This window comes from Strix uralensis, chromosome 5, assembly GCF_047716275.1.
Source record: "Strix uralensis isolate ZFMK-TIS-50842 chromosome 5, bStrUra1, whole genome shotgun sequence".
NCBI lineage: Eukaryota > Metazoa > Chordata > Aves > Strigiformes > Strigidae > Strix > Strix uralensis.
Genome location: NC_133976.1, coordinates 78,536,115 through 78,824,472, shown reverse-complemented (window position 1 = coordinate 78,824,472; position 288,358 = coordinate 78,536,115). Strand labels below are relative to the sequence as shown.

The following is a 288,358-nucleotide window of genomic DNA, read 5'->3' as shown; positions in this document are numbered from 1 at the left end:
ACCAGATTACGTCAGTTGTAACAGAAACATATTATTCACCAAATAGCATCCCATGAGCAGTTCACTTCCCTTTATCAAATAAGTTAGGGAACGTCCATTAAATACTTACCACAAGTACTACAGGTCAGTAACCACCACCATGACTAGAAACCTCTCCAGTAGAAATTTCACAGAACAGCCGTACCTTGGCCAGTTGTCTCGGCTCTCATTCCTCATAGTGGCCCCTCAGGTAAAAAGAAGGTACTTTGGCATGAAAGAGTGTGAGAATTTTGTATTGCTGTTCCCTGTCATGAAACTATTTAGGCAGTGAATAGATTCTGTCTGGAATACAAAAGAAAACTGGGAAATATAATTATTTAATTCTGCTCATAAAATATATTTTAAAAACCAACAAAATAAGGTTTCATGTTGACTATATGCATGAAAGAACCAGTGGGAACAGAGTACTGTTCAAAGAGAAAGAGCTTGTTGCAAAGAAAAAGTGCTATTCAGCAGTTAATGAAACGTACAGTTAAATGTACTCTTGAACAGAGATACTATTTAACCATGTACTAATTTTCTCTGCTGAAATGAGTGCTGAATTAATACTGCAAACCCCCCTAAAACTCATATATAAAGAGTAAAGGTAAAACCTCAGTGCCACAGGTATTTCCCTCCTTCATGCATGCATTTTCTACTCATTATCCATTCTTAAATTATAATGAATAATCAGAGATAATTATTACATTTCTGTAATGACAGAGAACCTGCACATGCTAAGATAGTGGCATAATTTGATATTTATGAAATGCTTCTTTATTTATGAAGCATCTGTCTAGAAATTTAATTCCCCCCACTGCAGTGTTTCATTACAATTCTAACACAGATGAATAATGAACAAGATTCCTATCTAGGCTATTAAAATTTGAAAAACGAATACCCTTTGATGAGTCCAAACCACCACCTCACCCAGCTACTGTATGAAGTTCTTAGTACTTTCGTTTATTTTTCTGTTTCCTATTTCAGTCAGAGAGGTTAAAATAGGAAAGCCAAATCTGGAAAAGAAACAAAATGAAAGAGGAACAAGGGAATGGGTGTGTGAAACTTTAGGGAGGTTAAATAGCAAAAGGTTCAGATTACAGTGCATAAAGAGGCCAGAGAAATATTAAAAAAATATGAAGTTTATAATATTGGACAGAGAATTAAAAAAACCAAAAAACTAGAAAAGCAGCATAAAAATAGATAGACAACAGCTGTGGGTGGGTGAAGAGACAGAAAGGACAGGAAAGGCCAGATCTTGTTCCCACAGAAGTCAACGGCAAAACACTTGTTGACTTCAGTGGGAACTGGAGAGGCCCACAGTGAATGAAAATCCATTTCCACAAGGGATGGAAAGGGAGGAGAAGTGGCAGAACAGGGGTAGGGAAAATAAAAATCGAGAGCAGTAATTGAAGCCCAAGGTGACACAGTCAGAAGAGCATCCACAGCCAAGGGTGTTAGGGAGCTGAAGGGAGCTGAAGGCTCTCAGCATATCACAGGTCTGAGGGCCTGGCTGAGACCCAAACTCAAATGCCCTCCCAGCTTTGGCAATCAAAGATCCCAGAACTGTGATCTTTGCATCATTAGTAATTTTGGAAAGATTTTTACTAAATGTTCAGGTCCTGTCACCTTTGCTTCACAGTAATTTAATGTAGAAACCACTGGAACAGTTTGTCAGGTAAGATGTCATTGACTGTCATGAATGAAGTAAGGGTAGCACCAGGAGGCTTTGAGCCATGGTATGTAGCACAGGAACCGATGTCTGTGGTGGAGGCATTTCAGTGCTTTTGAACTGATGACCCTTCTTTCAGTCACCAATATGTTACTATATTTCACCTACTCAGACAGTTTTACTGTGCATTTTGTAATACTTGATGTTCTTAAAGTCCTTCTTTTTCAGTTTTTTTCCCATCTTAGTTGCAGAAAAAAGTTTGACCTGAGCATATCCCAAAGCTCTCAGAAATCCAGAGACAGATAAAAGGAAACTAGGCATCATTCTTGGGGTGTGTTTCTATTTTTTAGACTATGACTTTCCTAATCTTTGCCTTAGGACCAGTTAACCTACTACCCCCAAGCCTTATAATTTCTTCATGAGCTAGCAAAGATTTGTTAAACTCACTAGCAAAGTATGTGTATCCATTCCCCCCTAGTGGAAGATAAAAGCCTTCTGCTACTACAAATTACTTTGTTAGCTCAAGTGTTAAACAGCTGTGTTACACATTTCAAGAACCCAGACCCACTGATGACCCACATGAGGATCCACAATATTTCTCAAGATTGAAAGTTCAGTGGTTTTTTAGTCTAATTTTTGTTCCTGTGTTCTTATTGCAATGTAAATTGCTTTATGAAGTTGTGATGTGCCTCCCTTGTGCATATGTATATGGATACAATCAAAGTCCATGATGATATAGTTCTTCCAAGTGAAGCCAGGACTTATTTAGTGCATGGTGCTCAAGGCTGTCTGGTGAATGAGGAGAGCTATCGGAGTCTTGCCATAAAGCATAAGACTGGAACATGCAGGAGGCAGAGGGATGTCCTCAAGGCTAGAGAAGTTAAAGCTTCCCTGGGTAAACGGGTTCTGTCTCAGCTCCTGTTGCGGCTCTTAGGTGCTGCTGGGAAAGTAAAATAATCTGAAATTTTTTGAAGTGGACAAGGTGGTTGCTTTTTGTTTGTTGCGCAGTGTGAAACCACACAACAAGTGTGCTAAGCTCTTGCTGGCTGTAACTGAGATCAGTGAAAACAAAGAGGTCTCAAGATGAGCTCTACTTTTCACTTAGACTGTTCTTATAATGTCAACTCATCTATGTCAGACTGGTCACCTTATGTTCTTTCACTGTTTTAGCTATAGTCTGTCATAGTTCTGTGATGATAATAGTCTATACTGGATGGGACAGTCACTAAAATAAAATCATTAATATTTTTAAAATGCTATGGACAGATTGAAAGGACTAAAATAGTGACAGTGGGTCTTCATGTAAATTTAAGCCAGAGCCTACTTCTAATTCTGAGGTCCTCTAACACCTGTTTCCATTTCCACCCAATCTTGGAAACAGCTAATAACGATATCAATTACCTCACAGTGTAACAAGTATCTAAAACTCTGTATCAGAGAGGTATGTCACTAAATAGGGCTTATTTCAATATACACGCTTTCCTCAGCCTTATTTGAATCTAGAAAATCCCATCTGTGTCTATTAAAAGACTTACTCCCACTGATTTCTGTCAAAACCTAACTGGCCAAGAAGGTGGTGCCTCGTGTTAGGTAATAGTCTAGTCGGTTTGGCATTTCTCAGGGATGTAGGAGGTACAGACTCAATTTCCCCCTTCTTCTGAGGTGAGTCATACTCAGAGCTTTCACACAATAGACTTTTGGGGAATGTGAGGAAGGGAGGTTAGAAACACTGATTCCTTTTGAAACTGTGCCACCACATGAAAAGACGATGCATATAAACTTTCTGGACAAGTTGTTAGGCTCCAGGCAACAGCAGGGTTGGATTAGAAAGCCCTGCACTCCATTGTAGGTTTTTCATCTTTTTGAAGGATTCCTTATTAGGAAAAAAGCAAAATAGATATTCCCTATCTTAGGCAGCAGTTGCTCACTCATTTCCTCCCTCATTCTCAACTGCATGTTCTAACCACTAAATTAAGGAATTATGGTTCACTTTGTCCTCTTTCTTGTCTGATTAAGTAGAACTTGAATGATCTTTTGCACAGTGGAATAATGGCTGTTGAGTACACATTTGATTCCTCTGTCAGAGAGAGATCAAAATTAACTAAACCTGGATTTCTAACATGTCAAGTGAATGCTTAACTAGTAAACTATCGCATCATCAACAGTACCATGAACTCCTTTGCTGCTTCCTCCTCCAGTCAAATTTGGAAATAATAACGTTCTCTGCTCTTTAACGAAAGCAAAAACTTAGATGCCTCACCAAGGGTGAGGGGTAGCATTTTTGTCCAAAGTGCAAGGATGTGCCTTTCTCTTCCCTTGAGTAAGATTCTTAAGTTTCTATGGTAGAAGGACTGAAACTGCACTTTTTTTTCCAATAATCCTCTATGTGTCATACCTGGACAGCAGTCTACTCAACTTGATAGTCAATCCTCATAGCCCTCTTAAATATCCTTAGTCTCCCTTTACACCATATACAGAGTTTGGTCACATAATTCTAGGGTTCTGGAATCCTGCCTAAGGTCAAATATTCCTTTTGAATCCACTGGCACTAATGCAAGAGCCTAGTAGAATATTTCTGTACACAGTAAAAGTTCTATATTCAGGACAGGGTTTGGATGGCACATGATAAATAATGCATAGGGTTATATATTGAAAAATGAGACTGTGAAGAACTACTGAATAAAGACCAATCTTCAGTGAGCACCATTTGTCATACCCATTAATGAGGTTGGAGTTCTGTAGGAAAAGTGGGATGTGGCTGTCTAATTAAAAATGCTATGCAATTGAAACTGGTAGCATACCACATGTATGTAGCAACTTACTGTTTCCAGTTCCTATTTTCTTAATATCCTTTAGTAAGGATTTTTTTAAGTGAAGAAAGAAAGCAAGCAAGAAAGGAAGCAAGAACACAAGCAAGTAAGCAAGAAAGAAAGGAAAGAAGGAAAGAAAGAAGGAAAGAAAGAAAGAAAGAAGGAAGAAAGGAAGGAAGGAAGGAAGGAAGGAAGGAAGGAAGGAAGGAAGGAAGGAAGGAAGGAAGAAAGAAAGAAAGAAAGAAAGAAAGAAAGAAAGAAAGAAAGAAAGAAAGAAAGAAAGAAAGAAAGAAAGAAAGAAAGAAAGAAAGAAAGAAAGAAAGAAAGAAAGAAAGAAAGAAAGAAAGAAAGAAAGAAAGAAAGAAAGAAAGAAAGAAAGAAAGAAAGAAAGAAAGAAAGAAAGAAAGAAAGAAAGAAAGAAAGAAAGAAAGAAAGAAAGAAAGAAAGAAAGAAAGAAAGAAAGAAAGAAAGAAAATTGTTGAAGGTTGATACAAGGTTAACATGGAGGTATAGAACATCTCTATATGTCTACTGAGTAAGAAACAGACAACATTAGGTACTGCCTGCAGGTCTTTAGATGCTGTCTTGGATCTTTTTTTTTCTTCTAATGATTCAAAAACACATAAGATGACCCATTAATCACAATTAATACACTGTGATAGGGTGTTGTACTACACTGATAATCTCACCCATTTTACAGAGCTTTCATAGGCTTAATGAATTTATTGGCCTAGTCTTGGCTTTCTTTATGCACTTTCAAGACTGGTTTTTACAGAAGTGGAATTTTGGATAGTGCAAGAAACATACACACCTGTCTAACATGTGAAACAAGTTTTGAAATCTTCCCACAAAATTATTTTGAGAAGTAAACTGCAACACTGCATACACTGTGATTTTGGCTTAAACCTCACTAGAATACTCTTATTGCCATTGCTTATGCATTTTACCCTAGACCTGTCACTCTCCAGACTGTCATTTTCAAATCAAGTGTCAATGATTCCCAGTGGTCTTTATTAACTCTTTTTTTTGTAGAAAGACTGAAGATTAAAGCTGAGCCCATGGGGTATTATCAGATGGGAAATATTAATTTACTAAAGCATCTGAACATTTGGAGTAAATTTGAAAACAGAACCATCTGTTATATAAACTAATCCAATAGACTCCACACTTTGTATAGCCAGCCGCTGTCAAGTAACAGATTATGAAACCAAGTAATAAATCTTAATTCAAAAAATGTTTCTCCATTTGAAAGGTTTGAGAATTTATTTTTTCTTTCTTGTTTTAATGTAAACTTGATGCAAGTTGGCAGAACTCTCTGACCTGTAGGGGGTCTAGTATTCACTCAGATCCCGATGGGAGGCTGTGGATGAAGCCTCACAGAGGTCAATTGCAAGGCAAGTCTTGTGATACAGGCCTCTTTTGTACATCAGTCACTCTCATGGACACCATGTGTAAATTGCTGGCTCTGGTTTTGAGATGAGTACCCCGAGGTGCTGAAATTCAAAACAAGGATTGTGCCCACCTTTTCTAAGACTAGTCAAAATAATGAAAAAAAATCTTGCCTGCAGCCAAGATTTAAATTAATATTGCAGGACTCTATTCATCCTGGGTTGCAATCCCTGCTAAAGATAAACAGGCTTTGCAATAATCAGCATTTAAATGGACTCCAAACAGACAAGTTTTCCTCTTTTTGATATGGAGGTTATGGCTCCATGTACCAGCGACCAGCAGGTTTCTTGCAAGATGCCAGAATTCTCTTTGTTCATGGCAGCTGGTTCAACATGTGTAACCTGACAATTCTTGCATCTAGCACATCTAAGTCTGCCTTTTCCTCCACTCAGGGACATGGCAGAGAACCTTTCTCCTTCTAGTTTTTCGGTATGGTTTGTCCTCTTTACCCACATCACATCAAACTAAACGAAGTTGTGTAACCCACCCTCCTTCTTCTTTCTGCACTCATTTATGTGTGTGTGTGTGAGTGTAGCACTTAAAGGGGGAAAGAACTTTATATATATGTTATATATATATTTATATAAAAGTTCTATATATATAAGTTCTCTCTCTCTCTCTCTCTCTTGTTGCTGAACAGAACAGAATGAGACAACATGGCTGGGAAAGGTCCCAAACCCGTTGTGTTTCCTAAGTACAAGAAGGATTTTAATCTTTGGTTCCTAATACCCCTGTCCAAAATAAAACAATTATTGTCACATCATATTAGAAAAAATGTATTTTGGTAGTTGCTCTGAAGATATTTTGCTTTCCTCATTTTTGTCTTCAGAATATATGACGTATAGATCTGCCAACAGGTACAAGCCACATTCTTACATAGTTAGCTAATTATGAAACCTGTGAAAAAAATGTATTAGTAGATGAGATACTGTAGATTCACTGGGGTGTAGGCTGCTTTGGCTTAGCTCAGGCTACAGTATGGTGATGTAAGCCAACAATCAGATTAAACAAGGTAGGAAACTTTTCAAAACACTGTGCTGATACACAGTGAAAAAAGAAAAACAACGAATGAAGTTTTTAAACACATTATTTCCTCCTCATCTTTATAGGAAGAACAGTACATTACTTCCCAAGGCCTTCTGCCACTTTCAGGTATCCCACATGAAGAGTGAAGTACTAATTGTTACAAAGGAAGCAGACTCTTCCTAATGTGATATATCTGATTAAATATGTATAATTGGACAAATTCTACAAAACTTTTTAGCTTTCAGTGGAAGAATTATACTGTTAGTAGAATTCTTTGCTTTTATAACTTCTTTATTTCACTGAACACACCATAATCAAAGACTGATTAATGGATTCCAGTATTTGCTGAATCCATTAATCACTCAGGCTGCTTAATCTGCTGTCCAAGATAGTCTTTGGGAATACAGTGTACAATTGTTTTTCACGTAGGGGAGCACTTTCTGTTGGAGTAACATCACTGACAATCTGACCATGTTAGTGATTAAGTGATTCAGAGTTATATCATCTAGCCATTTATCAGCCCGCTGTATTTCACAATTAGGTATGAATTTCTTTGTTTCTAGCCTGCATGAATTAGGCACATTCTATGTGGACTTTTCCAAAAGTTTGCATACTCTTAAAAATTCTAAATAGCAAGAAAAAACTGTCAATGGAAAACTACTCAGAGACATCTGTTTTCCCATGGATTTATTCAACAATTTCCCATTAGCATGTACACTGAAGGGAGAATAGGCTCTGCAGAATGCAATAAAAATGTGTTTCACTAACTAACTAAATTCCTTTATATATTGTGGCAAGACAAATAAATAAACCCAGAGATTTACAGACAGCCACCTTGGCTGACATTTCAGAGAGTTGGAGCCTTTAACAATTTTTTTTGCTTAACTCCATCCTAGCAAAGCCCTATCTCTTCTCCCAAAATCTCATTTCTCAACTCTCCCCTGCTCTCCTCTTTCAGGCCCACTTCCCAGTTTCTTTCTCTTTTTCCTTCCAAGGTGTGATTGCTCTCTTTGCTCCCCAAAGCCTCCTTCTTTATTGTTTTGCTCTGCTTTAATGAGTCCAAGGCTTCGCTCTACTCCAGAAATTGCGTTTACCCTTTTTGTTCCCAAGCACATCTGTCTCCTCCAAGCTTTCTCTCCTGTTCTGACCTTCCTGCACTTCAAGAATTTTTTTGCCAAGTTTATTTCCCCCTCTGTCTTTCTAGTCCCTTTTTACTTCTCTACTCTTTTTCTACTCTCAGTGCACTAAAACCATGTCACTATTTCTTTTTTTTTTTCTCCCTTTAGCAGTGACAAGCTAAAATTTGAGAATTCAGATTTGTAAGCACAATAAAATAGCACTCATCGCTTTTTTTTTCACCCTAGCATGTACAGGAAAGAGGGAGGCTTTTAAAAACTGACCCAATCTATAAACCACTAAAAACAATAGAAACTTTCAAGCCTCATCTGTTATATCCTATCCATAGTCAGAAATTTGTATGGAAATGTCATTTGATTTTAAACTTACAATTTCTAATTCAGTACTGAAATATTCAATGATGAATGTAATAATATCCATTTAGATAATTCAGATTTGATAATGTGGTATCAGCTGTCTACTAATTCTTACAAGTCTCTTGTCCTATAGATTTACTATTTCTTTCATGTATACTGTGGCATATGATAAAATTCAATTTTATTCTGCCTCTAAAATGAACAACATTCCTGCCTGTCCTTCACTGATGGACATTACTAAAAAAAGTCTGTTAAAGCTTTTACTACTCTGAGCAAAAATAACATGTTATAGGCTCTTTGCAGATTACCTTACATTTTACTTTGATGCTAATGAAGGAATTAATTTGTATCAGAGGAGAAGGGGTTCTTCCCTGTTCCCAGTGATACTAATAAACATTTTGCTGTTTAATTCACTAGAGGCAGGATTAGAATGTAGGCCAACACAACAGATATTTCTTATTTAAATTCATTACTTTCCTAGTGCTCTATGCTACATTCCTTAGCCAAGCAAAACTCCTACTGACTTCCTGTATTAGGTCCATCTTTATTATTTAGCAGATTGACAGAACCAGAGTGGTACCATCTATTACTACTGGCAAATAACATTTGAATTCATCTTCCCCTTATTCACAGGATGAGTCATTCTGTGTCGTACACACTTCATTTTTGATTTATGTAACACGTACATTTTAACATCCTTTCTGAGACTCAATTATTTAATCTATTTTTGTCATTCTATTCATTCGCTTATTCAAGTCATTTTGCATTAATAATCAGTCTCCATTCTTCTTCATTATTTAGTATTATTTGGTATAATGGAGTGTGTGCCAACTACGACTTCTGGATGAAGCTTCTGGATGAGTGACACATTTACTGCTGAAAGTTAAAACATATAAAACTTCAGACAGTGAAAAAAGCAAGATATTTGTAGAAGTACTGTCTAGTTTTGAACATCATAATTGTGACTTGAGCCAAGTTAGTAATAACAGTATGCTTTTCCAAGCTATTTGTATCCATACAAGAAATAAATATGTTCTCCCCAACAAGTAAATTCTGAGAACTAGAAATATAGCTCTTCTCAATTTTTGAAATACCGTGTTAGGTATGTCACAGGGAATAGGAGATGTTATGTTAGCAGAAATCTTATCTGTGAAGAGAGAAATATTAAACAACTTATTAACTAGTCAACATATGTGGTCTGCTTTGCCTGTAGGACTGTGGGCTTATGAAAACTGAAGAATGCTCAAAAGTTTCAGACTTTTGCTTTACAGACCCTTTATATTGTTTCCTATAAAGAACTGAATGCCAAGACAACTGCCAAAAACTTCTCATGGGCTAGAAAAGGAAACAAAATAGGCTTCTTCCAACCAGCTATCCTAACTATACTTCTCTGCTACCTGCATACCCAACCAAATCCTCATAACCCTGGGAAAAAGATCAAGGCTAAATTCTCATGCGCTGTGGTTCACAAAACAACATTTTGCCTTGTCAGGCACATTTTCTGATTGCTTCAGTCATGTAAATCATGACATTTTATGCAGACATACTATTCTACATAGTGTGTGAATACAGTGTGGCAGATGCAGTTCTTGAAAGCCATTTTGCAGAATCACAGACTCATTGGGGTTGGAAGGGACACCTGGACATTATCTATCAATCCTCTAGCAATATCAGCTTCTCTACCCTCATCCACCACCCTTCTGGTCTGAGCAGGGTCAATTAAAGGAGGTTGCTCAGTAATATATGCATCAGGTTTTGAATATCTCCAAGGATGGGGACTCTGCAATCTCTGTGTGCAACCTCTTCCAGCCTTTGAACACTCTCACTATAAAAACTTTTTTTTAATGTTTTAATTAATGTTTCCATTGTCTCTTATCCTTTCACAGGATATCACTGAGAAGAATCTATCTTCTTCTTTACTCCCTCTCTCCTTTACCACTTTGACAAGATTCTCCTAAACCTTCTCTTCTCTAGACTTAACAATCCTAGGTCTCTGTCTCCAATCCGCATGTCAGATGCTCCAGCCCCTAAATCATTTTCATGCCCTTCACTGGACTCATTCCAGTATGTCAGTGTCCTTTTTGTATATGGGGGAGTCCAGGACTGGAATGGAAAAAGAGAAAGGGTCACCTCCCTCCACCTGCTGGCAATGCTTTGCCTAACACAGACCAGGACACCTTAGGCCTTCTTTGCCACAAGGGCACATTCTTAGCTCATGGTCCACTTGTCCACCAGGATCCCCAGGTCACCAGGTCTTTTCTGCAAAGCTGATTTCCAGCTAGTTAGTCTCCAGCTTGTGCTGGTGAATGGGGTTATTCCTTCCCAGGTACAGGACTTTACCTTCATTAGAAATCATGAGATTCCTGCTAACCCATTTCTCCACCCTGTCAAGGTCTCTCTGAAAGGCAGCACAACCATTTAGTGTTTCAACCATTCTAATTTTGCGTCATCCACAAACTTGCTGTGTGCACACTCTGCCCCTTTATCCAGATTATAAGTGAAGTTGTTAAATAACATCAGCTCCACTATCCAGTCCTGGAGCACACAAATAGTGACTACCCTCCCACGGGACTTCATGCTGATACCCTTTGATCACAGCAGTTCAGCCAGTCTTCAATCCACCTCACTGTCTATGTTGACCACTCAATGTCTGTTTATGTTGTCCAAACTTCATCAGCTTGTCTATGCAGATATTATGGAAGACAGTGTTGAAAGCCTTGCTAAAGTCAAATTAAAAAATATCAGCTACTCTCTTTTTGTCCTTCTTGAAATCAGGAGTGTCTTTGCTGTCTGCCAGTCCTTGGGAATCTTGCCCAACTGCCGTGACATTTCAAAGATTGTTTTAGACCAGCCTTGCAATGACATTGGTCAGCTACCTCAGCACTCTTAAATTATCATTTCCTCAGCAGTGTGACAACACATTTATTACTTACATTTATTACTTATATCACTTACTGTGTTACAACACAGTAATTACTTATTCTTCCTATTCTTCCCAAGATGATGAGAGAATCACCTGAGTTCAAATAAATCATGAAAAAAAAAAAGCAGAGAAAGTTCATTTCACTAAATAAGTGTCTTTTTTTTTGAAAAAAGTATCCATGGTAGGAAAGGATTAACTATGGAAATGGTCAATAAGAGGTAAGGCCAACTTGGCTGCTGCAGGTTAAATATTAAGAAGTTAATTGAGTATCATGTTAGCAGACTTCCACTTCTGATCCACAAAGAGTATAGTTGGAAGGAGTAACTACTCAAATCTGTGATCCTCATTATGACAACGCTGGCCATTATTGGAGATTGCCATTTGGCATCAAAAAGATAGTTCTCTCATACATTCTAAATTATCTATAACAAGGTGTCAAATTCCCAAACCAAAAAAATAGTGTTCTTTTTTGACACAAACCTATACAAATTAGCTACCTAGAAGAGGCTTGATAAACGTTTGTCATTAGGCTAATACAGACATATACGCACTGTGAGCAGAGCCAAATCTTTTTCTAAGGTATTAACAGTAGTATCTTCAGCATAACTTTTTCTAGTTCCTGCATATTTATTCCATGTCATTGTTTCCCATACTTCTGTATCTTTCCATTTTCTGGCTGCTTCCATGACTGGAGTTCAAAAACCATTGATCACTCTGATGACAGTGAGGAAACCAACAATGAAACTCACAGTCTTTTAGGGAGATATATATTCTTTTTCCTGTTTAAATTCTGTGATTCTGGTAATTGAATAAAATGGTCCACCATTAAAAACATGGGCCTAGTTTTGTTAATTACTGTATCTGCGCATAAATCAGCTTGCTTTGTAAGTTCTACCAGGCATAAAGTTTTTTAGAATATTTAGGATATCTCTCAATAAAGACTCAGACATACCATAAAGTTGCTTGGCAAATTATCATACAACACATGATTTTCTTTGCCAGTTCATTCTTAGCCAGAAACAAAGGCAAAGTACTGTGACTTAGTTCAGTCCACAAAGAAAATGACTTAAACTGAGACTCATTTTAGCTCGTGCTACAGACTAAGGAGACCCACTTACATTTGCCACAGTTCAGCTAGCTGACAATAACATGTTAACACACCATAATCTGATTTGAAATCAAATGTGATAGAGTAGCACTAACAATATTGGACCTTCACTGCTGTTTGAATGCCCTGCTTATTTTTGTGTCTTCTGGAATATTTTGTAGGGGAGGAGGTGTCACCCAAGATCTTTAATCAGCTGAAAGTTAGTAACTAAACTAGTAGCCTGGATTTTCTTCTGTAGCACAGAAGAGTAAGATTGGGTGCCAATAATCATGCAATATATATATATATGTATATACTCATCTTAGAAATCTACAGTGGTTATTTATTGATTGAAGATAAAATGCAGCTCCTAAAATCATTCACTCTCTTTCTCCCAGTTTCCTTTTCTACAGATATTTAATAGAAGTCTTTATGTTGAGGTATTATTGAACTATAACGTCTCTGTGATCTTTCTGGTTAACACTATGTGTTAAGAGTTCCCCACAATGAAGAATATTCCATACACGATTGAGATGTTACTAGCACAATGTAGGCTAACAAACACATAATAATGAAATGTTTTAAAGTGAGAAATTGTTATATGTTTTGAGATCACTGAAACAGTTCAATTAATTTTGAATATTCCTTTACTAATTTGAGGGGATTCTAAAAGTATTAAAGCTCTTAAGTTCTGTTTGGCTAAAATTTCACACAGTGGTAGGTTAAACCTTTTCAATGATCTCAGGATTAGCCTTAGCTTTCAAAGCTCATACAAAGGAAAGTTCTATAGTCCTTTCATCTGAGATCGTATTTTCTTTAGGATTATGAGATAATGCATCTGGAACAACATTCATTCATGCAGGTTTGTGGTTCAGCTGAAAGTCAGTCCAAATTCCTGTAATCACAAATGACACCTGGCTAAACATACACTTGGGTCAAGTTTAGACCTCAGCCACTATAAAAGGCTGTGGTTAGATAGCATGTTCATTTGACACCTCCCAAACAGAAGAATACATGCTCAGTCCACACCAACAGAACAAGTTAAAGTTACACTTTGTTGTTGTTGTTGTTTGCTGTGACTCAACATTTTCTTTCAAGAGCCTTCAAGTTTTATTGTCAAAAGCTTTTGTGGTGTTTGTATGGTGCTTTCCATAAGAAATTACACTAAAAAATGCTCAAACCTGACACCTCCTACTGTCATTCAAATCAGAAATCAGAATTCTAGAACATTAACCAGTAGTTACAAAGCTAAAAAGCATGTTGCACAAATTGAACAGGCAATCAGTTTATGAAAGGGAAAAAAAATTAACTAGATTGACAGAGAACATGTCCTAGAATTACAGAATCATAGAATCATAAAATGGTTTAGGTTGGAAGGGACCTTAAAGATCATCTAGTTCCAACCCCCCCGTCATGGGCAGGGACACCTTTCACTAGATCAGGTTGCTCAAAGCCTCATCCAATCTGGCCTTGAACACTGCCAGGGAGGGGGCATATCAGCAAGTCTGTAAATTCGGAATCAACTAAAATTCAGCTGTACTTTAGTGAAGCTGTAACAAAACTAGGGAGCTACAGGTCTGCTTGCACCATGTGTTTCAGATGAGACTTCTTAGTGACAGGTCTTAGCCTCTTTCATTCTCATTGACCATTTTCTTGTACAGATGCATATTGACCTTCTCTCATGATTATTTTCTGTGAATCTGAATAAGAGACTGAATTTCATCTCATAGATCCTGCAGGGCCTGGAACTGGTCAGTCTTGCTTACTTTTTTAAGAGTTCTGACAGACAAATTACTCTTTCTGAATCAGCAAAACTGATAAATCTCTTTCTTGCTTCTACTACTTTTTTTTTTTTTTTTTTTTGGCCCTTTATGTTATTATATTTACAGCTCTTTCCTACTCCTTCTCCCTAGAGCATGTTTTAAACTGCCTCCTTTTCCCTTTGGCTCCAAACTGAAAGTTACACCTACACTGTTGATGGCTTGGTCATGGTCTTATAATTACCCCCAGCTGTTTGTCCAGGAGGTTTTCTTTCTAGAACTTTAACTTGTTCATTCATTGGTCAGATGTGGAAAAGTCTGTAATCCCAGATAACTGTACAGTAATTCATTTACTAACCAGATCAACTTCTATTCGCATACAGTTTTCACTTAGCATTCTTACTTTCTTAAAGAGAGTCTTCAAATTCTGCACTTTTTTTTTTCATTAAGCATTTCCTAAAGGTTTTTCTGGGAGTTGGTCCAATACCCATTTATAACAGTTTTCAGTACATTAATATTTGGTAATATTGCAAGTACAGTTTCACATGGAATAAGGACTGCCCAGGCAGTGTCATTGAGAATCAGGACTGGTTTTTTTCCCTAAACTTCTGTTTGAGTTCCTTGTGTTGCTGGATGCAAAACAAACTGATTCCTGAATGAACCATTTCTAGAAATTTATCTGAAAGTCTTTGGAATAAAAAAAAAACAGTCTACCATATGGGGTAAATCTTTAGATGTATAAGGGATAGAATATTTTAAACTGAAATGATTTGGAAGTACATATCCTTAATGAGATAAAACTCTTCCCTGTAAAAATCAGTAGCTTACACAGAGTTAAATACCAGCCATCCAATATTAAGGCTATGAACACATTCTTTAGCTCAAATTCTCTATCTTTTCTTGTCAGTAAGATTAAAGGCTCAGATTCAATGTAACTGATGTCTAAAGAACTTTAATTTTCCTTTGATAAACTGACAAAAAATCGTTTCTTTAATGTTAATCCAAATGGCACAATGTTACAATGGACTCCTTGTGATAACTAAAACATGTGAAAATCTGCTCTTATCTTCAGAGCCCTTTACTAGCAGCCACTACAATACCCTGCCAGATACAAGGGTACATGCAGTGGATTAGTCTGGAGCAATTAGTTATCAATCCTTGGTAGTTGTTGCTATGGTGGGGAGAGAGGCATATATAATTTCCCATAATGATGACTGTAAAATAATAATTGATTCAGAATCAATCCAGGTAGGACAGGGAGCATATGAAAGTAAGCAGAACACAAGACCCTGCACATTAAGGACTTCTTCTCCTAGCTGGTGTTGGGTAAGTGTGAGGGAGTAGAGGTGGTGGTGTTTGATTTCTGGGTTCTACCAAATTCATTGCTTTTGTCTCGCTGTTCTGTCACAATTGTCTGGACAGATGCACATGCAGCCTTAAAACCTTTGTGCAGAGTAGGGCTATACTACTGCAGTCATTGTAAGGGAATTACAGGATATGAGGTCTGTAGCAGAAGCCAGAAATGGAGCATTGTCATCATGATTCTAGGCCAGTGCTATAATGCAGGACCACCTTTCTACTCCCTTTCTGCCTCTTCTCCATAAATACATAAATATTCCAGAAATGTACATACCCACATTTCTTGTGGATATGTATGTGGCAAATGTGACATTTATCTGTATCTTAATTTGTTTCCTCTGATATTTTGTGCCTTGCTTCATTTAAGAAGAAATATAACATGACAGAAGTTGGGCTCAAAGGAATTCATCATGTCTGTATCGTCAGTGGAATGAAATGTCTCTTTCTCCTATCCCTTGTTTCCATTTTCATTCAAATTGGACGGAAGAAACAGCCCTAGCAGATTCAGCTCGTCAGCTATATTACTGGTAAAAATCTGTTTGGAAACCAGATTCCTCCACATGAAAATGTGTGTGTTAATTAGCCCCTTTTGTGTCAGCCTGTTTCTGAGCCAAGTCTGAAGAGTCATTTGAGGGCACCGAATGTCTGTTCTGAAGAGAGGCTTACGTGATTGAGAGTGTCATGACCACTTGAAAAACTTTCTTCAAGGATGAGAACTTTTCTGTTGGCAACATGTTATCAGGAACATCTAGTCCAGCACCATCAAGGATTTTTCTGTTTATTTTAAAAACATGCAGACACTACAACTCCTCTTGGTTGCAGTGATACAGGGAATTGAGGGCAGAAGAAAAAAGTGCTCAGAGGGAGATTGATTTAATGAACTAAATGCATTTTATCATGAATAAATGCCTGAATTTAAGTGCCACAAGTTTACCTATCAACTCCTGCTCCATGTGTAATGCTTTTAAGCACAGACCAAAGACAAGAAATACAGCTATGGCTTATGAGTTTCAGTCCTTATTAAGAAGACTGGCAATGATCAACTGAGGGGTGTTGGTCAACCTATTATCAGTAGAAAGAATAAAGTCCAGGGGTATCTTCATGATATGTGCCCATTTTTATTAAAAGAGTCCCTTTAAATACCTTCCCTTTTTTGCTTTTATGGCCAATAAGGAAAATGCATCCCAAACCATCCTGACTTCATTGGCTCATACAGGGCCCCAATGCTCTGGATTGAACTGGAGTGAGCAAGGAAAAACTAACCAATTTCCTAACAAAACCAGCAAGTTTCTTCATTCCCTTCCCCCACACTAAGTCCATGAACTCACTCTATCTTTCCCACAACTCTTGTCTCAAAGAGGCACAAGGGTTATTTTTTCTCATAACCACCCCAAACTGCATTTCTGAGAGGACACTACTTCCTTCCATTCTCAGCAATTTCAGAGGCTGCCAGAGGCTGCCCCTCTTCCCAGAAGTCACTCACAAAGTCAACAAGCAGTTTACCCTCTAACTGTTTTGATGTTGGCCTGCCTTCCAGCAATTCTCAGTTGGCACATAGTCTCCTGCAGACTATAATCAGCTTGGCACATGTTAAAACAGCCATGCCAGGGCTATGGCCAGAACAAGTCGAGTCAACTGCTGTGTTGCAGTTACAGTTTGTCTTGTTAGTTTCAGCAGCACACTCAAGACCAGATTCTCCGACTGCCCACATTGTCTAGCACTTCAAATCTCCTTTATGTGAAACTGAGAACATTGCAGTTTTAATGTCAAGAAATAAACCTTAAGAGAGCTCTCCTCCAGCATGCTCTGAATTCTTTACACAGCTTAGATGATCTGCACTCCTGCCAGCCCACCCCAGTATTCTAAAACATCATGCCTAACACAGCATAGCCCATCCTGCCCCAATCTCATATCAGACTGCTTAACCCTCGGTACCTCTACACAAGATATGTTCCTTCCAAAACCCTGCTGAACAGACCAAACTCATAAGGCAGGCATTTTTTTAATTGGAGACAAGATGTTCACAACTGGGAGAAGAGTGTGATCATGACTGCAGGGGCAAGCAAGAGGAAGCGGACTACATCATTCCCTGGGAGGGGAAATGTAATGAGGGAGATACCCAGGTTTATAGTCATGAAGATGCAGATAAAGGCAGTGGAACATTTCTCCTATCTATATGGCCCTTCCCTCTAAGGCACAGGGACAGCCTTGGTAGGCAGGATCACCATTCAGCAAAAGTAAACAGTCAGTGCAGACTGAACCGGTCACTCTTAATAGGATTAAACACAGAGCAGCACTAATCCAGTTTAGCTCACCTGTCTGTTTACTGCAGTTCTATACATATACAGCACTGGGGATTCCAGGCAAGTGATTTTACCTATATGACCAAGAAAAGAGCACAGAGGGGGCATCCAGAATGGGCAATAAAGTGACTGCTAGGTACAGGTCTCCCAAAGGATTATTGACAGATATGGAGAAGGGGCTCTTCTTGAGTCTTGATTTTCTTTTATGTAAGGCAGGATGTCCTGTTTGCAGTCATATACAGGAACTGTGATAATAGATATTTTTTAATGAATACTCAGTTGAGAATTCAACAGTATGTGTGACACAGGTGGCTAGTGGCACTCAGTCTTTGCCCATTCTTCTTCCACAAACACATGTTGCAGTAAAGGGATGCTTTTTTCTTAAATACTTTGAAAAAAACTTGTCACTATATGACTTGCATTTAATTTTTCTGTTTTTCCCTGATCAAACTGCAAAAATTCATTAACACTATGAAAGCATCCAAATAAGGTAGCCCATCAAGGGCATGAACATGTCACAGTGCTTCTGTAAAAAGTCAATACTTAATCTAATTGTGATTAATATGAGTAGCCTTTTTATGTTGATTCTGACTGTATTGGCAAAAAACGTTTTCTGCCTTTTGTGGGGGAGTGTTTGTATTTAACAACAGAGAAAAAAAGGTCTATCTTTCAGGTTTCACTAGGTTTTAAGACTCTTTCTCCTATATAAGGCTAAGAAAAATCTATTTAAATTGGAAAACAGAAGTGACTTTTACACTTAACCAAAAAAACTGGTTTTCTGTTTACAAAAAGACTATTATTTTGGCCTAATGCCCAATGTATTTTGATACAGATGGTATATTTCCCTTACCTTGCAAGAGCAGTATGTACCAAGGTCAAGATCTTCACTGCATTGGAATAAACAATGACAGTCTATGCTCTCCCTACAGGCATTTTGAAGAACTCTATAGTCCTGAGTGATCCTTATAGCACTCTCCACACTGCCAGTCCACCTGCTTCTTAGGCAATGCCTTTGTGCTTTGAGTGAATCAGAGGAAAATTCAGCAGATATGTGGCAGCTGTTTCATGTAGCTAAATTCCTTGTACTCTCATCGTATGATAGTACTAAGGATGCTCATGATGCATGCCCAGAACAACCAAGACACAGTTGGCCAGAACTCTTATGTTCTTGGTGCAGCAAAGAGAAACTGGGACTGGACTAGAACAAGCACTGTCCAAAGTACACAATCCTCAAGATACAGTGCTCATATATGTCAAGGGCAGAAGAATGTTGCTTTACTTCTCGGCACTAGGTTTACCTCCTTCCTTGGACCCTCCTGCTTCCATCCTCACTCATCTCCAACTTTGTTAATCACAACTAATCAGAACATGTAGTCACAGAAAGATCAATGGCAATGTTGAAGGGGAACAGTGAGAAGGATCCTTTATGAAAAGCAGCATGATGGGCCACAGAATGTTTGTGGTATAGAGCAAAGAAGAGAGCAAGTATCCTTACAAGAGGTGCTACAAGAGGCTATATCCCAAGGAGATCCTGTGAACATGAATGGTGTGGCTGAAAATCACGGGATATTCCCTGTGGTCTTGTACATGTCCTCTGCCTGAGATATCCTTATTGGGGATATCCTATGGAGCAGTGTAGAGGAGCTACATAACTGTAGGAATCCAGGACCAATAAATAACTTCCTTCCTTTCTTGAACTTGTCCTAGTGCAGGATAGTTTCTGGGCCATCATACCTTTTCCTAATTTATGCAGGGAGGAAAAGTCCCAGAAAAAGGTATTTCTTACAACCTATTGTAATGACTAAAGATATTTTCCGACTATTATTGCAACATAGACACATATCCATAATGTTTCACCACCTCCCAAAATCCTAATTCCTTTCTTTCCTGAAGTTATAACCCTAAAAATCAATGTTTATTTAACATTATGAACAAGCCTGGACATGTCTATCTAACATGAGCCTAGTAAAATGCATCCATGTTGCTGATGAGGCATTGAATGTCAAGTTTCTGTTGAGGAAATCATTGAAATATAAGCAAATAATAAATAAATGATTTTTCTTGTTAATATAGGTCACTTAATCCTACAGTTTATCAAAAGTCAGTCATTTAATGCTTGAATCTGTGTGTGGTTTGCTTTCTTTTTTCTTTTTGATACTTTTGGTATTAGCTCAATTTCAGAGTTCCTACAAATTTACTGTAAAAGATCTGTCTGACAATGAGAGAAGAAGTTGCCAGCCATGCCAATTATAGTGATTTTGTGGTGTGGGACTTTAGGCCACTGGGAACTAAAGGCCCATGCCAGAAAAAGAAAATGCTTTTCTAGGCATCTCTGTTTCTTTCACAATTGTATTCACATATCCAATTCAAGCTATGGCTTGCTAGTATGTTATCTAAGGAAAGAGATAAGGTTTACATTAGGACTTTTCTGAGTAACTGATATTAAACAGGGACATAGAAGCAATTCCTTTTTTTAATAATTTTTTTTTTCCTAGGAAAGTAACATCTGGAACAAATAGAGTCTTTAACTGATTATCATTAACACAATTGTGTTGTGTTCTCAAAAAGCTATTAAAAAGTGTTAACATGGTTACATCATGAACTTCAGCTGGTTCTTATAACACATGAATCAACTCAAACCAGAAGTGTTCACATAATGCATATTTAAAATACTGTATTGTAAAACATGATTTTGAGAACATTTTCATTAATATTAGGATTACTTACAAGCTCCAGCAGTTATTCTGAGGATAAATTTCACTACCCATATCACACTGAACACTATTTAAGCATAATAGTAAACATGTTTACAGTTCTGTGGGTAGTAAGTAAGCCACCAACCAGTTTGGATGGAAGAGACAAAACCATAATTTTTTCTTTTTATCAAACCATTCTGTCTCACCTGTTGTTAAAACACTGCCTTTAAAAAAGAATCACACAGGATCAAAATCAAATACAGGCCTCATTAGTTTTGAAATAAATTAATAAATATTCATAATCAGTATGTGTCTTGAAGGGTCTATAAGAATGTTAAAAATGTCTCCCTGTATAGAGTCCCAGTGGAACATGACAGCTTTTTTTTCACTATGCACAGCATGGTGTACCAGTGCAAGACAGGAAGGAAAGAAACACATAACCATCTGTAATTGCAAGGATAAAATCAGGGACCCAGGACCTATCATTAACATCTGCGGAAACTTTCTCTTTTGACATCAGTGTATGCCTTCACACCTTTATGGAAAATAACAGTATCAGCTAAGACATTTCTTTTAGCAGACAGAACTTCTTGACAGAGCTTCCCAACCAAATCATAAGAACACCTTCTTTAGTTTGTCATATATAGTAGTGTGTTAACCAAAGGCCACATGCCTGCTGAGCTACGAAAGGATTTCATGTGTTTGGAATGAAGATTGTTCTAGACTTCCCAACTGACCTGACAGCCATGAAAGTACAAGCAAGTACAAGTAATTAGTACACAACGCATCTGAATCATGTCAGATTTTTTTACATACTAGTTCATGTAATTGACCTGGTTGCCTCCAGGAAGACTGAGACACATGAAAATTACAAGAGGCCATCTCCTCGGCAATATTTAGCCAATGAAGTTCCTGTGACTACATACGGACAGTGAAACTGAGAAGCACTTCTAAGTTCCCCAGTCAAGGTGCACATCCTGTCCACATTCTGACCCCTGAGTCAAGATCTGAGCACGCACCCTTCTTTGCTGTAATTTCCAAACAAAGGTGATGCCTAGGTTTCCCACCCTGTGAAGTGTGGAGACAGCCTCCAAAACCAACATTGCTGGTGAGTATGGCACTAAACACAACAATACAGGCTGTTTTTCCTGTCTTTGGGCACTACATGTCATGTGCAGCCATGGAGAAGCAATAATAATTTTACTAAATGGTAATGATACCACTTTTGCAGCAGGAGGAGTAAAGTATGAGCAAAAGGAGTGAGTCTCATGCTTGAAGCCCAAGAAATGACATGTTTGGCTATTCAGATGGATGTTTTGCAAGACTGGAAAGTTGTCTTGGACATGCCAAACATGTGGCCACTCATAGTCTTGAGTCCATCCTTTTATTAACCTCTAATTACAAGACCACAGAGTATTTCCCCTAAAGAATTCCATCTTCATTCAGGGAAGAAACTGAACATGCAGTGGGGGCAGATGAAAGGGTTCAGGTGCAACCGTAAATCTTTTTTTTCCATATCATATGCTTGATTTTTCAATCATAAAATCCTCTTTTTTAATTTAGAGGGGAGGGGATGTTATTTTTATATAGTAGCAATGTTATAGATTCTTCTGATGGAAAACATACTGGCAAAACATATTAATGTCGTTCCAGTAAAGAACTGAACAGTAAGTTTGCATGCATTTCAGTGTGACTAGAATCATATGTACCTATCACAACAAAAAGTAGACAGAAAAGCACCTAGCATACTTTTGTTTCCATATAAAAAATATATGATTATAGAATAAGAAGAAAATTATAAAAATTACAAGTAAAGATTAGAATAAAAGAAACAGAAACCTAACAGGCCTATCAGAACACTGCAATCTTCTACACAAAGATTCAAAGGTAATTTTTAAAAATAAAAAAAAAAATTAAACTGATTCTAAGCCAGCATGTTCCAATCTTGCTGGAGTCCATGGTTCAATGATTAGCACACTCAGTTTTAGGGCTTTAATACTATACAAAAATATTCCAAGCATACATGACACAAAGCTTCAAACAAAACTCACTGTGCCTGTTAAAATTTGCTCAAGTTTTGACAGGTTAATTTTGTACCTGCCGTCTTTATGCCAGCTCACATAACAATTGCCTGCACCCCTCTAACATTATGAAGAATAAAATACCATGTCTCCTTCTGCAACCAGCATAAAACCACATCAACGCTGCATTCTGCTCTGCCTTGTTCAGCTGAAATGTGATCTTGTGTTCACAGCTGATCTGGCTCAGACTTGTAGCATATAGATGTGGTATTAGTGATTATAGAAACATAAGAAACCTCTGTTAAAAATCTGAATCACTCACCAAAAGACAGATAAGTATTAAAAAAACCCCACAAACGTTGCAGAGTATAGGTAGATACCGTGCTTGTGTGTATGCTTTCTTTTCTGTCAAAAGACAAAATGAAAATAGAAATTTATAAACAGAAACCTTTTAAATCAAACAATAAGCAAATATTTTTGTTGCACTGATAAAATCTGCTACACAACCTGTTATACTTTTCAAATCTTAAAGGACCAGTGATGTTTGGAAACATCACAAAACTTCACCAAAGTTCAGATCTTTACCATAATGGCGATGCTGTTGCCCATAAAAAGGTTTCAAACAGTAACATTTTTCTAAAGAATCAATAATAATAATATCTGATCTAGAAAATACCCTATGTAACAAAAAAAACGTGCAAGAAAGATAAACATTTAGCAAACTAAAGATGTGATAACTGTAAAAATAGACTCAGAAACAGGAAAGTCCTGTTTAAATAGATAACACAGAATATGAAGAAAATGTGTTCTCCTGCTCTTAATCTTTTGTGAGAAAAGCTAAAATTCTAAACAATTAAATAATTTGGCTTAAGACTGATTTCTCTTCATCTAAATTTCTAATCCATTATACTTCTCACAAAACTTGCCCCTCTCTAACAAAGATGAAGCATGTTTTCTTACTTCTTTGCGTGTTTTTTCCTGTGATAAAACTTTCCATATTCATGATTTTTTAATTTTATTTTTAAAAAAGATGTAATATGCTACATAACATTGAAGGAAAAGGGGTCAAACTATTATGGAAAGGGTAAGTAAGACTCAAATCAATCCTACCAATCTTAAATGGTAACCACTTATTAGCACCAAAAGACGTCAAGTCAGCACTGCAGGTGCTCATTACCACTGAAAAGCAACCCAGACAGTAGCCTCTTTGCCAGCAGGTTTTTTTTTTCTGCACAGGAACACGACTCAACCCATAGGCGGATTCAGAGACTGGAAAAAAGTTTCATACTAACGACTCTGCTTTTAAAATCAGGACCCTATTCTATAAATCAACCAGGTGTACATATTTAGACTAAGGATTATTTATTAAATTGTTCCCCATACATCCCAAGTCATACATAGCTAGCCATTGGTGTATGCCACCTCATGGGATGCAACTCCCCCTCCAGTTATATTTCACTGTTTTCAGATATATTACTCTTCACTTACATAAGTTTAAATAACAGCATTACTTTCTTAAACAACAGAGTAATGAAGCATAAACTTTTATCATACTTTAATATTAGTATCATGTAACAAACAATCATTCCAGAGACAGTTTTGCAAAGACGGTCTTTGATAAGAACACTGTGAATGGTGTAAAAGAAAAATAAGATAAGGAAAAGGCAGTATTTGTTGGTAATACTTCGAGCTATGCTTAACAATTTTGGAAGATGACAGAGACATAACATGCACAGGGCTAACGCAGTAACTTTTCACATCAAATAAATGTAGAGATGTTTTTTGGCCACTTTCTAAAAAATACATAAAGTGGCTTGATCTGCTTTCCCTCTATGAGTCTCAAAGTACGTTACAAAACATTTCAGAACTATTATTCCTGTTTCACAGGCAGGAAAATATGGACCTGATTGGACAAGTGGCTCTAGTGGCTCAAAGTACTAAAGTAATTCAGAGGTATAAATGATAATAAGAGCCAAGTTCAACACAATTGTATTTAAGATCTGTTAGAGATCAAAGATGTGTTTTTGTTTGCTTTAATGCATTCACGTACAAGATGCCCTGAAATCCAAAACCACAGATTTGGCAAAATCAGTCTCAATGGCCTAATCTGCCATTGCCTTTCAGAAAACCTAAAAACATATCCAGTGACAAAATAATATTATCAAAGACAAAGCAGATGAAAATAAAGGCTGAAAAATACATCATGCTTACTAAGCAGATATTGTTCAGAACACAGAATCCATGCCACAGTTAAAATAGATTCACTCCCATTTTGCTAAATGCAGAACCTCATTCTGCTATAGTCCAACATACTTCATATTTTAAGATGAAAAGAGGGAAAGGAAATCTGATTTGGTCATTTGATCAAACATTTAGGATGACAGTTGAAGAGATGGTTGCTATATCCTTGGGCTACAGTATAGATTGAGATCTGGGCTTTAAATGATTCTGGTTAAATCTTTATTACAGAGAAGCACTCATGAATCAGAATCAATATAGCTTTTATTTGGGGCAACTTTGTCATTTTGTGGGTTCTTTTTAGTAGTTCAGTAGTTAAATGAATTATTCAGTAGTTACTTAATGAAATCATAGTTCACCAAAATCTAAAAATTCTTATTAAGTGAGGTTGTTTATGGGTTTGGTTTTTGTTGTTTTTTTTTTTTTTGGTTAGCTTTTAATGTTTTGATCAAAAAACCCCAGAGTATCACTGTAACTAATATGCTAAACTAGAGGTGACCAGTGTATCTGTAACTTCCATTTGAAGAAAATAGAAATGAAAATGTCAGTGAGGGGGCTTAGTCTTTGAAGGTGCAGAACATACTGGCTTCAGTCCACAAAACACCATATAAATTTTATGAGATAAGCCCCTTCTGTATAGTAAACCATTGGAGTGAAGAGAAATGAACCCAGAAGAAAGAGTCCTATGCAATGCAGTAGGAGCCAGATTAATTGTAAATTAAAGAAATTTAAAATGGATTAAGCAGATGTTCTTTTGGTTAGAGACATCTTATTTCATCTCCAGTGTTTATAAGCACAGACTTCAGAGAGTACTCCTTATTGTAACTCACACAAAAACTCTTCAGGTCAAGATAAAATAATTAGGCATTTTTGCCAAGTGCTCACACCGTTTGCTTTGTATGGAAATATGCAACCTGCTTGTTATAAAATTTCAGTATTCAGTTCTCTTTAGTTGTTCTGAGTCAGCATACCAAAAACCAACATAAAAATCACACATAGACATTAACATTCATGTGTCTAACTTATGAAAAAAGCAATTAAATATATCTGCTAGACTGTATTTTATAAAAAGCTACAATCACGGATTAACCCTTGAAATGACTCAGAAAAAAATTACTATGTCTCCACATTTCATCTAAATGGGGAGGTAGAAGTTTTGGAAATGAAAAGAGTATCTAAGGCCATGCATTTTTCTTCCTGTGATACAGACATTTTAGTGACTCGTAGAAATTATTCTTCATCTACCAGGAAGATATACACATATATGTAAACTCCAGGCTATCACAATACCCACTTCTTTTGCCTTCTTTCTGTGTATGCAAGCAAAGAACTTATGCAGTCATATTTCTCAATTTTCTTTCTTTGCTAATTCTGACTTTTTGTTTCTTTTAGGAATAAGAAAGCAAGCAACTTTTTGGAGCAAAAAAGATCTATTCAGTGTTTGACACTGGAAAAGGGAGAGCAAGACTACAGACAGCTGAAACTGGGAATTTCCAGTTTAATGGAAAATTCTGGTATTCTGATTATTCTGAATCAGAACAAATGATTTCAAAATTTCCCACAAAACGAAAATTAAAAAACTAAAAAAATGCTTTCAAAAATGTTGAAACACATTTTGTTTGAACTTTTTAGTTTTGTTTATTTAATATTACTTTTAATATTTTGTATTTTTGTTTTATCAGTAATAACTACACATCATCTCATGCCACTTAGTAATAATTAGTAAGTAATTATATTTTTATATATTTTTTTAAAAAAAGTATTTAAATTGTGAAAACAATATAACCAATATTTGATGTATATTTTGAGTAGGAAAATACAATAAATATTTGGCTTTGTATTATTTTCAGCAACAACTGTTTCTAAAACCTAGGGGAAAAACATACTAATACAAGGATATTCAAAATGGTAGCGACTTTAATTTATACCATAAATTAAAATTATACAGTACTTCATCTTATTCATCACAACATTCTAACTACTTACTTCCTCTGCATCCTAGTTGCAAGTAGTACAGTCCTTGCCTTCTTGTGATCTTAGCAAAGCTATCCTTCTTACTCCACTCAATATGAAGTACTCAGTACGTTCAGTTTACAAATCCATGGATTCTGACCTGTTATTAACATTAATTGTTTCTACCACTACTATCTATAAGCATTAATTCTGGACTGAGGTTCTCATGCATCCATCCTGCTCTTGAAACACTCATGGGTTTTTTGATCAGCAAATATAAAAGGTTTCAATTTACTTGATCCTCATTTAATCATGAAACTTGCTCTTTCCCTGCTTTGCCCAAGTGAGAAACTACCTTTCATGGCATTGCACTCTCCTTGGTGTCTCTACAATATTGCCAATGTAATGACAGCTCAAATTGCATGCCCTCACCCTCTGCATCATATTTATTACTTGTTTTTCATGTAGTGATGATGCTACTTAGGCCATCATGAGAAAAGGTGTTTGGGTTTCTTTTAAACAGCTCATTAGCTCAAATGAATTAGCAAAATGATTCCTTTCCTGATTTCCTAACTTTTAATTTGATGAAAGGAATTTTCTACCATATACTTGACTTATCACTAACTCCAACACAACACTCCATATTAATAAAATACTCCCTTTCACCCTTTTCTCCAAGGTAGTTTTCTAGAAAAGAAAGCCAAACTTTTCCAATAGTAAACACGTAATATTTTACAAATAATTCACTAGAGACTATAAGAGCTAAACAATCATTTGGGTGTTTCAGGAAGTAATATTAACATTGTAAATAATATTTTATCTTATCCAAAAGTAAGCAAGATGATTTATGAAGCAAATAAAAAGAGACAGCTCCACACTAAAAGAGCTTAAGCTGGAGGTTAAGCAAAGGAGAATAAGGAAAATATACACTCAGATCATGCTGAAACTCAATAAAAATTGTTGTGTTCTCCACTTTAAAACCTCTTCACAAATGGATCACAAAAATAGTAAGTGACAGAAGACAGAATATCTCTATGAAGAAGCCAAAGGTAATACTCAGGCCAAAGGCTGCACTTACAAGAATCCCAGATCAGCATGCCAAAGAAGGCCTTATGGTGGAGTTCAGTTACCTGCAGGTGCTGAAGGCCATTTGAGATGCCCTAAAGCATGCAAGAAAGCTATATGAGGTCAGCAGATAGGACACAGAGGCTTATGGTAAATAAGTATCACTCTGTAGTGGAAGATGGGTGCATGAAGGATATCCCACAGCATTAAAAATTACCTTAGATGCCTAGATTTAGGCAAATTAATAGTCTTTAATATATAACATCATGATTGGTACCTCAAAAAAACAAAAGACATAAAAAATACATTTCTTATTGGCCCAGTGAACTAAATTCAGTGACCTGCCAGTAAGCTAAGGGACGACTGATAAGACATCTTTCCTTCAAAGAGCTCTTCTGCTTTTTGTTGGGGGGTGGAGAGGACAGAGGACACATTGCCCACGGCATTCAGTATAGCTCAATCATCTGTTCACACTGCATGAGTCTTACTGCATCTGCATATGTTCTGTGTAGGATGAATGTCCTTAAAACAACATAATAAAAGACAACCTTGTCTCTGCTCTTTTCATATAATGAAGAACAGCTGTTTACCAGCCACCGTGTTTATTGTCTTTCTCCATCCTGTCTTCTACCATGCTCTCAGCCCTATACCCTCTCAGGTGATATCTATTATAGTTGTTCTATCTTGGTTCCAGAAAATTTATAATCCTAATGTAAGAAAAGAAACAACAGTTACAGATAGCAAATAACTGCATATAGATAAGAGTGATCTAACATAGAAGAATGCAAGAAGATGGCATACTGGTTGCCATCTTCTAGTTCAGATTTTTTCAGGGATTGTGGCAACGTTCCTACCTTTTAAGGAAGGATTTAAGGAGGGATAATATATTAATTAGGATAATTGATTATTTGCAGTTTTGCTGTCTTCTATGAAACGGAGTTCTCCATGAGCTCTACAGCATTACAACATGTTAATGATGTCATAGGAGTATTAAAGTGCAAAAGATGAGGATCAGAACACATAAATTCCTAAATATCTGATTATCTATATCACACACTTCATATATCTTTGTGGCTATTATATCACTGCAGGTTATATTTAAAAAGCCAAACAAATATATATATATATATGCTATTGCCTTTTAATGTAGAATAGCTATACACATTCCAGTTACATAATTTTTTCTGACCTTGACATCTTTTGTGAGTATTTTGATGACTACCATACACTCTGTAGTTTACAGGTGCATTTTATTCAAGGGAATGTATGTAACTGCATAAGCACTCAATCATAAAGTAGTAATCATACTGTACTTTATTCTAAATGGTTTATAAAGTAAAAGCTATTATATTTAACAATGGATAAACGAACAAATCTCCATTAGTTAACAGACTTCTATACTAACTAGAACATTATCATCAGATTAGAAGCCATGTTTTAGGAAAGTAGTGATCCCCAGATCAATAGGTCCTGAGGAATATTTAGTTTTCTAGGAAAAAAGTAGTATTACATGATAGTGAGGAAAAGCACTCCACTGACAGTAAGTCTAAAAATTACTACCAAAACCCTCTCTTGAATCTATTCTGTTTTCATGCCTTTTCACAATACCACTTTAAACCAAGAACTAATAAAAGGAAGTGAGGTGCATCAGAAACAGGCTGGTCAGTGGAATGGGGATAGGAGTTCAGAATGACTTCATGGAAAGAAACAGTATTAGCAGTTGTGTAGAGACACTACAATTCTCTAGCTATCTTGAAAGCCAAAAGTTTAATCTTCTACTGCATGCTGTTCTTATGACCAAGAGAGGCCTGGTGAAACCTAAGAGAAAGAAAGCAGTGAGGAGTGAAACAAGGGTTTGAAGCTCGGGCCGTGGGGAAGTGATGAATAAGTGGATTCCTTCTGTTATTTAGGAAGAAAAAAGCAAAAGTATGTGCACCCATCTGTAGTGTTTTAAAAGTAAAAAATAAAGAATATCAGAGTTTTGATAATTTGTGTCCCCACATTCTTCTATTAAACCGGTGAAATAACTGATACATGTGCTATGAGTTGCAGCAAGCTACATCAAGCTGTGTGTAGAATGGTGCCACTGTTCAATGACCTCTGAAATGCAGAGGGAAGAATAAAACAGACCAGAATATTAAAATACTGTACCTGCAGTACAAAAGTATATTAAAAATACTTGAAATATTGGTATTACCTGAACTAAACAAACTCACCTCAAAGCTCCCCGTGATTCTGCCATTATGCTACATTAGAAGAAATCCCTTCCAAAGATTAATCAGCTTAGCTAACCATACACCATTTAAAACTGCACAGAGCAGAGTATTAGACATTTATAGAGGATAGAAATAACTAAATGTGTCCTTTCTGCCTGGCAAGCACCATATAGTTCAAGGTGGATCTGAAAACTGAGAATGGACCTGGGCCAACATGATCTCAATTGTTATTTTCAATCATAAAGTACAGCTAGCACCTCAGCATGCAACTCTCACTTGAGTGGAAGGGGACAGGGACAAAATGCCATGTTCTGAAACAGCTTTTATGTAAATCATGCACTGTTTGTGACATGTATTTGGTCTCTGGGGCTGCAGTCTTGTTGAATCCTCTACTTTTAAATGCCATCTTACAAAACCAAAGGGTAACAAGTACAAATTGTATCTATAAAACAGCATCACAACTTTATTCTCAATAGCTAAGTATTGAAATGCAAGCATACATTATAAATAGAAAAACAGCTGGCTTGGAGCACATTGCAAGCCACTAACACAGTTGAGGGATTTGAATGACATCATAACCCGTGAGAGCATGTTGCTGGCCAGCTGGTGTTATTTATAATATACTCATAATTGAGGAAAAATAAAAAGACAAAAGTTAGGTACTGCAGGACTAACAAAGTTCAATTCTGTCTTCCCAGTGTCATTTAAATTGCTATCAAAAGTAATTATGAAGATTACTAAGAAAAAGGGGGAAAATCACTTTGTAATTACAACAGCACATTTAAGATAAATATCATGGAAGCCCCCCAAACTGGGTTACTTGTGTTACTGTAGTCATAGTACTGTAAAATCTAGGAAATTACTTCTCCAGTGTAGTTGCTAAAAGATCACAAAGCTATTTTGCCCTATTTATAAGTAGAGCTCAACAATTCTGTTATTTTTAGCAAGTTACAAACTGCTATTTTAGGGTTAATAGCACAGAGAGTTGGACCTTTTAATTGTTACTCAGCATATAGGCATGCCAAGTTTAATAACGTAAAGATGTTTTAAGAAAAACGTAGATAACCGACTGCCTGTCTTTCTATACTATATAAATAAAATACCTGTTCCTCTATGCATAAATAAAATGTGTACATATATACAAAGGTATGCATATATACAAACAATGCCCCTATGTATATAAGTTTTTATATATTTGAAAAGCAGACACACACACATGTAAATACAAATGCACACATAGCTATCTGAAAGTTAACCAGAATACGTTTTCTTATTTTTCATGGCAACACAAGCTTTTTGCCTGCTAACCCCTCAGTCACTAATTCACATTCTTTTAAAGGGAAAAAAATATGCTTCTGTGCTCTAGTTTTAAAATGCAAAGGTATGATGTTATTTGTCACCATGCCCAAAAAAGTCCTTACTCGGTAACTTTGCCAGAAGAGGGAGAGAGAGAGAAGGCAAATGCTCCCCCAGCTGTTTCCTGTCTACAGTGTCTGTGTAATGTAGATAAATGTGAGGATTTTCTCTAAATCCCTCTTCTGTTTGCTAAATCTCACTGTCACTGCTAAAATCAGAGCAGATAGAGCCTGCGCAATGGAATAAAGTCCTCAATATTGAAATGTGACATTGCTCTCAACATCTCACATCTCTCTGGATTTCTTTTTTCTCATCATTACTGCTAACAAATTCACTTCCAGACTTTGCACTTTTAAGAAGCAATGGAAAAAATCAACAGTCTTTCAACACAATTAGTTAAGTGCTGCTTTTGTGATTTCTTGAAGGTAAATCTTTATTACTATTTCAAATAATTTTTTAGTTTTATTTTATTGTGTATTGTCTGCTTCTGGTTTGAAGACTATTGTGCACTTTTCAATAACATTATTTTAGAACTGAGAATTATTTATAAATTGCTGAACATGCAATTTTATGTGATCTGGAAAATGGCTGTATGTAATAGTTGCAATTACATAGATAACTGTAAGGGTAAACTATTGCAGATACATGTCTTAAATTTCACTTCTATTCAGAGAACTTTGCAATATTTCAGTTATGTCATTATTAAAGGGTCCAATTACATCATTGTCTATATTGTTAATTAATGCTTCTGAAAACAAGAACTTTCAGCTATTTTCTGCAGGTGCAGGGTTTTATAGGAAAAAGGTATTATTCACATGCTAAGTTTCTGCAGTTTTATTATACACAATTATAGATAAAATGTTCATGCTTTCACAGGGAAACTTTTAAGGGATGTTGTCACTGCAGCAATTTTCTGGCAGCATTGTAGCATTTACATGTTTTTTGCTTTCATAAATTAAAAGTAAATGTGAAGTTCAGTTTGTTTTCTACATTAGAAACCAGCTGCGACTCTTGCTGACCTTGCATATTTGTATAGCTTAAGCAATTGTACATAAAGAAAATAGAAATTCCCCTACATGTTCATCTCCAAGTTTTCCCTTGTAGGGAGAGCTGTTTCAGGAAAGTTTGCATGTGAAGTTTCATGTTATGACCTATAATTTCTACACATTAATATAAACTGTCTTTAAGTAAATTTGGCTTCAGTAGGTGCATTGACCTCTGTTTCTGTCAATTGGCCCTAGTTCAACTTTCCATTATCAGCAAATTTATATCCTTCCAGAACTTTTTTTCTTTAATATTTTTCAAGGACAGTTATGCAGTTGACAGAATTCTCCTGTTTTAATTGTTTAGGGCCTAATTATTTTCTTAGAGTATCTTACACTTAAAACACACTTACCTCATTCCTTAATGTGATTCAAAAGAGCAGGTCTGTAACTGCAATAGATTAAACCATTCTCTTAATATATAAATGGGCATCCCTTCCAATATACTTGAAAGATGAAGATGATTTTTTTTAAAGTATTGAGCAAGGCACTAAGAGACATAAAAGTAATGTGCTAGTTCCTCAGCTGGTGCATCCTGCCAAGCTTCCTTGGAATCAATGGAACATATTGATTTAGGTTAGGATGTAGCTCAGATCCTGTAATCAAAGTTAGCAGTATTTAAACCTTTATCCATTCTAGAGTATATATTCTTTATTTATATAAGAATTACTAGTGAATACTGTTATTACATACTAATTACATACTTATACTATGGTTTGGTCCAACCTCTATGTAACAAAATGTAATTTTGAATATAACTCTTGATTTTCTTTTCTATAGTATATACTATCCATAAAAATGTTGCTCCTTCAAGATATTTATAATTATTGTAGATGTTCTTATCTGTTATTAAAATGACCAAACATGTGAAGAATTCTTATGCACAACTTGTGCCAAGTGATAGTTTGTTAGACGAGGAGGACTTATATAAAAGAATTAAGAAATAAAAGAGAGATAGACTGTTCATATATGACATTCCTCTGTGGTGCCACTCTTCTGGACTATTAAAAGAGGAATGCAGCAAAAGCTGGTTATTTTACTGAAAAAAGAGGAAATTCCAGCTGTGAAAATATGGTCAGTCATTCTATGCAACTAAAAGAAGTGTTTAACCAGGCTCATCCTGAACCTGTATTCAATTTCCAAATGTAATTAGATGCTTCAATAAACCCCACCCTCATGCCAATGAGTTTTCTTTTAAACTCTCAACTTTTTAGTCAAATTGGGGACATTGCAAGCACTCTGCCTGTTTGTAAAGAACCTGAAGTAATATTGGATTACAACTTTGTATTTTTTTAAGAATATTCCCCTCAGACACAAATGGGAACTTTGATTTTATCACAAACATATTGAATCAACTAATGCTATGTTTAATTAAAATGATGAAGTTAAAGTTTTAAACTATGTTTTATGATTAGTTTTGATGAAGCAGCACTTAATTTAACAAATAATTGATTGAGCCCTAGAAACATGTGAGTCTGTTTTCTTTTCCCAAAGGTTTTTAGTTGTTTCAAAGTTCTTGACTGTTTTTAAATTTGGAGATAAAGTTAGAAATTCTCTGTGGTTTATACTGTGCAGCCTTTTTGGCTTCCACTAAAGGAAAAACAGTCGATAATCTGTTTTGTTGTAGTTCAGTGCTGATATTTATCTGAAAATGCAACCCAGCTGAAAAGTCTTGAAAAATACAAAATTGTTAAATGCCTAAGATTTATGTTTATTTCTGGCCCAAATGTTATACAAGAGCAAATTGTTAAATACATAATGTTCTTGTATTTGTAACATCTTTCAGCCTTCTGAGGCGGTGTGCTAAACAGCTTTCTGCTTTACCTCCTCAGAACTGGGAACCATCTTAAACTGCAGGTGCATCACATTTATCTTAGAAATTCAAAAATGTGGCAAGGGAAAAAAGAAATTGATGTTGTTAAGATATGGAATCATTACAGGAAATAATGCCTCATGTTATCATCACTCATTTATAATCTGACCTTCCTCCAACTGCTATTGAAGTCATGTCCATGCATTAAAGCTTGTTGGTTTTTGCATAGCAAAGTTGGCTAAAAACTCTTGTGAATGGGAAAACAATTATTATTTCTTTTTATGATATATCATGAGATATAGATTTGTTCATTATTTTCACAGTGGAAATATCAGGAAAAGGGGAATAAATTCTGACTTATTTATAGATTTGTCTCTTATTCAGCTTTGACTTAAGCTGAAGTAGGGGACTCATCCAGCAAGGTGCTAAGATCCCTTGCCAAGAAAAGAATTCTTAAAAATTATTGACAAGAGAGGGCTCAATACCCAGCTGGATCAGGTCCCATATGAGCAGACAACAGATAATTTTATCATTTTTTCAAAAGTTCAGTGAAAAAATAAGATTAAATGGTCCCTGAAGCCCTGAAAGAAACTTTAGAGAAGATTAATCATTTTACTCAAATTACATTGCACTAGTCTGCTAATACAAAGCAGTTTTAAGCCAAGGTTAACTGTATGTGCAAGAAAGATTCGTAACTTCTTACCTGACTGTAATATTAATGCTAACCTTGAAAGAGAATGAAATTAAATGCAGATATACACCTTTCAAAAGTAGCACTTTTGCCAAGTAATGTCAGTTCAGAATATGCACTAAGCACGTTCTTCATTGTCCTGCTACTAAATATAAATAGCTTTTTCTAGTATTTAAAAAAAATAATGATATCTTCTTTGACATGTTGGGCAAGACCTTTGGTTGATATAAATGGATATAAAGAGAAGTGGATAAATGGAATAGTGCAAATTTACACCCATTGAGGACTGGCCTTTCTTCAATCATACATCCAGGAAAAAGATAGTTTGTAACAAAATGTAAATGAGAAAAGAATTATCACCTCTGTGTATACCTCATAGCCAAACCTGACTAAGAGGATATAATGGAGGTCAGTGAAAGTATAGCTGCTTCCATCAAGTAATAATACAAATCCTTAACACTCCCACTAGTGCTCTTAATTTCTTGAATGCTTCCAAATGTTACCTTGCTAGTAAGAGAGGACTGTAAGAGTAACTGGATGCAGTCCCCTACTATGGAAGGTCCCACAACACCACTTCTGTAACTTTGACAAGTTCTACCTTGAAACTTCTTTTGTTTTGTCCTGGTATTTCACTTTTTAAGGTGGCTGGAGGACCATGGAGTACTAATTATGAACCCTTTTCCTACTGGGCCAAATTTCCTTCTACCCAGTTTACAGCCATTTATTCTTGTTCTTTAGTTTAAATAGCTATTCTCTCTCGTATGCCACCTCCATCTCCCACAGTACATTGGCAGGCAACGGTCCTATTCCCTCTTAGTCTATCTGGTCTCAGACGAAACAATTCCAGGTTGTTTAGTCTTCCTTACTCTTATTATTAGGGGCTTCCCTTTGCCTGTCCATCGCACTCTTCCATATCCTCCTTTTGCAGGAGCAACAATAAATCACATTTACTACAAGGTTCTCTAACTGTGTGTGAATGTGAACCAAGAATATTCACCAGAGGAAGTAATCAGTTTACAAAATACATGGACTAGAATATGTAGACAGTTGCAAAATTATGGTGAGGCATTTCCTGATACCGTGTTTATTGTCTAACATATTACAGTACATATGTGTTCTCAACTCACAAGGGTGCAGGAGTCATTTTCTTTAGGACTCTGTTGGGAAATTCTGACACTGCTTTTGTTTTCTTGGCAGGTGAAGATGCACACTGTGTCCTACATTCATTTCTTCTACCTTGGCCTGTGTTTGCTTACCTTAACCAGTTCTGCTGCTGCTGGCCCAGAAACACTCTGTGGTGCTGAGCTGGTTGATGCTCTTCAGTTTGTGTGTGGAGACAGAGGCTTTTACTTCAGTAAGTGAACCCTTTATTTCATTCAACTGCTAAACTTTTCCATGTAATCCACTAGTTTGCAACTACTCTAAGCAAGCTTAGATGATCAAACCAGGCTGCTGAATATGACTAGTATCCTGTACCCTGGAGATTCCCAAGTCTTCAGTGACCATGAAGTCTCAGTAAAGAGTAACATCATGCCTGTGTTCAGCCTCTCTGAGTTTCTGACAAATTTTCCTTTTCAGACATCTTACTGTTTTTAACTTTCTAGCTGCTGCTGTATTACTGCTTTCTGCTGACCTGCCACTGATATTAAATGAATGAAATCACATACTAGACCCAAGATATTCATAAGGCAGAACTACATGTACCTGTTATGTCAGACTACTCGTAAACAGTTTAAGTACACATTGTATCATATTAAAAACACACTAAGCTTCAACATCTGGTTTGAAAAAAAAGAAAAGCTGGAAGGCAGCAAGCAGAAAGTTACCACATCCAAGTATCCACATGCTTCATCAGTTAAACACAGGTGAAGGAAAATTCATGAATGGTGAGATAATAAAGATTAACACCAGTACAGGCAACAGATAAATTAAGTCTGCAGTAGTGTAGATATATCAGTACTCATATAACTTTTTGAAGCAAGACATAAACTTTGGAACTGAACATCACAATATTTTTCTTTTGCTGTGTTTTAGATTGCGTAAAGCTGGAGTAGTTAAATAAACAACTCTTTTATCTTAGTACCTTCTTACAAGTGCTGTCAAGATCAAGAAATATACAACTTGTAAATATTAGAAACCCATTTCTAATTCGCAGCTATTTGCTACTCAACATAAAGTTAATGAAACTTTTAACTAGGAATAGATCTCTTGTGATTTCATTCATTAATATATTTATTCAAAACATGCAAGAAATTGTGCTTTTAGAGCCTCTGAAGCTAGTGTTTACTTTTAATAATAGTATGTGCTTGTCTGAAGTTACGTCTCTTTCAGGGCCTCTATCTTTCCAAACAAGAATATAGCTAAGAAAAGGAAATATAGGGTGGTTAGGTTATAAAGTCAAGAAATTAACTGAAGGGGTTTTTTTCTATTTATTTTTATATTCTTTGTGAGGTCTAGCTTTTTTTTTTTTTTCTTTTAGAATCCTCATTTTATCCTAATAAGTCTTGCCTTCTAAGGTGTCACTTTCGTTTTTCTGACCTTACCTATCCCTTTCCTGGCGGAACAGTGAAAACAACTGAGTTACTGCTTTCAATATTCTTCTCCTTGCTTGCAATAAAAATAGAATTAGGGAAATCCAGATTCTTGCACCTTTAATTTACAGAAAATCTTGATTTCCCCAACATAACAGCTGCAGATATTTTCACTATCTTCTTGGCACTTTCTATTAAAGTTTACCTTTGAAACTGGGAGCCTTAGTTTCATATATGCAACGTAATTCACTAAAGAACCCTTCTGTATTTAACACTTTAATTATCATTAATGAACATCTACTCTAAGGTGCTGTTTAACTTAGTATTCTGGTGCTAAACACAGTATTAAAAATACTGGAATCTCTCATAAAGGAATTTACATTTTTTTACCAACTCTTTATGTGTTCATTGGAACACCAAAATCTGTTACATTTATCAGCAGCTGAGTTGCACTTAAGGGGCTATGTGTGTCCTACAAATACTTCCTCTTCGTGGCTGGAAGGAATGTAAAGGAAGTCTTTCATTTCACCCTCCTGTTTCTGCACCAGAAAACAATGAGACAATATACTATATCCATAGATCAGCATAGCAATTTTTTTTTTTTTTACTGTGCATGTATCTTAGGCATTTTCCCAGTCCTTCCTCTCCTGGCAAAATGTTTGCTGCTTGTTCAGAGAACTATCACACTTGCTTACCACAAGAGTGGCTGTTACTGCCAAGCAATCAGACTTACTGTTATGTGTAATCTGTGTTCCTCAAGGTAACAAGACATGTGAAGGTCTAATCACCAGCAATAACTCTCTTTGTTTTCAACCTCAGTTATTCTAAGGTTGTACAATATGTTTCAAATCTCTACATTCCCTAAGCTAGATCATCCTTAATTTAAAATACCAGTATGGGTTTCTGAAGTTTTAAAGATCTTTACCCTTGCAATCTTGAGTTTTATCTGCTGTCAGTAAATACTTTCCCTCTAGTTTTCTTTGTTGTTTTCTTACATTCTGAGTTTTCATTTGAAATAACGTAACTGTTGACATCAGAAAAGTCTACCTTGTTTTATATGGAAGACTGTGGAAGGTTTTACTGATGAATGACCACCCTGTTTCAGGAGAGTCTTGCACTGTTGTCATCAATAGACTGCAATTGTAACATTCAGCAGGAATTTTATGAAGTTGATACATGGCCCTTGGATGCTAAGTAATGTGTGTCCTCTACCTGACTACTTCTGATTCATGAGGCAGCTATTTAACCTGTTATACCCTTCTGCCTCTTATTTGTTAGTGTTTAATCTAAAATATAGAACTATAGAAAAGTAAGTCCAGTAACAATGGTGAAACAACTTGAGATCCTCATATCAAATGTACTACAGAATGCAGCATACTATTGGAAGTTAAAAATGTTGCTGTATTTCTTGACACTTTTTAAGAATGCCACATCATTTGCAGAAATAAAAATCCAGTGAACTTTTTTCTTTTACTTTAGAGAGGATGTCAATTTAAATTGTATTTTAGGCCTTCTATTCTCATGCTCTTGTTCCTTTATATAAAGTATAATCAATGGTAAAGTTTCCTTTTAACTTGCACAGGAAATAGCTGTAAGGGAAGGTTTTTCTTCCATCATTCTGTATTTCACTAGAGACTCCAAATATAAAGAATACCTTTTGGCTGAGGTGGAACTCCTGGTTCAGACTCAAGGTCAAAACTTCTGACTATTCCTTGGGAGTTGTGGGTGGAAATGAAGATAGAAATAATTGAGTTACTTTCTGTTGAAACTCTGTACTCCACAACCACAAGGCTATATCTACAGCTAGGACTGGAAGAAAAAAAAAAATGTCTTTATATAGTCTACTCTGCCCAATTTCCTAGCTATAAAAGGAATTTCTTTACAGCTTCTGAAGAGATGCCCCAGCTGCTTACCACACACAAAGAAAAGTATTGACTTCAAGAGGAAGTCAAATGTGGTTTTTACCACTCCCTTTCTTCATGAGGTAGCAAGGAGCATTTCTGTAAGTTTTTTTAGGGGAGAACACTGCACAAATCCTAAAATAGAACATCTGCTTTTTCCCTTGGTCACATTTAACCCCAGACAGCACTGGCTACTTCTTGGACAGCTTTTTCTCTCCCATGATTCACCAGCAAAGAGCAATTTGTTGCCACCTTTTATCTAGCAACACCTCTCTAGCAGAACTTCTGCCACTCAAATTCCTCTGTGTTAGGTTATGTTAGGAGAGGCCAACAGAGAGCCTAAACACAGCTACACAAGTGGCTACTCTTAGACACAGGTCTTCTCAATTAATGTTTCTCTAGCCTCAAAACCTCTGGATTCAACAGTCATGAAGAAAAGTGGGATAGCTGCTATGTTAATTTGAATTTTAATGCTTAGAAAGGTCTACCATGCCACTGCTATTACAAAACAATGCTGAAGGAAGAGAATGTTGGAAGAACTGAAAGGACAAATTACAGGAAACTTACAGAAGCGATAGCCCAGGAGAGGGGAAATTTTACCTGAAATAGTCTAGTCATCACAGGAATTTACTTTGTAGATTAATCAAAAAAAGAGATCTTTTTTTTCTTCATACAAGTTGAATTTGATGGACAATCATTCATTCTTGTTCATACTGTTTACTGAGGACTACTAATGAGAAAGAAAAGCAAATGTAGTTTGCTCTGAAGAGCAAATGTTATATTATTATTTATTTAGTTTCTTTTCCCTTGAAAATAAACCTTTTCCTTTTCCAATAAATGGATACCAGTTTGGCTAACAGTATACATGAGTGCCAATAAAGAAATAGCTTTCTTATTTCCTTGGATGCTTTTGGTAGTTCTAATTTCTAAAGCCCAAGTTAGATGGCAATACTTATTTGAAACCAATGGCAATTAATTTCATGAATTAAAAACCTACTCTTTTTTTTCTGTAAAAAAACTGCTTCGGGCTTATGGTGAATCTTTCTACATCACTTGCATAGAAAAAGGAGCTGAATTTAGATACCTGATACAATGGAGTTCCTCTGATATTCTTCAGAGAATGGAGAATGATCTACCACATATTTCCATATGTAAAAGAGTGAATCCCATAAAAGATGGGCTTTTCTGGTATCCAACTTAATGCTCCCTATGTCAACTGCTTTGTAGAGAATCATTACAGATTTTTGCTACATTTTTTTCCACTAAGACTATGAGAATTGTGTGTTGTCCTTGGGAATATCCCCAGCTGTGCACAACATAAGACTATTGGCTTATAATCATCAGAAAATCAAGATAAGACAGTGAACACAATTTTGGATAATCAGAGTTGTCATCAGATCTCATTGCTTTGCAGAACTAAGGTATATATGGAGGAATTGCTGCCTTACAAAGAAGGACATAAGGTACATAGTAATAGGCAATTCTGTTTTGCTTCTTCCATTTCCCTTTAGTTAACAGCTTCTTGTTTACTTCAGGAAGTCTGCTTTTAAGATGTTATTAAAGTTTCTAGGCCTGTCAAACCTATCAACATAATTACAAGAGATGGCATGGCACTCAGTTCTTTAACTACTCCATACCTGTAGGAGCTATGAGTCATTAGCTCCTCTCAGTGTCCCTGACTGAAAGGAATGTTAATGCTACAAGCCCAGGAGAGGCATGCTGAAAAGCTGCCTGTGGACACACAGCCTGTGATGTCAGTGACTGTCTTGCAAATCTTTGCAAAGAAATGCTGGTCATCTTGGCTATGTTCACACAGCAAGATCTGAGAGCATTTTTAAGTTCCTTGGTCTGGCTACATGCCCCATTCATGTCCAAATTCTGTATCCATAGAAGATTTGAGTGTATTCCACTTTATCCCCAGATTCCTTACTTCTTACAGGAAAGCTAGCCTGAAAAGGAGCTAAGATGTGCTTTAGTCAGGTCTGCAGGGTCAGTACTCAGGGAACCAGGGCTATAGGCACAGTTAATGACATACCTCTGTAAGAAAAAAGACAGCTCTGGCTTCTGGAATGGTATCACTGCACAGTCAAACAACTCATATGTAAGTCTGGTGTAAGCTCTGTTGTCCCTGGTAGTAATCACTGAGAAAGTTCTCTGAAAGTAAGCCAGTCTGAAAAAATTTTGTCCTTTTTTACCACATTAAGAAAGACTACTTGTGTGTTCATAAAGGCTAACCTTAGTTTAGTGAGGTTAATCTTCCTAAGTTACCTCTTTAATAACAGAGAGAGATGTTCTGCCTTCTTTCTCCATGGATCACACAGTGAGTCTAGGAGGATTTAGCTTCTTAAACACACTAAATTTAGACTCTGCAAAAAGGTCTCCTCTACAGCTAGTTCTCAGGTCTCCAAGGATTTCATAATTTTTCAACCTTTTCATTAAGATGGACTGTAGTTGTAATGGTAATTTTAATGAGGTGACTGGAAGCAAACCATTGATCAAAATTTCAGCAAGCAATATCTCTGCTAAAAGTGTCTACTACCAAAACCAAATAAGTATAGTTTCTCCAGAAGTTCAATTTTTATATGTCTTTATTAGATGTTAGAGATGTTAATGTTTTTTCTGATGTTTCCCTTTATCTACGCACTAGACAAAGTTTCAAGTTTGGTTTCAAATACAAGAAAGCTGTTATTTGACATTTGATTCCCTAACTGCTATATGTGTATTTAATACATTGTTTAGTCTCATGTTGGATAAAGTCACTCAGAGAAGCACTTGGCAAGATCAGCATTAATTCTTGGCATAGCTGCCCCTCTTACTTTTCCACAGAATCTTAAATACCAAGAAAAACCCTTCACTGACTTCGACTCTGGCATATGCTTTATGCAATTGGACAAAACCTTTGCATATGGACCTCTTCGTTTGTTCTGGTATTAATAATGCATTTGCAATATTTGATCAACAGCAGCAAGAGTCGCAAAGCAAATTATTCAGTTTAGCAGAACCACACAGTCTCTTAATTAAAACTTTTTGCATTAACTACTTGAGCATCTAGGGCAATCTTTAGAGTGCTCATTCAAAGAAGTTCATACAGCTATTTCTCTAGATCTTATTCAGCACTTTAGCATGTTTCAAACCCTCTCACATCACTGAAAATCAAATAGAGACTTAAAGCCATTTTCATTTCACAGCTTTGTTGAAAAAGAATGGATCTGGATTTGTTTATTAAACCATATACAAATGTCAGTATTTCCCTATGATACAAGTTTAATTGTTCAAAAATATGACAACAAATAAAAGGGCTAACCAAGAGTTAAGTAATTTCTCAGTCTAGAAATCAAGACAAAGGAAATACCACAAATGTATACTTATTGAAGAATTTATGCTAAATTTATCTCTGGTAATAACCACAGGAACTTCCAAGTCAAAAAGAAGAAAAAGCCATTAATTCATACTTTCTTTGTGGCACATTTAATGTAAAATCACTATGCAAGATGCAGCCCAAGTCTAATTGTTCAGTAATGACAGGCGTATTTCATGTTTGCATCAGTGAGTGAGGTTTTGAGAACAAGAATTTTAACACATCCATAGCTGTGGAGGGGCATACCATATACTGACCAGTGGGTCACTCCAATTTATAGACAATTTTGCATTGTCACCGTAAGTAAAAGTTTAAAAAATTGAATCCAGTTAAATACTGAATGCCTATTTGAACCAAAAGGCTGTACCTTAGGCACTGGCTAATACATAACTTTCAGAATAATAGGATGAATTGGTTTTTTTATGATATCAAAGCAAGAAAAGTCAAATGCTGTCTTCTCTTCAGACTTCTTTAAGTATTAGACAAATTACATAGGTGAGCTCATCTTGTCAATTTTATCTGAGCAACTTTTAGGTTAAATTTCTGATTGCCTCTCCAAAGCTAATTCCCAGTAAATTGGTTTGGAATTTCTTAGAAAACTGCTTTGAATTACGTAGCAAATTTAAATTCCTACAAAACCAGACACAAGTCAGATACTTGCTGTATTTTCTGACTGAATCCCATGTACAGTCACATTTAATACATTTTTAATGTTCTTCCTCTTGCAAGACAGAGTGGAATCTGTTTGCTTACCTCATGTTAAATCCTTTGCTAGTGAAAACTGGAATGGCTTCCTTTTATCAAAAAAACAATTTAGGGCTCATCTCTCTCCTTTTTTTTTTTTTTTTTTTTTTTTTTCTCCTGAGTCTGCAGTATATTTATATATTTCCCATCTTACTTTTGAAATTCAGCTGTTATCCCGGTTTTCCCGTCTATGTAATGTAACTGTTCTAGAGTAAGAGAATGCCTCCAGACAGCAGACCCTTCTGCTTCCTTATGTGCCCATAAAAGTGTGGAAGTAGGGAACAAGTGTCTTGTTAAAGCACTTCCATTAGGAAATTATGGCTCACACTGAAACCTGAAATTATATGAATTTTTTTGATACAGAACTATTTGTATATATTGTTTCTGCCCTTGTGTGTTGGGCAGAAAATTACACAAGGCTGCATATGCAGAAAAAAGAAGGAGTTGGCTCAGACCATTCTGACTGAACCCAGCTCAATGAAGAAAACTGTTTTTTTTCTGAAAATATATATTCTAGAAATATTTATTAAGTATTTCTATCTCCAAACAAGTAAGCATTTAAGTAACACCCCCAGCTCCTACAAACAGCAACTTCTAAGGAAAGCAAATACTACTGAAAATTGGTTTTACTTCAAAATAATGTTAATTAACAGCCATATCCTACTAAGGCAATGAATAAAAGCTTAAATTACACACACAGACTCTTTATTTCACAAATCTGTATTCTAAAGAATATTATTAAATATATGGCTTATGCAATGGTAGGAAAAGTGTAAGTGTTGTGGGGAAAATGGTAAAGAAGATGTCATTATGGCTGTGGATCTGAAAAGATGAGTACATTCCTAATTAGCTTTGATGACTGTGTGGTACTATGTATAATAAATCCAATTTATAACAGAGGGATTTTTTTCAGATTTACATTAACTATACTTAAGGTTTCATTTAACTCAGCCCCATCAAAATGGCTAGATAAGAGCTTCTATTATAATGAAATTTTTACAACTTTTTGTAAGGCTTCATTGGTTAGGTCACATGAAAGCTAATAGGACATCTATTTTAGGTTAATATAGCAGGTTTAAATTGAATATGTTTCATACCTTGAAACTTCTGTAGACAAGTGAGATGTAATAATTTGTTTCTACATCCCCTGAATTCCTGAATTACTAGTCAACAGGTCTTCCATGAAAAAACTTAGTTTTTCCTACGTATTTCAAGTTTTATGTTTCTTTCCATTAAAGTTTCCAGCTTTTCACAGACATATTTAGTTTGGCAGGAAGAATCTGGTGACTCATAGACTGAAGAGATTTGAGAGCAAGCTACTGAAAATGTATCTAATTTCTTCTTGTGTAATTTGGGAGCAAGCTACTGATAGTATGTCTAATTTTCCTAGTTTAATCAGATGTATTATTGGCAAATACATGTCCTGAATAAAAGCCATGTTTATTCCTGAAATATATAGCTAGGGTTAAATGCAAAACCACCATATATATATTTTCTTTTAGAACACTTTTTTTTTAATTGTTTCTGGCATTTTATTCTAAATTGGTGGGCATGGAATGAAAACAGAGGTATTAGTGAAATAATTTGTATTATGACCCTGCTTATATTTCAGAGTTCAGTAATATCAAAATATTCCTTACTGATGTTTTTTGGTATTTTTTTTCTTTTTTTCAAGGGAGGATAGAGGTGTAGGAAGAATAGGTGATGTTATTGCACCTCCACGATTCATATAGAGGATAGATGTATTAGGAAAGCTCTCATTTGTATTTTATGTTGTTGACTGTACTGTTCCTTTCACCTCTTTTCAGACAAAAGACTTTTAAATTCTGTTCTTTCTAGCCAGACGATCTGTGACAAACATAATTTTCATTTATCCACATACAGACTGAACTTTCTGAATGATAAAGGCTAAACAGAGCTTGATCCAATATACACAAGGAGATTCTGGTTCAGATTAATTCCATATACTTTTGGGCACTTAAATGAGGTATCTGAGTTAGGAGCCTACTAAAGCTCATTCTACAGTCAGTGAGAGAAGAAACTTCCAGAGCTCTCACTAAATTCTGAATATCCTGTAAGACATACTTTTCCTTCTTCAATAAATTAAGCAAGGGAGCTACAACAATTGTATCCTTAGGTTAGTTAAGTCAGTCGAGTAAGGACCCTCCATTAGGAGCCTACATTTTGGTGGGATGAATCTATTTAAAACCACACAGTGAACTTCAATGTGGAGATAAGGATGCACTCATATGGACCACATTTCAGATCAAAGCAAATCCAAGCTTATTTTAGCCGCCATGGTATAACAAAGTTAAGCAAATACCCAGGATGTGCCTTATGCAGATGACACTGTTTAGAGTTTCTCCTTTGGCCTTTAAGAACTCCCAGACCTTGGTCTGACTAATTGTGAGTCCTGCTGGAGAAACCACTACGCTCTGAGACAGTAAAAGTAGAAGGGAAAAACTTATCTGTCTTTTCTTTCTTGATAGAATAGATAGAATATACTCTTACATGCCATAATAAGTAACACTTCTTCATGCACTTCTTCATGTTTTATTCCTGCATAATGAGACAAGGTGCAGTTATCCATGCATAAATAATGAAGCAATTTTTTACACTGCTGTTCACATGGATTCATTTCTATTCCTATGAATATACATATGTGGCCCAGCAGTTTTTTTAAGAAATTGAGACAATAACAATATTCAAAACCTAGAGTGACATCTAAATATTAGAGGTCATTAAAGAAGCATCTTGTCCATCAGAATGCTGTGCCATAAAGTATCATCATGGAGAAAGAACACAGAATGATGCTCAAGTACAGCTTCGAGATACTCAGGCAATTTGAAGATTTAAAAAATAGCTACTGCTGACCTAATGAGCTCATCTATAAAAGCAATAATATGACTGAAGTAAGACAGAACCCTGCCTGAGGTTGTTAGACATTCAATGAGTTGAACCAACAGCACAAAATCCCTCTACCTTCCTCGCTTCAGTTCCTTCCTTCATCCAAGGCAATATAGAAACAGTACAGAACCACTTCAAAGATAACCACATTCCATGATCCCTGAAGTGATCCCTTTGCAGGGAACAGTAATTGCAGTAGTTAAAATTTCCAAACCAGCTATAGGAGGTAAGAACTGTGCTTTAGGTTGTTTAGATCTTGACAAAACTTTTTCAGTAACTGTATTGTTTCAAAACAGAGTACAACGCTAAAAACCAGGAAGGATTATTTATATTTGCTATGAATGAATATGTATACAGTTTATCTTATTTCAGGCTACTTTTAATAATGTGCATTGAACCATTCCTACTTGGTCTGGCTTGAGGGAAATGGGGTAGAAATGAAGGTAGTTTTTCTACAACATTCTATCACTTCACAGTTATGTATTGACTTCTGCATTTAAAAGTCATGAAGGGTGATCTTTTATGAGATACTCACATGAATGGTTTTCATCGAATTTCAGAGTTCCACCACTATTTCAAGAATTAGATACAGTAGATTTAATATAACTACTCCAAGATACACTATTCCAAGATACAATCATTCCAAAAAGTGGAGTGGTCAAGATAATATGGTCATTCAAAAAATAGTAGGAAGATTTTTTTTGTAGAATTTGAGTCTTGTCTTTCTTTCTGCACACAATGGAATGAAATTCTACAACTGCAACTCTAATGACTTTAAGTCAACTACTATAATTTTTGTTACAGTCATTTTAGTTTTTGAAAGCAGTAGGATTTGATTCAATAAAAGACAACTGTTTCCTGTGATCACTAAGATGAAGGCTAATAAAATGAGCAGAATTCATAAGTGGTGATAGGGTCTGCTGCTCTTTTCAAATAAAAATTTATACTCTGATATGAAAGGGACGAAGCTCAGTTCTGTGACAAAAGAGCAAAATTTTTTTAGAAATGCCCTTGCTGGGGTTTTTTATGATATAACAAAAAGTGCGTATCTACACTTTCATATGGCAGAGAAAAGAGAGACATTGTCAAGGAAAAGCTGATATGTAGTATGATAAAGGGACAAAGATAATACCAAAGAAGGGGAAAATGATGATGTTAATAATCCAGGCTGGCCATATCCAGGAGTTTCTTCATTTTGTAATCCATAGTGAGGAGTCCATGGATACTTACTCAAGGTTATCTGTTAACTTCAATTAGTTTTGGTTTAGTCTACTGAGAATAGCGGGAGTTAATTTGAGGAATTCTCTATGCTCACTAAAGAAAACATTGATCATTGATTTTCCTAGGTCTTTTGGCCATAGGTATCATTGCACCACAAATATTTTCCTTTGACTGGATTCCCACTGGTTTCTAACTAGTCATCTGTTTTTCCTAAGAACTACCAGCCGATCTTCTAATATTTTTCCTTCTGTATTATTAATATAGCAAATAGAGGCACTTTTGAGCAATCGATAGGTACTACTTGTGCCTGATTTGAAATGGATACATGTATGTCAAAAACCCCTCATTTTTAATGTTCATACAAACCAACCTGAACTGTTTGTAGTGTAATTTTAAAGTTCATCTACCATTCATGGTACAAACTATTAAAAATCATCAATTCTTCATACATAAGTGTTTGCTGAAGTGCCTAAATTGATCTTGATTGTGTCACGGGTAGATAGCTACATCTAAAAGAGTGAAGACTATCTTTTTAGAAGTATTAATCTATTTTCAAAAATTAGTATGAGTCTCATGAAAAGTCAGTGAGATCTTGGAGGTTCCCAAAGGCATATGAGGCAGATTTTCAATGTCTTTTGGGCACTGAAGAGGAAGATGGACATTCAAGAGATTTTTCAAAAGCAGTCATATAGCTACTTTCCCCTGAAATCAATGATAGATGGTCCTAGAGAGTTTCTTTAAAAATCTTTAAAAATGGGCATATGCCTGTGCTTTTAGTTGCCTCAGTAGCTTTGGAAATATGAGTCAGGGTCCTTAGCTCCTTGTCTAAATTTTGCTTATGGACTTTACTGACTACTTGTGAAAAAGCTATCACTATTAAAAGCTCCTTATAATAAGAATTGGCATTATGACTTGGCTTCCTCTCTGACGTTAAACATACTAATACGCTTAGTATGAAATCTTCTTATTTCTAGCATAAATATGTGAGGCATCAGATGAAAGCTAATAATTTCCCAAGTGAGCTAAAAATAATGAAGGCTGAATTTGAATAAATATTCTAAGAGCCACTCTGGAACAGACAGTGGTTAATAAGTACTGTAAATGTTACCTTTCTACTAACCTCATTTGCAAGAGGCCAGAGCCTAAACATGGACCACAAACAATACAGGATAAAGATCGAACATGAGAAAAATTATAATCATTGCAGGAAGTTGGAGACAATGCATATTTTATTGCTTTCTTTGTCTTCTGACAAGAAAAATATAATTAAAAATCCCTCAAACCTCTTTAGGATGTCTTAGTTTAGAGTTTCATGTACTTGTGACTTAGACCTAGCCTCCAATGCAATGAGACCATCTGACATCACCTAAATTTTGTACAATAATTCTGAATATATTATAATATAAGGAGTAAGAGAATCTGCAGATTTTATTAAAAAGTATGTTTGTGTAATGACAAATAATGCAGGAATGTACGAATTAAACACATTTTTTAAACATGTACTGCAACTCAAACAGAAAAGTTTAATGAAAGAAGTAATGAGTTAAGCTGTGATTTTAAGAATCCCTTAAAATCAAGGAATATTAGCTTTAATTTTTGTCACAGGCCAATCAATTTTACATTATGATACAGTCCATCAGTAAATGACTATGGTCTTTAACAAAAAATTGTATCTGTAGTTATGCAGGATGCACACTTCTTGGGAGAAGGAAAAAATTATTCAAATATTTATTCTGTCTTCCCTATGTAATGCGTGGTCTCATGCCCTATTGATTTACAAGATCCAAACACTGCAGACAATTAGAATTAATATTTTCCTCATAAATTCGTCTAGAGTGCTCATCATAGAATTTTGATTGCAGCACTCGGACAAATATATAACACCCTATGATTTCCCAGGAAATTATCTGTTTCTTTGAGCATTTGTAAGTTTTTTTGCCCTAGTAATAACATATCCAACTGGGCATGGCAAGGATTTTTTTGAAATTTTAGCATTTCTGCTAGTATGTTCAAAACAGAATACAAATGTTAATGAACTTAACCTAAAGATACAGTGAAGTAGTACCTTCCCTTTATACAGGGCAAACTGAAGCAAAAAGGCAAAAGTGGATTTTAAAACATGCAGCTGCAAGTGTGCCGCTTGCTCAAAAGCAGCTTCAGCATATACCCTGTCCTACCTGAGCTAACAAAGCACTTTTGCTAAGAGAGCTAGAAACAAAAGCAATGTAATCTTCTGTTTTTGTTCAAACCTAAGCACCTTTCTAAAAAACCATTAGCCTCTTTCTGCTTTCATTGGAGCAACAGAAATTACCTCATCCTTGCGAGCTGCAGAAATTCCAGCGCAGCTGCTGTGCAGGGCAGCAGCAAAGGACTGACCAGGAATAGTGCTTGTTGCCAAGTGGCTGGTGATAAATAGAATTCAGTGCAGAATCATTTAAAATTTTAAATGATTGAAATCTCTTGGTGAAGAGATCTGCTTTTATATGAAAAGTCTAAAAACAATTAAGAAAGAACATAAAAACATTTATTTTACTTTTCAGCTAAGGAAGGTCCTCATGAAAGGTGAACAGGAAAGCCCTATATCTGTTCACAAAAAGTTCATGAAGTACTGTGGTTGTGTAAGCACCTCTCAGAGTTGCACGTTAAATCTGCATCTGGAATAAATAATTTCCTATCTTTAGTAAAGACAACATAAATAAGGTTTATCCATGGGTAGTCAATTGAAACTACTAACTGGACAAGAATTCATTCGAGTAATTTTATAGTGTGAGTGTTAGCAGAGACCACCAGTGCATTTCTCAACAGTCACTATAAAAACATAATGCATTATATCCTCATGCCATGTTGAAAACCGAGTCATAATGTTGTTTTAAAGTACTGCTTTGAATTTGTTTTAGACACATATAAACTATAGTACTTTAGCTGGTGGCTGCTTGATTTCAGTGCAGCCAGTGAGAAAGCAAGCAATCCAATGACCCCAAGTTCACTGAGATTGCTGGAAAATAAAAACAAGGGTTTGGAAGGCCAGTGCTTCAACACATAAAGAAATATATTGAATACTTCAAAAGATATAAAATTCTTAGAACTGTTGGACAGGCTTCTGTGTGTGAACTTTCCTGTCCAAGTGGCATTGCTAAATACCATGGCACCAATCAGAGGGCTGACATCATGTTGTTGTGTAACTCATAACCATAGCAATGTCACTTTTTAAAATGCATTATATGTGCATTCAGTGGCTTAAAATCTCAACTGTGTCAGATATTAAATAAAGTATAATTCAGGAGATTTATTTTGAAATTTGAGCTCTTTATATTTTTTATAAGGGGAAAAGAAAATGTAAAGCTTGTTAAGTCACTGTTAACAGTGGAAGCTTGGATTCAGGCAACATACACAGTAAGAACAGGTTTCACCACCATTATAACTCACGGTGGTACAGTCTGGTAAGAGAGGTAATCCTGATCATTTTAATGGACAGCAATATACTTGAGCTCCTACATTATAAATGGGCCATGATGCACCTAAATGTATGCGGTCAATAAAGAGAATAGTACTCCCAAATTTCTGAGTAAATGGTCTATCTATCAGTCCAAGTTAACTTAGTTTAGTTTAGGACCAACAACTGTAAACAATGGAGAACAGCATGTAACAGAAACTGGGAATGTAATCCTCCTTTTCTTCAAACCTAAGCACCTTTCTAAAGAACTATTAGCCTCCTTCTGCTTTTATTGGAGCGACAGAAATTACCTCATCCTTGTGAGCTGCAGAAATTCCAGCACAGCTGCTGTGCAGGGCAGCAGCAAAGCACTGACGAGCAATACTGCTTGTTGCCAAGTGGCTGGTGATAAACAGAATTCAGTATTGCCAGGTACTAGTAAAGGGAATGACACGTACCCCTTGCCTCAAGTGACATGTGGTAGGGAGTATCTGGTGTTATCGGTTACCTGCCCTTTTAGAATATCAGTATATTGGAGATGTAAACCAGAGACACTATGTTGGACTGATTGTCCCTTTATGTGATCACAGTCATCAGCAGTGCTATAATGTAGCCATTGCCCTCTTGATAATCCACCGAGGAGACCACTAACACTGTCTTTATTATGCATAAAAATATGAAATAAAGGCTTACTATACTCCATGGACTGCATATTATTCAATGAGTTTTGAGTCTATGTTTTCACAAAATAAGGGATGATATGCCCCATACAACACCATCATCTAGGGTAGACTGAATTACAGCTTCTTTGGCAAAAATAAAAGGACCTGAATTTCCCTGGTAACAAATAGCAAGACCACCATCTGGTATTTCAACACTTGGCAATTATAACTGCTACTTAAAGTGCACAAGAATTCTGGACACAAGTTACTTCCAGTATCAAACCCACAGTCACTTGTTTTCTTGATATGCTGCATAAGATGATCTTCTTGCTAACCAATTTCTCAGAGCTACAGAAAATTTATTTATAAAATTTACACCCATAAAAAGAAATGGTGAGATGTTGAAACATATGAGTCCAGCAGTACACAATTATGGCTAACACAGTCCCTTTCTGTGCAATCCATGAATAAGACTTCTGAATATGAGAAGCTTAATTGGTATAAACTCTCTCTCAACTTTAATATTTCAGAGGACAGACCAAGTGCTTCTGTAGATTGGCAATGGATAAAGAATAAAGCAGCTGGGAGGGCTATGACTATTTCTAGCTTTGGGACTAACTAGCTTACATAACCTTGAACAAACCGATTTTATCTGTATTTGTCTTACTTTCACCGTGTGTGAAAATGAGGCAATGATATTTATTCACCTTTTAAATGCTTTTGAAATCCCCCAATTCAGGTAACAACTCATATCCATCCAAATACTATTTTTTAGAAGCTCACCCATATATAACTGAATCACTGGAAGGGTTAAAATTTTAAGCAAAATGCCACATTGCAGTGAGGATGATAAATTATAGGTAATAGTCTATCAGACTTAGGAAGACAGTTCAGTAAATACAATAAAAATAGATCTGTTTACATAAGGGATAACAACTGGCTACTACTTTCAAAGTAGAAGTTAATGTATGCCATATTACTGCAGAGAATCCCTCAAAGTTTTTAAATACTGTAACAGTTACATAAAACTTAATGGCAAGTTAAGTAGATCACCCCAGCACGCCCTCTGCTTACTGCAAGTATATGGCACAGAGTTCATAGGTTACTTGAGACTCATTCTCCCCGCCAAACGAGGCAAACAATAACACTTCTAGGCACTGAAACTTTTCCTTGGATTTCAGCAGAAGCAGATGTGGGGCTGCTACACACTGAACAAAAAGAATATTTTGAAAAGAGAACGGCAGCAAAAACATAAGATCAGCTTGCAGTTTATCATCCTTGCCTTTCACCTTGACACTAGCTTTCTAATATTACCCTCTTCATCTGAAGATCAGTGCAAAGCTTCAATAAATTGGAAGCTCATTTCTTCATGTGTGCTTCAGATTCCTCTGCTAAACAAATTGGTGCAGTGTTTCAATCTTCATTTTACTTTGGGGTGTAAGTTCTGAGTCATCATCATTTAATTTTCTCCAAGCCTCCAGCTCGTGTTTTCTGTTTTTCTTCCTGGATGTGTCATAACAACTGAATTGTACCATCCCAGTAAAATGGTGAAGCCTAGCAGACATCTGCCAGCAACAAAATACTGTGCTCTCACTCTAATTCCCCACACATTCCACTTCTCACACCACTTTCCTTGCATCCTCTCAATAAAGTGGTAGAGCCTAGTAAGCAATTTCTTTTCATTCTCCACAACATTCTGCCAACGCTAACACAGAGATGAGGCAATAAATCAAAAGAGTCACCTCAGAGAAGAGCACACTTGCCTTGCATGCTCTTTTCCTAGCCCTGTTTCTATCAATATTCCCATGAGGTTAACTTCTCTGAAGCCAGTGACTTCCCTGTAGGTAGGATATCTGTCAGTTCTGGGTCAGTACTGCATTAGTGAACTGTGAAGGTATTATTTTTTAGAATTGCTAAGTAGTTTTGATTTGGGAAAATCAGTTGAGAATAGTTTTACTCTTTCAAATTTAATAGAAACTCTGTTCGAAAGTTTCCAGTATTCTTAACGCAGTAAAAATAAAAAAATAATCCCTTAGTCCGAGCATTCAGATATTCATCATTAATTTAAAGGAGTCAATACTCTAGTATATTTCTTTTAAAAACAGTCATTATACATCAGAATTGCATGCAGAAGTAAAGAAGGCGAGAATTAGCAGTAAAAGTGTTACAAACAAGGCAGAAAAATTTAATCTGGAAAGAGGTAAAAATGATGAATCAAAAAACCCCATAATTTAAGACTGAGAAGCCTTTAAAAGTTGCCAATAAAGTTCTGTATTTGGCAGCTACCTTACCTGAACTAGGACTTTGATTCCTTTGAGGGTGAATCATGTTTGAACCAGGTTTCAAGGACAGTTCTCTTCTCACAAATGCACAGCACATGCAGTTGTGTCCAATTTTTCTTACCAGATCTGGGTTGGGCAGTGACTGCACTGTGTACTAGCACTTGCATGTTGGTGGATGGCTATATAAGTATCAATCCTGCAGTCCTAGTTAGCGCAGATTGTGAAGCAGACTGTGAAGCATCTCTATAGAAATACCCACACCAGATCAGCTAACCACAAAGAAGTCACATCTCATTTAGTTTCAATCTCAGTAGAGTGCAGGAAAAAATGTTCTGAAGAGAAACCTCACCTCAATGTTCAGATGGGGAAATGTCAATATCATACAGCAGGTTTGGTTATGGTAGCAGTAACAAATGATAGCAGTCATTCTGAAGAGCAGGAGAGTTGCCAGATGACAACTCCTTGAAATAATCATGAGGAGGGTATAAAAACACATGCAGAGGCCAACTCTTCAGAGAAGTGAACCAGTAAATGCTTATACTGGCCTGCTAAATATCTATACATACATTTACTGATAAATACCTCAGAACCTTGGAAATTTGCAATTTTTAGGTGAATTTCCACATGCAGGACACAAGTGCACATATCTGAACCAAAGTAAGTTCCTTTTTGTCTCTTCCCCAAATTCAACCTTCACATCACAGAAACGCAAGGGTTATTCAATAAAACAGCCATACACTTCAGAAAAGAGGAGCTTACCTTTTAATAGGGGCAAAACCATGTGGCTTCTAATCTTATTGTCAGAAATGACTCCATGGTTTTAGCTGCACCTTTCTCTCTCCCGTTCCTTTACAAGAAGAAAACAGAAAAACTGAAAAATTTATCAAAGATGCACAGTGCAAAAAACCTGAAACCCAAACAGTTAAGGTTTGGTTAAATTATAAAAATGTTAAGACAGAGATTAATATTACAAAGTGTCAGGCAATCTGAAGTTTAGATGTTGTTACCTGCTCCAAATATTGGTGTCAATGGTAATATTATGGTGCCAAATAATCATAATTTATATGTATGATTACCAAACTTTGTGTTCTGTTGCTCAGTTGATGATAGTGTTACAGGATATTTACTTTGCTTTTGCAGGAGTATTTAATTTTCTACCACTTATATGTACTTTGTGCAGTAAGACAGAATGAATTGTTCTTTCGGGATTGGGCTGCCCCTCATTGATTCTAACTTGAGCTATACCAGATGCCATATAGCCCATCCAGAAGAGCTAACTCTTAATCTTTCTTCTTCTACATCCACTAAATACAACTTCATATAATTACACTACAGCACTGAGACAATAATGAATGAATGGTCCATGAAGAACTCTGGAGAGGTTTCAGCAATTTCTGTAAGGAAATGAGTCAAAATGAATCTGAGCAAGATACAGGACATAGTGCAATAATGTCTAGTTTTGTCAGAATAAAAAGAAAGAACAAGTGTCCTATCACTGATATTTTGTCTTGAGCCAGTATCGTGTCTAATGTGAAAATTTACAATGTGAAACAATAAATTAAGAACGTCTGTTCCATTAGGAAACAAATATAGTACTCAATAATTATTACCAGCTTCAACCATAAAATGTTAACAGTATGTTTGAATTTTTAAAGACTGTATTTCTTAGCAATTTTACAGCATATCACTTTGAAAGACCTTGTAGATATTTGCCAGATGTGATAAAGTGGTAGAGGAACACTACAGCAGAGAGCTTATTTATCCTTAGATCACCCCACTCTTTTTGTCTCAAACCAGAGAAATGATTTCTGAATTTCCTAATGATCTTGCAAGATAAACACTGAAAATTAGTAGAGCTAGAAATTACTGTATTAAAAGGAGTATTATATTCTTTAATTCTAGTGCTAAGAACATAAACCTTTCCTAAGTCCTACTTATCAGCACAATGACGTCATCCTGGAGTAGGGGAAAGGATAATCTTCCTTGTTGCTGCATTATTGAAGAATGGCAAGGAGTTCTTATAAATATACTGCTCATCATGCATATAAGTTTAATTACAATCAATGCTAAACAGTCTTCTACATAGGACGGAACTTGTGGATTTAAAAGCCATATATTGTTTTCTGTATTTCTAGTATCTTTTCTCCCTACAATACAGCAACATGTTCCAAGCATTTTTCAATGCTTCCTCTCTGCTATTTGCCTTCACTTCCCCAGCTGTCACTCCAGTGACATTTCCCAAGCATGAAGCTGACAAAGAGCCGGGTAGGGCTTAAGTGCTTAAGCTGTGGAGATCAGTAGCAATATTTTAAAATATCAACAAAACTCAGTGTTTTGGGAACAATTTCTGATAACGTTACTTGAATGGACAACACTGTTTACTACACAACCCCTTGCACTGAATACAGTTATTTTAGAAAATTAAAAGTCTACTGAACTACTGAATAGCATACAGCTATTTTATCTGTAAATTTCCTGGTTTTCCACCACAATAATTCATTTAAACTAGAAATTAAGAAAGCCTACCCTGATTAATACTAAGAAATTTCTGTAATAGAGAATTAAGAAAAATATCAATAATGCAGAAAAGAGGTCAAAGGACAGAGTACAGGACAGATATTTCAGAAGTGTTTTACTTCCTGATTTGTATATCTTCTCTACCAATTTATTTTTCAAATTCCAGGACTGTATTTACAGGTCAAAATGATCTCCAATTCTGGTCTAAAAAAGGTCAAGAGGAGTTTTCACACGGGGGTGCCTTCCTCCAACAGTTAAGATTACTTCTCACTTTCTAGTTCTTGTCTGTTTTTTGAGCCACTGTAGTCCAAGATCCAAATACTGACAGGAAAAACTACTGCAACATGCAGCACTAGCATAAGCATTTTCCTCAACCTGTAAAAATACTGGTCGCACTATGGAAATTAAATTAAGTCAGCCACTCCAACAACAGAAAGACAAGTTGGTGTGATTTTCAATAGCCTCCAAAAATCTTAACTAGTGACCGTAATTTTAGGAAACATTCAAGGTAAGATTTCCAGTTGATCAGCTGGCTTGATTACAACATTTACCATTCTCATGTGTATCTATAAATTGAACAGGTTGCAAATCTTAGCTTCTCTTTGTTCAGAAGTAGTTCAGTAGTGTTTCTGTTCTTCCCACGTTATATGATAAGAAAGAAATTTATCACAGGCCTTTCTGCTCGTGAGGTGACACTATTGCAATATGCAGAAGCAATTTTTGTGAACCGAAGACACAGCGAGCCCTGTTATGTCCTGTAGTGCAGGCATAACCTTACACTGCAGCGTGTTTCCACTGCTCTGATTTGTAGGTGCTTCCACGCTGCTAACCAAGTGTGAAGGAGCCCTCTAGTGTAAAAAAGGAACTGAACCTACCGCCCATGTTTTGCACACAAAACAATGTCTACAATGCCCCTGTCAGTCTCCAAGCATTCCAGCAACACACACTGGCCAGAAGATGCAACAATTATAAAAACTCCTGGATCCCAACAACGAAGGACAAAAGGTCTATATACTTACAGCTAGTCTTAATGGGTGTTACAGATACTGTGATTTCAGGGCTAATGTGTGACTGGCCATAAAACTGGTCTTAACTGAAAAAGGAATCCGAAAACTTGAGAATGATACAGGAATAAATTGCAGTCCCTGTCAGATAAACATTTTGTTTAAATTTTTCAGTAGACCTTGACCTTAAGAACAATTGATTAAAAGCATTTAAAGGACAGAAAGTCTGTTTGTAAATCTTATGTACTAGAGTAAATTTTATCTATTATGTGGTGATCACTCAGATCTTCCAGAGGCATAGCCAGTTTGCTCTATAATATAAATAATATCCAGGAAATTCCAGTGCTCGCATCTATTTGTTAGCGAAATGGCTTCATTACAACAGCTCCATCTCTCTATCTTGTAGGATAGAGAAAAAAAATTATATATATATTTCACTACAGCATGTAATTCATGTAATATTGACATAATTTATACAGTTGAAAACACAAGAAGCCATTGGAGAGGCAGCATACACCTCCATGGTACCTGTAGTATTCAACGAAGACACGGCATAGTAGCTGTTTACAACATATCAGAGTTGTGCAAGTAGAGAGAGACACGTAAAGAGAGAAAGATAGAGATTCAGTCCCACACAGGCCCATAATATGCAGCTATTTCCTGCATCAAAACTTTTGGTTTATGCTTTGTATCATTAAGATTAGAAAAAATAGCAAGGAGGATGCTTATGTTTTATTGTCACTAATTCTAAATGAGATATATGTTAAATTTATCTGGTCTAAAAACTATATTGCTCTGAAGTGGTATAGAGAAAACCATATGCAATAGTTTATTTTTGTGTTTTTAATCTTTAGAGTGATCACAGTTGATTGCATAGCAGTTTTATGATGCTGGATGGAAAGTCAAAACAATTATGAAGTTTAAATTGATAACAACATATTTAATGCCCTGCTGTTTAACTGCTAGAGGGATAAACAAAGAATACCTAGAATGCTGGAATGAGTTTAGGAAATTCATTAGAAAAGTTATGAAGTGATATTAGAAGACAAGAAGTAATGCATGACAGGCATAAGCAACTGACAGATGAGAAGAGTTTGCAAATAATTAAGCAAAATCACAAGAGATGCAGTTTAGATAATCATTTAGAAGCAAAGAAGAGAAAACTCAGACCCATTTTAAACAAACAGAATTGTGAAAGTGACTTCATTTTACTTCCATTTAGGATTTTTTCCTGGATGGAGACTTGAAACTTTTCTGAATTTCACAAATGGGGATACTGAGTTCTGCAAAATTAAAGTGTCTTCCTGCTTAAGGCCCTTACACCGAAAATCTTACATGAACAGCCCCTCTCACTAAACTTGCTGAACTCACTTCCGGACAGGCTGCACAGCCTCCTTGGGTTATTTTGGTACCTCCCTTTCTGGCTAGCAAAGAGGAGTTCAGAGGAATGTAAAATGAAAAACAAGGGGAAAAAAATGAATCCAACTTTCCCAAACCACAAAACACTTTCATTTGGTATACATTTTGACCAAAGGTTCAGTAAGAGCAATGGTCATATTTTATCCAGAAATCACTCTTAATGGAAAGAACTCTAGAAAGTTTGGGTACAGAAGGACTAAGAGAAAGAAATATTGTATTGCTGGCCTCTACATCCACACTCAAAGTGTATAAATACTAAAAGTGCAGGAGGTTGCAAATATTATCACAATTATGCAATATCGCTTTTAGGAGGCAGAGTCAGAAGAAATTGTATATATTATTCCACTTTTTAATGACATTTGAGTGGCTAATGACAAAGCTAATTTGAATATGTTATTAAAAAAAACCCCTCTTTTTAACTGCACATCTATAATATCTGAAAATGACTTAACCTTCCCTGGATATTTGCCCATTCCTTTAGTTCTATTGAATTAGATAGAAGAAGCAAAGAACAAAAAACTACAGGATTTTGGTGTTTTGGTGAGGGGTTTTGTGTCGCAGTATTGTTTTCTGTCCTATTTGATTCAGTTTATGTATATCAATATCAGATTTAATTGTAGGATTAACTACAACTAACTACTTAAGGAGAGTTATTTAAAAATATTTATGATCTTATTAGGTCAAATTTTGGGTAGCAATAGAGTATGCCTGAATTTAATTTTCTTTTGTACAGCTTGAATCTTAATGTCATATTTGAATACTGGATTATTAATTTCAAATACAGCTAAGTAACTTGTAATGATGGAACTAAATATCTAAAGTCTCACAACAGAAATATTTGAAAAGGCCTTAATACTGATGCCTATGTCCAAGAAATATCTTCAGACACAACTCAGAATCTATGCCTTCAGATGATCAAAAGCTTTCTTTGAAGTCCTCCAGGCTTTGAGATTTATTAACATTTAAAGGAATAAAAATTGAATGATAGGTGTTGGAAGTTTAAAAATTAAAAATGGCTGTGATTTCTAACAACAAATACAGGAAGAAAAGAGATTCTTTAGAAATGCACTTCATAGGAATTGGTTCTACTTTCTCATTTTCTGTGATACCATGTAAGCCCTCCACTGGCCAAGAATGTTAAGACAAGTATTTTTTTCATTTTTCCACAATACTTTTTCTTTTTTTTTCATAACTATGATAGCTCTTGAGCAGGGATAGGCTCAGCCTGATGAAGTGAATGTCATGATATGCAAAAACACTGGCCCAGTGTTGGGAAAAATAATTTTGTAGACTGAAGCCCATCTAACAGGATTAGCATTTACAGAGTCACCATTAAGTTTACACATTAGTGCACACATAAGATAAATGAAAAAGTCTCACCATTGTAAGCATACTTACTCATCCTACTTCTTTTCTGCTCAGCTGGATTCCCTTGCTTAAATGTTTGTGGATGCACAAAGTTGTGGCTCAAAAGAAGTCAGTGAGCATGTGGAATTTAAAAGCCAGGTCAACATTGCCACAGTCCTTTTAAAGTTTACAGTATTCCTGTATGACCCACAGAACAAACCTAGCAAAATATAAGGACAACAATGTTGCCAAATAAGAGAAACCATTTAAAAAATCTTCAACTGATGCAGAGGTTTCAACTGTTAATCAAGTCAAAACAAGTTAGAAAGGAATTAGTAAAAGAAAGGAATAATTCTGGTTACTTAGAAAAACTTATCTTTAAATGGAAACGAACTTTTAAAACCTTTGAACTTCCCTGAAAAGGACATTAAAACTTAGCAAGTGAGAACCTAAAAAAGTGTACTCAGAAACCACATTACCTTTTAAAAACTGTGACTGGAGCAGGCATTGTCAGCCCTGTAAAAGAAAGATTACTTCCTGTTTGCTTCATAAACCAGCTTCACTGCCTATGAGCACTGCCATTTTCAATGATCCTAAAGAAACTGTAGTTTTGGTATTTAAGGTGTTATACTAGAACTAATTTCTCCCTGCACTATACCAGTGTTCCGTTCTAATCCCGTTGCATGTCTTCAGTAATAACAAGGTGAGCTGGACAGTTAAGGAGAACGAGAGTAGTTTAATTTGTTATTCGGCAGTGACTTCTTTTGTCTTTATGTTCCTGTCACTAGAACTGATTCTCCTAGCTCCTATTGCAGTACTAAATCACTAAAGAATAGAGCTACAACTGGTAGAAAACCAGTGTGAGTGAAAGATGAATAGAGTATAACAGTATATTTTAGCTAGGTTTAGTTCTGGTTTTGTTTCCAGACACAATTCACTGTCCCTTTCTCATCCCAATTACTTCATCCTCATTCCCTAGTGACTTTGTGCTCCACTGGAAAGTTTCACTTTTTCTTTTTTTCTCATTAGACAGGTTTAAGGGGAGCATCATGACCTCAAAGGAATGATTCATTTCAAGATTAGATATTTACATGCCCTACCAACCCAAAAATAAAGTTAAAGGAAGACAGGTATATAGTTAAAGCATTGGTCTGGCACTTATGTTGATGTAGGTTCAGTTCCTGGCACTGTCACAGCCTTCTCCTGTGCAAATAATTGATATGTAGATTCCATAAATATTACTCAAATTAAGTACTATCTTTCTCTGCAAAGAGTTCGCTTAATTTAGGAAAAAGTACTGTTTAACATCAGTGAAGATAAAAGAATCTGTCTCTTAACCTTTCTGACTTAATTCCCTTTCTGAATGTAGTGATTAATTTGTGCTTGCTAATCAGGAATCTCTTCACAAATGAAAGTATCCCAATATGCCAAAAGCGGCAGACAATCAAAAAATCAGTTTTCTGGAAAATAATTCCCGTTTAAAATGTTGGCCATAAGAAAACTACATGCTGGGCTTTTATCAAAAGCATTAAGTCATCTTACCACGCTTAAAGTAATTGTTAAATTAATTAATGTCATTCTGACTTGTACAGAAAGGTTCAATAACTGAAAGTCTAAACACGATTCAGACAATACTGCACAGGTACAAGGCTGAATCATGTTTATTCCTTATGCTCTGTTGCTGCATCATTGTACAAGGTTGGATGCTTCTTGCTGACAAAGCCCTCAGCAATGATATCAGATCTTACTAAACAGAGCTTATAGCTCTAGAGCTTAGAGCACATTAGAATAAATCCACTGAAATTAACTGCATTAGACAAATACAAAACTAGTATGAGAAGTGGGCCAGGTCCTTACTGTTATCTTCTTTCTCCCTCCTGCTTTCTTTTCTGTTATTACACTTGTTTCTAATAAGGAAATGAAAATTGTCTACCTCTGTAGTAGGTAAGATGACAGTGGCCTGTGCTCAACTGCTTACCCACCTGTCAGTGCTAGTGCTGTATAAATATAAATAAAAATTGTAATGTATGTCAATAGGTGCACTCCTGGACAGTGTGAAAGGTATTAGACAGGAGTTACTTAATGCAACAGCTATTCACACCTTCTGCTTCTAACCAGACGATGATTCCAAAATGCAGGAACAAGAGTACCATCTTTGTAATTGATTATTTGCTTTCATTTCTCAGGATACAGCTGAGAAAGAGTACCTATAGAGATAAAAATCCTGATTACACAGTGAAAAGCAATGTACTGCTTGTTATGTGGTCAGCGTCATTAACCACGTAACAGTCGTTCTGCTTCACGTTGTACAGCAGTCTTATCTCCTTCAAGGAATCACATCATATCCATTCCCTGCAAATCTCTCTAGATGCCACTAAGATAGTATTTACTCACTGAACTGTAAAGTTGGATGAAAAAGCAAGGGTTTGTTCTATAGCAGCCTGATGCAAAGCTACTAACAGCAATGGAAGTTTTTAATTGATTTTAATAGACCTTGGATCAGGTTATATATAAGTAGCTTCTGGCACCTGCTTCATCAGGACATAATCCTGACTGCACTAAAAGATTTCCCAGCAACTTCAGTGATGCTAGGACTTCACTCAATTATGGTTCTTGCATTGTTATTCATTTGATAATCCAAACAAAAGTTTTACATTGGCTATGGGATAAGAAAAGTATGAAAGTCCTATCATGACTGATCATCTTTCCACCATGCACAAGGATAATCAGTAATTGTTTACGCCCATACAAGAAGAGGAGGGAATGTGTTCTCATTATGGATGGATGACTGTATTACCATTGTCCTCCTTGATGCACTACAGGGGGCAATATTCAAATGTAACGATGACCTACTGGCTTCTAATTATCTTGTCCTAAACCCTGATAAACCTGACTATTCTTGCAATAGTGAATTTCTTTCCAGCAAAGCATTTCCTTTGCCAAAGTATATATTTTTTGGCAGCATCTGGCACTTTCCAGCCCTGGAATCTGACGTAGGCTTGTAAATTGTGCTAGGTTGGCAAAGCTTTCACCCTCTAGAGCACTGAATTGGTGTAAAATAATACATTATATTGTTTCCCACTCTTTCTGCTATTTTTTTTCCTCAAAAGAATTCTAAACTCTGAAATTTCCTTTTCATATCCCAGTGCAATACTTGCAAAACTACAGGTCTTTCTCTTCACACGTTGCAACTGGCTTAGGAACTACTGTGTGAAGCATAATGGCTCTATCACATGCTCAGTATACTTAATGGCCTCCAAAACAGCCATTCCATGAAAAGGGCAGAGTACAGTACAGCTATATGTGAGAGGAAATTGTTACAAGTGCTGTAGTTTGGAAATAAGTTTAGGGGAAGAGGAGGGTTTTTTTCCAATTAGATACACAATGAAGAAAAAACCATGCTTTTGAAAACATATTTCTAGAGGAAAATATTACCTTCTTCAACTGTGTGGCAGACTAAATAAACAGACATACAAATTAAAAATTAAGACACCTCTTGGAATAAATCTACATTTGTTGGCTAACAGACTTTAAAGAAGTGAAATAGCTATTTTACTCTTCATTTGAAACATCAAAGAATTTTCTTTTTTTTGTATGGTGCAGCTATAAATCTTAATTATTCAGGCAAAACACTCTGTGAAGTCTTGATAGATTTCTCTTATAGATCACTACTAACTGAGCGCCTATGTTTTCCCAGTCTTACTTGCCTAGAATTTCAGAAAAATGAGCAAACATCTTCTTGCCTTAGACTCAGTAATTAATGAAATCCAGTCTTCCACAAAACAGTAGCTCTAGTGCAGTATCTCAATATTAACAAATGCATATGCTTTCATAAAGATTTTACTTGTGCATACTGATAAAGCTTATCCTCTATTCTCATGCATATTAAATTAGACTTCAGAGCTAGAGCATCCATTCATTGAGCATTTATAAATGCTAATATATGCTCATTTTGATGAATACAAACAAAAATCAGTCTAAGCATAATTATTTTTTGGCACTAACAAAACATTGAAGGAAAATGGAAGCTAAACATTAAATATTGTAGCTTCAAAACGCATGCAACTTATTTACATGAAAATCAGATTGCCTACTTTGCAACGTTTAAACCTTGAGGTATTTCTGTTAAGGAACTTTACAACAGTTCACAAGATTTGTTGTTTGCTTGTTTGTTTATTTTAACAGTTCATAGAAGTATCAAAATACAGGCATTTCTTGGTGATTGAACATTGACTCATAATTCTCCAAATACAGATTAGAAATTCTAGAGTACCCTCAAGAAGTATTACCAATATAACATTAAACCATTTGTCTAAGATCACAAGGAGATGAAAAGTGATATCAACAATCTCTGGTTTTGCATATGTATGCATTTATAATTCAAAATAGACAAGAATACTAGCCTGATATACAAGACATAGTCGAAGACGTATGGAAATACATAGCTTAACAGTAGACTGGCTGGTATGCTTTTAGAACAATATGTGTCATTATATTTAATTGTTAAAATGGAAATAAAAGAGAATGGCTTTGTACTCCACCAGTGACATACATTTTGTGATTTAGGAAAATTCACTTTCAATGGAATTCATTTCATTTGAGTTCTGTTACTAGAAGTTATGTGTATAATCTAAGACTAGATCATGTAGCTTTATCTGTAGTCAGTGACAGAACATGGGCTCTTTCAGAGTACAAGAGTTCATTTCATTTTAAGCAAAGCATTCAAAACAAGAGTAAATCACCCTCCAGACACACCTACTTGTTGACTTGAGTATCATAAACTAGATCCCTAATTTTCAGATGGTAAAGCTGAGTAAGATGAATCTCAAACTCAGCATCCCTAGTCTTCTGTACCACCACAAGACAGATAGTATACGTAACTCAAAAATACTCCGATCACCAGCTCCCAGTCCGGATCTAGCGTACAGGACGTGCTTGTTCAGTTACTACCTTGTAATATAGCACCACAGACTCCCAACCTTGTTGTTCAGGCTGCAGAAGAATTCTGTCTCACCAACTACTGCCTCATAGTATGCTTAAATACATCCAGATACTGTAAGCTACAAACTGGACACAGCAGTAAATAAGAAAACATGTTTGTCATCAAACTTCTCTGGAGGATCCCTCACAGAAGTGCCCCAAAATTTCTATCAATGCTTCAAAATTGTACAAATTATACTACCCTGATGTTCTGACGGAAATATTTTTAGTTTCTCCATACAAGATTATAGTACACTAATAGGTCAATATTCTTTCACATTACTTTAAAAGCTGCAGTTATAGCTGAACATTGACTCTAATAGTAGGTTAGGAATAGGTTCACTGTTTTTCAGATTCATAATGTTTTTCTGAACTACAGTCTAAATGACATTCTCAGGTTCTATTGCTGGGCTAAAAAAGACACTATGTACAGCAAATATAAAGAGACACACAAAAGCTCCAGGATATGTTACCCGAGTTCTTCCTAGAGTCCTCTAAAGGGTAGATTAGCTTTGTGTTTATCCTGGGCTACTTCTCGTGTAATTTCTAACACTAATGCTACAACAGAAGATTATAATTCTCCACAGAATGCCTAGATAGTTTGACAACTGAAACTTCTATAGTCCATCTACAGCACTGCTTCTCACATTGAAATCGTCAGTAGAGCAGAACCAATGGCAGCACCGGTGAGATATTTTGGAGGGAAGGAGTGATCAAAGAAATCAAGCGTAAACAAGCCCTGCTGAATTACTCCACTGACGTTGCATTATTTAAAGGGAAGTGCTGTTAGTACAGAAGCCAGCTGTTTAACTATTGGAGTTCTGTACCTTGGCCTGCTTTCAGGGGACTTCAGGACAGTGTGACTAGACTTTGTAACTGCTTGTAGCACATGGAAAGAAACATTCACATGGTACAGTAGATTAAATGAGAGCCAAAAATTCTATGAAGTAAACTTTGACCTACATGATATGAAACCTCTTTTGAGCTAGCAACTGACAAAAAAGGAAAGAAATCTCCAAGGAAATCAGTGTACGTCAGCAAAAAGGAATGCCTAGGAATGCCTGTTATATGTCCACAGGCAGTACTTTGAAGGTTGAGTAAATATAAAGAACTTTTGATAACAGCTGGAAGGCATCACTGAGATTATGTCAGAAAAATGAAGAACTATACCGGTGCCCAGTATACTGACACAGCAGGATCAGTCAATATTTTAAGACAATATCATAAAAAAGGAAGAGAAAACTGGTATTAAATGTGGAGAACCACCAGCCGTTTATTTACTAATATGGGTTTTGGTCTAGAAATTAACTTAAGTGCTTAGTTACGTCAGTCTTTATGTAGGAGAGCACTCAGGCATGTGCTTATTGTTGAATATGTGCTTTAGTCCAACAGACCGTGTAGGAGCTTGAAAATTTGCCTAGATCTAAGTGCATGCTTTGGTAACTTGATGAACTGGGACCATCTGATCCTGGAGTCCTTCCAGAAGAAGATGGGCCAAATACTGATAATATCTGTAGAATTGGTAGTAACTCCTTGTAATTCTTTATCTCATCTTTGTCTTTGATAGCATCTTTGTATACTGCAGCACTTAAGAAGACAGCAGCAATTTAAAATCTATTGGTTTAAAATTAATTTAGACATCACATACTTCTCAAAAGTAGAGTCCAGAATCACGATTACTGAAGAAGAATAATTTTTCCTATTTTTTTCTATTTGCTCTGTTGTACAGCACTTTAGGTAATATCACTTTCTATTTCATATGAATTTTAAGTATACTTGATTGCTTAGGTCTTTCAAAAACCTTAGGAAACCTTTTTTTTTAAGGAAAAAAAATAAAACCATTTGACCTCACAATACCGTTCTCTTTTTATGAAAGATGAGCGTTTAGTATGCCATGTAATACATGAATATTTAAGTCTATAAAGAAATGTTTCATCACTGACCACAGAACTGATGTGTTAGTGATTCCATTCCAAACCTGTTGCATGTACCATACAGGTTTTTTAAAGAGCTGTAAGATATTACATCCTCCTTCATAAAGTTATTATTCTGTCAGAAAGAAAAACAACTCATAGATGTCTTTGGTCTGGTTACAGTAAAAACAATTTTGAAGTATACTGAGATTCTCACCTGGAAAATTCCAGGATTCAGGATTTGTATTAACTATTTATGTATATGATATTGACGGAGAAATATTGCTACTGGTTTCTAAATAAGGCAGGTAATATTTCATGGGTTATTCAAGGTATTTTATCAACTTTACAAATGGTTATATTCAGACATGGAAGGGTAAAATAACTGTCATGTAATCACACAACAAGATAATAGCTAGATGAGAATAAAACTGAGAATTGACAACTTCCAACTGACAACTTGTATAAGTTCCTGCTTGACTTATTGGGAAGACATCATACACAAGTAAATGACTGATGTTATTAAAAGTTAGAGTACATGGCTCTAGTTCCTCTACCTTATGTGCTGTCAAAAAAAAATCAAACATATTCCTGTTGAAATGACTGTATTTACCAGAAAGTCATAAATTTTGTACAAGAAATGATACTGATAAGCTGGTAGAATGCTATATAACCCATTTCATGTCACTGTTTTATCTTATGTCTTGAGTAAAAATAATCACAGAATCACAGAATCATCTAGGTTGGAAAGGACCTTGAAGATCATCTAGTCCAATCAAGGAAAGAATTAAGGAAATAATTAATTAAGGAAAGAAAACATCATTAAAAACAACATAATTAAGGAAAGAAAACATCAGATTATATAATTGAGCTAAATCTAAAATGACAAAATACAAACAATCTGTATAAGTACAGGTTCAACACAGACAAACTGGAAAGAACCTTTGATTGTTAAAGGAGATGAAAGATTTTCCCCAAAAAAATCACTTCTACCAACCAGTTTATCTTTGGCTTTAATCATGACAAAGCTAAATGTCAACCATATTAAACAACAAAATTTTGAGACCTTGCAAACTTTACATTTCGTTTGCCTCTTTCCTTTATAACCTCTTCATATACCAGTGAGTCCCATAAAAAATGTCTCTATCAGTCATTAGACATTTATAGTCTTGTTACTCACATCAGGAAGATTTCTTCTATCAAGTTCTGTTGTTAACTCATGGAAGTTCCTAGCCAACACATTTCATCTTATTGATTCTAAATTTTGTTACCTACAGGTAATATTATCTATCTAGCATGAATATCATGAGGAACTAATATTTATAAGAATATTAGAAGTGCAAAATATTACTAATCCTGAAATCTTCTATTGGATTGATGAAATATTTTTTAATAGGTAACTTCTTTTCTGGGTAGAAAGGTCATGATAAATCAGATGACACTAACCAATGAACTGTCCATCCTTATTTTAACTGTTAGCAATAGCTAGTTAATCAACTAAACTTCTGTGGCTGTTAGCTGTTATGAAATACCATTTAAAGGAAAATTCTTGAACAGAAGGTTTTAGAGTGTGTTTGCTTATAAATAGAGAAAAGAAAGGTAAGCTTAACTAATCAACCATTTGTACCTACTGTTCAGCTGGATCTATTAGGAAGAGTTACACCTGCATATCCAGGAACAGAATGTGCCCTTCTATATTTCAAATGGGAACAAGACAAAATATGGAACAATTCTGAGTATGCTGCACAGTAATGACATTCTGCATTTTGTCATGACTGCTAAATTTTACAAGTATTAGTCTAAGACAACCTGATTAAAAGACTTCAGAAAAAAACTCCATGGAAAAGGTTGTACTTTATATTATAACTCAGTGAGTGAAAACAGTCTGGAAAAAAAAACCCCAAAACTCTGTGTCTTAGTAGTTATAATACTTTTCAATGATACACAGAAAACAAAACACACACACACAGAGAGACGACAAATCAAAATATTACTCTAATTTACTTCTGGCTTGCTGTTCTGTTTAGTCTTATGAAATAAATAATTTAGCAGATGTACAGTATAGAGGCCCTCAGTGGATTGCAATATACTAAGTAAGCATGTATTTCTTTTTGTTTAATTTATAGTCCCTGGAAAAAAAAGACATTTAAAAGCCTATTGTCTGGGTTTACAAAGCTCACAGGGATAGTTAGTTCTTAGCTGACTGTATTGCTGGCTAAAATGTTAGACATACTTTACCACTAGAGGTCTTTTCGTTTATGGATGTACTAAGGCCTCAAGGGTTCTTCACCAGTGGACGTATGTTTTAATCACAGAGAATCGCAAAATGCAGTGTTGTCTTCAAATTGACAACTACGGGAGAAGTAAATGATTATTAACCTAGGATTTGCTGTATAAACATTGAACGCAATAATTTCCCAAAGAGAAACCAAATTTTCATCTTTTTTGGTACCCTTATCCTTTGTCTAGCTTGAGCAGTTTCTTAAAATGTAAACTTCTGCCAAACTCTGTGAATAACAGATTTTTGGTCTCAGTGATAAAACTGAAGGGGGAAAAAAAAAAAAAGCAAGGAAAAAAATTGGTAGAGCTGACTGAATTGAGTTACTTCATTTTTTGGCTCTTGGTGCAATTTCCTTTCCTTTTTTCCATATTTTTGGGTTCTTAACCAATGTGGATGATTCTGTAAATGGAAACATTTAGTGCTGAAAATGTCAAAACGAAACATTTAAACTTTTCAGAATTTTACTGTCTGAAACCAAATTCTACCAGAATTTTAAAAAGATGTAGTAAGTAAGCAACTACTTATTTTTGTGAATTTACTGTTCCTTCATTTCTAGTTAGTCATAACGGGACAACTGTGCATCCAACTGTGTTGCATACAAATAAGCCCAGGAAATAATGGGTCTGTAATCTTTGCATAGTATAGCAGAGAAATCAACAGTTATTAAAGAAATCATAAATCGTTGAAAAAATAAAGAGGTATGTAAGAGTTTTATGAATGCAAATGTCATCCTTTACTGGAGCTGAGTGAAAAATGCAAAACATTTGTCAATCAAGTAGTTTCTACAGATGCAAACACAAAATACAGGAAAGACCATGTTATGTCAGTCCTGTCTCCTATCTTGTGCAAAGCTATAGCATATAAAATCTTCTGCTTTTATCTGTTCCATCAACCATTTTCCTATTTTTGCTGCATTTCATAGGTTACTTTGTTATCTTATTTCCTGCTTCCCAGTAGTTTTTCGGCTTGCAGATCTGACAGCCTGTGCAGTGGTATACAGTATTTATTTCCCCTTTGGAACACACTCTGACTTCACATAGTGGCTCAGTGAAGCCTTTTTCATTAGAAAATACTCGCCTACAACACAGGCATGATCTATGATCTTTAAACACCAGCTACCTCAGTCAGCTCAACAGTCAGTTTTCATCCAAAAGCTAAAGGGCAAATTTCCTTTGCAAGGCTTCTAAATACCAGATTTCAACTTCTTCCCTCTCCATTTTCAATGCCAAGACAGTTCAAGAAAATCTTTTAATAATACTTTCCTAAGAAGATATAATTTTGCTCAAATGCTTAAATAGCAACCACCCATAGACAGAGTTCAAAGCTGGCCATTTCCAGGAATATCTTTCGAAGCTGTATCTGAGAACAGGGTCTTGGAATAGATACACACAGGCAGCCTCTACAACTGTCATTGGTGATTCAGTTAAAATAATGCAAGTTAATATGATTGCTTCTGAGATCTTTGCATTTTCTTTCTAACATAAAAACTTTCCATTTCTGTTTTGAATAGGTAAGCCTACAGGGTATGGATCCAGCAGTAGACGCTTACACCACAAGGGAATAGTGGATGAATGCTGCTTCCAGAGTTGTGACCTGAGGAGGCTGGAGATGTATTGTGCTCCAATAAAGCCACCTAAATCTGCACGTTCTGTACGTGCTCAGCGCCACACTGATATGCCAAAAGCACAAAAGGTAGGCCAGGCTGGAAAAAAACCCCAAATAATACAACAGAGAAAAAAACCCTACCTATTTTAGGGACGGAAAATTCTATCAAGGCTGGTAACATAGCAAACAATTGATGTGTTCTGCCTACTAGGGACACTGAGATTTAGTCGAGTTTCAGAAGATAGTGTCCGTGGCAGGAAGTAAGTAAGAAATGGTGTGTTCTATCTCATTTCTTAGACCACTGAATAAAATATGGAATTGCTAAGCTAGTACTTGTGAGGCTTTATCCTGCTTCTGGGTAGTAAATGACAAGTACTCACATCATCCAATCATAAATAGCACCTAAGACTTCTTTTAAAAGAGAAACCAAACACTGAATATTTAACACTCATCCTTCCTTGTCAGGAAGAGGTAGAGCGAGTGATGAAGAGGAAAAATGCAGCTCAGCTATTCTGCTATTAATTTTACATGTAAATGAACAAATTATTTTTTTCTTTCCTCATTATTTTGGCCTTTTTAATTTATTTATCAGAACTGAATTAACTGGATAGTCACTGCAGTCATTACATACTTCATTTTAACTATTTAATATTTAATATGTGTATTCTCCAAGCACTTCAAATTTTCATTGGTATTATTTGTATAGTTGTGGAGTTCATAGTATCCAGATTTTTGTTCCTGTCATACTAGATATACTGTACATATATGCAGTTAAATCTCATCTCTCTTCAACAGAGCCTCTAGTTCAGAAAATCCATCTTAGTCTAGGCTACCCTTAAGCTCATGTCCAACTATCTCTCCTGTTTGAGTTCTGAACATCTGTTTTACATGTTGTCTGTCATCTGCTGTAAGCCTCTAGTGATATAATTTATGCTGCTGACCCTGTCTGTCCTACACATATGTTGGCCCCAATCCTGCAGTTATCTGAAAATTTTTTCTTATAAGAAATGAAACTGCATGAAATCCTAATGTTTCGCAGGAAGTCAGGAAACCAGCACTATATACTAATTTCCTTAATATCATCTTTATGAAAAGAACAGTTGTAATAATTCCAGCATTGATTTCTTTTGCATAAGCCAATCCATAGAATGGAATCCTTTCACCTCTTCCCCAAGAGTTTTCAACTTTTTTAAGTAGTGGCTGTATGATTCTTCCTGGGAAGTATCACCTTAGCTGTGAACATCTCAAAAGGCACACATGACAACAAGTGAAGTGTTCTTCAGGTAGAGCTCAACTATAGACAAGAAAACCCTGTTGTTTATTCCTATCTGGGCACACATATATTTAAGGCTTGCGGAAAAAGAAGAAAACAGATTTGGCCAGTAATCTGTGTGTTCTTTTCCATACTTGTTGCTAAGGTGATGGGTAAAACATTCTGTAACTTCAAGTAAAAGGAGACAAGATATCTGCCAGCTCTCTGATGGATCTCCACACCGCTTTCCTTGGAGGGCTAAGGAATTATGTCATTCTTTAGGCAGCTGTCCTCTTCCCAGTTCAAAAGACAGGCAGGAAAACACTTTTCTTACAAACAGGAAGGAGCAGAAGAAAGGCCTTGCATCCTTCCGCAGCAGCAGGGGAGGTAGTGTTCGAGAGGGGATACTGGAAGAGGAAGAAAATTAGAGGGAGTATGTAGTAATTGAAGGAACTTAGCTGCAGAAGAAATCATCCAGGAAATTAAAAGGAAAAAATATCAAGAGGTGAAAAGGGCAGTAAAGGGACAATGAGGAGCAGAGGAAAAGAAAACAGGAGGGAATTAGATCAAAGAGGATGAGAAGATGACAAATACCGAAAAACTGCATGAACCATGGTGCATCACACAGAAGAAATAGGATTTTGAGAAATGGGGAGAGAAAATACAATTAGAGAAAAATTAATATTAAAGAAAACAACACCTTTAAAGAAAATGTATGTGAAATGGAGGAGAGAAGTGAACAGAAGCAGAAAAATCATAAATGCTTCTTGATAGGAACTTGATGATAAGATAACAGAAATCTGATGGGAAAAACAAACTGAAATTTTCATTAATATCTGTGGATGGATAAAATTAGATTGAGGAAAAAAAAATACAGAAGAGGTGGGAGAAAATATTCAGATTTATGATCGATAAAGGAAAATACAGGGAAGGGAAGGGAAACAGAATTAATTAAAAATAACTGTGAAAAAAGCTCTCGTAATTATTTTTTCTTTCTTCTTTCTTTTTGAAGTCAGCTGTACATGCCTCCATTAAGAAAGACAATGCTATGTTCATACTTTCTTCTTTTGATAGGCTCTCCCAATATGAATGCATTTAGCTAATTCATAGTTTTGATATGTCACTGATTTTAATTTAAAAATTAATTACAATAAAGTAAAATTATTTCTCAGTTAAGCAATCTTTTTCTGCTTTAGAATATTTTTCTCTCTTAATATTATATGTTATATATGAGATACATATATATATAAAGTGAATATATATAAGATAATACACATGATATAATATTTTCTTATTTACATACAACATTTAAGGCAGGATTAAGTGGATTATATAAGATGTTGTACAGTTACTCTCAGATTTCATACACAATTTCTTATGTCATTCATATTTCTAATATAGTTTTTATTTGGCATCTCCTCATAACCTTTTTAATCGACAAATCCAGGATTTGGGTTTTGGTTTAAGAGTTTTTGTAAGTGGTCTACTTTCCCAGTTCTGAGCAGACCATTCCTCCTATGCACAATTTGGTAGAATAATTTAGTTCAATGGAGCAGGGCTGGTGTTCTGTTTATAGGTTATGTTAATGCTCATCTGTAGTCATTACATTACAGACAAGTGTTGCTACACTACACACACAAATCTGAATGATGAGGGCCAGGAATGATTAGTGTGGGCTGGGAACCCCAGAAATGTCTATTTGCTGCTATAAGGCCAACACCAAGAACTAGTTTTAATCCAGTTACAGAGACTGTATGTGTAGAGTTTTGTTGGTAGCTAACAAACAAAATATTTCTTTCTCTATAAGGCCATTATTTGTCCTGTTCTAAGACCTTTTCTACACAGCATATTTCAGACATTCACAAAAAAAAGCAATGACGAAAGAAATCCAATCAACCTGCAGGATCTGTTGTTAACTCCTTTACTGATCACTCATCAATTATGCTCATCCAAAGCCTGGTTTTTTTACTTGTTTACTATTTGAATACTCTGTTGAAAGCTTTCAGTAGAATTCTTACTGTTAAAAAATATGAGATACTTAGGTATTCATCTTGCTGGAACTGATAAAAAATAGTAATTGATCAACTACATAATACAAATCCATTATAAAATTCTACCTCAGCTGCAGTTAGCTATGTATATGAGCAGAGGTTATTAAAGAGGACACAATTTAATCATATGTCAGCATTTCTAAACTGAAGAAAGATGTCCCTGAATTTTTAACAAAGAGAACAGGTGTGAAACCAAAGCACATTACAGATCAAGATTTTTTTTTTAACCTAAATTAGAATAATTGTTGTGAGAATAACTGTTGACATTGCTTTCAGATTAAAATCTCACTAAATTAACAAATACATCAGCTAGTAAAGTAAGACTAAGAAACATGGAGAAGCTTTCAGTATTTGTGCTGGAAAGCAAAGTAATGGTTTCACTTATTCTTACACTAAGTTTAGGTTTAGATTTTTAAACTTCAAAACAGGAGCAAGAAAAGGAATTAAAGTTCTGTCTTCAGTGTACATGGTTCCATCTAGCTTTTCTTTCATTCATTTCTTTCTCTTCTGAGAAATGATAATAAAAGTTTAATTTGTTTACCCTTAAGTGAATTAAGTTTTATCAGCAATTTGGAAAACTAGTGAATAGAACTTTGAAAAAAAACTGTTTTCTGTTCAAGCAAAGGAAATAATTGAGCTATTTCCACAACAATTGTGTACATGAGGGAAGACTCTGACCTTTTTGAATGAAGCAGTGTCACAGAACCAGTGGTACAAAGTTCTTATCAATTTAAGGCTACAAGGTACCTTGAAAATCATTACATGAATGCAAACACTGGTAAGGCTGATTTTAAAATCCAGTGAATAAAGTATAGGGAAAGCAAAAAAATGTAGTGCCATGCCATCCCCTTGCACCCTGAGCAAAAGGACCGAAGAGGTGTACATCATGATATAATTTTGCTCTTCCTCAGATTTTTAGTCCTTACTCTTCTTTAGGACTCACATATGGAAAATACACATAAATACCAACAAAGTATATAACAAAATACACATAAGTACCAACAAAGTAACAGTAGGAAAAGGATTCTCCTAAAAATACTCTTCAGATTTTATCTAAACTTCAAAATTTAAATAAATACTAAGTGGGACTAAGACAGAGAGGGCAAAGATGCTAATATTTTTAGTTTAAGAAGATGCCAATAAGAAAATAGAAAAAGTATTATCTGATTAACCTTTCTAAGCAGATTCTTTTGTAATTGGCTCAGTATCAACTCACAGATACATTTACAGGCCAAAATATGCACAATGGCACTAATTCTATTTTCTATTACAGCCATGCCACATTACCAAGCCAATGAGGGAACCTTTAGGTGTAACAGAAGAACTTGGCCTCTTCACGTCAGAAAATTATTTTCTCCCATTGCTTACTTTCCAGCTTTGTTATGTTACTGACCACACTGCCCACAGAACTAAAAAGCTTTCAGAGAGACCCCAAAGAGTTCATAGCTAAGATATCACACCTGTTACTACAAACATTAGACTTTCCATTTATTAGCAATAAAGCAAGAGATCTTTTAATGCCAATATGAGGTTTGAATTGTCCATCCTAATTGGCTAAGAATGCTGCTGCATGCTTCCCAATACCCTTGCATCTTAGTTAAATGACCCTTATTATCACTGAGGTAGATGTTATCCATGTGTTAATGCTGCCTTGTCTCCGAAGTTCCGTACTTTAGGTGATAGGTTTAGAAGTCTGCGCTTCTTTGTTCATGGGCTTATGCAAAGTTGACATTTTGCATCTGTCATCTTAAATTGCTTATTGTGTTTGTCTGGGTCTGAATATCAGTTCAGAGGATCTGATAATGAAACAAGCATCACAGATAACACTTTTATTTCTAATTACCTTTTTCCCAAAGACTTGAGAAATAAGGCAAGCTTTTCTATACCAGCGCAAATGCAGGCCTGAGAACCTGATTCAGGCATTCACACCTTTTATTTTTCTTCCCCAATGGTCTCAACATTGCATACTTGAAAAAATGTGTTATGTGGGTCAAAGCATTTTCTGGCATGCATGTTAGTGCTGCCACCACCAGTGCCACTTCTTTGTAGTTACTCAAAATGCTGATTCCAGAGGATCAACTGTTCTAAAAGTAACCTGTCATCTTCCCTCAATTTCAAAGCTAGCCTGTGTATTATGACAGCTCTTTTTCCATCTACATGTCAGTATTAAAACCTATTTACTGAAACCCTGCTGCATCTTAGTATTTGCTTTATTTGGATAATACAGCCATTTTAAACTCATTTAACAGCAGTGGTAAACATATAGTTAATTTTCAATCTAAGTATACTTTGAAAGCCACTACACTGCAAAATAGCTGTTGTTTCATAATAAGGCTCTCACTGTCCATTTTATAGATCATGAGTGTGCAGCCTTTAAGAATATATGACTCTTTGTAAATAAAGTGTAGCATATAACTTTTCCTATATGTTTATAAGCTTTCTTCAAAGAGGAGAACCTAGGGTCAACATTGACAAGGATATTTTACTTTGTTACCCTGAGGAAAAAAACAGGGCAGATAAGTCAAGGAATTCCCGTTTTCTTAGCTCATTGTTACCAATATAAGCATTTCCAGCATAAAGCAGGATCCTTAACAGTGGCAGACTCCTGTGGGGTGCTGCAATGATGATTTTAGTGAGTAAAAACTGAAGGGTTCATCCTGAATGGGTACTTCAGCGTGAAAACTAAGGTATAACTTAGGGAAAACGAAAGACAGAAAAGGTAGTTTTGGAAAAGCTGGAAGAGAAACAGGCAACAAAACAGCAAAAATTATTTTAATTTATGGATAAGCCAAATTCTGTTGACATCTCTGTTTCTGTATTCGATCCATGCTAAGAAAGATATTCTATAACGGTGTTAGCAAAATTTGATGAAGATGAGCCAGTATCCTACTGAAATGATCACCAGAATAGTGACTAGATGATTAATCTTCTTCATTGAGTATTGCATTTCAGACTAAGAACATCTAGAACGGCAGATTCCTAACAAATACATTTCTTCATTATGAATACTTTACTGTTAACAAATTTGGCTTGTCAGGGATGATAAATCTTAGTTTGGCTCAATGTTCTTACTTATTGGTGGTATAATTAATTTAACAATTACTAGCACTGCTTGGGGTTTTTTTAATATTCTGAAAATAATAATTTGACTCATATCCATCAGAACCCAATCTAAAACCAATGAAAATAAGCTCTATGTGATCTCAAGTTTTTTGATCCTCTGCAAGTTTCTGATTTATTTTATGTTTAATAGATACTAGAAGCAAATAGAAAATGTATACACAGAATAGTATTTTATACAGGAAATTGTTAAAAAAACCTCACAAAACTACTGTAATGCACCAAATGATCTTCCGTTTTCTTTCTGTCCATCAGAAAAGCAGGCAAAAAAAGTAATTACTTTTTAAATTTTAGAGATTACATTTCCTTTGTTTTTTTAGGGCTTAAATAGCAAATAATGCAGTGGTAGAGATACATACACATGCCTCAAGTTTCTCAGGGAGATTTTTTTGTTTTGAATTTTCTTAGGACAACAGACATGATTTCAGTTAACTAAGAATTTTACTTCTGATTAGGATTATAAATATGGAGAGTCACAACACTTCTGCCTCTAGTCTGTTACAGAATGTGCAAATATTTGGGCTCAGATAATATTTATGAGCATGGCAAATAAGGAAATCAAACTGAAAGATATATGCCACACTCATCACTGCTGCTGGAAACTGACCTGTGCATAGAATGACAGTGAACTGAGGGCATTATTCATTCCAAAGACCTCTTGATTTGCCTGGCACATCACTCTGTCTCTTTTTGAAAATACAAATCATTTGGCTGCAGCTCCTGCAATGAACCCTCACTTTTTATCGTCCTAAAGGCCTTATCCAACAAAAACCTTACACATCTAATATGCCATTTATGCAAAATGTAGGTGAGAAAGTCCCACTCAGCAATTTTGAAAACCTCTGACCACTGGGTACCAAATCCCAGGAGGCTGCATAAATCCTGCATTTACAGCTCTAAAATTCTCTGGCCCCTATACATCCTGCTTTTGCAAATGTCCTTGTTCTGAAAGAAAGAAAATCTTTGGTACCTACTGTATGTCTAAGCCTATCCAGGTTCCAGTATGCAGATGTTTCCTCTGCCAAGACCAACAATGACAGCAATCAAAGTGTTTATGCCTAGGAGAAGAGGGAATTTAGTGTACAGAAATTTTGTATAGTTATGTTCTCTGTGAATTGGCAGAAGGGCTCTAACAATTCCAGCATTCAGGATAACTGTTTTCCCACTTATATAAGTTTGTGGTCATACAGTGTATTAAAAGCTATCTGGAATAATTTTTTTTTTTTCTACACCTTCAGGAAGTGCATTTGAAGAATACAAGTAGAGGGAACACAGGAAACAGAAACTACAGAATGTAAGAACATGCCATCCACAAGAATGAAGAATGAATGTGCCATCTGCAGGATACTTTGCTGTAAATAAATTATTTGTTAAACATTGGAAGACTTAAAAAACCCTATGGTTTAATAAGCTCGACGCAATCTCAACCAATGGGCATTCTCCCAGTGAACAATGCAACTTAACATTCCAATATTAAGTCTTTAGAGAACAGAATGTTTTAACCAGCCCAGAGCTAAAAAATTCTGTGGTTGATATATTACTGTTTGTTAACCTGTTTTAAATGTCCTGCACAAAATCTTAAAGTCCTGTGCCCCTCAAAAGCCTACAAATTTATGGGCTTTTGATGGATCCAATTGCACTAAATTAACCTACGAACACTGGCTGCTGGAGTCATTCATCAGCCTTGTCTAAGTGGTGGTTTTTTTATTTGCACTTCTTTACAAGCAACAGGCTCTTTGTTTTACAGTGTCTGATAACATTGTTTGTCTACCCCTTCATATTTGCACAGTTTGACATTCCCAGTAACAGCAGCAGTAAGGTAACATATACAGTTTTAAACATCCATTAATTCCATCTGTGGCATTTTGACAGAATATGGGTTATAGATGCATTTGTTTTAAGACAGTTTTATTTTTCCTTCTCTTGCAAAGATGCAGTTTATTGCAATTTGTGAGGCAAAAGATTTTTAAAAGCAGTTAGAGCATACTTAGGCTGTCAAACCATTAATGATTCTTCCAGGTAATTATTTTGCAACAGTATAGGTAACTTCTTTCTTCCTCCATATAATGCAGTATGTAAAATTTAGCATATCAATAATACACATATATCAAACAGTATGTAAAAATCTCTGTTTTATAGTACAACGGTGCTATTTTATAGTTTGTTACATGAAAGGGTCTGGCCAAAACAGTAATAGGTAAAAGCAAATACAGAAAGATCAAGCCAAAGATTAAATAACAAAACAGTTTTAAAAATATTTGGTTTAAATGAACTAAAATGGCTTCAGATTCCAACATGGAAATAATTTTCCCATTTTCAAAAGAAAATTCAGATACTTGTTTCCTTTTAGATGTTTGAATAGCAGTGTTTTCCTTACAGTTATGTGGAACACAAAGTCATAGATGCCTAGGCTTGGAGAAGCCAATTTGAAGAAGAGCCCTCAAATGACTTCAAAAGGTAGCCCATCAGGGCCTAAATCTTTCTGAATTATCAGCATTTTATTCAAACATAACAGAGGGTTACTTAAGTTCCCTGCCATTTTAATTCGTCCCACAATCAGATGTGACTAAACTGACTGTTAATTAGGCTGCTGCATCTCTGTGTAAGTCAGAAAAGCTAATCTAATCACCAAATTACAGTGTAGGAAGAGTCCTCAAGAAGAGAGGAACTGTAATGTCCTTCAGACTGCTACTTACAATAGCCTTTCATGTGCTCTTGTGGGAGACATATTTCCAGATAATCTCTGCCATGTAACCTTGATAGGGTACTGCATTGGTTCTACCTTGAATAACACTGTGTCCAATGCTCCATTTTGCTAAATCAACTCAGTGCTAGATCAGCCATGAAGGGAAGAGAAGGCAGGGGAGAATGCACTATTTAACCCTGTCCAGAACTGCAACGTGGTTCCACTCGACTTCTTCCCCCCATCACCCTGCACGCAGTAAGCTCAGACAAGGGATGAAGTATCCCTTGCTCAGCCCCAAAGAGGGCAGGGAGAATACTGTATGAAGGGAGCAATTAGGGAGATGTTACATTAGATCTGTAAAGGTAGTATCTCTTTTTAAAGGCTCAGATCTGCCTTACTTTCTACTACACCCATGGGAATAGATGACTGAACTATTGATTAAAACACAAGAGAAGAAGATCTGCAAAATGCATATTGTACAGCTCCTCAATGGTTTCTTGTGAAACAAACAGGAAAGGTAGGTCTTAAAAGTCCAACAAATTATTCTAGTTCCTCTTTCATTTCCACAGAAAATTTGAGTTTCGTATTTTTCCAAAGGAAAGTGCAATGTATTCCTAGGCAATTCTTTAAACCCTCCACTGAGATGCATGTTTACATGCACAATAGGTTGCTGTCGCAAAGTAAAAGCAGAACAGTAAATGAATAAAAAGAATATGTCACAGCTGACACTGACTAAGGTAGTGATGTTGAAAAAAGAAGAAAGTACAGAGAAACAGATGGGGAAACTAACCTAAACTATTTACCACCAATTCAATAGAGAGAGGTAGCAATTCTGGTATCTATCACAGCTCTTACAGGCCTTCTTTTTGCAGAGGGGATGAAGAGGGAAGTATTTTTACTTCAATGGCTGTTAAGAAATCTGAAATGCATTCTAAGAATAAGCTATTATTTTGATATCACAGACATAATATGTATTTCCATTTTGTGTCCCATGACTCTTTCTGTCCCCTACCTCCTCTGAAGTTCTAAGGGGAGGAGAAAGGAAAGGTGTGAGCTCAAAAAGCAATTTGCAGATCTCTGTGGTGGCAAGTTTCTTTGTAGATAACATTTTACCGATGCACTGTTAACATAACTGAATAACCATACATCATCATGCAATTTAATTCCTGTAAATTAATTCAAATTTCGGTCTTATCCTGGGATTCATGCACTCACATTCATGCCACCATATTTCTCCTGTTGAGAAATCATAATTAGAAAATGTCACACATAGATGGCAATATCTAACATCAGAACTTGACAACTGTCTAAACAAATTAGAACAATTCTTGAAAGAAAGTACAATAAATAATGAATAGTTACAGGCTTCAAAGGCAACACTGCTTTAATAGAGAATAAATGGTAACACAAAATGGAGAGCAACTCCACCACTGTAGAGGTGAGAAATGCATGGGTTCGAAATGCATACTTGTATAAGAGATCTCCAGTCATATGGCAAGGAGCACATGATATACCAGTCAGTGTGAAAGATAAAGGGCTGCATTATCTTAATAATCTCAATAAATCTGCTACTTAAAGAAGTTGAAGAATGAGCCAAAACATCTTCCTCACAAAGTACAAAGTAGTCTGACTTGAAAAACTTCTAATTAGAGAAGCTGAAGGGTTCAGCTGAATTTTCAAAAGCACTCCAGATATTTAGGGACAGGGCTCCCACTGGATGCCATTGATCTCATAAATCACTTAAGTGGTAAAGAAAATCCCACTCCCCATCCTTCCATATCATGTAAATCACATGACAGAAGTCACAGAATTTTCCATTCTAGAATAGACATAAAACACCAATTATTACACAGAATGTCACTGAAGTGCAGAAGTAAAAAAGTGAATTAAGCCTCATTATGTTCAGTTAGTTCAAAAAGGACTGCAGATCTAGACCCACTGAAGTTAATATATCTCTTTCATCAAGGTAACAAAATTTGAGCCTCATCTCCATAGTAACCATAATTAATCATTAAGAGCTTAAATGAAAAACTAATAAATTCTATATTCTGCTCAAATTGTACTTGCAAACCTACACTTACATTTGTGTGAAAGACTTGTATAAGGCTCATTTGTACCATTCAGTCACGAGAGAAAAGAAAATCAAATAATGCAATATTGCATTCAGTCCCTGTGGATACATTAAAGTAGCCGCATTTTGCCCAAGACAGATTACAGTGTCAACTCCTTTTTTAAGATTAAAAGTTAAATTAGTGGTAGACTTGCTTTACAGAAGTGAATTCCATACACAACTAGTAGCTACATTCCGTTGCCCCATGAGCTGCTTGTTGACTTAGTATGAGTGGTTAAAGTTGATTAATGAAGACTCTGTGCCAAGCACTGTGACTTCTTGGCTCTTCATTTTAACAAGCAAGTGCATGACAAGTTCAGAAAAGTGTGTGTATATTTGCTTTACCTGTTACTGATTTGGCCAACAATGCCAAAGTGGTGCTATTGTTTTGTTTAAGAAAGTACTTGACTAAAATATAAAAGAAAGCATAAATATTTTTTTAATGTATGAAAATGACAATTATATAGGTATGGTTATTAAAATAGAAATACAACTAGCCATAACTTTTCAACTTTTTGTCACTCAGCAATGCCAAATAAATCTTAAATTGATGCAGATGGGGCAGGAATGAGTCAAAATGCCACAAAATTTCATAGACTTGAAATGCAATTCTGAATCTTTACTCCAATTCAGAAATACAGATGAAGAAAAGCATTTAAAGTCAGGGAACAATGGATAGGACTGAAAGCCTGTTCAGATTAATTCAAGTCCTATATCATACCAAAGATTTTTAAGCCACACTCTAGCCTGAAATCAGTGTAGAGTTTGGCTTAAAGTCAGTGGCATGATCTGATTGAGATTTTAATTGAGCACACATTTTTATTTTTATGTGATTACCTTCTCACTCATGGCATGCCCCCCAAAAGTCAATATTCTCAAAAAAAAAAAAGTACAAAGAAATCCATCTGATTTTAACAAGGAATGAAAAATAATATTCCTAACATTAAACTGATGTTGTTTTTAATTCTCACCTGTTTCAAATTGTGAGAAAAAGTTGAAATATATGGCTAAGAGTCTGTGAATTTTTTTTTTTTTAACTTTATCTGGTCACTATGAACATCCTAATGTGCAAAATTTCACATTTCATTGTTTTGTTTTGAAATGATGGTAAATTAAGCCCAAATAGAGATTCTTGGAACCTATAGGCTAGATAGAATACTTATGTTCTGATGAAGTTATAATCAATATATTTAAAATGTTTTATTTTTAGTCTGAAAAGGAATAGTAATAATTTATTTGGGGACTCAACCTGTACTGGTCCCTCTTTTAAGGATACTGTTCAGTGCAAACAAGTCTTCCAAATGCCAAACTTCTATTCAAAACCAACAATCATCCCTCCCCTCCCCTCCCTCCCCCCTCAGCAAGCCTAGTTAAAACACTATTGCAACATAATTTTATTGTTTGTCTGTTTGGAGGGGTGAGGGGGTGTTTTGTTTTGATTCACTTTGTTTTGATTTGGGGGCGCAGGGGTAAGGAGGAGGAGATGAGTCTTTCAAGTGATTAAGATTTTTCTCCTCTTGGGTACAATCCACAAAAAATAAAGAATTTGCCTTGATGAGATTATTAATTATCCAATTCATCTGTGGAAGTAGCATTAAGTAAAGCAACTAGATTAAAGTTGTTTTGAAAGAAGGAAAAACAGTTATTAACACAAAGTTTTTACTCATTCTAATCCTACACTATACATTTTGCTTCTCACAGCATTGGAATATTCTACTGGACTATAAATGTCCGAACACACAGTATCTGATATATATAAATCTTCTTTGATTTTTTACATGAAGATTGTTATGGGAATATCTGAAACTTGATTACATATAGTACAGTATAGAGATACCAGTCTAGCAGAGATCAAAACAAGAAGGACCTCCCTGATGCTTACATTAGGAAATCTTATACTAGTTGCATAAAGGGTGTGTGTATGTATATATAGATATATACATATATATATAGACATATGTATGTATATGTATATATGTAATGTTATAATGTGTGTATGTGTATGTGCATGTGTGTGTGTGCACGTGTATATTATGCTTTTCTTCTTTTCCCTCTCAAGATCTGAACTCCTTGCTTTTTACACATTATTTCTCATGGATTATATTCAATAACCCAATTGGAATCTAATTTTAGAAGAACATTATATAATATGGGTGTCACAAGTTAGATCCTACCTTTGTTTTTCACACATAAAGGAATTACCTGATTTTTAAATCATAAGACACTTTTGCTGTCACCAGGTAAATCTATTTCTCTGTTTATGTACAGATATAAAATACTAACGCTGAGGGCCTTATTATTAAAATATTGATTTAAAAATTTTCAATTATTTCATTCTTCTCCAGATAACTTCTGTTAAGGGAGACTTTTTAAGTGTAAGCATCCTTTCAAAGTAAGAATAATGGGTAATATAAACAGAAGAATGAAAAATTCTGTCATTTAATAATATCACCTCAATTATTCATTTGTCAAATAGATGATTTGGTAAGAATAATTTATGTCTCTCTATAGTACCCTTAACAATTTCAGAAGTGGAAAAGACAGCACTGTAAATTCCTATATCCCAAATTATTTATAATAATTTTTGATTTCTCTGTATTCTTCAGTAACTTTTTATTTTGCCAGCTTGGCTCACAGAAGTCATAAAAAGCTTCAACATGATACTTCTGCTGCTATACATTTTTTTCCACAAATATTTAACATACATACACCCACCTACAATATTTACATATTCACACTTGATTGAAGTTCTTAAGAAACAGCACAAATATAGTTGGGAGATTTTTTTTCACATTTTAAAGGTATGAACCATTTTTTAACTAAATCAAAGATGTTCCATCTTACTGTATTTTACATTCATTAGTATCATCTCATTCCTTTAAAGCAACAAAATACCTGCAGAACAAAAAGGACTCTATCTTGATAAATAGAATCATGCTTCATGAACTCATGTTAAAGAAAAACGTTTAACCAGATAACTATATTTACAACTGATTCAATGAAATTCATATTTTGTAGTGAAATATTTAACTTTGTAAATTTTAAAATCAAATGAATGTTCCTGGCTTACTGGCATTAACCTGGCTTATGGTATGAAAAAGCCCACTTTAACAACGATCAAAGACAAAGGATCCCAAACCAATAAACTAAAGTGCTACCAATGAAAGAGGTACAATATCCTTATTTTGTGCACAGGGACAAATTCCATTGTTTTGGGGCTTTTTAAGATTAGAAATTCAAATCAAATTTATATAAAAACTGCATAAAATTATAATACACTTCATTATTTCCACTTAGAGATAAGATTGAATATAATAAAACACGTGCAAGCTACACTGTATGATACAGTATATAAATTGGACCTTTTCATTTATTACCATTTCTAAGGAATTTGTTCAACTGAATTCTATAGAAATCCTGTGTAAGATGAAAAAAGAATTGTTAGACGTGTATAATGATAATAGTTGCCTGATTAAACTAAGTCTTATCAAACATGAGTCATAAAATACTCCACTGAAATCGTACTGGTACTTCATAATGTTCTGAACAGCTTCACCTGTAGTCTGATACTTTACGTTGCTTTTATCAGAATGTGATGGTTCTGTTCTATAGTTTCTTAATCCTTTGAGTCTTTGGGTTGAATATTAAACATGTTTATCAAGCGTCAGGATTTTAGGAAACAAAGTTAAAGTAGAAGAAGCAGCACCACCTGCTGCTGATGATCAAATCATATATGAGCTTTCTCTCCCCCCAAATTATCTGCAAAGCCACCCAGAAGTGCTAAATTAAGAGATCAATAGCACTTGGTTTTCAAGAGGACAGCCTTTCCAATAGGAATATTAACTGTCCTACCTTTATTCACTGTTGGACTTCAGTTGGTATCCTGGCTAAAACTGGGGTTTCCATGATGCAAGCATGAATGTGGATACATGAGTTTCTGATTTCACTACTGAATAATGCTATTATTAACATTTCAAGTCATTATAACCAAACAGTGACAAGTGTTAAATATTCATTCACTAAGAACCATTTAGACTCTCTATTAAAGTTCTAACTGGATTTATTCTTTCTTTTTTATTTTCTTGTGCTTACTCATAATACAATGTCACTACTTGATGACAAATAATATTTCATACTGTGTATGTAACATCATTGTGTTGCAGAATCCCCCAAATACCTCAACAATGTCTTTGTTGCGCTACTCTCCCCATTTAGCACTTATAAGCTTTTCTAGTAACAACCAATAAATCAAAAAACGGAGCTCTTAATATGTACAAATATTAAAAAAAAAAAAAAAAACAACGAGAATTTTTGCTAGTTTGCATTTCATGTAATGTCATCTTGACCATTCTCTTCCCCTCTCTCTATGAGCTGTCTAGAACAGTAAACTTTGCTCCATAAATAATAGTGTATTCATGCTTTTAAAGGCTTTTATATGCATTTATGGTAGATAAAGGTTGGAAGAGGTAGTTGACTGATTTTCACTTTTATCTACTTTAATTTCAGTAAAGGGCTTTGTCACTCTGTATACATAAAGGCTAATGCACCCTTTGGTTTGTAGAATGTACTGAAATGTTCGCAACCCTCTTGGTATCAGGTCCAAAATGTGAAGCATTACTGTTAAGAGGGTATCTTTCTAATGTATTTGTATGTATAGTTTACACCTCTGTGAGGTCTAATAAAGGATTATGGTTAATAAAAAATGTGTTGAAAGTTCCTCATCCACATAGATTTCACAGTAATTTGCATTCTTCCTTTTTCTACCCTGGCATATACATTTCAATTCTCAGAATACAACAAAATCAGGACATACCTTAACAGGATGAGCAGGCTTCACTCCTAAAATAGGACTGACATGGGAAGTTACCTAGTGGTTCAAGAGCCTTGATAAAATGAAGTGTTGGAATTATGGAACCTATAGATAAAATTAATAGTAATGAATGACCAGAAACAAACTGTATTCACCCACAGATGAAGATATCTGAACTCTGATATACAGCCACTCACTCAAAAGTTCCTTGCTATATGAGAACTAGGCAGTAGCTAATGTATACTGACTCTTCGAAAGATATCCAAAAGACATTTAAGGAACTACAGACTACTATGCTGAATATCTCTATCACTTAAATTGTTCTCAAGAACAGAATCTGTGGGTATGTGAATAAATACTATATGACAAATATAGTATCTTGCAGGAAAAGGAAGATGGTTGTTCTGAAGTTAAGCCTCACATATCTCTTGGGAGTTCTTTGGAAGCAGGACAAGCATGAAATCAAGGAAGATCAGGATGATCTTGTATTTCCAAAATTCTTGTAAATTAGGCCCCTCATCCAAAATTCTTGAAAACACTAAACTGTCATGGAATGAGAGGGAAGTCTTCATATGTGCACACTGCTGATTAAAAAGTAGAAAAGATAAATCAGAAAAAATGGCCAGTTGATAGTGGAGGGCCACCATATGTGAAATCCTGCTGTAATCTGTTCTAGCAACCAAACTTTTCCTAAAGGAGCTGGAGAAGGGGTGAACGGTAAGAACACAAAGTTTATGGGTGATATGAAGGCAATCAGGTCAATCAGGCATGATTATGCCTTGTAAATCTATGCTGACTGTTCCCAGTTGCCATCTTGTCCGTCGTGTGTTTGGAAACAGCATCCAGGAAGATTTTTTTTCTATAACTTTCCAGATATTGAGGCCAACTTGTACCTACACAAATGTTGGCCCTCTCAGATGGGTGCAATATTTGCCTTTTTTCAGCCACTAAACTCCCACAGTTGACATAACCTTTCTTATATGATAGACAGCAGCCTCACAACAACACTGCATAGCTCCCTCATCACCCTCGCATGTATCCCATGTGGTCCCAAGAACTTGCTTGTATTTGGCTTAAATACTCCACAATTCCATCTTCTTTTGTCGTGGACAATACTTCACCCTGCCAGTGAACTCATGGTTCTGGGAGGTCTGAGGACAGTCTTACCATTGCAAATGCAAATAGACACAAAAAAGGCCTCTGGCCCAGGAAGTCACTAAATTGTAAATCAATGAAGGGTAGGAAAGTTTCACTACATGTTGCCTGGTTCTAATGTTTTTCCCTAGATACTGATTTTGGCTACAGTGCAAACCAGTTTCCTGGACTGGTTTCCCCATCTTATCCTTACTCTGACTTCTTGTATTTTTATCCTGCTGGCATAGCAGCCATTCTAGACTCTAAATGCACAATCTCTAAGTGCACAATCCCTAAAGTAATATCCTTCACACAAAATTCTCTATATTTAAATATTCACAGCCAATAATTTTTAAACTCACAGCGTCTTTCCATAACACTTGAGCAATTTATGAAGATTTCAGTTTTAAAATAATCACCCAACAATAATAAATATATTTTCATTCTTAGTTTCTGATGATGAGATGTAGTTAACAGAGACCACAACTTGTGGATTTGGCAACATGGCTAAGGAATATTTTTAAAATGCATTCATTTATAATCTCAATCACAATTTTTAAAGGTTTTAATCATATGTATTGCATACATTACCACAAGTTTTCAATCTTGTGTGAACAACATCTCTTGTTAATAAAAACGACTGTATGGTAAGCTATGCTAACACAATCAAAATAAGAACACTCCACAGGGATTAAGGAAATGTCTAAGAAATTACTAATAGTTCAGAAAAAACAAAAACTTTAGTGGTCAGCTCCTTTCTTTAATTGTGCACTTTCTAAGATGCAGATAATTTAATTTATAGAACCTTTTGATCAAAGAGTTGCTGCAGATTAATCAAGCCTGGATATTTACTTACTGGGAAATTATCATACTTATTGCTCTAACTTGGAACTGGTTTTGGATCACAGCTAAAGAGAAAAATCAATCTAAAGCTTAGTAAAAAATAGGACTATCAACAGCAGCTGTTAAAAATGTCATGGAAGGAAATCTTATTTTATTACATTGTGTATGGAGAACTAAAGTGATTTTTTTACTTGGCCACTTCATTCAGCTAGGTGTGTTTTTGTCCTGTATTTTCATACAGTTTTACACTTGGTTAAAAATATCTTTCTTCACACGTTATTGCCTTAATTTTTGTTTACAACCTTATATTTTTACTCATACCGCCTGTACACACTTTTTAGATAAAGTTGGTTAGTGGTGATTCTAAGACAATCTTTCATCTCTGCGAAACAGAGTTACCCCTTAGAAGTATGTTTTACCAGCTGAGAGGGTGAGAGAGCTATTAACATTCATAACAGTTTGCACATGCTGCTCTATGCATCAGTGGTACACAGATTTTCTGCTGGCTGAAAAGAAGTCATTTGTCATCTCTGTATTTTGACAACCAAAACGTTGAGAAGAAATTGAACAGAACAGGAAGAAAAGTGTTAGTCAAACTGAGATAAAACAAAGATTAAAGCAGGATTTCCAGATTACCACTGGGTTGGTTTTGTTTGTTTGGGGAGTGCTTAGACTTAACCTCTAATACAACCATTTCAATAAAAATGCACTGTCTTTGGACCAGACTCGAAGCCCTCCAGGACTCCTTCTCAGCATGTGTTCTCTACACAGTAATGTTTTCACTCTTTTTGTTTGCTTTTTCCTTCTGTTCCATATATCACCTATTCATGTTACATAGTGACCCAGTACAACAACAACAAAAAAAAAAGCTGGTAAGTCTACTGATTTGGGCACGCTGTCAAGAAGTGAGACATAAAGGTTTAAATGCCATCAGGCTGAAAACAAAATCAAATCAGATCTCCCATTGAATTCTATGCATACTGCAATTAGCTTGCAATCTGGAAAAAAAAAAAAAAAAGCAACGTCAGCATTTTTTGTGTGCTCCATACTACACCATTAAGCACGTCCACAGCCTTCCTATGAGATCAAGACCTTTGAAGATTTAAATGCTATACAGGATGGATTCCATATCCCAGTATGGCTTACAGAAAAAGGAGGTATTTTAATTCTTGAGGTGGAACAGCTCTGGGCACGCAACACACTACACAACTCTAATCACTTTAAGATCTTTTAGGTTTAAAAGCAGATAGAGCATGGAAAATCATTTATTTCCACCATTAGCAGGCCACAGAGAATCTGCTAATTCTTGTTCAGTTTTGGCCTAGGCATTGGTATTTCAGATATAATTTTCTCTAATTCTTCCAAATAGTGTTTCTGTCACTTCCATTGTTTGTATTCTAGTTCATATTACAGAAATACCAGTCTGTTACCTGTGTTTGGATTCATATGGATTTTATTGAAACAGCTTGACTGCAGAATCCCTACCAAAATATGTATTCATACTGTGCAAGGGAGAGAGTTTTCTTCATTCCACATTCTTCAAATCCTTGCTTTTCCAAAAATACTTCATATCATTGCCTTTCCTGCAGATCTTCATCTGTGTATTGTTATCATTGCTGGTACTTCCCAGCTTCAAATATTTTTTCATACACATAGCTCATTCTTAGCTCTTAGAGCCAAATCAGTCAGCAAAATTCTTGGTAATTTAACATGCTGAACACAATCCTGTACTGTTTTAAGCACATCCCATTGTTGTTTTAGTAATCAATAAATACGTGATTGACTTCAGACAAAACACTTGAATTAGCCTTTTCTGCAAATGTAACTTACTATCAAACATATTTCCTGCTGTGCTTGTTCTGTCTAAACAGCATTTAGCTTTTTTGCCCAGCTTTTTAACTTAGTTCAAATACTGTACATTCTCTGCTATGCCAGCCAGAACAATAGCAGCAGTTAATATGAAAGCATTTCCTCCTATCCTTAATTTCACTTTTTGCTCTTTCTATTTCAGTGTCCATACTGTCTGTAATAACAAAATCAAGATAACTTAACTGCTGAACTTGCAGCATGCTAACCCTATAACTACCCAAGGACTCCAGTAAGTCAAGGAATTTCATCAGCATCTCCAAACTTAGATCTCATATTGAAATGGACACATTTCTACTGCCTTTCTGGGTAACTACTGACATCTAGGGTTTTCCTTTATATCAGTTTGAAGCTCGTATTTCTGTATCCTGCAGAATGCCAGTGGCCAGCAAGTCTGGCTCTGAAATACTGCTGAAATCTTGAGGATAATGTCAACCCACTTTCTAACCATTCTATCCTGAGATGGACTGGAACTTTCCTGGGCACTAACTAAAGAAAATCTCTAGTTGGCATGATTTGTCTTTCAGTCTTTTTGCATTTCTATTTCCTTTTAACAAGGCAACAGACTGATTCTTTAAACTTATTTGCTCTAAGTGACAGTGCAGTAACCGAATTACTGGTATAGAAATGCCATCTGAGTCTTTGGCCAAGATTCTGTAAAGTACTTGAATCAGTACGTAAATATGTATCATAAGTAGGCCTATTTTAAATGCTTTTCATTAATAAAAGTGATAGTATTAAAATCATTATAATTCTATGTCCATAAGTGTTTTTCCAAGTAATATAAGTCTATTAATAAAGATGTCTTACTATATTCTTTTTCTTTATTAACTCATAATATGCCTTTTACTACTTCAACAGAAAGCTATGCAATGAGTTTTATTCTTTTTTAATTTCTCTCTCTGGATATTCTTTTTACTTCCTTCACTGACAATTTTTCAACAATATTTAATAAGAGGTATATTTAAACCATATTTTTTTTAAGGATTTTAAATTATTATATGCCTTTCAAATAAATAACAAAGTATAAACTTCAGGCTTCCTATATTTCACATAGCTCTGATTCTTTCCCCTGTCAGAGAACAAATCCCTTGATTTGATTTTGTTCTGCTAGTTACTTTTTTTATATATATGTGGTCTTAATTCTTTTCTCCGCTCCTTTACTTCTTCCTTCTTTCTATTCCCTTGCCCAGTGCAAAAACCACATACATCAAATCCGCATATACTTTCTCTGATTTTTGAAAGAGGATTCTTATAAATCAAGGTTCTTCACTGTCTCCTAACAACAGACAGACTCTTAATTTCCTTACACTCTCTGGTTTTCTTTATGCAGCTGGATTTTTGCTTTTCAGCAAAGTTCAGTTTCAGTTAATTAAGGAGCTGCCACCACCATTTGTTAAAGTTAGCTTCCTAGAAAGTATCCATTTAATAACATTTAGCCAACACAATATATCCAAGATAAGAACACTCTGTAAATGGGTGTTTAAATTTTCATCTGAAAGTATTTTTCCAATGTTTCCAAATTATTACTTCAGAAAATGTCATTTATTACATATTTTGTTCTAAAACTATCCTTTCTGGCATGTCTTGAGCATTCATCAGTACTGTAAGCACCATCTTTCTCTCTTTGTTTCTTTTTTCAACTGTTGCTTTCTGTGTGCACAAGTTTCTTTGTACAAAAAGTATCAGTACTAAACATTCTTTCCCCATCCCTCATGTTCTAGTAATTAAATATCCAGAGAATCTCTCAGGAAACATTTTCAATGCTATCTGGTTTCTGTGTGAGAGTAAGTCTAGACCATGAGGAAGAAACTTTCCCTCCACTTTGCAGTGATCACTATTCCTTCACGCTTCCCAACAGCAGATAAACACAGTAATTTATTCTCTTAAAGCTGAAAATTTCCAAAGAATATTACAAAACCTCCCTCATTATGGCTCTCACATCCTCAAACATGGGAAATGAATGGTAATGTTTTAATTTCATTATGGGTTGGACAGAGCAACTTCCCCAATATCACTCAGCACACTAGCGTCAGATACAGGTAAATTGTCCATGGCACCTTGATTAAAAAAAATAAAGAGTTTAACCAATGACACCACAGTGCTTCTCCAGCATCTTGTGATTTCTTCCTGACCTGTTACATTAGTTTCTTAACCAGAAAGGGTGAGAATCAAGTACATGGACGTATGCAGCACAAGCTTGTAGAGATTAGGGATTTTCCAGCTGCACAAAAAGCCGACTTAATGTGCAATATAAAATATTGACATGTTCATAAATCTATCGAGGCAAACAATAGAATGAACAAAGGAAACTTTTATTTGGAATGTCTCTCTCATTCTAAAAAATTCTGTTCAATAATTGCCTAAATACAATACTCAATAATTTATAATAATACAGTGGATTCTTTCTTATTCAGCTTGCCCCCTTACGCAGATATGTTTATTACTTATCCAATTTCGGAGTGTACATACAATTACAGATACTACTCAGGAAGAGAATAAAGCTGCAAAATTTTAACCTCAAAAGTTTCAGGAAACTGAAAGGTCAAATGCAAAAATGTAAAAGCTGAAACATAGCAGTAATTATATAATACTCTATGATGAAGGCCTCTCTAAAACTCAGTTTAGAAATGTGTCATGTGGTGCCTCAGATTACTGAAGCCTGAACACATTATCAAGTTGGTATGCCATATAATTTGAACATAACATAAAAAATTGACAGTAACTAGTACAGATAATTACGTTATGAGATCATGAATGAATAATTCTTTCTACTTATGGAACATTTCACGGTGTTTTTCAGAAGAAAATGAAGCAGAATTATCTTCATTTTGCATCAGACAAAAGTGAAAGACCAGATTCTAGCTAACTTGTTAAAAAATATACAGCTAGTCCATAACAGAACTAAGAGCAGCACTGGAGAATTCCAACTCTGTTTTTATGTTCATTTTTAAAAACAAATACCTTGCTACAGACATTCTATTATTCTAGATTTGGGAAATAAAGCATTGTGTAGGATAGATCTGATGAGAAAGCTATTGAAATCAACGGGAAGTACTGTAAAGGCCTTTGAAATGTTGATGACATCCTTTTCCAGTTATAAAGAGATTATCTATCTTTATATGTCATGGGACAATGTTACTTCATACATTTAAGTTTGCTACCTGTTTCTTCAAGGTTGCCTTTTAATTGTTCCTAGTCACTGCTTCAAATTCTGTCTTTGCTGATGAAGAATATAACCCGTGTACTAAAATGCGTACATAAGGTCAACCCAGACTTTTCAGAGTAACTTCAAAGAAAAATTAAGCTATTACATTCATTTGAACATAGTGTTAGATAAATTTATCAGGTGTATATATATGGAATACATTTCTCCCACTTTTAACATATCATCCTAACAGTTAAGTATGGATGTCTCTGACATCAGAATTTACCAGACTACAAATTCAGAAGGTGAAAGACAGTGAGCTGGTATCCTGACATCGACCTAGAAGTCTTACTGAAAACACCATATAGTACGGTCCTCAGATATCACAGACTTCTAAAAAGTCCTACAAACAAAAACAGGTATAGGTTTCTACAAACATTGTAAACACCTGTAGCAGTTTTGATTGCAATCTAAACTATTTATGTACTCCTAACAGGTTTAATTTTATTATTCTTCTGCCAAAACGTAGCCTCATTGGTCTCCTCGAAAAACATACACTGAAATTCAGCTACCAAAAGAGATGTTGAAGGGTTTTTGTATCTCTCTCTAATAATCTCTTGGGAAATCAATACCTAGGTGGGCTCGGAACAAGAATTTCCATCATGTAAGCAGCCAAGTGATACTGAATTAGGAGAAATCAGCAGCTGCTACATATTTCTCAATACTTGCTCTGCCAGTAGGGCTGCACAACACACGTTACCCTCTGTCAAAAGAGCAAAAGCTTCAAAACAGACAAAAAAGAAAAACAAGCTAGTTCAAGAAGATAACAAACCAATACTTTTTGAATCACTGCTGAGACCACTCTTCTAACCACCCTGTGGCTGGTAAGATTTAAGAGTTTTGTAATATATTTATGAGGGAAACAAGACCATCAGACAAACTGTAACAAGTACACACTAATTTAGCAGTTGATTAAAGTTTCCAACTTCAATTGAAAAAGGAAATGCTTAAGAAACATCTCACTGTGAAAACAATTCCTTCAGTCTCTGGAGAATAAAACTGTATTCTATATAAGAGGAAAGACTAACATGCAGTTTAACAATGTCTTATCAAAAACAAAAGCAGACAATGAAAAACTGAGAATTCATCAGTACTCCTAATGGCATTCACAGAGGTTTTTTATGCTTAATCAAATGAGATTTGGACAGTTTTTGAATATGGAAAATACACTAAATTCACATGCTAATTATTTGTCATGCACTTTGCTCAGAAGAGGACTAAGATTTTGCTTATTTTGAAGGCTTAATAATGACATCTCTGTTTACAGACTGTGTCAAGAAGAAAGCAGTAAAAGCATGTAAGCATCTCATTATTGATTGAAGAAAACCATTCATCTCACCTTAAATTCAAGACCTGAAGATCAGATTCATAACTAAGAAATTATAGTGGATATTTTCTTGCTTCAGATGACTGCCTCAAATTTATATTTTGAAAATATACTATGAAACATTTCAAGAATTGAAGCTTGTCATTGAAAATACATTTCAATATAGAAGATTATGTGTGTGGTTTATGTATTGACAAAGCAGCATTTTCAGGTGAAAACATTCATTTCAAAATTCTCATTTTGATGTTCTAGGGCATGCAGAGGAGCTAATCCACAATGGAAAATTGAAGAGGAATGCCAGCTGACCCAGGGACACCTCTAAATATCAAGTTATGGGGTTAAAGTACTAATTTTGGTCAGCCATATTAACAAATGCACACCTAGCTCACTGTAGAATTTTAGACATCATGAGACACTGAACAAGTAATTTCTGATTTCTATATTATAATTCATTTCTCTAATTTTAACTTCTAACTTTACCTTAGATTCTTCTTGACTCACTAGAGAGAAAATAGAGGAATTTCCAAGAAGTTTCCATCTTTCACCACTGTGGTTTTGCACTCATTCATCACACCTGCATGTAGCCATTGAAAATTTTAGTTTCCAGGCTTTCCCTTTAAGCAGTGCAGAAAAATGTCCTCTGAAGGTATCATCATTTTGTCCTACCATACAGAGGATGAACTTAGTAGATACTTAATATTTTAAATATTAATGCTTCACCTTTCTGTTAGCACAAAATCTAGGACTGAGAAATTGTGACAAGCTTTCTCATATAGTAATTGAGAATGCCTTATCACTCATGTAACATGATGCTATCAATACAAAATTACAAGTCCTGTACTGAGGAATTTCTCACATCCTAATACAAAAATATATGAAAATATAGCAATTTCAGAATTGTTAAGGCTTCCACTGAAATAGTGTACTCAGTTTTTGCATCAAATTCCATAGATGGTGTTGAATGGAAAGTACCCAAAGGGATGCAAAAACACCAGAGGTCTAGGAAACATGACGCACAAGGAAACATGAAAAGCTTGGGGTTTTTTTAGTCTTGGAAAAAGATGAGAGAGTAAATAAAACACATTAAAAGATTGTTGCATTCCAATAACTGTAGTGTCTGACAGGCAAGTGATATTAATGAATCTATACCATGCAAAACAAATATTAAACATTTAGCAGAATGTTACAGATATGCATAGTTGAGTTCAAAATTTATATTCTTCACATTTCTTTTTTAATTCTGCATAGGAGATGTTGAAATCTGTTTTTACTGTAAATTTTGAAATTCATTATGCACACAGCATTCTGACAAAACTACCTAATTTGCTGAAAATTATAAATAACCTACCTCCAAAACTTTAAAAAATGTTCCTCTAAGGTGGACATACATGTAATATAGTAAGCTTTATTTTACATCTGACAAACAAGAAACTATTTCTTCTGTGCAAAAGCAGTAGCTGAAATTTGAAACAGGCACAGATTTCAGATTCATTCAGTATCCTTTCTATGGCTATATTATTTTAGGTTCTGTTTCTGGTGCAAATTCTCAGCAGACACTCAAGGTTATGCTCGGCATGCAAAATGTTCTGCTCTCTAAAATAAGACTTTTTTTTTAAATGCACAATTTTGATGACTTGCTATCTTTCAATACAGAAATCAAGGCAAACTCTCTACCTTCATAGCAGTGGAAATCCTAAAAGTTTAAAAACACTTAATACAGTGCCAGTGTGAAGATATTCACAGCTAGTAGGGTACTTCACTGTTATAATTGTTGTTGATTACAAATAATAATCTGATTTGTCCCCTTGGAATCCCACAGATGTGAAGCAGCCAAAAGCCAAAATTTTTGCATAATGCAGAATTAAGGACAACCAGACAGGAAAGGAAAGTCAAATATGCCAGTGGAGTGGGAACCTACATACTAGAAAGTATCAGGCTGCTATGAGCAAGGAAGAGGAGCAGTGATATCAAGGAGAAAACAGCCTGAGAAACTGATGCATAGGGAAACTATACCAGGGATCACTGACTAGAGTATCTCAGAGGAAGCTTAAGCAGTGCACATTTGGTTCCTCTCCACACAGATTTTAACAAACCCTTTTTTGCTTGCTTGCTTTCAGCCCTGCCTTCTCATTTTATGCCTTCTCTTCTACCCCAGCCCACCCCCGTTTGCTCTGTAGCTTTACTTCTCTAATTTGTTGCAGCAATTGTAGCCTCAATACATTCAGTTTGGTGAGCATCACTGAAATTGGCACTCACCTGACTGTCTAATATGATAGACACAGAATCTTTAGAGGGTTTTGAGAGAAGCTGCAGCTCCCTGACTTCAGTATAGCTGAATGTATGACAGCTCAAATGTCATGCAAGTCTGACTAACAGAATAATACCACTCATATATGCTATGTGCAGTAAGGTGACAGCAGCTCTGATTATTTCAATTATACATTCCTTATATTAGAAAAGTAAAAATAGTTCAGCTATAAGACTGCATAAGAGCCCTATCCAGAATCTAGTATGATCAATGGAAACCTCTCCTTTCATATTAATGGAACTAAAGAACGATTTTAGGTTGACTGGAGTTTGGCTTTGTTTGTTTTACAAGACATAAAACATGAATATTCTGCAAGGCAAATATTTTTACAGTCCATCAACCTTGTAACAACTAAAAACACAAGTTGAGGAAAAATCATCTACAATCATTCTGAATGTATTTATGTCATTCACTTCAGAGAGGAAATCAAGCCTTTCAGTTTTGGTGTCGTGTTTTGAGATTGGTTACTTGAACAGGTTATTGCTCACTGTACCTTACCAGCTAGAGGCTCAGCTCCTACATATAACTGGTCAAGGTACTGTTAAAAGAAAAATCCTGAGTCTGTGCACAAGAATAAACTGGAAACTCATCCTTCCCAACATTATGAAAAACACACTCATGATATGGCACTGAGATTTAGAGTGCTAACATTCCAAGACTCATGCACCAGGCAACATTCCTGTCAGCCAATTTTACATGCCAGATGTCTTAGAGGAAATGAGAACCTGGAAAGGAAAACCAATAGAAAAGAATACTAGGTTTATTTCATGAAAACATGATCAAGTTCTTTTAGAACAGGAAAAACTACAGGCCAAATGCTGCAGGTCTTAAATTGAGCAAAACTCTCACTACAGTCAAGAACTTTACTGATCAGAAATCACAGATTTTGCCTTAACGTGACTGATGCAAAACAGATCTGAAGTATCATCCAGTTACTGAAAAATGTTATATGGATATTATCATAAAATTCCCCACAATAACAAAGCTTATAAACACATAGGCAAGGGGAAAAGGGAGGCGGGGGATGGTGGGAGGAATTTAACCATTAACTTAAGTGGGTTTCCAAATAAAGCTATATTTGATAAATGAAAATGCCACCTAAAAGTTAATAATAAGAAGAACAACACATGGCAGGAAGTAATAATTTAGAAAAAAAACACTTTATCTCCACAGCTAAATTTGTTTAATTAAAAAACTGTTTATCATTCTTATAAAACTACAAATTAAAAAAGTAAGGACAGGAAACTCCACCGTGGGCATGGAGACACACAATGGACTTAAAAATAGTTTGCAAAAGAATAATTGTTTTGGTGTACTTGAGGCATGTACTTTCAACACTTTAGCAAAAGGAAAAGTGTCATTGCTGGAAAAAAAATAGAGGAAGAAAGAGGATAAATTCTAGTAAGCTGATAAATATTTTACACTTGAATCAAGAATAAGAAAAAGATGTTCCCTGACAACATATGGCAGGGGTATGGTTAACTGACCTCATTTCAGTTACTATCAGAATGTGCAGGAGTATACCAACAGTAAAAGGAGACAGAGTTCATATATCTTCATTTTGAAATCAATGAGGAAAAAAAAGTGAGGATGTGGTATCCCTAATTCTGAGTATTTTCAAAATTCTAATATTTCATAGTCATGTGTTTTATTATTTATTTTTATATCCTGCAATTTGCATAAAAGAATGATGCTTTTAAGGCATACTCCAATATAAAAAAAAAAAAAAGTGTTCTGCTATTGATTTTTTATATTTTCATTTGTGGGTGTAAAGATTTGCAAGAAAGAGACTGAAAATCTCTTAACATTTCTGCAGAATGAGATTCTAAGATGCTTGATCAGAATGAGATATCTCCAAATAAATACCTGAATTAGAGCAAAAATCTTAACATTTAGCAGTTGTTCCTCTATGGAAGCCCCATGAAATGCCTTTTGCGTGGTCTTTTTCATTTGAGGTCACATCTTGTCCCTCACTGACCTTTATCTGCTGAAAGACAGTGCGTAGAGGAGAGTAGATAAGAGTGTAAACTTGCAGCATTTAATATAATTGAATATTTATCCAGAGAAGTTACAAATAATTCAGGGGACAGAAATTTTGAAGAAGGAAAGCTAGTTGGAAATATGATAACATTACTGGAAAAAGAAATTAGGGAAAAACATAGATAGTTTCTGTCAGTGGTTTTGCTGGAATTTTAAAGCACTTAAATAAAACAGCAATTTCATAAATATTAACCAACAGTGACAAATTTAAAAGGCCAAGAACTAGAGGTGGTGTCCTCACAAAGACTTTTAGTAAGAAATGAGAACCTAATTCCCTAAGGCCAATTGAAACTCTTGGCATTTACTGAGCAATTTCAATTCCCTGAATTCAAGTGGCCCTAAAGCATTTGGCTTTAAGGGGATTCAGGGCTACAGCAACCAGGCTGCCAGTTTGGAAAGGCTAGCCTTTTTTTTTTTTTTTAAAGTCAGGCAGAAATGCTGGAAAAGGTAAAGGGAGGAAATGCTTCTAGGCCATTTTGAAGGAGAGAAGAACAGATTATCAACCAAGAGGAAATGATTGTGTGAACAGGGTGACCCACAAACACTAAGGAAGCATTATAAAAGAAAAACCAAACACAATACATTCCTATTCTATTAAAAAAAAAAAAAAAAATGGTGGAAGGATTGAAAAGGCATGGAGCAAGATTTCCTAGTACTGACTCATGAAAGGACCACTTTCACCTCCTAGTGGCAGAAATCAAAAGCAGAGTAGACCTTATAAATAAATGTACTTTAGTATTCCACAATATTAGTTCCGATCACTACATCTTAAGTGTAGTACAACTGCAGACACTTACTGTAATTTTTTAAATTTTTTAAACTGTAATGAGAAATATTTGATGATTAGACACATACTTTCACTTTACAGACCAAAGAGACATGCACAGGACAGAGAAGATATTTTAATAGGTGGGGAGGATGGAAGAATGTGATGTTCTTAGGATCAGTAGTGGCAAAACTATAATTAGTCCTAATTTTGTGATTAGGAATAACAAAAGTACATCAATAAGGGAGTTGGAATAAATTTTAGAATTGTATGACAAAGGTATAAAATATGGGTTCCTCACCTATACAAACTAATTTCCAACTTCTGACATAAGAGGAGAGGGTGAGAGAGCTGGGACTATTTAGCTATGACAAGAAAGGTTCAGGAGAGATCTTATGAATGTGTGTAAATATCAGATGTGAAGCAGTAGAGAAGACAGAGCCAGACTATTTTCAGAGGTAACCAGTGAAAAAAAAAAAAGGGGGGGGCAATGAAATGTAAAATAATCACAATTGCACTCAAACTAACAAAATACTTTTTTGTAAGGGTAGTCAAACAGCAGAGCAGGTTACCCAGAAAGCTTGTGAAGTTTTCACCCTTAGAGTTATTCAAACCCAACTAGACACATCCCTGAACAATGTGCTGTAGTTTACCCTGCTTTGAGCAGGGAGGTTGGTCCCTTCCCACCTCAACAATTCTATGATTTTGTAACAAAAGAATAAAATATATGAGGTTCTCTGGGGGAAATGATAGTAGCTAATTAAAGTGATTCCTTGAATTTATATTTACCAAAGGAAGCGTAATGGAATTACAGATACTTTAACAATATGTTGATAGGTGAAGAAATCTGAACGGCAAAGTTTGCGATGTCTCTTTCCAAACTCACCAGTCGCTCCCATTCTAAAAGAACTTTGAAAGTATTAATTTGCATTTCTAGGTGTAACAAATAGCACACAGATGTCATCTTAAAGTATCATCAAAGCAATATAGCTGTATAATTGGCTGTATCAGACTTTAGCTGTTGTTAACATCTGCAATGGGCTGGCCTTAAGCAAATGAAGAATATGACAGAGCACTGAGATGATCTAATATTCTTATATCCCATACTGCTTCTATCACTGTTTCTTATCTGTTCAAAATACTTAAGTATTGATCATTTTGGATCTTCTCTTTGCCAAGTTTATGTTGAATTATTATTAAAAAGCAGTTGCTGATTAGCTAAACCAGCAACTGCTGCTTCTGATAGATTTCTTGATAGCTTTACAATAAAAATGGAATCCCACATACATGTAGAACAAATAAGCAAAGGACATGCCAATAGCACGATGTCTTCTGAATCAAAATGTTCAAATCTTTGTGCTTTTATTGCCAAACTTCATATAAGTAAAATGTAGGCTGGTAGCTATCAATTAAGTGCAATTTGTAGATGTTTAATGTTGCAGAAGGATTAGAGGTGGCTAGAATGCGGCCAGATTTCTGTCTGAAGAAGATTTATTTGTGTTAGAGCTGTGTAAATCCCAGGTGTGAAGTGTATTAAATGCAGACATTTTATGTCAACATGAAGCTTTAAAGGGACCAATTTTATTTCCGGTATCCCTAGCAAAATAAAATTAAATTATAAAGAAGAAAATTAAAATTATCAAAATAATGGAGAATCATCAAAATTATAAGAAGAAAATTCCATTGCTTCCAAGAACTTTTTTCATATTTGATCAACACACACGTTTCCATGGTGGATGAGCCTTCCCCAATATTTTTTAACATCTTACTTGACCTACATTTGAAACCAACGTTGAAATACTTATATTCCTGTGTTTGCAAATTAATAAAATTCTCCTAGAAGTTTCTAGTCCAATGTCCTTGAAAGCACTTTGATGATGAAGAAAGCAGTAACCAGCTGCTGCTTCACAGATGCTGAAAAAGCATGGAACAAATGATACTGATTGTAATGATATGTTGCAAAAGCAATAGCAGTGGAGCACTTCTGTTGAAGACAGCCTTCCTGTTAAACAGAAGACCAAGCACAGACTCTTCCTCTTGTTCTGTATAATATGACTGCTACAGATTGCAAATCTCTTAAAATGCCAACAGGGTTTCTGACTAAAATTGAAAAGAAATTAGAAGAAATCCAGCTAAGGGCCAAACAATATGAGCTGAGACTCCTGTGTTAGTGGAAATTATGTAAAGCTTTCAGTTAGCTAGTAGGAAATAGGAATTGCAATCAGACAACATCAAAGTACAGATTTTTTAAATTTAAGTTAATTTACTAAAGTTATTTTCTTTTCCTTAACTTCTGCTGCTTGAGACTTACTTCCACTGACAGCTACAGATTTTACTTTTAAATAATGCTAACTTCCTCAGTTCTAAAAGAGCTATCAATTCTTCTTAAAACACATAAGTATATTTGATTGAAAACTGGAGATTTCCTGCTGCACAGAAAATGTGAACACCAAAAAAAAAAAAAAAAAAAGAAAAAAAAAAAAGAAAAAAAACCCAGGTAAAGGCAAAATAAATACCAGTTAAGAATTAATCAAGATTTCATTTTTCCGCTAGAGAAAAAAGTATTCTTGCATAGTGTTTGTTGGCCTAGATTACAAACACAGTTTGACATGTGTAGAATGAACTCATGCTAATCTTGGAGGAAATATAGGAAGTTTAGCCATTTTAGGAGAAATAAGTAATAGAATTCCATTGCCAAATTTTATGCATATGGAAATACTGACATTGATAGTAACACTTAACTTTTTTTAAAGAAAAGATTAGTTATACTGAACTAAACTCCTTTGTGGAGTCTCTCAAAATGTATCACATTTGTACAATGAAGATAAATGTGCAGACAGTTATTACCACTGCTGCTTTATGTGACAGTTCGCTAAAGAAATCTCTAAAGAAATCTATAACTTATAAACTGGGAATGATGAAATGTTTCCATTATATTCTGTACAAAGAAAAACGAAGTTTTGGAAATGAATCACTGGGTAGGTAAATAGTTTTATAGAAAAGAAGTTCACAGTCCTTGGTGAGAGAGCATTATATAGTTTGGATCACCACTACTTGAATAATCAAGGACTATTGGTTAAACTGGAGAGAAACACATTTAATAACAAAAAGAGAGGATAAAAAGTGGGAATAAATGAACACTTATTTAAGACAAACTCAAATCACCAAGAACAAAAGCATGTCACCAAAAGGAATATAAAGAATTAATCTGCCTATCACCTAGATTTTTAGAACTCTGATATAAACTAATATTAGAATTTTCCATTTCTGAACATGAATTTAACCCAGTGGGTACTACTCAAAACTATTGGGATGAGCTGCATGACTGAGCAATATCATAACTAAGTCTAATCTTTTCAAGGAGAATCAAGCAGGTGAAAAGGGAAGATCAAGAATTTCTGTCAAAAAAAGCACTTCTGAGATTACTGACAAACCTGAAAACAGCTAGTCTTTAAAGCTTATTAAAGTCCAAGATGCAGTTCTTGTTAGTAGATGAGTGCCAAATCAAGAAAAGAAACCTTCAACTTTGTTCTCATTGAACTATCTCACTGCTGGGGAAGTTTCAATCCCTTAACACTTAATTCACTGACTCTGACAATAGGTAAAGATGTCAGAGACCTTTTGGGCTGAAATGAGAGGCAACAACTGTACTATCTAACCCTGAGACAAATATCACCTCCCTGTGCTGTCTATGCCTAGTTTTGGATAGGTGTTATTATACGAGCCTCCCAAAATCAGATCAGGTTTTGTGGGTTTGCAGGTATAATTCTACTATCACCAAGGCCAAAGGTGCTGCCAGAATTTATACAAATCTTGACAGATGCAAGCAGAAGCTGAACCTTGCTTCAAGGTCTTACAACTTCCTTCCACCTCTTAGTTGTAAGGACTGTACTTAGCCATCATATTGTACTAGATACTCTTTGATAGGGCTCACATGACCTTATGTTCCTCTTTTCCTGACAATCTTTTTCCATCTGCTGATGGTATGAGGTGCAATAAAACTTCAGTGGCCTTAAGTAATTTTGTGTCACTCGAGAAAAATTCCATCTTGGTACTTACACATACCACCAGCTGAAGGATTTCAAAGCACAAGCTCCATCTTGCTGACGTCCCTCTTCACAGGTAGGCTACTTTCTAAATTCTAAAAGTAAAATAGCTGATAAAAAAAAAATTAACCCTGATTTTTAAACCCTTAACTGCTTTCTGTTATTTAATTTGCTTTTCCATGGGATTCTTTCTCAAATGTAGTATGAGTGCAGAGCCTGCCCTCCACCTGGGGTCCCAAGTCCCCATGCTGCCAGTCAAAACCAGATCATGCAGCAGAAGCTAGGTGACTCTCAGCAGCAATGAGAAAAGTACTACCTAGGATCCCAACAAAGTTCTACACAGTAACTCCAGAAGAAAAACTGTCAAAGATAGCTTTTCCCTTATGATGATCTATTTTAAAATGCTTTAAAATACTCCTTCCAACCACAAGTTGCTTACTACATTTTCATAAAAGTCAAGACTTCAATCAAGCAATGTTTTCTCTTTTCATATACACATATAATTAATTATTACCACGTCTGCAATTGTTTACTGCTTTAGTTGATTCTTACATTTTTAATGATTATGAAAGTTGCTTAGTAAAGTTTATTATGGGCAGACAAAGAGACTGACTTCTAATGTATGTATTCTAAGATTAAAGAAAGAAGGACATAATGAGTCAGAATGATAAAATAATGCAAGAATCTAAATCTAGTAGTTGGATCCACATTCTAAAAAGAGTTATTTTAATTATTTTGGCACAAAATATGACTAAATATATTGTTTATTAATGAATTGTCATAACTATGCATTCATCCAGACAGGAGACAGCAATGTCTCTGGCACAAACCAATTCAAAAATCTACGACAATCCTAGGATTAGTCATTTATTTCATCAAAGCAAAGACAAGAAAAAATAAAAGGCACTGATAGGTATAGCCATGACTGACTTAGAGATTGCTAGTGATGGTGATTCTAGGACCTTCCCCTACAATCTTTTTCAGTGTTTTTGCATCACATGGGAATCCACAATATTTCAAGAAAAGACATGGGTTATTCTACTAATTACAAAATAGCCACATACAGCACAAATGCTCTTCTGACTAGCTCTTTGGTGCTAAATAAAAACAAATTAAGATTTCACAAAAAGCTTGGGGAAAAAAAACTCTCTTACTTTTAATTACCAAATTAAAAAAACACAAAATGTTCAATATTGTTGCTATCAAAATGATATCATCATAAAAAGCAAACTTAAATGCTAAAAAGAAAAAAAAAAATTCCATGAAGAAAATTAGTTTCATCACCTAGATCAAGTAGACTTACAGTCATAAGTCTTACATAGAAATGTAAAGAAAGAGCTTTTCCATTTAGGGGATTTTCCATTTAGGCAGCTGATATTATCCAGAAAAACTCAGCTGTAGTTTAAGTACTCTTTTTTCCTGCTTTGGCTTCTAGTAGCTTTCTAGATTTCTGACAGTCATCCAGATTCACTAGTAAATAGCAGCAAACAGCTACAGAGAAGTTCATATCCTTTCTTGTAAAAGCAATATATTTTAAAATCATAGTAATTTCAGTAGAGTAAGTATTTATGCTTCCAAGTAGTATAAGTTTAAGCAAGTTCCAAAGACGTATTTTTGGACTATAATTAAGCACTTTTAAAAGACATTTGGAGCCCAGTTTAGATCCAGTCTAAATTTATGTTTAAACAGCACTGGCCTACCCAATGCACACTGGTCCAGGCTGATTTAGTAAAGGTTGGATTTTTAGGGGGGTGTTACAGTTTTGTTCAGTTTTGGTGTTTTAACCCATTTAAAAATATTTTTTAAATAAACCAGCACACGAACGTGTTGTAAGAGATGTTAGAATAGTGTAAATTCTTTTAAGTGTTTTAAGTGTTTATGTTAAGATTAGTTTTGCCAGGTGTTAGGACCTTGCACAAATATATCTTCTTGTCTCCTTTACACAGCTAGATCAGCTGGTCCTATGACTTCTCTCTCAGACTGAAGAACCCTGCAAGAAAAACTGTGGAAATACCTATGGTGAGGAGCAAGCTTGTGCCAGACTTTATGCTCTACTACAATTTGCATTAAAAGAAAAAGAAGTTACCTGTGTATAAGAAAAAAATCCCACTTTGCAAAAAGCATCTTAATATCTTGAATTGCATTTAAAAAAATCTTTACTAGAATCTAATTAAGAACTCTAACATTCTTTGGTAGAAGGATACACAAAAGAATCAATAACATGATAAACATGGAATTTAGTTTGTGATAATTTTTGTAAAACACAAAGGAACAAATCCTATAAAAGACTAAGTTTTCCTCATTAAAATATTTTTATACTGGTTTCATAGAGAAATCTTGCACGATCATGATACATGTAGCAGTGCATCTATCTTTTTCTAACAACTTTGAACTGGCTGCATGTTTCAAGAAATTTGGTAGGGTGTAGAGATGTCAAAGACAGTAAGTTTCTATAAATTTTAGGTAATAATAATAGGTAGAAGAATGAGATCCTCATAATTCTTCCACAGAAAGAAGGGCTATAGTCTGAACTATAAACATAAATGGGAAAGTTTTCATAGAGCAATTTGTTGTGGTTTTTTTTCTGTGTAGTCTACATTGATGAGCCATCATGATACTATTGTTAAAATACAAAGTAGGAACCAGTATCTTATTCTGTTCCAACCGCTCAGTTTAGATCTTACAAGTTCTGCCTTTTAAAGGCTACATGCGTTCCCAAAATTGCAGCATTTTCCTTCAAAAGAATTTAAGATGAGGTTTTAAACTGCAGGTACTGCTACTATTCTATACCTGGATGTTAGGAGTTTCTACATGTTCTCCAGTCATGTGCATTTTCTGGCAAAAAATTAAAGAAATAAAGCTATCCTATGAACATTCTCCCTCCATTAAACACTTATGAAAGTGTCTATGCTTATGAAAAATTAATCATGAAACATTAGTCAAGAATTGCTGTTAAATAGGAATTAACATAATTCTAAGCACTATCACCCTATATCATGATTATAGGATACAAAAGCATCAACAAATATGCAGATTCAGTGATAACACCACTGAATCTACAAAGTCAATGCTGGACTTTAACAGAGCTAGTTTTAGGAGATGAGGCCTCCCAGCAGCGGAGGTTTATAACAGTAGCCTTTCCCGTTTCTGTGCAGTCTGGCGAACCTGTGCTAAAAGAGCTGATATTATTCCCTCTTCTTCACACTCCATATGGCTGCAAACACAAGAAGTCTCCAGGAAAAAAGAGCTAACCAGGATAGTGTTGCAAACACTGGGTAGAATAAGAGTTCACACAGTTCAGATTAGAAACAACTGAAAGGTTAAAATTGGTGGGGGGATTTCCTCTCAGTTTTCCACAAGAAGTGAAGAAGAAATATATTCGTATGTAATAGCTATCAGTAAACAAAATTCTAGATGTAATTTTATGTATATTAAAGATCCCAAACTATGTGCTGCTAAAACAGGTTCACATTTATTTATACTCAAAATTCCCTGTCTAGACAAAACTTCTACTGCTTGCTGTTCTGTCAGTTTTAGTGTAGGATAATCAAAGCCTATTACTCTGCCAAAAGAATTTTTTTAATCTGTATTTGGCCAAAATATTGTAATTTAGTCAATTAACAGAAACTATATTTCCATGGGATAGACCCTAAATTAATTATTTGCTCCCCATAAATGAAATCACAGTCTCTTCCACTTGTTAGTGGAATTAGTGCTTACTTTCTTCCTTCCAAGTATTCTTCCATGGAAAACTATATGCCTAATGAATTCTGAAGATCTGTGTATAGCAGAAAGCATTGGAGGTTACACTTATATTCTCAGTTAAGGTTGCCTAAGAAGCAAACAGTAAGTCAGAAATGGAGATAAGTCCAGTCTCTTTAAAGTGTTTTCTTGCTCTTAAAGGAACTAAGGGTTAAATGATGACTAACTTTTTTTGATCACCTGATAATATTGCCATCAGCATCATACCAGTCCATTTCACATAGTTAGTAGCCCATTAGAGCAACAGAAAATGGAAAAGTGAACTCAGGCACAGCAACAGTGAAGGCACCAGTTACCAGTCTTCTGTGTTCTATTGGCAATGGGAACACATGACAATTTTGACATGCAACCCAGAAGCTTGCCATCACTGCTCTGAAGTCATATTCAAGGCACATAGTCGAATTGTATGGGGAAGATCACAATTCTGCTGCCTGTGCTACATCTGTTCACAGACACAAATTGCTGCTGCCTGTGCTGTGTCTGTTCAAGGACACAGAGGAATTATTTCAAAACTCCAAGTCAGTACCTTTTACCAGCACTAAATTCATATTTTGAAAAACAAGATATAAAAAGGCAATTCAAATATCTGATCATAATATACTAAATCAGATGCAGTACTCTGGGCAAACTAAATTTTTTTCCTTCCGGCTGTAATTCTTTATGTCACTAAGCTTTTGGTGACTCACACTACCATATTGTACCAACAATGCTCTCAAAATGCAAATTGCTAATGACTTCTTTTAGCCCAATATAAATCTAGGAAATAAGTGCAATTCGATGCAGTATTTCCAGGAGTACCATAAACATCTTTCCACATAAGTTTAAAATACTGGCAATCAAAGTTTTATTTCATGCCTAAAGCTATTGTCATACTGAATAGATATGATGTAATATTTGGAAAACAGTGGCATTCTTGCATATTGTACACCACTTCACAGAGTTAACATACCTTTTAGGTATTTGAACAGGTATCAACAGAGCACAAAAAATGCTTTCCCTTTTTTAAATACATTTTTCTATTATTTTTATGACTGTACAGTTTTATAATATTTACCTTATTGTGAGCAACAGCAAAAATGATATTTTAATTGTTGGGTTCAAAGTTTCAGGTATATTAACCCATGCATGCTATTAAACCAAAATAAAAGGATAACAAAGAATCATACAATGTGTAAGAATTCTTGAAGTTCATAATCTCAGTGATAATTTTGGTGTAAGGTTCTGATGCTTTAACTTCACTGATTAGAGCAAAGGAAGTTCACTGCTGTTTTGCAGGCTATATTATGACAATAAACTATGTAATTTATGCAGTTAAATCAAGATTTTACATTAGACACTGAACTGTAGAGACCCAACCCATATAGTCTAACAAAGGTTAATAGGTGACTTGTTTTTTTCCAGCACAGGAAGATAAAGGTTTCAATACTAGGTCTTTTTCCTGACTAGGTAGCCAACAAAGAGATTGAAACTAATGATCAGACACTCAATAAATTCATAGGAGAAGTAAGGACGACACTGTCAGAGTGGGGCTTGTCCTCTAATTTAAATCTTCAAACAAGGAGATAGGTGATATTTAAGATACTTACTCAAGGTTATTTACATATGTGTCTGTCATGTAAATCACTAAGTGAAGTTCTATCACCCAGGATATGTATGAACTACCATGGCAAACAATTTAGAAATTGTCACTGAAAGCATAATCATTTTATCTGCTAAACTTTGCTCTCTCAAGTCCTCCAGATATAGACATACGAATTCAATAATATGATTCCAATCAATTAGCAATATATGTGTTTTGTTATCAGTGTAAATCATTAAATGACAAAGTAAAATTAAGATTTTTCTTAAATAAGTGAGCTTATAACTTTCCTTCAGTAAAACTTTCAAAAGCTCCTCAGCAATACAGAAAATGAAGACCCATTTTCAGAAGAGATACAGACTCTTAGATCTTGACAGGGGAGGGAGAGAATTACCTGCAGCCATGTGAGGGACTGATGGAGTCAGTTGATGAACAAGGGCCTGGAGTGGTACGAATGAAAGTGAACACAAAATAGCTTAAGCAGGATCACCTCAAGTATTTGTATGTAAGCAAGTGCCTACAAGGCAACACTACGGAAAAAACCCTTCAAGCCCTTTCTGGGAAACCAGCCTGTACACTAGTGCCTGCTGAATGGGGAGTTAAGAGATCTGTGTGCAGTTGCAGGCCTACAGTCTTGTGATCATGGAGACATGGTATGATGGATCATACATCTGGAGTGTTGTGATGGAGGGAAACAGGCTCTTTAGGAAGGAAAAGCCAGGAAGATGAGGCAGTGGAGTTGCCCTTTATGTGACAGAACAGCTGGAATGCATGGATCCAACTGAGAGTTTATGAATAAGCATTAAAGAGCAGACCAGTATAGGCGACATTATATTGGGTGTCTGCCATAAGATACCTCATGAGGAAGAACAAGTGGACGAGGCCTTCTGCAGACAGGTAGAAGTAGCCTCATGCTCACAGGCCTTGGTTCTTATGGGGGACTTGAACCACCCCAATATCTGCTGGAGAAACAGCACAGTAGGGCATATGTAATCCAGGAATTTCCCGAAGAGTAGATGTTAACCTCCTGACCCAAGCGACAGAGAAGTGAAAGAGGAGAGGTGCTCTCTTGGACCTCATACTCACAAACATGGAAAGGCTTGTCGGGGATGTGAAGCTCAAAGGCAGCCTTGGCTTCAGTGACTGTGAGATGGTGGTGTTCAGGATTCTGTGAGGAGAGCAAAAAGCAAGATCACAACCCTAGACTTCAGGAAAACAGACTCTGGCCTCTTCAGGGATTTGCTTGGAAGAGTTATACGGGATAAGGCCATGGAGAGAAGAGGGGGCCCAAGAGAGCTGGTTAATATTCAAGAATCACCTCCTCCAAGCTCAGGAGCAGTTCATCCCAATGAGCAAGAAGTTAGGCAAAAATGCCAGGATACCTCGCATGGATGAACAAGGAGCTCCTGGCAAAACTCAAACAGAAAAAAGAAATAATACAGAAGGTAGAAGCAGAGACAGGAAATGTGGAAGGAATAGAGACACTGTCTGAGCATGCAGAGATGAATTTAGGAAAGTCAAAGCCCACTTGGAACTGAACTTGGCAAGTGATGCCAAAGGCAACAAATAATGGCTTCTGTAAGTACAGAAGTGGTAAAAGAAAGACTTGAGAAACATGGGCCCACTGCTGAATGGGGCAGTGGCCCTGGTGCCACAGGACATGGAAAAGGCAGAGATGCTGAATGCCTTCTTTCCCCAAATTCTTTACTAGCAAGATTAGCCTTCCAGAATCACAGGCCCTGTAGACCAGGGGCAGAGTTTGAAGCAAGGATAATTTATCCTCTGTGGAAGAGGATTAGGCTAGGGAATACTTACGCAAGTCCATGGGCCCTCATGGGATGTACCCTAGTGCCAAGGAAGCTGGCTGATGACATTGCAAGGCCACTTAATAATTTTTGAACGGTTATGGCAACTGGGAGAAGTGGCTGAGGAAATCAAATGTCATTCCTGTCTTCAAAAAGGGCAGGAAGCTACAGGCTGGTCAACCTTACCTCTATCCCTGAGAAGGTGATGGAACAACTAATCCTGGAAACTATTTCAAGGCACATGAAGGACAAGTAATAAGGAATACTCAGCATGGATTCATGCAAGGGAAGGCATGCTTGACCAACCTGATAATATTCTATGATGAAACAACTGGCTTGGTAGATGAGGGGAGAGCAGTGGATATTGTCTACTATTGTCTATCTAGACTTTAGTAAGGCATTCATCACTGTCTCCCATAAGATCATCATAGAGATGCTGATGAAGTATGAGCTGGATGAGCAGACAGTAAGGTGGATTGAAAACTAGATGAATGGCTGGGCCCACTTAAAGTCTAGTAACTAGCCATACACCCCAGGGTGTAAACCAGATTCAGTACTAGGTAAAATCCTCTTCAACATCTTCATTAATGATCTGGATGATGGGTCAAAGTATATCCTCAGCAAGTTTGCTTGTGATACAAAATTGGGAGGAGTGACTGATACACCAGAGGGTTGTGCTGCCATTCAAAGGGACCTCAATAGGCTGGAGAAATGGGCCAACCAGAACCTAATGGAGTTCAACAAAGTGCAAAGTCCTGCACCTGGAAAGGAATACACCCCATCCTGGGGGTCAACTGCCTGGAGAGCAGCTTGGCAACAAAGGACCTAGGGGTCCTGGTGGACACCAAGTTGAACGTGAGCCAGCAATGTGCCCTTGCTGCAGAAGGCGGCTAACAGTCTCCTGGGCTGCAGGATACCTAATTTAAATGGAAAAAGGGAAAAAAAATAAAAGAAAAAAAAAAAAGAAAAGTAACTGATTAAATTTCCACCTTATGCTCATTTTTCTAAATGTGCTACATCAACTAGTACTCAGTTTCAACCTAAACAAACACTTCCCTGAGTATTGGAACTAATGAAGCTTAGTTTGCTTCAAACTTAAATCATTATTATGAGTTCCAGTTAAAGCTTTTCCTGTAGTTGGAACTCTCATCCACATTCATCCCCTAGAGTTTAAGAAAGCGTGAACTCAGACAGAAGCTGTCTTTCAGTTGGGAAACTTAATGTGTCTCTCTTCTAGCCACATACTGTAATGAAACTGATAGGAAGTTATTTATGTCAAAGATCCCTACTTCTCCACCACCCTCCAAACAAATTTGGTTGAAATTGGCAGAAAGATAGAAGCTGACAACACACTTACAAAACTTACACAGTCAGTGTGACTGCCAAAGTATCACTTCCTTAAGGAGTCAGGCTAAAAATCATCAGGTATGTGTCAGAAATTTTAACATTCCTTTTTGGGTTAGAGAACATTGAATTTCTTGTGGAACTCCCTTTTCGTGCTCAGTCAACCCCGTTTGTTGGAGTTTCTCTGTTCATCTCGCTATTATATACAATGGTCTTAAGAGGAGAATAGGAAAGGATGTTCACAGCAGTGATGACCATCTGTACTATTTTCGCTCAGTGAAAACTAAAAAATGTTCCATCAAAAACAGACAGTATAGAAATTGTCTGACCATTGGGTAGAAGGAAAACAGCATCATGATCACTTTGTGAATTTTGCCCCCTATTTGCAGATCAGGCAAGTTTAGGTAATAAATTCAGCTTCTATTCAGATACAATGTTAAGCCACAAGTACATTTCTCAGTGAATAATCTACAGGTGAATAAATTACCTAAGTCTAGTGAGGCACATGTAAAATATGCAGTGCAAATGCTCTTACTTCCCGTCAGTTTCTGGAGCCAGACAGATATAAAAGAACTGAATGGGATGGCGTATGTCAGACAGAAGTACTTGTTCCCCAGCATTCTGCTAAACAATATTTTCTTTCAAATCAGTGTAGGGTTGTATTACAGTTGAATTACACTATTGTAGTTTTTTCATTTGAGGTTAAAATTAAATGCCAGTGATGAGAACTAATATTCACCACCATCGTACTAAATTTCCCTGATTACATATGAAATCACCAAACTGGAACTGGGAAAGAGCTGTGATAATGTTACTGGCAATCCTACTGTAGTGTACTACTTGCCCCAGTTATACAACAGCAGTTGATGAACAGATATATAATGATGTTAAAAAACATTTTAGAAACTTTGATGGCAATAGAACAGCGTAATCATTGTAACATAGGGCAGTTACCCGGGACCAGTGCTGCAAAATGCAAGAGTTGCCCGAGTTGATCACTGGCTACACTTTTGACATGCATAAGTTAGAAATGGGGTTAAGTGCTCTGTTGATATAAATACACTTTTTATTCTCTAAACAGGATGAAGCAAATGTGATTATTTACCATCTCATTTGCAGCAGTTCTTTGTCACCCCTTCCGTAAATAGCATTCCTGCTACCAGTAGTCTCTCACTTTCAGAAGCACTTAGCACAAATATACTTCCACAGAATAAATTCTTAACGAAAGGTATTTTTATGGCTGTATATATATGTATTTTACATGAAAGGTCACACTCGAACAAGTGTTCTAGTTAAGATGTGATAATTTTATATCTGTGAATGCTTCAGACAGGTCTTATTTTGACTCTTATTAACTGCTTAACTAACACATTTAACTTCTGGAAGTGACAAATGAACCCCATGAATAAATTAAACAAAATCTAGTTATGTTATTTACCTCGCCTAGGTCCCAAATCGCCATACACCTCAGGAAAGTGATGAGTAAAAGGATGAAGTTAGAGGATTTAGTTCAAAGCTTGTCTTACTGGATAACTACAGCTCCAGCTCCTCTTTTAAACTTTTCCATTTATAGCTTAAACTCCTACAGTTGGATTGCTACTCATTGCCTTATTATTTTAGAAGGTCAAATTCTCCATAGTGTTGCAAACTCAGAATATTTTCAAGGACTGAAAACACATTATGTGGTAAACTAATTAATGTTTTTAAGTTATAAGGAACAGAGGTTACAAACAGATACAGGCAACTATTAAAAACCCCTGCATTTCTTCATTAGCCTATAGATAAAACAATCTAACCCATATTTTGAGATTTTTGAAAGTTAATTTGAAATATGCTATCTAAATGGCAAGTTACTAAGGCAGATACAGAAATTACTTAAAGAATTCTACAAGCTTTATTACACACAAAATAACTCTCCAGAAATTACCAGGAAACCTTAAAACCACAATGCTTCTTATGAAAAATGCAAGAATGTTGTATTGGAGAGAGCATCCCAATTCTGGCTATAAATTATACAGAAACAGTAGAGCATGTTACACTAATGTAGGGATGATAATAGATATAAAAAAAGATGAAGCTGTAGAAGTTAATGAATGGTTCATAACATTTGAAAGTATACTTTTGCATGTTGCATGCCAGAAATATATATGCAAAATGAAATATAATACTTCTTGCATATGCACCTATAGCAGATGGACAACATTAAAAGTAGAGTTCTGGTTGTTACTGTCACAATTTAAACATATAGCTTCTATTCTCTTCACTCCAAAGATTTTTGCTGATATAAAAGATCAAATACTGGCCTCCAGTCACACTCTCAGATATGTGTGCATGAACCTAATCACCTTTGCAGGTATTTCTTTTGTTAACGGGATACATTTTTCAACGGCTGAATATATAGTCAGTCATGCTTAAACATGATTATTAGGCAACTACTGTGCAGTTGCAGTTTCTTGCTTTTAGTATAGCATTTTAGATAGTTCACATGGGACTGCAAAGACTGAAGAGGGAATGGTGTCTCATTAGTTTTGTAACTATCAAGAACCATATGAAAAAATGTATATAGCATACTTTATGCTGACCCAAGCTTTACATACCAAAACAGAGAAAAAATATTTTCTGCATGCATTTTTTTTTTTTTATTTCAGGCATTACTGTTAATTCATTATTTACCGATTAAATCTCCTTCCTGATTTGAAAACTTAAAGGGACAGAAAGTGCATAATTTACCACAGGTGTCTATATGAACCTCTGATTAAACTGAAACTTATCTATCAAAGAAAGAACTGATACCTCACCTATTCCCAAAAGCACAGAGCCATATTCCATGAAATTCCAGAGTTATCTTGCATTTTCAATTCAATGTCAAAAAGTGCGCTCCTTTCATAGGTTCTACAAACAGAATACCATTAAACAAGATACAGTTCCATTGATACTGGAGCTAATAAACATGCTTGATTTTAATTTATGGACTAATCATGCATCTTAGGAATGAACACACAATTTTAAACCAAGCTATATTTATAAGAAAAGATTACAGGAAAATGAAGGAGCATGATAATTTTCGTGAAGGCGAAGAAAAGAGGAACCGTGGTCCTTGTTTCAGCTGCAAAAATGTTGTTAGACATGCAGGTAAAAGGTACTACCAATAAGTAGAGAGAGCTTCTGCTTGTTCAGCATGCAGGGGTCACATCAAGAAACAACATAGCCACAAATGAACATAAAAATTCAACAGTATTGGAAAGAACCACTCTTACTCAAACAAGTAAAACATATAAGCACTCTTCTCCACATAGGTCATAGCATATGATCAGCTTGAAAGGAAAAAAGCAACATTTAGTTCACAGCATAGCCCTTCCTCATCAGCAAGACCTACAAACATCTCAATCACAAATCAGTCTTACAGTCCATTGGCTTGATGTTTGCTATCTTCACCAGCTGGCAGTAGTGATCTTCTAGGCTTTACCTTTGGAAGCCTCCAAGGACATGTGTTCCTCTGCCCACAATAGTGAACATATCCCTTTTCTCTTCTGCAAACTAGAGTGCTCACAGTTACAATATTTACATACAGATCTGATCATTTACTCTTCTTTTATAAAAGTAGCCAGCTGTCTCCAAGATCCAGTATTGCTAGACACTTAAAGGTGATGTAATATTACAAAATTTATTACTGACCTTTGACTACATTACTTGCCTTTTGTCACCCTTTGCCTAGCATTTGGGGATTCCAGTAAGCTAATAACTAATACTAGTAGCTGCTGTTATCAGTATTATGAATAAATTGACAGAGAAACATTTACACTTCTCCATGTGAATTTTCCCCTCAGATACTGAATACTCCAACTCTAGGCTGAGTTCTGGTCAGTCATATGCCAACAAAATTGTTTTTTAAAGCTTGTGACATTTTAACATGTAAGATCAGATATTTCATTGTCTGGCTAAACTAGAAAAGTCAAGTCAATGCAAAGATCTCAATGAGATCCATTTTCCAGTCCCAGAATACTCAAAGATAGCAAATTTTACTATGTTTTTGTCTATGTATACATTTAAAAAAACCAGATAGTTTTACTTTAATGAAAAGCTGTTGCTGGTCAATACCAGAAGGGTATTGCATTTATATTCATTCTGCTCTACCTATGAGCTCTTTTGGACCAATAGTAACTAAATGGTAACTGGCTGGTTTTGACCAAGGAATGCAGGAAAGTTGCATTCAGACTTCTTAATTCTTAAAACAATTGTTCTATAGCAGATTATATATATAGAATGTATTCAATGACACTACTTATATATGCCATGGATTTGACATTTGTGAGAGCATAAGACCTCAACCTCCCGCACATGACATTTCGGTGTGACAGAGACCCACTATGTTCTCAAATTATTGTAAATCTAAGCACGTAGCACATACACACAGGTAACAAAACTGCATTTTCATTTGCAGGCTTATATCAACCATATATCACACTTCTAAAAATAAACAATGGAATATATCATCAACATAAATTTCTTCTCTTTATACTTAAAACTATAACTAAAAATGACTTTTGATATAAAAACAACCTGCTTTCTATTTCACCACATTTTCACTATTCTAGTTCATTATCTGATGGCCAAATTCTGCTGTTTCCTGAAACAGGTATATGTCTAAGTCTAATTATAAGTTTAACTTCAGTGATCTCTTTTGGTGGATGAAATGCTTACCGATTTGGCAAGCTTTATCTCTAAATGACTATAGGAAATAACAAGTCAGTGTTTAAAATGGGAAGGAAATGTTATATAAGCTTCTCTTGATAATTAAAACTAATTTTTCACTAAGCACTACAGCTCTGAAAAAAATATGTAAAGTTAATGACAATACCTAGCAAAATGTAGAGCTTGCCTATTTCTAATGAAAAAATATTTAAAGGACTGCAATTAAGTATGTCATCGGAAGCATGATTTTGCACAATTATCATGTGGCAAATACTTATTCAATATAATCAATGTTATATGTAACTGTTTAGCTTTTGTACCTATTTTAGTATGCTGATGATAAACAATTTCCTTACCATTCTAGAAGTGTTTGCTTCTTTATGAAAGAATATTCAACAGGAAAAAATCCAGATGATTGCAATTGATACATTTTTCTAACATCAAAACACTGACAGTTTTTTAGATTTTCTATGACTTCATCTACAAAAATATTCAAAAGATTATGTAATCAGAAATGATGGTGCAAGGAGAGTGCCAAATAAAGACTAATACGTAAGTGCTTTTAAGCACCAGTTTACTATAAAAATATCATAATAATGGTAAGAAATATTTTCTTTTCCTCTTTCAACTTACATATGTGAGGAGGAGGCTAATGAACCAGCTCGGCATCTACCCAGGACATCTTCTTACCTTCATACAGTTGTTCACATATTATTCCATGATTTCAATAACATATATATTCAGTTTAGAGCCAATATTACACATGCATAAATCAAAAATTAAGTCAGATTCAGAAGTCAAGTAGGTCATATTCTTTGTACAAAACTGTCAAGAAGTGTGGAACTATACCACATGAGTTGACTCCACTGTATTTTCTCCAACTTCTGTTCCTGTTCATGCTTAACAACCCTATGGAATGTAATAAATATGCACTTGTTGCCCATTTCTTAAATATAAAGTAAAAAATGGCTCTCAAACACTTTCCACCAATGAATATATGGCTGTTTATATGGCTCTCCATCATTTGCCACCAATAAATATAACATTTCCATATTCAAAAGTCTTATATTACATTTTCTGAAATGTTCTATGGCTTTATTAAACATATTAACATAAAATACGTTAATGTAATGACATTTTAAAATTGAAAGCCATGATCAATGTGTATGAAGTAGAAGTCACAAATACAAATGCTAAGAAAAGTTGTTAATGATTAAAGTCGTTCTTGCAAAAAGCTGTGATACTGCAAGACAGATATTTTTGACTTGCAAGACAGAAAGAACAAGTTCATCACTTCAGGTTAAAAATACTTATGCTAAATGTTAAACTCAGACATTTATTCATTAAGTAAATGAACAAGAATAATTTTCATTACAAAAGATCAGAAAGAAAACCAGTTCACTCTGATCACTTACAGATCATGTTAAACTTGTTTCCACTCAATTTTACATCCCAAAGAAAGCATTTTTGTTGAATATTCCAAATTCTTTGGTAGATGAACTAATAAATCAGGCAGACAATGCAGGTTAAATTTACATCTACTGAAGCAGGAGATATAAATTAAAAGAAAGTTAAGCTAATAGTATACTAATGTTTAGGAAAATATAAATTTAGCAAACACGAGATTTCACTGAGATGTAAAAGTGAATTCAGAATTACAAATCACAGAATGGTTGAGGTTGGAATGGACCTCATGTCGATCTTCTAGTCCTACCTGCTGCTCAAAGCAGGGACACCCCCTTTATGTATAACCAGTTTGTTTAAATCATAGAATGGTTTGGGTTGGAAGGGAACTTAAAAATCATCTAGTTTCAACCCCCTGACATGGGAAGGGACACTTCCACTAGATCAGGTTGCTCAAAGTCCCATCCAACCTGGACTTGAGTGCCCCCTAATTTGACTCTCCTCTACTGAAGGAAAGTCCTCACTATTCCAGATGTTCCCTCTGGACTCAGGGACGTGGGATTCTTGAAGGCAAATCCTATCAGTAAAGACTGAGACAAAACCAGCACTGAGTACCCTAGCTTTTTTATGTTCTTTGGTGCTCAGTCCCTTGCTCCCTTCAGCAGCAGTCTCATATTCTCCAAATTTTTCATTTTTCTGCTGATAAAGCTGTAGAACTCATTTTTGCCCTTTGCACCCTCACCAGATTCAACTCCATCTGATCTTTGATTTTTTTCATGCCAGTCTTCACAGACCCAGGCAGCGTCTATAGTCTGTCAGGTCCCTACTTCCACAACCTTTACGATTATGTTTGAGTTTTGTTAGGATCTTCTTACTGATTAACACAGGCCTCATGCCACCTTCCCTTGATTTTCAGGTGGACAAATCTTGAGTTTAGAGGAGGTGACCCAGCAATCCTGAACCCCTCTTCTCTCCAGGACTTCATCCCATGGGTTCATCCCAAGAAGAACCCTAAAATAAGCAAAGTTTGTTCTTCTGAAATTCAGTTTTGATCCTATTTGCCCTGTTGTCCTCTCTCAGGATTCTGATCTTTTCCATTTAAATGGTCACTGCAGCCATGGCCACACCAGTCTTCACATCCGGTTCCTAATTATTGGTACCAGGTCCATCAGAGTGCTTCCCCTCATCAGCTCTTCAGTCAATCTGTGTCAAGAAGTTATCATCAGCGCACTCCATATGTCTCCTGGACTGCCTGTGACCTGCTGTGTTGCCTTTCCAGCAGGCAGAAATTCATAGATTTTACAATAAAATCTGATCTTAAAACCTGATTGTTCCTTGCCAGGAATTGCCTAGTGTGTTTATTTAAAATTAATTATTATAATTATAGATTGCATCTCTGAATCAATGGGTAGTGGCAACCAATTCTTGATCATGACTGCATATTATTAACATCTTAGAAATTGTAAATGAGTTCAAGTGAATACAATCTTAGCAGTTCAGAAAAATAGCTAATGGTTAAAATTTCATTAAACAGCAATTTTTAAGCATGAAATCTGTGAAAAAATTAGTAGCTCAAGGTTCCAAAAATTTCTAATTAGGCTTTGGTAAGCAATGGGTAAATGCAATCTCTGTCTTCCATTTTGGTCAAGAAAAACATTTGTCAAAAACAGACATCAAGATCATACTATCCCTACAGAACACCAGTTAAGACAGTGCCAGAGATTATTTTTCTTTCAATAGGCCAGTTATTTTGAAGGGCAAGCTGGTTTGAAGTGTGGTACAGTAAACAAGGGTTCACTAGATGGTGAGGAACAAAATCTATCGCTGAGTTCAGAGCTTAAGTAGAACAACAGTGGCAAATCACTATATATCCAAAAAGAATCACTATCGGTGCAAAGTAGCAATGAGTCAGCCACCTAAAGCTGTAATCTGTATTGGTTCTATTGTTTGTGTATATGTACCACTTTCATTTTAAAAAATTAAGATCTGGTATATAAATATCATGTGTACTCAACTGCCTCATACCCACATGTATAGCATAAAGGGCAGGGAACCCTTGCTCACTTAAAGTCACTTACAAGTCAATGTCCATAGTAGGTAGGGCCAGCAAAAATGAAAACAATGTACATTATGGGATGTATGCTGATAACATCTCAGAGAATCAGACATACTGTCAGAAAGTAATTATTCTTTAAATTCATAGTTGTATCCACATTGATTCAGATACAACTATGAATGGCAGACAGCATCCCCCAAAATGGTGAGACAGAGTAATTTCAGCTGCAAACAGTACTTTCATCCAAAACTTGTCATCTAAATGCCTGACCAAGTTGAAGTCATAATATTTGGCAAAAGTCATTGCAGCAGTACATTTCCCAAAGAAGATAGCTGATGTTGCTTGCATTTGGGCAAAATGACCCTTAATATTCAAAATATGAGGTATGCCAAACAAGTGCTAAACACAGGTATATACTAGGCTAACCATTTCAATTTTTTTGCTGGGAAATTAACTGAGTCTTACAAAATATAACTCTGGCTAAGGCAAACCTTTCATGATTCTATATCAATGCAAATAATTACTGATATTTCACTGACAACAATACTATCTTCCATGAAAGACATCCCCGATTAAAACAGCACTAGTTCATAACTAGAATGAGGTAATTTGAAACAGGTAAGTTTTGTTTCTAATTAAAGTTTTGTGTAAATCTTCTGGTATTGATCTTTGTAGACCTTAATGCTCATCTGTCCAGTGGACTGCTGCCACAGTTAACAATCCTGGCTCCAGTGTTTATAGACTTGTTCAAAGCTTGCTAAAAGCACTGGATAACAACAATACACCCATCTGGACTGTCAACACTAAAGAAGCAGACATCTGCCAGAGTAATTTGGCTGACTCCAATAGGCCCTCATTTATGGGAATTACAAGGCATGCTGGCATAGAGGTACATAATATGTCCAGAAACTTATGTGATTTCTCCTGGACAGCTTCCATTGGAATCTCCAGTGTGACTGCCATTCTGGGCAGTAACTCTTGAAAACGTTTATAAGTATCTGGCTGTACTTTTGAGTATCAATGGTAGCACAGTCTCATCTGCAGACAAAGGTAATGCAGTGTAGAAACTGTATGATTAATAGCCTGCAACTCCTGTTCCTCAGTCTGTGAGACAGATGTTTCAACCATGTACAAAGTGCACATGCTTGGGATGAAAAAAACCTGACTGATATAACAGAAGCAGGTACAATTCGGCTAGATTGCTGGCATAGATAATAGTAAAGAAAAGGTGTTGCAAGGATACAACAGTCATTAAATCATAATGTCACTCCTAGATCTTGGATAACGATCACAAGCATTGCAATAATGATCTACTGCTGTAATTAAGAGATCACAAATACAGGTTCTGTACACCACAGTGTTAATACCATATGAGTAGCAGGAGTAAACAGCAGAATAGTCAGTATCAAGGACTGGTATGGCAAACAAAAAAGAGAATACCAGGTGGGTCCTTTGTAGGTTTTAAATTTTGTTTCACAATAACAGAATAAAAAGATACCTGATTCCTTGTGCTAGGACCCAGAAGGAGAAACTCAGATCCATACCTTAGGCATGTGACTCAGTTTACCACATGAAAAATGTACTAGAGCATTTCTGTGTTCTCTTTAGGCATCACAACTTCTTGTAAACAGCTCTGACCTTTGTGTTCAAGAATCACTTACACATAAGAATATCTCAGGAATGTACCTCACACCCAAAGCAGTGTAAAAATACGTCATAGACTCATAACGCAATGTTATTGCTTCACAAGAAACAAGATTCTCAAAACCTGAGGCTTATACTCCATCATAAGAACAAAACATTAGTAGAAACAACTCCGATAAAAATGCAATTATTTTTAAAAGGGAATGAAATGTAAAGAAGAACTAAATAAAAACATTATTGATTAAGAAAATTGGTTAACAAACAACCAATTGTTCAGACTTTTGCAAAGTGCCAATTTACTGTATGCCTGGTCTGTGAAAAAGAATTGTGGTAGAGTTGAATCCATTCATCTCATAGCCACATATGAGTGTATGGGTATATCAACTCTCATCACGTAAACAGACTCAGAAGATTCAGCTCACTAAAAGAATCTGTACTGACATGCATGGAACACAAATACACCTTCAGTAGAATTTATGGATAAGACCTGTGCCAATACTGGTAATAACATTCCTTTACCTTACCCAGAGTTCTTTCATATAAAGTTGCAAATAGAACTGCTGCTCCTCTCAAATGCAGCCATTGTCAGTCTTACCATCATTGTGTATCAGCAATAGTATTTACTGCCCTTTAGAGGGCTCAATCCACTAATGGTTCCAGTCGCATTGGTCCAGCACTTTCAAGAGGCAATACTTCTAAGGAAATTCACCTGCCTCAGTGTTAGCTATGCAAAGCAAATGGCTCACCTCAGCATTATCAAAAATGTATTAACAGTAATGATGAAGAGTAGAAATCACAGGAATTCTAGCAGACTTGCACTGGATAGCCAGGTTCATGGCCCCTCCCAAGTATCACATACTCAAATGAAGTTAAAAATTGCAGCTGCACCTCCTGCTTTTTCCTGCACTTTTTCTTGGCTGAAATCCTCTCATCTTCTTGCAAATAAAAGGGGCCCGGCCTTTCTCACCCTCTTTATTATTCTTATAAGGAAGTTCCTGCTGTTAGCTGCTTTCAGAAAAATTGACTGTGCCTTATCCACCATAATTTTGTGCACAAGGGACTTCTCTCAGAAATGCAGATTCTTACATCAAAACACACCAATTCAAATTCTTTTTACAGAATACGAATGTAAGTGCAAAGGTGGACACATAAAATTGTATTGGGTTTGCATGTCAAGGTTTTGGTAGCGGGGGAGCTACAGGGGTGGCTTCTGTGAGAAGCTGCTAGAAGCTTTCTCTATGTCCAGTATAGCCAGTGCCAGCTGGATCCAAGACAGACCCACCACTGGCCAAGGCCAAGCCCATCAGCAACCATGGTAGCACCTCTGTGATAACATATTTAAGAAGTAGATAAAAAACCTGCTGCACAACGTCAGCTGGAGAAGAGGAGTGAGAAGATGTGAGCAAAACAACTCTGCAGACACCAAGCTCAGTGAAGAAGGAATGGGAGGAGGTGCTTCAGGCACCAGAGCAGAGATTCCCTTGTAGCCCGTGGTGAAGACCATGGTGAGGCAGCTGTGTCCCTGCACCCATGGAGGTTAACGGTGGAGCAAATATCCACCTGCAGCCTGTGGGGTACCCCATACCAGAGCAGGTGGATGTGCCTGAATGAGGCTGTGACCCTGTGGGAAGCCCATGCTGGAGCAGGCTCCTGGCAGGACCTGTGGACCCGTGGAGAGAGGAGCCCACGCTGGAGCAGGTTTGCTGGTGGGACTTGTGACCCCAGGAGGGACCCACACTGGATCTGTCTGTTCCTGAAGGACTGCACCCCGTGGGGGACCCACAGCGGAGCAGTTCATGAAGAGCTGCAGCTCGTGGGAAAGATTCTCTCTGAAGTTCAGGGAGAACTGTCTCCTGTGGGAGGGACCCCTTGTTGGACCAGGGGAAGAGTGCGAAGAGTCCTCCCCCTGAGGAGGAAGGAGTGGCAGAAACATGTGATGAACTGATCACAACGCCCATTCCCCATCCCGCTGCACTGCTGTGGGGGAGGAGGTAGAGAAAATCAGGAGTAAAGTTAAGCCCAGCAAGAAGGGAGGGGTGGAGCAAAGGTATTTTAAGATTTGGTTATATTTCTCATTATCCTACTCTGATTTTGATTGGCAATAAATAAAATTATTTTTCCCCAAGTCGAGTCTGTTTTGCCCATGACAGTAATTGCTGAATGATCTCTCCCTGTCCTTACCTTGACCCACGAGCTTTTTGTTATATTTTCTCTCCTCTGTCCAGCTGGGGAGGGGAGTGGTACAGAAGCTTTGGTGGGCACCTGGTGTCCAGCCAAGGTCAGCCCACCACAAAAATATGGTTTGTTTGATGAGGTACAGTTGACTGAAGAGAAATCAAATAGTCTAAAAAGACATACACAAAGGCCAGGCATTCTGGCAGACAGCAAATCCTTCTAAAGGCAGACTGATGTTAATAAAGCTTAAAAAATGACATAAGGATTTAATCTATACTCTGAACTCCAAAGCTATTGCTTCAGTTATGATACTAATAAGCTTCTCTGCTTACAGATTTATCTTGAATCTAACAGCAGATAAAAATTTATTTGAATCTGCTGTAATCAATAGGTCAATATTTATAAATTTGCTATTCAAGTCTAGCTTTTATATAGTATGTTCACCATCACCACTGCTTTTTTCTTCATTTTCTTCATTAAGAAGCTAATGTTGCTTGAGGAATCTTTCTTCTTCTTTCCACTTTACTGATTAATCAGGAATCCCTTAATAGACTTACATATGGACTGTTTCAAAAAAGGTCTTTTGGAATAAGAAACTTAGTTTTTGGGAGGGGGGATTGGTTTCAGGGTTTTCTTTCATTTTTTTTTTTTTTTAAACAGTGAAAAGAACAGTTCAATTATTTTTAAGCATAGTGTATTGGCAAATTATTCCCATGAGAACATTTTATTCAGCAAGAAGATTCCTAAGAAAGGATGGACACAATGACCAATACGTCTATCATCTTTTGCTAGAAGGAACTTTACATGCATTAATCAGTTCTGCTGCTGTACAATTCCTTCAGAAATATGTACATTTCTATGCAGTTCCTTCAAATGAAATTCTGAAATTCCTTTCAAAATAACAAACAGCAGAAAATACTTTAAAGTTTTCCTAACTGTGAAATTTATTTGTAACACAAACAAATGCAACATTTCATTCTATAAATACATAGACTATAATTCATCAGAGGACTGAAATTGCTATTATGGATCTTGGGCAGAAATTTAGGAAAAGTCACCTTGTTTGCAGGGGTTCATCTCCACTCTTTCCTTGTACATTCTTCTGCCACATAAACAGAAAATGACTTTTTCTCCAAATATTTAGAGCTGTGCTCTTGCACAAGTCCAGTGCTGTCCTGTTATAAACCACATAGTGCCTACTTCATGCTAAATCAACTTGTTGATTCTAGGTGACTACAAATTCAGCAGGGAGGAACAACAAATTGGTGCTAAGCAAGAGTCTTAATTTTGTACAGTCACTAATTAAGTGTGCTAATCACCTCTGTCACGTCAAGTTCACAAACTGCTGATCAGGAGTTCTTTGCATTAGTAGCACAGGGAATTTCCACTTTAACACCTGCTTGTTGGATTAGGGGTGGAACTAAACCACTTATGTTAGGTATTTAAGATAGTCTATATAATGAGGTGCTAAGATCACTCAAAAGAAAGAGTGTCCACCTTCAAGAGAAAGTTCCAGGCTCTGGGTCCAAAATGAGCAAATTTATGAGTAAATATAAGTGATAGAGCTAATACTCAAGAAGGGATTGGGATTTCAGATACAACTCATAACCTTATTACTTCCTATTGACCAGCTGTAGTCAGCTTCTTGTCAAATGTGCTTGCTAGGTTCCATTTACATTCTAGTTTGAAGTAAAACAACTGGCTACCCCAAAACCAGTATAGAAAATCTAGGGTTCCTCTTCAAGGCTTAAGAAGGAACTGCAGTTCTTAAGCAAATGAATCCTTTCTGAATTTTTTTATTTCCGTTTGTATCAGTGCTAAACAAAATGCACAAAACAATACCACCAGTCTATTCTTTTTACTCTGTCCAAGATGACAAGAAAAAGGATCAGAGTAAAAAAATAGTATCTATGCCTGATAAATTAAAACAGATTCACCTAACTATCTGCACAATGTATATTATTAACGCTATTGCCAAAATGGATCTCTTAATAAAATAAATGCCCAAAGTTTCTTTTTTCTAATACAAAAAATGTAATATATTCAGTTATTTATGAAGGTAAGAAAATGCTATGTTGTTACTCAAAACTATCCAAAAGTGTTAAGTGCCCTGGAAATACATGTCTCATGCACATAACTCCATGCTTTTACATTCTGTAGGATAAGAAAAGCAGTCTGCATTTCCTTCACTATTACTAGAGGATCACACAAATGAACAAACACATCATGAAGAGTCTGGGTTTGGTTTTAAATCAGTCTTCCAAATCTCTGTATGTGTGGCTCTTGGTTCAAATGACAAATATCTTCTAACTGCACTCAAAAAGGACTGAAATACAGCTGTTTGTATAAGATTTACAAGATCCAAACTGAAAAAGAAAAAGAAAACAAAAAACAAAACCCCAAACAAAACAAAAAACCCCCACCACCTTTTAAAATCAGAAGTAGTATGCTACTGGGCAAATTAACATTGACCAGGTATTTATGCGCTATTTTAATATTCAGTAAAATGATTTGTTAACCCTGCTTAAATATTCTCTCTTGAATTGCAAAGATTTTCAGTTCCACTAATAGTGAAAAAACTTATTTGGCTTAATATAAGATACACCTGTTTTATTTATTGTTCAGTCAGTAGTAAGCATTAGGCTCAAACACTTGAACATGGCAACTACAGTAGTTACAAGACCAAATAAAACTATTATAATTGTTTCATAATCCATTCCTAGAAGAAATCAAAATGAGCATGAGACAAATTCCAGGCACATTATCACCTAGATTTTATTTACTCACATATACCACATCAGATTTCAGATGCTGAGTTCATATTTCATTGTAACAAGATGCAACATAGAAGCAAGAAGAGTTTCTCAAAATAACTGTTAATCCGCTGTAAGCAGAACTAGGTTATTATTTACTATAAAAATAAAAAACCAATTTGATAAACAGTGATAAAACATAGAAGCTGGTATATTAAAACATTTTACATTTTTATTAAAATTAAAAGTTTCAAGATGAAAGGAAAAAATGCAGACATCAGAGTGTTAGGATTCCCAAAGGCATTATGAAAAGTGTATACAGTGCATTTCAAATCTACAGGTGTAAAAATGTTGCCTACTGCTCTGAACAGGCAGAAAGTTTACTGAATTAATAGACATATGCTATTGATTTCTTAGCAGTCTAATTAGGAGGTTCTACTAATCACTAGAATCACCTCAGATAATTGTCAGTCCTTAAAAATTAACAGCCAATTCCAGAAGCACTAGAGGATAGTGGGGGGGGAGTACAATAAGTTGCCTTGATCCTATATTCTTCCATAGACATCAGCTTATAGGCACAGTAGACAACTAAACAGACACCGTAGATGGACTTTCCAATTGATTCAGGTCAGTCGTTCTTATTTTAACTGTGCTTTGTATTAAATGAAAGAGAAGTATTTGAAAGCAAGCCATGTGTGATATATGTTGGATACCTGTGGGTACTATAGCTTCAGATAAGCAGAAGCTCTTGCCACATACAGAATTACTGGATGGATAGTTTGTTATCCAACTCTTAATTCATAAACCAACATAGAAAGAGAAAGGTCTGCTGCCAGTAGCAGCTCCAAAGCACTCCTCTTGTTCTGCCTAGACTGAGCTAAATGAAAAGTACCGTTAGAGAGCATACACTGCTTTTGCTTTATTAATTGAACAAAACAGTACAAATACTGAATGTGAGGAAAGAATACAAATCAGCAAGGAGAGGTTGGATGAGAAGTATAAACCCATATACAATTGACTTTCAAATTTGCCTCCTCTGTAGCCAGGCAATTAAAGTCAAAGAAAAGAAACCACTTCAATTGCCCAGAGGCAAGTACAGACTCTACAGCAAGGAAGTGAAAAGAATGAGAAGCAATGATTCTATTTGTCAGAGATGGTCTGCCCGAAAGGATTAAATGAACTTTCCTCATTTAGGGAAAAGTGGGTATACACAAAATGTCACTTAGTCAAAAACTGCTTAGTCCAGCAGGACATATTTTCCCATGAAACTTCTTTCCAAGAAGTTACTTTGGCAAGACAGTCTGATTTCCAGGAAGTTTAGCAGTGAACAGTGATTAAAAATACCACAGTGCCAACAATGCCGGTCAGTTTTTCTACATAACATCCTCAGTCTGTGGATTAGTGTTGTATCATTGCCTGTTTTCAGCAGGAAGCATTATTATTCATTCTGTACTTCCCTAAGACCGTGCAATACCTCTCCGCAGGCACTCATATTTCCTCCTTGGATTTCTTGTAACAGGTATCAAGACAAAATGTATACTTGCTATCTGTGACTACCATTGATGTGCTTTAGACTTGTCTAGATTATTAAATATCGATCTTACTTTCTCCTTCACACCACATCAGTGGTAGGTACTAGTGAAGACCATCAGAAAACAGTACAAAAAAGAAAAAAAGAACCACTAAGAAATCAATTTTGCTAATAAAAATTTACATTTCATTCCTAGCATATGACAGTACAGAGAAAAAGCAAGAAGAGCAATATGGAGAGTGAGGGAGGAAAGCAAGCGAGAACCAGTACTCTTTCTGCTCAGTCAGGTTCTTGGTCAATTTTCTAGTGGTTTGCCTTGACTAGCAGGGTGTTTGGTTCCCTGAACTAACCTAAATGCTAAAACAAACAGGAATTTAAGAGATGAGTACCAGCTAAGAGGCACACAGCCACTGAAAAGGTGGTTTGTATCACTGACATTAAGAGATTAGCTAAATTTGGGCTGGCCTCATTTGCTTTCCAGATAAGGTAAAAAAAATAAGAAAGGTTACATAGAAACTCCTACATTTCCTTCCACAGGGTAATAGTTCAAAGACTTTTTAAATGAAAAACTGAAGTTTACTTTTCTTTCTACATTCTTAGCCAGTATATCTGACTATGTTATATTTGTAGCTGGGAAAGGTTCATCTTCAGAAAGAAAATGTAGACAGATACAATTACTTAGGCATTAATAAATGTTTCTAGACATAAACTCTGAATAATGGAATCTGACATAATGGACATCAAAATACAAATTAATGATTTCAGCTCTAACACAGTAGCAGTCTAAGCTATTGTTAAATTTCAAGCTTTCCAACTCTTTAGTGAATCAGTTTTGATCAAAAACTATGATAGATCACACCTTTACAACAGTGCTGCTTACTTATGTAGATTAGTTCCTTTTCTTAAGTTGCCTTAACGGGGTGTAAGGCTTTATAAACAACACAAATGGACATCACTTTTTCTGTGAACTTTGTTATACTGATCCATGAAAAGGAACTAATCTGTGATGTTCTAAAAACATACAAAGAAACAAATTATCCATGCTAAAGAAAGGTTTAAGTCATTCTAAACAACAGATGGGATTAGAAGGATTATAGAAAAGGTTACTCCTTAATATGAATCATTTTTAAAGAGTGAACTCAGCCATTGAAGTAGTTTCCATTCAATCTGTAAAATATATAAAGTGGGCACAGATGGAGGACATATTAATTTACAACTGGAAAAGCTTTCTTAGAATTTGAAAACTGCTTAACTTCTATGCAAGCATTAAGTAACTAAGAATGTGTATCTCACCATACATGTTAATTCTCTCTCTGTTTTCTCAAGGTTTTCTACTCTCAGATTCAAAATCTCTGCAAAAGGTAGAAGATGAAGATATGTTGCTAACCACATTAAATCTAGGAAAATCTCTTCGAAATGGAGATAGAACTGTGAACAGAGGAGCTATACCTTTGCTGAAGCATTATAAGACTGAAGACAGCAGTGTTTCAGACAAAGAGGGTGACAGAAACATGAAGTTTTTGGTGAGTTTTCAGTTTTATGGTTTGGATTAATTGTAAAATGGAAGTTCTCCTTGTAGACCTTTAGAAAACAATAATTTAAAGCAATAACCTGGTGAATATACAAAAATATCAATTTAGCATACTACAGTCAAGAATAAATTTTCAACTGCATGTATCTAATTGGAAGATTTTAAATGCGTAACTTGGATAGTTGAATAAAAGAAACCTGATTTTTACAGAACCGTATGTAGCCAAAACTTGGGGGGAAAAAAAGTCTATATTTATGTTTGATTCAGCATGTCCCTATATGCAGCAACAAGTTTTTACCTTCACCAAATATAAGACTCATTATTTTATCATGTTCTTTACCATAAAAACCATTTCAGCTAAAGATATAATGCAGGTCATTACTCTTAAAATATCATCTTGAAAGATAAAATACTTGCACTGCTAAGCATAAAAAGTGAACACAACTGACTTAAAGATAAACTGCTACTCTTGTTTTCCCTTAAAACAGGACAGAGATTTCAGACATGGTTTCTTAAATCATGTTATGCCAGTCAACTTTGGGAGAAAGCAGCTACCTTATCTTGCACCGAAGGGAGCCATGGCTTTTCCAGCTGACACTGGAATTCAAACTATTGAATCAATACAGGAAAGAGAGACTGCAGATGAAGAAAATTCAGCTAAATTCCCTATAGGAAGAAGAGATTTTGACAGTAAGTGTATTTTCATTTTTACATAAAAATTATTTCATTCTGGTAAAGTATAATGCAATATCTACATAGCAATTTGACAAAGGTTCATTTAGAAACTTCAGGTCTATTGTGATTTGGTGCACAGGGGAGGAAGCATTGTTAAATTAATATTTCCAGAGGCCATAAAGAATTTTAGTTCTTTGATGATCTAAACTTTCAGATTTCTTTTCACGCAGTGCTCAGGTGTATGCTGGGAAGAGTCTATCGACCTTGTTGGCAAGTCTGAAAAATACTGATCTACATCACCTTCTTTGAAGATTAAATATTTCGTTATGAATTTAATGTAATTTGAAGTTACTGTGTTTTAGCGTGGCTATACATATACATCCAAAAATACTTTCCCATCACATTGTAGAGGGAAACATAATTCATTACCAAAAAAGAACATATCTGTAATTACTCATGATGTATTGTTATAAAAAAATAAAAGACTTCTGCATAATCCAGACTCTTAAGTATTTGTCCAATATTACATACAAACCACCTTCACTTATTTTGGTACGAAATGAAGCAATTAAGGAATTTCACCCTTTTCTCGCAAAATTTTACAACTTTGGAACCAGTCAATATACCGAATATGTCAAAACAAAAACTTATAGTTGAAAAAAGTGAGTTAATTTTGCCTGACCAGCAATCAACTTATTCTTGCTTGCAGTTTTGCTGTGTTTTCTTTTTCCACTGATTTTCCTGTCCGACTCCTTATGAGGGTTGTTTGAAGTTTTAGGTCTTTTAGCATTTTTTTGCAAAGATGGTTCACTTTCCTTATCACAGATTACTTTGTCATTATTCAAATCCATCTGTTCATTCCTGGAATTCTTGTTTCTTGGCTGACAACTCAGCTTTCCCATTTCTGTATAACTTCTAGTCTGGTGAACATTTTCAGAAATAGTTCCAAGCACTGGTACATCTAGACATGAATTCATACCTTCTGTCATGTAAGAATATCAAAAACATATGTGAAGAAATAAAAAGTTACCTGGGATTATTCATCCTTTTTCTATCAGAGGACTGTCATACGATTTTTTAATCAAAACTAGTGTTTTATCAATAAAGCAAAACTATGCTGGTCATTGCAGTTACATTTACTATGTGTTCATAAGTGTACTGCAAATTTAAAATGACATTGCTCAAAACCATGTTATAGCAACTAATTTGGGGAAGAAGATTTATAACTTTAAGATATTGAAAAAGATGCTTGAAGGGCCTAGAAATTATATATATGATATGGTTTAGATTGGAGTAAAACAATTTTTTTCCCTATTTTTAATGGCAAAAATACAAATTTCAGTCAGCTTACTTTTGTAAAATAAGAAGAAACATTACATAATGTATGTAAAATGTATCAATTTTTTACCGCAAGATAGCATCAATACATATTTTTCAGATTTATATTTTCAAAGCATTAGTATTACAATTTTAAGGCAAAGACATTTAACTGCTCAGAGCATACACAAAGCAATGATATGTCTATTTTTTTCTTCAAAACATATTTATACTTGAGTTTTACTAAAACCTTGTTTGATAACATTTGAAATATTAGCTATCACATTTACTTACTCAATCCTACTATGGCTTACCTGTGAGATATCCAGCTTTTAAATGTTGCTTTGGTGCAGGATGTATGCAGGTTGGAATTTGGCTCCTGCTGAGGAAATGCTGACCCTTTATTTCACCCAGCTCCTTTTTATATGTACATGCAAACTGAGATTTGATTGAAGATTGTTCCCCCTGCATACAGCAATCTGGTATTAGCTTTAATTATTTACAAAAGTAAAAGACAACACCTGCAAGATAGTAAATTTCCCCATTCTTCTGCCTTGAAAGCTTTTAGATCATGTAAAATGCCAGAAAAATGAGTATGCTCACATAAAAAAATATTTATGAAGTATTCATTTACAAAGCGTAAAGGCTTTCAAGAATACTGATAAAATTATTCTATTAACATGCTAAGATAATTTTTAAATCTTTTTCCATCTCTTTCAGAAAGTTACACATTAAATTTTAAAGCTTCAACCTAAGATTTTCTGTCAAAGTTAGTCCCCTCTTTTGATAGACTGAAGACTCTACCATTTTGAGTAGTCATCATAGCTACTGCAGTCAATTATCATACTTCTGCAGGTCATCCTCTTTGAGATGTCTGTTCATAAATGCCAAGTATAAGATAAGTCTCACCACTTAACCCATTTATACAAAGAGGAAAGCATGACAGCAACACTGAAAAGGAATGATAGACAATATAAACTAAGCTTCAGTATACTTATACCTAAAACTGAAATATAAAGTATTATTTCAGATCTTTCTTTGGCAAATTTCAGATTTCCCATTTACTCACAAAATAAAGCCATTTGCTCATTGAATGCCAATGTCTAACTCCAAATTTGTCAAAACATACCCATATAGCATAAGTTGCCAGAAATCTACAGTATTGTACACTATTGTATCTGGTTCTGCATGCTCATCTCCTCCTCCCAGTCTTGGAAGCAGGGAACCTAGTCTCACAGCACAGGTAAATCAAAATATTTGGCTCAACTACAGAAGATTAAATAAAATTTTTCAATATATAAATATATCCATATTTAACAGAATTGATGGTTACAGGTCAAACTTCCTCAGTTTACACTTAAGTTACAGCTCCACATCAGCTTAGAATTTCAGAGTCAAGCTTTGTACTTTCTGGACAATTTATCACAAATGCTATAGACTCTGCAAGACAAATTATACCCTCACTTCCATTTAAAAGTCTACTGATTTATACAAAATATGTTGAAAGATATAGCACTGAGCTGATAATTACAATATATTAGGAATTTCAGTTAATAATTCTATTACAACAGCACAGGTGAATTAAATAAATTTGAGCTGCAGAGGTGCTACAGTACAAGTATCAGAAAATGGGAAAAGCAAGAAACATTGTCACAAAAGAAATGTTACTACATAGATAACAGGAATGATTTGTTGAGTAACAGGTTTACATCCACTTTTCTGATTAAAAAGTTTGCATTATGCAAGTCTACTTTTCTTCTTAACACAAGCATGTTTAAATCTTACAGTTCAGGTTTGATCCTTATAGATATCTTTTTCTTCCAACTCAGAATCTCAGATTTAGACAGAAAGAAAGAATACATTCCCCAAAACCTCCTTTCACAGGGGCCTTCCATCTACAAAATTCAGTCACAATTTATGCCACTTTCATCTGATACTGTTTTCACGCATATAAGCTAACAGACTCCAGCTTTTTATCATTGAGATGCAACCTAAATATTTCTTCATGATACTGCAGTTGGCCAGGTGAACACATGTAGTCTTCTTGAAAAAAAGAAAAAAAGAAATCACATTTATTTACAGAAATGTAGTTCTTCTGACTTAATATGTCTGTACATATATATTTTTACTTTAAACTCAGTATTCCCTTCAAGAGTTAAAAAGACCCAATTTTCCCAGTTGTCTATCACTCCCAAACTGCAATTTCTCTGTGCCAGATAACAGCATAAGTCAGATTTAACAGGGAGAACTAGCCAGCCTGACTCTCCACAATTCTAATCTTTTTAAGTGTTAATCTACTCTGTACTTAAAACATTTACTGTAAGGTAAGACTATATACATAGCCATTTATAAGGATTTTTGTGCTTCAAGTTTATGGCTTAGCTCACTGAGTTATTAAGTGTATGTCATTAATTTTATACTCTTTTCAGAAAGTGCTTTGAAGGGTAGAGAAGCTATACCCATAATAAATAAATAAATTTGAAAAAATTAAAAATGCAACTGTAATCTAGTTTAACTTAATCAACATCCTATGGTATAATTAAAATATTCAGAATATCAGGAGCTTACATTTTCTTTAACCTTAAGGTTACTGTAATATTAATGAAAAAGTTTTTCCTGTATTTGCTATGTTTCTTAAACACTTCATCTTAATCCTTTAAAATTCCCTCAATTCTTAATTATTGTTCAGCAAGTGACACACATCAAAAATTACACAACAATAACTTGCAGAGAGTTCTATCACATATTCATATTACAAGAGGCAAAAAAAGCTTCTGTGATTCTGTAATTTGTGCTGAGTTGACAAAGCTATAATAAACACAGCATGAAGAACATCAAACTTGAGCAAGAAAGCCTGATAGTTACCATTCTATAACAATAAATCCAGTTATTTTTTGTGACGTCAGGGTTTCTTTTTACCACCCCCATCAGACACTTCACTAATTCAGTTTGCAGGGATTAGAATATGTGGAGTCAAAGGACAGAAATTAAGCTCAAATACTGAAAAACTTGCAGCACAAATCCATCTCTGTTTCAATTTCACTGACGCTTGAAATACACCTCAAAGTCTCACTCTGTATTACATCACATACAATTTAGTCATTTGCAAACAGTATACAAAGCTCTACCAAGTATGACTGTTTCAGCTGATGCTAGTATTGATCTAGAGGGTATATACAAATTCAAGAGTTCAAGACTAAATTTGTTAAAGTAGTCAAACTTTGCAACTAGTCTAGGAATGTATATTCAGTAGTAAAAACAACTGCATTAGGGTAGCAATAAATAAATTTTAATAGCCTGAAGGCAGAACGAAAGAGCACAAGTCTAGAACTGAATTAAAAAGTAGAACTTCACTGGAATGTTTTTAAAGAAAAAAAGAAACTTAAAACTTGACTGAAGCACACATAATGAAGCCTGTCAACAGCTTGAAATAGTTCTTAGAAATTAGAGTTCTTTTACATTAAATTCCCTGAAATACATTGCTTTGAGGGCACCACCCCAATGACCCATAGCTCTGGGAGAGCGAAAAGATGCTGGGAGCTCAATTTGCTAATCAAGTAATTGCACACAAATGGCATGCAATGAAGTCAGACTTACTATCCCCTCTCCTCTTCACAAGCAAGTGGGATGTTTGTCATTTTCCCTATACAAAGAAAGAAATTCTGCTGCATTTCAGAAAAAGGGGTTCACTGTTACCACTGTTCAGCTGGAAGAAAGTATGACAGAATTTAAGATAGTGCTTCAGCACATGTAGGTCAATTAGTAGTCATAATGAGTAGATAAAGCAGGACATTCTCCCACCTTGACATCTATATCTAGAGAAGTTTTTTCAGTTGTTCAAGATGCCAATATAAAACATTCACTTTTATATGAAATATTAATGGTGCATGCTCTATTTATTTCTAAAAGTTAGTCGATAATCTATTCCAGATCTCCTTCCAGCATCTGCATACAGACAGTACTGCCAATATTTAGTCACTAAGAATGTTGAGATTTGGGTTTTATACACTGGAATGGCATAATAGAATTTGAAAACCTACATCACTAACAACAAACACATGTTTTTATTTTCTAGCCAAACAATTAGAGTACTATTTGGAAGAGGAGAATAGATAAAAAGAGAAAATTTCTTTTCTCTACCCTTACCCTTGTACTTTTAGAAAACAAATATTAAAGGTAAATTGAAAGAGAAAGTTGAGAAAGGGAAGGGATTACAAAGGAGAGTAGCAAAACAATAAATGGTAAGTATCATTGCCAAACCAAGGCATCATGTTGTTGAAACATGAAAAATGTCCTGAATAGCTCAGGTAATAGCAAACTTTTATTGTACTGGAACTATCAAATTTTTTTAGCATTACATTGTACTAGGTTTTGCTATCCCAAATTAACCCACTACCGTTTTGAGAACAGTTAGCCTCAAATCACCTCATTACTGGGTTTTGAAAGTACTCAAAACTCACAGCTATGGATCCTAGGAAAGTAGTTTGGGGGTCTTGTAGAAAGAAAAATTGTATTTTCTACACAAGTACTGTTTATCAACTGACACTAATAATAAATTCTTTCTTCAGATTTTGTGCTGAACATAACTGATTTCTCCCCTCCCCCCGCCTCCTCCAGGTACTAATTTTTAGCATACTTCATACACATTGAAACTAGTAGTCAGCTTACTGTTCTCCATAATTATATTCCACTTAGAAATAAATATTTCTTGCTAAAATAGATGAGGCTACTACCTGAGGAAGATTGTTTTCTCTATTACTATGAATTTTCTGCTCACAATTATAGTGGGCATACAGAAAACTCTTGATAACTTCCTGTTGATAGTTTTCCAACTCACAGTTTATTTGTACTGGAATCACAAATAGGCAAAACAATTCTCTCAAATAACACCATTTAGAGAACTAAGCAATGAAAAATAACAGCAGTGCATGAAGCTAGATATTAAGACATTTTATATAGGCATGAACAAGTCACATGAGAAAGGCAGACTGGGAGTTTTTGCTTTGTGGAGCTTTTTCCTTGGAAGAATTTCTATACACAGTAAAATTACAATGAACTTCAAGCATGCCAAGATTTGTTAGAGTTCTTAAGCCACAAATTCTTTTTAAAACTAAAACTACAGTTATGTTCCCAAATGGAGGGAAATAGTGCCTCATATATGAAAGGTTGTCTCCAGTTACATTAAGAAAAAAACATGCCAAACTACTGAAAGTCCTTGCAGCTGTTTCAGAGTAAATGTGTTAACAATGCAGCGGGATTTTTAAAACAATGTATCAAAAGGCCAAAACAACCCTAAATTTACAAAAAAATTTCTGTCGCGCTCTCATACATTGCATGCTCACAGCCTAACAGCTTTTGTTCCTTCCTTCTTAACTCCTACAAGTTCTCAGTTTCACCCAATCCCATTAGTTCAGGAACAGTATTTTACCTACAACTTGAAAGTCTAATTGATCTTTTCTGGTGCAGAAAAAAGATTAAAATCTTATTATGCAACACTTTTATTATCTCATGTTGCTCTTTAAACAAAGCGGGTGATTGTAACAGTCCTTCCATTCTTCTCTCTCACCAATATGCAGGATCTATATAACCTCATTGAAATCAACAAAGTAGTCAAACAATAGGGTATCTACCCATTCCAGATAAATGGAAGTATGATTCAAAGAAGCAGACACAAATTTAGATGAACCCTTTTTAGATAAAGTACCTCTCTCCTGTCTAATTAAACTTTCTATATATTTCATAAAGCAGAAAGAAGTGATAAGGACAACTGAGAGCAAGAGACATAACTCAACAGATTCCATGATCCTTTCTGAATTAAAGACTCCTTCCACAGAATACCATTCACCAGAAGACACTTCACGTAAACAATAGATAACAAACCTGAAACTCTAAATTGTCTTACTCTTACCTGCTTCTGCTGGAGGGAATAAAAAAATGCAACATGCTATTTCCTCAGCCTTTCTCCTCAAGGTATAAGATCGACAGGTTTGCCTCCTAACAAATGATGCTAGGTGATCTTTCTGCATCTCTTCCAGTATCAATTCTCATTAAAAAGACAAAAATATTCCTTTGTCTTTCACTGCTGCCAGGAATTTGTTTTGGCACAATGGAAACAACCACAGATTTATTTTATTTTTAAACACAAATTCCAGTTCATAGCTACCTGTTTGCTTTTCCCACTCTCCATATTTTTAGATACTAAACACATATGCATGATGTTGTGTCCTAGGTCTAAATATTATCAATCTGCACTCCTCCACATAATTCTGCAGAAGTTGAGATCAGCTCCTCTTAAAGGAAGGAGAGGGCATAATGGTTCTCCTCCCCCCCCCCCCCTTTTTTTTTTTTATTATTTAGAGAAGTGTTTATCCTTTCACTTCCTAGATTTTCCTAGATTTCTTTATTCAATGCATATATCTTGATGGGACTCAGCATACAACCAAACTAATCATCACTACCGTGTTTTTCTTCCCCTCTCAAATATCATGAAAAAGGAGATTTTTATGGGACAAGTTCTAATGAGAGATCATGAATTTGTACTATAGACTAACTATCTATCAGAGGCAGCATAGTGAAAAGGTCCTTAGGAAAATGTTATGGAACTACTGCTACCATCACACATACTGCATAAAAATTCTATGGAACTAATGCTACCATCACACATACTGCATAAGAAACTTTTCAGAAGAAAAACTGACATTGAGAATAAGCATCATGTTACTATTGTCTTATTAAAAGAAAAAAGGTATGGTATCTCTTCTTAGTCGATAGTTAAAATGAGTGCATTATGCATAATGAAATTTACAACTACAAGCAACCTGTACACATTTCAGGATGGCTGTATGAAACAATAATGAAGACTGATATTCAGTGTAAGAAGGTGATTTGAGATCGATGGTCATGAAAAAGGAACTCATTGTACTACGTGCTGCACAGTAAAGACAGAACAAAATTTATTTCTATCAAGAGATATTACAATCCAAGACAGGAATTATATGGATTCACAGAGAAAGGAACTGAAATTAGTCATTGTAATGGGCATCCAGCTCAACACAAGCACTGCTAAGTTTTAGGGAGAGGTTGATTTAAAGATACTGAAAATTATTTTAAAGGAGGATAATGAGTTCTGCAGATACCTGTAGGAAATATCTTCAGCCATAAGAGACAGTATAAAACAGACAGCTGAAAGAGCTAGTCTAAAAATTAACAAATGAATAATGAAGATTGGTATTGCAGGTTGAATGTAAGCAAGGACAGATACGTCAAAGCAGCAAATCAGAAAAAATCAACAGGTTCGGATAAGTTATAACAAGTAGCTTATACATACTACAACTTAAAGGAACAGATTGAGATGCAAACAGAAGAATTGCATCTGGCATCTAATCACTTTGATAACAACTTTTTGTACAGCAATCTCCACAAAGAAAAATAAGTCAAAGCTGCAACTATTGAGTCCAAGAAAAATACACAGCAACACATCAAAAAGTAAAGTGAATATTTAATAAATTATAGTTGAGTGGATACAAGGATAGAGAAGAATATATTCCAGAGGCATTACGGAGTGAAAAAGTAAGGAGAGTTAATGTTAAATATACCAGGAAAGATAGACATACCACTTCAAGATCAACAGGTGGGTATTCCCAGGATGGTATAGAAGTCAGTTTCGACAGAAGAGACACTTAGGTCAGATATAGATCTGTGAGCTGTTCATATAAAGATGATGAACTTCTGTTTGTATATGTATTCATCCACAAAGAAGGCAGAGAAGGAGAAAAGACAGGAGAAAGACAGGCCCCTACAAAGTCTTCATAGAAAAAGGAAGAAAAGGGAGGAGTAGAAATATGCAGAAGAAAGTGTAGAAATTGTTAGAAAGGTACAAAGGAAAGCAGAAAAAGAGAAAATGAAAGATGAACGTTTCAAGAAAGAAAGTAGGATTTTGTGTGAGAGGTTGGAGATCAAAGATGAATGGCAGAGAGCTATCTTGAGTTTTAGTCAGAAAAGTCATTTGTTGTTTGGCAACAGCAATTTTAGTTGACTGGAAGGAGAAGCAAGACTAAAGTGAACATAGGAACACCAGAATAATAACTCCAGACTTCACAGGAATATAGTGTAATTTAGATGGCAATGTTTGGTTGACACACAGAAAAGAGAATTGCAGACATAACGTGAAACACTAAGACATCTTATCTTGAGTAAGAGGACTCTATGCGGATACACGATTGAGGAGCATTTACACTCTGAATTGCATGATTTTTATTTTCACTTTTTTAAATGGAAAAACATCTTGAGATATTTGGCCTCAGTTCTGTGATGTACTTTATCTGTCTGGTACAATAGGATACACTGGAAGAAAGCCATAAAGAAGACTGATTGTGATGACTAGAGGCAGTTTAGCAGCCTTAATGTTGCTCTAAGATATGAGTTGTACTGCCCCAAGCAATCATTCAGTTTAGCATGTTAATCACATGTTACCATCCACATTCTTCCCCTACTTTAGCAGAGTTCACCATCACAGATTTAATCTACAAGAGATAACACTATAAGCAAGCTTTACAGTCTTCTAAGATGCCAAAGAAAGTTTAGAAGTGTGAATCACAGACTTTAGACCTGTTGCTTGTTCTCTTTGAATTTTGGTTTTCATAAGACAAAAGGTCATTTATATTTCAATATATTCATCCTCAACTATATTAGGCACCTGGCAAGCATCAAAATCAGTTCTAGAAGTTGACTGAGAGATCTCAAAAATTATTGGCTAAAAAAGTTAGATGTTTCATTCTATTTTGTTACAAGTACATTCTATTTCATCAATCATGAAGCAAGACTAGGACAAGAATCCTACAGAAAAAGTCAGATTCTTGTATTGTGCTAACAAGGATCATAGGAGTCAAAAAACCCTTATTAGAGCCAGGAACTACAAAAGAAGCATAGGAGAGTGTCATGATGAACCTTTGCATGCAATTCCTTCTCCTGAAGTAGAACTCATTCAATTATTCAGAGACCTCTGAAAGAACTACTATTTGCACAGAAAGTATGGTAGCTAATCTGGTATTTTTGATTAGCAAAAAAGTGTTTCCAAAAAAGTTAAAATAGTTTCATAATATGAATCAGTCTCAAGACTCATATTTTTGATAGTTTCTGTCAAAAACCTTGTAAGTTTCCAGTAAAGGTCTCAAATGTGACAGGTAATTACTTTTAGATAAAAATTTTTGTACTTTGATACTGAACACAGCTGTTCATTAATCTAATTACAAAACCTCTGTTTAGATAAGAAAACTATCTATTTCAATGTATTATGCAAACAGCATATCACATTTTTGCTATTTGATGAGTAAAGCTGAAATTTAAATATGCTGTTTATCATAAAATTAATATAATGAAGATCCTTTATCAGCTTCAATCCTTCATAATTTGCCTATGAGTTTTAAGCTAAATTTCACCATAATTAGTGCATGTATCCAAAATGCCTATCATCCACCCCACCTCCATTCCAAAAAAAGCACTCAGAATGAAGTTGGAGTATATTTAAAACACATGTTGGAAATACCGACAGTGCTTTTCATTTTACTTCCTTTTAATGACTTTCTACTTCTCAAACATGTAATATGTTAAAATTCCCCTCATGTCCAGAGGCAGAAAGATATTTTCCATTGTGCTCTTTGAGAACTAATTCTGATGCCTTAAAACACCTCTGTTTTTTTCCTTATATACTAGTTACATTTGTGTTTTTACCTGTTGTCAGGACCAAGTTTGTAAAAAATATTAAGTCACTACTTATATTTAGCTCTCTCTTGAAATCCTGTGGAAGATGCAAGGTCTGCCTCTTTCCATAGTCCCAACATTCAAGTTAGACAATTTTGAGGAAAAAAGACCATATAAAATGCAGTACACTGGAAGACTGCAATTTTCAGAAACATTGAAGTTGTTCTTTTGAATAGTGCAACTCACAATATTAACATACTCTTGTAATGTTCCATCTCATCTACAAAATAGCAAACATTAGTATCTTTATTTTACTGTTCACAAAGCAATGTTATGTAAATGTCCTTAGAATGTTACAAATAAAAAGAATCCCCCCAAAAATGCAATGAAAAAGACATTATTACGCTTTTAGAATGGCTATATTATCAGAACTGAAATCAGGTGCTTGTGTTTAGTTTTATCTCTGTTTTCACATAGCTTCAGTTTTATTTCTGTAGTCTTGAAATACACAGACAGTTAAATAAAGAGATATAGATTAACTCAGTATATCTCCGTTAAGAGATCTTCATTAGGAAGTACTTTTAGTTTTAAAGCCTTTCTCTTCTGGTGGTTCAGATATTTTCATTCATATTACAACACTGTCCAAGTTGGGCCAGCTACCACACGTTAATCATAATTACATTTCTTTAGCTATGGGATACATGTCAGCAAAGTATTTGAGAATTTTAACACTTATTTTCATTTTAGCATTATTATTTCAGTGCATCTGGAGTTGCATAGCAATTCCTACACAGTACCTTAATTTTTTTTTCATCCATAGATTTCTGAATACGTTGTCTAAGGGGTTTTGGAGAAGAAACTTTGGATTGTGCTGGAGATCTATATTAACAAAGATAAGAAGTATTTAGGACATGTAAAAACATTTAGTTAAGAAAAATAGTTACCATACCAAATTCCTCAGAAACAGGAAGGCAAGTATCTTAACTCTCCAAGTCTTATTTTTTCTCCCTTCCCAAGTAACTGCATGTACTGTGACAACTGAAGACAGCATAATGAAACCAAACCTACAGTTCCAATTTCTGGTATCATTTTGTTTACAATATCGTAGTTTTGCAGCCACAATATTATAATTTGTAATGCTGGTGATGAGTTACCAAGTCATTATACTTACACCTCCTTGAGTAGCATCTGGGTGACATCCAGAAAAATTTTCCTCATATTTACAGACTTTACAATAGAAGTACTGACACCAAAAAAAATGCTTCCACCCTCCTATATTTTAATACATGAATAGTTATGTACATTAATGAAAAATTTTGATGAATATAATGCAAAAAAAATTGATGCATATAAGAGAAGGTTTTTTAGTCTTGAAATAAGAACTAATTTGTGCATCTGTAAATAATTACTTCTCTGTTTATGCTCATGGCAGGCCAGTGTGCATATAAGGACTTTTTTTCAAAAATAACTCATTCTGTATTTTATTTATTTGGCTCATTCTATTCAATTATTCCATAAATAAAATTTATTTTATTTAGCTCATTATTTTATTTATTTCTATTTGTCTGTGGTGCAAAATTTCTGCAGGACCTTGCAATGTTTTTGCTATTTAAATTGCCAAAATACATAGCTTCAGCATGTTCCCATCTATGCTGCTGTTCTGGTTCATGAGTCATCTTTGTGACCCATAATGACAAAATTCTCAGCATCCCACTTTTCCAACTGATGATTCCTCAGGATAAGCAACTGATTAAATCCTCACTGCTTCTCCAGTGCATGGGTAGCTTAGTTTCCTTTTCAGTGCCCACAGAAATAGGTGTTCAAGAGATTCTGTTTTGTACTCCAGATGAACATGGGTATTCCTTAAATAGAAGGAAATTTTAAAAAGCAAGAAAACAAATGAACAAGGAGTAATGACTGGCTTTAACATTAATAGGATAGGAAGATGATGGGAATGATCCAGCAAAAAAAAAACCCCAAACAGCAGCAAACAAAAAGTCACCCAAAACCCTAAATACCTGTTGAACCTGCTAAACCAGAAAAAGAGAACCTTTACTGCAAAAAGTTATGAAAACAGTTAATCCATGGTCATTCAAAATTTAACTCTAAAACAGAAATAATATCATTAATTATATCAGAATCACCTTACTTTGATTTCAATATCATCACTACATATTTATGTTTGCTTTAAAAATTTAAAAATACTATGGGAAAAATAGCATGCTTCTGCCTTGCATGCAGCTTCAAAATACAAAAAAATAGCAAGGTAATTTTATCTGAACTTCTATAATGCATATCTAAAATGAATATTTTCCAGAAGACTGAAATCAAGTGCTTACAGAAGGAAAGTATTTGACAGATGTACTAAAGGACAGATTAAGATAAACTTCAGCTTGGTTAGGACTCTTCTAAAACACTAAGGATGTTTTATCAGTGCTTATATTTTCAGTTCCCAAATACACATGCATTGCACAGATTACAATGAAAATATTTTAAATTAAAGAAAGTCAGCAAAAAGTTAAACAACACAACAGCAGCTTCTCAGCAGTAGCTTTTTTGCAGGATTTCAGTGCAGAGAAATAAATCTACCCAACTGATCTAGAAATTTATTACGAATAAAACAAAGAAAAATTCCTGAAATGCTGAAATTTTGAAAAAGAGGTGCTCTCATTTAACCTCAGTCTTCACCTGAAAATGAACAGTGCTCTCTCAAACTGACCAGAACTCAGACAATACTACTCACAAACTTTAAAGATATTTTGGGGATCTTCAGTAATGTAATCTCTAGAAATAACAAAAAGCATTGTGAAAAACCTCAAAACAATATCTACTATGTGATCAAAGCCCATAAAACAATAACTACCATATGAGGTGACTAACAGTCTGATAGACAGAACCAGATTAGCAAAAAGTACCTGAAAACTGCAGTGATGTTTACTGCCAAAGGTACTGCCATTCATCCTGTAAACTGTTCCAGATTTACTATTAACAGTAGATTTGCAAAAAGACTGCAAACATTCTAGATCAAATATTTGTGACATAAGCATTAACAAAAAAGTGCTGTACCATAGAGGTGCCTGTACACTGATGCAAATCAGAGTGACACCTTAGCTACTATCCTGTGTAGTATTAAGGTGTTCAGCATTCATAAAGCAATTGGGAGACTTACAGTAAAGCTGCTAGAGAAATGTAGAACAAAGATTTGACAAAAATTGAGAACAGGTGTTTGCAGGTTTCATTTCAGTTTTTGTAGTTTTTTATTCCTAAAATGATTATTTAGGACCATAAATTCAATACTTTGAATAAATTACTTCTAAATCAATTTTTTAAAAGGAAGCACACAGATAATATTAAAAAATATTATATACTGGAATATAAAAGCTAAAACAAATTGACTACTAAGAATTACTAAGGAAAACACAAGAATTGTCTAGATTACAATATAAATTCCCAGACAGCAGTACCTGCTTACACCTACACCAAGAAGATTAAGTCAAACAAATGCCTTATCCTTTTTGGGGAAAATTCAAGAAAATTAATTCAGCTGAAAAATCAAATGAGGTAAGTGAAACCAAAGCACTCAGTGGGCACTCTTATTCAGAAATAAGTGGTTTAGAACCCATTTTAAGTTAAAGAGTTACTTAAAAAAAAAAAAAAAAAAATCAAGATTTCTAGCTCTGAATAATAGCAGTGTTTAGTTCAGAAAAATTCAGGTGGGCCCTGATTCCATTCACAGACAGCATTAACCTAAATCCGATTAAGCTCCTTTTCATTCTGATAAAAATGCAACCACAGTGAGGTTTATTAAATTAATGAAACAATTTAAAAAGTAATGTGGATCAATTTTCCTGAATCTGAAGTAATGGAAAAATAGGAGACTGAAATCAGGATTATTTTAAGCTTGTTACATAATGAAACAGAAATGTATAGCTACTGCTATCCACAGATATTTGAGAGGTGAAAGAAATATTCCATGATATGTTGTTACAGGCTGCCTTTTAGATTAAAAATTATTACAGGTTTATTTAGAATTCCTATTAGTGCAACTAATTTTTAAAAGTTTTATTAGAATGTGCTTATTCCTTTGGTTTCATAGGAGGTCGAATGATAAACCTAATGGAACCCTTAAATTCTTCGACTTTTAGGATCCTCCATCTTCCAGTTTATCACTGTTTTTCTCTTCCCTTGCTGCTATTCTCACAGCCTTGCACTTGCACATTTAGATAGTGTTGTTATGGTGGGCTCTCATGGGAAACAACTGCCACCAGCATAAGAAACATCCCCTTCTTCCCCACTCTTCCTACTCTTTTCACTGTAGCTCTTCTTTTCTGTTAGGGACCTCAAAAATCTGCATGCACAGAGCTTAATAAGCAAGTGAGCATGCAGTCCCTGCCCTGATGAACAAATGCTCCAATCAATGCTAAAGGCACCAAAAGCAGGGACAACCAATAAGGGGTTTGAGCAGGTTCTTATGAAGACAGTATTATCTGTCTGGGAAAAGCACTATTGGGGAACTAACCACTGTACTTTAGAGGATGCTTGTCTGGGAACCCTGCCTGCTTTACTACCCAGCTGGCCACCAGGGAGAATTTTCTCTCACCTGTCCTCTTCCTCCTCTTTTGATTTTATTCTTCCCCAAAAGCAACTTTCACCATTAGAGTCAATGTATACCATCAACTACAGACCCCACTAATAAGTCTTCATGCATATTAAATTGTTTCAACATCCTTTGTGCAATACTATCCTGACTGGTATATCATGATGTGAAAAACTATTTAACTATTTAAAACCGTCTCCACAAAATAATTACTATGTAGGAAGAAAACAGGATAATCCATAAATTGCTTGTGTCATTGCTAGACAAAGGAGACATCTTCAAATTGAATAGTAATATAATTAGCTACTGAACAGACAGTATTTGAACTTAGGAGTTCAAACTCAACTTGAGGTGAGTATTTGGAAGGTTTTTTGCAAAGGATATTCCTTCACGGGTTTTGTGCAGCCCAGGAAAAAAGGGGTTTGTGCAGCTCAAAAAGTTCATATTACAGAAGTATCTTGAAGATACAGAAAATGAAAATAAGGAGGTAGAATACTTCTGAGAACCTGAGACTGTTCTAAGAATGCTTTCCCTTTACACCTAACCTCATAACAGACTGCACTGTGGTCATTTGCTCTGTGTAAGTAATATCAACGCTTTGTTAGCCACTCAGTATAAGATCTTTAAAAACAAACCAACCAACCCAACACAAACACAAACACCTTCTAGTACTCACCTGAAGAGTGTCAAAACAGAGGTGATTCCAAACAAATTTAAGCTTTCATCATCATATAATAGCTCCACTTTGTTCTGGGTAGGAGGATTGACAGCTTCTTCATCCAGAAGAACTAGTAAGACCTTTACAGTATCTCTGCCACAATACACAGTACCATGATTTATGGAATGCAATTTTGGCTGAAAGTAAATAAAATCAACAGGAACATACAACAGGAAAGGTCAACAAGCCAGACCAATAGCTCACCTGCAAAAGCAACCCATACCAGCACAAGGAGTGAGAATCCCTCCTTCCCTTTCTCAGTAAGCATTTATGGGGAACCTGCCCATGGGAAAGTTTCTTCCTCATCCCAAGCAATTAGTAGAGTTTAGATCACTGCCAGCTGGAGGTGTACACTGATGAGCAAGTCACACAGATAAATATGCAAATCTGTGATGAAACCACGCAGCAGAAATTAACATATTATTTTCTTACAACCAATTTGAGAGCTATGGGGTACACAAACACATTCTGGTGAAGTCCAACTCCTCTGACTAACTGAATCTGTTAAAGCAGTTGGTTAAAACTGAGATTTCCATCAAGATTTGACAACAGAGGTACTTGGCACAATCTCTTGTTGTTTGGAACAGGATGAATTCCTCACAATTTTCCACAAGAATAAAGAATTCCTTAAAGAAAATAATAATCCACATCTGGAAGTGCTCAATGTTACAGTCAACAGTACAGATGTAGAACTCCATAGCCACTATGGGACTGCAAGAATTGCAAGTTTGCTATATTTTTCTTTAAAAGTACTAGGAGTTCCATAGATAAATTTAGTGCTTATATACAGTAGTAGATTTTTAAAACTATAGACTTTCTTATTTACCAATACACACAAACATTAAACAGCCTGACTTTGTTCAGGACAGGACAAGCAATGAACTGCATTTATCTAATCAGTTAACTGCTTTTAAATACAGTCTTGAAAAGATCAAATTCTTTTTCTCTCTCTATTTGATTACATCAATTAGTGTATGTAGCTTTCAAGAAACCATAGCAACACATGTCAGTCAGTTACTATAAGTTATAATCAATAGCTAGAAATAGCAATTACAGAAATGGTTGTTACTTGGCTTTACAGAATTGGCCTATTTCAGTACCGTTTAATTTCCTCAAAATTTATTCTGAACCTCTTCAGTCATTACATCACCATCATAGATTTTTATAAAATGTCATGTGTGTCACGGTAAATTTGTCTTAATGAGAAGTACAAATTTGGCATCATCTCAACTGATTATATACAAAGGAAAAAAAATAATCTTTAGAATATAACAACCTCCTAACTGCCAAAAGATGACCTTCAGAAATCTCATGCACCTCAACAGTGACTTGATATACTAACCATGGACTAAAATCTTGTTGTCCAAGGCACAGTAAGAACTTTAGGCAAGACAACAATCCCTGCCATAAAAAAAATCTTGTTTATTAGTAAGCTTAAAATCATAATTCAAATTATTTTTTCAAGAAAATAGTTGATCAGTCTTTCAAGAGCAGTGACCATTAGCTACTCCAGACTATTCTGGTTAGTTCCAGGAACACCAGCCAGATTCCATTTACAGTAGTAATTTTCTCAGGAAGAAATTAATCATAATTCCTATTAGTCACTCGTGCAGGCTTCAACACAAAGTAGTACTTCCTTCTGCATAAAGTAATAAATTTTCCTGGAGCTCTAAATTCTTATAAAACAGGTATTTGCAGGAAAACTGAGCAATGATGGAAGAAAACTGCCACTGCCAGGAGAAAGACAAATATTTTTCTAACCAAGTAACTCTTTTCAGGTACATTTTATGAGGAAGCAGCCTTCCCAGGAGCTAGTGGAGCCATTATTTTCAGTTCTATAGTTAAGATAATATAAGTTTGCACTCAGAGAAATTATTCAGTCTCTTACATATGAAAAAACATAACATCATATCAAAACAAGAACTATTCTGAACATAGAACAATTTTTTGGAAAAATAACAGCATCAGGGTTTGGGGGTTTCTCTATAAAGTAAAAAACAACACACAATAAAAAAAAACCAAGCTATATGTGAAACTCAGCACAGAGCATTAATCTTTGCTCTCCTGAGATCTTAATGGAACAATACAGATGCTCAAAGTTTTTTTATACAGCTCAAATTCATTTGGAAAACTTAGGGGTTTTTTTTGGCTTTGTTTGTTTTGTTTCTTAATTAGCCATGGTAACCTACCCCTCTGTATGCTTAGTAAAATGCTTAGGAAAATGTTCTTCCACATCAAGCTCCACTAAAATACACAATTCAATATCAGTAACTTTTGTCTAAGCTCCCTCGACTCTGTGAATCACATTTTTAAGAACTATCATTAAAATATACATTCATCACACAATCTTCACAAATTCCATTTACATCAACAAAAAATTCCCCACACCAAAATCAAAATAGCGTCATCACAACACCAACAAAGGCAGGCAATTTACACACAGTCCACCTCTTGTCCCTTCACCACAATTACAAAAACAAAAATTCCCCATACTTATTCCACTCTGTAGCAATGTTCAGTCCACATTTTGCCCGTTACCTCCCAGTTACTGTCCTTATCTCTAATTCCTCAGACCCCAGAAAGCACTGTCATGGGTTGACCTTGGCTACCTGCCAGATGCCCACCAAGCTGCTCTATCACTCCCCCTCCTCAACAGAGCAGGGACAGAAAATATGATGAAAAGCTCATGGGGTTGAGATGAGGACAGAGAGTTCACTTAATTACCATCATGGGCAAGACAGACTTGAAGGAAATGAATGTAATTCATTGCCAGTTAAGCAGAATAGGAACCCTCCCTTCTTCCCAGACTCAACTTCACTCCCTACTCTTCTACCTCCTTTCACAAAGTGACACATGGGGATGGGGAATGACCGTTGTGGTTAGTTCCTAACGTTTTGTCTCTGCTGCTCCTTCTTCCTCACGCTCTTCCCCTGCTCCTGTGTGGGGTGCCTCCCATGGTGTACAGTCCTTCACAAACTTCTCCAGTGTGGGTCCTTCCCACAGGCTCCAATTCTTCATGCACCACTTCAGCATGGGTTCTTTCCCCACGGTGCAATCCTTCAGGAACAGACTGCTCCAGCATGGGTCCCCCATTAGGTCACAGGTGCTGCCAGAAGATCTGTTTCTGCGTGGGCTCCTCTCCATGGGCTACAGTTTCTACCAGGAATCTGCTCCAGTGTGGGCTCTCCACAGGGTCACAGCTTCCTTCAGGGCACATCCACCTGCTCTGGCATGGGGCTCCCTCCACAGGCTGCAGGGTGGATATCTGCTCCACTGTGGATCTCCACGGGCTGCAGAGGGACAACCTGCATCACCATGGTCTTCATCACAGGTGACAGGGGAATCTCTGCTCCAGTGCCTGGAGCACCTCCTCCCTCTCCTTCAGCTGAGCTTTGTGTCTGCAAAGTTGTTTCTCTCATGTATTCTCACTCCTCTCCTAATTGCTGTTGTGCAGCATTTTTTTACCCCTTCTTAAAACAGAGGTGCTACAACCATTGCTGATTGGCTCAGCTTTGGCCAGCAGTGGGTCTTCTCTGATCCGTCTGGAAGGGGCTCTGTCCTGCATGGGGGCAGCTTCTGGTATCTTTTCACAAACCCACCCCTGCAGCCCTCACCGCTACCAAAACCTTGCCACATAAGCCCAATACAGCACTAGATTTGTCAAGCCGAGTGGCACTTTGGTCACATCCAGACCAGTGTCATTTCTGATGGCTCTCAGTTACATCCATACTGTGGTGAGTATGGATATAGCGTAGTAAGTATGGTGAAAAGGATTAGCTTAAAGCCCATCATCCTCTGCTATGTACTGAAGTTTCCCCACTGAGAAGAACTATAGTAGAATCTGCCCATGCACGGGTAGATGGGATGTTCCAGCAATCAATTAACTTAAACTCAAGAATTGGCAAAAACTTCAACAAAGAACCACAGACTCATACTAATATAATCAAGTTCATAAGCTGCCTTCAGGTGTCTATTGCGAGAAAAATATTAACTTCACATTGCTCTCAATGAGATCAAGTATTTAACGACATTTCCTAACAACATCAGGATAGAATCAGTTCTGCTATCTTCTGCCTCAACAAGGATACTGGTAAACATTCCTACAGAGACATTAGACTATGAACTTGACCTATGAAAAACAATAAGAAACACGAACCATTTTGGAAAAGCAATTTTTTGGTGAATTTATTTCAAGAATGAAGTTTTATTAAAATAGTTTTACCTGGCTTGCAATGATTTAAATTTTTAAAAATTCTGTCAGTAATACAAGTAGCTAAATAAAGACAGAACTGATAACGGTGATCAATTTTTCAGAGGGGAAGGAGAAAGAAATAGGATATGAAAGGAAAACAGGGAAATACAGTGATGAAAGATTCTAGGGAAACAGGAAAATGAGGATGAAATATATACTCCAACTGCTCAGTGGAAACACACATTTAAACCAGTTTAACTAGCCACTAGGGTCTGGCTGGTTTTAGCTCTCAGAATAAAAAAGACGCATATTGGAAATCTGATTAAATTTTTTTTTAAATCTTATGTTACCATGGGGTAATTCCAGTGATTTCATAAAACAAAGCATTCTAACAATGTACACACATTCAAAGTGTCTATAAGTTTTAAAAAGGTTGCTAGACAAAAATACATTACATTAGATATTTTATATATCAATAAATACAACAATTTAAAATAAAATAATTAAAGCTGGTTGATATTTTCATTGCAAAAAGGATCATAATATAAACCTGAGTAGATTCAAAGTACAGAAACCACAAATAAATAGCTTGTATTCTGCCTCTCCACACATGACTTAAAGAACTTTAAATATTCTGATTCCTTCCATGAAACTAAAATCATTAATAGTTTCATTAGTGTCTTGAAACACTAAAAGAGAAAAAAAATTACATATTGATTGTTTGGGGTTTTATTTTTATTCCCCTCCCACTTCACATTTCATCATGTTTTGGACTTCCTTCATATTTAACATTATTTTGAATGCTTTACCCTTAAAAATACTTGATGCTGAGCTAATTAAAACCTATGTATTTTAATAAAAATAACTAATGCATGTTCTCAAATCTTTATTCCACTTCCATGAGTTTTTTTGTTTGGAAATTTGTTATAGCTCCACTGCCTTGAAATTAGTGGCAAACCTGACAGTTATAAGTATCTACATCTTTAATAACTGCATGAACAAATTAAGATCTTAAGACTATTTTATTTACAATTTTGAGGTAAGAAATTTAGTTTAAGTAAATCAGCTTTTTGAAATCCACACTGTAATCCTCAAGTACAACTCTTTCAACGAGTTTAAAGCCACAGCGTAGAGGAAATGACACTGCTCTGTACTGTTAGGAAAAGATAATACTCTAATATAAAGGCCTTTAAAAAATAAAAAAGAAACAAAACAGGTAAAAGACATTTGCTTTCTTGTAGAGCTAAATAGTAAAAAGAACAAAAGAAGTCCCATTACCCGTGCTGGACTGACTCCAGTAGTGCTAGCAGTCAAGACTTCATGTTGTGAATCGATAATATTTTTAATCTTCAAATCCAAGTCTTGTACAGCTTCCTCTACTGCCTGACAGAAAGGATCCCCATTGCTTAGGCCTTTTATCAAATGCATCTTCACTGTTGACAGAATTCGCCCCCCTGCAATTCTGAAAATAGGCACAGGGTCATCTCCACATTAATCTTGGCAGCACTTTAGTATACCTATTAGTGTTGAACATAGTCAGTCTTCACAGTTAATCAAAACTCTTCAGAGAACAGCTTTGATCTTTTAAATCAAACAGCAGTGTACAAGTATTATCCAACATAATAGTTTCCTAAAAAAAAAAGATTATAAGGAAAGGTAATGAATTCAGCATTTAGTAATACTCTGAGCTGCAACACAAAACTTCTCCATAAAAGTTCAAAGAAAAGTACTTTCTTTAAACCTACTGTTTTGCTCATAAGCTGTTAAGTGTAAACAAAATGTTTCACTGAAACATGCATTCCAATTTAACAGCCTATTACATTTTTGAGTCTTTTGTGCTTCATGAAAGTGCTTCAAAATATCAATCTGCTTTCAATGTTATTTAAATAGATAGTAATTAGACTAGATTAATATCACTGTTTGCCATAAAGGCACACACTAATAATCTCTTTTTTCATCAGCTAGAAAAAATGCCTACAGAAAAGAACTTAGTAGTTTAATTATGAAATGTCCATGCAGTTTGACATCAAAAAAATAAATAATTGAATCTGATTGATATAGGGGCTTTATTTCAACTCTTCTTACAGAAGGATAAGAAGGTATTTCTAAGTGTGCCTAACCTATGTTTAGACCATTAATATTAATTTTTGGTCCTGTACTTTGAACCATCCACATTGCATGTATGATAGACTACTTTTGGGATCACTTTTGGGTTAGAACTACCAGGTCTCTCCCTAGCGAAACTCTCGAGTAATTAGCAGTTTACAGTTGTACAGATGATGCTCCAATAGGCAATATTGAGAGAACTACACCATGGCTTGCTCCCTCAGACTTGCATGTATTCTATAAAAACGGAAAAATAACAGGCTGCCAGGTAGACCGCATTATCCTAAGTAAAAAAATATAAAAAAAAAAATCAATTCCTGAAGAATCACAAGAAAAACAAAAGATCTTGTGTCCAAAAAATGGCTACAAGGACTGAGGCTCTTGTGACAGTGCACCTTGATTTACCCAGACCTGATGAATAAAAAGAAGCACTTACAATTCCAAGAATTGTAAATATGAAGAAGCAGTTGTGAATAAGAAGAAACAGTTACAATTCCAAGAATTCCACTGGTCATTTATAAGTGCATCTTTCCATTCAGGAGTTGAAAGTGCTGCTTAAAATGCTGCTTAAAATTAATAAAATAAAATAACTTAAAGCTTATAATGAGAGTGAGCATAGTCCCATCACAAGAATGGAAAATCCAAGTGTTAGGAGTGAATTGTTCATTTTGCAATTGTAATACGTGGTGAGTAGGTGCAAAAGCCATATGGAGGTATGAAGGTAGGAATCACTAGTCATGAGGCACTACTATGAACGATGACTATGAACCAGGTTAAGTAAATTAGCTAGGGGATCACGATCTTATCAGAGATGACCAAAAACTATATTGGACAGCAAATGTGTCACGACTACTTTAATGATGATTTAATGAACAACAGAATAAACCTCTTGAGTTAAAAGCTTAATAATTTTGTCCAGTACCTACACAAAACACTAAGTGAAAGACTGTATTTTTTACCATTGCTCAAGTTTGGGCAAATAAAAAAAAACATTACAAGAACCACTCAGCTCTCCTACATCATAATGCATCTCTTCTCAAAAGCTTTTTGAAGCTGCATGCTGTTTGGAAACTTTATCATCAATTCTCCAGTCTTCTCAGAACATGAACCCATCATCCAGACTGACAAAGTTGATTACAATCAAGATTCCCCTCACCCCACCAAGCAATCATTTATCTTCTGTTTAACATCACATATATATAAGGACTTCATTATTTCCCCAAGACATTTTGTCTTTGATTTCATTCTCTTTCTGCTTATTTTCCTCAACTTTTTCAGAGTGTGATAGTCTATATTTTATTTTTAGCTCTAATTTATAGGATTTTTTAAATTGATTCCCTCCCCTTTTACATTTTCACATACAGAGTTATTTTCACCTTTGAATACCAGCTGATAACACATGTAAGAATAAAGGAAGAAATAAAATCATAACATGAAGCACAAAGAACCCATTCTTTAAAAAAACTGATTCGCAGGAAAAATAGGTAGACCTATGTTCAGAAAATACCCTGAACTGAAATTGGAGATTGAGACAGCACTCAGTAGAAGTATCATAATCATTTTCTCTGTTCTTACAAGGCATGCATTTATTGCCAGTGTTGGAAACAAGATCCTGTGCTTGTGGACCCTTCTTTTGAATTTGTACAATCACATTTCATATCCTTAAAGTAAGGTACATTCTCTGTGGTAACAGTAGTGACTCAAAAAATTAAATGAAGACAAGCAAAAAAACCCCAGGCTTCCAGTCTCCATGGTTTTGACAAAAAATTTCATGAAGCTAGATATGCTTGCGATGCTGAGTTCAGTTATGAGACTGATTTGCTGTCAAATTAATTTTTTTCTAATTTTTATGAAGCCTAAGTATAATGTCAGGCAAAAGCAACAAAAGCAATTCTGTTCATTCTGAACTCCTACTCTAAGAATTCTTCCTTTGCAGTCAATCTGCTTCATGATCTATTAAAATAATCCATCTTCCCTTTCCAATTAACCTACAGTTTCTTTTCCCAGACTTAAAGAAACACTAGCCACTTTCCTGCAACATCTAATAATTGCATAGGAAGGCCAACCCTAAAAAACAGTAGCCTGTTAAATCTTGCCTTTAACAGCACAATTGTTAACGTTTTACTTTTTTTGTTGTTTTTCCTAAGAGTTAGGTTTATAGTCCAAATCAAAGCAGAAATGCATCATGTTGAGTGTAACCTAACATCAGTCTATCTAGCTCAGACACCAATAGTTTTGACTTAACTATACCATGGACTGTACAAAATGACTTCATATTTATTCATACACCCTGAACTCTTGAGCTGCTATTTGCACTTATGGTAGAATTTTTAGACACATCTATGATGCTGCAAATCACAGCTCTGCAAAAAATCCAAAGTAATGGCAATGGCTTTATTCCTCCAGGTGACATAGCCAAGAGTGAGATGTTTTTCAACTTCCTCTATGCTCCTGCCTACTTACCCTAAAGGATATCTTGCAAATTGAAAGAGGTATATTTTATTATTATTAAATTCTGAAGATGAATTTTAGAATTCTAGTTGTGAGAACCTCCACCAACTGAAACTCTGTGTGTCTACATTCATATAAAATATAAAACAAGTGGGCAGACCTAGGTAAGAATAGAAACTGAATCAGAGGAAAACTAGCTTGTTAACATTGTTTCCTGTTAAAATACATGGAAGGAATTGGGCCAGAGACCTTGCTGTTTTGGCTTACAAGAACAAGACTCCCATAAATAACTTAGAAAACCTGAAGCTAACTTGAAACTTTTTTTTGGCTTTTTTTTCAGGTCAAAACCAAAAATTTCCACACATTTCTCAGCTTTAACTTTTATAGATTAAAGATTATTCAATTCACATTAGATTTGCAGGCTTAATTAAACAGAAAAACTTGCGCTTTGCAGAAATTTAAGCACAATGTATGCACTTAGCCAAAAGAAAAGTCACCATGTGAAGTCTCTCTGCACACAGGTCAACAACCATCTAGATCTTAGAAAGGATAGATTTTTTAAAAAAAGATGCTGGTGTACCTCTGCTCCAATAACCACAACTCAGTCTAACCACAAGAGAATGAAAAGTTCAAGGGGAAAAAAAAAAGCCAGTGCAAGTTGTCAAGAGGTAAGAAGAGAGCACTGCCGAAGAAAAGTTGTCTCGGAGATGCATACAGGAACTGTAGCCAAGTCTCCTGATGCTTGTTGCCAAACTACTTTATTCCTCTCAGCCCTAAACTGACACTTTCCAAAATAATACCCTGAAATGAAAAAAGCATTGTATTAAATGAGTAGTATCTATTCCATAAATACTGCGCTGAACCTAGAACTCCAAGACAAACAAGCAGGTGAAGGGATTGACTGAAGTTGTCTTTGAAAGCCAGGTTCAGTCCTTTCTGTCTACAGATATCTTGAGCTTATCTACATCATTATAATTTCCACACATTTTACATATATATACATGTATGTATGCTGGAAGAAAAAGTATTATTATACATATAGCATTGGGCATCAGTTAATTAAGATAATCATGCCTTTAATTTAAATGCTATGCTCTGTATGTGACTTGAATACCTTGTAGCTTGTTACTGAGGAAAAAAAACTGTGATAAAAACATTTTCTATGTTTATGTTTTGCCTCTACTACCCAATGCCAGCTAAGGATCTTCGCTATTAGAAGTAAAGTTCATTTAATCTCTTTTTCTCCCCATATTCCTCCTCCTTTTCCAGGAAAGAGTTCCAGTCCTCCATAAGATATACACAGTACTAACTGGAGCAAAGAAAAGGAAAAGTTTATTCATACTTCAACTAGAATTTATATAAACAGGCCAAGACATAAAATGCTGATCTAATGTGTGTGGATTAGTACTGAAACACTGTTCCCTAGCTTATGTGATTTTACACCAGGATATGATATAACAAAATAAGTTATGTTGTGAGGTTTGTTTTATTAGTCTTGAATATATCTATCAAATATTGAATCCACCTCATTGGTGCTATTCTATGAATATTTCAAAGCTTACTACAGAAAGCTCTTACTAACCATGTCTAGCAGTTTCAAAAAGTACAGTCAAGCCAGTCTCAGTAGGAAAGGCATTCTTTAATCTCTTTATATATGCCATCTAGAGCACAAATGGAGATGACTAGGGTTCTGTCCAATGTTTAGAGTCCCTTCTGTGGTAAAAAGAGTATCATCCTTTTCCCAGAAAAGACAATTCAAGAAATCACCATCTTGAAGATGAAGCTATAAATTCATTCAACAATATATATAATAGTTCTATTTGAAGCAAACAAATAAGTTACCTGAGCAACTTCAGATCCATTAGTAGGACTTCATTGTTAGTGAGATTTAAAAAGATTAACTAAAAGCATGAAGATAAGAGGAAAATGTGGTAAAAAGGCAACTTGGGGATTTTGGGGTTTGTTTATTTGTGGGGTTTTTGGTTTTGATTTTTTGTTTTGTTTTGTTTTTTACAAAAAGGAGACCCTATGGCACATTGTTCTGATCTTACTCTTTTACAGGTTTATATTATGCAGAAAATCAGTCAAACTTAAATGAGCTTTAAAATATCTGGCATTGTACTAGGAAAAAAAATATTTATTTGAACAGAATAAGGTTGAAAACTGTTATCCAGTTTCAGTTCTGAACAGCTAGAAGGGCAGCAAAGGTTTGTTTTGAATATGGAATTACATGGGCAAAGTTATCTGTCTTCAGATAATTTTTACAGCAGCAACAGTTAAGAATTTTAGTTCTTCTTAATTCTGAAAGAGGAACAAGAATCTTAATTGAATTCAAGAATGAATTTGATACATTAAACAAAGCAATGCCATTTGTCTAAGGCAATAGAGAACTGGAGAGACCTTTTCCCTTTCCGGTCAGGGTGCCTGCTAACAAGCTTTCTCTGATGTTTCATTCAGATCATAGACTGAAGACAAGAAATATTCTAGGATGAAGTGCTTCAGTCTTGCATCCATGGTCTTTTAAGTTATACTGAAGAAGGACTATTATCAAATCCAATTACCAGTAAACATCTGTCAGTTACCACTATGACAGATGTTGTAAAATAGCAATTTTTTTTAAATGTTAATAATATGATCTTCTGTTCAGTCACATGCAACAATATTTCTTTGTTCAAAAGGTATGAACTGAAAGAAGCTTCAACTAGAAAACCCACTGCCATCTTTACCTGTGATAGAAATAACAAAAGAAAATCTATCAGAGTAATTATAAATGCTAAAAAACCAACCCTTTTGAAACAACCACCTTCCACTGTCCAGCAGGGAATGTTCAGACACAAAAGCCTGGATCCAATGGCACAGTGGTGATCTTCCACTGAGTGAACTCAGCAAAGTCGAAATGTGACCATCAGGATGTCTGTCCAGTATTCCATAGTAAGTCCATAGCAGAAAAGACCTAAAACCAAACATGGTTTCCCTTCTTTGATGGCCTTTGATGGATATTCTTCATTTGCTTCAGCAGCTGGAAAGGGTCCAACACTACCACCTTTCACTGCACAGTCTCAATTTACACTCTTATTTCCTACCCACAAAAGCCAGGCCTACCAGGTGGGTGGGTGATGGGAAAACATGTGAGCACACAATTAAAGACTAGTTAATGCATGCATCTCAGGCACCTGAACTAAGACTTCACTGGCAGCCTCTGTTTAGTTTAGACAATGTTCAGTTAACATATTTTTGTTTTTTAAATGAACAAGTTCCCAAACATTTTAGATCAACTGACAGAAGGAACGGCTTACCATCTTCAGCATGAAACAACACTAAAAGAGGAGTAGACAGTGCAGGTAGGATTTATCTCACCTGTCTTGTAGCCAGATCAAAACAGATGTCTACATGAAGATAAAATGAATCACATGCTAAAAATGCCTTATCTGCATCAGTGCAAAGGGAGTTTAAAAAAAATAGTACAATGTAAAACTCTACCTGTTAAAAAGGCATTGTATAAATCATATCTTCTGTCACTGATAGCTTCTATTAAAAATATTCTCCAATCTTGTGCCTGCTTGAACCCTTTTGCCTTACATCATCTGTGTCCCAGTCCTATCTATTCCTACTTCATTTTCCTTATCAAGACATTTTTTCTTATGTTGAGGTAGCTAACTTACAAGAAACTGATTGCATGCCTTGTCTATTTTGTTCCTACTGAGATTATCACATAAACAAGCTCCTCTGCTTACCTAAAATCTAAATAACACCAGCAAGAGCCCTTCTTACAGAACTTGGGCCTTAGTGCGCAAAGTTAATATGATACAGAAGCACTTTTATTTATTTTCTGAAAATACATCTTTTGTGGAAAAGACTGAAGTATCATACAGAAGACAGGAGGAAAAAAAGAGTTGAGGATATGGACACTATTCAAAACCTGATAAAAAGCAGAACATAATCCTGAAGCCTATTCCAAGGACAGAAAAGAATATACCAAAATTCTATTATGCTAAGGTCAACAGTTTCAGTCATTCATTTCAACTTCTCCGACAGGGGTAAAAAATAGATGACAAATATATAGCTAATTTACATAGTGGGAACAAATGTCTTGAAACAGATTAGAAACACCTAGGAATCATGGGGTGGGAGGAGATCACAGCCTTTTTCTTTGTAATGGATTTAGGAAACTTTTAGAACTGATAAGAACTGAACAGTTATCCAGTTTTTGAATTTAGAACTATATGAAGAGATTAGCAATCTACTTCTATTCTCAAACATAAAGAAGTAGGATGTCAACTAGAGTTTCAGCTACCTGAATAGAAGACTGGGACAAAATTTATCTGAGAAACAATACAAAATACAAATACTCTTAACAGAGCAGTAACTGTGCCTTTAAAGCAAACCCGGTATTTTTTCTAATTGTGTTATATGCATAAATTTTAAAAAATTAGTGGCTTATGTTAATTTAAATTTCAAAATTCCAACAGAAAAATTGCATCAGTGAACTTATCTAGATTTTAAACATATATGCAAAGGAAAAAAGTAACTATATCAAAACACTCATTCCACTCAAAAATTCCACCTCAAACAATGGACACATGCATTATTACTCTAATTTTTTAACCCATACAAAACTAAATATTAGGTGAAGACCCTACCTTGTACCCTTCAGAGTTTTGCAGTTTATTAGACCAACAATAAAATCACAGCAAAAAAGAATCCTGTTCCTAAGTATTTTTCCATGTTGCTGCTGCCTCTTTGGCAGTATTGCCAAAAATTTCTGTCCTCTAGCTTGGTGGAAGAAACCACAGTGACTCTTCCTCAGAAAGTGCCATCATCTGAAGGATCTGGTACCTTCCCAAGAATTTACTGCAAAATCAAAGTTGGTGTTCTGTCAGTGTCTGATCTCACCAAGATTAATTTTGGATATTCTCCTCAAGTCCAGTGACAAAGCTACTATAAAACTAAACAAGTATTCTTCTCAGAGTAAGATTCTTCATGCCTTTGAAGCCATGTGCTTTCCAGGCTACAGATCCATTGTTCCACCATAACATAACCAACTTAATAGTTCCCTCTAGACATAATCACCTTCCTGCAATTTACTGAAAATTATCAGGATTGGAATTATGAGCAGGGAGCTGCCAGGCTGCTTCTCAAATCTGGATTAATGGGAGGCCATGGAAACAGATGAACTAGTAGTTTGATATCTGTATGATGGCATAAACATAAGATTTTTCAATCCAGCACTGATATAAAATTGCTGTAGAACCACAGCTTCTATGTCTTCTTCTTAATTAAGGGACTATACCTGAATTTCAATATCTAGGACATAATGGTCAGTGCATTCTCCAGTACCAGCCTAAATTAGGAAGTTAAGGAAAGGGACAGCAAATTACAAAAATCACTTAATTCACTAAAAAATCATTTAATTAAATGCAGTATTGCACAATTGGAGCACTTAAGATACCACACTTCAACTGTGGTGGTTTAAGTCAGACTTACCCTCAAAAGATCAGTTTTTCAACCAAAGTTTTCCATTTTCTTGCAAATCCAATTTAAACCACAATTAAGTTTATTTTTAAAATTATATAATATATTTTTAAACTTTCTCAACATTAAGTTCAAATGAAGACAACCAGAACCAGATTAAAGTATATCAGTATTTCCATTCTAAGTTAAATGTGTAGGTAGAGAAGATAATTTCCTTCAAAATTACATTAAAGTACAGTCTTTGAAGTGGCAATAATTTTCAGGGAAAATTTTTTAAGAGTCCAGTTTAAACCTAATTTTTTTTTCTTATAAAAATTATTTTTTTTACATAAGCCTTTCTGATATTTTTCTTTCTCTTCAAAATGCAAGAACATTTTTAATTAAGTCACACACAATCTGTTAACATTGTAGAATGGTAACATAGTCTTAATTTGGGTCATTCTATATAATCAGTAACTTTCACTGTAAATATTTAAACACCAAAATATTCCTCATTTCAATGATGCTGAGTTGAGAAACTAAGGTTAGAGGGTCTAAGTTCTCAGTATTTTACTGAGAAACAGCACGTTGCAAATACTCTATAACAGTATAAAGAGATTTATCCAGTAAAACACAACAAAACAGGTTAGAAGGAATATAAGCTCCTAATGGTCACAGAACTACGACTTTATTAGAATAGCCAAGACATGGTGGGACAGCCTGACAGCTGGAGTGCTGCAAAGGATGAATACAGCAAGCTGTTCGGGAAAAGAGAAGGTGGGGGAGTGCCCTCTATATGCAGGAGCAGCACAGAGGTACGGAGGAGCTCATATATCGAACAGACACGAGGTTCGTTGAGAGCTTGTGAATCAGGGTCAGAGTTTGCTACAGACAGCCCAACACACATGACGAAACAGGCAAAGTATTCTTAAAGCAACTCTCAGCAGGCTCTGTATCACAGACCCTGGTTCTTACAGGGCATTTTACCACCACCACCCCAACATCTATTGGAAGAACATCACAATGGGATACAAGCAGTCAAGATTTCTAGAGGGTGTCAGGGATACTGGATGGGCAACACACAGGGGTACACACAGCTGGATCTGCTACTCATTAACAAAGAAGAACTGGCCAGGGTTGTGGAGAAAAAAAAAATAAAATCAATGGCAGCCTTGGCTATAGCAATCATGAAGTAGTGCAGTTCAAGATCCTAGGGGAGCGAGGAAAGCAAGTAGCAGAGTACAGACTGTGACTTTAGCAGAACAGATTTCAGCTTATTCAGTGAAATGGTACATGGAATCCCATGTGAGAAAGTTCTAAAAGACAAAGGAGCTCAGGAAAGCTGACATGTTATTAACGACAGCATATTACAAGCACAAGAACAGTCCATCACAATATTCAGGAAAACGTGTAAAAATATCAGTAGACCAGCTTGGCTAAACAGTGAACTGATGAGTGGGCTTCAATGCAAAAAGGTTTTACACAGGATAGTGAAGAAGGGAGAGCTTACAAAGAAATAATCTAGAAACACTGCCCAGGCATTTCGGGGTGTTGTCAGGAAAGCCAAAGCTCAGGTGAAGTTCAGACTTGCAAGGACTGTTAAAGCAGCTTCACCTGCTGCTTTTGTACTAAAAGGCTGAACAAAGAAAATTAGGGACCTTTGTTGAAAGGAAGGCAATTTTGCAACATTGGACACAGATAAAACTGAGATACTCAACGCCGCCTTTGTCTCAGTCTTCACTAACATGGTCTCCCAGGCCTCTGATTAGTGAAAGTTTTCAGAGGAGAACTGCCAGCAGTGGCTAAGAATCAAGTCAAGGTTTACTTGCCAGAACCAAGCCCATACAAATCCACAGAATCAAATGGGCTGCATCCAATAGAACTGGCTTATGTCCTTGTAAGGCCAATGCTATACCACACTTGAAAAGTCCTGGTGACCAGAGGAGGTCCCTGACAAATGGAGAAAAGAAAATGTTTGCAAAAAAAGACCAAAAGGACAGTTTGGGGAACCACAGGTTCACCAGCCTCACTTTGTTCCCTGAGAAAATAATGTAAAAATTCCTCTGAGAAAACATTTCTGGTCACGTGAAGGATTAAGTGGTGGCTGGTAACTGTAAGCATGGATTTATCAAGTGTAAATTATGCCTGACCAATCTGCCTCCTATAATAATATGACTGGCTTTGCAGACCAGGGGAGAAGAGTGGATGCCATTTATCTTGACTGTAGCAAGGCTTACAACACTGTCAGAAAATACTCTCAACATACAAGTTTGGATGTTACAGTCTGGATGGATGGGCAACTGCAGTTGAAAGCTAGATGGATGATCAGGCTCAGAAGGTAGTAAACATGTTGTACTCTGTCTGGAGGCCAGTAACAAATGGAGTACCATAGGGGCCTATCCTGAAACCAGTTTTTTTATTTTCAATATCTTTGGCAGTGACTTGGTGATAAAAATACATGCTCATCAAGTTTGCAAATGACACCAAATTGGATGGAACGGTCAATATGCTTGAGGGCAGAGATACCTAAACAGATGGGAGGAATGGGCTGACAGGAACCATATGAAATTCAACAGGACATGCAAAGTCTTGGAAAGGGATAACCCCTCTCAATGATACAGGCTGGGGAGCAGCGCTATGTAAAAGAACCTGGGAGTCTTGGTACATGTTCAGCAAGCTAACCATGAGCCAGGAGTGTGCCTTGGCAGCAAAGGAGGCCAGCAGTATCCTTGGCTGTATCAACAGTAGCGTAGCCAGTAGTCTGAGGAATGTAATTATCCCTCTCTAATCAGCACTTGTTGGACCAAATTTAAAATACTGCATCCAGTTTTGGGCCCCCCAGTCCAGGAAAGACACTGATAAGCTGGACCAAGTTCAGCAGAGGGCTGCCAAGACGATCAGGGAGACATGTCCTGTGAGAGACAGCTAAGGGAACAGCCTGTTCAGTCTGGAGAAGAGAAGGCTTCAGGGAAATCTACTAACAGCTTTCCAATACCTACAAGAAGGTAACCAAGAACATGGGAGTCAGGTTCCTCATGTTGGCAGTTAGTGGAAGGAAAACAGACAGCAGGCATAAAGTGAAACAAGAGAGGTCCCAACTCAATATAAGGAAAAAACCTTTTCACCATGAGGACACTCAAGCAGTGGAACAGGTTGCCAAGAGGGAGACTGAAAACCTCCAAGGATGGAGACTGCAGAAAGCTTGACTGGATAAAGCCCTGATTAACCTAGGCTGACCCTACAACTGACCCTGCTTTGAGCAGGATGTTGGACCAAAAACTGCCTGATGTTCCTTCCTACCTGAATTATTTGGTGATCCTAAGTTTAAGGAGTCCTACAATGTTTTGCCTATGCCTGCACAGTTTTCCTGTAACTTTAGAATGCAAAAGTCCAGTGCTGTGTGAATGCTATCCAATTGACTCAAACATTCAGCATAAGACCAGATAAAGTCTTATATGTTTTCTCTCCCAAAATACTACTGCATCTCCAGATATAATCACAGCCTCAAAAAGGCAACACATAAGAAACAGCATTTTCTCCGTCAAGGGAAAGTTCAGTGCGCTAATCCATGTGCAGGATCAAGTCAAGCTGTATAACTTCTACAACTGACTGCAGAAGACTGCTCACGGACCTGAAATGAAGACCCACTCCAAAGCATCACACTCACTCAAATGTGTTGAATGAAACAATACAGCAAACTTTGAATTTAAACAGCTACTAAGTGAGCTGTGCAATAGTGTCACCTAGTGGTCAGTGCTTACAGCGAAGTCAGGGCCCAATTCAAGAAGAAAATTCACTGGCCATCTACTGATTTTGCTACTCAATAAAATCAGTGGGGACTTTTAAAATATATGTATGTATACACACACACACACATCTATATGAACCAACAAGTGCAGTAACCAATAAGACAAAGGCCTTTCCATGTGTGTTTTAAGTCACATACAACTTTTAGGAACTTGAAAAAAGCCGTTTTAGAAATAGGGTACGTTCTTTCCTGATGCAAGAAGCATTATCGTCTGGTCTGAAAGAGAAGCACTTCCAGAATGATGGATTAGTACTCAACTTTTTAATTTATACCAACAGGAAAGAGTTTCCAGATCCTCAGGTGTGTAATAATCATCCACTTCACCAAGAAATACAACATTGATGTTTCTGGTCAAGAAATGGGTACAAAAAGTAGAACATTCTGCTATTTCACTCAAACATTGTCCAAGTCTTATATGTACAGCATCTGTAAATAGTTTTAGGGTTACAAGTTTTACAGCATCCCAAAGCTTTTAAGGAATGTTTATGTTACTGATTCTTGAAAGATTAGTGATTTCTTCTAATCTTAGACATCTGGACAATGAGAAGAGAACAATTTCAAAATTCCAGAGGTTTGTAAGAATATTTGTTCTGCTTAGTGAATACACCTTGAAACTAACAAAGTTCATTATATCCTTCCATTTCTCCTGCTATCAGGTCTGCTTACACTTCGTGCCATATTTGAATCAAATCATCATAGTTTCATTAGATTTCCACTCTGTTGAACAGTTTTTCCTTCCCCCATCTCATCTATTGTTCACTTTCTTAGCCAAATGACTTGGGGATGAGAAACACATTTTTGTTATTCTCCATACGTTAGCAGATACTTGGTTGCACCATATCTCCTACTATGTTCAAAATATTCTTAAGCACGTCCGCTCACTGTCCAACATCTTCAATTTGGTTTCTAGGTTTCCAGAGCAAAGGAACTTGACTCAGACAGATGAAGAAAGCCTCTTTTCAACCTGTGTTCCACAATGACCTGGCATTTATTTGGCTACTTTGTATTTTATGCAAGTTCAAGTTTCATAAAATCTCCACTGTAACAAGATGAAACAAATAACAGATTTCTAATTATTAAGTAAACAACCGAAAATACCACATTTTTCTTGTGGCAGAGCAAAAACTGAGACCTGTTTTTTGCAGCTTGGCTAATCTCTACATCAGAGAAACAGCAATACTGCAGATAGGTCATCCAGTTTGCTCTTAGATTTCTCAGCAGTCTTCTAAAGACTAAGCAACTTAAACTTTTGCTGCATTGTTACTTTATTCCTCTGCTCTTTAGATTGCAGTAGTAACAGAATTAGATAAATATCTTGTGTAAAACTGCATCTTCTGGAATTCATAACAACTGTCACATCACAGGCAGGGCATACAGACAGGCCTCACTCATATGGCTTACCAAACACTTCAGAAAAATATCTTTTTGTTCACCGATGTTGTGACCCTTTCAGTTTCTAAGCTGTATACTAGTCCTATAACATTTGAGAACTTCAGCATACTAATGAAGATTCTTTCAAAGACAGCCAACTGATTGGTATGTTTCTATAAGCACTGAGCTACTATATAGATACATATATAAAAACAATAGTAGTATTTTACATTGTGAGGTTATAATGCCCATACAGAGTACAAGAGATACTAACACCACAGCTAGCTTCCATTCTTGGTCAGTGATACAACCAACAACACCCACGTGTATACATGAAACCTAACGAACACACCAAAATCTGATGTTAATGAGATTTATATCCCAGAATAAATGGCACAGCAAGTACAGCAGAGAAAGCAACCGAATAAATAGCTGAATGCTGAAAAGAATTTCCAAGCTCTAGAGAATTCTCCCAGTTAGAAACTGATAATTCTCAGCAGCTATCCCACTCTGATTTTTCTCACATGCCTTAAACAGAAAGGTAATTAACAAGATGTAGTATTTTATCTTACACTTTGCTGAACTGTATATGCCTGAAAAAGTGGTCTTTCCACCCTAAAAAGTAAGGTCATGCACATAAATGTTATTCCATTTATCCTTTTTATCAATGTACAGTGCCAGATAGGATTTAAATAAAGAAAAAATCATATATTAGATGTTGAGTCAAACATTTTCTTTAATCACCAGCACAGACAGCATGTCTCTGGCATCCAGGATGTTGAAATGAAAGAACAAAGAAGCAGAATTAAAAAGTAAAACAAAAACTGCAAAACAACTTCAGAAATACTTGCCACTTCCAGCTTCAATGCAATCTGAACAGTAATTTAAATAATGCTTATTATGGTCTGCTTACAACATTTTGTTTTCAGTTGTGTGGATTAGACTCAATTCAAACTAAAAAAAGATTCTTTAGTATCAAGGACAAAACTATTACAGCTGATTTGCTAAAGTTTTTTACAGAAAAATTTCTGATTATAAATTAAAAAAAATTACTAATGTCTATAATGCTTTAGAAAATTGCTCTTCTCTCTGTAATAATGCCAACATTTACCAATTCAAATTCCTGTGTTACACTTACACTTCTCTCTAATAAATCTCACATTTATAAGCCTTCCCAAAAGACTAACTTCAGGTCTTAAAAAACATCCAAAATCAGTGGCTTCAACAGCACGTTCCTAAGAAATAATTCTTATGCTTTGCTTATGTAGTTAAAAAGAAGAGAAGGGAAAGGCTAAATAACCAGTGTCATAATTTGTCAGCAGCAATAAAGACTCCTTTATATAAGGGTATATACAATGAAATGACAAAGAAGTAGTAATTATAAGAAGTAAAGCACATACCAGTTTATGGGCTTACCAGACCTGCAAGACTGAAATCTTTGCAAGTTCATTTACAACTAGGGAATTAACCAAATAGCCATGCATACGTTGATTTGATAGAAATTTAATACAAAGAATAACCTCAAAAATCTTTGTTGTAAACATTTATTCTGAATAAGTAAATTATTAGATTTTCTTTTGCTCCCCTCCTCGATGCACAAAAAAAAAAAAGATGCTCAATAAGACAAAAATGTAACAGAAATTTTATTACCTTGGATTTAAGGTTTCACCAACAATTTCTTGAAGCTTGTCAATAAAATTAACAAAGTTTGAAAGCCCCTTTACATGGACTCTTAAAGGATCAAATAATGAAGATGCACAGCCTCTTCCTCCAAGTTCTACAGTTCGGATAAAAGATGTTGCCATCTATTAGGAGAAACAGAAATATGAAACTGTAGACATATGCGAAATGTACACATGTTGAAGTGAGCCTCTCCTATAGATTTGCAAACAGTGTATAACAGCTGGTTGATAGCAGAAATAATTTAACTGAAATCAATAGAATACCTCTTAATGGCAAGCTTTCTACATCTCAACATAAATATTTGCAGGATCAATACTTAAATAGTGCAGCACTATAAAAAAAACCCCACAAGCCAAAATGAAAATGACCCAGCTAATTTAATATTCACATTGGCCTTTTGACAGCTTAGGAAAAAACTTATTAACACAGGCTACAGATTTTTTTTGTTTAAATGCCTGTGCTGACCTCACAAAAACTACTCTTATATTAAGGGATGTCTATGAAGAACAATTTTAACATAAGCACGTAAAAGTTGACTTCAGTAGTATATTTATTTTCAGAGGTGAAATAAAAATAATGTATACTTCTGAAAAATTATGACAGTTAAGGCCTCTATCATCACAGATACCCAATTCGGAAAGTTTCCACATATTTTTATATGTTGTAAAGACACTGAAAACAAGAGATGTCCTGAAAGCAGTAGGCCTTAGAGGACAACCCCTCAAATTTTAAGGCAACAGTCAGAATAAAAAGCTTAGCAGTTTTCCAGAAAGGTGAAAGTAAAGAGAACAATATGCTTGACACAGATGCAGTAATATTAATTCTACATATAAATTTTAATTTCAGACTGTACAGTTAAATCAATAAAGCTCTTCGGACTGGAAAGAATACAACTGGAATTACTCTAGCAAAAAGAAAGTAAACCTGCCAGTATTCCTGCCTCTGTGTTAAAGATTTCCTGTGGATCAAGTACAGTTCATAGGACCTTGCCTTCCCAATGGAAAATATTCTGGCTTTGCAAGATTTCTACAAGACACAGATGCCAGAAAAGAAGACTTCTTTACACGGTAGAGAAGTTTCCCCTCTGGCAACTGTGAGGAAGAGGTAATAAATCCAGTCCAAACACACACTTTTTTATACAATGTTAACAGAGCATTAGGAGCTACAATAATTAATCCTGGAAGTGAGATTTCACAAATTTTCCATGTTTATTCAACCATAAAAATCTGAGAATACAGCTGCTTCACTGACTGTTACATACCCATACTGGGGTTTTTTGGTCTGCTGTTGTCTGCACTGAGACCACTGTGCATACAAAATTTGATTATTTTGAATATGAGGGACTACAGTGGTTCTTTGGAGAAAGAATTCTTACTCATCTTATTCCAACTATTTTGGAGATGGCTCTGTGCTGACTATAACTACTCTAAGTATAAATGCACCTCACATACCAAACTAAATTCTCTAGCAACAAACCTTTGTGAGCACCACACATTGATGCTGTAGTTTTTTATATTCTTATACAAGAGCACTGAGGAAAGAGTATACCACTGACTCGAGGTTTTTCTTCCACCTGTATGCCTTTGAGAATAAAATGAGCAGGAATGCCCCATACCAATCATATCTTGAGGAGTATTTCAAGACTGATCAAGCTGCAAATGACTGGAAAGCGTAACCCTCCCCAAATTCTGAGTCAAAGCTGAAAAAACTGGCCTTTCAAATTTTGGCCTCTGCTCTAAGAAAAGCAATTTGTACACAGAACTACTTTAGGTTCCAGATGTCTCAAGTTTAACAAATGCACAGAGAAATGCTGTTTTACTATTAAACCAAAATACTTACAGCACTTTACAACTGAAATGCATTGTAATGCATTGTTAGAGGCTTGGTTTTGTTAATGTTAATACAGCTTTGTGGTATTTATTTAAACAAGTTCATTGCTGTATTGGGTGTGCGTGGCAAGGTTTTGGTAGCCAGGGGGCTACAGTGGTGGCTTCTGTGAGAAGCTACTAGAAGCTTCCCCTATTCCGACAGAGCCAGTGCCAGCTGGATCCAAGGTGGACCCACCGCTGGCCAAGGCCGAGCCCATCAGCAGTGGTGGTAGTGCCTCTGCGATAATATACTTAAGAAGGGGGTGGGGAGGAAATTTTACAACAGCAGCCAGAGAAGAGAGTAGTGAGAGAAACAACTCTGCAGACACCAAGGTCAGTGAAGAAGGAGCGGGAGGAGGTGCTCCAGGTGCTGGAGCAGAGGTTCCCCTGCAGCCCGTGGTACAGGCCATGGTGAGGCAGCTGTGCCCTGCACCCATGGAGGTGAACGGTGGAGCAGATGCCCACTTGCAGCCTGTGGGGGACTCCACGCCAGGTGGATGCCCGAAGGAGGCTGTGAGCCTGTGGGAAGCCCGTGCTGGAGCAGGCTCCTGGCAGGACCTGTGGCCTGGTGGAGAGAGGAGCCCATGCTGGAGCAGATTTGCTGGCAGGACTTGTGACCCTGTGGAAGGGACCCACAATGGAGCAGTTCATGAAGAGCTGCAGCCCATGGGAAGGACTCACTCTGGAGAATTTCAGGGAGAACTGTCTCCCGTGGAAAGGACCCCACACTGGAGCAGGGGAAGAGTGTGAGGAGTCCTTCCTCTCAGGAGGAAGGAGAAGCAGATACAATGTGTGATGAACTGATCACGACTCCCATTCCCCATCTCCCTGCACTGCTGGGGGTAGGAGGTAGGGAAAATCAGGTCTAAAGTTAAGCCTGGGAAGAAGGGAGGGGTGGGGAGAAGGTGTTTTAAGATTTGGGTTTTATTGCTCATTATTCTACTCTGGTTTGATTGGTAATAAACCAATTTCCCCAAGTTGAGTCTGTTTTGCCCATGACAATAATTGCTGAATGATCCTCCCTGTCCTTATCGTGACCCACGAGCTTTTCGTTATATTTTCCCTCCCCAGTCCAGCTGAGGAGAGAGTGATAGAGCAGCTTTGGTGGGCATCTGGCATCCAGCCAGGGTCAACCCATCACAATTGCTTTTAGAGGTATTTAGTAAGCAGCAACATCTAGTCTAATGTCATCTTTTCTTTGTCTTTTTTCTTTAATATGCATACTCATGACCTCACTTCACACTATTTATGAAGATTTCAAAATTTTAAAAGCAATAATAAAAATCATATCTTATATTCTCATTTAAGATAGTAAACTTTCAGGATTTCAGTCACTGTTTGGGATGAACACTCTCGATGCCTGTTTTTACAATATCACATTTTAGAGCTCTAGAGGTACACATGCACACAATTATTTTTCTGTCCATCTTTAGATCCCATGACCAAGTTAGTACCTATTTCTTCACATAGAATCTCTGTTGTGTCTTTAATCTAGAAACCATGTTTATGGTGGTATTTGACTTGGCTTGCAAATATCAGTCTTGCATATGAAATTAAAGCAACATTTTCTGCTTATAGATCTATTTCATTGTCTCTGATCTACAGCAAATTTCATTTGACACACATACCAGGAAAATGGACATTCCTCCCTTCTGTGAGGCATGTTTTAGGTTAGTGAAGGCTTCTCTACCAAGTCCTCTGTCAGGAACATTTAGAATATGAGCCAGTGCCAGATCATCCTTAGAATTCACCAACAGGCTTAAATATGAACACACACACTTCTTTGCCAGGATTGTCACCTGTATAAGAAAGCATCACACAAATTGGTCATCCCACTGCTAAATTATGTTTCTTTTTTTTAAAAAAAGCTAATTAGATATGTACTGATATGATTTTTGAAAAGTAAGAATTTCACCTTGCATAATTTCAAAATGCTACTTTATGTATGGGGATTCTAGAAGTATTCACAAAAGCAATCACCATTAATATGTTAAAATTATGCCTACTGTACTTTAATATTCACAAAATATTTGAGGGTTGGATCTCTAGCTACTAAAATTTGCTATCGTTTTCTACTTCAAAGCCTCTTCACAGATATTCCTTTTCTATCCCAAAGCAAAATACTAGCACTACTAAACCACATAAGGATTTGTCATTAACTTCAAATAGGCTAAGTTTTTAAGCAACTCGCCAGCTCTGTGTCAGATTCAGTAATTTTTCCCTTGGTTCCCAGGGGATTTCAATCACAGAAACTCCACTGATTGAGCTTGGACATAAATTGTGACCCATCTCCACCCGCACAACCAAAACATAACATTGTAATTGCTTATATTGCAGCAGTATTCTGAACCCTGTAAGAACAACAGTCCCAGAACTGAAGAATTTACAGTTTTGTCACAAGCAAAGACCAAAAAAGGCCATTAACAAAAGGAAAGGTAATGAGTAAACCTATATTTGCTATGGAATTTCTTCTTATTCAACAGGATGCATACAACAAAAATGTAGGCAGTAAGAAAACAAACATGTATGTGTGACAGTCTGAAAACCCAGATTTAACAGGAGGAAAAAAAGAGAAAGTAATATTTTTACTACACAAGTCAGAGCAGCAAGAAGGCCATTATGTTAGTGGTAGAAGTGTTATCTATGGGAGAACTTTAGTTTAGAAAATATTTTCTTGTTCAGAAATATTTTGAGTTGTACCCAAATATTGAATTCAAATTGCCACTTATAAGAAAAGCAAGTCTGGAAATTACAAAGGGTCCAGCATTTCAAGCACTGTTATAGAGTATTCTGAGATTCCTGGTTTGGGGGTTGAAAGGGTAAAAGGAAAGAATCCAGTATTCCCAGAAAGTCCTCAAGTCCTCTACTGGGACAGACAAACCTTGTTTGCTTTGCTACAGCTACCACTAGGGTGGCTATTCAGACTTCTTCCGTATGAAAGGGAGTACAAGCTAACAAAATGAAATCAAAGTAGTTTACTTCATCTACCATTTCACTTTGCAGCATTGGGTAAATCATTTAACTCTTAGTCAAGACAATGTTTGAGTGACAGTGTACTTGTAGAAAAATTTATTCCCTAGTGTTTCAAGGCAGATTAAGTCTATATCAAGTGCCTGCCATAAAAGGACTGTCTTCCAGAATATAAGTTTCTGCATTTAGCATCACACACACACCTACAATACACTCAAGTGATACAGAATTTGAACACGCATGTCCTGGTTTTTTAAACCGGTAACATTTTAAGGAAACTATGTCATATTTCATCTTTCCAATATATACAGAACATCAGAAAAGAGAGAAATAACTTTTACCTTCACATTCTCCTGGCCCTGTCTGATGACTGGTGTAGAAGGAGTAGAAAGAACAGAAGCATTATTTTCTTGTACATTTATTATGCCAGAAATAAATTCCAACAGTTGAACCTTTAATAAAAAGATTAGAATAAACTTAAATACGAAGATAACTAGAAAGCAAAAGTAGTATTAAAACGTGTTGAAACTATGTCTCTGCCAGTTAGTTGGTGTTTTGAGGTTAACTCAGCCCTTCCAACCTACTTTTGGTTTCAGTATTTAAAAGTACAACTGTTTTAGTAGAGAAATGAGGTGTAAAATCCAAATTAACTTAGAAAAGATACCTCAAAAAGCTATGTGATACACTTGCACTAAAAGCAGCTGCTTATGTTTTGGAGAACATTTAATATGTTATACCATATTTAGGAAGAGCCTATTAACCCACTCAAGTTCTCTATCTTCCCCGTGAAAACAGGAAGAAAAAAAAAATTGAAAATGGCAGTTTCCATGCCCTTCCTGAACTTTAGTTCTCCTTATAATCTCCTAGTAATCACACGAGTGTTTGAATGTAGGGTCTCTGAACCTTTAAGGAAGTAGGCAAGATGGTTACAAGCATATCTGTCATAGAATCATACAATAATTTGGGTTAAAAGAGGCCTATACAGATCATCTAGTACAAACCCATGCTTGAAGCAGGACCAGTTTGACCAGGTTGCTCAGTGACATGCTGAGCCATGTTTTTATTATCTCCAAATATGAGAGTCCACATCCTCTCTGGGCAACCTGTTCCAACATTTGAGGATATTTTTCATGGAGAAAGCTTTTTCTTGTTACTAGGGTTGGAAGGTAAACAGTTTTAATCATGCTGTAACTAGTAATTCATGGTATGTTCATAATATACCTCAGTTCAGTTAACATTCAGTTACTGATATAGCTTCCTTCATATTAAAATGACCAGCTAATTAACATACATCAAATTCAGAAGATGAAATAAACAGTAGTTTGTTTAAAAGTTTGTAATGCTGAGAGTGGGCAGTAAAAGCAGACAATTAACTCCTTTCTAATTTTCATTACAAGCTAGAAGTAAATCTAAATCCAACATTCATTACTTTTTTCAGTTTCAAAATCCTTTGTCTTGACATTTCCATGCTCTAGAGAGCACAGAATCAAACAAAATCGTGTGGAATGCTTGTGTTTCAAACTTATCTTAATTGCTACTTAAATATATTTTTATCCTGTTATTGGATGAAGATTAATAGAGATTAATCTAATTCATTTTTCATACTTTTATAGTCTAAGAGTGCAATACTAGAACTTCTCTAGCCTAGAGCAGTGCCTCACATGCTGTGCCATAAGAACACCTGAGCTGCAGTAAACTTCAACAGAGCTGCTGACTGGCTGAAGTGGAACCTCTTCTGGTTTCTGGAAAAATCTAACATGGAACTACATGTAGTATAGGGAAGCTCTTAGGAGGATGGTATTTTTAAAATTATAACCTTTAAAAGTATTTTGACTGCATACCAACATACAACCAAAACTCCATGACTCATGTTAATCACTAAGCTTTGTTCCAGTTTTATCAAATCTCTACAGTTCATTTTTCAGTTCCATTTCTGGCAGACTGATATACTCACAGAAGAGCTGTGGGACCTACCCATTCAGCAGGACAACAGAAAAAGAATTTTTGAGTGAATTCAAGATCTCTTAAGAAGTTTTAGTAATTTAAACTCACCTGCTTCCCCAATAGAGAATCAAAGTAACTTGTGAATAATTCAGAGCTCCTGTGTATATTTAGAAGTGTCATAAATCCACAGCTGGAATCAAAAATACGTCAAAACAATATCAGAGATCAAACAAACAAAATACTTACAGGGGCTATGTTCTCATCATCAGATACAAGTCCAAGACTATAGCATTTCTGACATATGTCTATTAGATCGAACATATTGCTTCTTGCTAAGAAGGCATGATAGGCTTTTTTTAGGTCAGCATAATTTTCAGGTTCTTTCATGTTTTCATATGATAATCCAAGTTTGTCATGTAGCAAATATTTCCAAGTTTCCAACACATCACTAAGTGATACTGTGAAATCTCCATGGTGCTAATAGAACAGAGAAAAGCAGAAATATTGATTTGTATTCAGCATACATAGCTTTAAAATAACTTTCAAACAAGCTGCATATATATGTATTTTTTAAAAAAGCTATTATGATCTAAATATTTAAGTTTATAATAAACAAAGTCTTATAGTTGAAGTTCTTGCAGTGTTTTGCCTTTACAGTTGAGTTTTGTTATATGCAGTATTTGTTTCTGATCTTTAAAATACCAGGTGTATATATATTGAACTTTACTCATAAGAAAAGACATACTGATTTTCGCAGGACTATTGCTTACATAAAGTTATTTATTTGCAGAAATAATTTTCAGCATGGCAGGCATTTACATCCCAAAGGCAATAAATACAGCTCTATTACCTTGCTTCAAGCAGTAATGCCATGTCCAAAAAAAGCAAAGCACTTTTTTCCTGTGTTAGTACAGTTGTAATTTAGCATAACATTGACAGTGTTGCTAGATAGATCTAACAAATTTAATTGCATTAAAGCAATGCAAATCTATCCTAGTACCATAACTAACATTAACTATACCACATAGGCTACAATCTTACATCCAGCTTCCAGCCCACTCTCCCTGTCAAAATTATTAGATCACATTCCATGTGCCCCTTTGCCTTCTCCTCAACCTCCAAAAAGGAAAAAAAGAATTACAGTTTATCAGAAAATTAGCAGAATTAATAGATATTAACACTTAATTTAAAAGAGCAGATCAAGTGGGTAAATGACAACAAATACATGAGTAGCAAAATAACTAACAGCATTTTACTAGCAGCTGAAGAACCTCTTCCTAATCTAAGCAAAAATGAAAATTCAGATTTATCACAAAGTAAGTTAAGAGGCTGGTATCAGTTAGAAGTCACTTTCTTCTTTCCAACTCTTGAGAGGAGTGCTCTGTTGACCTTTGGTGGACAGAAGCAGAAAATGTATCAACAGGAATTACTAAAATCATGTTTAATTTACACATTAGTTTATCATATTTCTTTCAAAGGATTTACATCAAAGTGGGGATATCTGCTATTACTACATTTATATGTAGGAGTCTATTAAGTAATCATGTCTAAGCACTTTTTAGAAGAGTGAACACTTAATTGTAAAGCAATAAGCTTGCAGTTTTATTGTGCAGTTCTAAACAAAGGAAAAAAGGGAATAAACTTTTCTTTAAAAGTTATCTCTACATGGGAGAATAGAAGAGACTAAGAATGAGAGAGACTGTATGTAGTTCATAATGCTACATGTAATCTCATTTATGAAGCAGAAGTAACTAAAGAACCAAAGTTGTTAGCAAACCTGGCATAGTTGAAGGTTACAAGTATGGCATCAGGGCACAAATGTCAAACAAAAAGTTGAAAGTGTCACAGCAGATAGGAACAGATAGTGGAGCTGGAATTCACAGAAATTTAAAAACAAGCCAAGTAAGTGACAAAGCCCTGTTATTTGAGTCACAAACCGAATGATGCATTACTGAAGGAAGTGGGATGCAAGCCAGCTACCATCCGGTTGTATCGGTGAGACACTAGAGGAGAGAGCAGTTATTGCTGCACTCTAAGAAAGAAATAATTAGGTACAATACATAATCCTATTTGTTTAATCCCTGGCATTGTCACTTTCAGTAAAGAACTGTTTTTTAAACCAAGTGATTCACAGTTGGCAGGGGGAGGGGAATCAGCTCACTGAGCATCAGACATTTTAATTAAGTTTTTCCAGTTCAGTGTGGGGGTACAAGGAACTGCAAGAAATCTGAGCCTGTCTCTTGTACCTTCCAATAAAGGAGATGAGCATATTGTCAATGGTTAAGGGCTGCAACACTGAGGAAACCAGAAAAATCATTTTCAATCCCTGTAAACCAAGCTATGCACACAAAAAAAGAATTGCAATAAGATGCTACTTATATAAGTGAAAATACATAGTAGCAGAGAATTCTGCTACTAATTAGGCTGAGCTAAAGGCAACAGAGGCAAAACACAGGGTTTGGGATGCAGGATTACAGGCCTCTGTAATTTAGAATATGGTCCTTCATTCACTATTTACTTGTTAACCTGTTTCTCATCTCTTGACCACTGACTCTGGACTTTAACTCCTGTACTGTCCTCTGCCTTCCCAAATTCTAGCTAGGAGATGCTAATCTCTCTACACACCCGTACTTCATTATATTCTGTGCCAGGTTTCACCTTGCTTCCATATCTTGGTGTTTTATCTAATGTCCATCACAATGTCTGTTATCTCATAGCCATGCCTATTGCAGACCTTTCCATGCTACCATACTCTACATCCTCCCAACGCCAACTTCCTCACCACCACTTCCCCTTTCCCTGAAATCTGTGACTTCCTTTCTACTTGCTCTTATCTCCTCCTCTTTCACAATTAGACTCCTCATTTTCGTCCATACCCTCCTCTTTGATCTACATACCAGTCCCCATTTCATGGTGTTAAACTTTTTCAGCTGAGGTCCTTCTATTTGAGTTAAACCTCAGAATACATGCAACAAGTAAAATAACTAAACCAGTGAAAAATCATAGCAAATTTTCCAGTTTTCACCAAAGAAACAGAGTTCATACTACTGGTATCTAAAGCATTCCCCAGTATATGGCAGCAAAAAAGCGCAATATTATACGGTCATGTAATTCATTATGTAACATGATATAGATGCCCTGTGACTGAGTGACAAGCCTTGCTTTGCTATGTCAGTAACAGCAGGTAACTTCTGTCTAGTGCAAAGGTTATTTTATTTCATGACATTTTCACATTAAGCAACTTTAATCTGGATAAAATAATTACCTACAAACACCATTAGCAATTGAATACAAAACTAAATACAAAACCAGGAACAATTTTAATAATTTAAGTTGTTCCAGCCCAGAAGATCCCTCCTTGGGTTCTAGCACACTTCACACGACTTTCCTGATAGATCGGGTTAAATATATGATTCCAAAGTCCTGAAAGTCAACTATCTTGATATTGCCTAGTCAAAGAACCAGGAGTGAAAATGAAAGAGTACTCATGCATATTACTTTGAGTGCTTTTTTGCCTTCTAATTTGTGCATGGGTTATGATAATTCAGCACTATGAACTTGCATGCTACTCCACAGATTACCAGAATATTAAAATGGCATATATGTTTTCCAAAAAGCACTTGTTTTCCATTTCAGCTCCTCAAAAAATTAAACATGTAATTATATTATAACCCAATTTAAACAGATCAAAACAGCAGCAGGTTGGAGAATAAAAATGTTAGTTTCTCACTTTGTTTTGAAACAAAATCCTCCAGGAGTACCAAGTTATAGTACCATTTCAATATGGTATCTAATAAATCAAAACCTTTCCTCACCAAACCAAGGACCTGTGGAGATTACCAAAGTTTATATTAGTGCTCAATAAATATTTTAAATCCAAATAAAATTGCACTCCAGATATTAGCCTTCATGATCAGGTGCTCCCTGTGACGGTGTATTCTATAACTTATACAGTCAATTTATCAAGAGTCTCTGGATTTAAAATTAATTTAAAAAATAATGTGGTGTTTTGCAGTAAGCATATGCCAACTGGCTAATACTTTCATTCCATGATAGACATTGCAAGTATTGTGTTTCACAGGCACAGAAACAATGAAATATTATAAAACTTCTTCACTCCTTGCTAGTGCAGTATGTTAAACTTCCTTGGACTCTTATTTTAGAATGTCTGAAATCCAGTAGCAACATTTCATGTCTGAAGACACCATTTTTTAGTATTTTGCAGGTATTGCAAGCTTTCTAGGGCTAACTACATAGCAAAGCAGCTTCTATTTTGACAGAAAATTGTTTTTTAAAAGTGATATGTATTTCAGAAATACCACGTTCTCTACTGCCTTTCCCAAACAAACAGTCACTAACCATTTTTGGAATATGTGTGTTTGAGACTGCTGTACTTAACCACCACTCAGGTGTTGCCTCTAGTTCTATTATTTTCAGGCATACTCCTAGACTGCAGTAATGTTATCTGGCATTACCTTTGAGTTGTATGATTCTGCAGTCTTGTCACGTGTGGTCCTACTCAGCCTTCGTTGCTTGCATATGCTCTCATACAAGAGAAAAGTTCCAAAACTGCAGTATGTAAAGCACATTAAAGTAGTATAAAGCAGCATTTTTAATGTTTCCCATTCCAGTGAATGATGATAGTGCCATGCACAGATTTAGAAACTGGTTCATGTAAGCACAAGTGTATAGACATAAGCATCTGCTGGTTGCTATATTGCAATCTGCCAGAAGCAAAGCCAGTTACAGGCCAATATCCCAAGCTTAAAGAAAAGCCAGTATACGTTGCATGGGTAATTATTTGAGATGAGGAAGGGTGCCTCAAGATCTAAGTAGCAAGAGTTTTTAAGGTTCCCAGTGGCAAGACCAGAGGCAATGGGCACAAACCGAAAGAAACACAGGAGGTTCCCTCTGAACATCAGAAAACATTTTTTTTTACTGTGAGGGTGATTGAGCAATGGCACAGGCTGTTCAGAGAGTTTATGGAGTCTCCATCCTTGGCGACATTTGAAAGCTATCTGGACATAGTGGCCCTGCTTGAGGAGAGGGGTTGGACAAGATGACCTCCAGAGGTCCCTTCCAACCTCAACCATTCTGTGATTCTGTGAAAAATTAATCATACTGAAGAACAGCCAAGACAATGCCTCTCGGTAGCATCATTACAGTAAGTTACAAGCAACATATATAAAATTGCTACAAAGTTGGTAGGAGTCTCTCATTACCAAAAGGGAGACAGATACAACAGTTTAAGGGAGTAATGCTGCAAACTAACTTTGTATTTTTCTTTATTTGCCAACATGGGAACAAGATAATTTGGGAAAACATTTCAAGAAATACAGGATAATGAACAAAACATAATATTCTTCACACAGTGTACAAAATGCACTCATGGAAGCACATGGTAGAACCAAACCACACACCAAAACTTATTTCATCCAGAATTAGAAAGAGACAAACACAAATTTATAAAGAGAAAATATATATTTCTAAAATCAACAATGAAGCACTTTTTCTCTCAGTCTCACAGTCCTAGTGCTAGAAGAGAGATTTAGAAAACATTTAAGACAAGTCTGAGAATTTAAATTCACAGACTCAGGAAAAAACAATTGGTTTATGTGATGTCTCAGTTTCCCCCACTACTAGCTAAAACAGTCATGGTCTGAAAATACAAGTGATTATTTGTCCTAATAACCTATCTTCTACCCCTCCCAATCCACAGGTGCAAAAACAGTCAACTTAAAGCAATTACCCTCAACTGAACTTCAACTTGAAAATTTTTATTTCTATTTCAAACCTTAAGAAAGGTTCTTATTGAAAGTTTACCTAGATTTTAGATCTATACTAATCAGTCCAGGTAAAAGGTATTAACTTTCACCACAGACCATATGCCACTTGTCTTTATGCCATATAGCTACAACTGTGCTACAACACAAAGTATTTTCCGAGTAAGTCAAAGCATAGATTTTTTTTTTTCTTTCATCCCTGTTATTTGATCAATGTTTATCAAACTGTTCACTATTCTTATTCTAGGTGAAATGTAAGACTGATAAATTATAAGACTCAAACTTTTCTGGAGTTCTCCAAAGATCTTTGTTATTTTTCATTTCTACTACAGATACAATAACAGTTAAACCACCAAATCCACTAAAATTGTCCAGACATCTAAATAAAGAGAATAGGTTTTTGTTATTTGTGGTAGGTTGGTTTTTGGTTTTTTTTTTTTTTCAACCCAGCCAGTCAATAACCTGTTAGTAGAGTTATTTTTCTTGCAGTAACTGACTTTATCATAATAGACTTCTACAGGTCTTATGTTAACAATACAAAATTGATGTACTTAAATCAGAGAACTAACAAGGGACACACCTACAACTGTAATACTCTGCATCTTAGTTTGAAGTTTCAGTGCTAAACAAAATAAACCAGTCATATTTTACTCTAACACTATAAACAGTAAAATGAAGAAATTGAACTTCAGAGGCAGCACACACAAATTCTAAAATAGTTTTAATCCACATATGCATGACAAGGTTTATACAAACTGCTAATTTGTCTTATTAGACTGACTACTATAATCAGAAAAAATTAGCTTTTCAGCACTTGGTCTTTCTTTCTAGATTTGAACTAAAAGCAGTGTATTTCAAAATTAAATGAGTTGAAAATAATTGCTTTAATTTTTGTTAGATCACCTCTCAAAGAAAATATACTTTTAGAGGGAAAGAATCTTTGCTAGAGAAGAAAAAAGGAGAAAGTTGAATAAACTAGTTACCTCTAGAAGGAAAGAGCTTGTTGTAAACTGTTAGGAAAAAAGTAGCAATGAACCAGAAAAATATTATCTTTATCATGTCTGTAATTTTTGGCAGCCAACAGAATAACACATTTGAGTTCCCAGAGCTGGTTTTGGAAAAATGTTTGTAGTTCTCCCCTTGAGAATCACAACAAACATGACAAACAGTGACTGCCTCCACAGGTAGTTTTGCATTATTGTCCTTTATCAGTTCTCTGAGAGTCCATTTTGATGCATAATAATTTTTGAGTTTTACCTACATAGGTATTGTGAGGACACCGGGATCCTGGCTGAAATATACTACATTCTATGAAGTACAAATGTAGAATCTTGGCATTTGGATATTTCTGCTGTAATGTTTGTTGCAGTGGGGATGAATTGACCAGTTTTATATTTAATGTTTAGAGAAGAGATACTCCCATTCTGCACATTTTATACTACAAACCTTTTTCTGGTGGTGAATTCAATTAGGTTAAAGAGTGGTTCTATAAATATTTCTCCCAAGACATAAGCTTCTTCCAGTACAAGTGGTAATTTTTAAAATGATACATTGTAACAAGGAATGCACAAACTGAAGCAGGTTTTCTGTTTGTTTGTGGGTTTTTGTTGGTTTGGGTTTGTTTCGGGTTTTTTTAAAACTAAAGATTTGTACTACGTGTTTAATTTGCTATGCAACATTTGGGTAAGTCTTCCAGTAATTGTAATTTGTTTTCATCAATAACTAAGCTTATTGATCTAAAAAGATATCTTTAGATTATCAGAGTGACTACTGCAATTGTTCTTATTAGATGAGACACATGCAAAGGCCTGACTGTACCTTGCAACAGTTTTTGGTATGTTTCAGATGATTGCCAATACCCAGCCTTCCAGCTGTGACAAGCCACAGTGCTTCTTAGAGAGTCACTTAAGGGTTAAGTCTCCTACTGATCATTTGACAGATGCTTCTTGTACACATGCAAAGAAGGCCATATATTTGATACTGGGTGTAGGTCTTCATCTAATGAGCCTCAGGAAAAACAGCAGCCAAGAATGGACTGCAGCAAGCACAACTCGTGCAGCCTATGTCAAATCAGTTTTATACTCATCTTCTCATGTCCTTCCAAAGCATTTTTGGAGCACCCAGAAAAAGGATGCATCCCAAATGCCATAGTTCTCCACCCTGATCTACAGCACAGAAGAAATATTTGATAGAAATAAACAGAAGTTACATGATCAAGAAAAATACACTGATATTTAATATTGAAGTTTAGAAGTCAGATATACACTTAAAACACTTCCATTCTCCCAGCTGTCTTGCAGTTCTTTTTCGAAGCCCTGATTCAGTGTGCTTAATCATATTAATTTTAGTGCCTTGCTGCATCTGACCCTCAGTTAAAACAACAGTGAAGTGACCAAAACAGTCATTTCAAGTAGGTGCCTAAGCAAAAGGTCCAGTAAGTGAACCAAGTTTGAGATGTACTAAGAACATACTGAAAGAGTGCTAACCTGTTTATTGACTTCAGCCATTGACAATTGTAACGCCATCAGCATGCAGTCTGCTCCACATAGAGTAGTCCTTTCAGAGTTTGAAAATAAAGGCCATTGTCTTCTGAAACACTTGATCAAGTTTAAAATTTTTTGCTGGAAGTCAATCATTGTCTAGAGCAGAAGATAAAAATAATTAAGAGAAATAAAAATTAATATAACTATGCAAGAGGCCTATGCACATCTTCCCCTTCCAATAACATGTGCAAATCCTGTTGTATCTTCTTGCAGATCAGGTACCTACAATAAACTCTGCCCACTAAACCCAAAGTCTAGTGAGACACCTCACTGACAGAGCAACTATGAAGATGAGGTGTTAAAAGTGCCTATGTATGACACCTCTTCATGAAGACCCCTTACTTTCTTTGTACATTATGTCAACATAAAAGAATAAATATTACCACAAATATGACAGTCTTTTGTCTCTGAAAGCAGCCAGCCTGAATGCTGAAATGTCTTCTGTACTATCCACACTCACTATACATTTAGACCAGTGTCTATGAGAATGTTTTAGACCTGGGAACAAAAGATTTACTATTTCTAAGACTTACTAACAAAGAGATCTCCAAATGCTATTGTTACCTATACAGTGTTTTGGGCTTCTTTTTCCCATTACCGCCCCTATTTCCTCCAGCAATGAGTTTTGGCATCAGTTTTGAATTGGACTACTTTACACTTTGGACTTTTCCATCTTGCATTTGTCAAGACACAGGTACACCAGACTCTTCAAGAAAATTTGCTTTCCTTAAGCTTGTTCTTTCCTGAAACACAGTTCCTGAAAACTGCAGTGACAGTATAGGAGCAACACCCATACCATTTACTTTCAGAACACAAACCCAACCTTTCCCCTTATTTCACCTAGCTAAGGCACAGTCCACAGCAGGCTTTTTGGTGACTGGTATGATCAGAAAAGCAATGAAGCATGGGAGAGGGGCAGGGAAAACAGGAGACATCAGGTAACAAGCAAGACTGTAACAGCAACTGCAGTTACTCTCCGAAATGTTTGAAGGGGACAACCTACTTTATTATTTTATGTTGACATGAATGAAACATGCAAGCCAAGGAGGAGGGAATAGGTGGGCAGGTGTAAGTCAGCGTGGGGCAAAGAAAAATCTCTCTGGAGGCGTTTCTCTCTCCCCCCCCGAGTGGTTTCTAAGGGATAAGGCTCATTGGCAGCGAGCGCCCAGCCAAACAGCCCAAGCACGCCAAAAAGCCTGCGAAACAAACCCCAAACCTCAAAATCCGGCATTACCCTTACAGGCACCACCACCGCCGCCGCCACCACCCCCATCCCTCTCCCACAACTGAAAACTCGCGGCGGTGGCCGCCTCAGGGTCCCCCCCTCACCACAGCCCAGCCCAGCCCAGCCCGGCGCAGCTCCCCCCCTCAGCAGCCCCACCGCTCCCAGAGCAGAGCCACAAGCTGCCACAACCCCGCAGAGCGGCTGAAGAGCTCCCGCGTTCCTAGTGGCGCTACCTGCCTCACCGGAGGGGCAGAACCGCTCACACAGCTCGTACCGGCGCTTTAAATTTAAATTTAAATCCTCCGCAGCTGCCCAATTAGGGGCGGGAGCCGCTGACCCGGAAGCACAGGGTTGCTGCTCCCGGGGTGGGAGGTGCTGCTGGCTGTTGGCGGGAGAGGTGGTGGCGGTGGGGGATTTGGGGCCGCAGAGGTGCGTGTGAGGCGAGGGTACGGGTGACCTGTCCCCTCCTGAGGGGGAACTCGGAGCTTCGCCCGGTCGGTCCCGGGAGCCGGCCCGGCCCGGCCCGGCCCGGCCTGACCGCTGTGCGGAGGAGCCCGGGCCCTCGCCCTCGCCTGAGGACCGGCAGCGCTGTGGGACCGGCGCAGCCTGGCAGCCTCGCTCGGGAGTAGCCGCTGGGCCCTGAAGAGAAAAGGAGGGAGTAGGAGGTTAAGGCGAGGGCGGGCGGGGAGGGGAGGTAACGGGTACACACAGGACTCAGTTGCCCGAATTGTGTTTCCTAAAATAATGAAGCTTAATAGCATTCTTGGTATTTTCAGTTAAAGCTAGTCTGGTAGCCTGTGTTCATGGGAAGCCTTAAAGAAAGAAAGCTATGTGTAGGGTTAAAACTTGCATTTGGCCTTAAGGAGCATAGCTACACAAGTTACATGGTTAAAGGATTTATGTTGATGTGGTGGTTTGTCATATTAATTAATAAATAAACATTGCAGTTATGGAGAACATTGCATCTCAGTGATGCCTGTGTCAAACCTGGGTGGCTCCAAAGCTAAATATTCGGTCTTGGATGCTGAGACCTTCAGATCATTAACACAGCAAAATCTGTCAAAGGCCTGAGATTTAAAGCTGTTTTTCCATGTGCTGTGTAATTAAAGGTCTGATTTCCCAAGAAGGCTTAAACTAGTGTCAAATCTGTACTGGGACTAAAAGGAGTTGTGTATCTCAGCCTTTTGTGTTCTAGCAGAGGGACGCAGTTTTCTTGAAAATTAATTGAATACAGTAGAGTACAAGTTCTTTGGTACACAGAGGTATAGGCGCTCTGCAGTGGAGGTGGCTTAAGTCGTGAAACCATCTTTATGCATGATGGTATTCTCATTTACAGTTTTGCAGCCTGGATTAACTTTTCTTTTAGTTAGACGCAGTCTTTAGAGAAGTACACGGGTAAAGAGAATTTAAAGGTAGTAATGTGATTTCTTGTCATTTGGTTGAAAATTTAAAAATTCTATATGTGACTTTGGTGCTTAGTTACTTCATTTCTTGTCTTGGAGTTGGGTTGCCAACAGTAGCACAAAATCTGCAGTTATTGCTGAAGTCTGTAGAGACAGTTTTGAATAGTTGTTAGTGAGGTTAGTTAATCTTTTGATGAAACTAAATGCTACATCTAAAAATAATGAGCTTAAGTGCAGCTTTTGATATGATGTTACAGGAAATTTTGATTTGTTGTGTCACAAATACCTTTTATATTTTTTTTTTCATGCAAATGAGTAATGCATCCTTTTTAAAACTTTCTACATAGGAATGTAGATTTTCATCCTGGAGAAGACGTCACTTCTGTGATACCTTGACTTAGTCCACTGAAAATGAAGCAGGATTCTACTAGAAACACTGCTTACACTGTGGATTGTGAAGATTATGTGCATGTGGTAAAATTCAATCCATTTGATAGTGGAGATGCATGTTCCCTCATTGCGTATGGTGGCAATAATTACGTTGTTATTGGGACATGCAGGTTTCAGGTTAGTTTGTGTTATTGTTGATTTTATTAGTTGCTTCCTGAAACTTACTTTGCTATCACCTTTGCTACTACAAGGACTCTGGTGGCTTTCCTGTTTCCTCCCCGTGTAATCAGGGGAGGGTTTTACTTTTTTATTACATTAAAAAGTCTGGAATATTTGTTCTTCAAAAAAAATATATATAAAATACATGCTGGTATAAATTACCATTCTGCTGGCATAAAGTTCCTTTTGAATAGAATCATAGAATGGTTTGTGTTGGAAGGGACCTTAAAGATCATCTAGTTCCAACCCCTGTGCCATGGGCAGGGACACCTTCCACTAGACCAGGTTGCCCAAAGCCCCGTCCAACCTGGCCTTGAACACTGCCAGGGAGGGGGCAGCCACAGTCCCTCTGGGCAACCTGTTCCAGTGCCCTCACAGGAAAGACTTTCTTCCTTATATCTATTCTCAATCTACCCTCTTTCAATTTAAAACCATTACCCCTTGTCCTATCACCGTGCTCCCTAAATAAACTGCAAAAAAACCAGGACTACTCTACTGAAAGAGTAATCCCATTTTGGTATCTCTTCCTAATGTTGGTGACTGCTACCTGAGAACTTAAGCACGCAACTTTAGAAATATGTGACTTAATATTTGCTGTACGTTGTTCTTTATCATCACAGGATAATTGGCTCCTTTTTTGCACAGTTATATTTTGTTCTATGTACATTTGCTATTTAGATTAAATTGCCTTCTAAAGCTTTCAGCTAGCCTGCAAAACAGCAAAGATTACAAGTACTTTAAATTTTACAACTAAAGTGTCTGTTAATTTTATAGATATTTCTTTTAAGAAAGGACTGTAGAAATAACTAATTTTTTTGGTTTTGCTTTCCCAGTTGTTTTTATTGGATCTCTCTCACAGACTGTTAGAAACAGTAATATATGTTTTCTTACCTTTAAATTATTTAGTCGTCATATTATGAAAGGTTCTAAAATGTAAAATACTGTATGCTCTATACTTTTAGACTGTATAAGATTTTTTTTTTGCTTAGATGCTTGAAAATCAGTAGGAGACAGCTGTTATCTTCGGAATCTATTTTTAAGCTTTTTTTCTTTAACTCACTTCTCTATCATACAGTATTATTTTTGTACTTTATCTAATATGAATAACAGCATAACTGGTCTTTTTATTGTTCCCCGAAGTCTTACTGTTGGAAATTTTCTGAAAAGCACCTAGTGCTAACCACAGAAACCTACTGCCATCTGTATTGCCCTGTATCTTGTTTCTAGTGTAGGTCTTGAAACTAATTAAAATTTTGACAACCACTGGTACAAGGTAGTTTTTCTACAATTTTCATATCCTCCATTCCACATGTGGAGTCAGTGAGTATTTCAAAGTAGGGGAAGAAAATGCTATTCTTGCTCCTTGCTTTAAGAAGCACTGAAAAACTCTGGATAATTTCATGCTGCCTCAGCTAGGTTCTTCCTAGCTTCCACATTATGCAGAGGGCATACAGAGAGGTTCTTTACCTTAAAGCAGAATTGTGATATAGAGGAAGTTTTGTAGAAATATCCTTTGAGGTGCTCCATTAGATGTTTTGAAAACTTTAGTTTTTTAGAGGTCAACTGATTGACTGATTCTACAACCCCAACTTGTTTCATCTTTCCCACCCAGTGGGAAGAATAGGCAAATTAGTAATTTTGGTCATGATAGATGACAGAGGTTACCTTTCTAGCTCTTGCTGTTTGAAGAATGTTGTTCTGGAAGTGCTAGCATTTTTCCATGGTGTAAAAACAATTTGGAGAGAAGATAGCTTAAATGACTGCTTGCTTTTGTTCCCATTGTTTCTTCTCCTTGCAGTCTGTACTTACTTACCGCTCTGTTGCAAGTGGCTTTAGTTCTGTCTGTGAGGACAGTACTTGCACCAAGAGTGGGCTCACCAACTTTGTTACTCAGTTTTGATTTTTGTGCACTACATTGGCCTCTGGCTTGAGACTGCAATCATTTAGTCTATTTTTAAGTACTTACATATTTCAAGTTTATACTTTCTTTATGTTCCAGGTTTTTACTTTGAGGGTGTTACAATCTAAAAAGATCCCAGAAACATGTAATTTTGAAAGCCTTTCAATTTCATATCATTCTGAATTGTTAGAAAGTTAGTAAGGTGGTGTTCTGCATTAGCTAACTACAGTATTTCTGTAGGAGGAGGACGCAGAAGTGGAAGGCATGCAATATAAGGCACTAAGAACATTCCATCATGGAATCCGAGTTGATGCCATAGCATGGAGTCCAGAAACTAGACTTGATGCTTTACCTCCCCAGATAAGGTATTTATAATACATTAGTACAATGAATCCTTGCCTCTTACCTGGTTTTGCTAATTCCATAATATTGGGATAATTTTAAAGCTTATGGGTGAAATCTAACTCTTTAGAAATCACTGACAAAGTCTCTGAACACTTCAGTAGAACAACATTTTCATTCTTAGAGTCATTCTTTTTTTTTTTGTTCTACTTCTTGTGCCCTTTCCCCCTCCCCCCAGTGAAGTAGCAGTAAGTAATTTTTTTTTTCCTTATTCATTATTTTAACGGACCTAAAATATAGTTTGTTCTTTCTTTGTACATCTGTGAAGGAATTCTTTTAACAACTTTGCTAAGGATGAAACTATTGTAATAACCTGCTTTATAAAGCTATTTGTAATGGTCTGCATAGTATGGGCTTTGTTTAGGAGTAGGTCAGATGCTATTTGTGAGACCCATTGAGGTGTAAATCTGGAAAGATAGTTAACTATTAAATATGCACTTAAGAATGAAAATGTTCTCAATAGCTTGTAAACTTCTTCAAAATTATGATGGCTGCTTACTGCTACATTTTTTGTATGGTCTTTTGTTTAAAATATGTTAGAAATTAGTTTATGAATTTATGTTTTGGTATTTTAAAACACCGAGGGCTTGTTTTTGTGCTCTACCACTTAACTTCTTTCCAAGGAAAGTTTCAGTGGCAGTTGTGAGAGAGATTTCAGGTAATAGTTGATTCGGATTTAGCTTTGTAAAATATTTTGTGTTTCTTTCCATGAAAAATTATTCTTGACACTTGATACACACTATTTTACAGATAAGTTTCAGTTATTCTGCTTGTTGCCAAAGCAAAAAAGTTGAGATAGAAGCTTTTGTTTTTTTCAAAATCTGAATTTTCCATTGCATGTCACTTTTCAGGTTTAAACTGAAGGGAAACTGATAAAAAGTCAACTATTGCAGTGTTAATTGACTGAAGGGCTTTTCTTTGTTGAGTGTAGGTTTTGTACTGCGGCTTCTGATAGGAAGTTGAGGCTATTTACTTCAGACCTGCAGGACAAGAATGAATTTAAGGTAAGGGCAGCTAAGCTGATTTTTTTAAAAATTTAGTGTTTAGTAAAGTCTAATCTTTAACTGCCCTTCTGCCCCATTTTGGTTAATGCACTGTATGAGATAGAGCACTGAGCTGTGACAGATTCTTTATCTAGGGAAAATCATTGTATTGTATATACCTTTCTGTCTTTAAAGAGGGAATAACTGTAATTATCAGCTACATGATCTTTTGATTTAAAAGTGTTTCTGTAACAATTTAACCAAATTGAAGAAAAGCAAGTAGAGGCTTATGGATCATCTAAAATATACTCATAAACAGTGTCCTACAGGTGACTTTCAAGTACCATGTTGGATGAGGCTCCTTTCTATAGAAACCTGTAAAATTTTATGTGGTATTGGTTATTGGACTCCTCTGTAAGAAAAGCAAATTTAGTAATTTCTCTTTCATGGGGAACTGGAAGTTGCAATTCAACTCTTTCAAACAGTAGAAAATTTAAAGAAAGAATATTGAATTTAGTACATAACTGCATGCAGGTACACTAAACATGCCCATAGGCTGTCACTTGTTTATTTCTAAGATAGAAACAAAGGAAATGTCTACCAAATACAATTTCACTTCCCCTTCTTTCAGTGTAGATGGTAGTGTTCTTAAACTGGTGATATAAAAGAAGCCAGGTCTAAACACTGTCTTCACTTTATAAGCTGAAGATTGGTTTTCTGGAGATTTCTTTCATTTGCAAGACATGTCAACTCCTGTGTCACTAGGATATGTACACATTCTTCAAAATTCTGCCATTGAAACAATGTCCCAGGCCAAGTTCTAATATTTATTAGGTGTTTGTGCTAACTAGTTTGAATTTGTTTTGTTGAGGTCTCAGCCCAGAATAAGCAAGGCTAATTAATATTTAAAAATCAGGGCAGAGGGTTCCTTCTTTTTTAGTGCTTTGGAATATGATAATGCATCTTTTGGTGAGAGTTGTGTATTGAGTCTAAAGAAAATAATAGACTTTCCATTGTGGTTTGATAATTTGTATTAGTAAGACATATTTATCGTACAGAAACTGAGTGAATTGCAGATGTCACCTATGTGGCCATACTGGTAATGGAATGAATGGCATAAGAAGTAAAGCTGGATGTTACTAAAAACAACATCTTTCTTTAAAGAAAATACTTGTTGTTACTTCCTACATGCACGTACCCTTAATTTCCTTCTTTTGTGTTTGGTCATCTTATCTGGATTTGTCACACAGGCAGTGGTGTGTATAACTGACAGTTACAATCAACTTGGGTGGCACTTCTTCTAAAAGTTCTTAATGCTGTTTGCTTGTGAGTTGATGTTTGTCATCCTGTATTAAAGTTATCTATTTATATAGTATCTGCCAGTTTTATGATACTGCAGACACCAGGCTTTAATGTTAAGTTGTGAATTAAATCTTTTAACTTTTTAGCAGAATGTAAAGTTACTTGGTAATTATGTATGTCTACTACAATCCGAGAAATTTCTAGAATTATTCGTAAGCATACAGAAGAAAGAGAATGGATGAAATCTTTAATGTGTAGATGATGGATGGTGAATAAGTGGAATTAATCAAACATATGGATGAACCTGGTTCTACAGGCTCTATTCAGCTAAATTCAGCATCTAAATTATAATTTTTTTATTTAATTTGGATTAACAAGGCATCTGATGGACTGTCCACTAAAATCAATGAGAAATCTCTTGACTTCAGTGGACGCTGGTTCAAGCCATGGATGAGTGATTTTTCAAAATGTTTAATAAATATGAAAGCCGCTAATTCTTTCTATTGGGGGTTAATTAATGATCAACAGTTTTATGTGTTTTTGCCAAAAACTGAATGTGACAGCTGTGATAGTTCAGAACTTTCATACCTCTTCCTGTCCTACATCATCTGGTCCTTAGCCAAAGGTACTGTTCTATACCTTCCAGAGCAGACTTCCTGTCTACACCGGCCTTCAGACTCTCCACATTGAGGTGGGATACAGCCTAGACTTAGCACTAGAAATTATCAATGGAATCTGCCATTTTGCTCGTTAGGAGCTAATTGCTTCCAGAGAAATAATCAGTATTATAACTTCACACAAACACACCTTTGATAATTCATTAATTTAGACTTTTAACATACAAGTTCAAATAGGCAAGCTTATTCTAGTGAAGAATTCTAGTAAGCTGATATTACTGAATTAGAATGAGATTACAAACAACACACTTTTAAAATAACAGCAATTTTGAATATACCCAGTGAGATGGTTAATTTCTAGCTTATTATCAATGCATGTTCCCTATTACAACCAGGGAAGCAAAGGGGGCAACTCAGTAGCACAGTCTGCTGAGTGCTGTTTTTTTAGAATAGAATTTCTGTGATGAGTTATTGTTTTCCCAGTACTGACAAGATTTTTTTCTGGTATCTGACCAACACAAATGACACTTTAAAACATGCACTTCTAATTTAGGGGAATTTATTACACAGTAGCTTTGACTGGATGCCTAGAAATAAATTTGAAATGCCACATTTACATTTCCATTAAGATAGCAATTATTTTTCATACAAAAAGATTAGTTGGAGAACTGATTCATCTACCCTTAGGACTTATTTCTACACAAAACGCTCTGACGAGCAGTTATAAACTTCTGCAAAAGTGTGTTCATTGCATAACACACCAGAATAATTTTTTATGATAGGTAGTGAGTACAGAGACCACAGAGCATTAATACAAGTGTTGGACATTAGAATGTGATACTTAGGCTGAACAGCCACAGCTCTAAGTACTAGAAGCATGGAAGTTATTTTGCCCCAGAAGGAAACAAGCAATTGCAGTATCTTAATTATTCAACTGCTGTGAATAAGGTGCTCCAGTGTCCAGTGTAGACAGAAGGATTAGAGTATTTGATTTTTGTCAGGTGAAGATATCATGGATGCTTCTTCGTTTTTGACACTACAGAAGACTAAAGATTGTTTGGTGCTTATGCAGTACAAATGAGAAGTGTTGGATTGAATTTAACAGTAAAGCTATTAGCTTTGTTTATGCCAGCTCCATCACTGGAATTAACAGTCTAAGAACTTTATTAAGGATACACTGAGACTGAGGAAAAAGTAAAAATTCATATTGTAACTGGGTCAGGCTTGGTCTCATATTAAAAAAAATCAGAAAACAGCTAAAAATACATATTTTTACCTAATAGTGAGGAACTTGTTAGTGAAAGGAAGAATGTGGACTAGTGTGTTTATGTTGGTAAAAATGCTGTCTTTGAGGCTATCATCTGGGGTTTTTTGACAAAAAGTGTGGAAAATACTTTGTCCGGGTAATCATCTTAACTTCTTATACCTGGATGATCATTGTACTTTATAATTTTTGTCAAGAAAAAAGCAACACCTAACTGATATAAAGTATTTGTAAAATCTCAGATGTTCACAAAAACTCAGTGAGCTATGCTGAGCTGGCTTTCAGTAGTTTGATACAGTGGTTTCTTAGTAACAGTATGTTGATACCTCAGAAAAGCTTTTTAATAAACCTGAGGTTGAACTCACAATGAACACATGGAAGACTTTGATCCATTTTATGGTGCACACTTTACACATGGGATTTTCAGGAGAGGTACAAAATGTGCAAACAAAGCTGAAGGAAATAAGTGATTACAGTCAAATGTAATCTCTGAACATTTTGTCTTTTATAGTAAACAATTAGTATGTGTTGCTTCTGGAGGGACAGACGGAGTAATCTTACTCTGTTTTCCCAGTGGAAAAACTGTCCTGATGTAATTACCAACAAGGAACTTGAAGCATACTGAGTTTTCCGTTACTTTGTCAACACAACTAATCCAAAATTTATGGGTTGGATCGAGCCCAGAACAACAAACAAAAGGTAAAATATGACTGATGGATCTCTGCGAAATCTTTTTCTTCTTTTGAGGTTTTGATTTGGAAATGAATTGTGGCTTCCTTCTCCTGCTTCAAACTTGGTTTAATAAAAAGCATATTTCATCAGAACTGTGGAAGTAAAATGAGGCAGGATATTTGAATTCAAAATGCTGAAAATTTTCAAAAGACTTGGCATTTCTGTCTAAATAGTTTAGCATCATCTTATGATGTATCAGTTCTAATATAATTCACTAGGTTTCAATTTTTTGCAATAGCTCATAATTTTATTAAGTTGGCTGCTGAAAACGTTTCTGTATTGAATTGATGAGGCATTCATAAAATTTTTAGAGAGGGGGATTTAGTTATTGTGCATGCTTGAGAGATTATTTTTTTTTTATCAGTTCTGCATTTCATCCTCAGAATAGCTACACTTGGAGAACAGATAGTGTGTTTTCCTTTCAGAAAACTGTGGAACGGGTTGTTTTCATTTGACCTTGTTTTCCTCTGCAATCTCCATGTCATGCTATTATCCAGAGGATATTTTTGTCTCCTTTTTATGATACCTTGCTGGGCAAAGCAAGAGCAGCTATGCCTTGAGACTTAATCAGTGGGACTGAAGAAGATGAAACAGGAACAGATACAACATCTACATATGGACATTTGCCTGACTTAAAATTTTAAGTGAGATTTCTGTCAAAAAGACCATAGATGTGGTTAATGAGAGAAAATATGTGTAAATCCTCAGATGGAGCAAACTGGTATCTTAACTAGCTACAGATTTTCTAATGAGACCAGAGATGATTTGCTCATACCTAGCGCCCATGTGAATTAATTTGAATGTACGTTAAACTTTGAATTGACCCTAAATGAGATGAATTTTGCATGCTTGCTTAATGATAAATGTGTATAAGTTCTTTAACTTAGGTTTTTGTGGATACTGTAAACCTCAAAAGATTACTGATGTCTGCAGCTAAGTACAAAACACTTAGTGGAATTGAGAAAAAGTGGTGTCTTGATGTTATGGCCAAGATAGCTGAAAAGCCTTCAAAATATATAAAAAATATCTAACTTTTAATTTTTACTAAAACTGGGATTTTGCTTTTATTTGGAAAAGCTAGGCTGTTAAATTGGTTTTTGTTACAGATAAATTATCTCAGTACTTCAAAATAAAAATGTCATATTAAGAAGCTTCAGGTGAGAACAGTTACACAGTAACAAGGTTCCCTTTGAGATGACTTCATACTTTCTGATACAACTGTAAATGTTTGCCTCAGAGTGACAGTTCACATGTAGGTTCACACAACCAATGCTTGTATCCTATTCTTTGAGAATGGATGATCTATTAGTTCACAGTAACAGAAGAGTGTGCACTATACCCCGTTTGCTTTTCTCTTCAGCACAACAGCATGTAAAGCAGAGAGCACAAAGCCTTGTGTCTGTTCTTCTCAAATGCTTAATAGAAATTGTGCTTAATTGCTAAGGTGTGGTGTGGCTTGCTTGGTTTTGCTTGTACTGTTGTTCCTCATTTTTGGTTTCCTTAGTCATTAGCATGCATTATCTTCTGTTTCATCTTTCACTGAGAGTTTGTTTTCCACTGTTTTTTCTAAAGGTTTCCCTTTGGTCTGCCATCTTTAGTGGACATACCCTCTTAGTCAAGTTGTGCTTGGAAAAGGGCATATACTGGACAAGTGGCTGGTTTATTGCTCCTTCAGGCAAAAACTCTTGCTGCTTGCAAGAACCCCTAGTAAAAACTACTATTCGGACATGAGTTACTTAGCAGTAATCAGAGTTCTTTAAGATATGTAGATCATGCACACAATCACTTCCTGCTCATTCTCTTTCTGAGATTTATTATCTTCTACCTTCAAAATGCAGTGGTTGAAACAAGGATAAAAAGTTCTGGTGTGATTCACTGATCTCTGTCAAACAAAAGCATCAAGCTGACCTCTGTGGTAACTACAAGGAATAGTGGGGAGTCTTTTCACCTGCAGTATGAATCTACACGTGAATGAGAGATTTTAAAGAACTCCAGTTACCGATAAATGGGGTTTTTTTTACCTTCCATGTAAAATGACAGCTTTATCTTAACACTCATATATCTTTCCTTTAGTGATTCTGATAAATACATTGTGGACTGATGGAAGTCAGCTCAAAAGTAAAAGGTGTCTTTTGTTTTCTGTTTGACAGACGTTTGATGGCCACTCAGATTACATTAATGATCTGGTATTTGCTCCCAAAGAAGGTCAAGAAGTCGCAAGTGTAAGTGATGATCACACCTGCAGGTATGCATGTTGTTCAAAACATTATTGAAATAGTAGTGTATCGCTTTTTCTGTGTGTGTATACTTTATATGCTTGCTTAAATAAATAAGCATAAATTTATTTATTTATTTTTAGTGGGCCTTCACAGCCCACTAACAAGACAACAGGTGGACTAATCTTGTTAACTAGGTTGTGGACTGGCTTTTTGTTGTGACTGTGGGTTGTTTTTTTTCAAAGCAGTGTTTTGAAGTAACTAGATACAATGTGAAGAAAGCTGTTCTGTCTTGGAATTACCTACACTATAATTTCCCTTGCTGGGCCAGGTATAAAAGGTATGAGAATAGGAGAGAGAAGACATGCATAGTTCAGCACTGAACTGTACAGACTCTCTATCCATTCATCATCAGATGAGTCAAGTTTAAAACCGGTATATGTATGTGAACTTGTCCACTTACCCAAATTTATTAGCCTTACTAGGAGGTGGGATTACATAGCCTAAGGACAGTACCATACTAATGCAGTGGTACTGGCAGCTCATAATACCGTGATTATAGCTGCTTCGAACCCGTGTATTTAGTGATTTGTAACAGAGAAAAAGGGAAACATGGCTAAATACTTAGAAAAATGCTGGTTAAGGTTTTGTAGTACGGGAGTTTTTCCTCTTCAAAAGGTCCCTCATCCTCCTCTTCTAGTAGCACACAAGAATCTATAAAGCTGCTATTCTTATCCCCATGCAGCTCACAGTTGGAGAGATCAGGAGGGCAGCTATGCAGGCTTTGCAAGTCATTGCAGTAGCAGCAAGAGACTTGAGAAAGCATCATCTTTGACTTTTCTTTGTAATAGCTGTGATAATTCAAAACTTGTCTCAGTTAAGGAACTGTTTTAGATTTTTCCCTGATTATATGAATTATATATTTGCTCTTTGAAGTTACCACCGAATCAATTCCCATACAAATGACCATGTAGTACTCAGGGGGGGAAAAAAAGTCATTTTTCAGTTAAGCTATCTTCTACCTGCTAAAAGAGAAGGGAATAGCTCTTAGAATGATTACTCTGTGTATGAGATTTTGTAAAGGGTAGATCATCAACTGGTGTAAATCACAGTTTAGTAGCTTTAGTTGACCTATTCTGTCCTACATAAATAGAAAATCTAAAAGGCCTGTGATTTTAACACCCCTACAGAACTTAGAAATACTACTTGGACCAGCAGGCAGATTTTCCATAGACGCCCTGTTCATGTTCCCAACAAAATCATTAGGAATGAATAGCAGAAATGTATGACTTGTTCATAGCTTGTTCTGATTTATTTCCTATCCTTGATTTCTTCATTAAATCTCAACTAATATTGGGCTTATTCAGCAAAGAGCTGTTTGAATGTGCGGCCTTTTTTTGTTTATTTTATGAAATGCTCAGTGTTCCTGGGATGAAATAGAACTGTTTTAAAACCAGTAGTCTATTGATACTAAATTAAAAGGAAATAAAAATGATATAATTAATATATACTATCAAGATTTCAACTTAGTAATTCTGAAAGACATTTTATGCAGTAAACCATGAAGTCTTTGGTTGAAAGCCATGGGAAATAAGTAGGATTTTTTTTGGCTACTTGAGTTCTTATTTTTTTCCATTCATGCATGTGGAGCATGAAGACTTTTTTTATTGAATTTAAAGGTTACACTTTCAAAACTAATGGAAAATGCATTCCTTGGGACTTACCAAAATCATTCCTTACTTACTGTGTAATTTGCTTCAGCAGTAATGTAAGAACAGGAATAATTCTTCTGTCTGCACTGAGTTTCTGTCCTGAAATTGTTCTTGGGATACATCATCTGTTAATACCTTTGGAATAAAGTTCTAGAACAATTAGTATAAGACCATGAAATTTGGAGTGTTTGGGTATTGTTCGGTTAGAGTTCCACTTTTAAGTCTTAATACAATGTATCAGTATGTACAGAATATATGCAAACATGTTTAGATCTTCCCTGGTTTTCACTCAGTAGTATGTGTAGCAGAGATCTCCAAGGAACTCAGATTTTCTGTTTTCATGCACTAAACAATCTTGCCACAAGCTGCTGCAACAGTGACATCTCAGAGCTGAGTTCAGTCATTTTGGTTGGAAGACAGACAGTGTAAGTCAGGTGCTTGTTATATTCAATGGTCTTACCTTTAAATTGCTATGTCATTCAGGAATTTTTGTTGTTTCTTGCATGTAGTCTTTGGCCTTGTTGGTCTCACAATACAAGACTTATCAGCTGTGAAGTAGAACTGAATTAAAAATACTCTTGTGTAAAAATAATTGCAGTAGTCATCTACGTTATGTAGTTGTGAATAAGAGTGTTATGTGCGTTCATAGATAAGTGAAGAGGTGTTGGTATGTAAATATGCTGCACACTTTAATAATCTTGTGTTTCTGTGCACTGAGAACCTCAAAACTAATACAACCTTAAAAAGAATTGCTTTTCTGAAAGAAAGACACCTTTGGAAGACTCTTAAAATCCACCATGTTGCAGTTACTCACAATTGTATTTATATTAAAGATCAAAATTCCTGTAGCTAAAAATTACATCTGCAAAGTTGATTGAAAAACTCAAATCCTGAGTCCTAAATATCTTGCATTACTTTCTTCATTTTGTCCCAAGGATGGCTATGTTCCAAGATGGATGAAGCTCTTCATAAGCGTGTAGTTAATTTATATCTTTGGCAGGATATTGTCATTTTAAAATTTTGCTGTATTTCACTTTTTTATGCGTTTCATAATTGCTTTACTCTTTCTTAAAAGAGAGAAAAAGAAAATAAAATTATTTTTAAAGTCTGGAAAATTCTAAAGAAAATGGTAAAAGACTGGCAGAGGAAATAGCTAAAATAACTACTGTTAAACAAAAATGTGACTCAGTTTTAACTGAGTGTTAACATTGATTCCAATTGAAGTAAAAATAAATAAAAGTAAATATCTTGTGTGTACATTAAAAAATCAGATTTAGGATATTTATACATTTCTGCTGACAGTCAAGATTGGTGATGGCAGAAAAGTAAATTACCTCTTGGATTTAATCTAATTGTTTTCCTTCAAATCTAGTTGTTTCTTCATGATCTACCTTTCATATCTCAGTTCCAAAATTCTGTATAACATTTATGTGCATGCACTTAGTTTGCTTGTCCATTTCTTGGTATCATAAGAGCATGCTTAATGAATAAGAAAAAATCTTTTATGATAGCTTTAAGGGATATTTCATTTAATTCCTTAAAATTATAAAGCATTATACACTTTTTTGAACATTTACATTAAGTGTAGGAACATGCGCATCCCACTTCGCTAATGAGAACTGTGTGCGCAACTCCCAGGGCACCACTCTTGGAGGGGGGGGGCGGGGTGGAAGCTAGTTTTTTCATTGTGATTTGGAAACACAGTATAGGAGGCTGCAGGGATTCAGATGTACAAATCATTTGTTCTGATACTTAATAAAGCCTCTGCAAAAAGAGCATAGGAAATGTTTGGAAAACAGCACAAGCTTGACAGACACCCCTTTACTGTTGGTAGTTTTTGATGCTATCTGATGTTTCTTGAATTATTTAATGCAAAATACCATCGTGATAATTAACCTCTGTCTGTTAAAAGGTTAATTCAATCTGATTGATAACCACCTTGTGCTTCATCCTCATGGACGATTACTGACAGTGTCAGGCCCTTAATAATGGCAGCACAGCAACTTCTTATGGTCATCAAGTGCCTGATTGGCTTGTATTTTAAAAAGCTGAAAAGGACTCATCCCTCTCTCCCTCCCTGTCTCTTTATTATTATTCCTAGAACTACATCAACTTCTGCTCTTTTTGTGTAATAGAAAAACAATGTACAGTTGACTTATCTTCAACTTTATCTCTGAATGTATTTGGGGTTTGATTCCTGAGTTCTGCTGTTACTTATGCCATAGCTCATGTTGCTTCACAGAGAAGGACTTTGTGAATTTATTTATCAGTCACTGTCAAATTCAGCCTTCTCTGCTGCACACACCACAAATGCCAGTCCACCAGGTTAGTTTTGCTCCCTGGACAGATTCCAGGGAAAGGTTTGATATCACTGGAAACTAAAAATAGAGTCTCAAAATCTATTGCAGTGTTTCATCTGGTTTTAGGAGTTTTTAAATCTGTAGTGTATTTGTTTATGTGGTACTCTTAGTTATTTTGTGAGGTCTTTCTCTAGACAATATATAGGAAAGCCAATTGTAACTCTTGTTTGGATTTTTTTGTTTTGTGTTCTTTAATGCATTGCCAGCACTTGCTGCACTTAAGTCTTACCTTGTTAATTCAATAAATATTTCAGTCTTTGGCTATGTTGAAAAGTTGCCATTCTCACTTATTCCTGTCTCCAAAGTTATATTTTATTTTAATCTTTCCATTCCTATTGCACTTCACTATGGTTTTTTGCCAAAATTTTAGAAAAGGTAGCTTATTTCATGTTGTTCTATCTTCATCTGTGTGATAGAATTCCCCAGTATCTCTTCATATAAGAAATGTCATACCAAAATACTTATCCTTTCTGAGGTATGCTGATTGCAGTTATCAAGCTAGTTATGAATTATAATTGATGACAACAAGGAGAGTCTTGAATTATTTTTAAGAGTCTAGTCTGACTTTGCACACTTTTTGTATACGTCCTTGTATGTCCCCCAAATATAGTCTTACACAATTTCTGTTACACTTTACAGCCACAATGCAAGTATTAACCAACAACTCTGTTGTACTTCACATCACTATGTGAGTATTAACTGGTCTCCTGTTACAGAATCCAGTCAGCTTGGGGAAAAAAAAAAAAAAATCACTTTCCAAATCAAACGTTTGGAACGTTGTTTCGGTCTGGTCTTAAGTGTGAATGAATAAGCCTTTAGTTAGGAAGTCTTCAAAATATGTGGATGAAATGATAGCTATTTCCTGTGTGATGTGTTATGACTTATGTTAAGGGTCACATAGTCCTAGAATGTAGTCCAGCCTATAAATTCTTTTAAATAGAAATCATTGCGTTAGATTTGTTTAGCAGCTACCTTGTATTTTAGAAGGCCATTGGCAGAATTGTAGTTGAGTTTCTCAGTAACAGTCATACCACAGAAGTATTTAGTTCTACATCTACATTACAAGCAATAAGCTGATAACAACAGCTAATTTTTCTTTGGTTGAAAGGATACAACTGCAGCTTCAGATTTTTGCAAAAATACTGCTTGGTCTCTGGCTTTGCTTTAGATAACTTTAAGGGTATTTCAGTAGTAGTAGTAGTGTGTATTTCTTGGACTTACTTCTGAGTGTGCATGTTCTGAAATGCATATTAGGGAAGAACAGTCAGTTGAGATGCCTGAGACAGTACCTGTGCAGTTCCACTGCCTCTCCCACTTCTACCAACATTGCAGAGGATAATCAGAATTACATCCCACAGTTACCAGTGAAAAATAGATCCATGCTTGCATATCCAAGTAGGTATTACAAGAAGCTAGAGGTAACATGGATTTTAATGTCAAAATCTGAAAGATTCTAATTATTAATTCTTTAATAACATTGACATTTCCTTTGACCACCAAAAGAAAATAGTGAACATGGGTCAACTTTCTGAAAGAGTATTTATACATTTACTGTATGAAAAGGCTTTTATTTCATGGATCAGAAATAAGTGAAGGAAATGCTCTACAGACACAAATTTAGGAACCTGTATGCTGAGTCAGGAGATGGTTTAAGATGGCTGTGCCTGGTGAACTAGTGCTAGGCAGCACAGATGAATTTCCTCTTTCTCCTCATGCAACTGCTTTTGTGGCTTGTTTCACAGTGTGCGCTGAATACGGAGTTCTGCTACCTAATTCTGATACAGATTCTGCAGCAGTGAACTGTTAGTTGGACAGTGCATTACCTGATTTATAAAAACTTAAATTCTTTGTTATTAAAATAAATTACTAGAAATTATCTTGAATATTGCACCTTGCTCTTCTTGTGAACAGCTAGATAGGATTTCTACAGTTCTACTTCAGCCTTCTGTTCTTTCATGTCCTGCCCAGTATGCTCTTCAGATCTTTGATAACCACTTCCACATGGAGTTGGCAGAAGACCTGAGACAAGGCCAATGTTGGTTGTATTCTCCACAGTGGTAACTAATCTCTGCACTTCCATTTTCCTTTTCTGAGATCTTCCTCTCCTCACTCCTTGTACTCAGTGAGAAACAACTTCGCTCTTTACCTTTCTTGTGTGATATCTGTAACAGGAATCTGTCCCTCTCCATAGTCCTCTAGGCTTTTCAGGGGTGCTAGGATTTGCCTCACACATGGCATATGTCTGATGGAGATATAAAGAAACATCGGCAAGGGGTATTTAAGTTAGATATTATTAAAAACAACAACAACAAAATCCCAACAAAAAAACAAAACCAAGTTGGGCATTTTTAAGAGTAGGTCAGACAGTAGTTGGTGAGTGATAGTTCAAGTTTTCGTGCTTTGTGGTTGGGAATGGTATCAGATGTCAAGGTTTGTTCTAGCCCCTACCCCACTCACTAAAATTGGTGGCAATCTTATGTTGAAAGAATTCTCTTTTTTACTTCCATCTTCTGGGGATCTGAGAAATGCCTGAAGGTTGTACTATGGTTTTTACCATTGCAAATGATGTTTTTTATTCAGTTAGCATTTGGTTTTGCTTTCTAGTTAGAATTACTCAGAATTCAGAAAGTTAGAATATAAAATAAGGGTAATCTCTGTTGCCACAAGACAGGTTTTCAGATGTTCTGATGAATACTTTGCCAACTTTAATAAAAGTCCATTGTGTGATAAAATTACTGCATACATGCAGCATGCCATTATCCATATTGATGTATACGACGTACAATAGTTGTTCCAACATAATTTGAATATCTTCATGCTTTGAGATAACTGCAGTTGTCATTTGTTTGTTTAATCATAGGATGCAACTGACAAGAGAAGTGTACTAATGTCTCAAGAATTTTCTTTAACGGCATTTACAACTATCTGAATTTTGTGTTAGTTTAAATTTTGTGAGCACTGTATATAATTTCTCAGTCCTTAGTTACTTAAAAAATAATGAATTTATTGAGCAGATTACATATTATTTTTGAGGCTTTCCACTATTCAAACTTTGGCCCTTCTTTCAACTGTGGTTATTCAAACTTTTCTCCTTTACATTTATTGTGGAAGCTTTTTTAAATATAAAAAAAATACTACAAGCCCAATAACAAGTCTGTACAACAGTGGTTGATGGGGGGAGGAGAAGTAAGAGGGTGACACATTTCAGGTTTACAAATAATAAGGATGTTTGGAGAAAAGTAGACACTAGTTTGCTCTGGTATAAAATCGTGGTAATATTAGTAAAGTTTCAAGGGCTTTGAATGGGAGACAAAATGCTCAGTCTTTTTGGATTGATTTACATGATAGGAATGTGGACAAAACTAGAGGGTTTTTAGAGCATCTGTAGCTGATTTGGTTATGATTACTGAGTAACTGAGTAACTGAAATTCAGTTTGGCTAAAATTTTGGTCTTTGCACATTTTTTACTTGGGTTAGTCACAAAGAAATATTGAAAAGAGTTAATTGAACACATATGTAATTGTAAACTTCCATACCAGCATGGACTTGATGCAGTCAGACAAGGATCTATTTTGATATGTATTGCCTGGTTTGTTGGGGTTTTGTTGGTTTTTTTTTCCAAAACTAAATGATACCATATTTGTTACCAAGAAAGAAGAAAATATAAGAGGGGCATTTATCCTTCTCCCCCCCGCCCCCTTCCTGTACAGTTTGTTACTAACAATCTTACCATTCTTACAGAGTAAGAGATACAAGTTTGGCATTTTATAAATAACAAAAATAGGGAGGTAGAAAGCATAAATTCTGTCTCAACACCTAATAACCTCACTCACTTCAGGGAAGGAAACATGATGGCATGCTCCTTTGGCCAAAATGATTCACCGTCTTCTGTTATATCATAATTTTCTCCCTGCACAGTAAATACACATGGAAAGTGTTGATTTGACTTGGACAAATCTACAAGGCAAAATTTTTGGCAGTAGAAGAAAGTATTGTATGTTTCTAAATTACCTAATCAAGTAGATATTTCATTTTTTAAACAGTTGTCAGGTTTTTGTTTTGACTTTTTTTAATAAGGACACTGATTCTTCAAGATTAGAGACCCTGTGTTTTCTACAGGGAGAACAAATATTTGATCTTTTGTGGTTTGGCATAAGAAAACAACATTGTTCATTAAATATATTTACTTTATTCCCATATATTTTGTCTAGACTTATGATGTATTATTTAAGAGTTTTTTGAAATCTCTTAAATATAAGGCTCTAAGCACCCTGGTGAGATATAAACTGAAAAAGTCTGGAGGAAGTCAGCAAAAATCCTCTAGAATAAACAATAATAGTACGTAGCCACTCATCTAACTCAAAAGACTGGACAGAACACTACTTAAAAAATTGGCCGTTTCTAAGGTTTTGCATGTCAGGGAGGAAGGATATATGTGTATGTTTCAGTGTGCAAAGGCATATAAATACTATGCAGCCTTGTGGTTCAGACTAATGTTCACAAATGTGATGTTTTTGTCCTACAACTGAGCTACTGATTTTGTAGGAAAAGAGGCAGTTGAGCAGTGGCTGTGAGGTAAAAGAGTCAGGTTTGATTTTGTTGCATTTTATAAACGAAGTAGCTTCATGGCTCGTTAACACACATACCAGTTGCATCCAAAGAAAGCTCACTCATCACATAACCTAGTTTTGCTGTTTCAGCATACGCTTTGCTGTCAATCCATATTGACCAAATATTGATGATTTTTAAAATATTTTTTAACTACATTTTAAATATGTACCGTAGGTGCTTCTAAAGGAAAAGGTTAAACTGGCACATGTGATTTATTTGTTGAAAGCTTGCCAAGACCCTTTGTGAGCTAGTGTTACCTCTGCCATAGATCCTTTTGTTTGCCTTAGCTTCACTTTCAGCGTCTCATATTTCCATTACTCAATCTTGTCTTACCAGGAAAAAATGGAAATTCATATATTAGACAAGCAAAGTACTTTAGTTCATGGTCTTATCATTTACATGGTAATGTGGATGATTTAAGTTGCTCGGTACTTCACTCTAGCTTGCTTCTATCAGCTAGATCAACACTGACCTTCCTGCTTTGTATTGTCTCACTGTTATTTATGGTATAGTACAAAGGCTGTAGTGTTGACTTTTGAATAAAGTGGGAACATAACTAGATTTCATATCTAGACAACTAGTCAAATTATTTGGATATTGTCCTTCTAAACAGAGGCTCTGCCTAGTTCATCAATGTTAAAATACATTATCTTCAGCACTGGCCATTTTTATTGACTTCTTGAAGTGATAAAGCATGAACACTATTTCATTTGTTCACTTCCTTTGTGAATGTATTGAGGCACTGGAAGTTAATGTATATGCAGTCAAATGTCAATAACTTTGCTGCTTTTTTTTTTCTTTAGGGTCTGGGATTTGGAAGGAAATGAGAAGGCCCATTTTGTTTTACGTTCTCCTGGAATGAGTGTTTGCTGGCATCCTGAGGAGGCTTTTAAGGTTGTGTTTTCCAGCTCTTCACCCTCACCGCCTTTAAAAAAACAGGAGGGTGGACTTATCTAAACTATGAATGTTTGATGCTGTAGTAAGATTGAAGTTTGGGGAGCTAGTGTACATTGTAACTGGATATTGGTTGGATCTGCTAATGTGAAGTTGCTGTAAATGTATTCTCATTCCCATTCTCGTCATTTTACCCTCAGTCCCTCACTTCTCCCATCAGAAATATTCCTTCTTGATTACGTACATCAGTTGTTGATAACTATTCTGCCGATTGTATATTAACTTACAGTTACCAGAGAAAAGTTCAAGTTTTTCTCAGTCATGGTAACACGGTTCACCAATAACACAGACTCTTATAAAGCATGCCAAGTTTTGAAAAGTATCTGTTTGAAGTTAGCAAGGGACTTTTTTGTTACTGTTCTTGCTTTGAATATATGAAGTATCTGCTGAAAAATCAAAACAAATCAATAAACTGTGATTTTATACTTATCTGTTTATTGTAATGGGGAGGATTAATCAGGTGATATATACCAAAATATTCAGCTTCATTAATGGTCTAGTCCTTGCAATCTTGGATTTATTATTCCTGTTGTGCCAATCAATAAATGCCTTAAGCAGCTACAAATAGTTGTTCAGACTACCACAAAAACACACACTTAAACCAGAGAAAAGCAGTCAAGTAAGGTATCAAAATATTTACATAGCAATAGGGAAGAAAAAATCTCTATTCTCATCATGCTTTCCACCAATTATCAATATCTGGTCCTTACTAAGAAAACTAGGAAAACCATCGGTTGAAGTGGTATCACAATTCAATATGGTTGCTACTGGGCAGCTTTGTTAGCACAACAGAATTACTAGATTTGCCAAAAAATACTGCAGTATTACACCAGTTGTACATATTAGTTTTTCTTTGACCCTTATCAAAGAGTAGACAGAGGATTTTTTGTTGGTTTTTTGTTTGGTTTTTTTTTTTTTTTTTTAAGAAAAACCCTTTCAGAAAGTTAGTAGAACTTGACAGACTTGATGTTTGCTCAAAAGCTTATTGCAGGTCAAAATGCTTACTGCACCATGTCCTTTGGTTTGCAGAACAGCATGTTTTGGTGACAGCTCTCTTTTTCCAAACAAACTTGGATGTTATTGGAAGTACTGTATTTAATGCTTCTTAGCCTTCCTTAATTATTGTTCATGACTACCTCAGAACCATTGTCTCCTCATGGAGAAAATCTCTTTCATCATTTAATCAGGAAACTTTCTACAATACTTAATAAACAACTGCTTGAATATATCACTTTAATGGAAAAAGTTTAGATAAAAATCTGTTACAAACTGTTATAGGATAAAGTAAGCTGTTATATAAAATCAGTAAATGTGAATCCAGATTCTGCAGTTACACTGATTAATACTGTTGTTTCCTTGTACAGCACTATGTCAGTCAGTTCTTTGTACTCACAACAGGAACTTCTTTATTTTAAAAGAGTAACTTTTTGCTTTACAACTCTAAAAGCACAGGGCAACGGTGGTTTAAAACTGGTGCTTCTAAGCACCAAAATTATATACATATATATCAAAAGATATATATATCTCATCTAAATATATATATGGATATATCTAGAGAGAAAGAGATATCTAAAGATATGTAGAGATAAAATAATGTCATCCTTATGTATAACAATGTGACAGTAGTATAGATTAAAGTGCTTTTTATTTATTGGTGGAATAGTGTTCAGGAGAATGTTTTCTAGTACAAAGTGAAAAATTGTATCTTTTAATACTTGCGTGAAAGTATGCTAGGTTTGCTATAGAGTAGGAAAGATATTAAGATTCATTACATGCTAAGTTTACAATGTTCTCTTAATTTCTCTTAATAGCTGATGGTAGCGGAGAAGAATGGAACAATACGATTCTATGATCTAATTACACAGCAGGCCATTCTATCCCTAGAGTGTGAACAAACACCGCTGATGTCAGCAGACTGGTGTTTAAAAAATACTCTTAAAATTGGAGCAGTTGCTGGAAGTGATTGGCTAATCTGGGATATCACTCACTCCAGGTATTTTTACACACTGTGAGACAGGTTTCTTTATTCTCCTCTTAAGCAGTACATGAAAAGATGTGGCTACTTTGCTAATATAGCAATTAAATGCACTACGTATTATATCACCTATTCAGTAAATAAATGAACATTCATCAGGAATTATGAAGTCAATACAGATCCTTCCCTGGTATTTTTGTTTCATCTTTATCAATATTTATATGTTAAAAATAACATTGTCTTTTTGTCCATTTGAGACAGCATCTCACTACTGTTTACCTCTCACTATAAGTTTTATGTGTTTGTGACTTAGAATGAAATTTTAACAAATAGATAATTATTGAACATTAATAAACTGGATAAGTACTTCAGGTTTCCTACTCCAAACTGATACGTAAACTGCAGTAATGCTCTGGTTTTCCCTCAGCTTCTTGACAGAGAATAGACAATGTGTCCCCTTCACTGTTTAAATGATACAGGCTTTTGGTACTTAGAGTATGAGCTGTAGCTGCTTGTGGAACAGTTTTTTAACCTGAATGTCTGTTTTAGTTACCCACAGGATAAAAGACCTGTCCACATTGATCGAGCCAGATTATTCAGGTATAAGTGTTGTCTCTGTTTTTTTGTCTATATACATCTATGTATATGCAAGCAGTTGTGAGTTTAGGGACCTACTTGTGTCTCACTTAAATAATTTTTAAGGGGATCTGGTCTATAAAGTTTGTGAAATTTGTGAATGACCTACATTTACTAATATGTGTAAGGTCCCCATGATTTTTTTCTGTTTTACAATGACATGCATATGGGGCTGCGGGTGGTGAATCATTTACAAGCCATTTCTCTGAATTTTTCTCTGGTGTTGGTGGACTATCTGACAGCTTCACACAGTTAACCACGAGGCAGATAACCACGTGTGCACTTCTGATAGTCTCACAGGGATATTTGAAAAGTACATTCATTTTATTCACAGGTGGTCCCAAGTGAATGAAAATCTGTTTGCAACCACTGGATATCCGGGAAAGACAACTACTCAACTGCTTGTTCACCATTTAGGACATCCCCAGGTAAATTTTTGAGTTCAGATTTTAACTGGGATTGCATCTGTTCTCTTCAAATCACGCTCATAAATAGTTAAAAGCTACAATTAAACACTAGCCCAAACCATCCAGAAATGCTGTTTGGTCTATTTTATTTTGTTTTGTGTCATCCATGCTGAGGGGAAAAAAAAAATCACACAACCTGCTATTTTAAAAGCTGTTTGGTCTATATGTTTCATTTTGTTTTGCTTTATCAGTGCTAAGGGGAAGAAAAACACATTCAACCTGTTATTAAATAAATTTTTTCATATTTCTAGTTCTAAAGAGGCTAAAAACAACTGGTTGTGTATTTTACAGGTTTGAACTAATTATATTTTAAATCATTAATGAAAATATATCCAGAGACAATGAATGCAAAGCATAGGAAATATTTTTGTTTTGTTGGAGTTAGCATGCATTTATTATCTCCAAGCATACTAGTAGTGAGTATGCTTAAATAACAGGAAGTAATTTCATTTAAGAAATGTTTCTAAGTTTGAAAGTATGCCTATAAAATAACAGTTATGTTAATGATAATGAAAATAATTGAAACATTTTGTTATCATGGAATAATTTGCTGTACCTTACTTAAATGTAGTAAGAAGCTGCTGGAACTAAGTAGTAGATAATCAGATTTTTCAGGTGGATTTCTGTTGTAACTATTGGTTAAGGAGTACTAAATCTATGGTGTTTATTTGTCTGTGCAACTTGGTATATGTGAAATATAAATGTGATAACATATAGGGATCATTTATATGGTAAGTTGTACTGATATTTCTCTTTTTTTTTTTTTTTTTTTTAAAGCCCATTCTTACTGGCACTGCAGCTGTAGGATCTGGTTTGACATGGCATAGAACTCTTCCATTATGTGCAGTCGGAGGAGATCATAAAATTTTCTTCTGGATAACTGAAATGTAAAATAAGCATTTGCCTTCAATATGAAACTTTACAGCATAATGTCTCTTTTTTAGCAAAACGGATGAATTTACTCTTTGTACTGGTATTTACTCACTTGGAGAACATAAGAAAGGAACAAGCAAAATATGAAACATTTGTGTTTGATGTTTAGCTTGCAAATACAGAAGCTTTTGTAAAATCAGTTATCATACATCTGATACTTGGTTGCTTCCCTTAAAATAAAATATACACTTTTTTAACATGGTATTTGGTGTGAAATTATTTTTTTAAAGTATTTTTTTAAAGAGATATTGTATCCAGCAATCTGAGTGATGTTTTCCAGCAACATCACTCAGTTAACGCAGCTCAAATACTTTGAAATTGTCCAGAGTACCCACAGTAAGAACACCTGTCTCTATATTAACTTTCCCAACCATCACTCTCTTATAAAAAAGAAATGCAATAACGTACTGTCACAAAACATTGCCCGTGGATGTATTTGCTGAATAAATTAGTTACCACTAACAGTGACGAAGCTAATGCTATAATCAGAATGATAATTTTAAGTATTTCTCTTAAGATGACAGAGGGATTTATGCCAAACAGCATGTGGGTTTTTTCTGTTTACAGACTTTTACTTACAGCTTTTTACAGGAAAATCAAAGACATTCTGCTTTCTAGAAGCATATTTTTCTTGTCTCTCCCATACAAGACCCATAAATGAAGTAAAAGAGGAAAAAGACAGAGACAGCTCCTGTCCTCAGTATCCTTTTTGCATGTTTTTGCAAGTGAAGTGGTACCAAGATGTTCAGCCAGCATAACAGCTCCTTACAGCATCATAGCTGTCCTTATAAGCAGTAGTTAGATTTTAAAATATTCTTTTGTTTGTCCCTGTTTATGCTAGACACACACAACCCATTCATAGTTAGGACAGCAAAAAGTGAGATTAGTCACCTTTTAAAATGTAAGACCATATTTTATTTCTCATCATTCGTTATCCCTGAGAAATTCTGCTTTCCAACTGCCACCAAAATTTACCTAAAAGATTAATATAAAGTTCCTTATAGGTTCCAGTCTTGACTGGTGTGTGCTTAAACTGTAAAATTAGCAGACTGGAGGATGTTTCAAGATACAGCACTTTATTCATCTTGTATCCATAGTTTGACCAGAGAGTACAGGCTTAACGGGAGGTTTAACTGGGTCGTAGACAGAGCTAAAAATCTTTGTGGGTCTAAGAGGAAGGATTGGACTGGGGCACTGCTACCCTTCTGGATGTGTAGTGAAACTGAAACACTTTTTCTTTTCTGTCCACTCTCAGAGCAAAGCTTTACGTAGCACCTAGCTAAGCAGAATATCATAGGCTATACTCAGTACCCATATTGACAAAGGCAATTTGTGTTAGGTATGTGCAGGTGCATTTTGACTGAGACTTCTTTTCATTTAGAATTGCTTAAAACCCAAGGGGACAGAGAGAAGAAATTCTTTTGTTCTGTAGTTAATTCAGAAGCCAGGATGCTTGTTTTTAATACTTTTGTTTTTAAGGACTATTTTAAAGCTATTTACCAAGGATTGGAATGATTTTGCCAAGTTCAAGGCTCTCTGTATTACTTCTTTCCAGTATAAAATGGGTATTTAGAAAAAAAAAAAAAAGAGCAGCTAATGTTTTTAGCATGCTCACCATGTTCTTCTGTACAGAACAAAATAATTAGTTAATCCTCTAATGTTGCCTTAGCGCACAGTACTTGGAAAATTGAAACTTGAAGAGCCATTTTCAGAGAACTGCGAACCATTTATCATTTAATTTCCTTTTTTTTTTTTTGTATGAACCTACATAACACCTGACATTTGTATTTCTCAGTCGCTTTAACTGTCAAGGGTTGATAAGTCTCTGAACCTCCTGTTTGCTAAATTTGTACATACTCTGACATACCTAGATTATTGAGATAGACTTTTTTTTTTTAATTCAGTTGAGGGAAAAATATCAATTTCATATAGAAGCCTTTGCCAGAATACCCTTTGCAAGTATGGATTTAGAAGACTCCATGGGAAATCAAAAAAATGTTAATCCACACCCTAACCTTTTCAGCTGTTCACTGGACCACCTTAGTAAAAACAACTATTGCCCCTATGGAGGATCAGGTGATACCATGTCTGGAAATTTTTTTGGATCAGCTTTTTGTTTCTGTTTAACTTGCCTCTCAGTTGCATAGCTATTTGAGTTCTGTGCTGATTCTAACAGAATATTGTGCCTTGGGACCTGTAACAGTATATAAGCATACAAAAATGCATACGAGCGTTGTAAGTTACAGTAGCACTTGTAAGCTACAGTTTTTTTTCAGCTTGTGCAGTTTTGTTTTGCAATTGACTAGAGGCTCTGATTTTGTGCAATACAAAAATATATGTAGCAGATCAATTTCAGTGCTTTGAAACCGATGTTGTTGCCTTTACTTTTTAGTGTAACCTAATCAGAAGACAATATTTTTTACTAATGATGAAGACAAAGCTTTGATCAGTTTCCTGTACACACAGCTTTTGTACTCCAAGTTAGACTCAGCATCTCTAAGGTTATCATCTTAAAAATACTAATGTTCAACTGAACTGCATTTCAGCAACTGTTAAACAATCTTTAATCTTCACTGAAAGGTGGAGCTGCATGACTATGTCTTTAAATGCCTGCATATATATGTACACATACAGAGGGTATAACCTGCCAGCAGGTACGTACTGTACAGTGTTTATTCCTTAATCTGACATTTATCATGCAGTATAGGTGCTGGTACAAAATACATTTTCAAATCATACACACTGTCAATCTGAATATTATCACTCAATTATTTTTTATAAATCCTCCCACTGGGGGTTCAGTCATTAATAGTTCCAGTTTAACAAACCAGTTCAATTAAAACATTTTTAAGATGTTTTGGATAAAAATTGGATCATTTTCCTCTAGTCTGTTTTTCACTTTTCATACTCTGCATTTCCTAATTCCAGCTGGGAGAAAAAGTGCTGTGTTGCACTTTTCTATGCAGTATTTTTGGCCAAATTAAAAGCAGGAAGTACCAGAAAGTTCACAGAAGAGCATATTCTTGTGAGATTTCTTGTCCAGCTTTACAGACCAAGATATTCAGATAAGATTTGAATAAGCATTTACATTATTAAATTTCTGTGGCATTGCCTGGAAAACTTGTATTATGGACATTTTATGGTAAATGAGATTAATTCTTCTTGAATATAATTTAGGGGATTTTTTGAGGTAATTAAAGTGGGAAGATAATTCACTTGAATAATGTAAACAAACAGCTCCCTTGCCCAACAAAAATTTGCACAATTCCTGTAAGAGATTACTACTTTGTAGGCTAACCCGTTGTCCTTCCTTTGGGAGATGTGAGAAATTGCCAACTACGTGTCATTGCTCCAACACATAGTATGAAACAGGTTGTCAATAATTCAAACAGTATAGGCAAAAAGACTTTGCTATAGTATTTTAGTAAGAGAGTAATAATAATGTGCATATGACAGCAGGTCAGTAATAAATACATTGTGAAAGTATATATATTGTGAAACATAAAATCAAAGAAAAGCTGCTTCAGTACATAAATGAGAATTTTATGTAAACTTGAGTAATAGATCTAAGTGCTCTGTGTACAGCTACCATGGATTCTGTATATAGGTTTGTAGAATGCTTAGCAAACATGTAATTTAGAAGTAAATTGAGAATTTTGTTAGATTTTAAACTAAAACTAGCATAGCACATCTGGATTCTAATATTAAAGGTATTAAAGTAATTAATGCATCTTTATTCATCTCATCACATGAGAAGCTTCCTATTGATAGCCTCAGACTATGGTAAATTCTTAACTGCTCTAACTGTAGATAGTTTTTTTATTAAATGTAGCAGTATTTAGATGTAACCATGAAGAATTTTCACCAAATATTTTCTCCACTACACTCTATTTGGATTCACTGCTGTAAACAAGGACCCCAAATCCCCCCAATTTGTCTTGCCTTCTAGTAGTACATAGCCTTAGAATTTAAATGAAGTAAATTTTTACTTAACAGGTTGAGCTGTTGGTAATCTTTTGTTCCAATGTTATAACAAACACAGCACACATCATCTTTCTAGGATTTTTTGTTGCTTAGCCTAGATTCTCCAAAACTTAGGCCAGACATCAGGACTGGGAATTCAGTGTTCAGTTTGACATCCCATCCCTTTTCCAAAGGATAGATTCTTTCTGAATAGATTATTCCTCGCTAACATGAGAATAAATTCTGAGTCAGTGATAGTTTTCATGGAATAACTCAATAGATGTGATTTCCATATACTGTTCGAGTTGGGGTTTACTTACAAATGCAACTGTGGGTACTGGTCTGTCTGGAGCCATATCTTTGGGGATTTAAAGGTTATTTCTCATCTTTCATTCATAGTTAAATCAGCCTGGGGGTTAGATACACAATCTATATGTAATTGCCATTCCTGACTCTCCATAGAGGCAACATGTCCTCAAATATTTAATGACTTCTTCAATGGCTTTGATTCCAATCAGTTGTCTGGCCGTCCCAGAGAATAGATGTCTTACCTCATAGAAGACCTGTTGAAGATGCAGAAACCAGATTATTTAATATTATACAAGATGGGGTCAAATATACTTTTTGTTTGACTCAATCCCTTGTACGTAACCGTGTTTAACTGTAGATATCACATTCAAAATTTTCTTAGCGCAGATGGTAGACAAATTGGTGGTACGAGGAGTTCAGGTCCTGGTCTTGAGCTTTCACTGCCTGTCAGTTTCAGCCAGTAGAGCTCAATCAAGCACAACATAAAAGATAAATGTGTGTCCAGCAGTAAGTGTTTCTATTGCTGTTTTCCTGAAATGTCATGGGTGAAGTTGCATGAGATAGTGGGGTTATCTGTATTTTTGCTACCAAAGCCAGGAAGGTCTTACTCTGTAACCCTGCTCACCAGACTAGTGTTCAACACACACTTTGGCTGATTCGATTCAACTCATGAACCAAGCAGAAAACAGACCTTCCTCTAACGCTAGTTCTCTGCTGAGATGGCACTTTGAACTGCCTTAAGGAAGGGATCACTGTGTGCTATAACTGACAAATGGTAAAATGAGCGCACATAGCCATCAGTGGGGAGCGAGAGAGATGGGAAACACTTTCTGATGATACAACCAGTCAGAGGGGTCCAAGCCATCTTCATATCAGCATCCCACTTCTAAATGGTCTGATCAGTCCTTTGAATCTGTTGTAGAGAAAAATAAAACCAACCACTCCAAGATTAAAAAAACAAACAAACAAACAAACAAACAAAAAAAACCCCACCCCACAACAGGTTGGTTATTTTACAGTTAGGGAATTCTTCCAGAGGAATATCTGGAAACCTATGGACTAGTCCCCATTTCCTTGGAGCCTGGTACTTCTGAGGTTCCTTGGCTGAAACAGAATAGACCGACTTACACCCTAAACTTGAGAATCAAGTGAAAGCAGTGATAGTAGTGCCAAACAAAACAAAAATGTCAGTCCACAGCTATGTTTACCATACCCTTTTTCCCTTTTGTGTAAGCATTAATGTACAGGAATCTTTTGTAACAAGATTACAGCCATGCTTTTGTCTTTTTCAGAATATCCCAGGGTCATTCAGTGCTCGTTATTTTTATTCCCCATATTCAAAGTACGGCCCTCCACTACTCAAATTATGCATATGAGCACAGAAACAGTTTCCTCACTGGCTTTTCTCATTATTTCTGCGACGTTTGACCGCGGGGGAAGCCACTTTATCTTCATAACCTGCATTACCTAGAGACTCGTCCTGAGGCTGTGATGTGCATACACGTGGGAGCCGATGTGATCTTCAGGACCGTGCTTGGGCCCCCCCCCGCCCCGGCCTGGCCGGGGCCCCTCTACGGCACGGACGGTTTGCAGAACAAACCACACAAGTTTTGGGCAAAGCCGTGCATTTCTACTTTCAGGAGCATCCGGCCATGGTGGCTTGGTCTGTGCGCTGCCCGGCCGCAGAGGCGGGTTACAAAGCGGCGGGCCGAGGCCGGAGGGAGCGAGGCAGACACTCCGGCCCTGCGGCTCCCTCCCGCCCTCGGACTACGCCTCCCACGAGGCATTGCGGCGGGAGAGGCCCCGCGCATGCGCAGAGCCGCCGGCGCGGCCCCGCGCTCTGGGAGCGGGGATTTTGTTTCCGGGCCGGGGTCAGGAGGCCGCGTACGGAGCGCGAGGGGCTTCCGGGGTGCGGCGGGAGGCGGCCGGCGGGTGCGGGGCTGCTCTCCGACCCGCGGCCTCGGCCCCGGCCCCGCCGGGATGGACGAGGACGGGCTGCCCATTGTGGGCTCCGGCATTGACCTCACCAAGGTACGGGCCGCGCTCGCCCGGGGGTCCGGAGCTGTCTCGCTTCCTCCCCCGGCGGCGGCTGCGCTGGCCCTGGTGCTGGGCGAGCCCCGCCTGCCCCCCCCGCACGCCGCTGCCCGGCCTGACCCGGCCCGGCCCGGCCGTCGGGCTCGCCCCTGAGCCCGGCCGCGGCCCCGCCGGACCCCCCGGGCACTCTGGGCCAGCCGGGGCGGTCCGCGGGCGAGGTGAGCCGCTTCTGGGGCGGTGCGCGGGGGTGCCGAGGGGTGCCGACAGCACCCGCTGCCTTCGTGCCAGCGGCCCAGTTCCCGCAGCGGGGGCTCGTCTGAGGCTGCGGCTCCAGGAGCGCGGTATCGGCCTTTGCCAGAGGCATTTTGCTACAAGTTCTGTGATTGTGTTGTATTTACAGGCTAAACCATTTCAGTCTTAGAACCGTGAGGCAAATCCCGTGCAAAGCTGCTTATTCATGTCTTTTGATGATACAAAATCATTATTTTAGGTTTGTTTCTCAAATACAGAGCGTAAAGATGGGACAGTTCCAATTGCCCCAAGGATCCTTCCACTCTCAGTGCTATCCCATAAATTTCTGGTGAGGTCGTAAGCACTGTTTGACAGTTTTGGAACTACAGAATTGAACTTTAGCAAACCCTGCATACAGGTGCACAGACTGAAAACTTGAGATCTTAGCAACAAAAGTCTCCCAAAAAATCAGGACGCCTTAAGACTGGCAAAGTGTAGTGAATGGATACGCTGACAAATGGAAGACCAAAGAAGAGGTGAAGACCAGACAGTTGCTATATTCACAAACTGTTGTTCAGTGCAGCTGAAGCTTGACTGCAAATATTTTTCCTTGTAAATCCTCCACTTTAACCAATTACAATTCCATAGAGTAATTTCCTGTGTAAAGTTTAAGACTTAAACTATTGTCCAAGGTAATTAACCCTGAAGCACTATCATTTTATACATAAACATTTCTGTGAATGTGCCTGATTCCTGTCTTGTATAACAGTTTAAATAAAACTGCCAACTGTCTGCTACATTACAAGCACCAGACTTTTTTTGACAAACTTAACTTTCTACCTTCTAGTCTGAAAAGCCTGTGTGCATTGGATCCGCTTTGGAGGAGCGACACTAAAGTGTAATTTTAGGATAGTGTGGGTTTGCAAATAAGAAAAAGTATAGGCAGCCACTAAGGATAGACTGCAATTTCCCTACTTTATTTTTGATTATGGTGTTGGTTGTAACTGAGTATTTGTATGGATGACCAAGTTTGCTTTTCCTTCTTAAGTTTCAGAAGGAAAGATTCTGATACACTCTCTATTTTTTGAAAATTTTAACACTGATTTCAGGAATGTTCACAATTTTGTCTAAAAGTGTTTTCTTAAATAAGATACCAGTCCTTCATTTGTGTGGATCTTGTTGCCTTTTCTGTGTATCCTGCAACTTTTCAACTGTCATGTTAGTAGATTTTTAGTGAAAAAGGACTTGTATATGTATATATATTTAAAAACTGTATATATATGCATTCATAGCAAGCATACTTAAGGCAGATTTCTAAACAAATTTCTTCTAAAACATTGGCATTTTTAAACAGGTTTTTGAATCCAAATGTGAGAATTGACATCTATGTATAATCTAATTTTCTTATATTATTTAATGCAGGTTCCTGCTATTCAGCAGAAGAGAACTGTAGCATTTCTAAACCAGTTTGTCGTTCATACAGTGCAGTTTCTCAACCACTTTTCTACTGTTTGTGAAGAGGTATGTTTATTATTTTCCTAGCTGTCAATTAAAACAATCCTAGAAGTGAGAACCATTCACTTCAGTATTTTTGATGCAGTAATACTGGTAGCTTAAACAAAAAAATGTAGATTGCTTTCTGTTCAAGGTTTCTCTTGAGTAAGCACTTAAGACAGATTTTTTTTCCCTGAGATATCCACATAAACTGCTGATTATACCACACTTAATCCTGTTTCCTTAAACTTTTGCATTTGGCACAGTCTTTGAACTTTTTCATACACGGAATTTGTTCTGAGCAGCTCCATCTGTGGATATCATCTTGTTTTGGAAGAAGGATGCCATATTCCTTTAGTGCTGAATCCATTTTGACAGTCAGGATTCCTCTCATCTGTGTCCTAGGATATTGCAACAAAACTTGCTTTCACATTTTACCACCTTTAATTTAAAAGGGTGATAAACTAAGCTCTGAATGTAAATAATTTTGATGCGGAAAAAAAGACATTTTTGGCAAGTGATTAGTATGGAACATGAAGCAGTTAATTTTAGTGTCTAGTAAAAAAGAGAAAAATAAAAATATTTAGTGTTAACAAGTTTTTATGATGGCTTTAGTGTCAATGGAAATATACCAGACTGACAGGACTAGAGTTGTTCACTGAACAGGACAAGAGTGCTTCCTCCCTTGTAGAAAGCATGTTTTCTGATGTGGCTTTGAGCTTAACCTTTCTGTCATTAGTGGGTTTTTTTGTAACTGTTCACTAGTTTATTCAACAAAGACTACTATATAGCCCTAGCCAGCAGGGCTTGGGCAGCAGTCAAATCCAATTAGACTAAGCCATGTAATCTGAGAAATTCTGTTATTTGTTAGTAAAGTTTAGAGCCAGACCCATGACAAGTATAAAATTTGGCTACCACATCAACATATGGAGCTTCAGAGGAAAAAAAAAGTATTTTTTTTCTAGATTTTTAAACTTATTGTAACTTGATACATGGGACGGTGTAACTGTCTGGTGATGCTTTTGTCGGTTGTCCAAAACTCAGTTATCACATGATCTGAATATTACCTCTTACATAGGCAGTATGGAAATCAAAACACATATATTTAAAGCCATCTTGAGCATGCAGCAACTCTGTGAAATCTAGTTAATAAAACAGTTATTAGTTAACCTAAATGAGTTGTTACCCAAGAGACTTAATCGTTGCTTTATAAACTCCTTGAAGAGTTTTTTGTATTTGTGAAGTACGGAAGTGTTTTTAATGTGGAAGGTCCCAGTCTAAATCAACAGAAGCCAAGAAATTAAAAATTAGGGCTGACACCATCCTTAACTAAATTTCTTGGCTCTTGTCTAGTCAAACTGACCTGTAAAGTTATATAACTGTCTTTTGCACATCTTTCACCCCCTTTCCCAACTACATGTAGGGCACATAGTTCCTTTCAATAGGAACTAACTCCTCTTCATGAACAAAGAACCATCTGTAAACAAGTCAATGCACTATCCAGAAAGACTAACTCTTGTCAGTCTCTTTTTACTTTTTCTAGCATATTGGCAGAACTGCCATTTTCTTAGGGTGTTAAAGTTCTGCTTCAGAGCCAGGCAGAATCTTGCCAGTGTGCCAGAAAGCTGTCAGAGTGGTACATATCTGCCAGCCAGAGTGCTAGCCAACTTCACTTGGACAGGTCTGGTGGAGTATGGTAGTGATTAGTTAAAAGAGTGACAGTTCTTACAGAGTAATTTAGAAAAACTTAAGTTGCATTTAAAAAAAAAAAAAGTGTCAAAATTTGATTGAGGTGCACCTGGAGCATATAAAGCTGCTTAGTTCTGGTTCACTGTGCATTTTGACTATATAGGACTTTCAGTTACCTGCTGTAGTCTTTATCAGATTTCTTTACTTTGTATTTGCTCAGTTACATACGCACACATCACATCTTCTCATCTTCCACATTTGGAAAAAGCTTTGAAGAAAGATGTTTTGGTGGTTGCGAGAGTATGATATGTCTACCATTATTCTCCAGTTGCCCAAAGTAACACCCTGTTTACTTTAGCTTTCTTTTGTACATAGTCTGTCTTCATTTCTGTCAGTTGTTGTTTGAGAAAACTAATTGCCTAGTAAAATTGTTTAAAATGTGAACCACTGTAGCTACTGTACTAAAAAGAGGTGTGATTGCTTCATTTATTTCATAATGTTATCATCTCATTTACACTGTACTCTGCCTTCAGCAGGTAGAAGACAAAAGCGGTTTTGTTTAGCTAGATGTGAACTGTTTTATATGTCCAAGTGGCCTAGGGGAGTGTTTTCACGTCCCAATTGTTTTCTATTCTAGAAATTGTCAGCGCTCTCTCTCCGTATCCAACAAATTGAAACAACGCTCAATATTTTGGATGCAAAGGTTTGTATGTGTACAGACTTTGTCTTCTAACAGTGACAGCCTCCTAGATTACATGAACTAGCTTCCTTTTCATAGTCTGAATTGAGCAAATAAGTTTTCATAATGATTTGAAGGAGCTAATACAAAATGCTCACATGGTAGATTCTCTCTTTCCATGCCTTGCCCCTTATATTCTGTAACATTTGAACATGTAGTTGATACAAAAGAGAGAAACCAACAGCACATAGTGGAAATGTTGGGTTTGTCTCTGTTAAGCATATTGAACAGGAAAGGAGCACTTTGATCTTGAAAGGGAACTGAACTGTATGACAGCTTACTTTTATTGATTTTATTGCAATATTTGGTTTTAAGAAAATCGAAGTTTTCCAATATTAAAATATGCAACTTCTGTTGCAGGGTTGCAGTACGAAATTGCATTTGCTTTGCAAACTCTAATAAGAAATTTTTGTCTCCTTTGTAAAGCAAAAGTATCTTTGTGTTACCGGACTGTAAGGATTTCAACTGGCATAAATAACTAGATAGATGGCTTGTAAATTTTTTGATATTGAAAGGTGACCTGAATTGGATCTAAGCTAACACAAATGTGTCTGATCTATCTTCTTTAGCTAAAATGATGAAAGGATGTAATCTGTAGTCATGTATTATCATTTAATTTGCTAAAAGAAAAAAAACCAACCAACCCCAAAACCAAAAAAACACCCACTGTGAAGTTTTAACCAGTCTTTTTTTCAATAATGATGGAAGCAATTTCAGTTGGCTTTTCTGGGAGCAGGGGTAGGACATTTTGAAACTGTTCATTAAGACCTTTGTGAAAAAACTACAGTAGTAGTACAAACAGTGCATACTAACTCTTACTTATTTCAAAATATTTAGGATCAGTACTGATAGTTTTTTTTCAGAATTCTTCATAATCATGTTAAATAGAATTTCCTTCAAATAGAAATGCAGCGTATCCACTCTAAGCATTTCCATAAAAAAGAGAGAAAGATGTAGAAAATTGCAAAATCTGTAACCAGTCACCCATCTGTTAGGTAATAGAGCTGTTCTTTTACTGTAGAGGAAGTAGCAGAGAAGATGGCACAGCTCTTGTGTGGTTGGTAAGTGCAGTAGCAAAACGCTGGGAAGTTGTTGAAGCCTTTCCTGCACTGCAACTCTGTGTTAACAATGAAAGCTCCAATGAAGTGTTTTGAGGTTTTTGTTGTAGAAGCCACCCAGATAGAAAAATCTATTTTTTTCCCCCAATCCAAATACCAAAACTAGTGGTAAAAAGTTACAATTTTACTAATGTGAAACCTACCTGGGGATTATGTGGTAAGCAGTATATTGCAGATTTTATTGTACACGTAGACTTATGATATGCTCTTTGTTTATTTTATGATGTTTTGTACATTCAGTTATCCTCTATTCCTGGCCTAGAAGATGTCAAATTTGAAGTGTCCAGTGCAAATATGAATAGTGTTACAAATGGTCCTGTGGCACAAGCTACTACGGATCAACAGACAGCTGTATCACCTCAATCTGGGGTAAGTAATGAAGTATAACTAATACACTGAAGGAATATACCTCTCCATGTCAAGTTTCTAGTCTCATTTGAAACAGAGGGAAGAAGCAAGTCTATTGGAAGAGAACAATCAACTGTAAAGATCTAAAACTACGTTTTTCACTAATGAAACTGTTTCAACAAGTGACTTAAAAAAGGGTATCTATACCCTTTCTTGAATATGTGGTTTAAATAATTAGAACTAACTCAAATCTAATAATAAATTCCTCCTTTCTCTTCTTCAATCACACTAAAATATGAACATGAATTACATCAAGGGACTGGGAAGGTCATGAATGAAAATAACCGTTCGTATCTCATAATTCCAACTATTTTCTCCTTCCTTTAGAATGTGAGCTTTCAGCTCAGATGGCGGTTTCCAGGATATTTTATTTTAAAGAGGTTATTACAGTGAATGTTTTCTATATATTATCACCTATGTACACAAGATTCCAGCTTATTATAGGTGATCAACATTAAGATCCTATCCCTGGAATTAATTTTTTGTTGGTTTTTTTGTGCATATATGTGTGTTTGGTTGGGTTTTTAACCCAGACTTAAATCCCATGATCACCACTTCACTAAGTGAGGCTTTCTGACTCGTGTAGACGGATTTCTATGCCCAGTTTCCTATAATAGTTTATTTTCTTGGAATCTCCATTTCCAGTCTCTGCTCATTCTCTTATTTGATGAATTTGCTGTGGAGCAGCAGTAGCTAGAGTACTCTGCTGCTTTTCCCTGCCTGTTAAAGATTGAGTTCTAATTTCCAGCCAGTAACATGGGAGACAGAATGGACAGTTAGCATTGCGTGTTTCAGTCACGTTAGAGAATGACTACCAGTTAGTTCGTTTTCTTTAAAATGTTCCTTCTCTCAGATATTAAAGTAGGGACAGATATTCATGAAAGGAGGTTTCCAATGCTACTTTCAAATGGCTAGTTTAATAGCAAATACCCAGTTTTCTGTTGTCCTTTAAACCGTACTGTAGCTTCTTGTCATTTTTCATTTTTTTAAATTAATTACTCTCAACGATTCTTTGATTTTATTATATTATCCATTAGGTTAATGGTTTATACTAAAAACTATAGTTTAAAAGTTATACGATCTGTATGAAACATTTGTCTGGGAATGAAATAAATATTTTGAGGAAAAAATGCATTGGAGCACTAGAGGATATGTATAGATATAATCCTTAAAAAAATATTTTTTATAAAGTGAGCATTTAAATTTAGTTCTGTTTTATTCACTAAATACAACAAACTTAACAGGGCTATTATAAGCTTTTTTTTTTCCACATATTGTGCAATAACTTAAAATTGTGGCTGAAAGTAGAATCACCCTTGTAACAGTGAATAACGAAAGAGTTGGGTTTTGTGTATTCATACATCTTGGAAATCTCTAACACTTTCAATGTAGATCAGAAAAATCTTAATGAAGAGTTGCACTTTACCCTTAAACTACAAATTTTATGGATTGAAATAATGTGTTATTGTGTATATGTGTTAATGTGCTTCTGGTGTGCTTACGTAACCATTAAAACGTTACCTTCTTTTTATACAGCAGAACAATATATGTGAAGAAGGGTTACAGAAAATGGAGGTAGTAACAGAAAATGTCAGAACTGTGGCCAAGGATCCAAGATATGCCAGATATCTCAAAATGGTACAAGTGGTAAGTCAGTTTTCTTATCATTCTTTGGGTACACCATTATTTTTAGGTGGAAAGTCACACACAGCTGTAAGTGAACATTAAATGTCTGAAGATGTTAATCTTTAAGGTAGGGTAACATCAATATTTCTAGCGCATCTTCTCCAATAAATGAGTTGATGTAATATATTCCCTTAGATAGCTTCAGGCAAGATCTTTCTACAAACTTCTGCCAATATATTTGTGAACTGAAGGTATGAAGATGTGTAAATGCAGAGTGATATTAGCTGGAGTCACAGAACATGGCACCGGAAGTGTAGTTACTCTGGCAGAATTGGTGTCATTCCATACACACAGACATTATTACAGTTTGGTTTGGCTGTAGGGTTCAAAATACAGCTTTGCTAGTATAGTCCAGAGCAGAAGTATTTGATATTTGTGTAGGGCTGAAAACAGAGATACAAGAATTGCTTCACTACTTGGTTCCACTTCAGTTTCCTGTTATTGATGATGCAGGTTTTGTTTACCTCTTTATCTTTGGGCTGTTCCACAGATAAATAGGAAATAAATTAATGTAATCTCAATATTACATATGTGAAAACTAATGAAAGAGTGAAAAGGTGAATGGGATGCTCTTGGTGACATTTTTTAAGAGCTCATTTTGTTCATGTCCACAAAATTAAAAATGAGATTGGAAACAAAGAAAAAAAATGGTATTTTCAAGCTGTCAGTAGAAATTTTCCTCTAAAATATATGCTACAGTTCTGGAAACTATGACTAATGTCATAGTATTGGTAAAATGTTGCTTATGTTAAAACTAACTTCGTGGTTTCACTCCCTCTTCAGAGCAATTATTACAATTGGTGTGCTTGGTACTTTGGATGATGTTCCTGACCTTATTTTTCATTTGAATCACAAATTGGCCCTTTATGGGTAGCTTATTACAAACCATTTGGAAAACCTAGCAGTGGGGTAGTAGTAGAGAGTAGAATGCTTTGTTAGTGTATTGATTTAATGCCAGACTTCAAAGTGGATGTGAAAGTGCTGGACAGTCTAATTACTTTGACTTTTTTTTGGTGACTGCTAGAGGAGTGAGATCTCACTTTCCACATTTATCCTTTGTACTGGCAGTTCCTGGTGACTCCTCTGCCAGTTGTAAACAGTGTGGTAGGAAAGTCAAACTAGCATACTACAAATTAATGTGTGTTTCTGTGTTTGCCAAACTTGTCTTCTCGTCCAGTCAAGTATTTCAGTCAGTGTCATTTATTTGTCGACATTAAGTTTCTAGCTGAAGATTTGTTTGAACTGATCATTTACTTATTGCTCACAATATTTGTAGTATTTAAGAATTAGCACCATGAAGAGAGATTTCTGTTACGCTAAAGATAGCTGTTCTGTGAAATAGTAACAACCTTATTTCAATGGAGTGCAGTCAAGCATACTAAATTCATATTTTTTAAAATATACAACAGTAATACTCAAGCAAACCTTACAAAAGCAGTATCATATTTGCTACAGTAATTGTTAAGAACACTTCTATTGTCAGTGTGAGAGGAGCAGTCTACGATTTGAGATAAACTTCATGTTTAAAGTACAGATACTCCTACCTGATTCTAAACACCAAACATGACTTCATAGATGCCAAGATACTGACTGGCCTGTTATAGCTTGATCGTTGCTTTAAAGGACTGAAATAAAAAGCAAACACGGAGAGTACACTGATCTTCAGGAATTGCCAGCACTGATGGTATGTCACCTCTTTCTGCACTATGGAGAACTGAAATCTAATTTGCAACAAGATTGCTACTTGCTCTGTGGCTTTTCCAGGACCAGCACACTTCCTGAGCTGCAGCACCAGACTGGGAGTAGCGCTGGGGTACACTGTGTTGAATGTGTAGTCATTTGGATTATTTCAAATCTTAACTGGGCAGAGACAAATGCAATGGAAATTTAGTGTTGGCTCCTATGTTGGAAAAGTACACCTGTGCCATTTCAGTGGGCCTGTATGCTCAGTGTAGTTACTGTTTAGATTTAAAATAGTTGTCTGTTTTGTTTTAGTAAGATTTAGGGTCACAGCAGTATTAGGCTATGATTTTCCAGATTAAAACTTATGAAAGTATGAAAGATAAAGTAGTTGTAATGCCCTAAATGTATTATAAAAAGATACAGGTACAATCTTACTTGTTTTCCTTCAGGCAAAAAGTGCACTGTTAAAGGCTATTTTGATTAAATCAGATTATTTTTCTAAATCTATGATATATATGAGCCTACTGAGAGGTTTTTTTCTTACATGTTTTAATGATACCATTTCTGAATAAAACACGTTCCAAGTGTGAACGTAAAAACGTAACAGTTTCCAATCCATTCTTAGAAGTGCATATACTAAGCTTCCTTTCATTGAAAGCAAATACGAATTCTGCTTTTCCTGACCTGACCCAGTCTTATTTTCCCTTGGTTTGAATTGATGCATAAACACTTCATCAGTGACTTCTGAGCTGGGGAAAGAAACCCGAAGAGCAGTCAAGTGAGGGAAAAAACTTTAGATAGTATGAGGCGGTGTATAGACACACAATCCCTGCTGTCCAAATCCATACTAGAATAAGTGAGTATTTTAAACTTTCATGAAATACTCAAATGCTTTCCCCTTTGTAATGTACATTAGTTGTGAATTACTGAGGAGTTCTTTATTACAAACTAATACCTTGCAACTATTTTGAGTCATGTTTTTGCCACTATGCCTAATAGGTTGCTAAAACTATGTACCTGTCTGTGTGTTATTCCAGAATCTTCATGCACAAGTCTTGATTGTGATTCTTACTGTGAAACTGCACAAAGAAAACACAGTAAGGCAGCTAGCTTAGCTCTCACTTTGCCAGGTTAGCTACTGAACTGTCACTAGTACCACATGCTCCTCTGGAACATTAGTCATGGCAGCCCTTTATTTTATCACTATTTTACTTACTTTGGACAAAACATCTTTCTCCTGTGCCAAAAGAATCCTACACTACTTTTCATTTAGGTTGTGAGGCCTTTCCTGAGTTGTATAGACCACCAGTAGCTTTGTCCCTTGGAAATCAGAAATGGTATCCTCTTGGGTTTTTTTGTTTGTTTTTTTTTATTCTCCCTCCTATCTTGGCATGCAGTGGTCCAGGTGGTATTTCTGATCAGTTTGTAACAGGGGATGGCAAAGCAACAAGTTGACTTTGAGCAACTCTAGTGGAAACATAGGAGCAGTTTGTTGGAATGTATCTCATAAGACGACGTGGGTCAAAGTGTTCTTGGGTATGCGATCCAAGATGGGGGGATGTTTAGGTGTTGCTGAGTAAAACAAAGTGCAGAAGCTGTGGAAGGACTTGCAGTGAAAGGATGGAATTTTTTTAACACATACATAGTTGGCTAAAATCTGTCCCCAAGTCATACAAGATTCAAGCCTGACTGTACAAGCACTTGTATTCGGAGGAATCACTTTTAAATTGTGCTTCTGTTCTCATGTCCTGTTTGCCTTTTTCTGCATGCTTTTTACAGCCTTTTCCAACTTTTAGCACTGCCTTAAGGTGTCCTTCTGGAGCGGTAGCAGATGCACTTTCCTGGTTTTCCTCCCTCTTTCGCAATACCTTCAGGATGTCCGAGTCTTCATCTTTCTAGCACAACTGTTCTTTGCTGTCTTTGTGATACTTTGTGCTTTCTTCACGTTCTCATCCATACACATAACTTTGGCTTCCTGGTTTTGTCTGCATGAATTGCAAATATATCTGTCCATTCTTGATTCTCTCCCTGCAACTTTCTCTAGATGTTTTGCCATAAATATAAGAAGGATTAAAAGGGCCTTTGATCTCAGTCATTTCTCACTTCCAAGTTCCTACTGATGACAGCTGAGATAATCATTCCATGCTCTTGTTCAACAAGTGACGTGCATAAATTTGTATGAAAGTGTAGCCTAAAAGAACCTGTGGAATTCAGTTCACCTGTTTGTGTCCAGTAGTTTCATATTATTCTTCCTCCTCCTACACAGGGTGTTCCTGTAATGGCAATACGAAACAAAATGATTTTTGAAGGGCTAAATCCAGATCTTCTCGAGTAAGTAATTTCTAACTTTCAGTAGGGCTGGAACGCAACCATGTGTTTGAAAAACTTGGGAAAAAAGTGTGTTTTAAAAAGCTTGTTTATAGTATTGTGAATCTAAATTTATCAGCATTAAAACAGGTTTTGAAATCTTCAGTGAAAGGTGTTTTTAGCATCTTATAGGTCTGAAGAGGGCCATCAGTAACAAAGGAGGAGGGATGCAATCTCAAGTATGACTTGTCTTTTCAATATTGTCTAGTCCAAGGCAAGGCCAAGGAAGTACAGAGACTGGAATATAAATGGGTAGATACTGTCCCCTCCCAAACAGAAAGTTGCAGGACTTTACCATTCAGACTTGAGAGGAAATGGAAGGACATCTTCCAAGCTGAGCAGAGGTGGTGCAGTTCAAGGAAAAGGCTATAGCAATGAGAAGGTAACATTTGGCACTGTGCATTTAGCAATGAGTGTGGTGGACTGACCATGGCTGGGCACCAGGTACCCACCAAAACTGCTCTATCACTCCACCTCCTCACCTGGGCAGGGGAGAGAAAATATAACAAAAAGCTCATGGGTTGAGATAGGGACAGGGAGGGATCATTCAGCAATTATTGTCATGGGCAAAACAGACTTGACTTGGGGAAATTAGTTTATTACCAATCAAAAACCAGAGTAATGAGATATAAAACCAAATCTTAAAACATCTTCCCCCCACCCCTCCCTTCTTCCTAGGTTTAACTTTACTCCTGATTTTCTTTACCTCCTCCCCCCAGCGGTGCAGGGAGATGGGGAATGGAGGCTGCAGTCAGTTCATCACACGTTGTTTCTGCTGCTCCTTCATCCTCAGAAGGACTCCTCACACTCTTCCCCTCCTCCATTGTGGGTCCCCCATGGGTTGCAGTCCTTCAGGAACAGACGTTGCCAGTGTGGGTCCCCCCTGGGATCACAAGTCCCACCAGCAAACCTGCTCCAGCGTGGGCTCCTCTCTCCACGGGTCCACAGGTCCTGCCAGGAGCCTGCTCCAGCATGGGCTTCCCACAGGGTCACAGCCTCCTTCGGGCATCCACCTGCTCTGGTGGGGTCCTCCCCAGGCTGCAGGTGGGCGTCTGCTCCACTGTTATCCTTCATGGGTGCAGAGCACAGCTGCCTCACCATGGTCTTCACCATAGGCTGCAGGGGAATCTCTGCTCCGGTGCCTGAAGCACCTCCTCCTGCTCCTTCTTCACTGACCTGGGTGTCTGCAGAGTTGTTTCTCTCACATATTCTCACTCCTCTCTTGGCTGCAGTTGCTGTTGTGCAGCAACTTTTTCCCCTTCTTAAATGTGTTATCGCAGAGGCACTACCACTGTTGCTGATGGGCTCGGCCTTGGTCAGTTGTAGGTTTGTCTTGAATCCAGATGGCACTGGCTCTGGCGCACACTGGGGAACCTTCTAGCAGCTTCTCACAGAAGCACCCCTGTAGCCCCCTGGCTACCAAAACCTTGACATGCAGGCCCAGTACAGATGAAGAATCAAATAATACGTCTGTAGCCATTTTCACTGTACGGTTTAGAGTATGAGGTTTTTCCCAGATATTTTCTTTCAACACTTCAATAACAGTGTCATCATTGTAATGTAATAAGAACAAACTCCATTTTATTTTGCCGGATGCATGAGGGACAATACAGTTGTTCCCAGATTCCCTCAGTAGATGGAGTGTACAACTTCAACACTGACAGTGTAAATTGAAGTCAGCAGTTCATGTTCATTGAGCTAACCTGATGTGAAGACTACTAAGAATAGATACTCATTTTCAAAGCTACTTGTCTGGCCATAAGCATGAATTTTAGGCTTATTTTATATTTGGCATGTAATTTAGTTTTACTGTACTATTTCACACAATTTGTTAAACTGATGAAAATATTAACTTTTACTCTTACATTATAGCAAAAAACTGAAACACTTTTGCATCCTCTTCAGAAACTGTCAATATATTAGAAAGTCCTTTTCTCCTTTCCAGTGAAGTCTTTTTACATTTTGGAAAGGCCTATTCTGAAACTAGCAACTTGTTTAATAAAATAAATAATAATATAGGGAAACTGAAGTATCATATGTTGAGTCACTTTATCTTCCAGCTACTTCCTGGTTTCTAAATACACATAAAGAAGTTATTTCTTGTTTGATATTTTTACTGACCAAATGAGAAATAAGAAAAAGAACACAAGTAAGAACCTGTGCAAGTCTGAGACAGGGTACCAAACATGGTTTTACTATATGTGTGTTAAATGCATCGTATTTTTCACTCTGCACTTCTGGTCCATACTTTTCTGTAAATGCTGCTATTTCTTTATGTTTGGATGGATTTTTGTAGTAGATAAAAATAATAGGTTAAAATTTCAAGGTTGTTTTTTTTTTTTTTAAAGTACCTGCTTTTGGATTGTCTGTTTTGGGTTAAGACAGAAATGTTATTACTGTAGATTGGGGCCCACAGAAGATGTTTGGGGTTTGGTTTCAAAGTCCATCTTCAAAGATTCTGTGCAACAGTAATGCTCAGGCAGATTTTCTTTAAAATGTTACTGATTTGAAAACTGTAGCAAATCTACATGGTTAAAGAAAGCTAATTATTTGGCAAGGTGCATAATGCATAATATTTCAAGGAGTCAGGTGTGACCTTTCTTTTAATTTTCTTACTTTCTTGTCTCAATATCACAGACTTTTTTTTATAGGTATCTTGCCATTCGCACTACATTTCTTGGGTCTTCAGGTTCCTTGGATCTCTCACTCAGTGCCAGTGACAATTAGGAACATGTACATATCATTGTATGCTCAGTTGCTTACTGCAGACTCTCCCAGCTGCTTGCCAGTGGCTGAGCGTGGTTTTTTTGTGGCTGCAGAGATGCTAATTCTAATAATATGGAGTTTTTTATACTCTCTTCCTTCAGCTGTTTTACTTCTGTTATCACTCCTTTCTCAATTCTATACAGAGTTTGAAAACTGCCTATTTTATTAAGCTCCCAATTTACCTATTTTTAACTTTTGTGTCTATTCTTCCTCTCTCATCTCTCTACAATTCCAGGAGAGTTTGTCCTGCTCTCATGAACTGAAGGAATTAATTGCCATCTTCCTCTCCTTAATAGAGGAGAGTTTTTGCACTGGTCTCTCCAGATCACATGTCTTTGCACAGCTCTTCTGTTTTGTCATTACCATGGCAACAAGGAATAATATTGTGAAGTGGTATTTGCATGAGAAAGCAAACGCTTTCTCCTTAACTTATTTTAGAGGTGTGCAGGGGGGAAGGAGAAGGGCCTCCTACGGTTCTTTAAGGCGCTTCTCATTTTTGCACCCAAAATGTTTAGAAACACTTTAAAAGGAACCGCAGGGATTTCCAACAGAGAAATTATGTTAAACAGAACTAAAGTTGGAAAATAAATTCTGTGGCATGTCACACAGGGGTAGCCCCAAGATAAATACCAATGGGACAAATAATACAATTATCGACTTAGTTTCAGATGTAGTATTTTATCAAAGAGAGCAGTTAACTATCATATAGAAAGCTAGTTGCTGTGAAGATCATTCTCCTCCTCCCCCAAGTATAATTGCATGTATATTTTCTACCTTGGTTTCAGAACTTACCAGGCTCAGTCTTGCTTGTATTGTCAAACTCATTACATACTTAGGAGGGAGACTCCAGGGAGAGCCAGCATCTTCAGTCAGTAGTGTTAGTTAGTCTTCAGATGGCTTGCTTCTCTCCCCTTCATTGCCAGTAGATTCCCTGAGCAAATGTTTTAACACAATGCTAAGATCCATCTTAAATATTCCCTTCAAAACTAAATGCAAGAGGTCTGATCATTTATAGTCAATAAAAATCCCATGGCTGCTCTTGCATGTCGAATTTAACCCAATGTCCTAGCCAAATTCCACTCTGAGTAATTCTTTTTTACTTCTCTAAATTATCCCTGCAGTTTTAGTTGGATACAATATTGTTCATTTCCTGTCTTATTTTTTTCATGTACTATTTACACTGCTTAATGGTGTACAGCATGTTCCTTTCAGCCCTAGAACCTCTGAAGAGTGAAAAAAAATTGAATTAATCAGTATTGCCTGCTTTCAACTCTTTCTACAAGTGTTTGCCACTTCTTAGTGATCTGTCATTATTTCCAATAATCTCAAAGGTGTGCATTCAAACTGATGTCTACACTTTTGATGTCCAGTGAGTTACAGTTTCTAGTGTTTATCTTTCAGTTGTAAGTGAAGCAATACTAATAAAGTGTGAGTTTGTAAACCGTCAACAGTTAATGTGTTAAAAGTTGTGGAAATAAAGTGCATGCAATTGTACTGAAAGGACATCAGCATTACATTGCTAAGTTGCTTGTGTTCTCAGCCACCTTCTAGGATTTACAACACAGAACGTTTTTGTTGCCTGCAGGACCCCAGATGCCCCTGTGCCTGCCTGGGGAGATGACGGGAAGGCAGAAGACAGTTCTGATAGTGAATCTTCATTTAGTGACTAAAGAGACTGATTTTGGCCTTTGGAAACCTCTGTTAAGTGCTAATGTGTTTGGAGCTTTAGCAGACAATGGTTTTGCGTGGGTCACATGGATGATGTGTTTTATCTGACAGCATTTTGAAGAACTAAGATCCTCCATGTTCTCTCCAAGAAAGTGTGAAGGCAGTGTGTTTCAGCCTGAAACTTTCCACCGTGAAAATTAATCAGGAGATCCTTGCAATTTTTATGCTGCATCGTTTCAGATTCCTCTCTGATTCTTCTGAAATTACTTTGTAAAACTCCAAAAATTCTACACTTTAAACCTCCAGGTCTCTAAGACTGCATTCTGGTCATTATTGGATTTTCTGTGTAACACATTTAATCTAAGTTGCCTTCTTTTTGCCCCATAACTTATAGGTAAAGTGACTTTTCAAAATGAAATTGTTCCATTGATGAACTGTATTTTTTTTCTAATATACTGTATGGTGAAGTGACGCAACAAGAATTACAAAGAAGTCAGCTATCTTACGGTGATTGCAAATCAGTGGTACTCTGTTTTGAGAGAAACTACAAGTGAAAAGTATATTAAAAACCAAGAATCTTTTTTCAAAGTATATACTGCTGTTTGATGTCACTTTAGAATCTGTGCAAAGCTGTTAAATTCCTGCTCTGTAGAAGAGTTGATGTATCAAATTCAGGCTACAGTGGTGCAGAAACCTACAAACGTTGCAAGATTGGTTTGAAAATGGCACTGTGAAAGAAGCAAGTGACTATGAGATTATTAATGGAATAGCAGATTCTCACTATCACGTGGGTCAGTAGAAACCACTTTCTGACTGCTGTTGGGCTTATTCAGAAGGAGCTGTGGCTGAGCAGTTTGCATAGGATAAGAAATCACCTCCAAGTTGGTGCCTTTGCAAAAGAAGCCAAAATTCTGTTTGTATAATGATAAAACTACCTTGCTACCTCTTGAGGTATGCATTGGGGAACAATATAAAGAAATCCACTTGGAGCCTAACTGGCGCTGAAGACTTTTCTCCAAATTACTTCAGTCTACTCCGTGAGTCAAAAATGACATTTCTTTAAAGAATCTTCTTTAATATAATTTGTTCCACATGACCTTCTTCACAATCTATTTGTATTCCCTAGATTATTGTGATTATACCAGAATGTTGTGGGCCAGGCAATCATTCACTTTCTGGTATTTCACATTCTTCCTGAGACCAAGAAAAGACTAAAACTGAAGCTCATAAGTATATACATTTGTTAGCTTTTATGACCAAGTCACTATCTTCTCTCTTAGTTATTTATGCCACTTCAGTAGGTTAGCTGCTTTTTTTTTCTGTAACTTAAGCATGGCTCCCATTTGAGTCTAGCAGACATATTTAAGCTCTTCATAACCTGTAAATCAGATTCATGCCTGAATCCCTACAAAAGAATATATGCACTAGAGAATGTCTAGAGATGGCATTTCAATGATGATTTAGTTATTATTGAACACTTAAACAAAAATATTCAGTGTTAACTCTTGGTAAAACTCAGCAAATATTAACATTAGCAATAAGTATTTCAAAAGTAAATGTTATAATGTTATTTCAGAAAGCATATATTAAAACACTGATGACTTTTTAAAATCTATATGTGAAAACTCATTGAAGCAATCTGTATAATTAAAGCTATGCTTTGTAAACCAAAGTTGCAGTTCTATTTTATTCTCATATGTTGTTTTAAGCAAGTTAATGAAAATTCTTCTGAAGTCTCTGCAGTTCATATTTTGAAAATAGGGGTTTGGAGTTTAACCTAAGCCATGTTAGTGCTCTGACTAGAGGACAGCTGAGCATCCCATAGCCACTATTCTAACAAGAAAATTTAAGGAAGACTGAAATTAATGAGGGCTGTATGTTTGATACTCTTCAACTGATACTAACCTATGTAAGGAAGTGGCATGATTTAAAGAGTTGATTAAGACATAGAAGTTAATTATTTTTTTAAATAAACAAGGTTACCAAAACACGTTTAAGGAGGTATGACTTCCATTGTTTATCATTTTGAAGAAACTTTTTGTGTAATTTTAGTTTGAAAAACCTAAAATCAATTGTCTTTTAGACCACTACAGATGTACTTTTATGTGGAATGAAAAAGATTGAACATCTAGTAGGCCTCTAGCCTACTGCACGCGTTAAAATGATGTATAATTAATTGGTAATTACATAATGTCACAGAATAACAAATTCATTAGTGGGCATGGTGAATTTAATTGCTTAAGACTTGTGGGTTTTTTCAGGGTAGCTGCCTACTTTGGAATAGTGCAATCTTGGTAAGCTTGCAGAAACGTTAAGAAAAATCTTGCTACTTTGTCTCCTCTCCCACTTGTGTGGTGGCACACTGCAGAGTAAAAATCCAAGTGTCTAAACTGTGAGGAACCAGGGGAAAAAAAGATAAAACCTTCCCTTTTTACTTTCAGTGCATCAGCAGCCATAGTGCTTCCACTGCCTTCGGAACCTCTGACCACATTAAGGTCCTCTGTTCCTGCCAGTCTCATCTGCTAAACACATCCCTGTACTCTTAGGTTGTAGCCAAATTTGATCTGAGATGTTTCAGCTCAGGACACATGCTGACACAAGAAGCTATTAAGTATGGGAAGGTTGGTTTGAGATTGAATTATGTCAGCTCTGCTAGTCCTCCTTGATCTACAGCAGTTCTCTAGTGAGATGGTGCTAACCCAGAAAGTTGGAAGGTCCTTAACCGCAAGCTAAATACTATAAGCAGAGAATATTCCAACTTGCTCATTATTTGCCATCTGTTTTGGAATAGAAGATGGAGGGAATATTTCAACTTGGCTGCATAGTAATCAGATATACGTAATACTTTCAAGGGAAGAAGTCCATTTTAAAGTGATTTTTATTTTTAAAGAGCTTCCAACACCAAAGAACTTTTAAAAGATGCAGTATACATTAAGAGGTGTCAGTCATACGTGTCTAATATACCCAAATTTTACATGGATTTAAAAACATAATTTGGGGAAATACTACCATTTGTAGGCATGAGAACTACTTCAGCTTGTTGCTGGGATAACTGTTCAATGCATCTGTTAATACTAATTATGTACTATTAGTAAATTATGTACTTAGTGTTTAAACAAACAATTTTTTTTTACCCCATCACCATCTTCCTCATTTTGCAGGTGAACTGGATTGCTTAATGTATAAAAGTCAGTTTCTTAAAGATATTACAGGCATTTTAAATGCATGTAGGTGCCTTAACACTAGATGCCTATCTGTATTTATGTAAGTGAAACCTCAAACAACTGTCAAAGGCAAAAACAACATCTGGACACGATAATAACTTTATACTGAAGTCCTAGTTTAGCACTCTTAATTATTAATCTGTTCCCTCTCAACTCTCCTGTTCAGCTACATTTGAAAAGAAAATTGATGGTTCTTTTTCCAAGCTGGTTCTCTTTCTCTCTCTTGTTTTTCTTTCCAGTGTGTGTTATTTACACCAGTAAGTGTATAGTTTGACATTCTGTGAAAAAAAGCCATAAGAAGCTATAGCCTGTGCTTGGAAAAAGAGAATATCACTGAGATCAGCACTTCAAGTTGCATGTGATCAGGTCGGTTTCTCTTTCCATAACATTATATAGCAAGAAACTGAAGTTCTCCATGGTCTTAAGCTTTCTGAGAATCCAGTTTTATCTCTGAAAAGCTGATACAAGGTTACAATGGATTTGTCTGCAAAACGGAGCGTGTATTTTCTTACTCTTTAGAAAATTTGGCAACCTGTTTGAGACGCCTGCAGGTCAAATGCCTGCACTAGTGTCCAAAGTGTTATTCTCCTGATACTTCACGGGATGGTGTCTCCACTCAGTTCACTTTACAGGCAAAACAGGAACTGGCACATTAGTTCAGGCCTGTGGCTTGCTTAGTCTTGCAGTTCTGTCTCTGGTAAAAATCAATACTGAATGATTTAATGGAAGATGTGAGGAGTACCGCGGTGCTCGGCAGTCCATTTTCCTGCCACCAAGATTTTACTCCAGCTGTGAGCAGAGATTGATGTTCAGTGCTAAATTATGAGTTTGTTAGTGCTTCCAAAAACGTTGGCATTAATTCGGGAAGCTCTGGATACTCCTGCCTTGAGTTTGATCGTCTGACTTTGCAAATACAATATTGTTTTAAGGGAGTTCCATGGACTAGTTCATTATGAGGGAAACTAAGCAGAAAATTAAAATAACATACCCCATGCCATACAGAAAATGAGTGACAGAAACAAGCTTAGCATGGGATATGTCTCCACATACTTAAACTCATTTTGAGGAAACAAGTTTAAATGGCTATAAAGTAAAATGCAGGTCTTTGGGAGAAGACAGATGTAGCACGAAACACTCAGTTTTATTTGGATTTTTTTAAAAAGTTGTTTAAGTCAGTGTCTTGACCTTAAACAAATGTATTGTTTTCTCATTCGGTGTATTTCCTATTTTCAGGTAAATGGGTGGAAAGGAAAATTCTGAACAAACATTCACTTTGCAGACAGCTGATTTTTTTTTTTTTTTTCCATCAGTCTTCATAACTGGTACCCTCTCCCTGAAGGAATGAAATGGTAAATAATAGTATTCTCTGATTTCAGTAATATACTTTTTGCTTATCAAGCTCTTGTATGTTCTAGTATATGAGCTTCTAGTTGAAAGCTGTCTACTCTGTCTGAGGACATGCTGTTCCCTGTACACCACAAATCTTTTCTTATGCTTTATTATTGCCTTCTGTCCTGGTCTGTGGAATCAGAAGTTGTAGTAAGGTGGGTGCTAGGCTTGGGACCAGTCTTTTACTGGAAAGAGCATGCATCTGAGTGCTGAAAATGACAGATGAAAGGGATCCAGGAGTAATTTTTTACATTTATATGAACAGTTCTTTTTATAGGCGATTACCATCAACTGTTTAATAAACCTTACACTTTATGTCACTTGTAGTGGTGAGAACTTGAGTACACTTGAATTGCCCTCCTGTGAAGAATTGGACAGTGGAAAAGACTTCTAAGGCCCTTTTTAAATGATAACTCTCCTAAGAACTGTGATCATCCTTTTTGCTTTCAAACAAATGATCTCTAGCGTTCAGCTGACTCCATGCTCCCAACAGTTTCCATAATCCTGGTGTGATTTCTTGTAGCACAGTTTACACTGTTTTTCAGGGGCATGGGGAATTCTTCCCCAGTGAGAGCTAGATTTTCACAATGAACATCTTCCAGTGCTGATTTCTCTATATGGCTTCCCAACAGCTCTTTGAAAAAGAATACTTCTGCATACTGAGATGATCCTTTGATCTTCTGGATCCAGTTCACCTACTTTTAAAGTAGAGTAGAAGTAGGAAGGGGGGTGAGCAGAGAAAACGAGGAGTGTCTTTTTCTCGGTTCTTTCATCATTTGCTTTTTCCTCAGTGCAGTGCTTTTAGGGAGCAGCCAAATAATAACAACAGAGATTTTTTCCAAGAAACCTTGAACAACATTGTCTCGTTTGCCCAGCGTGATGCCTGGCATCATCAAAAGCAAAGGGTGAAATAGGCGTCAGCCAGTATTTTTATAAAAATGGATTAGGTGAAAAATGGTTCGTAATGCCGTATCATGTGTTTGGTGTGGTTTAGGGAACTGATGTCAAAATTGCCTGCCTGCACAAAAGTCTGCCTGCACAAAAGCATATATCGAGAAGACAATTTCAAAGCAGCTGAATACAGTTAAAATATCATGGGCAGGGGTGATTATTAGTATTTTTTACTGTAACTTCTCTTTGCCTCTGACTTGGCTTTCATGTCTGCCTCCTCTTCTATTGTAAACATTAAGTTTTGTTACTGTTCTTCCAGCCTCCTGGCATCCTTTCTCTTCAAACATTGTTGAGTTGATCTATTACCATAGTTTAAAACCATGCAAGTCTCTTTTTTGAGCTCTTACATTTTATAGGATGACTCTGCAATAGCTTCTGCATAATATTTTAATTGTGGAAAGTGTTTCAGCCTGATTTACTATGGAAACACCATCACTTTGTACATGTGTCTGTCCTTAGTTTTCCTCAACTTTCAGAACCTATTGGCTAGTTTCAGTCACATTTTGTTAGGGGAGAGAGGAAGACATCTCAAAGATTGGGGTCCCTATGGGTTTGATGAAAATAAGTAACTGGGTAAAAGGGAGAGATAGGGTAATAACATTTGAGCTGAAGAAAGGCTGCATCCCTGGCTGAAGCCTTCCTGGACTCCAAGTGATCAATGTCAGAAGGAGGTGTTATAAAGTGCCCATTTACGCCTTTCCCCTAAGGTTAGGCCCTCTCATCAGCCAGAAGCCTTTACACCTCTCCAGTTACAGCCCTAACTCAATTCTAGGGTTGTCTCCTGGATTTTCTTTATTCAGGCAATGTGTCAATCAGCAGAACAGCACAACACTAATACATTGCCAGTGAGATTATAACCAGTGGCAACTGGTCTGCCCAACAGCTAGAATCTGAGGTTCTCTAAGTAGGATTTCCATTGTCTCCAACAGATTTTTATGAGCATAAGGCCATTGTCTGTAGCCCTGCTATAGGAAAAGTACACCTAGAGCCTGCTTCTTAGAAATCAAAGCCAGTCAGGCACATGCTTGAGCTCCCTAGGAAATCAAATTCTGTTCATTTCCCTGAACTTCTTGCTGTAAGTATACAGTTACCAGAAAACATTTCAAAATATTACCAGCTTGGATGAAGAGAGATGCCATGCTTTTGTGGCGACTGAAGCTTTGGCAGAGAGGACAGGAACAATAGGACAGTTCTCTCTGGGAATTATTTATATTGTACTCAGAAGTGGGCCATGCTGTGCTAGTGTTGTGTAAGGCAGTCCTCAGAAAATCAGGTGGGAGTACAAACTTTCCTTTTGCCATATAAACAGAGGGGGTTGCATAACCGAACTTGTCTTTCTCCTGTTCTGGACATTTTTTCCATTTCAATTATTGTGTCTATATTGTCACACATATCAATGTACACTGCACTAGCTGTTTTTTCCGGGACCTGCCTCTTCTGGGCATCCATCCCTCTGCTCCATTACATGCTGTTGCCCTCCACGGGATTTCCAGGCATTACGATGAGCCACAGCCACCAGCAGCACAAAGAACAGCTACCCAGTGTCAGGCCCCAGCTGGCTGCTGCACGGTGTGTTGCTAATCTCACCTCTCCCGGGGACTGAATTGCTCAATCTTGCCCAAGTATTTGACACTGGATTCTTTCATCAGATACCTTCACTGAGGCAGTGTGATAAGTAATGGATGTTCTGTCAGTAGTGGGGTTTGCCAGACTATATACAACAGGGGCTCTGCTGACCCAATAACCTGACTTCAGGAGCCGTGAGCCTCACCTTCCCCTGAGAAGGCTTCCTTTTTCCTTTTTTAAAAGGGGTTATGATATATTTTTTGTTAGCTTTTAGCATGTCTCCGTTGGGCATCTTTAATACCATTTTATTCACGCACTGAGCACACAATCAAGCTATAGCCACAATTAATGTCACACAGCCATTTCAGGTGCTAGCCATACAACTTTGAATGCCATACTTTGGCCATTTTTCAGTATGCATCCTTATTGTGTGAGACTCCTTATCACACAGGAATCACCTGCCAAGAGTATCACCCTGCCATAAGAGAGAAACTTATGATCAGCAGTCATTTTGCTCATCCCTTCCAGGTTTCATGGCTGTCAGTTGCAAGCAATTGTCCATAGATGAAGTTTATGTCTTTTCTCAACTAACACATACACTTCCTACTTAGCTAGAAGATAGATAACCTTTCTGATTTTAGGTTTGCATAGCAGATTCTCTTTAGTGCCAGTCTTCACTTAATAGTTTTGCTTGATCTCTTTTTCTCTAGCCTACGTATGAAAACAGAGTGAACAGGGGAGAAAAAAGCATTTGTTAATGGTTAACTTGATTATGGACAAACTCTTTATGCTTAGATTTTGAAAGTTTTTATTATATAAACTCTTTCACTTCACAAAAAATGCATCCACATGTACACATTCTCACATACACGCTCCTAACTTCCCAACAGGTTTACATTTTTAGTTCCAATTTGCAACACTTCATCTGTTCCTGAGCAGTGCACATTCTCTATTTATGTCCAAGATGCAGGCAAACAAAATTCCTTCAAATATCTTTCTGAATTAGAGGAGAGATGACAGTGAAAAAAAAAGCAAAACAATTAAATTCTCTCCCACTTAAATGAAAATTTTACTGAGGCTTGTTTTGTTACATAGTGTTATAGTGAAAACAGATGATATTTGAAACTTGGCTTTGAAGCAAGCCTCCCTTCAGCCTCCACAGGCAACCAGACATTCCCCCTCTGCACATCACTTCCAACGGCTCTTTAGTGCAAAATATTTCCGTGTTTATCCTCCAGACAAATTACAATTGCTGATCTTAAGTCATTTGTGTACTAAGAAAATGATGTGTTGTCAACCTCAAATCCCACTCTTCTTTATAAATCCTTTCATAAAGAATTAAATGAAATGAAGAGGGAATTCACTGCATTTCTTTCTCTTCTTTTAAAATATTAGGATAGCTTCAGTGGAATCAGCTCACCAGTGGACAGTGCAGTGAGAAGCATATACAATGAGCCGATGTAGCTTGACCCCTGAGCGCCCTGGTAGCTTGCATATTGCCCAGGCAGAGGGAGCTGAGGTTCAGCAGTACTGCTGACACTAGAAGAGCAGATGTTAGATATACCTCCCCTAATCTGTGTTCTTTACAAAATGGCTGTGAACCATTTATCAAAATGTTTAGCTTGTTTTGATAGCTGGACTTAATTGTAAACAAATGGTAACCACATGTTATTTACGGCAGAATAATTTTGCTTTGTTTGGTTTTATGACAGCATTTACACAGTATTTTATGCAACCTTAGTGACCTACATAAGGTTTTGGTCTACAAGTTATACTCTTTTTCTGAAAAACCAAAGAATTAACAAAATATATGATGACAGGTTTTGTTTTTAACCATAGCAGCTGGTAATTTGATGGAAAAAAATGGTAAAACTTCTTTGGTGTTTTCAGAGATCAGAAATTCTCTCTTCTGTTGTCCCAAGGGCCTTTTAAAAATATTCATGCTTGTTGTTGAAGTTCATTAAGTCATGGAGTGATAGCAATACACATTACCATCCCTAATTTCAACTAAGTTCTTCTAATTCCTGCTGTCACAAACCATTTCCTGGCTTCTCCCCACCTTGCTCTGAAGTGTTTTTTCTTTAGTTTATGATTTTTTGTTACTCAAGATTTTGGAAGAAGGGGGAACATTGTGATGAAACCTTCTTCTGTAAAATCACTGAAACCATTACACCGTGGTTACAGCTCTGATCTATTTGCCTTTAGGCACAAGCCAAGATCAGATGGTTCTAGATCAGCAAAGAAGAAATGGGGAAGGCAAAGCCACATAAAAGCTTTTCTCCTCCCTAGCACTTCCATTCAAGAGTCCCAGAGGGAAATCACAAATACATTAGGTCAGCCTTACAAAAATCATTCTTTAACAAAACACAAGTGAAAAAAGACCCCAAACCCCTAAACACTAGGGCGTGCAATATCTGAATTATTTCACAGTAATGTTGGAAAAGTAGTAGCTGAAGAATTTTGTGGCTTGGTTGTTGTTTTCAAGACAGTTTTGTAAAGTTGCATGAGAGGAAACAGAAACCTCTTGGTTAGGATTTGTAAATAGAAAACATCCTAAGGCCGCTGTCCCTTTCCTCTTCTCCCGGACCATTACTCTCAGGAAGCCACCTGTAGTTCTCTTTGTAAATGGTCTGTGCTGCATGTGGAAGAAGGAAGGAAGAAAAACAAAAAAACAAATTTGCTGAACAGATCAGAGAAAAATAAGTGGTTTTGAAAATATTTAATTTTCCAGAAGGGATGTCTCCAGTTTTTGGTTCCCTGGTACATGGGGAGGGGAAAGTTACAGCTGCTGTAAGCACTATCAGCCCCATTTTACTGCCAAGATGACATGTGAACTGCAAATATAAGAAACACCAGTGCTAGTATTTCTCAGTGTTGCTCTACGATTTTTTTGTATGTTCTATGCACAAACTTTTTCAGTGAAAGGCAAAGGATTAAATCTTTAACAAAGGCTTTCTTTTCCTCATAATTAAATTGTTCACTGAGCTTAAACAAAAGCTAAAGTTAAGGAGTCTGACTTAAGAGTCCCTTTCACTTCAACTAGCCAGTTTAGTGTCTTGACTTACAGGCTGTTATATTTTTCATTGCTTCTAAACCCTTTCTGCATGACATTCATTTGCATAAACAATCCCATGGCAATAGCAGAAATAATATTTAGCCCTCTAAACCAGAGCATTCACCCTTATTTCCCAAAAGTATGTCAGCTCTGAGTATGATTGGTCAAGATGTCACTTGAAATGCCTACCTGCTCTCTTACACTGTGATGGTGAATCTGAGCTGGTTGCAGTAGCTGGAGTCAATTTTCATAGAATCATAGAATGTTTTGGGTTGGAAGGGACCTTAAACATAATCTAGTCCCAACCCCCTGCCATGGGCAGGGACACCTTCCACTAGACCAGGTTGCCCAAAGCCCCGTCCAACCTGGCCTTGAACACTGCCAGGGAGGGGGCAGCCGCAGCTTCTCTGGGCAACCTGTGCCAGTGCCCTCACAGTAAAGAATTTCTTCCTCATATCTAATCTAAAGTACCCTCTTTCAGTTTAAAACCATTACCCCTCATTCTATCCCTACACTCCCTGATAAAGAGTCCCTCACCATCTTTCCTGTAGCCTTCTTTAAGTACTGGAAGGCCACTATAAGGTCTCCCTGGAGCCTTCTCTTCTCCAGGCTGAACAACCCCAACTCTCTCAGCCTGTCCCCATAAGGGAGGTGCTCCAGCCCCTGATCATCTTTGTGGTCCTCCTCTGGACCGGCTTGAGCAGGTCCATGTCCTTCTTATGTTGGGGGCCCCAGAGCTGCACACAGTACTCCAGGTAGGGTCTCCTGAGAGCAGAGTAGAGGGGGAGAATCACCTCCCTCAACCTGCTGACCACACTTCTTTTGATGCAGCCCAGAATGTGATCGGTTTTCTGGGCTGCAAATGCACATTGCTGGGTCATATTCAGTTTTTCATCCACTAATACCCCCAAGTCCCTCTCTGCAGGGCTGCTCTCAATCCACTCACTGCCCAGCCTGTATTCGTGCTTGGGATTGCCTTGATCCATGTGCAGGACCCTGCACTTGGCCTTGTTGAACTTCATCAGATTTGCATGGGCCCACCTCTCCAGCCTGTCAAGGTCCCTATGGATGGTATCCCTTCCCTCCAGCATGTCAACCGCACCACACAGCTTGGTGTCATTGGTAAACTGTCAATCACACTGTTCGTGTTGCTGATAAAGATGTTAAACAGTGCTGGTCCCAATACTGACCCCTGAAGAATGCCACTAGCCACTCATCACAATTTTCAGCTCGTGTTTGTTTCATAGGAATGACTAGAGCTCCGGAGAGGAAAGACTGGCCTTCTGCTCCTTTTGCTTCCTCTAGCTCTTTCATGATGCCTCACTGACTTACCCAGTTCCCTTTTTCCATGCTTCTCCTTATTCCCTTCATTCATTTCTTGCAAAATGGCACAGAAGTCTTTATAAAAATTTCATAGTTACTTAGAGCAGATTTTTAGACCTGCAATGTTTCAACCATTGGGGGAAAATGTTCCAGGCCACGTACCCTTCTTGGGATCATTTGTTTCTGAAAAGTTTAATTCAAAATGTCTTCTTGAGAAAGTTAGGGAGAAAAAGTCAGTTGCTTTTTTACGTATTGTTAAAAAAAAGTATTTTTGAGCAGCTTCAGTGTTCTCACGTGTAGGTCAGAGGGGAAGCCTTTGTCAGGAAGCAGCAAGGGCAGGTTCCCTTCCCCTGAGGGAAGACAAGACAGGAGCTGAGGCTGGTGGCAAGGCAGGAGCAGGACACAGAGCTGGCCAGTACAGGTGCAGTCCCACAGCCTCCAGGTGAGATGAGCAGAGAGGGTCTGGTGATGGGAGCCAAGTTTGACCAAGGGTCCAGATCACCAGGCAAGTCTGTAGTGATGAGACAGGTTTGAGGTGAGGTTGCGTTTGCAATTCAGGATCAGGTCCAGAGACAAACACACTGGTCATTACACAGTCCAGTTGTCACCAAGCATGTTCGTAGTGTGGAGGAAAGTCTGACATCAAGTTAGACAATCAGATCTGAGGGTTTTCTCAAAGAGCTCCAAGACTGGCCTCCTCAATCATCTCTCTCCTCCCAGTGAGGTCCAGCCCTACCAGAACTTTAAAACCTTCAGTAAAATCTTTACTAGCTCGTTTCCCCCTTGTGCCGAGTGGGGACAGTGCCCATGGTAGCACCCAGCCTGTCATGGCACCACAACACACCAGAGCAAACATCCCACAGCAGGGATTTCCCTGGCCATTTTTGCTGCAACATTTTCTGTTGAGCTCCCCTCAGCTTAAAAGCATCAGAACACCGTGTCCAAAAACCATGAAAGTAATGGCTGCCCTGCACCACTGTCCAGGAAAGATAATGAAATGGGACTCTCCCTATGGAAATACAGAGCATAACTGCAAAATTAAAACACAAATGGCAGTACACTTGCAGAGGAGGCTCAGATTGTACTGTTGCACAGGTAGCTTTAAAGCTGACAATATACAGCTTGCATGTTTATGGAAAAAAGCACATGATGGTTGCAAAGCCCAGTTTTGGCTTGAAATTTTAATACGTATAAGCATCAGAGACTAAGAGAAAAGGGTTGACTCATTCTTCTTGTGTGGGGAGGAATAGTGTGGAAAAGATACCAAATAACACCTAATAAAAAATAAGCAGTGGTGCATATAAATTAGATGTTGGGAAGAGGTCTGGTAAAACTTCATTTTTTGGCACTAATAGCACACACCAAAAGGCTCTCTGAATATTGGAGGGGTTTCTTGAAAGAAAACTGAAAACTCCAATTGTAACAAAAGGAAATAGTTTTCTGACAGAGCAGTAAAAGGTGCAACAACAGATGCCCTGATAAACATACCCAGTTGCCACAGGCACCTATAACGCATTCTCTAAACACGTTTTTTTTGGCTGGCAAAGTGGAAAAATAGGCAAATCTAGGATTAAAGAAAATTGCATCCCACTTTGAATGGAGAATGCCTGAATGGTATAAATTGTGTATCTTGGCCATCCCCAAATATATAGGCAGGCACTTGAGGAAATGAGTTAGAACTGCATTTCCTCTGAGTCAAAACTCAGTTGCAGCTTTCAGTAAACTTGTATTTTTCCATCTAACGTGGTTAGTGACTTGGATTCCTAATGAGGAAAAAGAGATAGTAGCAAATAATGAAACACAGAAGTTGTGACATATGTCCCATATGGTAGCAGGTTTTCTCTAATTGGTTAGGTGGAACCACTGAGATACTGAAAGTTTTTCCCTAAAAACAAAACACACAAACAAACAAAGAAGGAATCTAGTAAAACAACAGCCAGTATGACTCTGTGTCATTCATTTGAGCTCTAGGGGGGCAGTAGCTTAAATTGCACAAATGCAAAGATGTTCGTCTGGGTTTGTGTAGATAATGTGTTCAGCAAGTGAGTTCAATTTATCTGACAAAGTGAATGTTTGAAAGATTTAATGGAAAGATCTGGAAAGAACATTTTTTAACCAGTTTTCTGGTTTTGAAAGACTTCAGAGTACTTGGAAGGAGGTATAATTGATTTGCATGAAACTTTAAAACAATGATTTTTGTCACATTCCCTTTGGAATATTACAAATTGTCAGTTAGAAATATTTGTGTAAAGCTGCTAAGATTGCCTTAATGAAGATATGATGTATTTTGTCCTTTTTATGTTACACTGTGAGAAGTTTTGGCTTTATTTTGCATCCCAATCCTGTCTTAAATTCAGAAACAGGACTGAAGAGACTCCTATTTGTTCTACAAACGTAGCTTTTTAGATAAAATCATACGTAATTCAGAAGCATTTTATTACCAAAGAGGAACTGAATGATCAAGAGAGCCCATACTTTGTCTCATATTTAAAACATGTAAACAGGAAATATCATGTTATGTGATTTTGCCTATTTGAAAAGCCATAAGTCTTTCTAGTCTTTACTAACAGATCTCTAACATCTGCTTATTAACTTCCTTAGCATACTTCCAGTAAAAAGACTTGTACTTGCAAAAGGATGGCTTCAATTGCATGCTAGAAGTCATTTCTGACTGACAATGTTCTACTGAGCATTGTGTTCATTCCTTTTCTTGTACACATGGGAGAGAAAGACCCAAGGAAAAGGGGGAACTATGTAACAGTGTGTTGTTGCAGGTATGAACTTTTTGGTTTTCGACATCACTTGCTCTGATCATATACTCATCATGACAAGACAGAAAGAGAGAGAGCAACTTAGACCAGCATGGTAAATGTTCTTTAAGGTCCCCAACAGCTATGTGTAGAGCAGAAAGTATGAGCTCCCATTGAGAAAAACTTTGTCCTACATCAGCACATGTGTACATGTGGCCAAAGGGTGACTGCTTCAAAAATTCTCTTAGCATCACCTGTTTTAAAATAGCAAGTATAATAATGCTTAAACCGTAGCAAAAGCACAGACATGCTACCTAATAGAAATTATCACATCTGACTTCTTCAATACGGTTAGGCAATATGTGAAAAAATATTAAATTCTAAATATTACGAGAGGCAGGAGCTTTTCTGCTGTCAGATCATTGTAAGGAACTTTAAAAAGATTTAATATTAAGTTTTCAGTTATGTTTTCCTTAGATGTCCTGACCTGGCAGCATTCATTTCCAAAAGTGTCTGGTTTTGGTACAAATGACTCATAAATAAAAACTTACTGTAGAAGCTTTAAAACTGGCACGTAGTTTTCCACAAAGCAAAATCATAAGGAACTTATTCTCAAAGTGGTAATACATATACTAGAGTAAAAAGACAGGGTGACTGAGGGGAGTGGAATGGAAGAGAGTTAATCAACTTAGTGCAGAAAGTGAAATTTGACAGGTGGGTGTTTTTTTCTTTTTTTGTTTCTTTATTGCTTCTTTTAAAGTGCTCAAAAACCACATTCAGTCCAAACTAATTCAATATTTAAAATATTTGCATTCCTTCATTACTGTTTGAATTACAGATATAAACCTTGAATCAAGGACACCTGCGATTAGAGGTGCCAACAGAAATGTGGCAGACTAGTTAGTAAGAAAGCTTTAGCGATAAGAAGAGAATCAGATTTTGCTGCTTTATGATAATAAATGAGGACTGAAAACAAGCCTTTGTATAATTTCAGATTTTCCACATTTCAGACCTTTCCATCCAGTTTATGGTTCCTGCACTCTGCTTTCTGCTAAAAATAACAATAATTGCCTCCCACTGATTTTGATCCACCAAAGGCAGGAAAAGTTGGAGTCCTCCTGCAGGCAGGCTGCAGGGAGTTGCCAGAGTTTTAGCTGCCATTTGGTCTAACTTGCTGAGAAAAGAGCCGTACCTGAGATTTATAGTGGAGCTGTGCTACTTAACCAAGCTAAGCATTGCAGCAAGACATCGAAAATTGAGCAAGCAGGAACAAGAATGGGAGGTTATAGGAGAAATATTCCCTTGCATGTCAAGATTATCAGAGCGACAAACTGAAGTTAGGATGATGGCAGCAGTAAAGAAGACTGGCTTTTTCTTCATGGTGTACCTCAATGGCCCTTATTTGGGATTTTGTCCCCCTTGTGCTCAGCTTTCACAAATGGCAGAAACCTTTCTGCCAGCTGGGAGCCCGCAGGTGTCTGTCCCAGCCACCACTCTATAGGAGCTCACTGGAGACAAACTGACATAGCCCTGTCTGTCTCATAGCGGGCTGCCCTCTTCTCTGCTTCTCATCAGCTGCTGCTGCCAGCCATTGGTGTTTTCTGCTTCCTTAAAACCGCAACTGAAACCTTGTTTTGGTGAACTAAGATAAAGTAAATGTAGCGTGGTTCCATCCTTCCTGCCACTGTTAGCCTGACCAGACATGGAAACACCTGTCCTCCTTCATGTGCTGGCAAAGCTTCGGAAAATAGCCCCACCACCCTCTAACTTGAAAAAGGCAAGTATTCAGAGAGAAAATTCTCTTTCCGGTCAAATGGAGTGAATTACTCAAATTCCCATTTGATTTCAGCTTTTATATTTACTGATCTGTCAGCATACTAACATTTTGGAAACACACTATGTAAACTTTCACCCATTTTTTAAAAGAAATTATGTAAACAGTGCAAAATAAAGCCTGTTTTCCCCAGGTAAACATTAGTCGCCCTTGAAAAACTTGTCTTATTTCTAAATTTCCTGCAGGCAATTTGCAATAGCCAACTCCATAGGAAGGACAAAAAAAATACACTTCCTAAACTACATGATGTAGACCAAACTCAGTGTAATACCTAAATGACTGCAGAAAGAATTTGTTTTTCTGAAAAAAATGGAGAGAAGAATTATTCCAAGTCAGTAATAATTTAAAAAGTTAAAGCAATGAACTATTGTCAACCTTCAGATTTTGTCTGCCAGGAACCTGGAGCATCAGTGGTTCTGAGGATTGCTGTGGATGTCTAGTGGTCCACAAACTCTGCTTGGGAATCACTTTTCCAAACTGTAACTGAAATTATGACAATTTATAGCCCCAAGTTGTCTTCTGTATGAGAGGCAGTAACAGGATATCACTGTGCAATTACTTACATTTTGTTTCGTTTGGGGTTTTGTGTGTGTGTGTGTCCAAGGACAACTGGCATTCCAGTTGTTTCCCTGATGAAGGAGTGTGAATGGGTGCAGTGTCTGCAGCTAAAGCTAGGTATCGATTTACTTGGATATGGAAATACTGATGGACTTGACTTTCCTTTGAAACCTGAAGAATGCTAAGTCAGCATTGTGACAGCTGTGCCTCTGCTCACGTTTTGAACAAACTTTGTTTTGGATTCCTGGGCCTGAGTGCTTCTTAGCTTCATATTTATTTTACGCTTTAAAGTTCATGTTACAAGATAGGTGCTCCTGCCTCTTTTTTCTCCATTTTGTTATAAATAAACAAATCTCAGCATCATACAAAGTTCATGGAGTTTACAGTTTGATTTTCTTCATTTGGTTGGCCTGCCTCCAGAAAAGAAAGAAATGCTTTTTTTTTTAAGTTCTTGGTTTTAGGTGTATTCTTTCAGAATGAATGGACTTTCCTGACCAGACTGTTGCCGTTTGTTCCTCAAAAAGCCCAGAGTAATTCCTGTAAAGACAGCTTTCCTTTCATTTCATGAGGTGTAACCTGTTGTATAGATAGTTAAGGATAGTGGTATTATACCTAATTCCCTCATTCCCAGGGAAAACTTTCCTTGGCTTTAATAATTAATAATAATACTAATATAGTACTTTTTTATTGTATTCTAATTGAATTTGGATGACCAAGGCTGTAGGTTTCCATAAGAAAAGTTTGTCACTTATCTTTGTTTGCTTCTTTGCAACTTGCTGCAATAAAAGGTTTGGTACTGAATGGTATTAGGTTACATGTAACATATCCAGGGAGAATTTCTTTGTTGCTTCTTCCATCCTTGTGCAGTAAGACTGGAAGATCTGTTTTCTGAAGGAAGGTGTTTGTTAGTTACCCCTTTCACAGGTGACACCCTGTGCGTCTTGAATCTGCACAGCAAATGTACTCTGTTATGAGACTGCAAGAAAGCTTATGTGCTGGGTGAGAGAGAAATGCTGCTGTACTCTTTGGGATGTCCTCCTGAATAAAGGCAAGTGCATTGAAGCCCATGTGCTTAGCGGCCTTCAAGGGCTTCTTCCACATGAATATTGAAGCCTTGCTGTCCTGAATAGCTCCAGAAGACAGGATCTAGCAGCTTTGGTCCAGGCACATAAAAGAATTTTCCTAATCTAATATAATCACAGCATAAGTCTTGGGAGTTCATTTTTACCATCATATCTGATGAACACTTGATTTTGGCTATCTGTTCTCTAGTTTTCTGTCCCCGTCTATCATCGAATAATTTTAAATACAGGACTGATACCAGAAAAAAAGGGAGAAAACAACCATTTGGAGACCACTTCATGAAAACCAAGACAAACATCTACTGATTAGATGACATGAGATGAAGGAGTATGCGTCATTCAAAAGGATGTTGTGCAAAGGATACATTTGAAACTTTTCATCCAGCAGTCCTTATTGTTGAATCTGGATGCATGATCCAGATCACATTTAGATAGTTCTGATTGCTACCTAATGAGGTAAAATACGTTTTTTGACACGATCCCAACAGCCAGGTCAAAGATGAGGTCACATATGCAGACTGGACTGGTGAAGACAGCTGTCCAAGACTTCTACATCTGCAGCCTTATGACTGCTAAAAACTTAGCCTGCCAAGTCTGCTGGGCATTTCAACACTGTTGCCATAAGGTATCAGCAAGCTCTTCTGTAAAGCCTGTAGTTTTTGGCAAAGTGTAAATGAGCACAAAACCTATGTTAGCTTTGGCTCTGAGTTCTCTTGCAAATTAATACATTTTTATCAGTCTTGCTTTACATGAAGAACCATTTCTGGATAAGAGATTGAAAAGGATGATAAATGGAGCACCAGTTGTAATCTGCTAAGTAACACAGCATGTCAAGATGGATAACCCAGGGCACATGGTGCCATCCAACCTCATCTCTGTGATACCCTTAATGTTATGTCATTGTGTAATACAGATAATTCTTTTCAGGAGAAGCTCATTTTTATTGGTTGTTTCACAGCAGTGCATGGCCAGTCATTCAAACATACCTAGGCTCAACTATAAGCAAGTATGTATTTGTAGAACTGAGGAGGATAAAATTTAGTTAATGTATTCAACTGCTGGACAGGTGATGACAAACAGGAAGCAGCAATTACACAGACCAGCCCCACCAGTAATGTGTGCACTGAGTATTTCAATAGTCAGTAGATAAAAGTGGGAACCACTGTTTACCTGACTCATAAGTCACTATTGACCAAAAATAGTAAGCAGGGGTTTTTTTTTCTGCTAATGGCTTTTGAAGGCCTTTTCAAGGTAGTTAGCATTGAGCAGATAAGTGTGACAGGAACAGAATGTGATTTAAATCCAAGAGGCATGGAAAGATTCCACAGGATTTTGATGGTGTTGAATGAGTCCTCTTGTAAACAGCCTTAACACAGCAGCTACCATGTAGCATGGTTAGGAGATCTCATTTTGTTCCTGAAGCCAAATTTAAGTACCCCCAGTCTCTACCCCTTTTCTCCAATGAATCTGAAAAGGGTGACTGCTGCACAGCCCACTGCCACTGCTCAGTCTGATTCTTCATCTCTCATAATTGCACCTTTATCACCCATAAGGAACCCATTAATATGGAAGAGGTTTTGAAACCAAAGCCTTTCTTTTCAGAGCCCTGATCTAGGAATGCTTTAAAGGTATATGCCAGCTCAAGAATCAGATTCATTCTGGTTCTGGGAATCAAACCACAGCCTCTGAAAAACAATGGAATTCATGGCTCGTTCCAAAAAGTTAAGCAACAGCCCCAGCTTTTTGCTAAAAGAAGGCTAATAAGGTTTGATGTAACATCAGAGGAGCTAATTCAGATCTAATAACAATACTTGTTTTTTGAACACTTTAGCCTTAACACAAACAATTTCTCACTTCATAATTTTCCTTCCTAGGGCCTTCTTTTGGAATATCCTACAGGCAGATGTCCTACTTAACAGGAGACCCCTCATATTCTGCCAATTTCCAGCTTTGTTTAAGTATTTACTGATTGAGAACATTTCAACCATTAGGCAACGAATCCTCTCTTTCTGTGTGGCGTGCCAGATGTCAGCTGCAATATGATCTGCAGAAACACACACTATCTTAAGGCTACCTGGGAAGCAGTATGATGGGCTTAGTCATTTCTGCTTTATTTGAAACAGTACCGTCCCTATTTACAAGTAGATGTTGGGAAGTAATGAGCTGTATACAAAGCAGTGTGTTATGCATGGAGTTGAATGGCAGAGGGAAAGTAGTTTACAATGCACCTGCAGAAGAATTACCATGAACAATGTGGAGAATCAAAAGCAGCAGCAAACATGAAATGATCTCAAGGGAATGGACGTTTCAGGAAGTGATTGGATTTGTATTTCAAATTTAAGAGGATTCATTATAAAAGCGTTTGCTCCCATCACTGTAAATGTAAATACAAGAAGTAGCCAGCTACTCTGACCTTTACAAACAGCCAGGAAATAACATAAGCCTAAGTTATTCCAGTTTGTTCTAGGATCTTAAATTGCAGTTCTGATAAGGGGTGGTAGCTAAGCGGGTAGGGGAAAGAGGACATCAATTGGTATCCTTTACAAAGAAGCAGGTTTAAAGACAAAGTAAAAAATTACCTGGGGAAAAAAGTGACAAAAATGGCTAGGTTTGCTGAAAGGAACTTGCACTGGCATTTATGTCCCGTTTACAATATCTGCTGTGAACTTCAGCCTCTATAGCTTCCTGTTTGCACCCTGCACAGTTCTGGTGTAGCTGTACATGGCCGAAACAAAGCTAGCTCTGTGTGCCTGTTCATGCACAGCATTGGAAAGAAGAACACAAGCTGTAAATGAAGTTGTTTTAAGAACAGGTTTTGTGATTATACTTTAATTACTAGTGAATCAGCTGGTCTCTGTTCAAATTTCTGCAAATCTGAGATGATTAAGTTGGTTAAAAAAATATTTTAAAATCCTAGGAAGTTAAAGGCACTGAAGTGGCCATAAATAAATGTTAAAGAGTAAAACTAGATGTTGAAAAACAGACTCCCCAGATATGTTGGACAAGAGCCTACAAAAGCCTTCAAAAGAATTTTCTTCAAAACACTATGAAAGTTAACAGGAAACTCTCTATAGGAGACTTCATGATAATTATAAAGATGTTGTTTGGCACTTTCAGAATAATGTGTTCCCTTGTTTAAAGAAAATGATACTAACAATTCACAATAGCCCAAAAAGAAATGATCAGGGCAGCAACAACCATATGTTAAGGAGTGAGTTCAGATTAGCAGTCTTTTATGTTAAAGACAGGTTTAGCAGTAGACTAATAGAACTACCCCCTGTGCAGAGTATTTAGGAGAATTAATTCCATAGGTTTGGTTGGATGAAGCACGACAGCACATTTGATTGATCCTAACTCAGCCCAGTATAAACACAGGTAAGACAAGCCATCTCCGCCCTTTTCTGCTGGAGTCTCCATCCTCCTTCTGATTGCCAACAGATGTTTTAAGACTTCGTTACATATTATTTGATGGGTGGTCATTTACCTTGCGGCTCTTCGGTTGCATCAGCATAGCTCCCTTCCCTTTCTTCCTCCCCAGATCATACTGGTCCATTAGGCTCGACAGAGGTTTGTAGTTCTGCATCTATTTTATTTCCAATTTCTTTCCTGTTTTGGTTTTGTTTGTTTTTTTTCTAATTTTCAGTGATGAGCGTGGGGCTCCTGACTTAGGTTCCTGTTTTCCCATCTTGTGATGTGAAGGGTTCTGTGCATTGACTCCATGAGATATATTTCAGCCATCACTTAGCTGCTGGGAGTGGAGAACCCATCACAATCAAGCTAACCCTTCTTGCACCCATAGTGACACCCTTTTCAGAGTCTCCCACATGGCACTGGAGACAGGAGCAGAACACCACAAACATCTTTCCTGTGTAGCTCATTCCTCAGTGTTTCATTTCAGAGGCTCTGTTCCTCTCCTAGTTCTGTCATTTTGCTGGCAAAGAACTCTCCTGTGTTCCCTATGGGACTGCCAAACAAGCTGGTGTCTTCCTGCCAGAAGCTACATGGGGACCTTTACAAGCAAGCACAATCTCCAGTTATCCCAAATTCTACACTGAAAATCCACAGACTGGAGAAGTCCTCCTAGCTCTGACTGATCCACTGCAGTCTGTGAGCAGGTACCTCTTCTCCAGGTCCTGTGACTGCAGTTACAACATAACTTTGCTCCAAAGAAACCTACCAAAGTATTGATCCTTAGTATCTGGAAACTGGAGAAAAAGTGCTCCCTCTATGTAATGTGCTGTCATTTAATGTAATTGATTGCATATTCCTTACAGGTTAATAAAGAGTTCTTTATGGTTTTCTTTACTTCCACTGAGGCCAGGGACAAGTGGCATGTTCATTTCCACAGGCTTTGAGGCAAACCCCTGTAGTCCTACCTTTTCCTTCCCTCTTTTCTTATATGGGTGCTCTCCTCTTTCTTACCTGTTCTATCAGCTTCTAAATTTTAGACCTGTTTCTGAGTCTGCATGCCTTAAGAGTAACTGACAAAAATGCAGGGGAGCTGCTGATTCTGTCATAAGGTTACATAACTTAGTATTCCAGCTGATGACCCATCTCCAGCTCCCCTTGAAGAAACTTGAGAGACCACTAATTCCCATTTTGCTATGCCATTTAACTGCTACCATGATTTACGGGATGCTTTCAATAACCCATGCATGATATTGCTAGGATTTTGGTTTCTGAGATTTCTGTTTATCCAAAACCCAGAGGTATGCACAAAGGCAGTGTTTCTATTCTTTCTAGAAATCTGGGAGAGACTTATCTGTCCCCAGTCCTGACCTGAATGCTTGATGCACAGCGCTTCCTGCTCAGCGAATTTAACTGAGTGGTTTAAGAGTCAACCCCCTTTCATCCTTCAACCCCTACTCAAGAAGACTCAGTGGTCTGTAAGACTGCATTTTTACTCTAGAAATTGTTTTTTATTTGTCTGTTTGTGCATTTTTCCATATTGAATTTTTATCTGACAGTGTAATGAACAGTTTCCAACCCTGTCTTTCTTTAGTTTCCTCTCACTCCTTTTTAGTCCTAACATTGTTAAATATTTTTGCAACCAGAAGGTATTTTTGGAGTGAATATACTGCCATGACTCTCTGTTTTCAATGGCAACGCTCATTTCTGGCTGCCATGAGCAGACACAAGATGCCATGTAAAACTGCAAGTTGATTTTTAAAAAATCTGATTATATAATGTTGTACCATTCCTTTTGGTTGAAATTCCAGGAAAGTAGCAATAGGGATTTTGTATTGCCTACCCTAAACAGTAAGCATGTTTTAAATTCAGTTCAAGAATAAAAAGCTATGCTAATACAATAATAATATTCAAATTTTAAAGCTGTTTGGCAAGGAGGGATACTGAAAAAATGTCAGCTTCACCCTTTGACAGCACTGGCAATCACCCTTTAAAATCTGCTATAATACTATAATTACCCCAAATATTTGGTTTAAACACTTTTAAGCTAACCAGCTACACGAGCTGTAGGCAGGATCTCAGTTGAAAGTTGATTTTGGTTGGCAGTCAGGTCAGAGAGCACCCATGACTGACTACCTGCATACGTTTAAATTCCCCAGACATCAGACTGAGACCACAAAATGGAGGAAAATAAGGCTAATTTGTTGACTGTCATGAAGAAAGATGATTTCTGGAACAGAATCATAGAAACCACATCCTAATACTAACATACTAGGAGAGCTGTTTGCCAACAGAATTTGTATGAATTGAGTATTAGGTAACACAGAAGGACAGAGGACAAAGGGAGAAATAAGAAATGGCACCATCTCTGTGCCCCCAAAACCGAGAGGAAGTCATGCCAGTGGAAAGCTTCCACACTCCTAAGAAAAGGAGTGCTTGCTGAAGCCTGGCTCCTGATTCCTCACTTGCTTCTGACTGTTACAGCTACCTGGGGACTTCTCAGATCTTGCCACAGTGCCATGATCTTTATACACGATAACTTCTGCACTGAATTTCAAATTAAATATTATTAGAGGCTTAATCAAAACTATATCCTTTTGCAATCTGTGGTATTGGTTCTGATACTAAGACTTAAAGCTAAACATTTAGCTTTGAACACGCCATTTCCATTTCTTCAATAAGAAAACAAGTTGGGCTTAAGGAGCAAGAGCAGAACAGACATCTCCTTCAAACTGCTTACAGAGAAATAACTTATTTTCCAGATTCATCCCTGAGGTTATTCTACAAACTCCAGAAGCTATCCAGGAAACAACCCCAGTCCCTATGAACAACATATGCACTTGCTGAGCAGAGCAAGAATTACTAAAAATTAAAGCCAGTAAAAGGCTTGTCATCTGATTTTAGTTCAATAAAGGTAAGAAGATCACTTTTCCTTCAAGTGAAGTTTCTTATCTCCTATTGAATTTGGATCTTCAAAGATTAAATAGCTGTCTATAAGAACAGAGTAATATTTCATCAGCAGTTTATGAACATTACATTTTTTGCCTTAAGATCAAGAGCTATGGACAAACTCAGTTCTAAGCAGTAAAGACAAGATTTTAGGTGTAATCCTAGTGAAAGTTCAAATCTGTACAAAATTCTATTTATAACTTTTTTAAGGTAAAACCCCCACAAATTATTTTACTATGGAAAACTGTGTAAGAGACTGGCAATTGTATAAAACAATATTTATGGTAACTCCAAAATAATAGTTTTTGACTTTCCCAGGCCACCTATATGAATTAAATCTAGCACAGATTCCTAGAAAAAACAGAGCCAGCCTAGAAAATCTGGGATATGACAATGGCTAGCTGCATAAGCCCTTATTTCAAATAATTTGGCTGGATCATAGTCAAAGTTTTTGAACTATCCACACATTAGATGTTTAAGGGGGAAGCTGGTTGATTGGAACAAAAAATTCCTTTGAATTGTAGTATTGCTCAAGAATTGCATCATCCAGTCACCCATAGACAAACGTAAAATAAATAGTTCCAGATTCTAGCTAAAATGAACTAAGATAAAAAAGAGCCTTTATGCACAAAGATAAAAGCTATGGCACTCATTATATCTCATTACCAGTGTTATTTCCTTATTTCCTTGTTAGAATTTCCCTAGTCTTCCACAAGACCTTTAAAATTAACTTTAATCTATTGACTTTTTATGTGTTTTCCACTTTTGCCAATGTACCTTCCACTTACAATGAATTTATCATTACAATGAATATGCGTGTTGGGAGAGGAGCCATGTTGTGGAGTAAGAGGTTCTACCATGTTAAAGATGTCTATCAATAACAAAGAATTCATACTTTGTTAAAGCACTTTCTCTATTTATTTTTAAAAAATCCACGCAACATTTGATGAGAGTTTTTAGAGGCTATGCTTGGTGTGGTTTATTTAAGACTAAGAACACTCAGCTTGTATAATTCCAGGTAAAATAATAGAAGTTCAGAGGCCTGCATTATTGCTACACTTCGCAGCACACATGCAAAAATGCTATCCAAGTATTTAGTTAGGCAAGGAAATAACTGAAAACAGACATTATATGTAAACAAAAGCAGATTTTAAATAGATGCAGGATGCAGCAGCTGTCTTTGAATTATTTTTTTTTACAACCTGACACGTCACTGTTTCTTGGTGCAGAATGGCTTCAGTTTTGAAATATTAAAATCTTGGGGGTTTTTTATTGTTTCATGAAAATAAGGTCTATATTGTCTTCTGATGCTCCATTGCAAACTTGCAGAAGTCTATTGAAGCTACTGAGTAGAATGTATCTTCTTTGTAATAGGGTAGGAAAAACTTCCCAAGGGAAGTGGCTTAATAATGACAGCTGAATTGCAGCTTGCACCAGTGCTAACTACAGCAAGTGGCCCCTTTGATTTAGACAAATTAATTTGAATATTGAAGTTGCTATGAAACTACATGTTGCAGTAGCAAAACATATTTACTCAGATTAAGGCAGGAAGGGATGGCAAGGAAACTTAGATCTGACTTGTTTTCCACAAAGGCATAATAAAAAAAAAAAAAAAAAATTTAACTGGGTCTCCAGATGACTATTAAAACCAGTTAAAGCTACCTACAACACTATTGTACTTGCCAGCCTGAACGTGGAAAATAAACCCTGATCATGTAGTCTACTAGTGCCATCTATTGTGTACAGCAAAAAATACAGATACCAAATGTAGAAGTTGCTTATTTTCTCTTCAAAATGTGAGAAATACTCTTTCTGCACTACAGCACCAATTAGAAAACATAGCCAAAGCTCATAGAATCACTTCTGTTTTTTATAAAATACAGCAATTACTATAATTTATGTGTATTACGGCAACATGCAGGACTCTAACCACTGGCAAGCTTCATCATGCCAATACTGTTCATGTATGCATGTATGGACCACATGGGCACACACACATAAATGCAGTGAAAGACAGACCCAACTGTGATAGTTTAAGTCAAAGCTACAGAAATCTTATAAATTAAAACCTACTGCACCTTCCTTACATTATATCAAATTTCTCCCAAATAAAGGGACATTAGCTCATCTTCCAAGGAAATGAACATTACCCCTTCTTAAAATCCAAGCACCATACTGCCTTTCACCATTTCTTGGAGGAGAACAGCTCTTCCAGAGAGAATATTTGCAGTGGACATTGTAAACCACTAGGATGAGCTCAACAACCCCAAACACTCCGAAGTCTTCAAGCAGATCCTCCAAAACCTGAAGGCTTGTGAAAATGTGGTGTCAGTATTGAGACTAAGACTCTGTGTTTACAGAGCAGCTTAAACTACCAAGCTCTTGAATGTCTTTACAAACTTCATACTGAAATGTCCAAGACTTACTGACATATGTTACCATACTCCCTCCAGTGGAAACTTCTGCAACTAGTACCACCGCCAAATAAACAACCTCTTGCCATCAAGATCATTATACCACTGTCAAGCATACACTGCTGTCACAGATAAGACAGTATGCAAACAGAGCAAATCAGAAATAAAAATTTAGAATACCTTTTGAGAAAAAACAAAGATGCGATATATGGTGATCGCTGAGCGCGCGTGGGAGAGATCAGAGGGAGTAACAGTGTCCTGAGACAAAGTGGGTTTTAGGTATTTTGAGTCTATTGAGTTTCATTCTGATGTGATTTGGAACTGTGATAGAGACCACAATGGTAGTATTTCGTAAGTAGATCAAGCTGCACAACCTAGAAAGATGAGACTGCACTTTTAGAAGGAGTAGAGAAATGATTTAGCGTAATCACTAAAAATAACAGTAACTGTCATGTGATTTACTGTAGTTCATGCAAAAGTTTCTCAATCACTCACGATGGGCTGACAAATAGAAAACATCACTCAAACAGGACTAGATGGTGAAAATATTTCTAGCATAGGTCCCAAGAAAAAATAGCGATTTCTTGTTGCTAAGAAATGCGAAAATACAGAAAAAAGGGCCTGTTGCAAAGCAACAGAAGTGTACTGTGACATTATCTATACTAACCTGTAGGGATCACTTGATTGTAAAAAATTAAATAGCATTATTTAACAAGAGTCAAATTGCTAAAATGATACACCTTGCTAGAATAATTTTTTTTTTTCAATTGCTTGCAACTTGTCAACTCATATTTCAGCTGAAAAAAATAATTAGGATCTTGACAAAAAAGCTGCCTGGAGCCAGAGAATAATCAGTACTTACAATAGTTGTTCACTGCACAAATGAAAAGGTAATAATCCATTGTCTCCATCTGCATGTTGATGTATGTCAATGTTTTTGGCCTAACAAATTAAATTAAAGGCTAACTGTTAGTGACACATTCTTTTGGTCATGAATGTAACTCATATAAAATGTATCATGATAAAGTTCAGAAGAATGGGAAGGACTTCAATTTCAATAAACAAGATTATCTTGATTCCTCCACTTCATCTGAAATTTTTTTTTTTCTCTCTCTTTAGGAGACTGTATGCACTGTAAAGGCTGGCAAGCTGGACATGATTCTTTTGAGGACAGAGTACTAAGAGATTAAATAAGTGTGAACTTGTTTCAGGTGCTTTGTATTGGGATGATGATTTAATGTTTTCTTAGTGTTCTCCCACCTTGAAATTTGTGAAATTTATTGTGGTGATTTCCTGCCTAAATCAGAACAATACAAATGATTCTTTTCCTGTTTAAGTGTACTTGGATTCACTGTAAAAACACACTATTTGTTAAGGCTGAACTTCAAGTTAACATAATTTCTTTTATCCATGTAAAGGGTTTAGTAAATTGATGAGCTGAAATCTGATATAATTTGAAATAACTTCAAGCTCCTTATTCTTTCGTTTAAGAAAGCTACGAATAAAAAGCAATAAAAAACCAATACACAATGCATTAAGAAATATGGTCTTTTCTTAACATGGCCTTCAAACTAACAGGATGTCACTTTTTGTGGTTGGTATACATTTTCTTCTGAGTAATTCTCATCTTCACTTGAAGTCATGTGTGCCCCTTGCAGGATACCTAATCAGCAAGACGTAAGTCTTGCATTTAGTCAGTACTAGATTCGATTTTTAACATGATTGTAACTATACACCTCTGCAAGATAACCTGAATACTGTGAAAAGCAAATCTCACACTGAAAAATATTTTTCTATTTTTATTTGGAAGAACTTATAAAGAAAACATGGAGTCTTTAAGTTGTGAAACAGCTGAATTTAATACAGTTTAAAATACACATTAAAGAAAATATCAACAGATGACTAGTCTTAAGACATCACTCTCCAAAACATACGCTTGCTTTATCTCATGGAAAATTAGCAACTGAAAATCATCAATATTTCTGGATAAACTGTGATAGACCACAGCAAATGTAATTTTCAGAGAACCTGACTGATAGCCAAGTGGTTAATACACTAAATGGAGGTAGTGAATCAGTCCACGCAAGACCCTTTTGCCTCCAGATACTTGTAACACCTGACTTCTCAGTTAGTTCCAAGTTTTTCATTACAGAAGTAAGTTTATAGCAGCAAATATGCCATATCTTCACTACAGAAGCTCTCCAGGATTGTTTTTTCTTCAGTTTTATATATATATATATATATATATATATATTTCTCATACACATATAACTGAACACCTGAAAACTACTGGTGCCTCTTCTTGTTTTCCACTCACTCCCAATGACTTTTTGGAAGCCCTCTTCATTCCATCATTGTAGGTTAAAACACAGGCTGGAAAACTTCTGCTTTGTATTAACCAAATAGCAGAAAGATTCCCCTTTAGCAGATCGTGCAAAAATGTAAATTTACTTTCTATTTCCACTTCATTTTTAAGATTCCTATGGCTAGCAGTGCATAAAGGGGAAAAGAGGGTAGACTTTTACAACATGCATTGCAGTGTTGATTAGAAAACATTTTTCAAGCAATATAGTTTAAACTTCTCCTAGGATTTTTATACAGTGTGCAGTATCAGAAACACATAGCATAGCGTTGCCATCTACTAACTGCAAATTTCTAGTCTTGAAACAAAGATGCCCCCTTCTGCTCACACCTTCCTCCACGGTCCTTGCAACTTATCAGAGGAGGAATTCGGCCTTAGTGTTTTCCATTGTCTTTAGACTTTCCTAACTATCTGCAAGATGTACTTTCTCAAGTTTAAAAACTAATGTTATTAATCAGACTACAACAAATGGGAAAGTATGGATATGTCCAAAAGGCAAGAGCTGAGGAGATCAGAAGTCTTTGAATGACTTTCAAGTGCTTCTACAGATTGCTTCTATTACAGTATTTTTAATATATCAAACAGTACAAAAATTACAAAATATTGCAAAAAGGTAGCAGTAACATTGCTGTGAGTTTTTAAAATGTTTTAGTGGATGCTGTTACAGATGTTGTGGTGTTAATGGCATCGGTTCTTTATACAACTTTATAAATCCCTGTCCCTCTGCAACATTTTTCTCTAAGTAAAAAGAAAGCTAGAATATTCAAATATCATTTTTTCCACTATCAGGAGTCTTCATGTATTTCTGTTGATATCCTTAAAGAAACTCTCTAAAAGAAAAATAAAACAAGATCAGCTTAAGAGAAATTAATTTTACAGTTCTGTGATATAAAGTACAAGGAGGTAAAACAAAATGTATTTCAGTGAAATACATACTGTGAGAAACTTAAAAAAAAAAGGCAGTTTATTTTTCTTAGAGTCTGGTGGTCATCTTTTTCTGAATTAATAGTTTGGCTTTCTGTGAACACTGGTTAGGACAAAAAGACGATAGAATCTAAAAAATCTTTCTGTCATTGTCAAACACTAACATTGCATTTCATGCTATTTTATAGCCTGTAATTTAAAATGTCTGCACTTTATTTAGTTTAATTCCACCACTTTCTCTTATTTATTATGTTCACAATATTTTTATATAGTTAATTTTTCAGTGTTGAACACTTTGGGATCTGTGATCTGAAGCAGATCGATCAACTAATTTAGCTGCTCTGAGGACTACAGCATTGTCTGCAAATATGTATCTCCAAGGGAAGAGTTTGACTTCTGCTAAAACAGATAACATCATATATGTAGACATCAGAGAGTGAGGGACTGGCAATAAATACCTCCACCCCCAAAATGGTAAATTTAATGATGCATGCATTTCTGAATGGTACTTCAGTATTTTTGTCAGTTTTAGAAGGCAATGATATGCCTTTAAGATAATGCATTGTGTAATTTTGAACAATTACTTTTTTTAAAAAAGCATTTTGTTCTGCAGAACCTAGCTTTTTTTTAAAAAAAAAAAAAGAGGGAAAGCCCTATAGCCATGCTCTATTCAGTACTATCAGTCAAAAGTAAAGAGGCGTAGAAATGTTTGCTATCGGTTAGCAAAATATATGTTAACTCTGAATCCTTAGCTGAAAATTACTGTATTTGCTTATGAAAGTTACATGTATATAATGTACATATTATATATAAGTATTAATCACTTCCAGGCGAAGCAAGCACATAAGTGAAGAAGCAAGTAAATGAATTACAAAGTTTAACATGATCTGATGGCAAACTTTGGTTTAATGCCAGAGGACTTACAGGGTTCTCACTATTTTTCCTCCCTTCCCACCTCCAGAAAGTGTGGATATGGTTTCCAGCAATTTAGCACACCACCAATTGGCTCACATACGTGATCTTGGTTATTAGTTCTACAGTTATGCAAGTGCTTGGATCTAGTTTTCAACTTTCTGGGACTTACGTGAGGCAGTGGTATATATGAAAGACCTACTTATGGGGTGTGACATCTACAGTGATTACAACTGCATTAGTTCATCTTTGTAATTATGGCATAAAGCAGTGGTTCTCAGTCCTTTCTACCTTAAGCTCTCTACTCCAGTATTGCACAGATCCAACGACTTTATGGAGAAAACAAACATTACAGAAGTCTGAGAATAATATCCAGGAGGTTTTGTCCTCAAATCTCCACAAGGCACTTGCCATGAGCAATGGGGGTTTTTCTTTTTTTTACGACTTCTTTTGCCAAAGTTAAGGCTCACACATTGGTATTTTCAGCATTTTGTATCCCTGGACTAAACAAAAACTCTGTGAAACACTTCAGCTAGAACATGCTGTGTAAACAACAAGAGTTGGCGAGGCAAAGCTTGGGAAAGTAAGTTCAAGGCATGCCTTTCACAAATCATATAAAAGTGTTTTCTTTTTAACCAATTAATATTTTCTCTTTCTTAAAGCCAGGCTTGATGCAACACCAGATTCAGCTACACAAACAAGAAGGTTTTCATGTCAGTACTTTTCAGAAAGCATTTGATATTCTTCACATGATATATATCAATATGTGTAAATTTTAAGAAGGAAGGAAACATCTTTGGTTGAAATGCACTGGATTATTATATAAAAATCCCTCAGGTAGAAAGAAATATAGTTTTAGTTGCATCATTTATTTTGGTATTATGTCATTTTTAGAGGGCCTCTTTCTAAAAGAAACATTGTTAAATAAGTATAAGATATTAATTTACTGAATAATTTTCAAGATGAGACACCTGTTAAACTATTACACTTATTTATAAAACTAATTTTTATGTTTGAAAATGCAGGGGAAAAATATTCATTAGGTAGACAGAAATCAGTTCTGTGACTGATAAAATTTGTTTCTGTATAGCTTTGGTATATCTAGCTGAAATAAAGAATGGTAATTTTCTATTGTATTTGTTGTTATACAATTCATAGCACCTCTTAGTCACTGCTAAAATATGTAGGTACCAACCTGAAAATCTCTAATGAATGTTAAAAAGAAGAAGATAAAACCAAAGGCCACCGTCCATTCACAGATCGCACTCACAAAATGATAAGTATAATCCTGATGAAATGAGACATAAAATAAATTTTCAGACAAAACAACTAAACAAAATAACTGTGGAATGCTATAAAAATAGACATTTCCTTCTGTAAATTCAACAAATATTCTAAGACTTATACCTCATGATCTAAATACCCTCTTGTATAAAAGTCAACTCAGATTTAGTTTTTACAGAATGGTAAGTGTATTTATCAAGGTTGCGTATGTTCCATTAAGCAACATGTCTTGTGCACCAACATAAAAAAAAGTACAAGAAAACTACAGTTAGCACAAAATCAAAACATAAATTGAATATAATTTGCACCTGAAAAAATTTATTTCTTATGTGAAGGATACCAAAGTCCCATATTCAAAACTTTTACTGAGAGCCACTGAGTTCAGTAGTACTATCCCTTACAGTAAATTCTCATGACATTTTAAAGTGGAGGGCCACCCTTTTATGACAGTTCCTGACAAGACCTTTGTTTTTGAGTAGACCGTCATAGAAAACCTATGTAATATGACACAAACAGAATATAAAGTGTTTCTTAACACACCTTCAACAAATACATCATCTGTTTCAGTAAAAACTTTTTCTCAAGTAAAAAAAAAAATACCTCAAGAGGTAGATATCGCTAAGATTATCTAACTTGTGAAGATTTTATCTCACAGCTGCCTTGCCACTCTTTGGTTGAAGTACATTTGCCAAGTTTGCTTTTACTAAACTCTTCAAGCAGGATACACTCTCTGCATTATTTAACCTGTTTTTTGAATACCTCCAGTGGCAAAGTCTGTCCAAAAAGAAAACTTACCTTTCAGAGTTCTAATTCTGAGAACACGGAAATCAGTTAAAATACCTGGTATTGACTTTAGTATGCTTCATGTCAGACCCTCAGTGTTTGTCACAATAGTAAAGACTACTTAATGAAGAATGGTGAAAAAGCTGAGAAAACCAATGTTGTAAAAAACCACAAAAACTTCAGAATCAAATTGGTCCACTTTTGTTTCACGTGTGAAGTTCATTTTCAAGAAATGTGACTATAAAAGGAAGTAGAACAATTCACTTCCTGAATATCTTCTCTTTTTTTTTTTTTTTTTTTACAATTTGTTCTATGGGTTTCAGATTTCAAGTTTCAAATGCTTCGTTAAAATGAAAGTCTAACTGTCAGAAGATTGACCCATCTGTGACAAGTTTTCTTACCCAAGCCACAGACAGTTTTCTAATGAAAAAATAACTAGAAACCAGCATTGCACAAAGCAGTGATATTTCACAAATCTGTTCATGGTAATGTACTATTTAAAGTCTCTGAAGTGTTTGTAAACCTACATACTTTTAGATAAACATAACAGCATAACCAAACAATATGATAGAGGGTAAGTTGGCTACCTAATGAGATTTTACCTTTTCACCTGGACTCCAATCGATTTTTGTCATGGAAATTTGTGAAGCAAACACAATCACTGGGAAAAACACAGTGTAAAGGAAACTATAAAAGTTTAGTGAGTAATAGTGAAAAAATTATAAAAGTTTAGTGAGTAATAGCGAAAATGTCTGCTTACAAAAAGCATCTCACCCTTCTGTAACACAGGAGATCCCGAACAACCAGAATATCAAATCAAAGTATTAAGAAGACAAGTAAATGAAACGCATTACTGAAAGGTCACTGATAGCAGCAATCAAAACAAATTTCTACACAAATAAAGATTTCTCCAGGTTCTTCCAAAGTACGGAGGATAAAGGGAGACACTCCAAAACTTAGATCACATTCATGATTGAGAACTGTGGGAGTAGAGTCCTGCACTGGTGGAAGGGGAACCATGCTGGTTTCTATAGGTCCACAATAGATGCCTTCACATATTTGTACAACTTTCTCTCAGGACTGGGGCCCTCTTTGAAAGCCCTTTCACAGCTGCTGAAACCAAAAGTGGGCTGTAGCTGGCTTGCTGATGTGATGATCTACTGCGACCACTTTTCAACAATGGCAGATCACCTAAAGACAAATAAAATCAATGGGATGACTCTAATTTCAGCAGGCTGTGGGAAAAGCCAGTAAATATGTTGAGTGTGTCTCTAGGGGAGGCATCTAATGAAGCCAAGAACCAACCAACATGATCAAAAGCATCTGCTTAGGCTTGAAGGAAATCTTGTGTATGCCAACTGTATTTTATATGTCTGTGTGTTAGGTTCATTTTAGAAGCAGTTGCCTGCCTTTTGGAGGCCTTTTTCCATACCCTCCTTCAAATGAAGAAGGTTGGAAAGTTGGTCTAGCTTTAGTATCATATGATCCTATGGAGAGCACTGACGCATTAGATTTAAATATACTGCTGAAAGAAGAGATACAGCTTTTTAGAAGACCCTGAAACTCATCTTTATGCTATTAAATGGTGTCTTGACATGCTATATGCATTATTATAGCAGAAATATTAGAGAGCCCTAAGCAAAGACTGTAACCTTATTTTCATCCTTTATCAGCGATGGTTTAACTTAAAAAGGAAATCATGAATGCATAAAGGGAAAACCGTGGGATATACCATGAAGGATACTTGGAATGAAAGCAATGCATGATATTACAGATATGGCCATCCTTATGTGACACACAAAGTAAGTGTTCCATTGTGGACAGGACTTGTAAGAGATTATAGACTGAAGTGTAATGTATACAACACCCGAGCCAAATGCCACCAAAGCTCCTATGTCATGGACACTGGGAACAGACAGCTCCTGGAAAGAGAATCAGCACAAAGGTTAGCTGCTACTATTTGAACAGTGGTAGGAATCAATGAGCCCTGAGAAGATGGTAGCCACATTATGCTGGGCACATACAAGCAGTGGGAAACAGTCCCTTCTTCCAACAGTCTACATAGGGAGATGAAAGAAAATGGAGAAAGAGTAGCTCAGAGAGGTAAACTAACCATGTCCAAAGCCACCAGGTCCTTCCCTGTGTTCACATAAAAGCGTAGACTGATTTTAGTGCTGTTCAATAGACGGTCGATTACCACTTAATGTTTTCACAAACAGGAACTGGCTTGCATTTTTCTTAGGAGGTTTCTGTACCTCCTTTTTCCCTTTACACTTCCAAAGATTTTCATCCTTTTGTTGGAAGTATAATCTGCATTTGTGTGGCCATAGTCTAGTGAATGGTAAGGTTTCATGACAGCTGTTCTAAATAATGACTGCTATAGCTCCATCCCCCACCCTCCAATGGCCAGCCACAAGGGTCCAGAAAATAAGTCAGCAGAAAATTAGTTATATATAAAAAAAAAAAATAATTGTTACCTAAAATATGCTCTTGATATTGAAGGTCTTACACTGTCAGTCTCTTGGATTATTCAGCCCTCTTATTCTTCCCCACATCATCAGCCACTTTTATTCAAGTTCCACAACAGGTGAAAGTGTGTATAAAATTCCAGTATCACTATATGTGGCCTATATTTTTGCAATACCCTACCTATGGAAGATTATCTCCTTTAAAACACAAACAAGTAGAACACCCAGTAACAAAATGGATGAAGATTTCAGAGAAATTATTGCATTCTAAATGTTTCAAAAAATTATAAATACAAAGTTATGCCACTTTGGAATCCAATATCAGACAGGTAAGTTAGCTTTAAAGCTCCTTTCTGTCACCAGAGCACAGCAAAACACGTGCTATGATCTGACCTGCTACAGTACTGGTTTAGTGATTCATGAAAACACATCTATATCCTTTCATTAAGTATTTTAACAACTTTCCTGCCTGAAGGCCACTGTTTTCTTTGTCTTGTAAAGGTGACTGTTCACATGTTCTTTCAAATTCTTTTTCCCTGTGCTTTTCTTTCTACTCATTCCCTTCTATCTCTCTGTGACATATAAAGTTCTGTCAGATTTTAAAGCATGTTCCTCACACAGGTGATCAACAAGTGGCATCTCATCTGTACTTGCATTTTCTTCTCCTCTGTCCCACTTTTTGCCTTCCATATAAGAATAACAGGATTTGGTATGGAAAGCACTAAGCAAGAGTAACTGTTGGCTTTTGCATTTAGCCCCATACACCATATTTCTAACATGGCTCTCATGATTGCTCCTATCAAACTGCCACAGCCTCCCTAAAAATTTCTCCCTAAAGATTTCTCCCACCTCATTCCTCTCTTTTGCTAAGTGTTCAGAGACCAAGACCATTAAAGCCCTGTGCTACCTACCATATCTTATCTTGAAGCAAAAAGGGTAAAAAAAAAAATTCCTTACAACTAATTATGCTACATAAAAGACTCACCACAAGTGCCACTAGATTTGAGTAAATAAAAGCAAACCTTAAAATTTTCCAGTATAATTTCACACTGAAGCCTTTTTAACAAACTACCTATTTTGCTCCAGGGAAAGAGAAAATGAACTGATGCCCAGTAGTGTCAATCAGCTCTACTAGAGTAGTCAGGTATGGTGTTAGCTCACCTGCTGGGGAAAAATAAGTATTAGGAAACAAACAGGTGGAATCATAGAATGGTTTGGGCTGGAAGGGACCTTTGAAGACCATCTAGTTCCAACCCCCCTGCCATGGGCAGGGACACCTTCCACTAGACCAGGTTGCTCAAAGCCCCGTCTAACCTGGCCTTGAACACTGCCAGGGAGGGGGCAGCCACAGTGTCTCTGGGCAACCTGTGCCAGTGTCTCACCACCCTCAACGTAAAGAATTTCTTCATAATATCTTATCTAAATTACCCTCTTTCAATTTAAAACCGTTACCCCTCATCCTATCCCCACACTCCCTGATAAAGAGTCCCTCCCCATCTTTCCTGTAGCCCATTTAAGTACTGGAAGGCCACTATAAGGTCTCCCCAGAGCCTTCTCTTCTCCAGACTGAACAGGTAGTGCATATGAATGTGAATTTTCTGCATGCCCACTGATTAGATGGACTAGACTGAATGCTAAACAAATAATTTCTAAATCTAGCTTTGCTTTGGTCTCTTGACCTGAAACAATCACCTGACCTCAAGCAAATCCCACAGTCTCTTCATGTCTGTTATTCTACTGGTAAATGGGGATAAGAGTGTACTAGTTGTACACTATACAACTATACAACACTATAAAAGACCAAAGTCTTGCAAGCCATCATTTCCATATTCCTGGGCAATTAAACATGCTCAAAAATCTGCTAGATCAGATCGTTAGCTAGATTAGATCCTTACTTTGTTCTGAACCCTACATGGAAAGCAAGGTCAAAGCAGAGGAAAGAGAAATTAGGTGAGCAAGGAGTTTATGCACAGGCAATGAGAGACAATAGAGATTAGATAAGAACCAATGTTATAACTGCCACGGGGCCCCTTTGGAAGCTTTAGGATCGAACTCTCCCAAGTTATTTTTCATTCCTGATTTGTGTTTTCTGTATTGAAGCTGAGGTTCTTCTATTTTAGTCAAGCAACACTGTTCCCAATCATCTAACTTTTTTTTGGTGCCTCATTATATCTAATCAATAAGAGTACAGATATTTAAAAGTAGAATAGCATGCTTAGCTGCAATGCCTGTAGTGTTTGCAGTCCACACACACTGCCTGGAGGTAAGATTAAAAAGAGGAAGATACCAGTCTAAGGCAGAGGTTTCTGTCTGAAAATACCATGTCAATTACCTGCAAAATTGCATTAGCTGCTGAAGCCCTGACAATCTTTATTTTCAATTTCTCTGTATGTTGTTAGGTCACTATATGAGCACAACAGTATTTACCAAAATGTTCCCCAAGATAGAACATTCCTTAAAAGAAATAATTCATCTGTTTTTACAGATTTAAAGGCAATATCTCAAACTATCTGCCAATTAAACTTGACTTGATTCTCAGCTAAGGTTTTCAGTGCAATTCTCCTAATACTTCTTTATGTAGGAATCTACCCTATTACATGCTTCCCAACTAGAAAAGATGAAAAGAATAGTCTGTTTCAATATTTTTCCCCTCTGTTGAATTTTCTTTCAGACACTGAGGGCTGGACTTCTTTGATTAATAATGAGATGTCTTATCCGTTCTGGAAAAGTAAGTGGTAATTCTACATGTCTCTCAAAAGACTTAACATGTTGTTATGCCATCTCCTACAGACTCAAAACAATGGGCTAATACTGTGCTCAATGTCCTAACCTGTCAGATAAGTCTTGTTTGTTCTGTAGGAAATGCTGCTAGTGTGCGTGCCTTCAGGTAAAAATACAGGTGTTTTTGTTAGTCTGACTTATTCTGCCCTACCTGACTGTAAGCAGACTAAACTGCAAATAGCAAAGCTGTTTTGCAGCAAAATTTTCACAGCAAAATTTTTACTGCAGAAGCATCTATATTAAGTTGTTTTCTAGTATAGACATGTTACAAGACAAGCACAGACAAAACCCCTTACTGATCTAACTATACAAGCAAAAAATCTAGTACACAGGAAGAAAGTAAATCTGTCTTGTTAAAGCTACCGAAAAAAGGCAGGAAGAAGAAAGACATTCTTACTCCATTTGCCAAGTATCCACACTGGGATAATGTTAACCACTCTTATCTATTTGATTTTTTAACTGGTAAAACAAATTTAGTTTCATTGATGATACGAAATTTATAGTCATACCTGAAAAGTTGCAACTATGCCCATTCCAATACAGCCCATCAATCCAATACAGAATGAAAACATGTTGCACGAAGACCTAACAAAGTGTGATGACTCATTTTGCTTTTCTATTAATAAATATCTGATGTACATTGTAATTACACCTGCAAAACAAAAAGGACATATTGTGTTGAATGATCATGTATTGCTTAAACTTTAACACCTTGCCCTGTAACATTAGCATACAGAATAAAATTATAAGCATAACACAATGAATAATACTGCCTTTAACTCTACTGGGATGAAGAAGTTAGTGAATTTCAGATGTATTACATTCAGAGAGAACTGTCTTAACATTATCTTAGTCTCAACATCGCATATTAATGCTCTAGAAATAACTGCACATCATTTCAAGAAAAACACTAATTTAAATCCCATCCTCCTGGGTGTTTTAGGCACAGAGGCACTGGCATTCTACATTAATGTTATAGGGAGGTGAAACATACGGTGGAAGCGGGAGAATTTATTCTTCTCTGATACGCAGTCTTGTACCAGAGCTACATCTCCTTATAATGGATGTCCTGAAGAGTTAATATATTTTTGTAGACTGTAAACAGAAAAAATGTAACTAGCTGTGTATCCACAAAACATTTTCAAGCTTTTGGGCCAATTGTGGCTGCTCTTTAGTACAACAGCATCCCCAAACCACTACACACAGATTTTATTCCAGCCTATGTGACCCCAATATGCAGTTCACTCCTGACAAACACCTCTACTGAATTAGAAGATTGTGGTTCATCAGGATATAATAAGCTGTAGACTGATTTCCACAGTTCAGTAACATAGTTTCAGTCTATCTGAATCACAGAAAGAATTTCCAATCACAGTTGGAAAAATAAATCAGGTAACTTTGTCCAGGCACTATGAGGTTACATGAAACACACCAAGATAGTGTGACTGAATGAGGCTCTCAGAAAAGGTAAAATACATGATTTTTACTTTGCATGAAGGCCATCATGGACTACATGTATACAGAGGTACACAGCTCTTGATCCTCCACCCCCTAAAAGTGAATAGAAAATGCCAAAATTCCTGACTCAAGGCCAGGAGACATTTAGTAGAGGAGTAGGCATCTTGCAGAGGAAACCAGGTGTTGCTTCAACATTGTTCTTCCCTTTGCTGCAGCATCCTGGAACCTAATGTCTCCCTACATCAAAGATACAGTTTTTGCAAAGTAATTATGTCATCTTTCTTCCACTTTTTATTTCCAGCTGCATTGACTACTTTGCACTGGTGAGGTGCTCTTAAGGGACAGAGTGCCTCTAAGCCTGCGCTTACTGACCTTAGGACCTGACCCTCTAGATGTTACTTCCATCTATCTGATACTACCATTTGACTGTGGAGTACTTTTTCTGCAGACTATTGTACGGACTGTATGGACTGCAGTGTAGGCAGACAGCTTTTGCTAGTTTTCATTTCTTTGCTGTGTTCAAACCAAGTACCTTATACATACCTAAAAGTGCTGAAATATTAATCATAAAACCAAAGATACCACTCTCTGGAGGTTTAGTTCCAGTGTCACTAAAGCAGGAGGAGAAAGAAATTAAACATTAATTGAGATCTGTGAAACATAAATGAGATGTACACATGAAACCCTAAGAGAAATGTAACTTGTGTGAACTGCTGCTACATGCATAAGACATTTAAACATATACATTGGAATGTTGTCTGCTGCACACTTAAGCTCCATTTGTAGTACTGAATCTTTCCTCCAGAAAGAAATTGTACTTTTAGAGCATACTATTTGAACTGAATTTCTTCCTTTTCTGTATGCAATATGCAGAGATGTGACAGAGCAACACTTTGCTCATGAATGAAATAAATGATTCCATAAATGACATTTTAGAAATGACATTTCTTTTATCTGCCAAATTACCACCGTGATAGAGTAAAACGTATCTAATGGCATTCAGTGTCCTAAGATGTGAGAGAATTTGGCTTAATTTTCTGCTTTCTTTGAAAGGGCTTCACCCCAGGAGAGCAACTGCATTCCAATGCCCGGGAATGTTCCTAGGCACAGTTTACTTTACTAATGTAGATACAGCATAAGAGTACTCTAGGCCCAAGGTGTTGTAAGTCTCTTCTGCTGAAGCAATTCACCCTTACAGGGGATAATTAGAAGTTCACTGGGACAGACAGACGGAGCATGAGTGTGAGAATATCTACAGAATTTATACACACACATATGTAAGAAAAACATCATATATACAAAATACATGTTATGTAGAAAACTGAATTCCTTCATCATAGAATCATCTTCCCTCTCTTCCCTACATATGTGCAAACAATCAACCCAGAGAATTACCCTTGCTCCCAGGAAGGACATACTCCTGGGAGTATGTGGGTTCAAGTTCTCTCAAGCAGGGCTCTTCTATACAAGGTGAGTGCTCTTCGAAAGAAGAATACTATGATGCCGTTACCTTTTTATGCTGTTTTTTCTTGTCTAATGTACAACCACTTGATATCTATTTGATCAGGCTCTGTTGGTCAAGCCAATGGAAAACATGTAGCTCATAAATATTTACATAATTTGGGTGTGAGCTGAGTTTTTAGTTACTCAGTAGTACCAAGAGGCACGACTGTGTGTAAACAGAGGTACCCAAGGAACGCTACTGTCAGAAACGTAAACATGTAAAGACTTTAGCTGATGTCAAAGTTCAGTGGAAACTGAGCAACGATTCTGAGAACAAAACTTTCTCTCAGGTGTATGATGTGACAAGTAGGTACTAGCCAGAGATTTTTTTTTTTTTATGTGATTCAAGAAGATGAATAGTTTTCATTCCAACAGTGAGGCTGGTTTAGTTTTCAGTGCTAAACTTCTGAACCTACCAGTGAGCACAGACAAAATGATAGGTGCTCAGCATGAACGCCTGTGCTTTCAAGAACCAAAAGAGAAAGCACTCTCTATATAAGCAATTATTCTTAAAGATTCTGACAGTTTTGTTAAGTTCAAGCCAGAAGAGTATGATCATATCAAATTATTTAATTTTTACTTATTATTTATTAATTAATATTTGCTCTCAAACCCCTTCTATCTTACAGAAGCATTTGTGTAATCAGTTGCTAAGATGATTTATGAAGAATGGGAGGAAGCTTAGGGTGAGGGGAGAATCCTTTTCTATGAAAAGCTGATGCGAAAATAGATAAAAATCTTGTATTTCTTTTGACTAGACTGGTTACAAATTCTCAGACAACAGAAGCTTGGACCAGGCTTTTAGACAAGTTTTTACAACTTCTCAGGCATTAAGAATCTCTATTCATCTGTATTTTCTTGTTGCAATGCTTTCTGAAGACTTGTTCCAGCTTGTAGTCCGTGTTGTCTTGTTTCTCTTTGATAGTGGAATTGATGAAAAGAGTACAGTAACTTTTTTCTTTTTTGACACTTCTGAAAATCATCTTAATCCATGCTTCATTTAGCCCATATTTTCACCTTGAACTTCACATCTTTTCCTCATGTTTCTGGAGTGTTTTCATTAATACAACAAAGGACTCCATTTAAAAAGTGGACCACTTGTGACAATTTTGAAGGACTTTGCAAATCAGAAACTACTCTATGCTAAGTACAGGACTGTGATCACTTCAAAGCTTTTGAAGGACTTTAGGTGAGAAGAGAATGGAATTGGCACATGCAAAGAAAGACATTTGAAGTTCTTGGAACACTTCACATCACAAGAGCAATCCAAATAACCTGAAATTGCACCGAACTCCACTCATTTTTTAATTAAAGCTTTTCTCAAGATAAAGCTTTACAGGTGAATTTTGCTACTGCCGATTTTTAAACTCAATAATCTTAGATGTATGCTTTCAAGAAATTTCACAGCAAGAGTACTGTATCATATCTACAATGTATTTACAAAGTATTGCACTGGACTTTTAAGGGCACAATCTTCTTAATGTCATATTTTTCCACTAAAAAAATCCCTTCTGGTCTGCTGCTTTGGAAAAAAGAAAAAAAAAAAAAGTATTTGTGACAGTTACTTTCTTTTCGTGAAAAAGAAAAGAGCAAAAAGAGCAAATGGCACCTATGAAACAAAAACATGTGCTCACTTATTTGCAATGGTGCATAGGTGAGCACAGCCACCAAGGAAAAGATGAGGAACCCTGTATGAAAATGCCAGTATTTGTGTCACCGTCTCATGTAGTAGAATTCTACAGTCAAACAGTCTTCTGAAGAGTGGAAAAACAAGAAGGTAGAGAAGTCAGGGAATAAATATTTTAGGGCCAAAAGACTCATCATCATCAAATTTCCTTCATAGCCATTACAAACTATTTCTCTCCAAACTAAAGTCCCAAATTTTTGAAGTAGGAAGATTATATTCTGCCTACAGGGGATTGACCAGAGTATTAACTGGCAGAAAATACCTTAAGGTAAATTCCCTTTACTCTCACTGAGAATTCAAACCACCAGCCACCGCAGCACAACCAATTAGTTTGGATTTTGAGTAGTATGAGCAAAAGAACTAATTTGGGCAAAACCTAACCATCTTTTAGGCCTCAGCTGCTAGAAAACACAAAATCATAATTCATTTTTATCTACCCAGAAATGTATTTATGTGGTTTACTTGATGAGACATTAGCACAGTTTTAATGACAAATTTAGATGTGGTCTTTCTCTCACTGTGACAGCTGTTACGTGGTAAACTAATAAATTAACAAGTTACCTCTAGGCATACACAGGGTACTTGGGAAATGTAAATAAGAATTACAAAAATGTTGAACTAAAAATTGTCGATATTTTTCTCCTTGTAACTGGAATTTCCCCATACAAGCTCTATTTAATTTTTATGGTTCATTTTAAGATACTGCACAATTGAAATGTTGCAACATTCTTCCTCTTTCTTTTTTATCACTGCAAGTTACACTAAATCACGCTCTTAATCCCATGATTCAGTTTCTTAGCCTAAAGCAATGTGTATGTAATCAAGAAAGAGCATGAGCATAACCACAATTGTTAAGGCAGTAGGATATTTTTGCATATGCAAGAACAAGGCTTTCCAAGAGATTCAGGCAAATAATCTTAAAAAGTTTTGGTAATGTAAGCATGAAGCTCAACTTTCTTTGGCTCAATTTGAATGATGCTCAACCTTCTTGTGGGTTGTGGTGTCACTTGCACCATCTCATTTGCTTATGATGACAGACCCTAATTTTCAGTCAAATTTACGTGTACATACAAATCAGGTTAGCAGTCTTTTGAAATTATGCACGTCCTTAAAGTCTCTCAAGGAATTAGGTCTAGATGTATCTTGAAAGATGCATTTGAAAGTCTTTTTTAGATCTTCTATGTATCAGAGACCACTTTTGGATTTCTGGCTTACCTTTAACCTATTAAGAGCTAAATACTAATAGTTTCACAGCTCAGATTTAAATGTTAATGTAAGCAATGAATAAACAATGATTTATACAGAATTGCGTTTAAATAACTAAGGTTATAGAAAAGAGATGCCAGTCATCTCTCGGGGAGCCTTTTACACTCCTTGTTCCTATGATGAAATTTTAAAAATGCGCATTTGTGGGGGTGTGTGTCCTACAAAAGCTATTGTAGGGCTTCGAGTCCTGTCACCACCTGGTGCACTTTGGCCCAATTCTGGAGTTAAACAACCAAAACTACATTTCCACCCCTTGCTCCTCAAGTTTTGCTAGGACCGGGCCTGCGGCACCCTGTGGCTTCAGCGGAAAAGTGTTTCAGGTCCTTTCTACCACGTCCACCGGCGGTCGGGTCCCGCGGCTCCCCGACAGGCCCGGGTGCGAGAGGTGTGGTGGGTGACAGCGCGCCCGGCGGGTCCCGGCTCTGCCTCCCCTCCCGGGACGGCCCTGCCACCGCTGCATCGCCGCCTCGGGGGAACCCCACATCCGCGCCGGGGGGGGCCCGGCCGCCGAGGGCAGGAGCCGCGGGGCCGGCGGTGAGGGAGGGGGGAGCCTCTCAGAACCCCCCGGCTAAGCCGCCGCTTCACAGCCCGGGCGTCACCCCCCGCGCCCCGCCGGCAGCTCCGCCGCTCCCCCCGCCGCCGCCGCCTCACCTGATGTAGGGGACGAGGGGCTTGACGTGCCCCGCCAGCACGGCGATCACGTAGGAGATGATGAAGGCGGCCGAGGACCAGCTGACGAGCAAAGCGGGGACGAAAGCCACGCCGGGCATGCAGCACCGCATCGCCGGCGGCTGCCCTGCCCGGGGTAGCAGCGGCGGGGGCGGGAGCGCCCGGCCGGGCTCCCTGGACGCGCCCTGAAGTCACGGACCGTGACCGAGGACTTGCGGGACGCGCACACACACACACACACGCTCTCCACCGCCGCCGGGTCCCACCCGCCCGCCCCGCATGTGCCTTCCCCCGCCAGGCAGCGGTGCTGGCACCCCCGAGAGCCCCGGGGATCCCCCGCCGCCCGCAGACTTCCCTTTGCTTTCGTTTCTCCTCAGCGTTCCCCCGGGGGGGGGCAGCGCCCGCGTCCGCCCCTCCCGCCGCCGCCAACGGCCCAGCCGGCCCGGCGGGGTGCCCGGGGGGGGCCGGCGGGGGGCGGCTGCTCGCCTTTCACCTGCGGCGGCCCCTCGGATGGCTTCGGAGGGTTTCTGATCGACGGCAGAAAGCCCCCCCGCAGCCCCGGTCCCGGCCGCGGGCGGGCTGGGGGCTACCGGCTCTGCGGACCGCCGACACTCCGGCCGCGGCACGGCGGCGGGCGGCGCCGCCGGGGAGTGCTTGGAGGGGTCTGCGGGGGGGCGGGGGGGGGGGGGGGGCGGCGGCTTGTGCGATCGCAGTTACCGTGGAAAGGCAAAAATGTAACAAGGCAGCGCGGCGCGGGCGGGGAGCCCGGCGAGAGGTCGGCGGGGCGGCCGGGCCGGTGGGTGGGGGGCAGCCGCTGCTGGGGGGGGCACGGCACGGGAGGTGCAAGGGGGTTCGGAAACCCGGGGGCTTGGAGGGTCTCACTGGGGAGTCCTACGCGGTGCAAAACTCATCCACCTCGGACTTGCATTTGAAGCCCGTAATGGAGCCCTGATTTGCAAATCTTCTGGGGGATTCAGTTTTTTCCCACGCTTAGAGGGAAAGCACAGTTCAATTCACCATCATGCCGTGTTCGGGATTTTCGCTTTGGCTGAAGCCATCAACAATCTGTCAAGGTTGTTTCTATTTCATTTGACTGTTCAATTTGTCTGCCTTCCAAACTAACATCCAAATGCACGGTCGCCATTCTGAAACAAAGACGAATATGTGCATAGTCCGCTTCTCACCTTCATGTCCTTGAAAATTTATTGTGAGTCTTCTCTCCCTACCTTCAGTACACATTCCCTGTGGTGGAAACATAGTAAGTTAGAAAGTGAGAACTTTACAGGCCTTTGAGATACTAGGAAGAGAGAGAGAAATTTAATAAAGGGCCTCAGGACAGTGTACATTGGTGTAAGTACACAAAAGTAATCACACAAATTATTGTACCGCTAAGGCTGGAGGTAGTCTACACCCTTTGCCTTTTGGCAGTAGCATGTTGCTCACATTCTTAATGTATAACTTGAGTCTAATAATTCACTAATACTTCATGATCACACTTGAGCACTTCTAAAGGAAAAAGCCTGTCCCTTTTCATATTGGCTGATACTTCTGTACTACACTGAAAGAGAAGTATTTTAGGTATAGGGAAAGCAAGGTTTGAAAAAAAACTCAACCAAACCACAAATTCATACTTAATCTTTCCATAGATAATCTGTCTTCTAGTAATTCTGAGCGGCAGAAATTTCTGGCTGAAAGAATGGGTTTACTTTTATTTAAGTTAAGTTAGAGATGCAAAAAATAATGGCATTGATACTTGAGCTATCTTAATATATACTGATATAAAACTTTTTGTTTCATTACCTCTCCATATCATGTATCTTTGTTTTTTCCCTTGAAACAGAAAATTAAATGAAATACTATACAGGCACTGTATCTAGCCTCTTTGGTAAATAAATGGAGTGCAGAAATATATTGATGTTCACTGTATTTATAGAATTAGAATTTGACAGGGTTTTTTTGGTCAGTAATGTAGTATTCTGTTTTGGTTCTTTGTAGAAAGAGGATAGGATTCACTTTATGACATCAATATTTAAGTTCCATTGTTGGAAAAATCTGTCCTCCACCGTTCTGCAAAATCTTACTGTACTAACTATAATTCTGTAAGTAGTAAATAACTCACTCTTAAGTGAGAACTGAGTATTTAAATTCTTCACATGACTTTCTGCAGTGCCTGCACATTATTTGGAGCAAAAGAAAAAGAAACATCTTTGGCTCAAGCAGGTGGTAACTTACTGTTTGCAAATCACTAGCAAAGGCACTTTGTCGCTATGTAAACATTTATTACAGCTCATGTGATGTTTCTTTATACTTTTATTGTAGGAGGTAGTCACTAACAACATAATTTGAGCAGTGATCTTTAATTTTTTTTTTTTTTTTGTCATCAGCATTACTACTTTGGTTTTCAAAAGATCATTAGGAGCTGCAAGGAGTAACAACTACAGGTTAATCAGAAACTTGGGGGAAGTCATTTTGTTCACCTGACTTGAGAACATTAGTGTGATGTTTCAAAGAAGGTCTATTTTGATTTATTTTGCTTTGGATAAATTGTATTAGAACACTGGTGTATAAAAATATAAAATAACTATGGACTTTAATGTAGCTTCACTGGATTTTTGTAGATGAAAAATTAGATATGAGCCAGCAATGTGCTCTCACAGCCCAGAAAACCCACCATACCCGGAGCTGCATCAAAAGAAGCGTGACCAGCAGGTCAAGGGAGGTGATTCTGCCCCTCTACTCCGCTCTGGTGAGACCCACCTGGAGTACTGTCTCCAGCTCTGGGGTGCCCCATAGAAGACAAATATGGATCTGCTCAAGCGGGTCCGGAGGAGGGTCATGAAAATGGTGAAAGGGCTGGAACACCTCTCTTGTGACGAAAGGCTGAGAGAGTTAGGGCTTTTCAGCCTGGAGAAGAGGAAGCTCCAGGGAGAGACTGCAATACTTAAAGGGAGCCTCTAAGAAAGACAGAGGGAGACTTTTTACCAGGATCTGTAGTGACAAGACAAGAAGTAATGGTTTTAAATTGAAAGAGGGTAGACTGAGATTAGGTATAAGTAAGAAATTCTTCACTGTGAGGGTGGTGAGACACTGGCACAGGTTGTCCAGAGAAGCTGTGGCTGCCCCCTCCCTGGCAGTGTTCAAGGCCAGGTTGGACGGGGCTTTGGGCAACCTGGTCTAGTGGAAGGTGTCCCTGCCCATGGCAGGGGGGTTGGAACTAGATAGTCTTTAAGATCCCTTCCAAACCAAACTACACTATGATTCTATGATTCTGTGAATCATAGTCCTTAACAAAGGACTACTTCCTATATGCTTAAAACATCGATATAATTTATGCTTGTCATATATGATATTGCTTGTCAGTGCAATATCATATTAGAAGTATTAGAACAATAGATATGTCAAGATGTGCAAATAACATTCATGTCAGTGATTTGAAAACATATGAAGGTAAAGAAAATAGTGATGAAAGAGACCTTAAAAATAGGCTATGCAGGTGGTACTTGTATCCCCACTTCTATTTTATTCACAATCTGGTTTCCATGGATTTTATATTCATTATATGTGACTATTTTCTTTATTACATTCTGAAGAAAGTCAGGTAATTTCAATTAGCTAAGGTGCATAAAGACATCTTCTGTGCAAAGTGTCATGTAAGAAGCTCATTGTTTTGTTATGTCACCTACAGAGCACTCTTCAGGTTTTAAAATACTGTGTCCTAGAATACATTTGCCTTGTCACCTCCAATTTGAGAATGGTTATATACTGATTGCTAAATACAACTCTTTTCCATTCCGCTCCTCTTACTGTCTATAACTGTATTTTGATCCCCCTAAAAATGCACTCATTACTCAAATGCACTCCTGCTGTCTTGTGGGTGTGTAATCCATGGACTTTTTCAGCTCCTAGTGAAAAGATTATTTATTTGTCATTGACAGGCGTTCTCTTTCTAACAGAAAACACAGGTAGCTAAAAAGAGTTCTGGGGGAAGGGCTGGTTTGAAGGCTCAGGGATTGAAGCAATAGTGGGGAAATCACATTTTCTAGACACATAAGCATCTCACTTTGAGCACTGATGAAAAGAATATTGAATAGTACCTTCTAAATCTAGACATATTACTTGCACACTTCATTTCTCTGATGTTTGTATCTGTCACATCTAGACCATTTTTTCCTGGTGAATCCATTCTTGTATTTAAACAATGGAGGTTCTCGTTTCAGGACTGGCTTGTAAATAGCCCTGGTTCCCTCTGAAAGAAGCTGACAGGCACTGCAATGTTTTATCTTGTAACAGCATGGTCCTGATACTGGTTTGTTTCAGTCCTTCCCCTGTTATACTTCATGCACTTAAACTGCTCGCTGCCTGAGAAGTCCACAAGCACCGCTTGCTGTTCTCTTGCAGACAGTTCTTGAGAAAACAGTTTGGGCAAGAAGTATACATCAGAGTGGTCTCTGGCTAGAAAGATTTAGATTGTAGTAGTCAGGAAACTCAAAGAAGGTAGGTGGAAGTTCAGAATGTGTCCCATCCACCTGTTTTTATATTGCCTATAAACAGCAACATAAATAAATTGTAAAAAATCGTGTTTACAAGCAAGCTGTTCAAAAATAAGGTATGGAGAAGCAGCATAGCTTAATTTAGGCAGATTTTGAAAGAATTTTAAATAAAATAAGGAAGTGCTGGCTGTAATGTGTAATTCCAAACTCATTTGTTATGAAGTGATCTGGGACATGAAAGGCCTACTCAGAAGACTCACCCTCCCCAAACATGTTGGTCTTCTATATCTCTGCATGGTATTCAGACAGATCCTGTTCAGAATAGTTATGGTAGCTCTTACTTCCCTGATTTGGTAAAGAACTCGCTGGAAGATGGGAGAACAAGCAAGATGAGCACATGACAGTAATGAAAGTCTGGAACATGAGCAAGAGAGAGGTTAAGTAGTTCAGTTACTTCTTGAAATCTTGTGTTTTGGTACACACAAGCACTAGGAAAAAAAAAAAAAACAAAAACCTTAATCCCTGAATGGAACACTTACAAATTTTTCTTTAACACCTGCCATCCTTTAGCAAACCCTACAGCAAAGCCAAGGATTTTTTGTCTTATGTCATATTTATTTTTTAAAGATGAGTAAAAGCTACCTCCCAAGCTTGCTTTGGCTGTCATACACAGACATTCAAAACCCTAAATAAAATCGAAACTACAATTTTATTCTAGCCTGCTACTTCCCTGTTCTCCTGGCACTTTTACCCTTTCTTTAAACTTGAAAGTGTTTCCAGTGTAGAACAAAACCCCTAAGAATCTGCAGGAAGATTACATTTAGAACATCAAAACATAAAGTCTGCAGATTTTGCACTGAGAGATTACTTGTTGGATTTATTTATATGTAACCAGACCTGGTTATCCAGTGAGCTCCACTATAACAACATACCCTTTGGAATTCACAGACTTACGACTGTTCATAAGCAGAACTAGATCTTCCTGGGGAATAAAGTGTGAGAGCAGAGGAGGAATTTGTTGCTTGTAAAGAGAAAAGCACTGTATGGTGAAATAAGGACAGGAGGGTGTGACAGCTGTGCAGCAGCTGGGGACTGCTGTGGTAAAGGTGGTATTGGCTGGAAAGAAGGAAGTGGTTGCCAGCAACAGGTTGTGCCAGAAGGACATTTACAGGAGGAATCAAACACACTACCTGTAACTTCTGCAGATTAGTGTGTGAACGGTTCAAGCTGGGTTGTGGTATCTCTTCCCTTCCTCTTTGGTCACATGCCAAATGTCTGTAACCTTCTGTCAGTAAAAAAAGCATATATAAGCAATTCTCACTTCTGACATGAAGTTCAGAATGGCAATAATAATAATTTACAACAACTGTGAAGTCTTATGCTGTGAGGCATTCATGGCTTTGCATTAATATTTCTGGCAAGTAATGTGATTTAGTTGTAAAGTAGTTGTCAGGTGTTACTGTTGAAGAGGAAAGGTGGTTTATTTTGCTCAGTTTTGGTTCCCTCTGTAGTTAGCTAGATTATGATATCTAACCAAATGTCTAACCAAAACACAGATAAAGATCTCAGCTGTCAAAAAAAGCAGGCAAGTCAAAAATATTGACGAGTCCCGTAAGAACAAACAGAAGTCACTACTGGGTTGAAATTGTGTAGTTCTCTCTCCAAAAAAGGATAGAAGCTTCCTCTGGTGCAGGACAGATTTGGATCAATATCTGCCAATAATGTTGAGATCTGAAAAGTTTATTTCAGAATTTCTAAAGAAGATTGTCTCTCAAAATGTGTATTTTTAACTCTCTATTTTCACTTTCTTTTTAGGTGATATTTTTCAAACGAAAGGGTTTAGTGGGAGAAATCTTTGTTTCCAGAATGCATGAGCTGCAGACCAATGCGGGCTATAAAGGGCAAGAAAGAGACAGTTTAGATGCAGATGAACCATTATGCAGTGGCTTTGTTCTCCCTCACTCTAAATGAGGTAGTCAGCATGCTGAAGCAGGTGGTGGGAGAATTTGGCTCTCGCATGTTAATAATCTTGGCACTACATTTTTAGAGAAGCACATTTTCAGGGAAAAGGCAATCATTCAAAGCAAAATGGTAGCTTATAATGTGGCCTTGCCATCTTTGAGAAATACCTTTGCAGTTTTCTTAGTGGAACACAGTAACTGACACCAAGTTGCTTACTGAAGAGAAAAAGGATGTAATGAAATTCATGACCTTGAGCCCAATTAGGGTGCAAAGGGATTAAAGGAATTAGAGTCTAAACTGAGAGAATTTGATCAATCCTAGGAAGAGCTATCAAAAATATTATTTTCCCAACATCAGAAGTAGCTAATGGTGTGCTATGTCCAACATAAAACCTCCTGGAAACGGGGAGTACCCACTTCTGAAAAATCAGATCTTATTTTCAGATGTTAAACTAGATTTGCCAGAACAAGTTACAGATGTTGGTTTGTCTGCCTTTATCACCACATACTGCTAAATATAGGGCATTCAATGATTTCTTCCTGTTTATAGCATGCTTTGCACATTGCTGGCTGTGTTACTGCTTGCTCCTTTCATAAACTTCCTTCTTTCGTGCCTTGTCACAGCTGACACCAAGGTCTAACAAGGCCACAGAGAGCAGCTACATGTGCTTCAGGGTAATACTACCAAATCTCTTTATGTTAGAACTGCTTGTTTCAAGCTGATACAAATGTAACAAACAGACTTAGTAAAATGTATTTTTACGAAACCTAAATATTTTGTCTAATTTTGTCTTTTCAGTTTAAACAAACTGTGTTTTGCATTCTTTCTTGGCCTTTGCCAATGTCCTCCATAGTTCTTCTGTATCAAAGTTGTGTGCTGCGTAGTAACTCTGATAAGACCGCAAATAATATAGAATAAAGGCAGAAGGATTATTCTTGTTCAGTAAAAGCATGAGAAATCCATATCATAAGGCATAAGCAAGTGCTCAGCTTTGTTTGCTGGCCATGAGCACTGTGCTAACCTGCGGGAGCAGAGCATCACTGCTTCTTATTTGGGTGAGGAACTTTGGATAGAGGGAAAGCTGGTGCATCTCTGGGAGTTCCAGAGAAAAGATGGTGAGCTGTACCTGGGTCTTGTCTGTACCAGCTTTTTCACACTCATGAATGGCAGTGGCAGATAGAGGCATCAGTTTTCCAGTGGTTCGAGTTGTGCATTGTTGCAGTTGCAGCCCATTGTCAGGGTTCAACGGGAGGTGGGAAGTGGTGCCATCAGCAGCAGTGGCCAGAGGCTGCCCATTAGAGCCCAGTTGAGGGGGTTGCTCCATCTCACAGGGCCACCCACCACCGCCCTGCTGGAGAAAACCCCTTTGTCCTTCCCCCTCGTGGGCCCTAGGAGACTCAAGTTGTTCCTTGGAGGCTCATGGAGCAAGAATTCAAAGTCTACTTTTTTCTGGGGATAACAGAGCAATTAGTTCACTGTAGGTGTAGGGTACCTGAAAATAAAGGACTTCTTATGAATTCTCATCATGTTCTGAAACAAAATAGACATGAAGAACAACAGTTAATAGGGCTTTCCAAAAAGATCTTGTAGTAATTATTTCCACTCTACTCTCTTTGTAGTCTCTTAAGCATTTTTAGGCATAGAAGGTATATTTCCAAGCAGCAAAGGAAATTGTTCATCCTAAATGGTCCTTTATCTATTTCATCCTTCTGTCTGATAGTATGATCAATATCAGGTGATTGAGAGATAACTAACTGAAATTAAATACTCTTCTAATGTTCCGAGTCTCCATCTTACCGCTGTCATGTAAAATGTTCATGCCATTTGATACAGCCACAAAATCTTCTTGACTGCTCACGACTAAAGGCACCTCAATTTACCTGCTAAGTGTGCTGCTGAGCGCATTTAAAAGACTATCCTGCCCATTCTAACCATGAAATCCACACAGTCTGTCCTCTGTGCTATTACAACTTGGTAGGATTAACAAAAGAAACATAAATTCTAGCACTATTATGTAACTATGACATCAATGTACTAAAGGCCCTGTGTTTTTAGTGTTAAAATACAAAATAATACTTTTTAGTCTTTAGAATAATCAAACAATTCAGAGAAACAGACTTTACTCCAAGAAACTCAACTTCTATTCTATTCTATTCTATTCTATTCTATTCTATTCTATTCTATTCTATTCTATTCTATTCTATTCTAAAATGATAGTTGAATATCAAGGATAATGAATTGTAACTGTATATTTTCCAAAATCATGATGACATTTAATACTTAAGAAATAAGACTATATTTATGTAATGTATAATTTTTAACATACATTGTATATATTAAATCATGGCTTGGGGAGACTTTCCAGGTTCTTTCATACACTCCATTAGGGACTTTGGAAACAGACATACAGATATGATTTGGTTTGAAGGCCACAATCTATTTAAATTGTCTTTGTCTGTTGCTAGGAGTGCATCCCTTTAAAAAGCAAGGACTTGCTATTAAAAACAAAACAAAAAACTAAGAACAAATCCCAGATTCTGCATGGGACAGAATAATGCCAGGCACAAGTATAGATTGGAAAAGGAGTGCCTGGAGAGCAGCCTGGCAGAAAGGGATCTGGGAGTGCTGGTTGACAACAGGCTCAGTATGAGTCAGCAGTGTGCCCTGGCAGCTGAGAGGGCAAACCACATTCTGGGGTGCATCAAACACAGCATAACGTGCCAGTCAAAACTGGTGATTATCCTGCTGTATTCAGCATCACCTTGAGTACTGTATGCAGTTCTGGGCCCCACAATTTAAGAAGGATGTGAAGGTACTCGAATGGGTCCAGAGGAGGGCAACAAAGCTGGTGGAAGGGCTGGAAGGCATGTCCTGTGAGGAGTGGCTGAGGGCCTTGGGTTTGTCTAGTTTGGAGAAAGGAGGCTGAGGGGTGACCTCACTGCTCTCTACAGCTTCCTGAGGAGGGGAAGTGGAGAGGGAGATGCTGAGCTCTTCTTCCTGGGATCCAGTAACAGGATGCATGGGAAGGGTTCAAAGTGTACCAGGGGAGGTTTGAACTGGACACTGGAAGCATTTCTTTACTGAGAGGGTGGTCAAACACTGGAACAGGCTTCCTAGAGAGGTGATCGATGCCCCAGGTCTGTCAGTGTTTAAGAGGCATTTGGACAATGACCTTTAACTTTTGGTTGGCCCTGAAGTGGTCAGGCAGTTGGACTAGATGATCATTGTAGGTCCCTTCCAACTGGAATAGTCTATTCTAGTCCAGTCTAGACTAGTCTAGTCTAGTCTAGTCTAAATATGCTGCGGCCTAACTCCCTGATTAATTTAACTCATTCAGTACTTGATGGCTCTTCATCCCTTCACCACAGAAGATAGCGCAGTTGACATCCTGCAGAAGAACTGGACCAGGCCAAGTTGCCCACTAATTTAACCACAATGACATTGTACAGCTATCTGCAAAGTTTCAAAAAGTTTCTTCTGGCTTTCTGTAGGCATTTGTTATTTTAGTTTGAAATGCTCAGAAAATAATGGGATGTTTCAGAGTAAAATGTTGGTGAGTATTATGCTTTGAAAATTTTATTTCGGTGCCAGGTGCACATGCTGACTCAGCCTCACCTAGATGCTCACTTTCAGAAATTTTCAAAATGCCATTGTTCCAATTCTTTGCTCTCCAGTCACTGTTTTGTCCTCTGTGTCTAAGATATTACTGTTTTCTTTTTTTCATTAGTTATATATCGTATTTACCAGTCATGCTCTTCAGGTTACTGTAAATATCTTTTCTAGTATCTGCACAAATAAAAAAGAAGTGGAAAGTGTAGGATGACTGACTGCTGTTTAAGAGATACTAAAATATTTTTTCCTGCAGAGAAATAGGGCCAATAGAGAAATGGAGTCTGAAGAAAAAAAAAAGATTCTGTAAGAAGTCATAAATGTTCCTTGCATACCTATCCAGAGGGTTAGGAGCTGAACATCTGAGGATTTTCAAAACCAGTGACACACTGAAGTACCAAGCATGATTCCCAAATTTCCACTTTTGCTGCAGTACTAAGTGAAAACTCTCACTAGCTGCATATAATCAGAATGCATTTGCTCATGAGGCTAAAATTGCTGCAGACTGATTTAGATCCGTTACAAGACATCGTATCAGTGTCTAACATCATCTCTCAGAAACTGATCACTTATATTCAATCTCTATTTTAGAGGTAATGTCAGTGGGATTGAGTTTTATCAAAGGCTAAGATCTTTATAAATGGTTCATCAAAAAGATGATTTTTTTGAAGGATAGAATACTGCTCTGTCACTGTCTTTTACTCTTTTATGTTCTGAATGACTAATGTGATTTAATTATTGTATTTGATAGATAGTGGTACTACCAGATTCACTGTGGCGTACTGAGCTACTCATTCCAATATGCCTAAGGCTACTTCTTTAAATTTCAGAAGCACAGATATTAACATTCAGATATATTTTTTGGGTGGTGGAAGGGTGGGGAGAGAAGTCTTAGAAGGCCCTATTGTTTCTATTCCATAGAAAGTGCTAATCAGCTCTTCAAAATACTGACAAGCTGACCAGCCAGTTTTGACTGCTGTTTAGGGCCTAGCCCTCTGCAAAGTCCTCTGTTGGCTCCTAGGTGCACAGAAGATACATAAATTCTCAGAGGGGCTGGTCATTGATAGAATGTTAATATAGTAAATGAACATGCAAGTGTAGCAGAGAAAGCTTTGATGGGTTTTG

At 36.6% G+C, this 288,358-nt stretch overlaps 6 protein-coding genes and 2 long non-coding RNA genes across 15 annotated transcripts; 5 read left to right on the top strand and 3 right to left on the bottom strand.

Moving 5' to 3' along the window:
- The first annotated feature begins 31,751 nt into the window (after positions 1-31,751).
- On the top strand, positions 31,752-81,000 carry IGF1 (insulin like growth factor 1). The gene is made up of 4 exons (XM_074869481.1): positions 31,752-31,870; positions 36,190-36,346; positions 71,003-71,184; positions 78,759-81,000. The coding sequence occupies exons 1-4, from the start codon at positions 31,808-31,810 to the stop codon at positions 78,816-78,818; spliced, it is 462 nt and encodes a 153-aa protein (XP_074725582.1). The 5' UTR covers positions 31,752-31,807; the 3' UTR covers positions 78,819-81,000.
- A 49,689-nt stretch (positions 81,001-130,689) lies between these two features.
- On the top strand, positions 130,690-131,895 carry PMCH (pro-melanin concentrating hormone). Its single transcript, XM_074871866.1, has 3 exons — positions 130,690-130,932; positions 131,429-131,630; positions 131,846-131,895. The coding sequence occupies exons 1-3, from the start codon at positions 130,690-130,692 to the stop codon at positions 131,893-131,895; spliced, it is 495 nt and encodes a 164-aa protein (XP_074727967.1).
- Positions 131,896-131,898: 3 nt separating this feature from the next.
- PARPBP (PARP1 binding protein) lies at positions 131,899-185,619 on the bottom strand. 2 transcript variants are annotated; one of them, XM_074871864.1, is made up of 12 exons: positions 185,575-185,619; positions 184,681-184,859; positions 184,060-184,212; positions 176,037-176,267; positions 174,188-174,298; positions 172,505-172,675; positions 168,976-169,130; positions 153,417-153,600; positions 147,905-148,083; positions 143,429-143,510; positions 133,247-133,397; positions 131,899-132,597 (listed from the first exon to the last, which is right to left on the bottom strand). In XM_074871864.1, the coding sequence occupies exons 3-12, from the start codon at positions 184,207-184,209 to the stop codon at positions 132,263-132,265; spliced, it is 1,749 nt and encodes a 582-aa protein (XP_074727965.1). In that variant the 5' UTR covers positions 184,210-184,212; positions 184,681-184,859; positions 185,575-185,619; the 3' UTR covers positions 131,899-132,262. The 2 variants fall into 2 exon arrangements, with proteins under 2 accessions (XP_074727965.1, XP_074727966.1); XM_074871865.1 differs by lacking the exons at positions 131,899-132,597; positions 133,247-133,397; positions 143,429-143,510; positions 147,905-148,083 and having other exon boundaries at positions 153,484-153,768.
- Positions 185,620-185,693: 74 nt separating this feature from the next.
- On the top strand, positions 185,694-210,619 carry NUP37 (nucleoporin 37). 4 transcript variants are annotated; one of them, XM_074871862.1, is made up of 11 exons: positions 185,694-185,770; positions 187,092-187,311; positions 189,494-189,618; positions 190,587-190,659; positions 192,587-192,631; positions 196,704-196,798; positions 206,256-206,346; positions 208,218-208,399; positions 208,931-208,981; positions 209,352-209,445; positions 210,262-210,619. In XM_074871862.1, exons 2-11 carry the CDS (start codon positions 187,156-187,158, stop codon positions 210,373-210,375), a joined length of 1,026 nt encoding a protein of 341 aa, XP_074727963.1. In that variant the 5' UTR covers positions 185,694-185,770; positions 187,092-187,155; the 3' UTR covers positions 210,376-210,619. The 4 variants fall into 4 exon arrangements, with proteins under 4 accessions (XP_074727963.1, XP_074727961.1, XP_074727964.1 ...); XM_074871860.1 differs by having other exon boundaries at positions 192,560-192,631; XM_074871861.1 differs by lacking the exon at positions 185,694-185,770 and adding an exon at positions 185,898-185,999 and having other exon boundaries at positions 192,560-192,631.
- An 853-nt stretch (positions 210,620-211,472) lies between these two features.
- Positions 211,473-216,445, bottom strand: LOC141944744 (uncharacterized). The gene is made up of 2 exons (XR_012629316.1): positions 216,157-216,445; positions 211,473-215,602 (listed from the first exon to the last, which is right to left on the bottom strand). It is a non-coding gene; the product is annotated as an uncharacterized LOC141944744 (long non-coding RNA).
- Positions 216,446-216,549: 104 nt separating this feature from the next.
- On the top strand, positions 216,550-234,244 carry WASHC3 (WASH complex subunit 3). Of its 2 annotated transcripts, none has more exons than XM_074871858.1 (7): positions 216,550-216,720; positions 218,377-218,475; positions 220,775-220,840; positions 222,235-222,363; positions 223,942-224,049; positions 228,038-228,102; positions 232,490-234,244. In XM_074871858.1, the coding sequence occupies exons 1-7, from the start codon at positions 216,670-216,672 to the stop codon at positions 232,572-232,574; spliced, it is 603 nt and encodes a 200-aa protein (XP_074727959.1). In that variant the 5' UTR covers positions 216,550-216,669; the 3' UTR covers positions 232,575-234,244. The 2 variants fall into 2 exon arrangements, with proteins under 2 accessions (XP_074727959.1, XP_074727958.1); XM_074871857.1 differs by having other exon boundaries at positions 223,939-224,049.
- A 1,797-nt stretch (positions 234,245-236,041) lies between these two features.
- LOC141943824 (uncharacterized) lies at positions 236,042-260,609 on the top strand. Its single transcript, XR_012629071.1, has 4 exons — positions 236,042-236,162; positions 237,030-237,145; positions 256,475-256,626; positions 260,195-260,609. It is a non-coding gene; the product is annotated as an uncharacterized LOC141943824 (long non-coding RNA).
- A 306-nt stretch (positions 260,610-260,915) lies between these two features.
- On the bottom strand, positions 260,916-277,532 carry DRAM1 (DNA damage regulated autophagy modulator 1). Of its 3 annotated transcripts, none has more exons than XM_074869477.1 (7): positions 277,155-277,532; positions 272,591-272,658; positions 271,099-271,241; positions 267,085-267,262; positions 265,943-266,001; positions 264,469-264,561; positions 260,916-262,267 (listed from the first exon to the last, which is right to left on the bottom strand). In XM_074869477.1, exons 1-7 carry the CDS (start codon positions 277,283-277,285, stop codon positions 262,223-262,225), a joined length of 717 nt encoding a protein of 238 aa, XP_074725578.1. In that variant the 5' UTR covers positions 277,286-277,532; the 3' UTR covers positions 260,916-262,222. The 3 variants fall into 3 exon arrangements, with proteins under 3 accessions (XP_074725578.1, XP_074725579.1, XP_074725580.1); XM_074869478.1 differs by lacking the exon at positions 260,916-262,267 and adding an exon at positions 263,676-263,776; XM_074869479.1 differs by lacking the exons at positions 260,916-262,267; positions 264,469-264,561; positions 265,943-266,001 and adding an exon at positions 266,348-266,531 and having other exon boundaries at positions 267,073-267,262.
- Between the last annotated feature and the right edge of the window lie 10,826 nt (positions 277,533-288,358).

Excerpts from the sequence above, each read along its gene's own strand:
- PMCH (XM_074871866.1), top strand. The coding sequence starts at position 130,690 with ATGTGTATCTCACCATACATGTTAATTCTCTCTCTGTTTTCTCAAGGT. Across the intron at positions 130,933-131,428 it reads ACAGAAACATGAAGTTTTTG|GACAGAGATTTCAGACATGG; the intron begins GTGAGTTTTCAG and ends CCCTTAAAACAG. Across the intron at positions 131,631-131,845 it reads AGGAAGAAGAGATTTTGACA|TGCTCAGGTGTATGCTGGGA; the intron begins GTAAGTGTATTT and ends CTTTTCACGCAG.
- DRAM1 (XM_074869477.1), bottom strand. The coding sequence starts at position 277,285 with ATGCGGTGCTGCATGCCCGGCGTGGCTTTCGTCCCCGCTTTGCTCGTC. Across the intron at positions 267,263-271,098 it reads GCATAGTTGCAACTTTTCAG|GAGCTGTCTGTTCCCAGTGT; the intron begins GTATGACTATAA and ends TTCTCTTTCCAG. Across the intron at positions 266,002-267,084 it reads ATGCATTGCTTTCATTCCAA|TGATTGTGTTTGCTTCACAA; the intron begins GTATCCTTCATG and ends TGTTTTTCCCAG.
- NUP37 (XM_074871860.1), top strand. The coding sequence starts at position 187,156 with ATGAAGCAGGATTCTACTAGAAACACTGCTTACACTGTGGATTGTGAA. Across the intron at positions 187,312-189,493 it reads TTGGGACATGCAGGTTTCAG|GAGGAGGACGCAGAAGTGGA; the intron begins GTTAGTTTGTGT and ends GTATTTCTGTAG. Across the intron at positions 208,982-209,351 it reads GATCGAGCCAGATTATTCAG|GTGGTCCCAAGTGAATGAAA; the intron begins GTATAAGTGTTG and ends TTTTATTCACAG.
- WASHC3 (XM_074871857.1), top strand. The coding sequence starts at position 216,670 with ATGGACGAGGACGGGCTGCCCATTGTGGGCTCCGGCATTGACCTCACC. Across the intron at positions 216,721-218,376 it reads CCGGCATTGACCTCACCAAG|GTTCCTGCTATTCAGCAGAA; the intron begins GTACGGGCCGCG and ends TATTTAATGCAG. Across the intron at positions 220,841-222,234 it reads TCAATATTTTGGATGCAAAG|TTATCCTCTATTCCTGGCCT; the intron begins GTTTGTATGTGT and ends TTGTACATTCAG.
- IGF1 (XM_074869481.1), top strand. The coding sequence starts at position 31,808 with ATGGAAAAAATCAACAGTCTTTCAACACAATTAGTTAAGTGCTGCTTT. Across the intron at positions 36,347-71,002 it reads AGACAGAGGCTTTTACTTCA|GTAAGCCTACAGGGTATGGA; the intron begins GTAAGTGAACCC and ends TGTTTTGAATAG. Across the intron at positions 71,185-78,758 it reads ATATGCCAAAAGCACAAAAG|GAAGTGCATTTGAAGAATAC; the intron begins GTAGGCCAGGCT and ends CTACACCTTCAG.
- PARPBP (XM_074871864.1), bottom strand. The coding sequence starts at position 184,209 with ATGATTGACTTCCAGCAAAAAATTTTAAACTTGATCAAGTGTTTCAGA. Across the intron at positions 172,676-174,187 it reads AGGGCCAGGAGAATGTGAAG|GTGACAATCCTGGCAAAGAA; the intron begins GTAAAAGTTATT and ends TTTCTTATACAG. Across the intron at positions 148,084-153,416 it reads CTGGAGTCAGTCCAGCACGG|CCAAAATTGCATTCCATAAA; the intron begins GTAATGGGACTT and ends ATTTACTTTCAG.